Source organism: Halichoerus grypus, chromosome 11 (genome assembly GCF_964656455.1).
Source record: "Halichoerus grypus chromosome 11, mHalGry1.hap1.1, whole genome shotgun sequence".
NCBI lineage: Eukaryota > Metazoa > Chordata > Mammalia > Carnivora > Phocidae > Halichoerus > Halichoerus grypus.
Window position 1 is genome coordinate 49,258,343 of NC_135722.1, and position 204,834 is coordinate 49,463,176.

General features: G+C 38.7%; 11 protein-coding genes, 1 long non-coding RNA gene and 1 pseudogene across 12 annotated transcripts; 7 read left to right on the top strand and 6 right to left on the bottom strand.

The window, feature by feature from the left end:
- Positions 1-1,319: 1,319 nt before the first annotated feature.
- Positions 1,320-163,242, top strand: LOC118525311 (uncharacterized). Its single transcript, XR_013442686.1, has 3 exons — positions 1,320-1,583; positions 6,736-6,777; positions 163,203-163,242. It is a non-coding gene; the product is annotated as an uncharacterized LOC118525311 (long non-coding RNA).
- OR52B2 (olfactory receptor family 52 subfamily B member 2) lies at positions 18,316-19,284 on the top strand. The gene has a single exon (XM_036095925.2). It carries the CDS (start codon positions 18,316-18,318, stop codon positions 19,282-19,284), a length of 969 nt encoding a protein of 322 aa, XP_035951818.2.
- Positions 26,010-26,951, top strand: LOC118538103 (olfactory receptor 52B2-like). Its single transcript, XM_036095927.2, has one exon. It carries the CDS (start codon positions 26,010-26,012, stop codon positions 26,949-26,951), a length of 942 nt encoding a protein of 313 aa, XP_035951820.1.
- On the bottom strand, positions 46,663-47,637 carry LOC118538095 (olfactory receptor 56B34-like). The gene has a single exon (XM_036095918.2). The coding sequence runs from the start codon at positions 47,635-47,637 to the stop codon at positions 46,663-46,665; it is 975 nt and encodes a 324-aa protein (XP_035951811.2).
- On the bottom strand, positions 60,459-80,726 carry LOC118538122 (olfactory receptor 56B4-like). The gene is given in 3 exon segments (XM_078059107.1): positions 60,459-60,804; positions 60,806-61,436; positions 80,609-80,726. Coding segments are annotated over 3 exon segments (1,095 nt in total).
- OR52L1 (olfactory receptor family 52 subfamily L member 1) lies at positions 94,378-95,290 on the top strand. Its single transcript, XM_036095956.2, is given in 2 exon segments — positions 94,378-94,475; positions 94,477-95,290. Coding segments are annotated over 2 exon segments (912 nt in total).
- On the top strand, positions 111,393-112,336 carry LOC118525309 (olfactory receptor 56A1-like). Its single transcript, XM_078059173.1, is given in 2 exon segments — positions 111,393-112,161; positions 112,164-112,336. Coding segments are annotated over 2 exon segments (942 nt in total).
- On the top strand, positions 124,349-125,436 carry LOC118525316 (olfactory receptor 56A1-like). The gene is given in 2 exon segments (XM_036076013.2): positions 124,349-125,261; positions 125,264-125,436. Coding segments are annotated over 2 exon segments (942 nt in total). The 5' UTR covers positions 124,349-124,492.
- Positions 147,294-148,247, top strand: LOC118525306 (olfactory receptor 56A4). Its single transcript, XM_036075986.2, has one exon. It carries the CDS (start codon positions 147,306-147,308, stop codon positions 148,245-148,247), a length of 942 nt encoding a protein of 313 aa, XP_035931879.2. The 5' UTR covers positions 147,294-147,305.
- LOC118525308 (olfactory receptor 56A3) lies at positions 161,970-162,923 on the bottom strand. The gene has a single exon (XM_036075987.2). The coding sequence runs from the start codon at positions 162,915-162,917 to the stop codon at positions 161,970-161,972; it is 948 nt and encodes a 315-aa protein (XP_035931880.1). The 5' UTR covers positions 162,918-162,923.
- An 8,947-nt stretch (positions 163,243-172,189) lies between the features above and the next one.
- LOC118525307 (olfactory receptor 56B1-like) lies at positions 172,190-173,161 on the bottom strand (annotated as a pseudogene).
- An 8,161-nt stretch (positions 173,162-181,322) lies between these two features.
- OR52N4 (olfactory receptor family 52 subfamily N member 4) lies at positions 181,323-182,508 on the bottom strand. The gene is made up of 2 exons (XM_078057492.1): positions 182,476-182,508; positions 181,323-182,264 (listed from the first exon to the last, which is right to left on the bottom strand). The coding sequence occupies exons 1-2, from the start codon at positions 182,506-182,508 to the stop codon at positions 181,323-181,325; spliced, it is 975 nt and encodes a 324-aa protein (XP_077913618.1).
- Positions 182,509-193,192: 10,684 nt separating this feature from the next.
- On the bottom strand, positions 193,193-194,142 carry LOC118525318 (olfactory receptor 52H1-like). Its single transcript, XM_036076015.2, is given in 2 exon segments — positions 193,193-193,524; positions 193,527-194,142. Coding segments are annotated over 2 exon segments (948 nt in total).
- Positions 194,143-204,834: the final 10,692 nt, after the last annotated feature.

A 204,834-nucleotide genomic window follows, 5' to 3' on the forward strand; every position in this document is an offset into this window, starting at 1 on the left:
GATCCGTTTTGAGTTAAATTTTGTATAAGGTGTGAAATTTAGGTGGAGTTACCTTTTTTTTTGCATATGGATATACAATTACTCCAGCATCATTTGGTAAAAAGGCTATTCCACTGAATTGCTTTTTCACTTTTGTGAAAACTCGGTTGGGCATATTTGTGTGGGTCTGTTTCTGGTTCTCTCTTCTGGTCTATTGATCTATGTGTCTGTTCCTCTGCCAATACCACCCTATTTGATTACTACTGTACTATAGTAGGCCTTAATAATGGCTAGAGTAATTTTTCCTACTTTATTTCTCCTTTTTGGCAAGACTGTTTTAACTATTCTAGATTCTGTATCTTTCCATATATATTTTAGAATAAGTTGTTTATGTCTACAAAGAAATCCTGGATAAGATTTTGATAGGAATTTCATTAAAATTTTAGACCAATTTGGGGAGAGAATTGTCAGCTTTAATGTATTCTATCTTCCAATTCATGAACACAGTATGTCTCTCCATTTATTTATGTCTTCTTTTATTTTTAAACAAGCATTTTGTAATATTCTGCACATAGATCTTACACATGCTTTAAGTTTACCTAAGTATTTCATTTTCTTTGGAGTGATTGTAAATTGTATTTTTTAAACCAGTTTTTTGAGGTATGGTTGACATATAAAAAGTGGTGCATATTTAATGTATACAACTTGATGAGTTTGGGTGTAAGTATATACCAATGAAACCATCACCACCATCAAGGTCATAGACATATCAATTTCCTCCCATAGTGTTCTCTTGTCCCCTTTATTATTATTTGTGTGTGTGGTAAGAACACTTAACATAAGATCTACACTCTTAGTAAATTTTAGGTACATAGGACAGGATTGTTAGCTACAGGCACTGTGCTGAATGATTGATATATAGAAATTATTTGTGCTGGATGGTAGATGTATAGAAATTATTTGTGCTGGATGGTAGATGTATAGAAATTATTTATCTGCATGACTGAAACTTTGTATCCTTTGACCATCACCTCCCCATTTCCCCCACCCCAGCCATTCGTAACCACCATTTTATACTCTGAATCTATGAGTTTGACTACTCTAGATTCCACATATGAGTGAGAGCACACGGTGTTTGTCTTTCTGTATCTGGCTTATTTCACATAGCATAATATCCGTTCATGTTGTTGCAAATGGCAGGATTTCCTTCCTTTTTAAGGCTGAATAATATTCCATTATATGTTTATACTACATTTTCTTTATCAATTCATCCATTGATGAACATTTAGGTTATTTCCACATCTTAGCTATTGTGAATAATGTTGTAACAAATACGGGAGTATAGCTATCTCTTCAAGATCCTGGTTTTATTTTTTTTTTTATTTATTTATTTTTTTTCCAGTTTTCTCTCATGAAATTTTTTTAAAATTATTTATTTATTTATTTATTTCACAGAGACAGAGAGACGGAACACAAGCAGGGGGAGCGGCAGAGGGAGAAGCGGGCTTCCCGCGGAGCAGGGAGCCCGACATGGGGCTCGATCCCAGGACCCTGGGAATTATGACCTGAGCCGAAGGCAGACGCTTAACAGCTGAGCCACCGAGGTGCCCCCAAATTTCTTTTTCATAATAAACACCTGTCTTTTAAAAGTACATACTCTTTAATAAATGGCTAAAATCAAGCATTTTGTAGGGAGAATTAAACTATGAGGTAGTTTGCAATTAGCCTTCTTTCGGTGTATTTCACTTAAGCAATTTTTTAAAAAGATTTTATTTATTTATTACAGAGAGAGAGAGAGAGAGAGAGCATAAGCAGGGGGAGGGGCAGAGAGAGAGGGAGAAGCAGACTCCCCACTGAGCAAGGAGCCCAACTTGGGGCTCGATCCCAGGACCCTGGGATCATGACCTGAGCCGAAGGCAGATGCTTAACCAGCTGAGCCACCCAGGTGCCTCTCACTTCAGCAAATTTAGAGCAGGTAAAACAAAATGAAAAGATAAGGGGTTACAATTACTAACCAAAACCAAAAAAAACCCCCCAAAAACAACAAAAAAAAAACCCCACAAAAAACCCCACCAAAACAGAATAAAACAGCTAAGTGTATATATTTAAGGATATTTCAGGGGCGCCTAGCTGGCTCCGTTAGTAGAGTGTGTGACTCTTGTTCTCATGGTTGAGTTCAAGCCCCATGTTGGGTGAAGAAAAAAATAAGTAAATTTAAAAAAAATATTTAAAATTTCTTATTCAGTAACTACTTAGTATTTGTTCACAGCTTTTGAAAATGATTTCTTGGGATGCCTGGGTGGCTCAGTAGTTAAGCGTCTGCCTTCGGCTCAGGTCATGATCCCAGGGTCCTGGGATCCTGCCCCGGGTTGGGCTCCCTGTACAGGGAGTTTATAGACGGGCCACTAACATCATGGACTTGATTAGGAAAAATTCTAATCCAAGGTGCAATGACGGGTTTCCTCTTGGAAATCCCTGTTGTATTGTCTAATCAAGAGCCTACTTAGAAAAGAAAGAGGGGCGCCTGGGTGGCTCAGTCAGTGAGGCGTCTGCCTTCGGCTTGGGTCGTGCTCGTTCTCTCTCAAGATCCTGGTTTTAATTTCTCTGGTTAAGTATCTAGAAGTGGGATTGCTGGATCACATGGTAGTTCTATTTTTTATTTTATTTGGAGCCTCCCTATAGTTTTCATAATGGCTATACCAGTTTATATTGCGACCAACAGTGTACCATGGTTCTCTTCAAATTGTTGCCAACACTAGTTAGCTATTGTTTTTAAAATGCTATCCATCTTAACAGGTGTGAAGCGATATCTCATTGTGATTTTGATTTGCATTTCTCTGATGATTAGTGATGTTGAAAACCTTTTCACACACCCGTTAGCTGTTTGTGTGTCTTCTTTTGTGTTTTGTATGTGTGTGTCTTCTTTTCTTTTTCAAAGATTTTATTTTTTATTTATTTGAGAGAGAGAGAGAGAGAGAAATCAGCAGTGGGGGAGTGGGGCAGAGGGAGAGGGAAAAGCAGATGCCCTGCTGAGCAGGGAGTCCGATGAGGGGCTCCATCCCAGGACCCGGAGATTATGACCTGGCAGGTGCTCAGCTGACTGAGTCACCCACATACCTCTGTGTATGTCTTCTTTAGAGACATGTCTATTCAAGTCCATTGCCCATTTGTTACTTAAGTTGATTCTTTTCTTGCTATTGACTGTATGAGTTCCTTATATATTTTGAATACTAACCTTTCATCAGCTATATGGTTTGCAAATATTTTCTCCCATTCCATAGATTGCTTTTTCATTGTTTTGATTGTTTGCTGTTCAGAAGCTTTTTAATTTGATGTAATCCAGTTTATTAATTTTTGCATTTGTTGACTGTTTTTGGTGTTATATCCAAAAAGTCATTGCTAAGACCAATATCAAGGAGATTTTCCCCTATGTTTTCTTCTAGGAGCTTGTGGTTTCAAGTCTTACATTTAAATCTTTAATCCACATTGAGTTGACTTTGTTTATTATGTAAGATAAAGGTCCAAGTTCATTCTTTTGCATCTGGATAACTAGTTTTCCCAATACCAGTCACTGAAGTTCTTTTCTCAATTTGGATTTTTGGCATCTTTGTGGAAGATTAGTTGAGTATATATTTATGGGTTTATTTCTAGGGTCTCTATTCTGTTCCATTGGCATATGTGTCTGTTTTTATGTCAGTACCATACTGTTTGATTACTATAGCTTTATAATATAATTTGAAACAGTTGCAACACCTCCAGCATTGTTCTTGCTCAAGATTGCTTTGGCTCTTTATAGTTTTTTATGGTTCCATATGAATTTTAGAATTGTTTTTTCTATTTCTGTGAAAAATGTCATTGGAATTTTGATTGGGATTGCACTGACTCTGTAGATTGCTTTGGATAGTATGGATATTTTAAAATATTAATTCTTCCAATCCATGAAGATGGGATATCTTTCCATTTATTTGTGTCTTCTTTAATTTTTTTTATCAGTGTTTAATGGTTTTTAGTGTATAGATTTTTTACCTCCTTAGTTAAATTTATTATTAAGTAGTTAATTTTTTTTAAAGATTTTATTTATTTATTTGACAGAGAGAGACACAGTGAGAGAGGGAACACAAGCAGGGGGAGTGGGAGAGGGAGAAGCAGGCTTCCTGTGGAGCAGGGAGCCCGATGAGGGGCTCCATCCCAGGACCCTGGGATCATGACCTGAGCCAAAGGCAGACGCTTAACGACTGAGCCACCCAGGAACCCGAAGTAGTTAATTCTTTTTGATGCAATTATAAATAGTATTTTTTTCTTAATTTCTTTTCTGGATAGTTCACTGTTAGCATATAGAAATGCAACCGATTTTTAAAAAGATTTTATTTATTTGAGAGAGAGAGAATGAGAGAGAGAGAGAGCATGTGGGGGGAGGGTCAGAGGGAGAAGCAAACTCCCTGCTGAGTAGGGAGCCTGATGTGGGACTCAGCTCCGGGACTCCAGGATCATGACCTGAGCCGAAGGCCATCGCTTAACCAACTGAGCCACTCAGACGCCCAAAATGCAACTGATTTTTGTATGTTGATTTTATATCCTGAAACTTTACTGAATGCATTTATTATTTTCATCAGGTTTTTTTTTTTTTTTTGGTGGAGTCTTTAGAATTTTCTGTCTATAATATCATGCCATCTGCAAACAGGCCATTTTACTTCTTCCTTTCTGATTTGGATGCCTTTTATTCTTTTTCCTGACTGATTGCTCCAGTGAGGATTTCTAGTACTATGTTGATTAGAAGTGGTTAGAGTGTGCACCTTGTCTTTTTCCTGATCTTAGAGGAAAAACTTTCAGCTTTTCACTGTTGAGCATGATGTTACCTGAGCCTAACATATATGGCCTTTATTATGTTGAGATATATTCCATCTATATGTAATTTATTGAGAGTTTTTAAAAAATCATGAATGGATGTTGAATTTTGTCAAATGCTTTTTCTGCAACTATTGAGATGATCATGATTTTTATCCTTCATTCTGTTCATGTGGTGTATCACATTTATGGATTTGCATATGTTGAAACATCCTTGCATCCCAGGAATAGATCCCACTTCATCATAGTGTATCATTCTTTTAATGTGCTGTTGAATTTGGTTTGCTAGTATTTTGTTAAGGACTTTTGGTATCTATCTTCATCAGGGATATTGGCCTGTACTTCTTTTTTCTTCTAATGTCCTTATGTGGTTTTGGTATCAGGATAATGTTGGGCTGGTAAATGAGTTTGGAAGTGTTCCCTTCTCTTCAATTTTTGTAGAAGAGTTTGAGAAGGATTGGTATTCTTCTATAAATGTTTGGTAGAATTCACCAGTGAAGCTATATGATCCTGGGCTTTTCTTTGCTGGGAAGTTTTTGTTACTGATTCAACCTCCTTACTCATCATTGGTCTGTTCAAATTTTCTATTTCTTCATGATTCAGTCTTGGTAGGTTGAATGTTTCTAGGAATTTATCCATTTCTTGTAGGTTATCCAGTTTGTTGGCATATAATTAATTATTCATCACCCTTTGTATTTCTGTGGCATCAGTTGTAATAGATTCTCTTTTCCCCCTTATTTTGTAGGTTCCTCTTTCATTTCTGATTTTATTATTGAGTCTTCTCTCTTTTTTTCTTAATGTACCTAAGGGTTTGTCAGTTTTGTTCATCTTTTCTAAAAATAAACCCTAAGTTTTGTTGATCTTTTTAAATAGTTTTTCTGGTCTTTATTTCATTAATTTTTGCTCTAATCTTTATTATTTCTGCTAACTTTGAACTTAGTTCTTTTTCTAGTTCTTTGAGGTATAAATTTAGGTTGAGATTTTTTTTTTCTTGATGTAGGGGTTTATTGCTATAAAATTCCCTCCTAGGACTGAGCATCCCATAAATTTTGCTATGTTGTGTTTTCATTTAATTTGTCCTAAGCCTTGAGTTTCTATCTTCATATTTGAAGAAGCAGTCACCTTCTCCAGTCTTTGCTGACTGGCTTCAGGAAGATCTTCACCAGTCGGCCTGGTCAGAGATTCTAAGGGTCTCTAAGACCTTTCTAAGGATGTGTCTGCTCCATTTTTCTTGTTCTCTGTTGAGGAGAAATCCTTAGGATTGTGTGTCTTCTCTTGATCCTGCCAAGCCAGGCTGGGTGCTGAGAGTCTCCCATTTATTTTTCTTAGGGTTGTACCCTGAAGTATTGTGTAACTTCTTCCATGCCAGGAGAATCTAGTTAACTGCTGATATCTGTGTGCCGTCTGTGGAGGCTCATACATACCATCTGCAGAAGAATGCAGGGTGCTGGCTATGGGGGGACTCATGGAATGCTGGGGCACACACTGGCTACTGTGGGGGAGTCCACAGGTGAAGTGTCCTTCAGGGTTCATGGATGGGCTGTTGGTGGAGACTGCAAGCCAGTTAGTAGGAATATTGGCTGAGATTGTTGAATTGGTGGTTAAGAGCCCCTTTCCCTTTCCTGTGCTCATAGCTGTCCCCAGACTATTCATCCAAGCTGATCTCCTTATGTTCTGGATGGGGCAAGGCAGAAGTGGGCCTCTTGGGCAGTGTCCTACAAGGCTGGGGAAACTGGGTGCTGACTTCAACTCTCTCTTTTCTTGTGGGAGAGATTGTGAACTGAGGGGGTCTCTCTTGGCACTGAGCTGTACTGTCTTGGGGAAGGAATGATGTAGTTAAAGTGAAACTATTATTCTTACCCTCTTTAATGCCTTTATTCTTTTTCTTTTTCTTTTTTTTTTCTCCAACAGGGTGCTGGAACCTTTCAGCTGGATTCCTGGGCTCCCACAAAGGTATTTTTGTCTATGGGTGGCTGTTAAAATTGGTGTTTGTATGGGGTTTGAGGGTTGAAATCTATTCTAGCATCTCAATGGTATTGTATCTTCAATTTTGGTTTTCACATGTTTTTTGTTAGCATATAGAAATATGATTGATTTCGGTGTGTTGATATTGTATTTTAAAACTGTTGAATTCACTTATTCATTCTAGGAGTATACATATTTTTGTAGATTCCTTGGAATTTTGTATGTATGCTTTTTCCTGCTTCAGTTAATATGATTATTTGATTTTTCTTTTTTAGCCTTTTGGTTTGATGAACTATACTGAATGATCATTGAATGTTGAACTAACCTTGTATATCTGGAAAAAATGTTACTTGGTTGTGGTGTATGATTTTTTAAAATATATTATTGGATTTGATTTGCTAGTATTTTGTTGAGGAATTTTAAGAGATACTGATCTGCAGTCTTCTTTTCTCCACTGTCTTCATCTGTCTTTGATTCAGGGTAAAACCAGCCTTATAATGAGTTAGGAAGCGTCCTCTCCTTTTTTATTTTCTGGGAAGGATTTTGTAAACATTGGTGTTAATTCTTCTTTAAAGTCGGTAGAAATTTGCAGTGAAACCATCTGGGCCTGAAGATTTCTTTTTCAAAAGATTTTTAATTAAAAAATAAATTTTCTCTATTGTTAAGAGTCTCTTATGGTTTGTTTCTCTATCTTCTTTTTTTTTTTTTCTCCCTCCTGGGCTTGATGGGTGATGGATATTAAGGAAGGCACTTGTCATGTTGAGCACTGGGTGTTGTATGTAACTGATGAATCACTGAATTCTACTCCTGAAACCAATATAGCGCTGCATGTTAGCTAACTAAAATTTAAATAAAGATTAAAAAATTCAATTTTAAAAAGAGTTATAGAGGAATTGGTCAGTTTCTTCTAAATAATCAAATTTATGAGCATAAAGTTGTTCATAATACTTCCTTATTATCTGTAGTAATAATAGAATTTATAGTGACATATTCTCCATTTCATTCCTGATACTGGTGATTTGTATTTTTCAGTTTGTATCTTTGTCGATTTTGCTAGAGATTTATTAATTCTATGGATTGTTTTTGAAGAACCAGCTTTTAATTTCATTGGTTTTTCTCTTTTTCTCATTTTCCATTTAATTAATTTCTGCTCTAAACTTAGTTATTTTCTTCATTCTGTTTGCTTTGGGTTAATTTTTCTTTTCCTCCTCTAGTTTCTTGAGATAGAAACTTAGATTCTTGATTTTGAGATCTTTCCTTTTTTTTTTTTTTAAATGTAGGCATTTGATGCCATAGAAGTCCCTCTCATCCGTTGGTGGATGAATGGATTGAAAATGTGATACACACACACACTGGAATAATATTCAGTGTAAAAAAAGAAGGAAATCCTGCCATTTGTGACAGGATGGATGGATCTTGAGGGCATTATGCTAGGTGAAATAAGTCAGACAGAGAAAGACAAATACCTTATGATCTCAGTGATATGTGGAATTTGAAAACAAAACAAAACAAAAACAAAACAATAAAACTGAACTCATAGATACAGAGAACAGATTGGTGGTTGCCAAAGGTGGAGAGTAGGGGATGGGTGAAATGGGTGAAGGTGGTTAAAAGTGACAAACTTCCAGTTCTAAAATAAATGAGTATTGAAGATGTAATGTACAGCATGGAGACTATAGTTTACACTACTGTATTATATATTTGAATGTTGCTAAGAGAGTAGACATGTCAATTATATCTGAATAAAAATGCAAAAAATAGACCCTCTCAGCCTTGCTTTAGTAATATTCCACAAATTCTGATATTTTATATTTTCATTTCCATTCAGTTCTATGTTTTTTAAAAATTTCTTTGATGACTTCCTCTTTGACCCATGGTTTACTTAGAAGTGTGTTGTTTAATTTCAACTGCTTAGAGATTTTTCTGCTTTCTCTGTTATTGCCTTTCAGTTTGATCCCATTATGGTCAGAGAACATAATCTGTGTGATTTCATTTCTTTTAATTTGATAGAGTTGTGGCCCCAATTTGTCTAATTTAATCTGGCTTTATTTTCTGCCTCTACTGAAGCTTACAATATTCCTTGATCATGATGAATATATCCTTATTCAGGGAGTATGTCATGTTCTATAATGCCTCTCTCGCACATTTTTCTTCCTTTGTCTGATATTTATCTTGAATGTCTTCCAGGTTTACCCTCACACACATGCCAGAAATAATTTTTTTTTAAAGATTTTATTATTTATTTATTTATTTATTTATTTATTTATTTATTTATTTGAGAGAGGGAGAGAGCACACAAGCAGGGAGAGGAGCAGAGGAAGAGGTTCAAGCAGACTTTGCACTGAGCTTGGAGCCCTAGGTGGGACTCGATCTCATGACCCATGAGATCATGACCAAAGCTGAAATCAAGAGATGGCTGCTTAACCAACTGAACCACCCAGGTGCTCTCAGAAATAATGTTTTACAAACTCTCTGGGCATCTCTTAGCCCAGTCACATTGACATATAAAATTGAACATCACACTTTTTTTTTTTTTTAAAGATTTACTTATTTATTTTATAGAGAGAGAGAGGGAGCATGAGCGGGAGGGGCAGAGGGAGAGGAAAGAGAATCCCAAGCAGACTCCCCACCGAGTGTGGAGCCCAACATGGGGCTCTATCTCAGGACCCTGAGCTCATTACCTGAGCCAAAACAAAGAGTCAGGTGCTTAAGTGACTGAGCCACCCCAATGCCCCTAAACATCACACTTTTTAATAATTTTTCCATATTATTTTAGAAATGTATATTTTAAGTTTTTTAGGGAATGCTTAGAAGTATACAAAATTTTAATAAGGTGAAAATAGAGGCACCATAATCTCAACAAAAGAAAATACAATCATTACTAATTTATAGTGTTTTATCTCCCCTCCTTTTTATGTAAACCAATAAATTCCAATGATTTAAGAATGCTTCTTTTTGGTATTTGAATGTGATAATGTTGTTGTTATGTGATAGCTAATTAAAAAAAATATTAATGGCACTGCAGCAAGTTCCATTTTCCTTAAAAAATAAAATTGAGTCCTCCAAAATGTAGTATATTTTATAACTTTTATCCTGAATATTTTTCATGTTTGTGACCCAGGGAACATTTTCTAGTTTCCACAATAAATAACAATATTAAGTGGGTAAAGTACCCATTCCAATAGCATTGTTTTATTTTATTTTTTTTTTAAAGATTTTATTTATTTGAGAGAGAGAAAGAGAGAGAGACTGCATGCCCAAGTGGGGGGAGGGGCAGAGGGAGAAGGAGAAGCAGGCTCCCCGCTGAGATGACCTGAGCAGAAGGCAGATGCTTAACCAACTGAGTGATGGAAGCAACTCAAATAATGTGAACAAGTCAGTTGTCAATATTATTAGGCTATCACACATCCTTTGACTTAACAAATGGCTCACCACACACATTAAAGAGAACTTAAAAAAAAATAGCCTGGATTAACACTAAAGTTCAGTTGAATATGCATATGTTTCTAAAACATAAGCTTCAAAATTTTTATAATACAACTCATGTACTCTTGTAGAAAAATTAGAATGTAGGAATAAACAAAAAAGAAAAATAAACAGCACTCCTAATATCACCTTTTAAAGAACTTACTCATTGTTAATATTTTGGTATGCATATTTCCATGCTTCTACTATATGTCAGATATATATATATATATATATATATATACCAAACTATACACTTTGTTTTTTTTAAGCATTTGTCCTAACTATATATGTATAATTGTATACATATCTGAAATGATAAATATTAGATATCTGACACAATATATTAGAGATCTGACTCAAAAAATTTTGCTGAGGTTTGTTTTATGGCTCAGGATAAGTAAGGTCTATCTTGATAAATGTCCAGGGTTGCTTGAAAAAAAAATATATGTTCTATTGTTGTTGGGTGGAGTGTTCTATATATTTCAATCAGATCCTGTTGGCTGATTGTATTGGTCAGTTTCCTTTCTCCTTGTTGATAGTCTTATCTAGTAGTTCTATCAGTTGTTGAGATAGAACTTTAACACTGAGAGGGCTGTTGAAATTCTAAATTATAATGGTGAGTTGTCTATTTTTCCATTCAGTTCTTTCTGTTTTTGCTTCACGTGTTTTGAGGCTCTGTTGTTTGGTGTGTACATATTTAGGATCATTGTATCTTCCTGGTGAATTGATCCTTTTATCACTATGTAATGTGTCTCTTTGTTACTATTAATTTTCTTTGCTTTGAAGTCCACTTTATCTGATATTAATATAGCTACTCCTACTTTTTTTGATGTTTACATGATATATATATTCTTCAGCATGTAGTTGAGTTGTGTTTTTTTTTTTTAATTTTTTTTTAAAGATTTTATTTATTTATTTGACAGAGAGAGACACAGTGAGAGAGGGAACACAAGCAGGGTCAGTGGGAGAGGGAGAAGCAGGCTTCCTGCGGAGCAGGGAGCCCGATGCGGGGCTTGATCCCAGGACCCTGGGACCATGACCTGAGCCGAAGGCAGATGCCCAATGACTGAGTTACCCAGGCGCCCTTGAGTTGTGTTTTTTTAAAATTCAGTCTCTGTTTTTTAATCGGTATATTGAAACCATTTACAGTTAAGGTAATTGTTAATATGTTAAGGGCTTAAGTCTGCCATCTTATTGTTTTCTGTTTGTTTCTTCTGTGTCTCTTTCTTCTGTTTCTGTTTCCTTTCCTTTCTGCGGGTTATTTGAACATTTTAAGGATTCCTTCTTGATTTATTTATAGGGTTTTGAGTGTATGATTTTGTACAGTTTTCTTTGTGGTTGTTTCGTTAAAATGTATATATGTATATACCTGTCCCTTTGAAACAAATAATACATTATAGGTTAAAAAAAAGAAGAAGAGAGCAGGAAGGGTAAAAGGAAGGGGGGAAATCGGAGGGGGAGCCGAACCATGAGAGACAATGGACTCTGAGAAACAAACTGAGGGTTCTAGAGGGGAGGGGGTGGGGGGATGGGTTAGCCTGGTGATGGGTATTAAAGAGGGCACGTACTGAATGGAGCACTGGGTGTTATATGCAAACAATGAATCATGGAACACTACATCAAAACTAATGATGTAATGTATGGTGATTAACATAATAAAATAAAAAAAATGTATATATGTGACTCATAGTCCGCTGGTATCAACTTTTTACCACTTTTAGTAAAGTGTGAAAAACAGTTCCATTTAGATGTCCCTTTGCTCTTCCCACTTTTAAATATCATTATCTTGAGTATCGGCTGATATTATAATTTTTGTTTTAATGATTGCATGTGAAATGAAAAACTCATGAGAAGAATTTACCCATATTTCTGCTGCTTTCATTGTTCGTTGTTTCTGATGCTTCAAAAAAATCCTTCTTTTTTTTTTTTTTAAGATTTTATTTATTTATTTGACAGAGACACAGCGAGAGAGGGAACACAAGCAGGGGGAGTGGGAGAGGGAGAAGCAGGCTTCCCGCAGAGCAGGGAGCCCAATGCGGGGCTCGATCCCAGGACCCTGGGATCCTGACCTGAGCTGAAGGCAGACGCTTAATGACTGAGCCACCCAGGTGCCCCCCAAAATCCTTCTTTTGATAAATATGGACACACATGAAACTCACACGTCTCCATATGTAGAATATTTTCATCAAAGAAACTCTCTGCTTCCTCCCACCCCAGAGGCAATCATTCTGATTTATGTCACCACAGACTAGTTGTGTGTTGTAGAACCTCCTATAAATGGAATCATACAGTATGTAGCCTTTGTGTCTGGCTTCTTTCACTCAACATAATGATCTTGAGTTTAATTTGTGTTGATGCATGTTTTAGTAGTTTGTTCGTTTTAATTGCTGAACAGGATTCCATTGTATAAATATATCACAATTTGTTTATCCATTCTTCTGTTGATGGACGTTTGGGTTGTTTCTAGTTTTTGGCTACTATGAATAAAGCTGCTATGAACATTTGTGTACAAAGCTTTTGTGAACTTATGATTTATTTCTCTTGGGTAAATACCTGAAAGTGGGATTGCTGGGTTGATGTCATTTTCTTTTTTCCTTATTGGGTTCCTAGCAACTTTTTGCTTCAAAAGTTACAAGATGAGTTGGGAAGAATTACTCTCCTCCCAACTTTAATTAAGGGCTCACACAAAATAAAATTTACTTTTAATGGTATAAACATTTTAATCAATCTTTAATTTATTTTGTGTCTCTTTTCTTGAACTTACCTTGAGTGATTGATCTTGCAGGGTTGCTTCAAAATTATCTCTCTTAGATCTCTTTTTTTTTTTAAGATTTTATTTCTTTATTTGACAGAGAGACTGAGAGAGAGAGAGAGAGAGGGCACAAGCAGGGGGAGTGGGAGAGGGAGAAGCAGGCTTCCCGTGGAGCAGGGAGCCGGATGCGGGGCTCCATCCCAGGACCCTGGGATCATGACCTGAGCCAAAGGCAGATGCTTCACCACTGAACCACCCAGCCACCCCTCTCTTAGATCTCTTAATTAAAGTTTCTAGACTGAGTCTCACCTGGGGCTTTTGTTTTCTCTTCTTATCAGCTACTTGGTCTCTCTAAACCTTTATCTTTTTGTCTGCCAAATGTATATAATAATAGTCCTTATCTTATTGGATTGCTCTGAGAATTAAATGAGATAATTTATGTTTACCCCTAACACAGTGACGGGGATGTAGTAAGGGCTCACCAGATGTTAACTGTTACTATGTTATTATTTTATTGCTGAGATTTCTGTCACTGCTCTTATGCTATGTCTTCAAATACTTTCTGTGCATTTTGTCTGGAGTTACTAATTATCAGAGTTAATGCTCCCTGTTGGCATTAGGAGAAGAATTTTTTCTCCTTTGGTTCATTGACCCCATGCTTCATGATCCCAGGGGTGACTCTGACACCTGCCTCCAGAAGAAGGAAGCATGTGTCTTCTCAGTCTAAATACAAGCAACCTGAACAGAGCGGGAATAGTGACACACCCTCATGCCAACATGATCAGTCTCCAGCTTTCTCTTTTCTTCTCATTCCTCTTCTCTCAGAACAAGCAATGTTTTGAGCTCTGCTCTACCACTTTCTCAGTCCTTCAGCTGATACTGTGATGTAGTAGGTGAGTTTAAGAGCATCAGGGGTGGCAGGGGGAGGGATTGGTAGGAGTGTGAGTGTGAGTGTTTGTGTATTTAGGAGTATCTGTGAAGGACAGAGACTAGAGCTGGGAGAGAGGAAGGAGACATGTGGGAATGAGACAAAGGATGAGAGAGGGATTGCAGCATGGCAGAATACAGGGTGGGGAGGGTGGGCACAGGGCGAAATGTCAGTTGGAGTAGGAGATGGCACTGGTTGGGAATGGGAACGCAGAATAGGGCCAGAAAAAGCACCGGAGAATGTGGGGGAAGAGACTTTTCTTGATAAATTTTTAAGTAGGCTCTACACCCAATATAGGGCTTGAACTCACAACCCTGAAGTCAGGTCACATGTTCTACCCACTGAGCCAGTCAGGTGCCCCTGGTAAATGTTTGAGGGCAGTCAGAATCAGACTGTGCCAAGACAGGGTTTATCAGTGGGGGCTATTCATGAAAATGGCTCGGATTTTGATCAATATGTTGGTGAAACAGGCAAAGCTATGGGTAAAAGATTAATTCACTAATTCCATGGTTCATTTGTTCAAATATTTCCTAAGTACCTATGACATGCCAGACTGTGCTTAGTGCTGTGAACTCCCAGTCCCAAACAGAGGAGGACTGTTGAGGAAACTTCTCTTGGTAATCTGGGTGTCGGGTGTGTATAAGCCAGGAAAGCCCTTATTCAGTCTCCTGTCCTGTACTTTGCAGAACAGGTATAGAGACTGGGACAAGAGATTGTGCCTTGGAGCTGGGTTCTCTATGTTTTTGCAATCACAACGTAAGAATATGGTGGATGATATTTATACATGATACACCACCATATGCTTACTTGGAGTTTTACAAAATCTTCAAAATGCTTATTAAGAGTGAAACAAATGGGTAGGTGGAAATTTTTCTTGAGATGTTTATTTATTAAAAACCTGAGTTGCTATGTCAGTGAATTAAGGGTATATTGGTACCTTCGCAGTATAGAGAACACTGGCTTTAGATTATGAAAACATTTTACATGCTGGTTTTAAGTGCCTGTGAGCAAGAGTGAGGTTATTAGAGATATAAATCTGCATTTGCTCCAATTTATTAAAAAGATAAACATTCACAGCTTTTTGTACCTTATGTACTGAAAATAATTCCTTGTGACACATCTCCTAACTAATCTTTCCAATATATTGTGCTGCAAAGAGAGGCCACCCTTATAACGTGGGGTGAGGGGCAGGCTGTTTTATCCATTAGGGACATGGCTTCAGTGTGGAGATCCTGTACCTTTTAAAGAAACTGAGTGGTAAAAAACACTTGAGATCTGAAACCTATGTACAAAGAAAATGGCAAAATAAAATTACTACTTGTTTAAATAAATAAATATCTACATAATACAACTAGGCCAAAAAGTAATGCACTCAACTCCTCTATAGTTATCTAACAATTGTACCTAATGTGGTTTGCGAGTGTGCATTTTAACGTGTTGTTCTGATGTCAGGAGAGTCTTCCAATGTTAAGACTGCATGAAGACATAAAAGACTTTTATCTAACCCCCTAAAGAGAGAAGGGGCATAACCAAAAAAATAGAGTTGGTTGGGACTTGCAGGAAGAAAAGAAGACACTGGGGGGAAAAGGAGACAGTAAAGTCTACTCAGGGGTGGCAGGAAAGAAAAGGCTCCATTTCTCCTTAGCCTGGGTTGAATCTTACCCCTGATGCTCACTCCTGGCTCTCCTTGGTTCTAGAGCTGAAGCTCTGACTCCCATCACTCCACTCTGCCCCCCGGCATTCTATAAACGATGGAGACAGTCTCTGTTTCTGCTGAGACAGATGGGTGTTTTTCAAAGCACTCAAGGAGAGCCTGCCAGCTAGCTGTGACCCAAGCTAAGTCTGTCAGTGGTGGACCTGCTTGGTGCACCACCCAGCCCTCGGGTCTTGGTTCTGAGACACCAAGTCCTTTGGAGAGATCTGTTCTCAGGCTGTTTTTCTCTCCTTGGGCACTTTTCTCATCCCTTTCACTCTTCTTTTTCCTGGGAAAGGAATTTCCTTTGGTCATATTTGGATGGAGAATAGACTTTAATGTTGCTGAATATTCATTAAGGTGTTTTGTCTATTGAAAAAAACAATGGGATGATAGCCAAAGAGAGTTATAAATAATAATAACAAGTCTAATAACCTAGTCTTTGGAGTACTTTATCTGAACTAACTCATTTAATCCTCCTGATTATCTCATGCAGTTCATTGTTACCTACATGTTACAAATGAAAAGATGGAGGTGTAGCAGGAGTAAAGTAACTTGCCCAAGATCATGCAGCTAGTCAGGAAAGAACTGGGAAATTAACACAGGGAGTCTGGCCCTAGAACTCGGTGTCCTCACCGACTACACCTGTTCCTTCCCACTTAGTATGGCTCCCTGCCCCCTCTCCACCATTCTGAATCTTTTTTTCTTGCTCATCTAGATATTCTCTTAGGGTTCTGGGAGGTACTTTCTGTGAGACTTTGGATGAGCCCCTTTGTGCCTGTGACTTTCCTCTCTTCTCATCCCTCTTCCTAAATGAGCCTAGAACTCTCCTGCTGAGAACCCTCAGTGCGGCTGAGATGGGGCCCTCAGAAGCCATTGAATGAAATGAAAATCCTTCTTCACACACAGTAACCTCCTTTCTGGAACTTCAATTACAATCATCCAGGTCTTGCTGCCCTTCTCCCTGCCCTGCCTTTGCTGTGTCACTGTTGAGGATTTAAAACATCATTAGAATTATAGCAGAGAGTCAGAGGTGTTTTTATGAGGACTTATATCAAGTATCTTTTATTGAGAAGGGATGCATTAATAACCAATGGGGTTGGGAGAAGTGATGAGGAAAATTTTCAGTAAATTTTCTTCTAAGGAAAATGAATTTATTTTTTGGTGGGGTTTTTATTTATATAAATTTGGGCCCTGTACTTTAGAATAGAGGCAGAGCAATGCTACCAGTGGCCTTTCTCTGTGCTTATCCCAGCAAAGCTCAGCCTCTCCCCTAAATAGAAGTTGAATAAATATTTAAAATATACTGCCTTGAAAGATGTTGTATTATTAGCTCACCTGGGATACTTCTCTGAATCTGGCCCTATTCCCTTTTCTGTACCTACCTGTAGTCCCATTGCTCCCTCCACACAGCCCATCATGCTCTGAGCAAGTGCATTTGCATAGGGGCAGGGGGGATAGACTCATAAGTTGTGGCTTTCATTCCTTTGGGTGCCTTCCTCCCTGGCCCCTCTGATTATCAGTAGATCCATCTAGTATTTATTTGGTAACTTTATACTCCTGATTCTTACTCTCTTTATGGTCCCTTTTCTCCATGTTCCCTTCCAGAGTTTTAATCATCCTGTCTCTAGTCCTAATAGCTAACAGGTGGTCCAGAGATTCAGCAGGAAACCAATCTTACCTGAGTATTGGGCAAAGCTAAGGAGAGAGGACTTTATGTTTAACCCTTCTTAGCAGAAGGGAGATCTGAATCTTTTTGAAGGTAAGAAACAAGTGGGGCAGGAGGAGGGCTATATTAATGGAGGCACAGGGAAGTGTATTGATTCCTTGTACTCAGAATGGTTTTCCTGGGGGGACTCTTAAGGATAAGGAGATCTAGACTAGACACACATTTATGGAACCGTTTGGGGAGGAGCGTGAGAAGTCACAAGGAGCAGGCAGTGAATATGGTCCTTCTCAATTTCATTGGTTGCTCCATTCCTTGCTGTCTTTAGGGAAGATCTGAATTTGGGCTGCTTCTGGATATCTGCTTGGTGCTCTATTTTCATGAAGAGGAAGCCACAAGTGCCAAGATATTAGGCTAGTATCATGTGAAATGTTCAAAGTAATAGCCAGATAAATTTAATGTGATTAAATATAATCAAGTTAGAACATAGTTGAGCTAATAGGTCTCCAGGAAGGAGACACATTGTTATGAACATAGGCCACTACAAATTGGTATATTTTAAGGAGGTAATTTAAAGTTAAAATTTGTGTAAGTAGAAGTGGAAGGGAAGGGAAATTTCAGTAAACAGAGAAGGAGCAAAATCTTGGGGGGAGGGATAAATATAAAACAGGTGAGGGTGTAAATGCCACTTGCGTGGAAATGGTAGAATGAGGTCAGGAAAGTATAGTGGGGCCAGACTTTGGGAATAGGGTGACGGGAGGCAGGGGGAGCCTCTGTTAGTTCTTGAAGCATGATTGGCATAGAAGCTGTACATGCTAATGAGGCACCATGGGGTCAGAAGTCATTCTTACACCCAGATGAGCATTCCCTGGGAGAACTTGCCTGGAGAGTCCCACAGTTCAGAACCTGATGCTATCTTTTATGATCTCCGCACACACTCAGGGGTCCTTTCTGTTCCTGTCACTTTCAACAGACTCTTCAGCTTCTGAGTTGTTATAGAGAGGACCCTAAAGTGCATCATGACTCACACCAACCTTACCATCTTCCATCCTGCAGTTTTTGTTCTACTGGGCATCCCTGGGTGGGAGGCTTACCACATTTGGCTATCAATACCCCTCTGCCTCATGTATATCACTGCTGTCCTGGGGAACACCATCCTGATAGTAGTCATCATCACAGAACATAATCTTCATGAGCCCATGTACTTCTTCCTCTCTATGCTGGCCACCACAGACATCCTGCTGGCTACCACTACTGTACCCAAAGCTCTAGCCATCTTTTGGCTCCATGCCCATGACATTGCCTTTGATGCCTGTGTCACCCAAGTTTTCTTTGTCCATGTGATGTTTGTGGGGGAGTCAGCCATCCTATTAGCCATGGCCTTTGACCGCTTTGTGGCCATCTGTGCCCCCTTGCAATATACAACAGTGCTAACATGGCGTGTTGTGGGAAGGATTGTTCTGGCCATCGTCACCCGAAGCTTCTGCATCATCTTCCCAGTGATCTTCTTATTGAAGCGACTGCCCTTCTGCCGGACCAACATCGTCCCCCATTCCTACTGTGATCATATTGGAGTGGCCCGCTTGGCTTGTGCTGACATCACCATTAACATCTGGTATGGCTTCTCAGTGCCCATTGTCGTGGTCATCTTGGACGTGATCCTCATTGCTGTGTCTTACTCACTGATCCTCCGAGCAGTGTTTCGTTTGCCCTCCCAAGATGCCCGGCACAAGGCCATCAGCACTTGCGGCTCCCACCTGTGTGTCATCCTCATGTTTTATGTTCCATCCTTCTTTACAGTACTGACCCACCGCTTTGGACGTAACATTCCTCGACATGTCCATATCCTGCTGGCCAATCTTTATGTGGTGGTGCCACCAATGCTCAACCCCATCGTCTATGGTGTGAAGACTAAGCAGATCCGGGAGGGTGTAGCCCACCGGTTCTTTGACAGCAAGACTTGGTGCTGTGCTTCCCCTCTGGGCTAATGGCTCCCCATGAATTTGCACTCCAAGCTTTATCAAGGAAACTAGGCGTGAAATACAGAGATTTTCTGGACTGAGAGGGCTTTTACTTCTCTTCCTCTTTCTCTTCCTTCTTCGTTGTCGTCATCCCCCTCCAACTTTTCTTTTTTCCTCTTCCGGCTTTTCATCTTTGCCTCCTTCTCCTGTTTCTTTGTTTGCTTTATCTTCTTCTCTTCTCATATCCTTTCTCCAAAACTCAGAGATAATACCTAAGTGTTACATGCCTCTGATGTGAACATTTGGTATCTTCAGTAGACCAGACGTACTCCAGAAACACAGAGAACTGAACACAACATGAAGTGGGTTATAAGCACATGGATGAAAATAATTTTATATTTGACATCTGAAGGGGTTCCAGTTTTTTTTTTTAATCTCTAAATGTGCATTGATTCTTTGTACAGACTCAAGTAGCTCTCTCCTCACTTTTACAATGGCAGGTGTTTTTGAAAAACAGTCATGCATGCCCTTCAGCCATCTGGAAAACTGTTCATTCTTCAAATTTCAGATAAAGAACTACCTTCCCTGAAAACTCTTTCCTGACTTTCCAAGCAATACAAGGCTCCTATATTGGTATATTGATTGCATCTTGTATAAATCTCAAAATGTATGTAGTGAATTGTAATAGGTTGTTTATTTATTTGTACCCCTAATTGACTGTAAACTCCTTGAAATCAGAAGAGTGTGTGTCATTCATATTTGCACTCCAGTGCCTTATAAAATGCCTGGCACATAATAAATGTTCGAAAACTGAATGAGAGCAAAATTACCTCCTGATGTTAGAACATGCATTTCTATTATGCATTCAAATGGTCAGCTAAATAGTCCACAAACCAGTGATGAGTAAACCAGCTCCTCACAAAGTCAGTTTGGCATCAGGGAGGTAAATAAGCTGTAGATTGCAGAGCTTCTTACTTCTTACACCTTTGCTGTAACACAGGGACCAAGGAATAGACTAGAGTAGGAGGAAACAGGGCACTCTTGATTTTCTCTTCTAACCTGGCCTCTGACCCTTCTCAGTGTTAGGAATTATAGCACATTGTTCCTGGCCAGGTTAGCAACTTTGGAGTAGTCTCTTGGAGTTTAAAGTCTTGCCCCTCATTTTTTTCATGCTTTTTCAAAAGAGATCATATACACTCATTTCTTCAACCACCATTGACACAAATGAGTCCAACATCCCTCTCTCCATCCTAGAACTCTATTTTTGAGTTTTAGATGCATAAATATACCTATCAACTGGATTTCTCCTCCAAGATATAGAGCTCCCATTCAGGCTAGCTTTTTTTCCTGTTCCATTCCTTTTCTTATGAACTAGATTATGATGACTCCATCAATTTCACTGAGCTGGAAACCCTGGGGAGTTTCTCAACTTCTTCCTCTCTGTCCTGTTCCTCAAGAAGTTAATGATTGTTACCAATATTGATTGTACCATTAAATAATTATGTGGATAATATTTGCAGTCCTGTCAGGATTAAGGCCCTATCCCTATTACTTTCTAGCTGTGTGAATGTGTGAAACATATTTAATATTTTTATTTATTTATTTTTTTTTAATGTTAAATTGTCATTTTTATTAAAATACTCATTCTTTAACTGGGTAGTGGGTTAAGAGATGCGCATACTCTGGGCAAGTGTAATCAAAGCGATATATTCAGAGGTGAATAAATAATATGTTACTGGGGTGTTTAACAAAAGTACAGGTTCTTGGGTCTGTTCCATCCTAAACAATCAAATTTTCCAAGAAAGGGATGTGGGAAATTGAATTCTAGAAGCACCCAAGGCTAATGTGATGATCACAAAAGCTAGGCAGTAAGAACTTAATGAAGTAGTTTATTAGTAAGAGCTTAAATTTTGTAATGGAATGAATTAAAGAATGTATTCAAAGATACTGTAAGATTTCGAAGGCTTGGGAAATATTTATTGTATTATTTACTTTCTCGCAAATAAGTCAAGAGGTAAGTGACACTGGGATATCCATTTGTGGTGAGAGTCTGATGCTCTTCCATTTCTTTCCATCTCCCAACATATTTAATATTTTTAGTCCTCATTTTTTTTCATCTGTAAAATGGGGATAGCAATAATACCTCATAGGGTTGTTGAGAAGATTACATGAAATAAACCATATATATACTATTTGAGAAGATGAAATGAAATAAACCATATGTATAGTACCTAATACGATCCTTGGCTCATAGTATCTGGGAAATATTTCATTAATGCTAAGTTCTTAGTATTGTTAATTTTCTTTTTAATGTTGCTCTACTAATTACTTATGTCTGTTATCATCTTTCACCTCAGATAATGCATTAGCTTCTTAATTGATTTCATTGCTTTCAGTCATTTACACTGTAACCTAAACTATAAATTGACTCAAAGTTAAACATTCTAAAAGGCAGAGTTTCTGTCACATACTTTCAAGTAATCTTCATTACTTATAGAAGTGTTTTCCATAGAATATTCTGCAGAAATAGTGGATATCATAATAAATGTTTTATAAAAATGTTCCATGGTCAAATAAGTGAAAAATGCTGACACTCTGTGGGTTGTGCACATGGCTATCCAAGGGAAGGCTAGAGTTTGCAGCATATCCCACAGTAATGTGACCATAGATATTTGTATCATTTTTTTGATAGCACATCAATGTACATTTCTAAAATAACCTAGTGTTCCATTAGCCACTGTTCAGAAATCACAGGACTACAGGGTAATTTCTAAGCCAAGCATTAACTTAATAATGTAGTCCTAACTTGCTTTTCCATTTCTATCTCAAAACATACCACCATATAGCAATCTATTAGTATATAATAGTATTAATAATTATAACTTAAAACAATAGCTAATGTTTATTAAGGGATTAATCTATGCTGGGAACCATGTTAAATGCTCTGCTGCATTAACTTATTTAATCCTTACACAGCCTTATGAGATAGTACCTTTGCTATCTGTTTTATACACAGGAGCACCAAGTTTCAGAGAGGATGAATAATGAAGGCCACTCAGCTGGCAAATGGTAGAGTATTGGCGTCAATTCCTTTTTGAAGTCTTCACCAGTCCCCCAAGTCAGAGGTGATTACCTTGTCCTCTGGCTCTCCACAGCAATCACTTTTATGTTTCAACTGAATGTTAATTACTCCATGAAACCATCAGAGCTTGGGTTCTGTGAGAGCAGAGAATATATCTTACTCATCGTTATAGTTCCAACATCTAGCATAGAATTCACTATGTATATTTATGGATTGATTAATTTGAAATGTCGGTGAAGTGGTTGACTCTGGACCCTTCACTGTTAAATATTATCTAATTTTATGACTGAAAATCATTTGGACACACACATACACAGCACTTAGTTCCTTCTGATCTATTTCTTCTACATCTCCACAGGTTTCTATATACATTGAGGTCTAGCAGGTATAGGCAGGGTTTCAGTGTTCTATGTATTGACTAGCAGCAACTCAAATCTGCTCAGTCCATATCTTAGCCAGAGACATGGAGTTTTTAACAGATACGGTATGTTCAGACTTTTGTAGGTAGGGCATAGTTAGATTGCCCACCCTCTCTGGTTCCTGAGTGAGTGATCTCTGGAGATTGGTCCTGCTGGGGTCTGCCTCTTTCTAATTAAAGCAGATGCTCCCTAAAGACCTAGTGGAGTAGAAGCTCTCTCCTTGCCCAAGGGATTCCTGTGGTTGAGGTTCAAATACTGCCCTATTTCCCTCCTGAGTCTGCATCTGTCAGCTTCTTTTATATGTTGAGGAAGAACTTTCTCTTGAACTGGGGTAAGTTTCTGGGAAGGGGATAAATATTTTGTTCCTAGGAATTTTAGGTTTTCTTGGAATAAACTTAATAAACTATTGATTCAGATGAGATCCTCTGGATAGTGTAGAATAAGTACATACTATCCAGTGTACATCTTGACATCTTGAGCTGCTGCAGACATTTTTTACTCTGCAGGGCTGGGAGTATGACTAATATTTTTCCAGAATTAAAGTGGTTTAAAAAATATTGAACACAGGGGGCGCCCGGATGGTGCAGTCGGTTAAGCGTCTGACTCTAGGTTTTGGCCCAGGTCTTAAGATCAAGCCCCATGTTGGGCTCCGCACTCAGCAGAGTTTGCTTGAAGATTCTCTTCCTCTGCCCTTCCCTGCACTCATGAGCGCGCACACACACTCTCTCTCTCAAATAAATAAATAAATCTTTTTAAAAAAGTAAAAAAAAAAAAAAAGAACACTAGAAAGTAAGTATATTAAAACCCACAACATTAAGTTTACATATACTGTTTATATAAAATTAGAATTTATTATGATTCTACTGGCTTTAATGGGAGAAACTCATAAATAATGCTTTCAAAATAAAATTAGGGAAAAAATTAGCCATTGAAAGCACGTAAAAACATATATATATAGGTGCTCCCATTTTCCCTTTTGCCTTGGGCTCCGATATGGCTCAGTACAGCATGGGCAATCCTATCTTTATTTAAAATTTTGATATCTTGTTCATCATGGATATTTTGACATTTTGTACTGAGGTAAGTTCTTACTCATTTCACCTTAGTCCTGGCCTTAGGAGACTCAGCACCTGGAGGGCAGACCAGAGTCACAAAGAAATGCAGTCCCTGCTTGAATCTTTCCATAATCCTGATAGTTGAAACATACCTTTCAGTTTCAGGAGCAAAGACATTTCCCTATGTGTTCAAGCCAAAGTGAGGTGGGATTTTCTGTTACTTATAATGTAAAGTGTTGTAACTGATACAAAAGAGAAGAAAAGAATTATTTTATTTTTTAATTTGCTTTTACACTTAACTATATGCCATGAGTGATACTTTTTTTCTTAAAAATGGAAACAAAACATTCTATTGTACTGTATATGCCATAATTTATTTTTTTGCCCTATTGATGGATATGGAAGTTGCCATAATTTCTTTCATTATAGCAATAGTATAGCAATGAATATCCTTATAGAAATATCTATGTTTTCATGCTGTGTCACCAGCATTGGAGGCTAATTTTTTCTTATGTTTTCCAATTTGATAGGAAAACTATGATATTTCAATATGACAGATTTTCCTTTCTTTAAGTTTTGAGCACCTATGCATGTGTATATTGGCTATTTATTTTTCTTGTGGTATGAATTGCCTATTTTGATTCTTTGCATATTTTTTGTTTTTTCCTCATTCATTTCTACTAACTTTTTAAAATTTTATTATGTTATGTTAATCACCATACATTACATCATTAGTTTTTGATGTAGTGTTCCATGATTCATTGTTTGCGTCTAACACCCAGTGCTCCATTCAATACGTGCCCTCTTTTCTACTAACTTTTAATAATTAAGGATATTAGCCTTTTGTCTGTTATGTTTTATAATTTTTTCTCCTAGAATTTTTATTTATTTTCCTAGAATTTATTCTTGTCTACATTTTTGCATAATTACATCATTCAATTATTACTGTCCATGAAATACCATTTTCTTAACTTACTCAGAAAGATCTTTCCAAACTTAAAAATATTTTCCGGTTTTCTCCTAAGATCTTCACTTTAATTTTTAATATTTTTAATTTTATTTTTAAAATATACATCTTTAATTTATCTACAATTTCTATTTGTTTAGTGAGTGAGGTGGGAACTAATTTTATTCTTTTACAAAAATATCATTGTCCAATATCCCAATGCCATTAATTGACTAGGCCTTCCTTTCCGTACTAACTTGAAATGATATTTTATTACATTTAAAGTTTCAAATATATTAGTTTTTGGGCTCTCTATGTAGTTGTATTGATCTGCGAGTAATAATAACTGGCATTTGTTTAGTATTTTTATGCTAGGCATTATATTAGGCAGTTTAAAGAAAGCATTCGATTTAATCCTTGCAAGATAAATATGAATAGCTCATTTTCACATTAGGCTAAATTTCTGAAATGTGAAAAACTTGCCTTTTGGAAATAATCAGAAAGTTGGAAGCCCAGAATTTGAACCTGGAGAACACTTCTCAGATAATAAATATTTAAGCTGTGACTTGGAAGCTCAGTAGGCTTAACAAACATCAAAGGTAGAAAAGTATGTTCCAGATTAAGAGAAAAGCTTGAAAAAAGTCATGAAGGTTGGAAAACTCAGGTTTTGTGTGGAGAAAAGATCATGGTCTATTAATGTCCATGTAATTTAATGTCAGAGTGCCTAAAGGGGACTAAAGCTAGAGAAGAGAGTAACAGTGGGATTGTGGAAAGCTTTGCATGCTTGAGAAGTTTGAGCTTTATCTTATAATGAAAAAATCATTATATAAAGGTTGTAAGTGAAAATCCAATAAGACTTTTGTTTGTTTTGTGCATACCAGCCAGGCTACAAATAGCTGATGGATATGGAGGGGTTGAGGATGGGAAGCTGGGAGATGGGGAGCCCAGTTAGTTAAGATGCCATTGCACCAAAACAAGTGAAGGACACTTAAAGCCAGAGTAGGAACATGTGAGAACGGGGAGGTATATATGGCTTCTAGACTTTGCTGAGGTGTAACTAGGAACCTTTATTTATATTTGTGTTTGTAATGATAACGTAGGAAATAAAAGCATAATATTATATACTCTAAGTCAAAGCATTAGTGATTGACTTAATTATCTAATGTTCAACTTTTAGTGAAACTTATTGTTGGTTCTGCCCGCTGACTCTCTCTTTCCATAGTCTTCATAGAGAGACTCCCAAATCAGGCATGTTCGGTGCTAACTTCTCTACCTTCCACCCCACTGTGTTCATCCTACTTGGCATCCCGGGACTGGAGAACTATCACACCTGGCTTTCTCTCCCCTTCTGCCTCATGTACATCACTGTAGTGTTGGAAAATGGAACCCTCATCCTTGTCTTCAGTGCATGCACCCTCCATGCACGCATGTATGTCTTCCTATCCGTGTTGGCTGACGCTGACATCCTGCTGTCCACCACCACCATTCCCCAGGCCCTGGCTATCTTGTGGTTTCATGCTGGGGAGATTGCCTTTGATGCCTGCATCACTCAGATGTTTTTCATCCATGTTGCCTTTGTGGCTGAGTCAGGTATCCTGTTGGCCATGGCATTTGACCGCGTTGTGGCCATTTGTACTCCCTTGAGATACACAGCCATCTTAACTCTGATGGCAATTGGAAAAATGACTCTGGCAATCTGGGGACGAAGCACTGGGACTATTTTCCCTATCATATTCCTGATGAAGAGGCTGCCATACTGTCGAACTAATATCATCCCCCACTCATATTGTGAGCACATTGCGGTGGCCAGATTGGTCTGTGCTGACATCACTGTCAATATCTGGTATGGCTTCTCAGTGCTAATGGCATCAGTTTTGGTAGATGTTGCACTCATTGGTATTTCCTACACTTTGATTCTCCAAGCTGTGTTTAGACTTCCTTCCCAGGATGTCCGGCACAAGGCTCTCAATACGTGTGGTTCCCACATTGGATTCATTCTCTTTTTCATCCCATCCTTTTTCACTTTCTTGACCCACCGATTTGGCAAGAATATCCCCCATCATGTCCACATCCTTCTGGCAAATCTCTATGTGTTAATTCCTTGCATGCTTAATCCCATCATCTGTGGAGCAAAACCCAAGCAAATCAGGGATAGTATGGCTCACGTGTTATCTGTTGTGGGGAAGTCTTGAGAAAGTTTATGTTTCTTTCACAGTTTTCTCTTATCAGCAGGAGAAAAAAGAACTTAGCAACCGAGTTCTCAAGTTTAGGCACTTTAGTGTACTGAAGCAGAAAGTACATAGGCTTTGGAATAAAATGTATCTAGATTCAAATCCTAGTTCATTTACTTCCTGATTTTTGACCATGATTAGGTTCCTACCTTTTGTAAATTTAGTCCTAACATATAAAATAGAACCAGTTGTACCTATGCTGTAAGAGTTTTGTAAGGATTAAAATTTATAAACTACTTGTACATTGCTCAGCACTTAGTGGGCTCTCAATATTAGCTATAATTCTAACTTGAAGTTTGTTACCCAAGGAAGACAGTTTAGATTTGATGTATGTGAGATTTCCAATATTTCCAGAGGCTGCTCTGCCTTCTGCTTACCCTCCAAGACTGTATGATAGCCATCATCATCTCCAAATTATTGCCATCATAACTACAAGTTTGCTGTATGAATCAATTTAGGTAATAGATATAAAAGAATGCTTTAAAAAATTAAACTGTTGAAAAAGACTAAGGTTGGTATTGATTACATTTTATATGTAAAGAACTATCACCATTATTATATTAAAGAAATTTCTTAACTCATGCAGGAAATGGGTTGAGTGACACAGACACAGGCATTGCCCTTAGAGCGTTAGTTGTCTGAGTTGGACACATGAATGAAGAGCAAGTTATGGGGGTCCACATTGATAATAGAAGAATATGATACAGCACACAAATATTCAGATGTTAAAAAGAGGAAGTAAGCTAATACTCTATGATTCTATGTCTTCTTCTATATCCATACATTCCCCCTGAATTAGAGACAGTTATATGGCTTTAAATTCTATTCCATTCCATTTGGAGTGATTTCCAAATTGATATCTCCAGGCTTGACTTTTTCTTTGAAATCCACATTCATATATTCAACTGTTTCTTGACATCTCCAGTTATATGTCTTGTAGGCATCTCAAAATAAACATGTCTGTATTAGGATAGCTTAAGGTATGCTTTATTTCAGTTAATTAACAAAACAAAGTTCATTCCGCTCTTATTTAATGTATAGTGTGTATCAACAGAATCTATTCTCCATCAGGTAGCCAGGAATCCTGGATCCCTCTGTCTTGTGAAGTGTTGTCATATCACCATGCATTTCTCTAAGTTGCAAAAGCAGGGAAAGAGAGGGAAAGGTGAGACACTCCAGTTATTAATTGCCTTCGTCTTGAAGTGATTTGCCATTTTTGCTCACATTTTCCTTGGTGCGTATGTTGTTTTAACAAGGCCACAACTCAACTGCAAGGGAAGGTGAGAAATGTAGGGGAGCTCATGGATTTGCAGTGAATGCTCATTGTCTGTACACTTGATCCATCCGTGCCTTTGATGAATATGAGGCACACAATGGTCAGTAATTCATAGCAATTTTGAAGTCGCCATTGGGCAGACACTTGGAAGGCTCTATGCCCTGGGTTTGGGAGAAGTTTCTCTTTTTTGGGGGGGATTGGTGGGTGGGAGAAGTTTTTTTGATAGACTCTCTAACAGAAACTCTTGTGTCCATTCCTCACTGTGATCCATGGAAGCATCTCTCTGAAAGCTTCTTTCTTTTCTATTATCTTCTTAGGTCATATCTAAAATGGAAATTGGGGAATATATCCTTCTTGGGGACAACAGAGTTTTCTAAGTCCATTTTCTGGTGCTGAAAAGTTGGGTCCCAAGAGTTAGGTTAACTCCTAAATAGTTAAGGGATTTCTCAGCTGAGCTCTTGGTTTTTTGGCAATATATGTTGATTAAAAACAGTATGTTTCTTATCTATTTGGTTTCACTTATGTGTCACTAAACACATCCCAAATCTTATAAACACATAATTCTCCAATTTTCTCTATTTTTCCTTTTATCACTTCCATGTATGTCTCTGAACAAAATGGAGGCTAATTTGGGATTCTGATGACTTTGTTGGAGGGTGCCACCTTTAATTTGACCTTTGCTCAGCCGCTTTATTCATCTGAGATGTTTATTGGAGAGCACACTCATAACATGATCTTTATCTTTAGGCAATTTAATTTACTGAGAAATTTTGCTTGAAGCTTTAAAAAGCCATTTCTTACTGTTTAGAAGCAGTTATATTAGGATATGTGGCAAAGAGGGATTAAGGTTGCTAATCAGCAGATATTTTCTGAATTATGTGTGTGGGGCAATGTCATCACAAGGGCCCTCATAAATGAAAAAGGCAGGCAGAAGGGTAAAGCATCACTGAAACAAGTCAGACAGAGAAAGACAAATACTGTATGACATCATTTATATGTGGAATCTAAAAAAGCCAAACTCATAGAAACAGTACAATAGTGGTTACCAGGCATGGGGGGTGGTTAATGGGAAGATGTTGGTCAAAGGGTACAAACTTCTAGTTATAAGGAAGTAAGTTCTGGGGATCTAATGCACAACATGGCAATTACAGTTCATAATACTGTATTATATCCTTGAAAGTTGCTAATAGAGTAGGTCTTAAATGTTCTCACCACTAAAAAGAAACGATAATTATGTGATGTGATGGAGGTGTTAGCTGACACTATGGTTGGCAATCATTCTGTAATATATAAGTATATCAAATCAACACATTGTACACCTCAAACTTCCACAGGGTTATATGTCAATTATATCTGAATAAAGCTGGGGAAAATAATGCCTGGAGGAGAGCCATTAGTAGTCTTTTTCAATCTGCAATATCATCATTTTTTTCATTTCTGTATAAATAGCAAATAATGTTTTATTGTGTTAAATATGTGAAAATTTGAAGTGTTATTAATACAGTCACTGAATTAGTCTGATTCTTGGAATTTTTGAATGTCAAGAAGCATATCTAACTAACAATTTTATGAAGATTAAATGAGATTGTGTTTGTGGCAATTTTTAAGCTGCCAAATACTCTGTATCGGGCATCGCTATTATTCTTATGCTCCTGCCAGGTGGAGAAATGAAAGATTGGGTTAATCGCAAGGCTTTTTCCATGACTGCCTCTCTCCTCTTCCTACACTCTGGAGTCTGAAACTGCTGATCTTCTGTTGAAGCATCACCCTGACCTGCTGAAAAAGGATGCAGCTTCTCTTCTTACAGCTGCTTCTCATGTTTACCCATCCCAGTTTAAGGGCTGATTACTTGTGGCTCTGCTGTGGGTTTTCAGCCTCCATGTCCTGCCCTGCATTGAACCACTCTGGCTGATCACCTCATGGTTCCCACCACTGCTCCATATCCATCCAGAATCTGTCCTCTAAGGAGCTGATGCCCAAGTGTGAATTCATCCATAAGCTTCCTGAAGGCTCCCCTCAGTGAATGGTCCAGAACATTTTTTTTGTTTTTTGATGCACTGGAAAAGATTACATTTACTACTGTCCTATGACACACAGATTTTGTTAGGCAGCTGTGGAGTGCAGAATCCTGTGCTAGATACACTGTTTTGTTTACAGTTTCATTAGAGAGGTAAAAACAGAAAACAATTATCTAATCTCTACCCAAAGAGTATGTGGAATCATTTGTCCAGGTTTTGCGTTTTATTGCAAAATAACTTTAAATACCTCTATGTGGATTGTACATTCAAGGCACATTGTCTGCTATTATCTTTTAATTTTATCAATATCCTAGTTACATAGGGAAACAGGGACCATTCCCAATGTACAAATGAGAAAAAAATAGGGAAGTTACATAAGTCACAAAGGACACTGTTCTTTTGGGTTGCAGTTGACCAAAATAGAACACAGGTTGTAAGCAAAATTGGAACCTATGAGCTTGAAGGAAAGATTTAAAAACTAGACTGTAGGAAGGTCAAAGATGTTAAACCATAGGAAGGACTGGAACTAGCCCTGTTCAACTATCATCTCTATTTTCTCAGTGTAGTAGTTATGTATCATACTATAGGTTGGTTTTCTCTATAGCCTGGAAATACAGTTTCTGTGTGTTACATTTAAAAATTTTGTCTACTGGAGAGTCACTGCCTAAAAATTTTGGAGAAGGATCTCCTTGGCACAGTTGAAGTCAGATGCCTACTCCTAGACTAAAATGTTGTGAGGAAGGAGTGGTGCCTCCTTGTCAACCATATGAGTAGGGAGGACATTTTTCAGAAAAGCAGTTACTGAAAGCTAACTGTCAACTACAGTTATGTGGCAGGTCAGAGGCAGAAAGGCAAAGGATCTGTATCTTTTGATTTTTAGAGACTTTGGTATATAAGTGTATTTATGTGTTTACTGTCTATAGTCCCTTTCAGACTGTAAACAGTATGGGGGTGAGGTCATGTCTTCCTTGTTTATTACTTCATCTCCAGTATCTCACACTCAATCAAAAAGGCTCTGTCATTCTTCTTCTTCTTTTTTTTAAGTGAACACTGTACCCAACATGGGGCTCAAACTCACAACCTCAAGATCAAGAGTCACATGCTCTACCAACAGAGCCAGCCAGGCACCCCAAAAGCTCTATCATTCTTTCACCAAAGCATATAAAATAGTAAATAGGGGAGAAAGAGAGAAGAGAGGAGAGAGAGATACTTACTGAAGGTAGTTTATAGTTTTCTTTTGAAATTAATATTATTTCATGAGAATTTCCCCTTGTAGTTATAAAGTCTTTTTTTAAAAGATGTGTTTATTTATTCGAGAGAGAGAGAGAGAGTGCATATGAGTGGGGGGCGGGAAGGGCAGAGGGAGAGAATATCCAAGCAGACTCTGCTGAGCCCGGAGCCTGACCTGGGGTTTAATCCCAGGACCCATGTATGCTTTTTGTTTTCTATGTGTCTCAGGTTCCTCTGGTTTTTGTTCCTCTTTTACTCTTCTACTACCATTTTACTTATTTTGAATGAAATAAATATTTTTAATATACCATTTTAATCCTTTGATTCTTAAACTATGTTTCAGTTATTTTCTTAGATACTGTTTTATGAATACACCTCTTTTTTATCACAATTTTTATGAATAAAAACTTGATTCTGATAAAACATAAGAATTTTGTTCTAATATATCTACATTATCTTCTCCTTTGTTCTCACTGTTGTATAAATATTATATCTATATGTGTTGCAAACCCACCAAAACAGTGTTATTATTATTGCTCTATATAGTCTTATGTCTTTTAAAGAACTTTTGAGAGGAAAAAAATATATTTATACAGTCATTATATTTACCTACATATTTAACATTTTCATTTTCTTCATTTCTTCCTATGGATTCAACATATGTCTGGTGTTACTTCCTTTCCTCAGTGATTTTCTTTAGTGTTTCCTATAAGGCAAGTCTGCTGTCAGTGAATTTTCTCAGCCTTTTTTTTTTCTTCTATCTCTGAGAGTTTTTATTTTGCCTTTATTTTTGAGGGATAATTTTACTGGATATAGAATTCTTGGTTGACACCAAGAACTTTCAGAACTTGGGATATGTCATTTTATTCTCTTCTGGCCTCTAGGAGTCATTATTAATTGTACATGTGTTTGTTTGTGATGAGTTACTTTTCTCTTGCTGCTTTCAAGATTTTTCTCTTTGTCTTTAGTAGGTTGACTCTTACGTGTGTAGATGTAGATCACTTTTTTATCATAGTTGGGACTCTGATGTTGATATGTAGATTATTGTGTTCTCATAAATTTTTTTTTAAGATTTTATTTATTTATCTGAGAGAGAGAGAGAGAGAGCGCATAAGCAGGGGGAGAGGCAGAGGGAGAGAGAGAAGCAGGCTTCCCGCTGAGCAGGGAGCCGGACTCAGGGCTCGATCCCAGAACCTTGGGATCATGACCTGAGCCAAAGGCAGACGCTTAACCAACTGAGCCACCCAGGCGCCGCACTATAGAACATTTTCAAGTTATTTTAACAGCAAGGGAAAATAGGCAGTATACCTTGAGTGAATTAGAAAATCATCTTCAATTCAGAATTTTGATTATTATTCTCATTATGTTTTTTTCCCCCTGGTTTTTAATGGTTCATTACAAAAAATGTAACTCATTTATCTTCAATAGATTTTGATCTACAGTGGGAAGAATATATTTGTATTGTTTTATTTTTCTTCAAATAGTAAAACAATAGTTTTAGTTTCTTTTCCCATTGACTACTGATGCCTCCTTTTGTGTGCAGTAAGTTTTTATATGCACTAGATCTATTTATTCTGTTCCATTTTTCTATCTGTGCATTGTGGTATTACCCTAGTGAGCAAAACTTCTCTAGATTTCTAAGAGATTTTGATGTGGAAATGCTGGGGTTTGGAGTGAACCATCAAGAAAGAATTTTTGAGATGTCTTCGGTGCAAAAGTGTTGTTTTATTAAAGCATGGGGACAGGACCCATGGGCAGCTGCATTGGAGTTGTGAAGGGTAGCAGATTATATACTTTCAAGTTGGGAGGGGTTTAGGGATAATGTAAGTCTCTGAATTTTAGAAACAAGGTTTCTAGGACCTTGAGGGGCTAGCTACTGTTAGGAAAAGGTCATTTTTTACTGTCTAATAAAACCTTAGTTATGAGGAGCGCCTGGGTGGCTCATTCATTAAGTGTCTGCCTTCGGCTCAGGTCATGATCCCAGGTCCTGGGATTGAGCCCCGCATCGGGCTCCCTGATTGGCGGGGGGCCTGCTTCTCCCTCTCTCACTCCCCCTGCTTGTGTTCCCTCTTTCGCTGTGTCTCTCTCTGTCAAATAAATAAATAAAATCTTAAAAAAAAAAATAAAACCTTAGTTATGAGACTCTTCAGATGTATATCAGTGGGCCATATGCTTGGAGGATGATTGCTAATATATCTTGGGGGGTAGAAATAAAGGAGGTTTCTAAAGGAATTTTTTTTTCTGGTTGTCAAATCGTTCTTTATTGAAATATTTTCCTTTGTAGTTCTTAACTAGTGGGGCATTGCACCACTATTAATGCCGTCTATGATATCATGAGGGTGATGGCCATCAACATTGCAGCCCACAGACTGGGCAGTTCTCAGGATCTCTTTAATGGTTCCAGAGAGTTCTCTGGCTAAAAATCAGTGCTGCATCTGTCAAGCAATATTGACAATCTCATCAAAAGTGCTATTTTCACTGTGCTTAATGTTTTTCTGCTTCATTCTGTCTCTTGGTGGTTCTTGAGGGCTTTGATAATTAGGACCAAGCAGAAGGTACCGCTTCAACCTGGACCTGTCTGTTCTGAATGGTCAGTTTCACTGTCATCCTCAGACCCTTCCAATCCCCAGTTGCCTTGGTGATGTCATCACCAACCTTGTTTGGAGACAGACCCAGTGGGCCAGGGCAGACGTGGCACCAACTTTGCCACTGGTGCACCTCAGGAATATGACTTTGATCTCATTGGAGTCGAACTTGGGTGGCATGGTAGAGGCGGCTGGTGTCTGATGAACCTGGATTCAGGACGACTGAAGACAGTTGCACTTTTGCCTCCTCTGAGCCAAAAGACCAAAGCCCAAAGGAATTTTTATATGTAATAGTAGACTTACAGGATCCTGGAGGTCGGGATAATGTTAAGCTAAGATTGTCTTTTGCCCTTGGCAAAGTATTAACATCAAGGCAGTTGAGTTCCTAGACAAAGGTCACTCTGCCCATCCGAAGGACTTGTCAGTGGGCTGTAAGTTGTAAGGAAACTTAAATTTTTTCTTTTGCCTTTGTTCCCCACATCAATTTGACATATAATAGATCTTTTTTCCACTTAATATTTTACGTTTAAAATTTTAAAACTCTTATGTTTAGATTGCCAGCAACACCTTAAATTCCTTTGTTGATTTCAAAAATATCCAAATTTAATTTGGATCCTATGAAATATGAAAATTAATTTATAAAAACTAACACATTCCATATCTTGGCTATTGTAAATAATGTTGAAATGAACATGGGGTTATATATGTATTTTTGAATTGGTGTTTTTATTTTCTGGGATAAATACCCAAAGTGGAATTGATAGATCATATGGTAGTTCTATTTTTTTTAAAAATTTTATTTATTTGACAGAGAGAGACACAGCGAGAGAGGGAACAAGCAGGGGGAGTGGGAGAGGGAGAAGCAGGCCTCCCGCAGAGCAGGGAGCCCGAGGTGGGGCTCGATCCCAGGACCCCAGGATCATGACCTGAGCTGAAGGCAGACGCTTAACGACTGAGCCACCCAGGCGCCCCTGGTAGTTCTATTTTTAGTTAAAGTTTTTTCCCTTTTTATTCAGCAATTTGATTTGTCTCTTACTTTACTTAAATTTTCATTTACATCTGTCACTAAGAGCTATCATTTATATGTCTCAACATTTCAAACTTATTTATTTATTTATTTATTTATTTTAAAGATTTTATTCTTTGTCAGAGAGAGCACAAGCAGAGGGAGAAGCAGGCTTCCTGCCAAGCAAGGAGCCTGATGTGGGACTTTATCCCAGGACCCTGGGATCAGGACCTGAGCCGAAGGCAGACACTTAACTGACTGAGCCACCCAGGCATCCCAACATTTCAAACTTTAAAAAAAATACCCTATATTTGAAGTTTTATTAGTGGAATTTTTTTCCCTAGAGTTTCTTTTATTTATTTATTTATTTGAGAGAGATTGAGAGAGAGTGAGCGAGTTGGGGGAGAGATAAGGGGAGAGGGAGCATCTCAAGCAGACTCCCTACTGTGCAGGGAGCCTGATGCAGGGCTCCATCCAATGACCTATGAGATCATGACCTGAGCTGAAATCAAGAGTTGGACATGCAACTGACTGAGCCACCTAGGTGCACCCTAGAGTTTATTTTCTAATTAATTGTTGCTAATACATATGAAACTTGCTGATTTCTGTTATTTTGCTTTGGATTAACTTCACTATTTTATTGTTCACTGTAAATACTTTTTTTTTTTTTTTTTTTTTAAAGATTTTTATTTATTTATTTAACAGAGATAGAGAGCACAAGTAGGCAGAGCAACAGACAAAGAGGGAGAAGCAGGCTCTCCGCCGAGCAAGGAGCCCGATGCGGGGCTCGACCCCAGGACCCTGGGATCATGACCCGAGCTGAAGGCAGCCGCTTAACCGACTGAGCCACTCAGGCGCCCCTGTTCACTGTAAATACTTTTTAGTTCATTTTTTTCTCTTTGATTTTCTAGTAAGGCCTCATTAGTGTTATAAAAATGTTAATTTGGAGCTCTCTTTTCCAAATACAGCTCTCATTTATGTTTTTCTGCTTTGTTTTAATCAGAACAGCATAAAACAACAGTGCTAGCAGCCAATCTCATTTCCCCCCACTGGTTGATTTAATAAAATATTTTACATTGAGAATGATGTTGGCTTTTGTGTTTTACAAATAAAACCAATTAAGAATGTATTTTATGGGGCGCCTGGGTGGCTCAGTCGTTAAGCGTCTGCCTTCAGCTCAGGTCATGATCCCAGGGTCCTGGGATCGAGCCCCACATCGGGCTCCCTGCTCTGCAGGAAGCCTGCTTCTCCCTCTCCCACTCCCCCTGCTTGTGTTCCCTCTCTCGCTCTCTGTCAAATAAATAAACAAAATCATTAAAAAAAAAAAAAAAGAATGTATTTTATGTACTGCAAAAGTTCCAAATCATTGAAGAATTGAGACTCATGATTCATTATATCCTTATATTTTGAGAATCTTTGCCTTAAAATTTATTATTCAAGAATTACTTAGCTTGGTCATTTACTCACCAAAGTTTTACTGAGAGCCTCCTGCATGCCTGACACTGTGGCAACCAAGGGGTTTTCTTTGCACATTCACCTGGCTGGAGAGCCCCGCTGTCTGCAGTATGGCCATATCAGAGCTCAGCCACAACTCTTTGCCTTTGTTCCCAGATTAAAGCTCTTAACCCCTGCCCAGGTGAAGAGATTGGTGGAAGGTAAAGCAAGGCAAGTTGAGAAATCCAAGGACAGTGAGCCAGATTCATAGGCAGGGACAGAATCCTTGGAGGGGGACTGCCTCCATTGATTCCCCTCCCAGTATCCATGAAAGTGGCTGATTTACTTACTACTGCAGGAGGGGCCATGAAGATGCCCCCAGCCTGGTTCTTCCTTCTGGACTGCTTCCCCTCTCCTGGCTGTTTCTGTCTATGGTGGGCCTTTTGTTGCTCAGAGCTGATGTGTCCCTTTCCTACCACTCCTGGGGTTTTGGATGTGAATCACAGCTCTGAAATCACCTGGTCTTGGTCTGACCCATCGCCCACGTCCCTGGGCTCATGGCATGGCACTCCTCAGTACCACCCAACTGCCCCAGGGGCAGGTTGTCTCACCGCAGCAGAAGGGCCCCCAGTGACTTTGGAGGCCTGTCTTGGCCGCTCTGGGAGCAAACCTAGTCCCAGGGCATGGGCCCAGCAGGTGGACAGCTCTGCCAGGTTGAACTGTCAGAAGAAAGCGTGTTTGCCTTTCTTTTTTTTTTTTTTTTTTTCAAAGATTTTATTTATTTATTTGAGACAGAGAGAATGAGAGGGAGAGAGCACATGAGAGGGGAGAGGGTCAGAGGGAGAAGCAGGCTCCCTGCTCATGACGCGGGACTCGATCCAGGGACTCCAGGATCATGACCTGAGCCGAAGGCAGTCGCTTAACCAACTGAGCCACCCAGGCGCCCCAAGCCTTTCTTGTCTAAGCTTGGTTTCCTCCCCACTCACTCTGGCAAGTAGTCAGTTCTATTGTAACGGGACGCAGGAGTTCTTCAGAATCACTGTGATATGCACAACTCTACATGAGAAACCACAAGATTTATGGAAAAATGGAGTTAGGAGCATAGTACTCAAAAATGTTATCAGTGACACATAGAAAAGAGAAAACTAGGATAGACCTAGCAGAGTTTGACACATTTTAGATGGTTTAGGAAATACAAATACTGCAATGAAGACAGTACTTTACTTTGAGAAGGACATGAAGTTTGCTTGTGGAAGTGGATGGAAGGGCTGCAGCTTGTGAGCTATGCTGAAGTGACAAAAAGAGCTTTGAGCTCAGACAGAAAGTTGTGATTGAGGGAAGGTAGCTGGTTGGCGTTAGGAGTGTGTGTGTGTGTGTGTGTGTGTGTGTTTGTGTGTGTGGTATATCCTAGGATGCTCACTCTCAGCTTGATGCAGTTTTCTGTGTTTGGATTGCACTAAGGCAAAGGTGAAATCCGTTATCCTCCAACTGTTTTGTAATGTATCACTGGTGTTGGAGCATGTTTGTACATTCAAACCAAGTGATAGAGCAGAAGGGACTGTATCCTCCTTATCCTGTGTCCACAGTCTTCCACTCTCCTGAATCTTCCACCTCAATATTTGAAGATTCCAAGGACTGAGAACTCCACAAAATATCTCGACTGCACACACTTGAGCCTGGGTCTTTCCATGTACTTCCCAGTTGCACCCTGTATCCCCAGGATCTGTCTTTCACTGACTCAGCCTCTTGTAAGAGTCATCTTTGTGTATTGCTCTCACTTCCTCACCTTTATACCTATGACTGTAAAAATCTGTCCTATTGCTATATGGAAACTGCTTTTGCTAATGACTTGCATATTGCCTAATTGAATGAGCATTGCAATAGATAGAGTACTAATAGGGAACAGATGGCCCACTCAAATTAGAATAATTTAAAAAACTTTTTAATTGAAGTATAATTGACATATAACATTATATTAGTTTCAGGTGTATAGCATAATGATTCAACATTTGTATGTATTGGGAAATGATCACCAAAATAAATCCAGTTACCACCCATCACTATACATAGTTAAAATTTTTTTTTTCTTGTGATGACTTTCCTTTTTTTTTTTAAAGACTTTATTTATTTATTTGGGAGAGAGAGAGAGCCAGAGAGAGCACAAGCACAGGGAGCAGCAGAGGGAGAGGGAGAAACAGGCCCCACGCTGAGCAGGGAGCCATATGTGGGGCTCAATCCCAGGACCCTGGGACCATGACCCCAGCCGAAGGCAGAAGTTTAACCAAGTGAGCCACCTAGGCACTCCAAACTAAACACTATTTTACTTATTTTAGGGTATTATAAAAACAATGCCATATTTTACATAGTCTTCTAAAACTCAGTTCTTAACTTAAACTACTTCTAGTTTCACCCATATAGATGAACTTTTATTTTGACTCCCTTCCTGCACATTTTGCCACCCCATTCCTGCCTCTGGCAAGTACTGCCTCTGCCAGTTCTCTGTATCAGTGAGCTTGTTTTTTTTTTTTAAATCCTACATATAAGTGAGATTATATAGTATTTGTCTTTCTCTGTCTGACCTAATTTCACTTAGCATAATGCCCTCAAAATCCATCATGTGGTAAATTGCAAGATTTCAGTTTTTATGGCTGAATAGTATTTCACTGTGTGCGTGTGTGTATGTGTTTGTATGTGTGTGTGTTGCATCTTCTTTATCCATTCATCCAGTGATGGACATTTAAGTTGTTTCCATATCTTTGCTATTGCAAATAATGCTGAAATGAATATGGCGGTGCATATACGTTTTTGAATTAGTGTTTTCATTTTCTTTGGGTAAATACAAAGAAATGGAATTAATGAATTATATAGTAGTTCTATTTTTAATTTTTTGAGGAATCTCCATACTGTTTTTGATAGTGGCTGTACCAATTTACACTCTCACTAACAGTGCCCAAGTCACATTCCCACCAACAGTGCACAAGTGTTCCCTTTTCTCCACATTCTTGCCAGCACTAATTATTTCTCAAATTAGAACAGTTTGAATAGAATAATTCAAATTAATTGAATTAGAATAATTTGAGAAGGCTTTACTTACAAAGGGACTAGTATAAGGACGTCACTAGTAAGATCCTAAGTGATAGTGTAGTTACCTAGGGCTAGTAACAGCACTTGTCACCACCTCTGGATGTGAAAGCATGGGTCCCTGGAATCCTGAAGCAGAGATCTGGCACAGAGAAATTTACCTTGAGAGGAGCTTTTCTGATTGATGATGTTGAATTTATCCTATCTCTTTAGGTGTGAGTTTTGTTTATTGACTTTAATGCCACTCTTTTGTGTTGATTTTGCTCAAGAGTCTGGTTGTATTTAGTGTTAAATAAAATTGCACTGGACATAATGAGCAAGTGAAAGTTGATATTATTCTTATATGATTGCCAGCAGTGGGGAAGAGAGTACAGATCGTCTGGATATGCAGTTCCATTAACACAAAGGCAGGGTTGAGCTGGGGTAAGGTGTCAGGTGGAAAGAGTTTAAGCCCTGGGGTAAGCAAGTGAAAATGTACTGGAGTACTTCAGGGAGGTTGATCAATGGGATGTGTCAAGTACATTGAATTATTCCTGAGATTGCCAATGTTTTTGTCTGTGATTAGGCCATCTGTGTTTGCCAAATGGCACCCTTAGAAGTTAGGCTGGTACCCTCTACAGGGACTGGGAAATGGGGTGCTATCTTTTTCAATGTTTACACCTCAGGAGATAGTTCCCAGGTTCTTGAGAAAGACATTTCCTAGGTTGCAAAACTGGCAAGAGTTTAGAAGACTTATATACATGACAAAGGGGCAAAGAAAGAATTTACAAGTTTTCTGAAGCAAATGCCCAAAGAAAAGGGAGACCATGGGCTTATAGCCAGGAAGAAACCTGTGTAAAATTTAGACCAAGCCATTTTTGTCTCTGGTTCGTTTTCTTTCTGGTAGGCAATCTTGGGATATTGCTGCTGTATTTGTTTCATGAAACCTGTTTTAAGAGAGATGTGAGGTATGCTAATATCTTGATTTATGCTTGAGCTCATTTCCCATGCTTCATGGGGCATGGTCATTTGTGGTCATGTGGGTCACTGTTATGTTTTATGACCCAATCTCCAATGTTCTGGAACACCCACCACTGTTTCTTGACTTTTGGCCTATTTCTTGGTTCAGGAGTATATGTGCAGGAGGAGAGACCTGCCTGGCTACTTCTACTGTGCTACTCATTCATCACTGAGTTGGTTTTCTCATGGTCCCCTGCTTCTCTTAGTCAGGCATTTCTCAGTCTGAATCTATCATGCACAATTTGGACTTTCATTTTTCCACAATTCCATCACAATTGCCTTTCATCTTTGGAGTTTCCCCATTTTTGTGTGTATGTGTGTGTGTTTCCTCAGTGGCTCTCCATTTGTTTTGTGTTATTAGTTGATGGTATTAATTGATATATTATTGCATATATTCTTAGTGATTGCTAGGTTTTGGAGTGGGAGTAGGAAGCTGTAGTAAGTGCTGAGTTTGTCATATTATTCAGAGATCTTTGGAACTTATTCACTCTTTGGAATTTTTGAGACTTTCTTCATGGCCCAATACTTTATCAGTTTTTGAAAATATTGCATAAAAAGAATGTGATGTGTATTATGTTTTTACTGGGAGTTAGTTTATTCAGAACCCATTCAAACCCACCTTTGCATAACTTTCCACTATCATAGAGCCTGGGAATCTAAAAGACTTGACTTTTGAGTCTTTCTTGCAACTAGAGATGAACATCAGACTCATTTCTGACCAGTCAGATGTGAGTAAAAGTCTACTGAGACTTCCTTTTAAATCTCTTTCTTCTTCTCTGGAATATGGAGTTGAATTTGGAGTATAGTAGCATAATTTAGAATGGCAGAGCAGAAAGTAGAAAGAGCCTGGTTACTTGATGGCACAGTAGAGCTCTCTTAATATCTCTGAACTGCGTGATTCCTTGTGTGTGTGTGTGCATGCATGTGCACATGTATGTCATGAGATAAATAAACTCCCAATTTGGCTAACCGCTATACTCTATTGTCCTTTATATACAGCTAAACACAATCCTAATTGACAGCTTTTTTACTAACAGTAAGGAAGCATGTTTTCCCTTTTTAATGTTTTGTGCCATTTTGCTGGCCAGTCCATGGTCATGACTTCTGGTTTCTGTTTACTTTTTACTCACTCTCCAGGGTATGGAGTGTCTTAATCTGAGCAGGTAATGTGAAAAAGAACAACAACAAAAAAGGTCTAGTGAGAAACTGTTAGCATTTAGTTAATTGACAGAGCATACTGAGGAAGAGGGTATAAAAATCTATAACCTGGGCATCCAAAATACATGTCTTGGTGGTGAAACTTTTTTTTTTTTTCCTTTTCCTACTTAGAGCCAATGCAGGCTTTTGGAAAGAAGTCACTCTGAGCTTAAGAAGTGAGGAATTATGCTCCACCTACTTGGGGGTGGTGTAGTTACATAAACTATTTGGAAATTTTCTGCATGAGAGGTTTGTTTATTCTCCCCTATGTACTTATTTATTAGATCACTTATTTGTATGAGTATGTACTCATGGGTACTTATTCTGTACTTCAGTTGTAATCTAATATGAGAACTTCTGACATGTAAAGAGCTTTGAATCATCACTCTTGTCCTTAAAATAAAAAAGGCTGAAAAAAAAAGGAAATTCAATGACTTTTCATAGACCCATCAAAGAAGTGACATTACAGGGCAACTGCCACCCCCTAATTTGGAGACACAGGTGAATACAGAGAATCTGGCTAGCTGGAGCAGAAGGTGCTGAAGGCATAGATTGGTAGGTACTTCAAAGGTAATTTTGACAAATCCTGAGTATGAGTGTGGTCTAGCATGAGAATGAGAAATATTTGGGGGTTCAGTCTTAGGCAGGTCCCACACTTTAAATCCAGCAATCCCAGCAGATTCTCACAGTAAAGATCCAAAAGAGGTCCCCTGGCTCTGGCAAGGGGAGGAGAAAAGTTAACATTGTGAAATAATCCCAGAGCATTCTCCATTATAAAGTTCTCATCTCCAGGAGAAGAGATGTTATTAGAGTCATATCCCACCTAGACGAAGGGCATTCCTCTAACTCCAGGAAGTCAGTTAGCCTTGTGACCTCAGTTCTCTGATGGGTCCAGGTAAAGTGGTTGTTTTCCCAGCCATTTCTTGATGTAAGGATGGGAGTGACACTTTTAAACTTTCTTTATAAGTTGGAGCTGAAAGGAAGCCTCACATAATTTTTACTAATTTGTTAGTTTTCCAATCTCTCTCTATCCATTTAAAGATGTTTTGTCTATCATTTCTACTTGTTCTCACCAGGAGTCTTTGTCTGAATTATCCTATTAGCCATTAGTGGAAGTGGAAATCCAGTCTCTTGGATGGCCAGAATAGGAGATTAGTATCTTTCTCTTGGGACTTATTTTTTTCTCCCTGAAATGTCAAAGGATCCAAACCACTGTGTGGAAAGAATAACAGGCAATTTGACCCATCAAATAGTGCACTACTGTTTATCAGCAGTCAATGCTTCTGTTCTTCATATATTGGACTGTTGTGGGGTAGTCGAATGCAAGGGTCAGGAAAGAATCCTTGAGACTTTGGTGCAAATTCTGAGTTTCAGTAGCACAGGGACAAGACCTGTGGGCAGAAAGAGCTGCACTTTTTGCTGTATGAAGCTGGTGGTTATATCCTTAGTGCTCAAGAGGGAGGGGACATGCAAGGTGTATTAGATCACAAATGTTTCTTAGAATTTCTAGTTGTAAAACTACTTCCACGAGATTTCTCTGGTGCTTATCATTCAGTTTGCTATTAACTATTGATGAATATATATGCAATCATGAGACCCTTTAAGAATGTAGCAACTAGTGCATATTTAGTCCCTATCAGGACTATGCAGGCTCTCAGTCAGCCTTCTAGTCTAAAGGTGACCATTTTTCTGCTTCTATCCCTCATCAAGACTGTGGTCTAAATGGGGTGTCTGTGCCTATTGGATCAGGGTCCCCAAATGTTGGGTGATGATTGGGAGGAAGCCAGTGGCAAGGTGGTTAAAGATTTCAGCTGAGGCAGAACAAAGGAGATAGAAGTTTATTGAACACACTGCAAGGGAGCAGGGGATAGGACAGCTGCGGAGAGGCTGTCTGCAATGAGGCAGTGGATGGGGGCTGTTTTTAAAGGGGTTAGATGAGGAGGTATGGTGATGTATGGAATTCTCCCCTTTTTGGTAATTGTGCTTGATTGTAAATAGCCCATTGGTCAGTTAGGGTCTATGGATATTTTGAGGTGGGTGGCCTGATAGATCTGTCTGTATTCAGCCAGGTGGTCGCTGTGGGCCCTTTCTACATTCCATTACTCAAGACTGTTTGCCTAAAAGAAGCCTCTACAAAGATCACTGTTAAAAACAGGTAAAAGCACATGGTCCAGTTCTGCCTTGTCTATAGATATAACAGAGGCCTGCTATCTTACTCACTCTGGTTTTTTTTTTTTTTGAAGATTTTATTTATTTGACAGAGAGACACAGTGAGAGAGGGAACACAAGCAGGGGGAGTGGGACACAGACAGGGGGAGTGGGAGAGGGAGAAGCAGGCCTCCCGCGGAGCAGGGAGCCCGATGTGGGGCTCAATCCCAGGACCCTGGGATCATGACCTGAGCCGAAGGCAAACGCCTAACTACTGAGCCACCCAGGCGCCCCTCTAACTCACTCTGTTAAAAGAAAGATAATTCCTTGAATTTTAATGGCCTAAATTTCTCAGTCTTGGCCTCTGTGATTTTGTGATTTGTAAGGAATATATATTTTGGTCACTCAGGTGACCAAAATATATTTTTCTTATGTATTTGGTCTTCATCCATGGTTCCCAGCTCACAGCTCCTAAAACCCTTGGGATTTCCTGTGATAAGGGAGATAAAGGTCTCTTTTGTTATGTTAATGAGGTAACTTTTGGAAAGCCCTTATGTAATCTAAGGATTGGGGGCTGTTTGCCTGGAGAACCAACCCTATGATGTGAGGGTTAGAACTTTCAGACCCCCCCCACCCCCACCTCTGGGGAGGGGAGAGGGACTGGAGGCTGAGTCAACAAATAGCCAATGACTTAGTCAGTCATGACTATGTAATGAAATCCCCATAAAAAAGGACTGGGTTCAAATCTCTTCCCAGTTGGTGATCACATGTTGTTGTGGGGAGAGTGTTGTACCTGGAGAGGGCATGGAAGCTCTGTGCCCTAATGATGTGAAAAGTTGGGGTTCAGGAGTGAATGGTCAAGAAAATATTCTTGAGATGTTTTTGGTGCAAAAAAGGTGGTTTTATTAACGCATGGGGACAGGACCTGTGGACAGAAAGAGCTGCACTGGGGTTGTATGGAGTGGCTGATTATATAGTTTCAAGTTGGGAGGGGATTGAGGAATAGCATAAGTCTCTAGGGAATTTGGAAGTAAGGTTTCCAGGACTTTGAGGAGCTAGCTGTTGTTAGGAAAAGTCATTTACTACTGTCTCGTAAAACTTTAGTAATGAGACCCTTCAGATGTGTATCATTGGGCCATATGCTTGGAAGAAGATTGCTAACATACATCCTGGGGGATAGAGAGAAAGGAGGTTTCCAAAGGCATTTTATATGTTAAAGAAGACTTACAGGATCCTGGAGATCTGGGCTAATGTTAAGCTAAAGTTGCCTTTGCCTCTAGCAAAGTATTAACATCAAGGCAGCTAAGTTCCTGGAGGAAGGTCACTCTGCCTGTCCCAAGTACTTGTCAATGGGCTGTAAGTTATAAGGAAGTTTAATTTTTTTTCTTTTGCCTTTGTTGTCCACATCACTGACCACATACATTGCCACTTTCCCCACTGCATCTTGTCAGAAGTACAGGTAACAACGTGGACTTGTGACTGGTATATGAAACCCAAGGAAGGGTCATTGGAACCTCCAGTCTGTATCTGGTTGGTCAGGAGCACAGGTTGGACAGTCTAGGCCTTGCAATAGGCATCTGAAGCAGGGGGTAAAGGCAGTCTTGTAGGACTGAACCCTTAATCTGTGGAATCTGATGCTGTTTCCCTGTAGATAGTGTTAGAATTGGGTTGAATTCTCAGACATGCTGCTGGGTGTGTGTGTGTGGGGAACCCTCTCTCCTCCATCTCTGTGTTGGAATTGGGTCTGGGAACCCTAGAAGAGGCTTCTAAGTTTATTGGCTCATGTTAGGCTTTTCTTTCCAAAGTCAGCAATAATGCCATGTGACTAGGTCAGGGGAATTTCCCAAACTCATTCGCATGTCACTTGGGAGCTAAAATTCCACCCTTGCTGGTTTATATTCTGGCATTAAAATAAATAAAAAATAATTTTACCAACTTTCTCTTCTCTCTGTTCACAAACTTGTATCATTTCTCTTATGGGGAAAGATCTACTCTAGAGAAATTGCTGACCTTTATACTACCAATGAACTGCAGCACCTTCCTGGGATTTTCTTAATTCACTTGAGAAGTTCAAGTAATGTTGAATGTTAACAAAAAGCGATTGGGATATTCTTCTTAGTGTTTAATGCAAATTAACTCAAGAGTTGTTAAAGAGTTTGTAAAGTGACAAAATAATTCCTATCAAACTCTTGACTTATAGACAGGAAAATTGCTGCCAACTTTTAAATGGAATTTTCTTTTATTAATGGAGAAGTGATATATCATTTCATTTAGTTAGGTATCATCCCCCCGCCCCTTTTTTTTTGTCATCTTAATTTCTGTTTTTAAAAGTTAGTAACAAGGTTGAATAGAGAGAAAAGTGTTAAGAGCAGGGACTTTGGAGCCTGACTGCTTGTGTTCTAACCTCACTCTGCAATTTCCTTCCCATTTGACCTTGGGCAAGTTTCTCAACTCTCTTGCCTCATCTGCAAAAATATAAATAACAATTGTACTTGTTTCATAAGGTTGTTATGCAATTATATGAGTTAATATTTGTGGAATGTTTACAACGCCTGACATATCGTATATGCTGTACAAAACAGGTGAATTAATTTGAATTGTTGTTCCTAGCAATTGGGAGACGTGGAATTTTAACCCAGGGCTGTTGCACTCCAAAGCCTGTGCTCTTTCTGTAATACCAGTTATAAAACCCTGCCCTTTAAAGTTGGCTCTTCCTGGACACATTGTCACCCAAACCAAGCACCTTCTGGAAGCCCACTCTCAGCTCCTGGGTCCGGAGGGCATACACCATGGGGTTAAAGGCTGGGGGCATGACACTGTGTAGCACATTGAAGAGAGCAGGGATGACGGGGACTTTTCTTCCTGGCAGCTGGGTGAGAGACACAACAATAACAGCTGTGTAGAAAAAGAGAATGAGGATGAGATGGGAGCTGCAGGTGCTCAGGGCCTTCCATGTTGCTTCAGCAGAGTTCAGCCTCAGCACTGAGCAAATAATCAAAGCATAGGAAGCAAACACCAGACCCATGTCACTCCCAACCATAACCCATGCCAAGGCCAACTGGTAAAATCTGTTCACAGTGATGTCATCACAGGCCAGACTGGTGACCCCCAAGTTAGAGCACAGGCAGTGGTCAATTTCATTCCTGGAGCAGTAGTGTCGCTGGGCAGCCAGTACGGGCACTGGGATGGTCAGCAGGCCATTCCTGAGCACCATGGACAGTGTGGCTTTGATCACAAAAGCCTCGGTGACTATGGAGGGATACCGAAGGGGGTGACAGATGGCCACATATCTATCGACAGCCATGCAGAGGAAGATGCCTGACTCCATGCCCATAAAAGAGTGGATGGCATAGATCTGAGCAAAGCACTCAGGGAGGCTGATGGCCTTGGCATCAAACCAGAGAATGGCCAGGATCTTGGGCATGATGGTGGTAGCCAGGCCAATGTCCACTATAGCCAAGATACCAAGGAGCCGATACATGGGCTGGTGCAGGGAAGGCTCATGTTGGATGGTGATTAAGATGAGGATGTTGGCACCGAGAGCTAAGAGGTAGAGCAGAGCCAGGGGCAGGGAGAGCCAGTGCTGCCAGGAGTGAATGCCTGGGAGCCCCATGAGGATGAACTCAGACACCTGGAACCTGGAGCTATTGCTTATAGTCAGGGTGGTATCCATATCATGGGATGTCTTCTTCTCAGCATCCATCTGTGAATTAAGGGGAAATAAGAATAGGCTGTAGTAAGCTCAGCTGAGGCTCAAAATTTGTGTATCCTCAGCCCACTTGGACCCTTGAAAGAAGTTTGGATAAGAACAACAGAAGAGCCAAAATAGATTCTAAGATAAAGATTTTAGCAGAATAAAAGTGAAGATTTACTGGCTTTGTTTTTTGGAAATTCTGGGTAGATTTGTGTGTGTGTGTGTGTGTGTGTGTGTATGTGTGTGTGTGTGTGTGTGTGTGTGTGTGAGGAATGCAGACACACAGCAGAAGACTTGTACATTATAAAGAACCCAAAGTTAGAGGGCAGAAGTGTTTTCTCCACTGTTGGGGATCTTTAGGAGGAGACCATGCAGCCACAGGGAGAAACCTGATCGAGTTTTTCTTTTAAACAGTGCCTGTGGTTGACAAATGATTTCTGACAAAAATCATGTCATTTAATCTTCACCCAACAGGGGTTGTTATTTACATATAAGGATACAGAGGTTGAATGATTTGTCTAGATAAGAATCATATGTTGAAAACACTAATAAGTGAGAAAGCTTTAGCAAAATTTTAATCTCTGCCATACTCTAGGAATATCACTTGTTTTCTCTTCTGATTATGAAAGTAATGTTAAAGACTTGCATAAAGCTGTATTTTAAAATCATCAATTTTAGTAATAGATTTAAGGAGAGAAAATTACCACCAGACTTCCACCACTTTCAGAGTTTTGTGTGGTTGAGAGCTGTAGGCATTTGTCACACACATTTAGACTGTTTCATTTAAGTAATTTCACAGCTCATTTTTGGTCCTTTAAATACTTGGTCCTCCTCATTATCACATTCTCAGTTTTGTTCACTTTTGAACTGTTGCAGACTATTTTCAAGAGTTTGTATCAAAAAGCATACAGGCTTTATGGTTTTGGAAACCTTCAATACCTGAGAATTCTTTTTTATTTTTAATCTTTATTTGTGAATAATACCTTCCCTTCGGAAATATTTAGGTATCAATATTGCCTTTCCAAATCCCTACCTTTGCTCCATTTGATGACGTTAAGTGTAAGATCAAGGCCAATGAATGACCATGCCATTTATAATTATAATAAACATATAGTACTCATGAAATTGAAAAAGAAAAATAAGAAAAAATAAAACAATAGCACTTTTAGAAAACAAAAAACAGAAGTTAAGAAAAATAACCATAAATCAAAATCCCAACAAGCAAAGGTAATGGTTTTAACATTTTAGAATATTTCGTTTTCAGCGTTTTTATTTTCTGAAAGAAAATTTTTTATGAAGTTTCATGTAAGTGGAATTCTTTATCCCGTGCTTTTTCTTAGCATAGTACATATAAATTTCCTGATGCATTGGGAAACTTTATAAACATTTTTTTCAACGGCCACTAAATGATGTCATATGGCTTTTATAACATTTTCCCCAATTTTTGTTTGGTTTTACATACTGCTTACAAATTTTAAAATACATATTATGTATATATTTGGATATATGTATATTGTATCTTACACAATTTTTAAATGTTTTCTTTCTAGGACTTATAAACTTAAATAGAACTCTTTAATGAAGAATTTATGGGTAGTCTCCATGGGAATCTGTGAATTTCTTAAATTTATATGGAAAAATTTGTCTATCTTTACATTATTCTGGGGAGAGGAACTGTTTAGCTTTCATGTAATTCTCAAAATATTCCATTATTCAATCAAAAAACAGTAACAGAAGACCATTTTTCACATAAAATTTTGATCAAGTTTCACTTCCCTTTGACTTTTAATTTTTAATGGTTGACCTTCTGGTTTTGTGATGCAACTTATTTACATGGACTTAGTTTTTCTGCTAAAGAGAGATATGTAAATAAAGTGATTTTGCATGATTAAACAATGGTTTCTACATGTCTTACCAAGCAATTATTATGCCTCTTTGGTGACATAATAAATTTTTATATTTATAAGTTCTATGGAGGGCACTCAGTTGTTTCTATTTTTTTTTCTGGTTAATTTTGTGCCAATATCAAACTGAGTTAAAAATTTTAGTTTTATAATAAATTTAATTCACAAGAGGACTATATTCCCTTATTACTTATTCTCTTTAATTTTAAAGTCCTTTTCATGTGTTTATTTTCCAGATTAAACTTGGATTTCCTATATTGAGTTCTAAAATAACAATTTTGTTTGGGATTGTGCTAAATTTGTAGCTTAATTTTGGAAAAAAAAGTTGACATCCTTATACTATCAAGTCTTCTCATTCATCAAATGTGGATTCTCTCTGCCTTTGTTTAAATCTTTAAAAAATTTTTACTAAAATTTTGTACTTCTGCACTGTTCTTATTATGATTATTAGTATTTTGAGATATTTTGAATGCATATGAGTTTTTTCATTATGTATTCGAATGTGTATTTATGACCTATGGAAATCCAGTGAATTTACCTTTTTTAGTGTTATTATATTGGTTTTTGTTATTTCCTTTTGCCTTCATTCATTTTGCTAAACTTGTGCTACTTTTAAACATTTGGTGAGTTTTTTCTGTATCATCTCAACCAATTAATGGTTGCTGGTAAACCAAATATTTTGGGTTTATTATTTTATAAATTGCAGTTTTATTGTTGTGTTATTTCTGTCTTGTGCATCATCCATTTTGCTAAACTGTTGTCAATTTTTAAATTTTTTCCATTAATGCTCTTTTTCTGATTTTCTGGGTATAGCAAAAAGTTGCTTGCTGGGCGTCTGGCTGGCTTAGTCCATAGAGCAGGCAACTCTTTTTTTTTTTTTTTTTTTAAAGATTTTATTTATTTGACAGAGAGAGAGATAGCAAGAGCAGGAACACAAGCAAGGGGAGTGGGAGAGGGAGAAACAGGCTTCCCATGGAGCAGGGAGCCTGATGCGGGGCTCGATCTCAGGACCCTGGGATCATGATCTGAGCCGAAAGGCAGACACTTAACAACTGAGCCACCCAGGCGCCCCAAGCAGGAAACTCTTGATCTCAAGGTTGCAAGTTAGAGTCCCATGTTAGGTGTAGAGATTACTTAAAAATAAAATCTTAAAAAAAAAAAAGCACAACAAATACCTTTTTAAAAAAGTTGCTTGCAAACAATGCTATTTTCCCTCTTTACAAATATTAATATATCTTAATCTTTGTTTCTTATCTCACTGAAACAGTTGGAAATTCATGATCAATGTAAAATAAGTATGATGACAAACATTTTCAATTTTTTTGGTTGATTTAATGGGAACTCAGCTTCAGTTTATATTAAATATGAGGTCTTTTAAAAACAATCATATGTCTTTTTATTGAGTGTAATAAAGCAGTGTTTTGTTTAAAGTTGCTTTTGTTCTAGGAATCTCGGGTATAGAATTTATTATTCTAGGCCCGTCGATTTATCATTGATTTACTGACAATCCTGGAACTCAGTCTCACTTCTTTCCTGTTTCCTAGTCACAGAACTTAGTCTCTACAAAAGTCAAGGGCCTGAGAGAAGGAGGTACAAATCAAATAAGGAAAGCCATAGAAGGCAAGGATAAGGCATATACTAATCAAATTCGGAGATGAGGAACAGTTTCTTACAGGATGGTGGGAAACGTCCATCCCCTCACCTCTCAGGGTGCAGGTCATTGACTGGTTTACTTACGACTTCAAGAAGGTTTTGGAAGAGACCTGCAATGCCTTCTGTAGCCGCGTCTGGTCTCCTGGCTTCAGCTGCCTGTGTTCAGCTTTTTGTTGCTCAGAACAGATTCCTGTCCTTGCTTGCCATCCCTGGAGTCTGGGGTTTTTGTATAAATTAGATCTGTGAGATGCCTGATCCTGGTGTGGTGCTCTCTAGGCCCTCCCTACTTTATAACAAGCATCCTGCAGGGGCTTTTTTGGCATTGCAATGGGAATACAACCCAAATGCTCTTAGGGGTTAGTTCACAAGATGTTTGGGTCCATTCAACTCTAGTCCCAGGGTGGCCCACCAGATGGACGGCTTTTCACTCCAGGTTCCTCAAGGATTAATTCACTCTTGTCTGATGAATAGTGCTCCTCATTCTAGGAAGGTTTTGAAATCTCCCTATCTCAAAATATATCTTTATTCTATATCGTTTCCAGAGATTGCCCCTATCTATTTCCTGCATCACAAACATTATGAGTAACCTCTTTATGTTGCTTCCTCATCCTCACCTCCTATAGATTTCTTGTCTCACTTCAATTTAACTTTTGTTTTAGCATCACATAGAAATTGCTCTTGCTAATGACCTCAAGTGCCAAAAATATTGGATATTTTTTAGAATGTAATCCTACCTGACCCCTCTCTACTATTTGTCTGTGTTGATCAGTTCCTTTTTTAGGACCACTTGCCTCTCTTGTCTTTCATGATGTTGTAATTTTAGTGTTAATTAAACTGGAATAAAAGAGTGATATAGAATTTGTATTCAGATCAAATGTTGCTTAATCAGAGATGCATTCTCTGGTCATTTTATCTAAAATAGGAGTCCTGACTCTATAACTCTCTGCTCTATTTATCTCTATGGCACATATCACAACATGTCATATTATCAAGTCATTTATTTGTATCTCTTTTCTTTTTCACATTAAAATGTAAGCTCCCCAAAAGCATGCTCTTTGTAATTTTTGTTCACTGCTCTGTCCCTGGTACCTAGACCAGTTCCTGGCATATAGTAGATATTTTATGAATATTTGTCAAATAGATGAATGAATATTGAGAAGAGTGAATAGAGAAGCAGTCTAGAGGAATTTCCAAGTGTGATGCTTATGTTTATATACAGTGACATTTACCCTTTTCCATTTAATAATACATGTATTCTAACTACATATACTATTATTAAATAAAACTTTAATTTTTATTTTAATATTTTCAAATTAGCTTAAGAAACTTCCATTTACTTCTTTGTTGCTTAAAGACTGCTGTCAGAGATTCTAACAGTTAAAAATTACTTGAAACATAGTAACATTGTGATGGAATGGAATCAATATATATTTAAGTTTTTATTTTAATTCCAGTTAGTTAACATACAGTGTTATATTAATTTCAGGTGTACAATATAGTAAGCCAACACTTCCATATATTGCTTTGTGCTCATCACGATAAATGTACCTCTTAATCCCTACTGCCTACTCAACCCATCCCCCTACCCACCTCCCCTCTGGTAACCATCAGTTTATTCTCTATAACTAAGAGTCTATTTCTTGATTTCTCTCTCTCTTATTTTTCCCCCCTTTTGCTTGTTTCTTTTGTTTCTTAAATTCCACATATGAGTGAAATTATATGGTATTTGTTTTTCTCTGACGGACTTACTTTGCTTAGCATAATACACTGTAGCTCCATCCATGTCATTGCAAATGGCAAGATTTCATTCTCTTTTATGGCTGAGTAATATTCCATTGTGTGTGTATGTATATATATATATACACTGCATCTTCTTTATCCGTTCATCAATTGGTGGACACTTGGGTTGCTTCCATATCTTGGCTATTGTAAATAATGCTGCTATAAACATAGGGCTTCATGTATCCCTTTGAATTATTGTTCTTGTATTCTTTGGGTAAATACACAGTAGTGTGATTGCTGGATCATAAGGTAGTTCTATTTTTAACTTTTTGAGGAACGTCCATACTGTTTTCCATAGTGGCTGTATCAGTTTGCATTCCCACCAAAAGGACACTAGTGTTCCTTTTTCTCCACATCCTCACCAGCATTTGTTGTTTCTTGTGTTGTTGATTTTAGCCTTCTGACAGGTGAGAGGTGATATCTCATTGTAGTTTTGATTTGTATTTCCCTGATGATGAGTGATGTTGAGCATGTTTTCATGTGTCTGTTGGCCATTTTATGTCTTCTTTGGAAAAATGTCTGTTCATTCTTCTGCCTATTTTTAATTGTATTGTGTTTTGGATATTGAGTTTTATAAGTTCTTTATGTATTTTGGGTACTAACCCTTTATTGGATATGTCATTTGCAAATATCTTCTTCCATTCTGTAGGTTGCCTTTTAGTTTTGTTGATTGTTTCCTTTGCTGTGCAAAAGTTTTTTCTTTTTATGTAGTCCCTATAGTTTATTTTTGCTTTTGTTTCCTTTGTTTCAGGAGATATATCTAGAGAGACGTTGCTAAGGCCTATGTCAAACAAGTTACTGTCTGTGCTGTCTTCTAGGATTTTTATGGTTTCAGGTCTCACATTTAGGTCTTTAATCCACTTTGAATTTATTTTTGTGTATGATATAAGAAAGTGGTCCAGATTCATTCTTTTGCATGTTGCCACCCAGTTTTGGAATGGATCAATATTTTGATCCATGTGTGAAATTCATTTTTTTGCTATAATCAAAGATATGTAATGTTTAGCAATTTTGTTTAATAGAATATTACATTGTTTGGGTTTTGTAATACATTGCAGAGTGAGGTGTAGCTTGCTAAAATTAAGGTATTCCAAGTCATAAATTATTATTGTCAAGCTATAGCCAAAGAAAGTCACAGATTTGTCAGAACATTAGGGAAATTTGTTTCTGGACTGTAAAAAAGCATGGGTCAGGGGAGTAAGCAATTCTGGTGGAACAGCAATTATTTATATTCCTAATTTTAGTAACAATAAATTTGTATACTGATTAAAAAATATGAAGTTGCACCCAAGAAGGACTTGGGAATAACTATGTGTTGTTCAGGATACTGTGGAAAATGCTATGGAGAGAAATGGTATAGATTTCCAAAGGAAGAACATTGATAAGCATTTCTTAGGTTTATTCTCTACCCTGAAATCACAAGGTATTTCAGAAAATCTACAAATATCTAAAATTACCTTCTCTAATAGAATGTCAGTTGCTCTGGGAATGACTGCTGTCTGATAGTTTTCACTAATGAACTTGCCCAAAGGAAAGGTAAATATGCTCAGTGGGTTTCTTCACAGTATCAGAGGGATTAAGTGATAATAACAATAGAATAGGATGGAATTATGCATATTTTCAATCACAGACAATGAATTGGCAATGTGGTCTGAACTGGACCTTTGATAACAGAACAGTAAGACGAATCTCAGTATGGTGTGCAAGATTATGGAACACTATGAACTTGGAAAAAGAGAATGTAAAGATGGGCATACAATGCTCATTAGCAAAACCCTTTTGTGAACTCAGAAGTGGCCTAGCATCAACAAGTAGATGTTTTAATCCACTTCCTGGAGGAGTCTTCTTGGGTTACCTGAGATGAGTGGTCATGAGATTATTCTAGTGATGCTATGATGGGCAGTAAATAAATAAATCAGGCTAATCCACTGACTCCTTCTGAAGCTCAAAATTGTTCTGTTTGTTAACAGGGACAACCAGAAACTCAAGACCACTATGGGTCACTACCAGACCGACATGTAGCTAGCAAGTGGAGGGTATTGATGGTTCCTGACTGCGATAGGGACATATTCTGGATTTCAATTTGCATATCTGGTCATGGAAACAAATGCTTCAAATATCATCAGAGGATTAGAACAGGACATATTTTAATTTGGATCCTCTGTTTATATATCCTTATATCAAGGAACCACCTTCCAACAGATTAGTGAAAAGATGCTCAACATCACTCATCATCAGGGAAATACAAATCAAAACTATAATGAGATATCATCATGCATCGGTCAGAAATGGCTAAAATTAACAACATAGGAAGCAACTGGTGTTGGTGAGGATATTGAGAAAGGGGAACACTCTTTCACTGTTAGTGGGAATGAAAACTGGTGCAGCCACTGTGGAAAACAGAATGGAGGTTCCACAAAAAGGTAAAAATAGAACTACCCTATGATCCAGCAATTGCATTATTAGGTATTTAACCAAAGGATACAAAAATACTGATTTGAAGGGATACATGCACCCTGATTTTTATAGTAGCATTATCAATAACAGCCAAACTATGGAAAGAGCCCAAATGTCCATTGACTGATGAATGGATAAAGAAGATGTGGTAAAAAAAAAAACAAAAAAACAATGGAATATTACTCAGCCAATAAAAGAGAATTTAACCTTGCCGTTTGCGAGGATGTGGATGGAGCTAGAGAGTATGTGCTAGGCGAAATAAGTTAGAGAAAGACAAATATCATGTGATTTTACTCATATGTGGAATTTAAGAAACAAAACAAATGATCATAGGGGAAAAAAAGAGAGAGGCAAATCAAGAAACAGACTCTAAACTATAGAGAACAAACTGATGGTTATTATAGGGGGGATGGGTTAAATAGGTGATGGGGATTAAGGAGTGCAGTTGTTGTGATGAGCACAGGCATTGTACGAAAGTGTTCATTCACTATATTGTACACCTGCAGCTAAAAACTAATATTACTCAGTATGTTAACTAACTGGAATTTAAATAAAAACTAAAAAAAAAAAAAAAATAAGGTACCTATCTTACTGCCTTACACCATAGAACCAGAGGAGAAAAAGAGATTAATCTATTATCTGGAGTGATTAAACCCAATAACTAAGGGGAAATTAGGTTGCCTGTATGCAACGGGGACAGGTAGACTGTGCTGGGAAACCAGGATATCCCCCAAGGTGCCTCTTAGTACTTTACACAAGTTATTGCAAGTTAACTTTACAGTTTAGTCTTTATTAGGTAATAGAATATTTGATTGGACTCTGACTGAATTTGAGGAATAGGGTAATTTTTCCAGCAATGTATACAATGACTCTCGGGATTGTGCATCTTGTTATTTTGGGGAAAAGATGAGAACTTCTTTGTATGAAGAATAGCTGTATTTTTTATGTTTATTATTTATTATTTTTAGCTGTCTCTTTTAAAATAGAAATATTGATTGCTGAGATTAAGAATTTCTCATATCATTGAGATCATATGATACATGTCTTTCTCTGATTGACTTATTTCGCTTAGCATAATACCTTCTAGTTCCATCCACGTCGTTGCAAATGGCAAGATTTCATTTTGACTGATAAATCACAGACCCGTACCTCTGAAACAAATAATACATTATATGTTAAAAGGAAAAAAAAGAAGATAGTAGGAAGGGAAAAATGAAGGGGGGGAAATCGGAGGGGGAGATGAACCATGAGAGACTATGGACTCTGAGAAACAAACTGAGGGTTCTAGAGGGGAGAGGGGTGGGGGGATGGGCTAGCCTGGTGATGGGTATTAAAGAGGGCATGTATTGAATGGGTGTTATACGCAAACAATGAATCATGGAACACTACATCAAAAACTAATGATGTAATGTATGGTGATTAACATAACATAATAAAATAAAATTAAAAAAATAGAAATATTGAGTTGTTTTATTGTTGTATGGGAATTCAAATGTGCGTGAAATGTGAGTAGTCAGAGGTGTGAACTAGGCTGTTAATTGACTTATTGTGCCTCAGTTACACATCCTGTTTTTTGGCCTGCTCTGTGAAAATGGATTTGGGTCCTTTATGTAATATGCCTTTATCCACTGGAATCAACTTTGGCAGTAGAGGGCACTGGAGAGACATCATAAGAAGAGAGGGTTTTTTTGTTTGTCTTTAAGTGGGGTAAAATTCAAATAACATAAAATTCAGCATTTTAACCATTTAAAAATGTTTAATTCAGTGGCTTCTATTACATTCACAGTGTTGTACAACTATCACTTCTAATTACAGAAATTTTCACCATCCTCCAAAGAAACCCTTTTGTACACAGTTTCCCATTTTCCCTTTCCTTTAGCCCATGGTAATTATTTAGCTGGTTTCTGTCCTTATGGATTTGCCTATTTTAGATATTTCATATAAATGGTATCATACAATATGTGCCTTTTTCTGTTTGGCTTTCTTTCATTTAGCCTAATGTTTTCAAGGTTCATCCATGTTGTAGCATGTATCAGTACCCCTTTCCTTTTTCTGGCTGGATAATTTTCCATTGTATGGGTACACCACATTTGTTTAACTCACTCATCAGTTGATGCACATTTGAGTTGTTTTCATTTTTTGGCTATTAGGAATAATGCTGCTATAAATATTCATGTACACATTTTTATGTGGACATACATGTTTTCAGTTCTCTTGGGTGGTACCTAAGAGTGGAATTGCTGGGCCTTGTTAAGTGACTCTTGTTTAATCACTCAAAGAACTGCCAGACTGTTTTCTGAAACCGCTGCACCAGTTTATATCCCCACCAGCACAGTGTGGGTGTTTTATTTTCTTCATAACTTCACCAACACTTACCATCTGTATTTTTAATTATAACCATCCTAGTGGGTGTGAAGTGATATCTTATTGTGGTTTTGTTCTGTACAGTAATGAAGACACAGCTAATGCTGTTTTGAAAAGACATGTTCAAATTAAATTGTCCACTGGATATGAAAATAAATGTGCTAGAAAAGACAAATAGGCAAATAAATAATAAAATATTGCGACAGTATTAAAATCACATAAGACAAAACAAATGGGTAAATATAAAGCACATGACAAAGAGGAATAGTTTATAAAGATAAAACAGAGGGCACATCCCTTTTTATACTCATGGCAGATAGAGTGGAGAGAATAATTAACTGCTCTTATCTTTCTGTTGTGTCAGAATTTTTGCTGAGACTCCAGGTTGGATGTTAGATGTTTACATATTTTCAAAAGAACTGAGAGACACATCCCCAGAGAGTTGTTGAAAGTGGTCTGCACTTGGGGTCCTACACATAGACTCGTGCTGTGTGTTTTTGAATGAATGAATACATAAATGAAAAAAAATGTGTGAATGAGAGTTCAGAGGCAGCTTTGAGGATGGCTCAACATTGCTATTTACCAGCTGATGAGTTTGTATAATCATTCAACCTGAGCACCTATTTCTTTGTGAAAAAGGGTTAATAGTAATGGTCCCTAACTAAGAAGGCTGCTATGAAGACTACATGAAATTAGTTGATCATTGTGGGAAAGTGTTCTGCAAACTGTAAAGAACTCTTCAAGGTTAGATGTTGTTATTACCCTACTCCTTTGGGGTAGAAACAGTGGAGGTTGGCTTAAGTTCAGGCCCTTTTCTGTGACTGTCTCTTGCATACCTTTTCTTACTGGAGGATTGCTTTAGTCTGAATCAGTGGCCATTGTCGGTCAAAGGTGAAGTAATAGCTCCTTTTGGAGAAAGTTTATAGTCTCTGTTCTTGGGTAAGTGTCCAAGCATTACTCTTAGGATGGCTGGTCCTACATATGGACTGACTTCCGGCAGGTCTGCTGTGCTGCCCAGGGCTCACTTCCCTGGTAGGATGAGCTCATGGTGTTGCTTAAGCCCCGAGCAGTCTTCTAAGAGGTTGTTCTCCAAGGTGGACTCATGCAAACTTTCTGAGGCCATTCTTCATATCATGGTCCAGGATATTGATACATAGGTCCACAGACTATCTCATACTGCTGACCAGCCACACCATGAATCAAGTATTAAGCATCTGTCATGTGCAGAGTTCCTGTACTAGGCTCAGAGAAAGTACAGAATGAACATGGATCAGTGTTCTTGCACTCAAAAGTGTACATTTTTGTTAGATGTGCAAAAGATAAAATTTAATTTAGACTTAATTGGTTATTTGGAGCTACTTTTCTAGGGCATTTTCTAGGACAATTTTCTTCCTTTCCTAGGAAAACTTTGTTGCATAATTAGATCAGTTTTTCCATGTGTATATCATATCTCAAAGACTGTTTTCTTTATTATCTCTTTTGCTTGTCATGGCATGCTGTGACTTTTTGAATCAACAAAATGCTATGATTACTACTACTTTTGAAGGATTGAAGCAGAGTGAACTTTCACAAGTTCTTCAAGATCATGTAGAAATTCTGGAACAGAGCAAGAGGAACAGGGAGAATAGTGCAAAGGTTATGAAATCAGACTTCCAAGGAGTAGAATCACATCTTCCCCACTTGAAAACTATGCTGGCGGGGCAAGTTCTGTAACCCCTAGTACCCTTAGCTGTACGTTGGGAATAATATTGTATGCGCCTCATAGGGTTATTGAGTATTAAATCAGATTTGTGTGTGTGTGTGTGTGTGTGTGTGTATCAGTTATCTGGCCTATGAGAAGTACTTAGCACTTGTTAATCATTAATTAATTAATTGATTATTATTATTGAGATTATCTGGTACGAAAATACAATTTTTTTCTGTCTTTTTAAAATAGACATTTATTTGTTTTCTTTTCCTTATTATGAAAATGACATGAAAAACACATAAATATGTACAAGTTAGAGTCAATTCATGCAAATAGTTTTAAAGTCTTCATTTTCTATTACTATTAGTGAATTTTTTGGAATAAATTTTTGCTTACATTTAGACTATTTCTTTTGGATTTTTTTCTAAATACAGGATTACTGGATAAAAGAATATGAACATTTACAAACATTTCAGTAAATTTTATCAAATTGCTTTTTGGTGCACTTGGGCCACTTGACGTTCCTACCAGCTCTGGGTAAGAGTATCAGTCTCAGAATCGCATCTGTGGTCAGCAACATTTCACTTTTCTTTTCTTTTCCTTTTTTTTTTTTTTTTTTTGCCCATAGGATCCAACAGTACATTAAAAGGATTATTCACCATGACCAAGTGGGATTTATCCCTGGGCTACAAGGTTGGTTCAACATCCACAAATCAATCAATGTGATACAATACATTAATAAAAGAAAGAACATTTCACTTTTCTATTCTTACTTTGGTAACAGGAAATTTCATTGTAATTTTCATATGCATATTTTGATCAGTGAGACTGACAGTTTTCATGATTTTATTGGCCATTTTTTTTTCCTAGTGAGAGATAAAGGCAGATTACAACCCAGGTCTAGTGAGATCTAAAACCTCTGTCCTTTCCACACATGCCTTCTAAAGCTGGAGTTACTTAGTGGACGTATCTTCACTCAGCCCAAGCAGTCTCTGGAAGCCCAATCTGAGCTCCTGCATCCTGAGTGCATTGACCATGGGCTTGAGTGCAGGGGGGATAACATTGTGCAGCACATTAAAGAGTACAGGGATTAGGGGGATCTTTTTCTCTGCAAGGTGTGTGACAGACAGCACAATGATACCTGTGTAGAAGAAGAGAATGAGGGTGAGGTGGGAGCTGCAGGTACCCAAAGCCTTCGACAATGCTTCTGGTGAGTTCAACCTCAGCACAGAGTGAAGGATTAACATGTAAGAAGAAAACACCAGAGCCATATCACTGCCAATCAGGATCCAAGCTAAGTTGGTAAAATCTGTTCACAGTGATGTCATCACAGGCCAGACTGGTGACCCCCAAGTTAGAGCACAGGCAGTGGTCAGTTTCATTCCTGGAGCAGTAGTGTCGCTGGGCAGCCAGGACAGGCACTGGGATGGTCAGCAGGCCATTCCTGAGCACCATGGACAGTGTGGCTTTGATCACAAAAGCCTCAGTGACTATGGAGGGGTACGGAAGGGGGTGACAGATGGCTACATATCTATCAACAGCCATGTAGAGGAAGATACCAAATTCCATGCACAAGAAGCAATGGATGGCATAGATCTGAGCAAAACACTCAGGGAGGCTGATGGCCTTGACATCAAACCAGAAGATGGCCAGGATCTTCGGCATGATGGTGGTGGCCAGGCCCATGTCCACAACGGCCAATATGCCCAGAAAATGGTACATAGGCACGTGCGGCGTGACCTCACATTGGATGGTGATCATGATGAGGATGTTGGCACCAAGAGCTAAGAGGTAGAGCAGAGCCAGGGCCAGGGAGAGCCAGTGCTGCCAGGTGTGAATGCCTGGGACCCCCATGAGGATGAACTGGGAAATCTGGAGCCTGGAACTGTTGGTAACACTAGTGGAGGTATTCGTGGTGCGGGTGCCCCGTTCTCAGTGTCTGTCCATAGAACTGAAATAGGAAGAAGATTGCGTTTGAAAGTTCAGCTTGGGGTCCTCATAATGCAGACTCCCACCAATGATCCAGTTTCTTTTGTGTGTGAATAACCCTCAACATTATTTTTTTTTTTTTGCTCCTGGAAATATTCCACAGGGGAGTAATAAAACAAGCCAAAATTTGTTCTAAACATAAAGGTTGGAATAACCATTTATCATTACCACCTGTGTATCTAGTAAGCATGTTCAAATGTATATATCAAGAATACTTCTTACCAACAGATAACAAATATTAATATTTGGTTTCCTTCCGTTTTTCTATTTTATATTTAAGCAGTTTACATCATTATATGAGGATAATGTTGTATCTTGCCTTTGTATGTTAGCATTGTGTTCTAGGACATAAAATAGGCACTCAGTAAAAATTTATGACGTGGATGAATAAATAAACCACAACTTTCCAGTATCATTAAAAGCAATGTAGAATCTTAATTTTGATGACTGCTTTATATTTCTAAATTTGGCTGTACCATAATTTACTCACCACCAGCTTATTTTCAGATTATTTCCTTTAAGTAGAGTTTTTAAAATGATACAAAAGTGATACATACAAAGAACATAGCCATCTTGGAATTTTATTTTCAGTAATATTTTGATTTTAAGTGTTATAAATGTACATGGTTAAAAGTCAAATACAATAAAAAATATAAACAACAGACAGTAAGACTGCTGTGCTTGGGTCTCCTAAATCCCTTCCTTTTCCCCAGATGCAGCCAGTAACCCAGTCTCTTAGGAATCCTTCCAGAGATAGTTTTTGTATGAACAAGAATCTACCTATATTTTTCTTATAAAAGACAAAAGCAAATGTTAGCATACTCATCATACCCTTTATCCTTTGTTTCCTTTCCTTTTCTTTCTTGATTATCTTGAGACTGCTCCATATCACAAACTAGATATGCCTCACTGTTAAGTACATGATTTTCTACCACATGGATATCTGATAATTTAATGAGAACTTCTAACATTCAATTTGTTTCAAGTATTTTGTTACTGTAAAAAATGATGTACTAAATGTACTGTTCATATATCTTTATGCATATGTGTAAGTTTATAGGAAAATTTCTAAGAGTGAATTGGGGGGTGAATGGAAAAAGAAAGATTTTGATTGATATTGCCAAATTGTTTTTCAAGAAGTTATTCTGCGGGTGCCTGGGTGGCTCAGTCGGTTAAGCGACTGCCTTTGGCTCAGGTCATGATCCCGGAGTCCTGGGATTGAGTCCCGCATTGGGCTCCCTGCTCAGCGGGGAGTCTGCTTCTCCCTCTGACCCTCCTCCCTCTCATGCTCTCTGTCTCTCATTCTCTCTCTCGCAAATAAATAAATAAAATCTTTAAAAAAAAAAAAAGTTATTCTGCCCCTGTATGAGAATATGGGTATTTTAAATGCTCTTGATGTATACTGAAATGTTGCTTCATAGATACACTGTAGAACTTTACATACCCAGAGTTTGCTCAGGATTGTGTTTATGTTACTACATCCATCCATTTCATCACATCCCGAATTAGGAATTTTAATTTAAAAATCTTTATTAATAGAGTAAGTAAAAATTGATATTTCAATTTTGGTTCAGTTTTCACTTCACTGTTGAGTGACCTTTGACATTTTCTTTTTTTTGAACTTCGACATTTTCAAAGATTTATTTTCCACTTATGTGCTTCTTCACTAATTTTCTCTTTTGTCTTTATGTGCAACTTATCTCATAGTATTAAATGAAATAATGTTTTTCAAATGCTCAGTGTGGAGTCTTAACAGTACAACCTTATTAATTTGTATGGATTTCACTCTATCTTTTTTTTTTTTAAATTTCATTATATCTTAAGGATATTACCTCTGTTGAATTTTCTGGAAATACTTGCTTCAATTCATTTTCCATTAAATTCTATCTATCTTTTCTAAAAAATGATTTATACACGTGCATACACAAACTTTTATATAGTCATAACAATTGTAGTTTTTATATTATTTTGTGACTTTTAAACTTTTAATACTGCAAAATCAGTATTTTAATAAATATTTAATAGCATATTCTTTATGAAAATTTATTTTAATTTAATTTTTTTAAAAAGATTTTTTTTATTTATTTGACAGAGAAAGACACAGTGAGAGAGGGAACACAAGCAGGGGGAGTGGGAGAGGGAGAAGCAGGCTTCCCGCCGAGCAGGGAGCCCAATGTGGGGCTCGATCCCAGGACCCTGAGATCATGATCTGAGCTGAAGGCAGACGCTTAATGACTGAGCCACCCAGGTGCCCCTATTTTAACTTAATTTTTAAAAAAAAATTTGAAATTTCAGGGGCGATTGGATGGCATAGTCGGTTGAGTGTATGACTCTTGGTTTTGGCTCAGGTCTGATCTCAGGGTTGTGAGATTGAGAGAGTTTCTCTCTCCTTCTCTTTCTGCCTCTCCCTCCCCATCCCATTCTCTCTCTCTCTAAAATAAATAAATTAAAAAAAAAAAAAAGAATTTGAAATTTCACATGGAGTGAAAAAGTATCTAATTTCTCCCCACTAATAGTTAAACAATTGTTTCAGCACCATTCAATAAATGAGACTTCTTTTTTCCCATTATTCTGAATGTCCTTTTTTGGTCACATATTAAATTACAACCTATATTCAAAGATCACTGCCTCCCAGGACAATCTTTTCTGTTGTTAGTGTCATTACCAATTGAATCATGTATTTACCACACAATAGGGGAGATTCTTAGTAATAACTTCAAAAAATGTTTTAAATTAATGTTAATTTAAATGCTATTCTTTGGAATATTATATATTAAAATACAAATTAATTATGGAAGAATTGATGTCTTTATCCATTGATTCTTTCCATTCAGAAATCTATATGTTTTTCCTTTTTTGTCATAGATATTTTTGAATTTTTTCTACTATTATTACTCTTGTCTCTCTTTGTATTTCCTTTTTTTAAAAAAATATTTTATTTATTTATTTGACAGAGAGAGAGAGCACAAGCAGGGGAAGTGGCAGGCAGAGGGAGAAGCAGGCTTCCCGCCGAGCGGGATGCCTGATGCGGGGCTTGATCCCAGGACCCTGGGATCATGACCTGAGCCGAAGGCAGCCGCTTAACTGACTGAGCCACCCAGGCACCCCTCTTTGTATTTCCTAATTGGCTACTGTTACCTAAGAAAACTCCTGATGACTATTGTTTTTTAAGACACTTTCCAAAATATAGCTCTTTTACACTATTGCTTTCCAAAGCTAACGGTGTTTTAGTAAATTTTCTGTTTCACATTGTTTTTGGTAGAAGAATATATTTCCTACAGTTAGATAAGTTTGACTATTGTAAGTTTTTATTTTGCATCATATTAAAATGTTTATACATTTCTAAACGATATAAGGGAACAGTGATAGTCAATATCTGTGTCTAGGTCTGGACTTGAAGTAGACTATCTCCAGAACTTTCCTTTCAGTGTGCCACTGGCTAATGATTTTCTGATGAATGGTCTCTATTAGTTTTGATGATTTGATGTCTATTTCTAGTTCTTGGTGTTAAAAAAAATCAGAAATGGGTAAATTCAATCACTATCTCTTTTCAGGATCTTGGATCCGTAACTTAAATGGGAGGATCTCCTGTTGGCACCATTCTTTCAGCTTTGACAGCATGCCTCCCCAGTGTCAGGCTCCGAGAGGCAGCCTTTGGTTGCTCTTTTGTTAGGCAGGGGTTTCTACTCTCCAGAGAATTGCTCAGTCTCATTTTTCTCACTTGTTTTCCAGACCTCAGGCTTTTGTCTCTTTAGGGAAGGTCTTGAGGAATAAGAGGGCCAAAGTCAGAAGGATCAAAAGAAGGAAGCAAAGTGAGAAAGCCAAAGATGCAGAGAAAGAGAGGCAGGGCAACCAGAACCCAGGGCTAGAAACATAGAACCAGAAAACGGTGCCCTCCCCTCCCCATCCTTCCCCTTGACCCCTGGTTACTCCCTGCTAGGAGGTCCTGTAGAGATCCTTTCCAAATGGAACTGCCTTCTATAGCTGCTTCTATTCGCTTGGCTACACCTGTCTTTTATGCCTTTGTTGCTGGCAGTACACCTTCTCCTCTCCCCTGGGGCCTGAGCAGTTGCACAGATTGGAGCACAGAGTTGCCCTAGACCTTCTTGGCTACTCCCTAGGTCCTCCATGAGGCTCTCTGTAATCTTTTTTCTTGTGTGAACCAAGGCATGGTGTCTTTTTGCCATAGCCCCAAATGGCCCCCAGTGATCTTAGACATATGTCAAGCTTGGTTCAGGGAATAGAAATAGTCAGCCCCCAGTCCCATGGAAAGCACTATTATGTGGTCCCTCTGTCTTTTTAAAATTTTTAGGTTAGCCATTTACTTTTTCTTTTTTTAAATTTTATTTTAATTCCAGGTAGTTAACATACAGTGTTATATTAATTTCAGGTGTACAATATAGTAATTCAACACTTCCATATATCACTTGACGCTCATCATGACAACTACACTCCTTAATCCCCATCACCTATTTAACCCATCCGTCCACCCACATCCCTTCTGGTTATCATCCATTTGTTCTCTATAATTAAGAGTCTGTTTCTTGATTTCTCTCTCTCTCTCTCTCATTTTTTCCCTTTTGTTTCTTAAATTCACATATGAGTGAAATTATATGGTATTTGTCTTTCTCTGACTGACTTATTTTGCTTAGCATAATACTCTAGCTCCAACCATTTTGTTGCAAATGGAAAGATTTCATTCTTTTTTATGGCTGAGTAATATTCCATTATATATTACTCAACCATAAAAAAGAATATATATATCACATCCTCTTTATCCATTCATCAATTGAAGGATGCTTGGGTTGCTTCTGTATCTTGACTATTGTAAATAATGCTGCTATAAACATAGCGTTGCATGTATCCCCTTGAATTAGTTCTTGTATTCTTTGGGTAAATAGCCAGTAGTGTGATTGATGGATCATAAGGTAGCTCTATTTTTAACTTTTTGAGGAAACTCCATACTGTTTTCCAGAGTGGCTGCACCAGTTTGCATTCCCACCAAAAGTGCACTAGTTCCTTTTTCTCCATGTCCTCACCAACACTTGCTGTTTCTTGTATTGTTGACATTAGCCATTCTGACAGATGAGAGGTGATATCTCATTGTAGTTTTAATTTGTATTTCCCTGATGATGAGTGATGTTGAGCATTTTTCATGTGTCTGTTGGTTGTCTCTATGTCTTCTTAGGAAAAATGTCTGTTCATGTCTTCTGCCCATTTTTAAAATTGGATTAATTGTTTTTTGGATGTTGAGTTTTGTAAGTTCTTCATGTAAGTTGGATACTAACCCTTTATTTTATTTATTTTATTTTATTTATTTATTTTTTTTAAAGATTTTTATTTATTTGAGAGAGAGAGAGAAGGAGAGAGAGAGAACACATGAGAGGGGATAGGGTCAGAGGGCGAAGCAGACTCCCTGCTGAGCAGGGAGCCCGATGCGGGACTCGATCCCGGGACTCCAGGATCATGACCTGAGCCGAAGGCAGTCGCTTAACCAACTGAGCCACCCAGGCGCCCTTTATTTATTTTATTTTATTTATTTATTTATTTATTTTTTAAAAGATTTTATTTATTTATTTGACAGAGAGAGACAGCGAGAACAGGAACACAAGCAGGGGGAGTGGGAGAGGGAGAAGCAGGCTTCCCGCTGAGCAGGGAGCCCGATGTGGGACTCGATCCCAGGACCCTGGGATCATGACCTGAGCCGAAGGCAGACGCTTAACGACTGAGCCACCCAGGCGCCCTATTTATTTTATTTTTAAATTTAATTTAATTTTATTATGTTATGTTAGTCACCATACAATACATCATTAGTTTTTGATGTAGTGTTCCATGATTCATTGTTTGCATATAATGTCCCATGCTCCATGTACTTTATGCCCTCCTTAATACCCATCACCAGGCTAACCCATCCCCCCACCCCCCACCCCTCTAAAACCCTCAGTTTATTTCTCAAAGTCCATAGTCTCTCATGGTTTGTCTCTCCCTCCAATTCACACCCCCTTCATTTTTCCCTTCCTTCTCCTAATGTCCTCCATGCTATTCCTTGTGTTCCACAAATAAGTGAAACCATATGATAACTGACTTTCTCTGCTTGACTTATTTCACTTAGCATAATCTCCTCCAGTCCCATCCATGTTGATGTAAAAGTTGGGTATTCATCCTTTCTGATGGCTGAGTAATATTCCATTTGTATATATGAACCACATCTTCTTTATCCATTCATCTGTTGAAGGGCATCTCGGCTCTTTCCACAGTTTGGCTATTGCGGACATTGCTGCTATGAACATTGGGGTGCATATGGCCCTTCTTTTCACTACCTCTGTGTCTTTGGGGTAAATACCCAGGAGTGCAATTGCTGGGTCATAAGGTAGCTCTATTTTTAATTTTTTGAGGCACCTCCACACTGTTTTCCAGAGTGGCTGTACCAACTTGCATTCCCACCAACAGTGTAAGAGGGTTCCCCTTTCTCCACAACCTCTCCAACATTTGTTGTTTCATTATTTTTTTACTTTATTTTATTTTATTTTATTTTAAAGATTTTATTTATTTATTTGAGAGAGAGAGAATGAGAGACAGAGAGCATGAGAGGGAGGAGGGTCAGAGGGAGAAGCAGACTCCCTGCCAAGCAGGGAGCCCGATGCGGGACTCGATCCTGGGACTCCAGGATCATGACCTGAGCCGAAGGCAGTCACTTTAACCAACTGAGCCACCCAGGCGCCCCATTATTTTATTTTTTTAAAGATTTTATTTATTTATTTGACAGAGAGAGACAGAGCGAGAGGGAACACAAGCAGTGGGAGTGGGAGTGGGAGAGGGAGAAGCAGGCTCTCTGTGGAGCAGGGAGCCTGATGCAGGGCTTGATCCCAGGACCCCGAGATCATGACCTGAGCTGAAGGCAGACGCTTAATGACTGAGCCACCTGGCGCTCCTGATACTAACCCTTTATTGAAGATGTCATTTTCAAATCCATTTTGAATTTATTTTTGTGTTTGGTATTAGAAAGTCATCCAGTTTCATTCTTGTGCATCTTGCTGTCCAGTTTTCCCAACACCATTTGGTGAAGAGACTGTCTTTTTCCCATTGGATATTCTTTCTGCTTTGTTGAAGATTAATTGACCATATAGTTTTGAGTTTGTTTATGGATTTTCCATTCTGCTCTATTGATCTATGTGTCTATTTTTGTGTTAGTACCATACTGTCTTGATCACTATGGCTTTGTAATAGAACTTGGAAGTCTAGAATTGTGATGCCTCCAGCTTTGTTTTTCTTTTTCAGGGTTGCTTTGGGTGTTTGGGGTCTTGTGGTTTCATACAAATTTTGGGATTGTTTATTCTTGTTCTGTAAAAAATGCTGTTGGTATTTTGGTAGAGATTACATTAAATGTATAGACTACTTTGGGTAATACAGACATTTCAACAATATTTGTTCTTCCAATCCATGAGCATAGAATGTCTTTCCATTTCTTTGTGTCCTCTTCAATTTCTTTCATCAGTGTTTTATAGTTTTCAAAGTATAGGTCTTTCACCTCTTTGGTTAGATTTATTCCTAGGTGTTTTATTATTTTGGGTGCAATTGTAGATGGTATTGTTTTCTTAATTTCTTTTTCTGCTGCTTCATTATTGGTGTATAGAAATGCAACAGATTTCTGTACATTGATTTTGTATCCTGCGAGTTTACTGAATTCATTTATCAGCTCTAGCAGTTTTTTGGTGGTGTCTTTCGTTTTTTGTTGTTGTTGTTGCTGTTCTTTCAGGTTTTCTGTATATGGTATCATGTTATCTGCAAATAGTGAAAGTTTTACAACTTCCTTACCAATTTGGATGCTTTTTATTTCTTTACATTGTCTGATTGCTGTGGCTAGGACTTTCTAGTACCATGTTGGATAAAAGTGGTGAGAGTGGACATCCTTGTTTTGTTCCTGACTTTAGGGGAAAAGCTCTCAATTTTTTCCCATTAAGGATGATGTTAGCTATGGGTTTCTCATAGATGGCCTTTATTATGTTTAGGTATGTTCCCTCTAAACCTCCTTTGTTGAGGGCTTTTATTATGAATGGATGTTGGACTTTGTCAAATGCTTTTTCTGCATCTAGTGAAATGATCATATAGTTCTTATCCTTTATCTTATTGATGTGATGTATTACATTGATTGATTTGCGAGAATTGAACCACACTTGCAACTTAGGAATAAATCACTTGATTGTGGTCAATGATTTTTTTTAATGCATTGTTGAATTTGGTTTGCTAGTATTTTCTTGAGGATTTTTTGCATCTATGTTCATCAGGGATTTTGACCTATATAGTTCTCTTTTTCAGTGGAGTCTTTATCTGGTTTTGGTATCAGGGTAATGCTGGCCTCATAGAATGAATTTGGAAGTTTTCCTTCCTTTTCTATTTTTTTGGAATAGTTTGAGAAGAATAGATATTAACTCTTCTTTAAATGTTTTGTAGAATTCACCTGTGAAGCCATCTGGACCTGGACTTTTGTTTGTGGGGAGTTTTTTGATTACTGATGCAGTTTCTTTGCTGGTTATCAGTCTGTTCAAATTTTCTGTTTCTTCCTGTTTCAGTTTTGGTAGTCTATATGTTTCTAGAAATTTCTCCATTTCTTCTAGGTTGTCCAATTTGCTGGCAAATAGAAAATTTGCTGAGTTTTCATGATATTCTTTTATAATTGTTTGTATTTCTGTGGTGTTGGTTATTTCTCCTTTCTCATTGTGATTTTATATATTTTAGTCCTTTCCCTTTTTTTTTTTCTTGGTAAGTCTGGCTAGAGGTTTATTAATTGTGTTGATTTTTTTCAAAGAATTATCTCCTGGTTTCATTGATCTGTTATATTATTTATTTATTTTAGTTTCTATATCATTTCTTTTTTTAAAAAAAGATTTATTTACTTCAGGGAGAGCGAGGGAGAGACAGAGCAAGCAGGGGGAGGGGCAGAGTGACAACGAGAGGTGGGGAGAGAGAGAGAGAGAATCCTGAAGCCGACTCCCCGCGGAGCACAGAGCCCAATGCAGGGTTGATCCCAGGAGCCTGAGATCATGACCTGAGCTGAAACCAGGAGCCGGCTGCTCAACTTACTGAGCCACCCAGGCACCCCTCTGTATAATTTATTTCTCTTCTATCCTTTATTATTTCCTTCCTTTAGCTGGTTTTAGGTTTTGTTTGTTATTTTTCTAGTTCTTTTTGGTGAAAGGTTAGGTTGTTTGAGATTTTTCTCGTTTCTTGAAGTAGGCATGTATTGCTATAAACTTCCCTCTTAGAACTACTTTTGCTGCATCCCAGAGGTTTTGGATCATTGTGTTTTCATTTTCATTTGTTTCCATGTACCTTTTAATTTCTTCTTTAATTTCCTGGTTGACCCATTCATTGTTTAGTAGCATGTTATTTAACCTCCATGTATTTGTGGACTTTCTAGATTTTTTCTTGTGGTTGACTTCTAGTTTCATAGCATTATGGTCAGAAAATATGCATGGTATGATTTCATTCTTCTTGAATTTGTAGAGGTTTGTTTTGTGTAACATGCGATCTATTTTGGAAAACGTTCCATGAACACTTGAGAAGAATGTGTATTCTGCAGTTTTAGGATGGAATGTTCTGAATGTATCTGTTAAATCAAACTGCAATGCATGCATGACAAAGCTTCAGCTAACTATCACGCGGGAGGGAACAGTGCCCACCACAGTTTAATCCACAGAAGACCAAAGTGTCCCAGCTGTCATATCCCCATCTCACAGTGTCACTGCATGGGGGCTTTTTAGGGGTGGGTGTGACCTTGGGCTTTCTATAGCCAAGGGAGTCCCTGAGAGTAACAGCCGGAGGATGTCTGCTCTCCTACTAGCTGACAGAAAGTCCTTCCTTAAAGAGGGATCTGTGCAGTCCACCTGTGTACCTACCTCACTTCACACTATTCAATCAAATGAGAAATTTTTAGTATTTCTCTTTCTTGAACCTGGTTTCTCAAATACATTTCTTAAACTCTCACCTTTAGCATTCAGAGATGTTTTTCTTTCTTTATGAATATTTTTTTATGTTCATGTGGGTAATTTCTACTAGTCTTTGGCTTCTCACCTAAGTATCACTTCTTCTAAGAAGCCTTCCCTGATTTTCCAAGACTTTTTAAGATCCCATTCCTGTGTACTACCATAATGCCCAAAACTTCCCCTTTTATCAATCTTTGGACAGCATTATAGTTGCCATTGTGTGTCTCTTCTCTCCATTACTTTACACTCTGTGAGAGCAGGGGCTGTGCCTATTTTATCCATTATTTTATTCCTCATATCTCTCAGGGTAGCTGGCTGATAATAGATGTTCAACAAATGTTATATTGAATCTTTTTTCTCTCTGCTGCTATACTTTCTGTATAGAAACACCATACTTTCTGTACTCCATTATGTATATTAATATATAGTAAAAGTATCAGTATCAAATCCAGCTACGTTAATCAACTCTTATTAATTCAACTTCAGTGCCGCATATTTTCAGTGTCCTGAATTTTCTTTTTGTGTCCTATGTTTAATGCTTGTACTTCCCCGTGTTCTTTCCTCAAGCGATCTCTTCATAGTCTACATTATTTTCTTGGGTGATATCCACTACTGAGGTTTTGCCAGTGGACATCAACCCAAAACTATCATTTACAACTTTGTTAGAGGTGTATTTATATATTAATTTTTTTCACTTTCTTTCTCTTATCGAAGGTTGGCCTTATGCATTTGTTCCTTGAAGGGCCAAAATTGTTCATGAGGCTGGAAATCAGATACTAAAACTTGTACATATGTAAGTGTTAAGGTTATTTAGAAAAACAAATTCAGGCTGGATGGTGAAGATTAAGAAGAACATGACACAAGTTCTAAAAGAGGAAGGATCAGGCCATTAGAAAAGCTAAGAGCACGTAGCAGAGAAGGTGAGTTTAATAATGTCTTGAAGAAATTTTAAAGATAAGGTACTATGGCTGATAGTGACTTTTTGTAAAAGATCTTATTCTTCTACTTTTTATATGAGTACTATGGAAATATATTCTGTTCCAAGGTTTATGATATTGAGTGATGGGGCTCACATTCTTCAGGTCAGATTATAAAGAAAACTTCTAATCCCTACAGATTAAAAGGTAGCTCCTTATCCATATCACTCAGACTCAGTAGGTATAATGAAAATTTGAAAATAAACTGGCTAAGATTTGATGGCTATGTGTCTTGATCCATGCCTTCATTGGCACAAGAGCTATAGGCAATAGAAAACAGGGACTCTTTCTTATGAAATAGTAATGGGCAGATTTATGAGACCCCAGTGTCTGCCCATCAGCAAAATATTCATGAATCTGATACTATCTAATGAGATTGTTGCAAGGCATTTTATTCACAGGTTCCAAAAGCCCTACTGATATCTGAAGCTACAATTTGCAGCTTGGTGACTGGATTCACAACAAAGTTTATCAAAGAAAAACATCACCTGAACTTTACTAGGAGTAACCATTCCAAATCTACTTACTACAGTCCTTCAGTCAAATGTTCAGACTTCAGATTAGTGCCATTTTTATTACTGTTGGAAGACATGAGCCTCACCTACTTAGCAAACTCCTATACATGATTTATGTCCCTTTCTCAGATACAGGCATTGATGACGTACTTTTTTATTTATTTTTTATTTTTTTAATTTCCCTTTTTTTTTTTTTTAAGATTTTGTTTATTTGACAGAGAGAGACACAGCAAGAGAGGGAACACAGGCACGGAGAGTGGGACAGGGAGAGGGAGAAGCAGGCTTCCCGTGGAGCAGGGAGCCCGATGCGGGGCTCGATCCCAGGACCCTGGGATTATGACCTGAGCCAAAGGCAGACGCTTAACGACTGAGCCACCCAGGCGCCCCCTTTTTTATTTTTTTAAAGATTTTATTTATTTGTCAGAGAGAGAGAGAGAGAGAACACAAGCAGGGGGAGCAGCAGGCAGAGGGAGAAGCAGGCTCCCCAATGAGGAAGGAGCCCAGTGCAGGACTCAATCCCAGGATCCTGGGATCATGACCTGAGCCAAAGGCAGACCCTTAACCAACTGAGCCACCCAGGCATCCCCGCTGACATATTTTTTACTTGTCAGACTGTTGGTCCAGTCTAGAGGCAATTTTTGAAGACCTAAGTCTACATGGATCAAATTGACAATTCTGAACCTTATCTAAAATCTGTTGTTGTTTGGCTACTTGAAGGAAATGATCAATAAAATAGATGATTTTTCAATGAAAAACTTTCATTTCTTTTGGGTAAATATTTAGGCATAGAGTTGCTGGGTTCCGTGGTAAGTATACATTTAATTTTATTAAAACACATTTGCCAAATTGTTTTTCAAAGTGGTTGTAGCATTCTCCATTCTCAACTGCAATATGTGAGAGTCCCAGTTGTTCTGCATGCTCTTCAGCACTTACTTTTAATTTTAGCCATTCTATTATGTCTATCATTGTAGGTCATTATGGTTTTAATTAGCATTTCTTTGATGACTAATGACATTGAACATCTTTTTACATGCTTTTGGTTTGTTGGCCATTTATAAATCTTCCTTTGAGAAGTGTCTGTTCAAATATTTTTACTGTTTTTAATTGGGGTGTTTGCCTTACTGCTTTGTAAAAGTTCTTTGTATAATCTGGATTCAAGTCCTTTCTCAGATATATGCAATGCAAATACTTTCAGCCTGTGGCTTACCTTTTCATTTCTTTCTTTCTTTTTTTAATATTTGTTTACTTAAGAGAGGGAGAGAGAGAGCATGTACAAGTGGGAGGGGCTGGGAGAGGGAGAGAGAATCTGAAGCAGACTCTGAGCTGCTCGATCTCATGACCCTGAGCCAAAACCAAGAGTCAGTCACCCAACTGACTGCACCTCCCAGGTGCCCTGCCTTTTCATTTCTTAATAGTGTCTTCCAAGTAGCAGATTTTTAAATTCTGGCAAACTCAAATTTATCAATTTTAATTTTATAGCTTTTTGTGTCCTATTGAAACAATCTTTGCCTAACATAAAGTTGCAAAGATTTTACCCTATTTATTTTTTCTGGAAAATTTATAGTTTTAGCTTTTACATTAGGTCTAAGATTGCTGGAGGTCATTGAGAGGACATGACTTCTGGTTGACCTGGAAGCTTGACCCAGGTAATCAGAGGCTCCTCACCCCACCCCATTTTTGGAATATATGTTCTGCCCACCCTTCCCAGAGCCAGAGCGGTTATCAAGGATGCAAATACATGAATATAACATTTCTTTCCATTAAGTTAAATCTTCTCTCGTTTCTCTCAGTAGTGTTTCAGGAACTCAGAAATATTTTATCAAATTTATACCTGAGTATTTGATATATTTTGATACCTTCATGCATTATAACTTTATGAATTTGATTTTATAGTTTTTTCATAGCTAGTTAGTAGAAATGCAGAAAATCAATTTTGTATTGACTTTGTATCTTGTGACCCTGCTAAATTCACTTATTAGTACAGATCTTAGACTTTCCTACATAGTCATGTTGTCTGCAAGTGATAACCATTTTATGCCTTTCCAACCCATAAGATTTTAGTTTTTGGTCTTATTTCAAGGGTTAGGGCCTCTAGTACAAGGGTGAATAGAAGTGGTAAGAGTGGGTATCCTTGATAATCCTGATTTTAGGGAGAAAGCCCTCAATTTTTTACTATATGTTTGATGTTAAAGGTTTACACTGATACTTTTTATCATGTTTGGGAAATTTCCTATTATTTCCAGTATGATGAGCATTTTTTCTATTATTATCATAAAAGAATGTTGGTTTTTGTCTAATGATTTTACTTTTGTCTCCAATAAGAGGGATATGTATGCTTTTCATTATTTTGTTAATGTGACGAGAATTTATTTTGAATTATAATTTATCTTGCATTTTTGGGAAAGCCCAATCTATTCATGATATAATATTCTTTTTATATGTTGTTGGATCGTATTTGCTAATCATTTGTTAAGGATTTTTATATCTGTGTTCATGAGGGATTTTGGGTTGGATTTTCCTATCTTGTACTGTCTATATGATTTTGTCATAAAATGGGTTGGGAAGTGTTCCTTCTTCCCTTGTTTTCTAAAACATGTTTGCATTGTTATTTCTATTGTAAGGATTGTCATTGTTTCTTTCTTAAAAGTTTGATAGAATTTGCCAGTAAAGACTTGATCCAATTTCCTCCATTTTACCCCATTGCCACTGCTTTCTTCCAGATTTTCATCAATTCTTACCCACTCTAATATCATATCATCTTCTTATGCCTAGAACACTGTGAAAGAAATCTATTTAAGCATGAATCAATCTGTGCCACTCCCCTCTTATTAACATGTAGGGCTGTGGGGCAGAGCACTCAAGACTTGCCATAGTCTGGGTCCAACCTTCCTCTCAAACCTCATCCCTCTGCACTGTTCCCTCAATATTGATCTCTTAGCTGTTTATCCAAAATTCCATACTTTATGAGTTTGGAGTCCCTTTTAGGGCTAGTGAGTCATTCTGGAATATTCTATTCCACCCTTCAACTTTCCTCTTTAATGTTACCTTATTTGTGAAGCCTTCCCTGATCCCCACAGGTATAATTAGATGCTCTCTCTCCAGGTGTTCCCATCTCTCCATGGTGTGGCCACAAATCCTTGTGTATGCCTCTGCTTTGACTTTGGCGGTGCTTCGCCTTGGTTTGATGTGTATCTTCCACTTGACCGTGTTTAAAATCTCTGAATTTCTTTCCACAACCTTAAGGGGAACTGAGGAAATATATTTTTTTGATACAAATTATTGATCCCAGTCCTCTTGACTATTTTTGGAGCTTTAACCAATTCCATTCTCTTGATATTTTACACGGTTTCTGACTTTAGGCGAAGGTTCAGAGTTTCAGTCAAGCAGTCCATAGTCACACTAATCTAGAGTTCTAATTCTGAGACTTTTCTTTATTTTCTGGGCCTGAGTTACTGTGTCTGTTACCAGTGCCTCTTAGACTGGACTTTGTGTTGCTCTTGCTACTTGTTCTGCCTACTCCTTCCTCCTCCGCTGGGGCTCTGGGCTGGTATTTTCTGCTTCATAATACCTCTCTGCAGTTTCAGAGACATCATAGCATCTTCTGCTCTAAGCTCACTGTTATCCAACTTGACTTCTGTGTTAGGAAACTGAGTGTTTCATATTAGGATTCCTAATCTTGGCTCTACCTGAAATGACACCTGCTATGTCTTCTTCTTCCCTCTGGAACTGGTTTGGTACCCTTAGAGCATGGCTCTCAGAAATGGATGACCTGATTTGGGTACTGACCCTTACCAATAAACCTTGTGCTGTTCCCTTCCCATATAGCCTATGTTGCCCTTTGTCTTTCTGATAAGGGAGCATCATTCTAAAGACACAGGTCTTACTGAGTCCTGAACGATAAATATGCATGGGTTTGTTCTTGTTTTTTTTTCCTTTGGCTTTACAAAACAAATAATTTTTCTTCCTGGACTTGAAGAATCCATGAAAAATCTTGCATGTCACCACAAGTGTTCTCTTGTGTAAGCTGTACACACTCAATTTTTTGAATCCTTCTTAATCCATCAAATCCCTCTCAATCAGATCCTTCATAATCTTGAATATCCTCCCATAGATTAACCTGGCACCATTTCCAAGAGTGATTTTGGTGGCTGAGATGAGAATCAAATGTAGAGAGATTGGTTAAGAAGGGACAGAGTTGTAGGTAATTTCACTTAAGGTGAGATAATATATGGATGGTAGTACCTACAAGACTTGGCCTACCCTTGTACCTACCATTTTGAGTTCAGGTATTTGACATTACCTTCACTCTTATTCCCTGGGCAGGTTATCCTTTCTCATAAAGTCTTCTACTTATTAATCCATTCTTCCTCTCATGGTTCCACCTATATCATGGGGGGGGGGGTCATTTAGGTAATGTTGTATGTTGGTCCTGGTGTTGGCCCTCCCCATCCCTGCCTTCTTTCTCACTCACTCTAGATCAGATCATGCTTGCCATCAAGTCAGGTAGTCCCCACTCCCTATGGCAGGAAGCTTTACCTTGTTTCTGGATGCAAGGCCTCTCTTGACATGGCACCCTGGAATATGCTATTCAAAATATTCTCTGCTGGGGCTGTTCCCTGGGGTCCTAGTAAGAAGGAGAGACCTTGTTGAACCTTTGTCTGAAGAAGAGGCAGAAGTGCTAATTGGTGTCTGGGTGGTGGGAGCTTCATTTTGGATCCCTATAGGTAATGCCTGAAAAGGTGCCCATTAAATACCCTGTTCTTGGAACTTGACTGGTAGCTTAACTTCTTCTCATCCTTCTGTAGGTTAAACAGTGCAGCTCTTTGGTGAGTAGTGGCTAAGGGTAGGCCCAAGGAAGAGAGATACATACAGGCTTCATCCACAAATTAACTTTTCACCAACCTTCCCAGATCTGGATAATCTGATAGACTGTCTGGGGTGGAAATGCATGGTCTTGATATCACTGGGAAAAATTGGAAATACCACCAATACTGATGATGTGTAGATCATCAAAAGTCTATTTGGACCTTTTGTGTTATACGGACACAGGCAAGGGAAGTATCAGGTGTGTGAGAATTACTTACTCCCAAGCAGGCAAACATCTTTCTAGTCCTGGCTCAATGGTAAGCTATTTGTAAGTCTGTTCCTCTTTGAAACCCACAGAGTGAGTCATAGGGACACATTTATGGAGACACCTCAATCTGTGTCCTAGATTCTTCTGGTTCCAGGACCCCCTCCCTCCCTTAACCTTCCCTTATGGAAGTAAAGGAGCTGAGCTTACTGGGTCATACTTTTCCTTGAGGTACAAGGTTATAATGAGGGACATTTGCTGGGTCCTGAGGGGCATTAGAGGTAATTATTTCTTAAACTGTTCTGAAGATACTGTCATGTTCCACAAGGCTGGCTGAGGCTTAAGGATGGGCAGCTTTGAGGATCATGTGAAGCAGATGCTCAGGTGGTCAGAGCCACATTTCTTGACACCATTCAACCCCTCCTCCCCCACCACCAATGCACACAGCAGTGTTCCCTGGGGTTGCTGAGGGGTTAGGAAGGAAGAGGGAAGCAATATTGGAGATGATATGGTATTTTTGACTATGTGCCTTTGGGTTAGTAACCTAGTCCTGGTTATATAATAGCCACCCATTGAATGAATATATCATCCCTTGTCAAATCAAATGCATTGCTTCTGAATCTCTGAAGTTTCTGTTGCTCATAAGCAGATTCCTCCAAATGTGTTATTTATTTTTTATAATTCAGTGAAAATAATATACTATTTTCAGCTCTTGACAAAGGATTTTCACATATTATATCTCATTGGATTCTCACAATGATCCTGTGAGATGGGTTTTAGTATATTCATTACACATGTGAGGAAACCAAGGCTTGGAAATGGTTAGATGATTTCCTTCAAGTCACAGAGCTGACATATGGCAGAAATAGTACCTCAAATCAGGACCTTGACTCCTGGTCCAGAGTTTATTCCAGGACACGAGGACTATTGGTCTACTCTAATCTCCATCTTCCCAGCTCTCATGCCTTCTGCTGAGGTTACACAGTCTCCTTAGTGGTTGTGGTGACTGTATGGGCAATAATCACATAGTTTCTCTTGGAGAGAAAAGCAAAACATTCTTGGCCACTTTAAGCTGTGCTGTTTCTTCTTTCTTGGATTATGCTCCTGGCTGACTTCTCTTCTTTCCCTCATGCTTAGAGACCACTTATTTCTGTCATTGGAATTGTGAGATCAACCCAGCTGCATCTTTTCTGCCTGGAATGTGAATCACTTATCTTATGATCCTAAGCCCTCTTAGACCCTAGACCTAGATCTCTCTGTTTCCTTGTGTTTTTCTTTCACATGAGAGAATTGTGGCACTGGAGGTATTGAGGGGTGTTGGGAAGACCTGTACTCCCTAAATTGTTCCTTATCTGCCCTGCTATTTGATCCCTTTACTGCACACCCTTGGCCACCCAGCCCTGGATGTTCTTCCTTGGCCCGGCAGCAGTCACTGCTAACACACAGAGAGGGTGATGACTTCCTAGCTAGGGAATCAGGGATCGGTTTGATGTGAGCTCTTGTCTGATTCTGTCACTAAATTGATCTGTGACCCTCGGCCATTTTATTTCATTTTAGACCTCAATTTTCTAACCTACAAAACAATGGTATTGGGCACAGGATATATTGTGGATCTGAATAATTTTGTATACTTTTTGTGATTACATGAGAAATGGAACTGGAGGGAATGTCTGCCCATTTTTTCTTCTGTTCTCATTAATTTGGCATGATTTAGAATTCTTTGGCTTTCACATGACAGTTATTACCAAGAGCTTCTGTTTTTTACAGATCACCACAAATCTGAACTTTGTGTCTACCTCTGTACACCACTACCTTGAAGGAGAGGGAGATACAGGATTGAGATTCTGGGGAGAGAAACAAGATACACATTTGTGAAATGATTGGAGAATAATTGCAGGAAGAACCTAATCAATTTTGGCATCATCAGGGACCATTTAGTCTGTAACATGGCAGTCAAGTGAAGTTTGGAGGAGTGTGACATCTCCAAACTAAGGGAGTTTGGAAACTCCCTTAGTTTGGAGTTTCCAGATGTTAGGATTTTTGACAGTTTCAGATAAAGGTTAGTGATATGAGACTAAAGGACCATGTGAGGTCAGTGCTGATTGAATCCAGTCCAGAATTCAGAACTTGGGAATGTGAGCATGATGGGAAGGATTTTTATTTAACATTAGTTTCTGGGCATCTACTTAAATCTGGTTATGTCAAATTGCTCCAGGTCATAGATTTATTAGCATATTCAATTCTGGAACCTGGTTTCTGAACTTCTTGCCCAATGCATTTCCCACGGGACCAAGCTGACTTGCCTCTTCTGTGTTTGAAGATCTTGCAGAAATATTAATTAAACTGAAAATTATTTTTGACTGTTTATTGAGACCTATGGGGGAAGAGTGATGGTAACAGTGTTGTTAGTGGGACCATATATCTGGAGCTCCCGATCTCCACATGCACTGAATTTAACCTGCCTCTTTTCTTTGCAGTAGCCCTTCACTCTTCTAAGTGAGATGATCACCATGATTCTTTCCAATAATTCTCATAACTTCCCACATACTTTCTTCTTGGCTGGCATACCAGGACTGACTGCTGCCCACATTTGGATCTCACTCTTCCGTTTTGCTTCATGTTGTTCCTGGCAGTGACTGGGAATTGTGTTCTGCTTTTTCTTATCTGGACCAAGCGCAGCCTTCATTGGCCCATGTTTTTCTTTCTTGCCATGCTCTCCTTTGTTGACCTGGTTCTCTCCCTCTCCACTCTGCCTAAGATGCTGGCCATCTTCTGGTTTGGTGCTACAACTATCAGCTCCCACTCCTGTCTTTCCCAGATGTTCTTCATCCATACATTCTCTGCTATGGAGTCAGGAGTGCTGGTGGCCATGGCCATGGACCATTTTGTGGCCATCTGTAACCCACTACATTATGCAACCATTCTTAGCCCGGTTGTTGCCAAGATTGGAGGCCAAGTGGTGCTGCGAGGTGTGGGGTTGACCATCTCCTTTCCAAGCTTGGCCCATCGGCTGCCCTACTGTGGCTCTCACACAATTGCCTATACTTACTGTGAGCATATGGCAGTAGTAAAGTTGGCCTGTGGGGCCACCACTGTGGATAACCTCTATGCCTTTGCTGTAGCAATCTTTCTTGGTGTGGGTGATGTAGCCTTTATTGTTTATTCCTATGGACAGATTGTGAGGACTGTGATTCATTTTTCTTCACCTGAGGCACATGCTAAAGCAGGCAGCACATGTACGGCTCATGTCTGTGTCATCCTCTTCTTCTATGGACCAGGCTTTCTTTCTGTGGTCATGCAGCACTTTGGCCCACCCACAGCCTCTGCTGCTAAGGTCATCCTTGTCAATCTCTACTTGCTCTTTCCCCCTGCACTAGACCCCATTGTCTATGGAGTCAAGACCAAGCAGATCCAGGAGCAGCTGTTTAAAATGTTAAGGCCCAAGCAGATTGATCCCACCTGAGTATAGTTCTCATCAGCTGGATCTCAGGGCAACGGTGGTCCTCCCCTATGGGGTGGGAGCCCCACAGCCCAGGTCATTTACCTGGTAGGGATAGTCAAGAGAAAGCAAATTAAGTTTTCTTGTGTGTTTGGAAGTTGGGAAATCTCTTCTGAGGTCTATATAGTGTTTAGGTATTGGGATGGAAAACAGAAGTGCTGGGGTATCTCAAGCAAGTAATTTTTTGAATACATCTTTCTTCTAAGAGTTTATGATTTACTTGTGTTGATGAGATAAATGCATCAGGGAATTAAGAAACAATGAGGACATCTGTGGACCTGGAACAAGTGACTTAGAAGATCAGGGAAAGATGAACTGGGTGCCTATTTGTACATATGAGAACATGGGCCACTTCCCACCATCATGACACTGACACATAGGCAGTTTGTGGGAGCTGATAGGCCTTCTCTATCAGTAAAACTTTGGCATCATAGAAATAAGGGTGGCAAACTATGGAAGTTCTTTAGAGTTTCAGGTTCATGAGAGAAACTCTTTAAAATACTCATGTTCCATCTGATTCTAGAAGTGCTTTAGTCCACATGCTTTCATCCTGTTTTTGAGATGGATGACCTTCTCTGACTCTATTATGTATTTTTAACCTCTGAGAGTAATGATAATTTTTCTTTCATTTCTTCATTTTTAGTCTCAAGTGCAGAGCCTTGAGTTAAAGTTTATTGCGCACAATAATTATTGTTCTAAATATTGTTTATTTTGTCTTCATTTGTAATGCTTTTGGCCATTCTCTTCCAGTTCCTACTATTGGCACTCCCTTTTTAATGTGTTTCTTATATGTTCTTAAGTATTTACATATCCTTGCAATGTATGTAGTGTTGACTGAGTGCTTTGTATTCCTAATATACATAAGTATCCTTCTCTAGTTCCTCAAGTCCATGCTTCCTCCACACATGGGTAGTCTGGGATCTTCCTAATGGGAATGCACCTCCCTGTCTTTATCCTTGCTATTCCTACTCATGCTCTCTCTCTAAAATAAATAAATAAATCTTTAAAAATTGTATATATATATATATTTATATATATATATAAAATTATATATATATATAAAATGATTGGTTGAATGATCTCTGTCCCCCATCTCTACTAAATGATAAATTGCATTGTATCCTTAGCATAGTACCTGGCACATGATAGGCACTCAATAAATGTTTAGTTAAATGATGTAATGTATGGTGATTAAAATAACAATAAAAAATTAAAAAAATAAATGTTTAGTTAATAAATTTTTTTATTTTAATGGACTGTATCATTGCTAGCATATTTCCTCATCAGTCACATTGATTTATGCATAGTTTGGATTAAATGAATACATAAATCTCAAATTGTGACATAGGCACTCGATAACTTTTTATTGAAGAAATGAAATAAGTTGTCACAGAACTAGCATTGCAGTCATAATCACTATCAACACTACTATCTTTACTGCTATGATTGTGATGAACACTATCTCAACTTTCAAATGGAATGCATTTTTTAAAATTATTATGTTAATCACCATACATTACATCATTAGTTTTTGATGTAGTGTTCCATGATTCATTGTTTGCGCATAACACCCAGTGCTCCATGCAAAACATGCCCTCTTTAATACCCATCACCAGGCTAACCCATTCCCCCACCCCCTCCCCTCTAGAACCCTCAGTTTGTTTCTCAGAATCCATAGTCTCTCATGGTTTGTCTCCCCCTCCAATTTCTCCCCCTTCATTCTTCCCCTCCTGCTATCTTCTTCTTCTTTTTTTTTTTTAACATATAATGTATTATTTGTTTCAGAGGTACAGGTCTGTGATTCAACAGTCTTAGACAATTCACAGCACTCACCATAGCACATACCCTCCCCAATGTCTATCACCCAGCCACCCCATCCCTCCCACCCTCCACCACTCCAGCAACCCTCAGTTTGTTTCCTGAGATTAAGAATTCCTCATATCACTGAGGTCATATGATACATGTCTTTCTCTGATTGACTTATTTACCTCAGCATAATACCCTCCAGTTCCATCCACGTCGTTGCAAATGGCAAGATTTCATTCCCTTTGATGGCTGCATAATATTCATTATATATATGTACCACATCTTCTTTATCCATTCATCTGTCGATGGACATCTTGGCTCTTTCCATAGTTTGGCTATTGTGGACATTGCTGCTATAAACATCGGGGTGCATGTACCCCTTCGGATTACTACATTTGTATCTTTGGGGTAAATACCCACTAGTGCAATTGAGGGATCATATGGTAGCTCTATTTTCAACTTTTTGAGGAACCTCCATACTGTTTTCCAGAGTGGTTGCACCAGCTTGCATTCCCACCAACAGTGTAGGAGGGTTCCCCTTTCTCCGCATCCCCGCCAACATCTGTCATTTCCTGACTTGTTAATTTTAGCCATTCTGACTAGTGTGAGGTGATATCTCATTGAGGTTTTGATTTGGATTTCCCTGATGCCAAGCGGTGTTGAGCACTTTTTCATGTGTCTGTTGGCCATTTGGATGTCTTCTTTGGAAAAATATCTGTTCATGTCTTCTACCCATTTCTTCATTGGATCATGTGTTCTTTGGGTGTTGAGTTTAAGAAGTTCTTTATAGATTTTGGATACTAGCCCTTTATCTAATACGTCATTTGCAAATATCTTCTCCCATTCTGTCGGTTGTCTTTTGGTTTTGTTGACTGTTTCTTTTGCTGTGCAAAAGCTTTTTATCTTGATGAAGTCCCAATAGTTCATTTTTACCCTTGCTTCCCTTGCCTTTGGCGATGTTTCTACAAAGAAGTTGCTGTGGCTGAGGTCGAAGAGGTTGCTGCCTGTATTCTCCTTTAGGATTTTGATGGACTCCTGTCTCACATTGAAGTCTTTCAACCATTTTGAGTCTATTTTTGTGTGTGGTGTAAGGAAATGAGCCAGTTTCATTCTTCTGCATGTGGCTGTCCAATTTTCCCAACACCATTTGTTGAAAAGACTGTCTTTTTTCCATTGGACATTCTTTCCTGCTTTGTCAAAGACTAGTTGACCATAGAGTTGAGGGTCCATTTCTGGGCTCTCTATTCTGTTCCATTGATCTATGTGTCTGTTTTTGTGCCAGTACCATACTGTCTTGATGATGACAGCTTTGTAGTAGAGCTGGAATTCCGGAATTGTGATGCTGCCAGTTTTGCTTTTCTTTTTCAACATTCCTCTGGCTATGCGGGGTCTTTTCTGGTTCCATACAAATTTTAGGATTATTTGTTCCATTTCTTTGAAAAAAGTGGATGGTATTTTGATGGGGATTGCATTGAATGTGTAGATTGCTCTAGGTAGCATTGACATCTTCACAATATTTGTTCTTCCAATCCACGAGCTTGGAACATTTTTCCATTTCTTTGTGTCTTCCTCAATTTCTTTCATGAGTATTTTATAGTTTTCTGGGTACAGACTCTTTGCCTCTTTGGTTAGATTTATTCCTAGTTATCTTATGGTTTGGGGCACAATTATAAATGGGATCGACTCCTTAATTTCTCTTTCTTCTGTCTTGTTGTTGGTGTATAGGAATGCCACTGATTTCTGTGCACTGATTTTATATCCTGCCACTTTACTGAATTTCTGTATGAGTTCTAGCAGTTTTGGGGTGGAGTCTTTTGGGTTTTCCACATAAAGTATCATATTATCTGCAAATAGTGAGAGTTTGACTTCTTCTTTGCCAATTCAGATGCCTTTTATTTCTTTTTGTTGTCTGATTTCTGTGGCCAGGACTTCTAATACTATGTTGAATAGCAGTGGTGATAGTGGACATCCCTGCCACGTTCCTGACCTTAGGGGAAAGCTCTCAGTTTTTCCTTATTGAGAATGCTATTCGCCGTGGGTTTTTCATAGATAGCTTTTATGATATTGAGGTATGTACCCTCTATCCCTATACTCTGAAGAGTTTTAATCAAGAAAGAATGCTGTACTTTGTCAAATGCTTTTTCTGCATTGATTGAGAGGATCATATGGTTCTTGTTCTTTCTTTTATTAATGGATTGTATCACATTGATTGATTTGCGGATGTTGAACCAACCTTGCAGCCCAGGGATGAATCCCACTTGGTCGTGGTGAATAATCCTTAAAATGGACTGTTGGATCCTATTGGCTAGTATTTTGGTGAGAATTTTTGCATCCATGTTCATCAGGGATATTGGTCTGTAATGCTCCTTTTTGATGGGGTCTTTGTCTGGTTTTGGGATCAAGGTAATGGTGGCCTCATAAAATGAGTTTGGAAGTTTTCCTTCCATTTCTATTTTTTGGAACAGTTTCAGAAGAATAGATATTAATTCTTCTTGAAATGTTTGGTAGAATTCCCTTGGGAAGCCATCTGGCCCTGGGCTCTTGTTTCTTGGGAGATTTTTGATGACTGCTTCAATTTCCTTAGTGGTTATAGGTCTGTTCAGGTTTCCTATTTCTTCCTGGTTCAGTTTTGGTAGTTGATACATCTCTAGGAATGCATCCATTTCTTCCAGGTTATCTAATTTGCTGGCATATAGTCGCTCATAATATGTTCTTATAATTGTTTATATTTCTTTGGTGTTGGTTGTGATCTCTCCTCTTTCATTCATGATTTTGTTGATTTGGGTCATTTCTCTTTTCTTTTTGATAAGTCTGGCCAGGGGTTTATCAATCTTGTTAATTCTTTCAAAGAACCAGCTCCTAGTTTCGTTGATCTGTTCTACTGTTCTTTTGGTTTCTATTTCATTGATTTCTGCTCTGATCTTTATTATTTCTCTTCTCCTGCTGGGTTTAGGCTTTATTTGCTGTTCTTTCTCCAGCTCCTTTAGGTGTAGGGTTAGGTTGTGTATTTGAGACCTTTCTTGTTTCTTGAGAAAGACTTGTATTGCTATATATTTTCCTCTTAGGACTGCCTTTGCTGCATCCCAAAGATTTTGAACAGTAGTGTTTTCATTTTCATTCGTTTCCATGAATTTTTTTAATTCTTCTTTAATTTCCTGGTTGACCCATTCCTTCTTTAGTAGGATGCTCTTTAGCCTCCTTGTATTTGAGTTCTTCCTGACTTTCCTCTTGTGATTGAGTTCTAGTTTCAAAGCATTGTGGTCTGAAAATATGCAGGGAATGATCCTAATCTTTTGGTACCAGTTGAGACCTGATTTGTGACCTAGGATGTGATCTATTCTGGAGAATGTTCCATTAGCATTAGAGAAGAATGTTTATTCTGTTGCTTTGGGATGGAATGTTCTGAATATATCTGTGAAGTCCATTTGGTCCAGTGTGTCATTTAAAGTCTTTATTTCCTTGTTGGTTTTGCTTAGATGATCTGTCCATTTCAGTGAGGGGGTGTTAAAGTCCCCTACTATTATTGTATTGTTGTCGATGTGTTTATTTGCTTTTGTTATTAATTGGCTTATATAATTGGCTGCTCTCATGTTAGGGGCATAGCTATTTACAGTTGTTAGATCTTCTTGTTGGATAGACCCTTTAAGTATCATATGGTGTCCTTCCCCATCTCTTATAGTTTGGTTTAAAATCTAATTTGTGTGATATAAGGATTGCCACCCCAGCTTTCTTTTGGTGTCCATTAGCATGGTAAGTGGTTTTCCATCCCCTCACTTTCAATCTGGGGTTGTCTTTGGGTCTAAAATGAGTCTCTTGCCGACAGCATATCGATGGGTCTTGTTCTGTTATCCAATCTGATAGCCTGTGTCTTTTGATTGGGGCATTTAGCCCATTTACATTCAGGGTAACTATTGAAAGGTATGAATTTAGTGCCATTGTATTGCGTGTAAGGTGACTGGTACTGTATATTGTCTGTGTTCCTTTCTGGTCTATGTTGCTTTTAGGCTCTCTCTTTGCTTAGAGGACCCCTTTCAATATTTCTTGTAGGGCCGGTTTTGTGTTTGCAAATTCCTTTAGTTTTTGTTTGTCCTGGAAGCTTTTTATCGCTCCTTCTATTTTCAGTGACAGCCTAGCTGGATATAGTATTCTTGGCTGCATATTTTTCTCATTTAGTGCTCTGGATATATCATGCCAGTCCTTTCTGGCCTGCCAGGTCTCTGTGGATAGGTCTGTTGCCAATCTAATGTTTCTACCATTGTAGGTTACAGATCTCTTGTCCCGAGCTGCTTTCAGGATTTTCTCTTTGTCTCTGAGACTCGTTTTAGTATTAGATATTGGGGTGTTGACCTATTTTTATTGATTTTGAGAGGGGTTCTCTGTGCCTCCTGGATTTTGATGCCTGTTTCCTTCCCCAAATGAGGGAAGTTCTCTGCTATAATTTGCTCCAATATACCTTCTGTCCTTCTCTCTCTTTCTTCTTCTGGGATCCTAATTATTCTAATGTTGTTTCATCTTATGGTATCACTTATCTCTCGAATTCTGCCCTTGTGATCCAGTAGTTGTTTATGTCTCTTTTTCTCAGCTTCTTTATTTTCCATCATTTGGTCTTTGATATTACTAATTCTCTCTTCTGCCTCATTTATCCTAGCAGTTAGAGCCTCCATTTTTTATTGCACCTCATTAATAGCCTTTTTTATTTCGACTTGTTTAGATTTTAGTTGTTTTATTTCTCCAGAAAGTGTTTCTCTCATAACTTCCATGTTTTTTTCAAGCCCAGCTAGTATCTTAAAATCATCATTCTGAACTCTAGTTCCAACATCTTACTAATGTCTGTATTGATTAGGTCCCTGGCAGTCGGTACTGCCTCTTGTTCTTTTTGTTGAGGTGATTTTTTCCGTCTTGTCATTTTGTCTTCCAGAAAGTTGCCGCTTTTCTGTTCAGAGAATTGTTGCTATTCTTTTCTTCGATCTCCTGTTGAGTTCATAGGTGTTCAGAATGGTTTGATCCCTATCCAGCTGAATTCCTGGGACCAGACGAAATCCAGGTCTCCTACTCCTCTGCCATCTTGCTCCTCCCCCCCAGTTCTGTCCTGTAATTTCATTTTTTAAAAAGGTTTCAACTGGTGATATTTTGGACATTGTGCAGATGCACTGGAGAATGTGAGTATCTTATAAGGCAATCTCACTGCTGTGTATAAACATAGAAGAAGCAGAAAAATGGGATTTATCTTCCTCTTTATCTTCATTTGCTCTTCTTTTCTTCATTATTTTCTTCCTCATCCTGAGTATTTTCCAGGCTCTCCGTGTGATGATGAAATGAACTTGAAAATATAGAAACTATGATAGAATGTGATAGTGCTGTGGTGGATGTTGGTTCCAAGTCACTGAGACTAATTCTCCATGGGAGGTAAGGGGCAGGAAAGGGACATGGGTTGGATTAGGTTAAAGAGATGCTATGAATGACCAGGGTTTAGAAGAGTATGAGCGTACATTGTCAAGAGGGTGGATGGAGGGTTAGGGCTAAACTGATGGTCCCTAAGGGGAATCTGCTTCAGTCTTTCTCTTAAGTGGCTTCTGCTCTATGCCATGCTCAATGATCCCATGTTTCCTCTGTTAAATATTAATCTTCAATATTATTAGTAAGAAGATAGCACAGCAGCATTATTCACAGTAGCTAAAAGGTGAAGACAACCCATGTGTCCATCAGCTAATGAATGGATTAACAAAAATGTAGTATACACATATTAGTATTCAGCCTTAAAAGAAATGAAATTCTGACACATGCTATGGCATGGATGAACCTTAAACATTATGCTAAGTGAAATAAGCTGGACACAAAATGACAAATATTCTATGATTCTTCTTATATGAAGTACCTAGAATAGGCAAATTCATAAGAGACATAAGTAGCACAGAGATTGCCGGGGCTTAGAGGAGAGAGGGATGGGAATTATTGTTTAATAGGCACAGAGCTTGTATTTGGGATGATGGGAAAATTCTGGAAATAGATATTGGTGATGGCTGCACAACATTGTGAATGTACCTAATGCCACTGAATTATACCTTAAAAATGGTTAAAATGATAAATACTGTGTTAAATATATTTTGCCACAATAAAAAATGACAACAACAACAAAAACACCCCCAAGAAGATAGCTCTTCAAAGAAAAGGCAAAAAGTGGAGACCTCCCTCTTCTCCTATCTCTGCTCCATAGCTCGGAGTGGAAGAAAGGGCTACTGGAGATGCACAGTAGCTATAAGATTGCAGAGGAGGATTCCTTAGTGGGAGGATGAGTGACATTTAGTACCAATGGGTGTAGACTTCCTTATGTGCTTTAGTTAAACTTGTTTTAAACAATCTTAGTCTGAATATGCTGTATTAATGTAAAAAATGTTTTATTTATTTACTTATTTGAGAGAGAGAGAGAGAGAGCACAAGCAGGGGGAGAAGCAGATTCCAGGGTTTGATCCTAGGACCCTGGGATCATGACTTGAACCAAAGGCAGATGCTTAACCGACTGAGCCACCCAGGTGCCCCTAGTGTAAAATCTTGATGATATGCGTATCTCCTGTTGCTCAGCTCTTACTCCATGGTACCTTGAGCCCTTAAGAAAAAAAAAAACTTTGCACATAGGCTCTCTCGTTTAATGTCTACAAAATGTATATGAAGCTGGTACTCTCGTTATATCCATTTTTTTTTTTCCTGACAAAAATGTTATACTTCTACTAAGTGGGGACCATTCATTTTCTTACACTTTTCATACCTCTGATTTGGTGGTGAGTTCATTGTTGCTGTTCCCCAAAGCAATTTTCAGGGTTTTTTTTCCCCTGGAAAAACAGACTAGCAAACAAGTAAGCATGGACTGGTGCTTTGCTGTTCATGTCATTCATGCAAATCATTCTCTACTACTCCCAGTTACTGGTATCTCTCCTTGTTGCTATTCTTCATTAAATGATGACTAAGTGGACGTGTTCTCTATTTTTTGCCCCCCCCCCCATTATCCTGGTGCAAGACTTCAGGATTTATGCGAATAACCCATTGAACACTCTGTGTTTTCATATTTTTGATTTCTTTCTCCCAAGATCCCTACCTCATTTACCCATTCCCATGACATATCCTTGAACTTCTCTGGAGATCGCTGTGTTTGTCTCCAACACATCTCCCAGCATCTGTGCTTCACCTCTTATGCATACTCCTAGCATATTTGATAATTAGATTCTGCTCATGTCTCAGTCTTCTGCTTAAAATCTTCATGATTTCCACTTCCCACTGTCCTTTAACATGACCTAAAACATCTCCTATGGTTCCTGCTTATACACCAGGCTTAGTTCCTGAGTACTACATCCCCAAATTTCATGATTCTTTCAAGTCATTGGCAATACCAAGCTCCCTTCCCTCTTGCCTCAGGGTTTTTGTATCCTTAGCCTACCCCCACAGCTCCTTTCACTCTTAATCCATTCTTCTGGTCACTAACTTGAATTAGGGGGGCTTTCCTGCATTCTCCGGAATGAGAAGTTTCTCTTATTACATGCTTGACATCCTGTAGTTTTAATTTATAGTACTTATAACCATTATTAGGTTTCTGTGATCACATGATCACCATCCCATGAGCCATGATGACAAGGATTGTTTATCATATTGCTTGTTTTGTTTAACATCTAGTAGAGTATATGGATTTGGTTGATATTTAATACCTACTGAATGAATGAATGAATGAATGAATGAATGAATAAATGAGGCTTCTCACCAACTATGAATGAAATACATTGTTGCCTGGATAAATGAAAAGACTGTGCAATTGAAACATCATTCCAAAGGAGAATGTGGCCACTGGGGTGGACTGTGGCTGCTTTAGCAGAGATGTGGCCTAGGAAGGGTCTGTTTGGTAATGGGGAGATATGATAGAGGAGGTCTGAGCCATCTCAATGGGAACTTGCTTGGATGGACTGTCTGAGAATCAGTATCTATCCCATACTTGTTATGGTATTGGAGTTGATATCCATGGACCTATTGCAATTTCTCAGAAGAGAAGCAGAGTGCTTAATTCACTTGAGAGAGGTGGTGTTTGTCTTAGATTGGATCCTCTAGAAACAGATACTGAGGCAAAGATTTGCATGCAGGAAGCTTATTGTGAAATATACTTGGGAATGACACCTGTCAGGGAGTGAGGGAAGCAGGTGGAAAAGAGGAAGAAGTTAAACTATGATCTAGTTACCCCAAATGCCTGCACTGCTTCCATGGGGGTGCTCTTGAGCTGAGATGGTCCTTCAGTGTTGTTTCAAAAGAGAAAGGTTCAGGTCTTTGTATTTATACTTAATGAGTCATTGGGTGAGAGCTTCACTCAGAAAGGAAAACTAATCATGGGTGAGTCAACTCTCTTTGTCCAAGGGAGATGACTCAATAATGAGCTTTTAGCAGCCAATACTCTCAGCAGATGGAGGAATGAACAAGTTTCACCACAGAGTCCACTGAAGAATTTATTGCTCTGAGTTTGACCTGTGAGAATGAGAAATCTGAGCTTACAGAGAAATATGAGCTTTCCTAGCTCACTGAGCATGCAGCTTCCCATATGACAGCCATCAAGGTAGACAGGCTTAGAGGTGATGACCAACACTGGACAGACATGAACCACCTGGTCAGGTGCAGGTGCCACTTTCTGTTCTGCCTCTCTGCCTAACTAGCTATCCCTGGGGCAGTGGACTTAGCTCTGTGGGCCTCCAGCCAATCTGGATGCTAACTTTAGCCCTGTCCAAAGGTGTCTGTGTGTCCTCTGGGACCTGTCAATTGGTAATAACATCTTGCCTGCTCAGTGTCTTATTCACAGTCACTGGACCTACCTTCGGGAAGTATCAAGAATGGACTTATCTTTCATGGTAGGATTACAAAACTAGGTATAAATTTGTGCATTATTTATAGAATAACCTATATATCAGGACTTTATACATATCATTTAATTAATATTTATAATAAATCAGTAAGATTTATATTATTTGCTCTACTCTCAGGTGAGGCAATCTACACTCAGAGAGTTTAAGTATCCCACCATGGTTTCATTTGTTGAATATGAAGGGGACAGAATTTAAGCATAATTGTCTGCCTACAAAGCTTATGTTTATCCCCTGTACTGTGAAGCCTCTACCAGCTAGTTTATAATTATGAAGTTTAATGAGAAATTATGAACTTTACTTGAGACAAACCATTAAGGCACTGAAAAGATTTCTATAATTAGATAAAACAGAAATTGTGGATGAACAAAAAAAGATCACAAAATAAAGTGCTCTTAACATGATTAGTGTGGTTCAACAGCTAATGAGTCCTTCTAAGAGACAGTAACCAGTGGACTCTGAATTTTGAAGGATGAGAAAGACCAAGTCCAGATAAAAGAGAAGGAAGAAAGAATATGCAAAAGGCACATGTAAAATAAGTTGCTGCACTCATATAATTACGAGAACATTGGAATAGTTCAAGCAAGACATGTATGTGGAAATTTGTTAAGTATAAGTCAAAGTAATACAAAAGATAGCCTTTGAAAGCCTTGTTTGCTAGTCTTGAATGTGTAATTTTATTCCATGGATTAAATGGACTAACAGATTTTAATCTTAGAAGTGACATGACGACATGTGAATTTTAGATGTATTTTATAATCCTCTGCCTAGAATGCACAGTGGATAGGAAGGGGTTAATGGAAAAGCCAGAAAGATCTAAGGAAATAATCCAGGTGATAGAAGTTAGGAGTGTGCACTAGGCAGTGACACTTGGGGGTGAAAAGGATGAGTGGGTCAAAAGGGGCTAAACTGCAGTCAATAAGAACTGGTGACAAGTAAAAGGGAGGAGAGATAAGAATGAGTAAGGATCATTTCAAATTTCTACATTTGGTTGGATAGGTACAAATTGTGATTTAACTCAAAAAAAATATGAGCATGAAGGAGGTAGAGTGGATTTGGGAAGAATAGGCAAGTTAATTCAGTCTTGAATCATCGAGCATTGGTATAGATATTTAGGTATAGATAAATGCAAAATGGATCTGGGTTTCAGAAAGGTATTTAACTCAGAAACCTAGATTGGAAGAAATTAAAGTATATAATTGGTTAAAATATTAATAAATGGATGAAATCAATCAGAGATAATGTACAGAACAGGGAAGGGAGGAGAGAATGGGACCCTGGAATCAAAAACATATAAGGGAGAGGTAGACGGAGAAAGTGGTGGGATGGGAGACATAGGAGGAACAACTGTAGGCTGCTGTGCTTGGAAACTGAGGGAGAATACTTTAAAAGAGATCAGATTGATTTACAGTGAGGGGATACAGAGGATCCTTTCAGGTGGACATTCCAAGTGAGAAGTAATTGAATGGTAGAGTTTAACATCTCTCTAAAAGCAGCATGTTTACTCTTATCTGTAAATGAAACTAGACCTCTTGCAATTCAGACATGTGGATGTCTCACCTTGAAGACATTATCTCAAGAAAAGGGGCTTCTCCGCTGTGAATTGTGCAGGACTGTTGAATCTCAGATCTGTACCTCTGAAACAAATAATGCAATATATGTTAAGAAAGAAAAAAAGAAGAAGAAGAATGTAGCAGGAGGGGAAGAATGAAGGGGGGGAAATCGGAGGGGGAGAAGAACCATGAGAGATGATGGACTCTGAAAAACAAACTGGGGGTTCTAGAGGGGAGGGGGTTGGGAGGATGGGTTAGCCTGGTGATGGGTATTGAGGAGGGCACGTTCTGCATGGAGCACTGGGTGTTATGCACAAACAATGAATCATGGAACACTATATCTAAAACTAATGATGTAATGTATGGGGATTAACATAACAATAAAAAAAAAATTAAAAAAAAAAATAAAAAAAAAAATAAAAAAGAAAAGGGGCTTCTCTTCTTTGTATCTCACTTTATTTGCTTGTGTTTCACATTCAGCTTCTTTCTTCTCATGAAGATGGTAGCCAGATCTAGACACTGGGATAACCCACCAGGAATGGAGAGATCATGATTTTGGTTTCTTTTCTCTATTCTGTGTGCAAGCCATTGACAATGGCCCTTAGTAATTCTAGCTGGAGGCCACTCCATCCTTCTTTTTTCCTGATGGGCATCCCGGGTTTGGAGGAAAGCCAGCACTGGATAGCACCGCCAGTGTGTCCTTTATCTCCTTGCTGTAATGGGCAATGTCAGCATCATCTTCATCATCTGGACTGACCCATCCTTGCACCAGCCTATGTACCTCTTTCTGGCCATGCTATCTGGCATTGACCTGGTGCTGGCCTCCTCCACTGCACCTAAAACCCTTGCAGTGCTCCTGGTTCATGCCCATGAGATTGGGTACACTGTCTGCCTGATCCAGATGTTCTTCATCCATGCTTTCTCTTCCATGGAGTCAGGTGTACTTGTGGCCATGGCTCTGGATCACTATGGAGCCATTTGTCACCCTATGCACCATTCTACCATCTTGCATCCGGGGATCATAGGGCGCATTGGGCTGGCATTGCTGGTATGGGGGTTGGTCCTTCTCCTCCCCTTCCCTATCCTGTTGCAGAGACTCATCTTCTGCCAGGCCACCATCATAGGCCATGCCTATTGTGAACATATGGCTGTGGTAAAACTTGCCTGCTCAGAAACCACAGTGAACCAAGCTTATGGGTTGGCAGTGGCCCTGCTTGTGGTTGGGCTAGATGTTGTGGCCATTGGTATTTCCTATGCCCTCATCCTCCAGACTGTGTTGAAGGTACCAGGGGGTGAGGCCCGACTTAAGGCCTTTAGCACATGTGGGTCTCATATTTGTGTCATCCTGATCTTCTATGTTCCTGGAATATTCTCCTTCCTCACTCATCGCTTTGGCCACCATGTACCCCATCATGTTCATGTTCTTCTGGCCACCCTCTACCTCCTTGTGCCACCTGTACTCAGTCCTCTTGTCTATGGGATGAAGACCCGGCAGATCTGCCAGTGAGTACTTAGGGTTGTCTCCCTAAAAGGATAGATCTGAACACATCCCAGTTATTTTCTTCTGAGGCTCCTGCCAAATGTACTGCCAGGAGGCCCAGGCTAGTCTAGGCTATGTGGATAGAGACCATTCCACAGTGAGGAGTTCTTCCAGTCCTGCTAGTCTCATGGCAAAAAATATACCTGGGATATTGGCTTCATCAGTAAATGGGTTACTTAGATAGCAGGATTTGTGATTATTTTTACCATCCTTTTTTTGCTCTTGATCCCAGTATTTCTCTACTCCTTGTGATATGGGACTTGGAGATAAGATCAATAGATGATACCTCTGGATGTGCCATTTTTTTCCTGCCTTCACCCAATGACTGTGGATCATCATCTAGTAAAGGAGTGGGAAGTCCCAACCTTTGCATGGTTTTAGTTTTAGAGTGTCTTCAAACCTTTAAAATTCCGTGAGCTCTAGGTCTCTGGGTTCCCTTGTAGTAAGAGAGTGTCTCTCAAAGTATTTGAGATGTCCACTATGTGAGAAAACGCCTTTTATTACAATATGGGTGTTACTCATTTATTTAAAATAGACCTAAGTGGGGCAGGTAATGTAATAGGCTCTAGGAATAATATGTTATGATTCTTATTTTCAAAATATAAATTTATATGTATATAGTGGATTTCTTTTTTAAAAAGGTCTATTTGGATTTTGGATTTATTATATTTTAATTTATTTATGTGTTTTGCTTAGGATAAAGAGGGAATAAGACCCAGTATTGAATATATGTATGTTTTTAAGTATTAACTTAACAAAACAAAAGTAATCATGTAATTGTTATGATCTAATAAGCATAATATTTGCTAGTCTGGTGTTGGTAAATTTTTATTGAATTTATAAATTATTATTATATTTATTAATAAATATAGAACTAGTTATGCCACTTGAAAAAAGAATTTCTCTTTCTGAAATGTGGATATGGGGAGTGATGTCAATTAGATCCTCCCCATTTCTAGTAACATGAACTGGGTAAAGCTTATAAGAGACTTGTCACAATTGGTATATTGCATCCTGTTTGTTGGATGTTGCCCTAAAATCCTAAAAAGTAGTACATTTTGTTCAGCCCTAGAAGAAGAAAGTCACTGTTGCCTTGTGGTAGGGTGCTCTGGTGTTGAGAGGGTCCTAACTACTCGATAGTGGTTAAAAGGGGAGAATGGATGGGTTAGTGTTCCAGTTTCTTCTTTCTTGGTAAATTTTTCTCCTAATAAATAATTTTCAGGTACAGAGTCAGTACGAAGTCTTCAGTTTGGTTGGCACACATGGGTGAATTAGGGAGGAGTCATATGAGCTCTTATTGCAGGAGCAATTACACATTCTCATCACCTTGGTTGTAGGCTTAGGACTTGAACTCTGGTGAGTTGTCTTGGGGAAGCCCAGGATGTGGTGTATGTTGTATCACATCCATGGGAAAACTGTCTTGGCCCTAGAGCTACTTAGTTTAGGTAGGTTATTCAAAGTACGTTTTGTTCTCTCCTCCCATTTATACCACTTGCTGATGCTTGGGATGTGGGTATGATGGTGGGATCTGAAGAGCTTCCTTGGATCACAAGATGGAAACGTGTGCTGAAGCTGGCAGAGCAACACTGTAGAAGAACCTGTGTCCCTGAAGCCGTCTGGGCCACCAACCCTGACTTAAACCTGGGACAGAAGCTTGTATCTGGGTTAAGCCACTATGTTTTGGGGGAATCTTTTTGCAGCTGACTAACCTATAGCCTAAGGAGTAGATGTTTTTCATCTCAGATCATCTAGGTGGGATATGTCTTCTGCCTGAAGGTTGTCTTTTAGAATTTCCTTTTGAAAAGGTTTTCAGTTCTTGCTTGTCTAAAAATCTGTTTATTTTACTCTCATTCAAATTTACTATCAGAAAATGTTTATGTCATTTTCTTACTGTTTTATTTTCTACTGTGACTATAGTTATCCCATATATCCTGTTTCATTCCTAGCAGTGTTTATTTGTGCCATCCCTGATTTCCTTGCTTATCCATGTTAAACATTTATCAATAGTATGAAAATATTTAAATGTTTAAACTTATATCCATTTAACTTAATGTTAGCACTGGCTTTTTAGCTTTAACTTTTCTTGTCACATTTTGCACAGACAGGACTGTATGACCCAGCTGCTCTGGCAATACAAGAACAATTCCCTCATCAATTCACTAAAGGATTCTTTTCAATTTCTGTTATCAGTTCTTATGATTCTAAACTTGGATTATTTCCTGAATCTCTTAATAAGAACATTTCTCACATCTGCATCAACCTTTAACTTTCCCCAGTCCTTTCCCTAACTTATAGTTCTACCCTCCACACATACATACCTACATCAGTTTATAGATTTCCTCATTCTGGTTTTTCTATAAAGCCAATGCAGTCAATTTATAAATTCCAGAAGTATTTGAAAGTATACGACCCAATCCTAGAACATTTCCCCATATTCTAGAAATTTTATTGAATTATTATTTTTATACCTCTTTAGTCATTAGATTTCAAACTATATTACAAAGCTAATAGTTTTGTAATAGTGATAGTAATAGTTATGATAGTAATCAAAACAATATGGTATTAGCATAAAAACTGACACACAGATCAGTGGACCCGAATAGAGTCCCCAGAAATACACTCATGCATATATGGACAATTTAATTAGGACAAAGCAACTACAAATATGCAGTGGGAGAAGGATTATCTCCTCAATATTTAGTGTTGGGAAAACTGGATATCCATATGCAGAAGAATGAAATTGGACCTAATCTTACACCATACACAATAATCAACTCAAAATGGATTAAAGACATGAATGTAAGACCTGAAACCATAAACCTCTTCAAAGGAGACATAGGAGGTAAACTTTTTGACATTGGTCTTCTTAATGATTTTTTTGGATTTGATATCGTAAGAAAACACATCAAAGACCAAAATAAACAAGTGGTAGAACATCAAACTATGAAGCTTCTGCATAGCAAGGAAACCATCAACAAAGTGAAAGAGCAACTATGGAACTGGAGAAAATATTTGCATACCATATATCTGATAAGGGATTAATATCCAAATTATATGAAGATCTTATACAAGTTAATAGCATAGAACCAAACAGTCCAATTAAAAATGGGCAGAGGAACTGAACATTTTTCCATAAAAGATGTACAAATGGCCAACAGGTGCATGAAAAGGTGTTCAACATCACTGATCATCAGGGAAATGCAAATCAAAACCACAATGAGGTATCACTTATCTGTTAGAATGGCTATCATCAAGAAGACAAGAGATAACAAGTGTTGGTGAGAATGTGGAGAAAAGGAAACTTTAAAAAAAAAAGATTTTATTTATTTATTTGTCAGAGAGAGAGAGAGCACAAGCAGGGGGAGCAGCAGAAGGAGAGGGAGAAACAGGCTTCCTGCTGAGCAAGGAGCCTGATGCAGGACTTGATCCCAGGACCCTCGGATCATGACCTGAGCTGAAGACAGATGCTTAACCAACTGAGCCACCCAGGTGGCCCAGAAAAGGAAACTCTTGTGGACTCTTAATGGGAATTGGTAAATTGGTTAATGGCTATTGTAAATTGGTGCAGCGACTATGGAAAGCACCATAGAGGTTCCTCAAACCTGTAAAAGTAGAACTACCATATGATTCAGCAATCCCACCTCTAGGAATATATCCAAAGGAAATGAAATCCATATCTCAAAGAGATATCTGCATCCCTAGGTTCATTGCAGCATAATTTACAATAGCAAGACATGGAAATAGCCTAAGTGTTCCTCAACAGATGAATGAATAACAGATGAATGAATAAAAAACTGTGGTATATATATATATATATGTATATATATATATAGTGTGTGTGTGTGTGTGTATATATGTAGTATATATGTTATATATATATATATATATGGAATATATACATATATTCCACAATACCACACACACACACACACACACACACACACACACACACTAGAATATTATTCATCCGTAAAAAAGGAAATCCAGTCATTTGCAACAACATGGATGGAACTTGACAGCATTATGCTAAGTGAAGTAAGTCAGAGAAAGATAAGTAGTATATGTAAAATCTTAAAACAAAAACAAACTCATGGAAACAGAGAACAAATTGGTGGTTTCCATAGGCAGGGTATGGGAGTGGGATGGGAGAAATGGGTGAAGGTGGTGAAAGGTACAAACTTCCAGTTATAAGATAAATAACTTTTGAAGATGTAAAAAAAAAAAAAAAGGTAACTTTGAAAGAGAGAAGTAAATCATGTTGTCAGTCCAGCATCTTGAATCAAAACTATTATAACTGTAGCTAAATTTTGTGATTTTACTTTGTTGTATATATCCCATGCTAGACTAGAATCCAAGAAGGCAGGAGTCTTATATATTTCATTTACTTCTCAATGCCAAGCGTCTGACTTACTCCTCAGCACAACAAACATCCTCAATAATTATTTGTGATACTAGATTCAGTTAATACACAAACGTGATATAGTGAGTGCTCTCTTTTTCCTTTTATTAAATTTTAATGTGATTTTCTGTTTAGGACTAGTGGAACAGATTCTCCATCCAAGATTAGCTGCTCCTCACCTGAGAGAGACAGGGTGCCTCCCTGAGAGTAGGAAGCTCAGGAGTGCTGTTGGAGTTTGAAAGTGCAGATTTCTCACTGTTTATCCCCTCTGCATTCATAGCAGTAGAGAATGCCCACAAGGAATTAAAGAGGGAGTAGAGTGAAAATAGAACCTAGTAAATTGCATATGCATGGCTCTCTGGTAAGTCGTGATTGGAAAATGAAGGTGAGATCTGAAGACAAAGAGGAGGCCATCAATTTAATTCCCTTAATTTTAGGTCTTAAAACCCCAACCCACTCCCTTTCTGTGCCCAGATATGGCGAGATTTTGTTTGAAAATTTGGTTACAATACAAATACTCAGTAATTTGTAAGGAGAATTTGGAGCTATAGCAGAATGTAAAACAGTATGGAAGTTCCTCAAAAAGTTTAAAATAGAACTACCCTATGACCCAGCAATTGCACTACTAGGTATTTACACACAGGATACAAAAATACTGATTTGAAGGGGCATATGCACCCTGATGTTTATAGCAGCATTATCAAAAGTAGCCAAATTATGGAAGGAGCCCAAATGTCCATTGACTGATTAATGGATAAAGAAGATGTGGTATATATATAATCAAATATTACTCAGCCATCAAAAAAATGAAATCTTGGCATTTGCAATGACATGGATGTATGCTAAGTGAAATAAGTCAGAGAATGACAAATACCATATGATTTCACTCATATGTGGAATTTAAGAAAAACACAGGTGAATATGGAGGAGGGGGAAAAAGGGAGTGAGGCAAACCATAAGAGACTCTTAACTAGAGAGAAAAAACAGGGTTGATGGAGGGGAGGTGGGTGGGGGATGGGCTAGGTGGGTGATGGGTATTAAGGAGGGCACTTATTTTTTTTTTAATTTTTTTTTATTGTTATGTTAATCCCCATACATTACATCATTAGTTTTAGATATAGTGTTCCATGATTCATTGTTTGTGCATAACACCCAGTGCTCCATGCAGAACATGCCCTCCTCAATACCCATCACCAGGCTAACCCATCCTCCCACCCCCCTCCCCTCTAGAACCCTCAGTTTGTTTTTCAGAGTCCATCGTCTCTCATGGTTCTTCTCCCCCTCCGATTTCCCCCCCTTCATTCTTCCCCTCCTGCTACATTCTTCTTCTTCTTTTTTTCTTTCTTAACATATATTGCATTATTTGTTTCAGAGATACAGATCTGAGATTCAACAGTCTTGCACAATTCACAGCGCTTACCAGAGCACATACCCTCCCCAGTGTCCATCACCCAGTCACCCCATCCCTCCCACCCCACCCCCCACTCCAGCAACCCTCAGTTTGTTTCCTGAGATTAAGAATAAGGAGGGCACTTATTGTCATGAGCACTAGGTGTTATATATAAGTGATGAATCACTAAATTCTACTTCTGAAACCAATATTACACTATATGTTAACTAACTAGAATTTCGATAAAAATTTGAAAAAAAAATGCAAAAAGAATGGTTGTTTTTCAGATTTATTTCTGTGAAATTGATCATAGGCTCTTATCCAGGTGAGTTTATGATACTTAGATACAAAGCAAAATAGAGTCCACTACTATACTTACAGATCCTCCAGACAGGCAGTGAAACAGAGAGAACATATTTCCTACGTTTGAGATGCATTAACCCCACCAGTGCTCCCAACCATCTCTGCTCAATTGTATTAGTGATCCTTCTTCCTGTATGGAAAAACAAACAAGGGAGAGGAGAGGGGGAAAGATAGAGCAGAAGTTTCACTCCTATTATTTCCCTCTTGTGGTGAGAGGAGCAAAAGCCTTCCTCTATGGAAGTGGAGTAGAAGAAGTAAAGTTCTTCCCTAATAGGCTGCAGATGGCTCCTTTCACATTCTTTGGGTAAGACTGATAATGTTACATGGGGGTTGGAAAATGTGGGGAGGTGGAGGACACTCTTTTTGTGTTGGGTCATAAATTATGTCTTAATAAATTTTGAGAGAATAAAAACTTACAGAGTATATTCTCTAACCAACATAATTATATTGGAAACCAATAACAATAGGATGTCATGAAAAGCTCCAAACACTTGGAAATTAAATAACACACATCTAAATAATTCATGGCTTAAATAAGAAATTACAGAGAATGTAAGAAAATATTTCAAACTAATTGATAATGACATATAGTAAAAGTGGTGGAATGCAAGTAAAGAGAAATTAGAGGAAAAATTATACTTTTAAATGCTTATATTAGAAATATTTAGTATAAATTTTCTAAGTTGACAAGAATTCAGAAAAAGAAAAATAAATTAAGCCTAAGGTAAAAAAAAAGTAAGGAATTAATTAAGATAAAAGTAGGATCAATAAAATAGAGAATAAAGAAAATCAAGAAATCTTAAAGTCGATTATTTGGAAAGATCAATAAAATCAACAAAGACCTAATAACACTTACCAAGGACAAACAGAAAATGGGATGATATCATCAAGATGGTAACAGAAGTTGCCCGACGTTAGTCCCCTTCACAAGAAGACCAACTAGCAGCTATCCATAGATAAGACATTACTGTGAAAATCCCATAACCACGGTGGGAGGCTGTAGCATCCTCCTGGACCACAGAGACCCAGAAAAACTGCATTAGAAGAGTAAGAGGAGAGGTTTCACTTTGCCTGCTTTGCCCCTCTCCCAGGACAGCACAGCACTGCACTGAAAGGTCCTATCCAGTTTCTCCAGTGAGAAAGGAGAGCCTCGTATGGACATCCAGCCCCACCAACATTGCAGGGTGCTTTCTGGGAGGCCTACTCAGGTCTTGCCTCATAGGGATCATGAGTTAATCTGCATGGCTTGAGCACTGGGAATGATATAGGGATGGAAAACAGGGCTAGGGCTTTATTACCACAACCAGTGCTCAAATGCTGGAGAACAGCCTTCCTGCTGTAGTAGAACCTGAGTTCTCAGCCTGTGGTTCACCCCGTCTGTGGAACTGAGCTCATGGATCTATCTGGCCAGTGAGCTCAGTTGGCAGTTCTGCCTGATTTGAGTCCCCAGCCAATAGACATTACCAGCCTTGGAGTCTATTCTATGATGCCATCCAGGCAGGGAAACAAATTCACAGCCCCACTCACTGTTGAGCATAGTCTCTGGTTGTGCTTGACCAGGAAGCCTTGTCCTGGTCAAACGATAAAAAATGATTTTCAAAGAATGATAAAATAATAAAGTGAGAAAAAAATGATAAGAAACACTCCACCCGGGCGCCTGGGTGGCTCAGTTGGTTAAGCGACTGCCTTTGGCTCAGGTCATGATCCTGGAGTCCCTGGATCGAGTCCCGCATCGGGCTCCCTGCTCAGCAGGGAGTCTGCTTCTCCCTCTGACCCTCCCCCCTCTCATGTGCTTGCTCTCTCTCATTCTGTCTCTCTCAAATAAATAAATAAAAAATCTTTAAAAAAAAAAAAAAAAAAAAGAAACACTCCACCCTAAACAAACTGAAAACCAGCAACCCTGTGCAACTGTTGAGCATAGCCTCTAGCCTGCATAACCTAACAGTGACCCTGGATCTTGTCTAACCTTGGAGCCTAGCCTACATCTCAGTCAGCCTAAGTTCTGGCCTGATTGTTGAACACAGCCCATGGCCTTGCCTATGCAGAGAGCCCAGCCAGTAACCCTGCCTAATCAAAGAACACATAGCCTGTGGACCTACTCAACCAGGAAGCCTGGACAGTGGCTCCACCTGACCACAATAGCAAGCCTTTTGCCACTGTTGCTACCAGCTGTCCTGTTCAATACCCCAAGCTGAGCTGAATAACAAACCTGTAGAGTATGGAAAGGAGACTGCTTACTCCAATGCACAGATAGCAATGCAAGGATACGAGGGTGCCAAAGATTCAGGTAAACACAACACCACCAAAGGAATCTAATAAAACTACAATAAGAAAATGGTGATGTAGGAATTGTCTTACAAGGAATTCAGAATAATCCTTTTAAAGAAGTTCAGTGAACTACAAGAACACATAGACATACAACCAAATAAAACTAGGTTAACAATGCATGAACAAAATGAGAATATTAGCAAAGAAATATTAGCAAAGAAATGATTAAAAAAAACTAAACAGAGTCTTTTCTTCACTTTTCTTCCTTTTTCTTCTTGTTTGGTAAAGGAGAAAAAAAACCACAAAATGAATCTGACTGGTTTTACCTTAATTTCTCATCACAAACCCCCAAGAGATATTTGACAATGTCTGTGACTGAATAATCACTCACTCAGAAAAGTTGTTCTTCCTTTCTTTTTTTTTTTGCCTTTCACTTTTTTTATTATTATGTTCAATTAGCCAACATATAGTACATCATTAGTTTTTGATGTAGTGTTCAATGATTCATTAGTTGCATGGAACACCCAGTGCTCATCACAACACATGCCCTCCTTAATACCTATCACCCGGTCACCCCGTCCCCCCACCCCCCTCCCTTTTGTAACCCTCAGTTTGTTTCCTGGAGTCCAGAGTCGCTCATGGTTTGTCTCCCTTTCTGATTTCTTCCCATTCAGTGTTCCCTCCCTTCCCCTATGGTCCTCTGCACTATTCCTTATATTCCACATATGAGTACAACCATATGATAATTGTCTTTCTCTGTCTTACTTATTTCACTTAGCATAATACCCTCCAGTTACATCCATGTTGATGCAAATGGTAAGTACTCATCCTTTCTGATGGATGAGTAATATTTCATTGTATATATGAACCACATCTTTATCCATTCATCTGTTGAAGGGCATCTCAGCTCTTTCCACAGTTTGGCTATTGTGGACATTGCTGCTATGAACATTGGGGTGCATGTGCCCCTTCTTTTCCCTACATCTGTATCTTTGGGTTGAATACTTAGTAGTGCAATTGCTGGGTCATAGGGTAGCACTTTTTTTTTTTTAAGATTTTATTTATTTATTTGACAGAGAGATAACGAGAGCAGGAACACAAGCAGGGGGAGTGGGAGAGGGAGAAGCAGGCTTCCTGCCCAGCAGGGAGCCTGATGTGGGGCTCGATTCCAGGATCCTGGGATCATGACCTGAGCTGAAGGCAGATGCTTAACAACTGAGCCACCCAGGCACCCTGGGTAGCTCTGTTTTTAATGTCTTGAGGAACCTCCATACTGTTTTCCAGAGTGGCTGTACCAGCTTGCATTCCTCCCAACAGTGTAAGAGGTTTCCCCTTTCTCCACATCCTCACCAAAATTTGTTGTTCCCTGTCTTGTTAATTTTTGCCTTTCTAACTGGTGTAAGGTGGTACCTCATTGTGGTTTTGATTTGTATTTCCTTGATGGCTAGTGATGTTGAACATTTTTTCATGTGTCTGTTAGCCATTTGCATGTCTTCTTTGGAGAAATGTCTGTTCACGTGTTCTGCCCATTCTTTGACTGGATTATTTGTTCTTTGGGTGTTGAGTTTGAGAAGTTCTTTATAGATTTTGGATATCAGACCTTTATCTGTAACGTCATTTGCAAATATCTTCTCCCATTCTGTGGGTTGCCTCTTAGTTTTGTTGACTATTTCCTTTGCTGAGCAGAAGCTTTTTATCTTGATGAAGTCCCAAAAGTTCATTTTTGTTTTTGCTTCCCTTGCCTTTAGAGACGTGTCTTGAAATAGAAACTAGAGGAACAGTAGAACAGATCAATGAAACTAGAAGCTGGTTCTTTGAAAGAATTAATAAGATCGATAAACCACTGTTCAGACTTATCAAAAAAAAAAAAAAGAGGGGTGCCTGGGTGGCTCATTCAGTTAAGCATCTGCCTTCAGCTCAGGTCATGATCCCGGGATCCTGGGATCTAGCCCCGCATCAGGATCTCTGCTTGGTGGGGAGCCTGCTTCTCCCTCTGCTCCTCCCCTCTGCTCTCTTTATTTAAATAAATAAATATTAAAAAAAAAAGAAAAGAGAAAGGACCCAAATTAATAAAATCATGAGTGAAAGGGGAGAAATCATGACTAATACTAAGGAAATAGAGACAATTACTAGAAATTATTACCAGCAGCTATCTGCCAACAAACTAGGCAACCTGGAAGAAATGGATGCATTCCTGGATACTTATAAACTACCAAGACTGAAACAGGAAGAAATAGACAATCTGAACAGACCAATAACCAGAAGGAAATTGAAACAGTAATCAAAAATGTCCCCAAAAACAAGAGTCCAGGGCCAGATGGCTTCCCAGGGGAATTCTACCAAACATTTAAAGAAGGAATCATACCTATTCTACCGAAGCTCTTCCAAAAAAATAGAAATGGAAGGAAAACTTCCAAACTTGTTCTATGAGGCCAGCATTACCCTGATCCCCAAACCAAAGACCCCATCAAAAAGGAGAATTATAGACCAATATCCCTGATGAACATGGACGCAAAAATACTCAATAAGATCCTAGTCAACAGGATCCAACAGTACATTAAAAGGATTATTCACCATGACCAGGTGGGATTTATTCCTGGGATGCAAGGATGGCTCAACATTTGCAAATCAATCAATGTGATAGATCACATTAACAAAAGAAGAGACAAGAACCATATGATCCTCTCAATTGATGCAGAAAAGGCATTTGACAAAATACAGCATCCTTTCCTGATTAAAATTCTTCACAGTGTGGGGATAGAGGGAACATACCTCAATATCATAAAAGCCATCTATGAAAAGCAATTGCAAATATTATTCTCAATGGGGAAAATCTGAGAGCTTTTCCCTTAAGGTCAGGAACATGACAGGGATCCCCACTCTTATCATTTTTGCTCAACATAATACTGGATGTCCTAGCCTCAGCAATCAAACAACATAAAGAAATAAAAGGCATTCAGATTGGCAAAGAAGAAGTGAAACTCTCTCTCTTTGCAGGTGACATGATACTTTATGTGGAAAACCCAAAAGACTCACTCCAAAATTGCTAGAACTCATACAGCAATTCAGCAGCATGGCAGGATACAAAATCAGTTGCATTTCTATACACTAGCAATGTAACCGACAAAGGAGAAATTAAGGAATTGATTCCATTCACAATAGCCCCAAACCCATAAGATACCTAGGAATCAACTTAACCAAAGAGGTAAAGGATCTATACCCTAGAAAGTACAGAACAATAATGAAATAAATGAGGAAGACACGAAGAGATGGAAATACCTTCCATGCTCATGGATTGGAAGAACAAAAATTGTTAAAATGTCTATGCTGCCCAGAGCAATCTACACATTCAGTGCTATCCCTATCAAAATACCATTGACATTTTTCACAGAGCTGGAACAAACAATCCTAAAATTTGTATGGAACCAGAAAAGACCCTGAATCACCAGGGGAATGTTGAAAAAGAATGCCTGACTTCAAGCTATATTACAAAACTGTGATCATCAAGAAAGCATGGTACTGGCACAAAAACAGACACATTGACCAATGGAACAGAATAGAGATCCCTGAAATGGACCCTCAACTCTATGGTCAACTAATCTTTGACAAAGCAAGAAAGAATATCCTGTGGAAAAAGACAGTCTCTTCAACAAATGGTGTTGGGAAAACTGGACAGCCCCATGCAGAAGAATGAAACTGGACCATTCTCTTACACCATACACAAAGATAAACTCAAAATGGATGAAAGACCTTAATGTGAGACAGGAATTCATCAAAATCCTAGAGAACATAAGCAGTAGCCTCTTTGTCATTGGCCACAGTGACTTCTTTCAAGAGAAGTTGTTCTAAATACACTGGAGAGGTAGGAAGGGGTCAGATTATGTATGACCTGGATTTCATTAATTAGGTAAAAATGTGTTGATCCTACTATATTCTAAACACTGTGTGAGACACCACATTAATGGGGAACAAAACTGACAGGGATCTGTCCACCCAGTTCATGTGTAATGTTGAGTAGTTCTGATTAAGAAAGCTAGTTTTATTTAATGAACAACGGGAAGCTACTGATACTATAATGTAATGTGAAAACTGTAAAGGAATCTCGATAAGGGCAATGACCTTAACTACTTTATTCACTGTTTTATGCCTATGACTATTCTAGTGCTGGCTATATGGTTGATAATAATAAGTAAATATTTATTGAATGACTGAGATTTACATAGGGTAAATTAGTTGTCCACATCCATGCAGATATCAAATAGCAGAGTTGAATTCAGGATAATATAAAAAAACGGGTAATAGGATAGTGTTATTAAGAAATTCTGGAAAGGTTCAATATAACATTTCAGGATGTTGAAAGTGGTATAATGTTTAGAAGGATGGTCTGTGGAGTCAAGCTGATAGATATGGATTTGAATTTCAAGTCAGTTTCAAATCCTGTCCTTCACATCGCAACTACTGGCACCCAGTAACACCATAACATAAGGTGAGATGAAGGTTCCCAAGAGATCAGCTCATCAGCCCCAGAGTTTTAGTAACCCAAACTAGGACTGTTCCCAGATGGTGTGGAGAAGGGGGTGGGACAGTGTGAGGAATTGACTGTAGATCATAAAACCCTCTAGATTTTTTCATCAGAGTCAAGGAAGCAGCTCTTGTTCTGGTTACTGGATGCAGGCAGCTGACTCCTTAAGCAGGACTCAATATGTTGCATCACTGGTGAGTTTCAGGGCTAAGGGAAGAAAACCATGCTGTGCTGGGCCCACAACAGCTGAGTTGCCAGAATATTCAGAACATGAGGCCTTCTCTGCATTCTTATATTGGCTCTCATGATACTAGAAGTTGGCCATGGTGGTGGTACCAGATGCATGAACATTCAGAAGAGAAAGATCTAGAGTCTCAGCAATTCCATATCATTGAATACAACAGATCCCATATTTTATATGGCTGGAAATTGCATGCAAGTACATGAGTGAAATACTTCCGGCCTGCCCAGAAAAGCAGTGTAGGGGTTCCAGAGAGTGGAAGTATGGTTCTGGGACAGGGACAGTGTTTTGAGTTCTAGTATGACACTGAGCACCCAGGTCCATTAGGGTCAGGGAAAAAACTGGTGAAGAAATTTGGTTATTGCCTTCCCCCAGCATGTTTGAGCAGAGTAGTATTAACAAGAGAGCAAGTCTCCTCTGGTTATTATATAGGATCCATATTCAACAGAAATGGATCTCTCTGTGATTTTCTCCCAGTGGTCCTAGTTTTTATCTCTTCTTTTTGAAAGTCAGTCATATATTTGGGAGGCATTGCTTAGGTAAAATATCTTCACTTTCCTAAATTGTTCCTCATCACGAGTTCTTAAGGATCTTTTTTATCCTGGACATCTTCTTCTAGGTGGTAAAATTTCAAAAAATATTCCTGAAATCAAGGTGCACTGAACTGGACACTATTCTAAGCATGGTTGAACCAAAGCAAAGAAGAATAGAAGAATAATTACCTTCCCTCTGATCACTGTTACTTCCTTTAGTAGAGAGTCAGTTTCTAATAATTTTTATTAACTGAATATGTCAAAACTTTGACTCATATTTATGTCCAAACTTCTATCTGGCAATATATCCAGGCATCTGACCCTTTTTCTCTGTACCTATTCCTCTGTATCTTCTCCTTTTTTATCCTTTATATTAAGTACACTCTTAGTGAAATCCAGGTAGCAGAAGGATGAACTTAATTTAGATCCATTCTTTACAGTATGAGGAAAGAATGAGGACAGGGAGCTGGATGGATAAGAGACTAGGGTTTGTGAAGCATGTTCATGCATAGGGGCTACACATAAGGGGCAGGAAAAAGAATAAAGAGCCAAGGAAGGGGTCTTTCAGAGGTGGCAGAATAGGCAGGAAAAGATAATAAGTACAGGGTGAGAAATAAAAGTAACAGTGGTTTGAACTATATTCTGTATTCTCTTCCTTTAAGCTTTCAAATGAATTCAAATTCTTTTCTGTAGAAATCAGACTCGTGTACATTTTGATAGCTTACAGACTCTATAAATTCAACATCTCAAAATTGGATCCATCATCTCTACCTCTACAACATACATCAAATATTTTCACAGCCTGTCTTGTGAAATTCAGTCATTTAATCCAGAAGAGATGGGAGAACTTAAGAATTCCTAACCTCTCTTCTTCTATAGAACTACTCAGTCTAATCTTTGCTTATGCCATTATATTTATACCTCTAAAAGATGCTCCTTTTCTACATCTTTAGAGCCATTCTAGAGGCATTTATTTACACAGTGATTACTTCTCAACTGAACTACTGAAGCCAACAGTTGCCTCTTTTTAGAAGTCCTTTGTCTCTTCTGGTTCCTTAAGTTTGGGTGTAAAAGAAAGAGGAATAAGAGAGATTTGGTATCTTTGTTCAAAACTGAAATCACGGTCTTTACAACAAATGGGGATGTGGGATAGATATAGAAATTTATTAAGACACAAGAGACTTCAGCATTTTGAATATCCATAGGAAGGATCCATGGAGAGGTTGACTACACAGGAAATGGAATGGATAATTAAAAAGTCAAAGTTTCTAAGAAGATCAGAGATGGATAGACACTATATCAGAGGTGGGGGGATTGTAACTAGGAGGATGGATAGATCTTTGAGTTGGCTAGATGCAAAGAAAAGAGCAAGGTATAGGTATTGATGAGTTTATGAGTCTATCATAGATACTGAGGAACTTGCATCTGATAGCCTCTCCTGTCTTTGTGATGCTGTTGGGGAGGTGATCTTCTAAGAGAGGAGAAGATGAATTTACCATTTAGAAAATATTTAGAAAATGTAAAAAATTGCTTGCAATGAGTGAAGGAGCAAATTAACCAGAGGTTATTATAATGGACTTGCTCATTAAGCGCTCATTTGAGGTTCATGGTCATAAATGTTGATGAAAACAGCCTGCCTTTGAGCATAACTTTCTATAGGAACATTGAACTGTATTTGTGCAGGCTTGAATTAAGCATGTCCAGGATGAGTTGTGCTTGTAGTACAGTAAGTCAGAATGATAGAGGATTTTATGGGACTTTCTTTATATTTAATCAAGGTTTATTTTTTCTGCTTTATTATAGGGTTGGAAGTATATCATAAATTTTTTTCATCTCAAATTGACTTTGATGTGTGATAAAAACTGAGGAAAAACTAATTTACCACTAACAAATCATGTCAGCAATACATATTGAAAAAACCCACAGTTAAATATGACTTTATGACATCTTTACTATTCTAGATTACTCTGTATCTAGTGAACATTTCTGACCTGTGGGATCTATAATTAATAAATTTGCTCTATCAGTATCACATGTCAGTCTCCCTTGAAAAATTTGTGTTGCTTTACATATGTTTTAATGAGGTAATTCTTTTCATTTTCCTTCCAAACCTTGTGGGTAGTCTGTCTTATTTGTTTTTCCGAATTAACTTTAGAAATAATTTGCTAAGTTCCCTCCCTATTCACATATATCTTCACTGAACTTTGCGTTCATTTGGGATTGTTCTTCTCTATTCAACAGTTTTCTGTATTAGAAAGTGTTAGCATTTTGACAGCTTTGTTTTCTATTAACCTAATTCCTGTGTCTTACTGTACATAAACCCAGGTGAAATATCCTGTTTAGGATTTATCTCATGACATCGCCCAGCAACTACTCCACTGCTCTAGTCTCTGAATTCCTCCTCATCTGCTTCCCTAACTAGCAGAGTTGGCAGCACTGGCTGTCCCTCCCCCTCAGCCTCCTCTTCCTCCTGGCCATGGGGGCCAATGCCACCCTCTTGATCACCATCTGGCTGGAGGTCTCTCTGCATGAGCCCATGTACCACCTGCTCAGCCTACTCTCCCTGTTGGACATTGTGCTCTGCCTGGCTGTCATCCCCAAGGTCCTGGCCATCTCCTGGTTTGATGTCAGGTCCATCAGCTTCTCAGCCTGCTTCCTCCAGATGTTCATCATGAACAGTTTCCTCCCCATGGAGTCCTGTACATTCATGGTCATGGCCTATGACCGCTATGTGGCCATCTGCCACCCACTACAATATCCAACCATCATCACTAACCGATTCGTGGTCAAAGCTAGTGCTTTCATTGTGGCTCAGAATGCTTTGCTGCTTTCACCTGTCCCCATTCTCCCTGCCCGGCTCCATTATTGTGGGAAAAATGTCATTGAGAACTGCATCTGTGCCAACTTGTCCGTGTCCAGGCTCTCCTGTGACAATTTCACCCTTAACAGAATCTACCAATTTGTGGCTGGTTGGACTTTACTGGGGTCAGATTTCATCCTCATCTTCCTGTCTTACACCTTCATCCTAAGAGCTGTGCTTAGGTTCAAGACTGAGGGGGCTGCTGTAAAAGCCCTGAGCACATGTGGCTCTCACTTCATCCTCATCCTATTCTTCAGCACCATCCTCTGGTTGTTGTGTTGAGAAATGTGGCCAGAAAGAGGGTCCCCATGGACATCTTCATCTTGCTCAATGTCCTTCATCACCTCATACCTCCTGCCTTGAATCCTATTGTATATGGATTTCGAACCAAATTGTTAAGGCAGGGGTGTCAGAAGTTATTGTGGAAGGAGCTTTGAATACATAGAAGGGCACCTCTATAGAAATGTCTATTACTATTTCCTTTGTTTCTATTCTGGGATTTGTTATTCCAGACAGTAAAAAATAATGCTTGGATAGAAAATATTTCCTACCCACTTTCTGTCCCTCTAGTATCAGAAATTACTATGGATCTCTTAGTACCTGACCAAAGTTCATTTGCCTATTCAGGTACCTAAACTTAGGTACCTAATTTTGTATGTAGACATTTATATTTTTAAATCATCTCATCTTCATAATAGTTCTACAGGACAGAGGTTACTGTCTCATGTTATACATTAGAAAATAAAAATTTATGGAGAAATATTGACAAAGGTCACACTTGGTGAGTGGTGGGGCATCAATTCAAGTACAGGTTATCCGACTCCAGAAACTTTTCATGACACAGCACTCCTTTCTCAGGTACAATTGAAGCTCTAGCTCTGCTGTTCAGGCCATGATCTCTGTGTCATTTTTGTTTTTTCTTTTTCTTTTTTTTGTAGAGAGGGACAGGGTGGGGAGGGGCAGAGGGAGAGGGAGGGAGAGAATCTTAAGCAGGTTCCATGCCCAGCATGGAGCCTGATGTGAGGCTTGATCTCACAACCCTGAGATCATGACCTGAGCTGAAATCAAGAGTTGGACGCTTAACTGACAGGAGCACCCAGGTGCTCCTCTGTGTCATTTTTCTGAACCTGCTGTTGCCAATAGACCGTTCCCCTCAGATTCAGGAAGAACTAAGCAGAGGCACATAGTTCAGAAAAGTTACCATGTTTTTTTGATCATGACTGTTCAAGATTCTATTATAAAAGCATAATTTTCATAATAATACCAGTTTATGTCCAGCAGAATCCTCACACACCTTCAAACTCTTTGTGGAAAGGCCAGGACACTGAGGACCCAAGTGGAGGTAGAAGTGGGAATGAGAAGGCCAGAATGCAAGAAATGGTAAAACTGACGTGGTAGTATAGGGGACATCCTGCTTACTGAAGACTATGTCCCATGTGGTCTGGAGCTGCACCCAAAAACCTTAAACGAGAGGAATATAAGTATAGCATATTGTTAAAATTCTGGAAGTCACAATCTGGTAACAATGGGTGAGGAAACATATATATTATTGTAGCTGGTAGGGAGTGATGTCATTATTTATGTGGGTATAGAGAATTTAGGGTTCAGGCTCATCAAATAACATTACTCAATGGTCAGATATAATTTTTATTTGCAAAATTCTATAGGATGAAAGCAAGAGCCACTCTTTTTTTTTTTTTATATGTTAATATTTCTTTTTTTTTTAAATTTTTTTATTGTTATGTTAATCCCCATACATTAAGAACCACTCTCTTAAGAGATCCTTAAACACTGATTCTGGTGAGTAGATGCCAAATTTTTAAAAATTATTTGAGGGTGCCTGGGTGGTTCAGATGGTTAAGCGTCTGCCTTCGGCTCAGGTCATGATCCTGGGGTCCTGGGATCGAGTCCCACATGGGGCTCCCTGCTCCTTGGGGAGCCTGCTTCTCCCTCTGCCTCTCTCTCTCTGTGTCTCTCATGAATAAAAAAAAGAAAAATCTTAAAAAAAAATAAAAGGCATTTGAAATGTGGAGAGTACTAATTTCTTGTTTTCAACAAATATGATCTTCTTTGTTTTTGTAATATCTCTTGACTGGTAAATTGCAAATATTGGATATAAAGGTATATACTATATGGCATTAGAGTATTTAAAAAAAAAAAAAACTTGATGAAAGGTGGAGAGTTGGAGAGCTGCTTGATTCCTTTAAGTGTAAAGGGTATGAAAGAGTGGTTAAAAGTATCTTAGAGGAATGTCTTTAAACAATGAGAAGAACTTGATTATCAGTTTGATGTGGTTTTGGAATATAGGTGAGGTTTGGTGGGGTGAGGTCCAGAGCCTACAACCAAGAAAGAATTCTTGAGACGTCTTTGGTGCAAAATGCTGGTTTTATTAAATCACAGGGACAGGACCCGTGGGCAGAAAGAGTTGCAGCACCAGGATTTTGAGGAGTGGCTGATTATATACACAGGTGTTGGGGGAAGTAAGGAAAAGGGAGGTTTCAAAAGAGCTTTCATATGCTAAAGAGGACCTATAAGATAATGCTAAAGAGGACCTACAAGATATCAGAGGCCTTGCCATTGTCAAGTTAAGGTTGTTTTCCCCTCTAGCAAGGTTTTAACATTAAGATAGTTGGGAGATTCCTGGAAGAATGTCACACATCCCACCCAGGATTGGCCGTAGAGGGGGAGGTTGCAGGGTGTCAGCTTATGCTTCGTCTTCAGCTAGCCTTCTGCTCCCTCATCAAGTTGGTTGTGTGGGAGGGAGAGAAAGATGACTGTATTTTCATGCTGATACTTGTGTGGATTTTGTCTTTGGTGATTCAAGGAATATTGGCATAAGGTTCTCTTCTTAAGAGTAAAGACAGCGACTGTGTTCCCTAGAGTAAAACATAATTAACTTGGTGGCCTGGTCATGCAGCTGTCCTTGCTTAAAGGGTGAAAAAAAGATTCCTAGTTATGTGGTCTTTCCTGAGATGCTCATATTAATTCTGAGTACACATCCTATTGTCTCCACACACAAGGAAGAACATTTTGATAGACTCTTCCCTTAAAAATAAATCTAAGTGCCATGTTTAATCTTTAAGGTCCTGAATTAGTCACATCTCGTGTGACTTTCCATTTCTGTACACCACTGTCCTTCCTGCAGTCCTAAAATCCATTTTCTGCAAATTCGTTAGGCAAATTTTGAAGTCCCCAAATCACTCTGACCTCAGGTTCCCCTAGAGGTGCATTTCCTTTTAGTCCTCCTAAGATACTAAGGCTTCAGCTGTAAAACAGATCTCTCCTGATTTGTGGGGAGGGTAGGGGGCTTATATAGTAACATATCTTACCCTGAGCCCAGGGAAGGGTCAGACTTTAGATGGTGCTTTCCTCTGCTTGTCCAGCATAATTTTACCCACTGGAGAGGAGCTTTAGCTTGTCAAGATGAGCAACAAGGACTAGATTTAGCCTCTCAATAAAACAACAACAAAACATTGGACAAAATATACAAAATAATGGTTCTGAGGACACTGGGCCTGAGATAATGGAGGACAATGATCCCTAAGAGATAGGAAACAAAAGCGGTGAGTCCTGTTTACTGGAGAAAGATTGTTACAACTTATTGGAGAGAGATTCCAAGCCATGTTGAAAGAAGGGTGAACTTAGGTGTAGCCTGGCAGTCTTCCTGTGTTGAGAAGGACATGGGAATCAGGGAAGGCCAAGGTAGCCAGAGTTCACAGGGTAGAGTATGAGAGGAGAGAGAACTGCATAGAAAGAGAATTCCAAAGATCTACAGAGGGCCCCCTAAAGTATTCAGCAGATGGGTACATGCATGTGTAGAAACAATCCAAAAATATTTGAGGAAACAAAAAACAAAAACAAGACTCAATTACGTAGGGATCTCTGGATGGCTTTTTAGAATTGTCTAAGTTGAGAGATGTGTGTGCCATACAGACCCTTTTTTCCTCTTATCAGCTAGTCTTTGGATAGGATTGACCCAGGGAGAGAGCAAAACCTTGGAGGAGATACCTCCCTTTTGCCAAAGGCAATGCCCCTAGAAGAACATAGCTGAATGTCCTGCCCTCATCATTGTTACTGTTCAGTGCGAAAAAGGAAGTCCTGGCCAACACAGTAAGTCAAGGAAGAAAGAAGAGTTTTAAGGATCAGAGTAGAAATGGTTAAACTATCATTATTTTTATGTGATATAATCAGTAAACATAATAAACAGGGTTTATTATTAGCCTTCTGCTCCCTCATCAAGTTGGTTGTGTGGGAGGGAGAGAAAGATGACTGTATTTTCATGCTGATATTTGTGTGGATTTTGTCTTTGGTGATTCAAGGAATATTGGCATAAGGTTCTCTTCTTAGGAGTAAATACAGCGACTGGGTTCCCTAGAGCCAAACATAATTAACTTGCTGTTAATGTTCAGTTAGATGCTCAGATATAATAAACTTTAAAAAATCAATAGTTTTCTTTATACCAACAGAAATCATCTAAAAATAATAAAGTTAACATACCATTTACAGTAATAGAAAACTTATTAATATGTAGAAATTGACATCATAATAAATACACAAGACCTTTAAGGATTCTATTTTAAAATTATGCTTAAAAGTATTTAAATGAAGACCTGATTAAATGTAGAGATAAACCATGTACATGGAAAGGACACATGAGCATTTTAAAGATGTCTGTTCTCCTCAAATTAATTCGTAAAGTCAATGCAATTTCAAGAAACATTCCAGCAAAGATTTTCAGAGGACGTTTGGTGCAGTTATTCTAAAATGTAAAGTGTATATGTAAGGTAAAAGTTTCACCAAATGGAAGAGAGTTTTTAAAAAGATTTGTCACACCTTACCAGATAATAAAACATACTACAAACTCATTGTATATCTAATGGTTGTGCCTAGTGCAACAGCATGGGATATAATAAAGAGTTTATAACAGGCTCATGTATTTAAGTTAAATTGATATGATATAAGATCATTTACATGTATATAACTTTAATATACACATAGAAAAACATAGGTGAAAAATACACAACAGATTGCTTATATAGTTATTTCTGGTGGGTGACATTTTGCTGGACTTTAAATGATACACAATGTTATATAATTTGAATGTTAGAATGTTAGTGTATTATCAGAGGAGATTAAAAACTGCCATTGGTGGGCTGTATTCTTCAGAGTGAGAATTCAAAGGATGAGTATCAGATTGGGGAGAAAAACTACCAGTTTACATAAGTAGAAAACAAAAGTAAGAAGTCAGTGAACTAAGGGGGATGCATTTAAAGGTCTCTAGTTAGGAACTTGTGGAGAAACAGTAAAAAATAAGTGTGGGAGAAGTGGGAACTACAAAGCAGCTCTTTCACTTTTTATTGGCTTGATTGTAGCATCCCTTTTGAATTTCAGTTTTGGCCATCAGTCTGTTCTGGTGCTATCTTTGCACGGCCCTGTTGTGTTCCAGGTGTGTACTTCCCAGCGCAAGTGAATAGAGCTGTGTTAGTGGATTCCCAGCAGAAACAGCTCATGCCCTGCTTGCCAGCTGAGTGGTTATCTGTTCTCCTCATTGTATCTATTTCAGATGGGCTCAATCCTCCTGTGCAATATAAAGCAGCAGGAAGCTCCAGACTGCTACAATTACACCGATCCCAAACAAATTTATAAAGGGCAGCAGGAGATAAGTTTCTGCCCATTTTCTAATGTAAGGTAGCTGCCAGGTGAATTATGTTTACAGGTGGCTCAGATGAGACAACAAGAAAATTAAATAAATGATTTATTACCTAACTTGTCTAAAATCAGTGGGAGATACTATGGGCTAAAAATTCACATCTCCAATTATTTCTCTCTTGAACATATTCTTTGCTTGAAGTCTAAGCCTTTCCTAAACTCCTCTCAGATGTATCTTTAAGTAACTATACTGTATGTATCTTCTCCTATAATTGTTAATTACTTTATGTATATGCATTTATTTTTCAGTGGAGTCTTATTGCTGGGAAAATGAAATATTTGAGTACTTAGATCAGCCTGTACTCAAAACTTAAACTTTTTTGTTTACACGTCCAATTTTGACTTATTTCATTTTTGTGGTTGATCTACCTCTAACATATAGACTTGAAGCATCTGCTTTCTATCACCTTTGACCATCAGGCTCAAATTTTCAACTATCCTTAGTATAGTCACAATTGTTGAATATCTAGTGTCACAGGCCATTGGTGGAATCCTCTTTATACTGTCATTCATTCCTTTCTTGTCTGATTTTATTTTTTGTGTAGCCTTAGATTCTATAGCCCATAATTTAATTATATTTTTGGAAATAATCTAACCTCTTTTGTTCTCTCCCTCCATTTCGTTGCTTGAAAAAACCCAAACTCTGTTTAAATCTAAATATCTGTCTCCTCTGTGAAAGATTGAAATTTGCTAGGAAAAAATCCCATAAATAAACATACTGATTTCACATTAAATTAATTAATTAAATATTTTATTTATTTATTTGAGAGAGAGAGAGACAAAGAGAGAGAGAGCATGAGCAGGGGGGAGGGGCAGAGGGAGAGGGAGAAGCAGACTCCCCACTGAGCAGGGAACCTTACACAGGGCTCCACCTCAGGACTCTGGGATCATGACCTGAGCTGAAGGCAAACTCTTAACTGACTGAGCCATCCAGGAACCCACATTAAATTTATTATTACAAACTTCAGATGTACACTCAACAATACCCAGAAATCTTAATGTGTGATGTCATTACAGTAAATGAGCCCATATCCACCAAGTTGTCTAAGAAAGAATCCTGATTCATATTTGATTTCTACATTGAATACCTCATTTCTCATTTGTAATTCATCATTATATTGACTTGACTATTCTTCCAAAATTTGTTTATTCAGAATCATTTCCTCTGCCACTAATCTGGTCCATGCCACCATCATCGCTTGCCTGGACCAGATAATAGTCTTCTCCTGCCTTTTCTGCTTCTACCCTTGTTTTCCTTCCTATTCATACCTCTCTTTGTTAAGACCTTTTTGATCTGCCTTACCTAACCTAATGCTCCCATAGTAATGCTCCATGATGGTACACGAGAGGATTTTGTATATTTTCTTTTGTATAATTACCAAAACTTTTAACACTTATTTGTTTTATATTTTTATCTGTATTACCAAAAGAATACCTTTTAAAAATATTTAATTAAAAAGTACTGATGAATCACTGAACATTATATCAAAAACCAATGATGTACTATACCTTGGCTAATTGAATTTAAATTTTAAAAAAAGTAACTTATGTACATGGTTCAAAATTTTGAAAATTAAAAAAGGTATTCAGTAAAAGTAATTCATTCTTTGTTTCAGTTAGTATATATCTGATTGCATATAATAGAAACTCCAAATATGGTAACCAACAAATTAGAGAATTCTTTTCCTTTCATATAGAAGGGTTTCAGAGGTGGACATCGAGGGCTGAAACCAGAGCTTCACCAGTTTCTATATTCTTTATCATACTTAAAAACTGACTTCTGTCCTCAAAGTTGCTGATGCTTTTAGCTAGAAATTCAGGTGTCAATCCTGTGTCCGTTCCATGAGAAAGGAGTGAGGGCTAATGACCTTCATTTCTCAACTGAGTTAGTTCACGTTAGAGTCTTCTTGGAAACCCCACCAAATGACATTCAGAATCTGAGAGTAATAGTATTTTGGCAGTATAGATGGGTACCCAAATAAAATTATGGTTTTTGTTAATAAGGAAGAATGGGGCATTGGGTACACAACCAGCAATCTCTAAGATACCATTCTATTCTATCTGCCAAGCACAGAATTTTCCTTCCCACAAGCAACTACTCTTATAAGTTTCTTGTATATCCTTCCAGAGGTAATTTGATTATATATAAGAATATAGATGATAATGTATGTATTTATATATACACTTATTTATATGTATTCTTTTTATAGCATTAAAATAATGTTGTGTAGCATTCTATGCACTGTTTTTGCCTCTTGCTTCTTTGCTAAATAATATATCTTAGAAATTATTCAAATAAGTACATTTAGAGATGCCTATTTTCTTTCAACAACCACATAATTAGAGTGAGCTCTTGGTGAGATAGGAACCATGTTTGCCTTATTCACCATTGTATACAGTGCCTAATACAGTTTGTGGGGCATACGGTGGTAGTTAGTATTTGTTTAATGGATGGGTCACACAAATAGCAAATGCCAGGGCTAGTATTCAAATCCGTTTGTGATTTGAATGGTTTTATTCCCATGACCTTATCCACAACTTTGATGTGTTAGGTGACAGATTTCCTTATATTGAACTCTCTTTGCATTCTTCAAAAGATAAATATATTAAAAAATGTTAACAGTTTGCTAAACTCGACTTGCTAGGATTTTGTTTAGGATATCAATAACTATGGTCACATTTATCAGTAAAGAGAAGGGTCATTTAGAACACAGACATTGGAATCAGATTGATAGGGCTATGAATGTAGGCTAATTGCGGTGAATTTGGGGCAAGGCTTTATCTTTCTATTTATCCCCTATAGAGTGGGGATAATAGTTCCTACTTAAAAGAGTTGCCCGTTCATATCTAAGGGAGATGATTCAATGAGAAAAAATGTAAAAGAACTTAAGTAGTTTAGGTCTCTCAGAAAGGTCCCTCAAAACTTTAGGATTACTATTATAATAAAGGAGGTTGCTCTATAGTCTCTTTTCCTACACATTTGACCATGTTTGCATGTCAGGTTTGTGCACCAGATCATTGACTTCTGGCTTCTGGGCAATTTCTTACCTTAGCTTCAAACCACTCCATTCTTTAATCCCAACTCCCTACCTGCAGGAGCACCATAAGACAGTTCCCAAAGGACTCAGCTCTTCATCCCCTAAGTCTGTTTCCCAAGCCACCTTTTCCCATCTGGGTCCATAAATGGGAGGGTAGGAGAGGAATAGGAGCTCATAAAACTCTTCATATTTATTCATCTAAGTCCCAGCATGGTTACCAATACAGCTGATACATCATAAAGGACTCATCCTTTGACATCTTCTGTAAGTTCCAGGGTCAAGGGAGGGTAGGTAGCACAGACTGAATTGGCTCTAGATGGGAAGAGTGACAAGGCAGGCAGGGATCTTTTCTAATAGGTAACCTCCAATTAGCAGGAAGAAAAGACAATGAGGTGGTGGGAGATGTGGTGGCTCTGGATGCATTAGCATCCAGAAATCCTAAGCATCTCTGTAAGGAGCATGCTAGGTTTTCTTTCTTCCTTCTGCCTTTCTAAAAGAGGATCCCATTTCCTTGCTTGGTTAGGAGACCTAGTGCATGTAGAGAGTTGGACTTCGTCTTGCCTGACCAGGAAAAAAAGGAGATCTATAAATTCTACAATGGGATAGGGGGTGAAGGTATGCTGACTTTAGTATGTCACCAGGTACCTGGCATGGAGATTCAGGAAAAAATGTTGATGAAGAAGCTTCCCCCCAACTTTTTCTCAGTAGAGCAATTTAAACTGCAGAGAGCTAACTTTCTTTAGATTGATAGAAAGCTCTCTTTCAGATTCAACCAGGCTCCATTTCTCTGATTTCTCTCTGATGGTCCTAGTTTTGCCCTCTCCCTCAAGATAGCCATTCCTATATTTTGAAGTTATCACTAATGTTCTTATTTTTGGCAGTCCACACATCTATAATTTGTAGATTTTTATCATCCTGTAACTTTTATCATCTTGTAACTCATATGACTTAATACAATGTACTGAATTGGGTAGGATACTCCAGGTGAAGTAACCAGAATAGGGCTGAGAAAGATTCTCAACTACTTTGCTCTTGAGATTGTATGTCTATGAAATAAATTTATATATGTGTATACACACACACACACACACACACACTCACATATAACACTTAGAAGAATGCCTGGTACATACTAGACACTTGGTATTTTTCAGCTAATACTGTCTATCCAGTTTTAGAGTCCTAAATCAATGTTTACTCTATGTACCACATCACTGACTTATGTTCCTATGTGTACTTCTACCATTCAGGACATCTAGGAATCTGTTCTTTTTTCCTTCTCTCCTATTCCAGATTTCTCCCTCCCTCCCCCTGTCCCATTCTCCAATGTTAAGCAGTGAAGAAATGGAGTTGAATAGACTCTGGGCTGAAGTGGTAACACTGGGTGGCTGGAGGCAAGTGTCCTGGGCTTGATGAGTTTTGGGCAATAGAAGTTTGGCTTTTCCACAAGTTAATGACCAACATGTGAAGAACAGAAGCAGAGACATAGGAGAATTGATCAGTGAGTGGCCTTTGAGAAGAAGCATAAACAGGTATGAAGATTATATCAAACAATGCTAGAAGAGGACAAAGTGCTAAGAAGGTCATTCAATAGGGATGAGAAAATAGGATATAGAGAGGATAAGGGTCAAGGAGGAGAGGAAAGACAGGTACAGGGAGATAGATTTTTGTATGGATAAGTTGGTAATGACCAGACTGGAGGAAATTCAAGAAAATTCTAACCAACATGTTAGGAGAAATAGGGTTGTTTTGTGTTTGTATTAATTAGGACAAGGGCAAGAGATTTCTTAAGTTAGAGACCTAGCCCAGGGTTTTACCACTAACAGGAGCAGGCTCTTGAGGAGCACCTGTAAACAGTGGCATGAAGAAGCCCCCAAGTTCCAACATGCATTTTGTGTCCTGCCCTGCCCCCTCGGTGACCACCATCTGTAGTATGGATCAGGACTTCTCTCCCTTCCTCAGTGTCCCCTTCAGCACATTGAAACTCTGGCTAACTCTCCTCTCTCACTTTCCCTCCTTGGAATTTTCCATCAATGTAGAACATCAAGGCCCAATAATTCAAAAATCTTTTCAACAGATTTTTATGAAGAATCTGTGGGGTGTTAGATAATGTTGATGTGTATAAATGGAAAAGTGTACTTTGTCTGTCTTCAAATATTTCACAGGAGGGTAGAGGGAGACAAAGAAGTACAAAATCTGTGTTAAGTGTTACAGAGAAAATAATAATAATAATAATAATAACTTTCTCAATGAACTAACTACTTCAGTTATCATCTTACTTTCCTTCTGAATTTTAACCTTTCCATAAACAAATAAGCATGCTGCAGTATATTTCATTCCTGTCTTGCTTTTCTCTTCACTTATGAACTTGAAATGAGGCTCTTTAGCTATGTAGTCAACACTCTCTGTTTACATGTCCTCCCTTACTAACTTCATCACCCTCGTTCTGGTTTCTGTTGGCACCAGTCCAGTGAATTACTCTTGTCCAGGTCACTGTAAAATTTAATGGCTATTCATATTCTCATGTTATTGAACTTCTGCTTAACTGACAAGTTGGCCATATACTCCTTGAAGTTTTCCCCCCAATTTTTCCTAGGTCACCATAGTCTTCTGATTTTTTTCATACTCTTACAGACCCTCCATTTATGTCTCTTTTTTTCTTTTTTCATCCTTTCGGTGTTGCTATTTTCCAAGGTTTCAATGTTTGAAAGACAAGGCAGATCCAGTGAAGAAGGAAATATGACTCCAAGTTAGGGAACTAGAACAAATAATTGATAGTGGAACTACAAGGCTAGGAGGGCTACGATTCAGTGTAGGAGATGGAAGGTTTGACATTTTGAGGATGGGCAGATTCTGTTTCAGTGGTTGGAAACAAGGAAAGGATGGGAGAATGTACAAGTAGGTTGGTAAATTTTATCTTGGGAAGTTGAAGAAAATATCACTGGACACTTCTTTCCTCTGCAAGGTAGTGTTTGATGCCATCTTCCAAGAGGAGAAGTGGAGTTCAAGGTTTGAAAAGAATGAAGAAGACTTGAAAAAGGCTTTGGAAGAAGGGAAAGTTGATCAGGCAAGCTTTGTAGGATGGACAGGCAGCATTGAGGACTCATTTAAAGTTGGTAACTATAAACTTATAGTAAAAGCAGCCATTTCTGTAGTTTTAGACTTATTCTAAGAAGACTTGGTATGACCAGGTGCAGGCCCTGGAAAATGAATGGTTGTATTCAAATAGGACTGGAGTTTTAGCAAATGACTGATTTAATCAATTTTGTATTCCATTTTCTTCTAGTATACCATGAGTTTGGGGAAGGGATATAACAAAATCATTCATCTAAAATTATATTGGATATGATAGTAGGTGAGTACCTAATTAAAAGTTTTCCAACCCACATCAATGTCAATAATTATCTCAAAAACACCTATTAAAGATTCTTCTTCTCATGCCTCCTTCATATTAGTACTGGATGATTATAAAAACTAGGTGTGTTTCTGGCCTATCTTTTTATACTATTAACATTTTATTTTCCTTACTAGTACCATGCTGACATAATTTGTTGCACATTTTTAATGTTGGGAGGTTATTCCCTAGCATTATACACCTTTAAAATCTTAGTTTTTTCACTGATTCATTTTTCCTTTATAGACCATAGCATTATTTGTCAAATCTCACCAGTCTGTCTTTATGATATTGACTGGGATTTGCCTTTTGGGACGAGTCTCCTATATGTCATTAGCTTCCTAAAGAGTGAGAAGCACACTTTTGAAGTGAAGTAAAAAAAAAAAAAAAAAAAAAATTGCCTCTTGTATCTGCCCATACAAATAGTCAAGAGAAGCCTCAAGATTCATTCCATGGCCTTACCCAGCAACTACTTCACTGCTCCAGTCTCTGAATTCCTCCTCATCTGCTTCCCTAACTACCAGAGTTGGCAGCACTGGCTGTCCCTGCCCCTCAGCCTCCTCTTCCTCCTGGCCATGGGGGTCAATGCCACCCTCTTGATCACCATCTGGCTGGAGGTCTCTCTGCACGAGCCCATGTACTACCTGCTCAGCCTACTCTCCCTGTTGGACATTGTGCTCTGCCTGACTGTCATCCCCAAGGTCCTGGCCATCTTCTGGTTTGATCTCAGGTCCATCAGCTTCTCAGCCTGCTTCCTCCAGATGTTCATCATGAACAGTTTCCTCCCTATGGAGTCCTGCACATTCCTGGTCATGGCCTATGACCGCTATGTGGCCATCTGCCACCCACTATGATACCCATCCATCATCACTGACCAATTTGTGGCCAAGGCTAACGTCTTCATTGTCACTCAAAATGCCATTCTCACTGCACCTATTCCTATTCTCCCTGCCCGGCTCCATTATTGTGGGAAAAATGTCATTGAGAACTGCATCTGTGCCAACTTGTCCGTGTCCAGGCTCTCCTGTGACAATTTCACCCTTAACAGAATCTACCAATTTGTGGCTGGTTGGACTTTACTGGGGTCAGATTTCATCCTCATCTTCCTGTCTTACACCTTCATCCTAAGAGCTGTGCTTAGGTTCAAGGCTGAGGGGGCTGCTGTAAAAGCCCTGAGCACATGTGGCTCTCACTTCATCCTCATCTTGTTCTTCAGCACCATCCTCTGGTTGTTGTGTTGACAAATGTGGCCAGAAAGAGGGTCCCCATGGACATCCTCATCTTGCTCAATGTCCTTCATCACCTCATACCTCCTGCCTTGAACCCTATTGTATATGGGGTTCAGACCAAAGAGATAAAACAAGGAATTAAGAAATTACTGTGGAGAGGGATGTGAATATGTAAAATAGATTTCTAATTCCTTTTCTTCCTTCTCCTCAGTGATTTTGTCTAGGCAGTGAATTGGACAAAATCTCGGTGAGTATTATACTCTGAAGCTCACTTCATAATTGACCCAGATTTCTTCCTTTATTCTCCTCGCCTGGTTTGGGTGAAGGTAGAGGAAGAAACTCATATTTCTTGAGTAACTGCTTTGAGTATAGGCAACTTTATTTAAGTAAATTTAATCTTTTGCAACATTTCTGTAGGTGTTATTACTTCCATTTTACATAGTAGAAAAAAAGATGCTTTTCAAGAGTGGAAAATGCCAAAGACCACATTCTCTTGAAAGTGGTGGAGAAGGAAATTCAGACTCCAGAGCCTGGGCTCCTTCCACAGAAATGCCCCTTCAAGTGCAATTGAAGCTGGATACCAGGCCTCTATCTACTTTGCTTGTGTTTTGTCCTTCTGGATATCTATTTCCCGCCTATACCTACTTCCTTGAGAACCAGCAGGTTCTCAGATAAGGTAGACTCCTGCCTGACAAAGCATCTGCAGGCCTACAGGAGAAGCGTGTCCAGGAGAAGAGTCTTAGAAATGAGGATAGGTTGAGAGAGAGGTGGGGAGAAGAGAGGCCATTTCTCAGAAAATGGGGAAACTGGGGCAGTGGTTTGGCCACTTCTCCTAAATGTTTAAGCTACACATCCAGTGAACTGAAAATCAGGTCTTACTTGATCTGTTGACTTTGCTTAAGAGCTCTAGTTGGAGGTAAGAAGACATAGCAAAGGGTCAGGTTTCTGGATAATAGTGAGTCTAGTCAGGAGAAGAGAAAAGAAATTGTACCGGTTATTTTCAGAGATTTAATGTAAAACAAATGGTTTAATGGATGATGGAAACTTGAAACTAAAACAGGGGATGCTGAAGTAATTGCAGAGGTCGCACCTGTGGGAAGAATCACACTTGGGAAGAATTTGGTCATTGGACCGCAGAAGGTTGGAGATGGGGCTATGGGAGCGGGACTGGGTGCTGCCTTCAACTGGTACTGCTGTCCCTGGAGCTCAGAGGAGGTGCCTTCAGAGCTGGGACTAAGATCTCTGAGGGTGGGCCTCTATCCTGCTGCTGCTGGTACCTCAGAGGAAGTTCAGTGAGGCTGATTGGATCCTGGGAGTTCCACACCCAAACCCAAATCAAACTCAAACCCAACACCCAACCAATCAACCAACAAATCCCGGAGACTAGAATCAACTCCACTGCCAGGTGAAGAGTCATTGCTCAGGGATACTGACAAGACAGGGATAGGAAGAAGCAAGTATCCCCTGCCCTGCTTTAGCCTTCTAGTCTTTTCCAGCTGTTCTCTGTGGGTGGAAATTAAAGGGAGCCAGCTGACAAAGAAGAGTTCCAGAGTCCAAGTCCCAGCATCCCAAGCAGATCTGGATGGTAGGTCTGGGGCTGAGAGACAAGAGTTAATGACTGTGCAGCTCCTGTCAGTTTTGAGTCTGAGGGCTTGTGACCACATGAGGGACAACTGAGGCAGCACCCTGCAGTGCACACTGGCTCCCGGGGACTGGACACAGACTCAAGTCCTCCCGTGCGGGTATGCAAAGAGACATGGCATCATAACATAATGTCACAGGGCCAGCTTTCATAGCTATGGGAGAGTCTGGAGTTAGCTCTGAGCTGGAATACAGAATGACCACATCACACTGCAGGGATTCCCCACAGTAAGTGCAGCTCAGGACTGTGTGGGCTCCAGGGCAGACTCTTCCAAAGCCACACTCAGTAACAGCAGGAAAGGAAAATGACATCCATTTGCCTACAAGAAGGGGCTCTTACTACCCTCAGGCTTGGCTCTCATTTCCTCAAGCCAGAGCCACAGGTGCGACTCAGCATTTGTCATTTTCCACAGGAGAATTCTCTCACAGGGCTCCCCTCCATCTCATGGCTGCTGGAAGAGTTTATCCACCACCACCTTCCTCCTGTCCGTCAGAGGACAGAAGGGCCAACTTCAACACTGATGACCAAAAATGATACCAATAATCTCAACGTCCTTCCATACTGATAACAGTGATGGTAATGACAATGAAAGCAAAAGCTCAAATGTTTTGAGCACTTGCAATATACCAGTATCTGTGCACGATAACATTAATTTTCATAAGACCTTTGTGTGGATGATTACAAAAATTAGTTTTAAAAACATCTAACAGAAAGGATGCAATCCATAGGAATAGGATACATATTGTCAGGTGATATTGCCCAGCACTTAGTCCACTCTGTTGGTCTCTCTAGGAGTGTTTTCTCCACCTCTGCTATGCTTCTCCCAGGTGCAAATCCAGAAGGGACTCCAAGAGGAATCCCTGTTAGTTGGTCATATTCAGATCTTAATTCCTGCATTAGGCTTCTCTAGATCAGTGCAAACAGCCACCATAATTATGAGAAGTTTGACCAAATTTGCTCAGGGATGCTGAGTACATGGTTGTAGAAACTACAGCTTGTGTTAGGGATTTGTAAGGGATGTAGAGGCCAGCATGCCTGTTGTCATCCCTCAGAGTGACAAGCACAGCTTCTGGCACATCAGGGGGCTCAGCAAACATCCCCTTGCTTATGATATTGAAGTGACTAAGAGTTAACCAGTAATGTCTACAATGCATCTTTCGTTCCAAGTAGTAGAGCCCTAAGTATAAGAACAGGCATGACATGTACTTGAGGTTGGCTCTCCACTTTGGTCCTTGGGAGACAAGTTAAGATGATGACAGTTTCTCACAGAATTGTCAAGCCCAGTGCAGGTGGCTCAAGGAACTGGACACAGTGGTTCTAAGACAGATTTGGGGTGAGTCCTCATACAGATAAAGGGGATGGAGGGACAGGATTACCCAAAGAGCCAGATCTTGAAGGGTAAGCACACCTTTGCCGTGAAGCTCCCATTGCAAAAAAATGTCCTCTTAGTACAGTCTTTGAACATGTCTTGAATGGATAGAATGAAGTAGCAGAAACTAAAGGCATTTTAAATTGACATTTTAAAAGTACAAACCTCCAGTTTTAAGAGATAAGTACTGGGGATGTAATGTACAACACGATGACTGTAGTTGATACTGCTGTATGGTATATTTGAAAGTTGCTAAGAGACTAGATCCTAAAAGTTCTTATCATATGGAAAAAATTTTTTTCTTCTTTTTTTGTGTATATATGAGGTACTAGATATTAACTAAACTTGTTGTGGTAATCATTTTACAATATGTATATAAGTCAAGCCATTATGCTGTACACCTTCGACTTCTATCCTCCTGTATGTCAATTATATCTCAATAAGCTGGAAAAAAAATAAAATATTTTGTCAGTTTAAGTGAAAATCTGTGGAGTCACTTTGCTAACACAGCATGACTGTGGTCCAATTGTACTGGAAGGGAGTGTATTAAAAATATGAGAAGGGGGAGGGGAGAGGCCAGCCAAGAGCCACTCACCTCACTCCCTAGTTTGCACGTTACTCACATTTGCAAGAGGAACACAGAGCCTTTTGGAAAAGAGTATCTTTGAAGAATATCATTGAACACTGCTATTCAGGACCAGCACAGATTTAAATGAAGAGCCAGTAGCAAGAAAGAGCACCAAATCTCCTGGAATTAAATTATCTGGAGGAAAAAGGGAGTTTATGGTGGTGACCAATGCTCGAAGCAAAGACCTAAATATTGTTGAAGGAGCAAAACTATATTTTCCACATATAATAAAGTGAAGTTTGGGAGCCTTGTAGTACATAGTCATCCAGATATGCTCTTGTTCTTCAGATATATTCTAAGCCAATGGGTGTTAGCATGAGAGCTGTGACCTCAGAGGCCCCGTGTGGGACATCAAACTGTGCAGCCAGGGAGTCTATAAAGCCTGGAGTTATTGCCAAGAGTAAATAAATGCTTCATAGCCGGCAAGTCAACACTGCTCTCTTGTGGCTACTAACAGGAATAGCAATATTGGGGTGAAGTCAGTTCTCAACCTCTGCTTGATGTTTGAAAGGTGACTGTTATGAAATAACAGAGTTGCCTGGGTGGCTCAGACAGTTAAGGCTTTGGCTCAGGTCATGATCCCCGGGTCTTGGGATTGAGTCCCACATTGGGCTCCTTGCTCAGCTTCTCACAGTTTCTTACAGAAACTCTCTTATGAAAAGTCTGTTATGAAACTCCTGGGATCTCCAACACTTAGGCAAGAAGTAGTGAGTGGCTTCAAGAAGATACTGTACTTCCTGCTCATAAGGCACATGGGAATTTAATGATTAATTAAAAAAAGAAAAGGATATAACAATTATAATCTGATTTCCTTTTCTTCAGTGACATCCAAAATCAATATCAAATCAATGACATGAGTCTGGAATTCATAAGGGTAGAATGTATCTAGGTATTTAGTAAGATGTTACATTAGCAGTATTGACTAAGGACTATATATAGTAATAACGTTTATTCATTTATTCATCTCCTCAACCAAAAGTTAGTTCAGTGCTTTATGTGTGGTTACCACATTAATGATTAGTATAGATAGTTACCAAGAGATAAACTACTTTTAGAGAAATTATGCTCAAAATAGCCCATGAAATATCATTATTCCCAATTTTGCAGATTAGGCAATTGAAAAAAAAGGTAAAATACTAATAGTCATTCAGCTAACAGACCAGAATCAATAGAGAAATCAGACATGTTTGCTAACTAAATCCATTTTTCCTATCATGTTGTCTAGGGATTGAGTACATTTTTAGACTTCACCTGGACAGCTTTGTAGTTTTCTGAAGTTTTTGTGCTCCAGATTATAGATAGCAGAGGCAATGCACATCAAAACCCATCATATATTGAATTAGTCAATTCAAGAGTAAAGTTAGTTACTACAACAAAGATATTGCGGTAACTACACAATGCTAGTTTACTTCTCATCCAAACCCATTCCAGTGTATGGGGGCTTTACTTCATGTCAACTCTTAGGGAACCAAGCTTCTTCCATATGTGGATCCTCCATGTATTAAGCCCTTAGGGATCCGACAGATATTTCTGAATCTGGCTGATGTACAAGCATATTTTTTTTTCATTTAAAGATTTTATTTATTTATTTGTCAGAGAGAGAGAGAGGGAGAAAGCACAAGCAAGGGGAGCGGCAGGCAGAGGGAGAAGCAGGCTCACCGCTGAGCAAGGAGCCCGATGTGGGACTCAATCCGAAGACTCGGGATCATGACCTGAGCCAAAGCCTTAACTGTCTGAGCCACCCAGGCACCCATTGTTCCGGATCTTATAGGAGACTTTAGTGGCTCAATCTGAGAGAGATTTACATCACTTTTTCTATCATTCCATTTGCCACAGTGCTCACATAAATCCAGCTGCCTACAGGTGAGGCTGGGTCACTGAATATTTATTTCTTAAGAGAAATGATACAAGAGAGACTCTTGCATGTAAAATATACTTACCCTCTTCCCAAGGGAGACCACCCAGGCTCTCGCAAAGTCCAAGATCTCGAGCAGTGAGTGTCTTCTCCGTCAGGTCCTGATGTGATTCCTTGTGGACCATTTTCCTCCTCTCACCACATAGGTAACGGTGGAGCAGATACTGGTATCCGTCATTCAGAGTCCCATTTGGAGGTGAGGCATGGAATTTGTTCAGCAGGAGCTTTTCCGTGGTAATGCTGGAATACTCTGGGGGACAGGCACTGCCACATTTTTACCCACTGAAGTGGTGGAAGTTCCCTGAACTGACACTGGTTATGTTCTCTGGGAGGGACTTGCCATTGTTTCTATGACCCCTTGTTCTGCCTTTGGGGGTGTATGTCTTCTTCATTGTCCCCCACGACATTATGTCATGCAGACACTGGAACATGTGACTTCTTTTGCATTACTGCATTTGGAGCCTGTTCCAGCTCATAAAATAATAAGATCAATAATTGCTTTAATCCTTAATCAAAAACTTCCTTTAAAAGCCAAGCTCAGGTGTCTTTGTCAATAAACACCCTCAAAAACCAAACAGGTTTGGGTGCCTGGGTGGCTCAGTCAGTTAAGCGACTGCCTTCGGCTCAGGTCATGATCCCAGGGTCCTGGGATCGAGCCCCGCATCGGGCTCCCTGCTCTGCGGGGAGCCTGCTTCTCCCTCTCCCACTCCCCCTGCTTGTGTTCCCTCTCTCGCTGTGTCTCTCTCTGTCAAATAAATAAATAAAATCTTAAAAAAAAACAAAAACCAAACAGGTTTCTGATCTATTTCTATCAGGGCAGTTCCATGCACTAGTAATCACATGCACATATGTTCTTAAGCATAATTTTAGAATTTTTCTTTCATTTCTTTATTGTCTTTTCCAGTTCACCATGCCACTCCTTTTTAAGTAATGGTGTCTAAGGCCACTGGACTTGAGTAAGACAACTATACACATAATCTACTCTTCTCAGGGCTGGTTTCTGTGAGTCTGTGTTTTTCAAAGACAATCTAAAACTTTCTCTTAACCTTTGACCTCCCAAGCAGTAGGACAGTTTTTCAAGACCCCACATTTATGGACTTTCTCTATTATCATTAATTTCTGCTTGAAGACCAGCCAACTTTCTGCTAAGCTCATCTACTTATCATAATAACTTGTCAATGGAATCAACAATCACAAACACACACAATTATTTTCAACTGTAACCAACCATTTCCCCTAGACTTATTATTTAGTAGACATGTCAGGTTTCCTTGTTGTGTGATCTTTCTGAGATTTGTTGTTAATTTTCTCAGTGTCTGCAGCATTAGTCAGGATAACTTGCTGGCTGTTGAAACAAACAATTCCAATATGTTAGGGGTTTAACACATACAACTTTATGTTTTGAGGATATCCATCCAATGCATGTAGAAGAGGAGGTTCTCCTCCATGCTGTCTTTTAAAAAACCTGACTTCTTCCATTGTGTATTTCCATCATTTCTAGGGCTTCGTGTCTTCAGTGGATTAAGCGCAACTGGCCAGAGTGGTGGGTAGAGAGAGTAGAGGACATCAAGTAGGCTGTGGAGATTTGCCTAGAAGAGTTATGTGCCATCTCCTTGGCCAGACTCAGTCTTACAGCCCCATCTGACTATAGGTGAGCCTGGAAAATGTAAATTTATCTGTGTGTCTAGGAGGAGGAAGAACTCAGTTTAGTAAACTTAGCCTTATCTCTGTCATTTATACACATTGATTGTCAGCTGAACTCCAAGCTTTGCAGTGGGAAGGGTGAGAAGTTGTAGGAGACCTCTGGAGATTTTGTGGCTCCCCTGGTCTCTTTGAGACAGTGAGCCCTCCAACCTGACCTGCTGCTTGTTTGCCTCTTTCAGAAGCCTTATTAAGTAGATCATCAGGTTTTATTTTAGACTCATAAGAGAGAAGCAAAGGAGACTTTCTGAGTCCCTTCCATGTTTTCCAGTCATCCCCCCATCAGTGGTAAAGATGAAGAGAGGGACATTGGTATGCTGCATCTTAGTGGACGGGTACAGGGATCAGAATGCCCTCCCCTCCAGACCCAGTCTGTAGCCCAGGACTGTCCAAATACATTCCTGAAGGCTGCCTTAAGATTTGCTAGGATGACATCAGGAGTCTGACATGGGATTTAAATGAGCAGTGCATTCTCTGCTCAGTCCTTGCGTTTGTGCAGAGCTCTTGTGGTCAAGAGACGTTGCTGTTAGGACACAGTGGGTGGGGGACCTGATGAGTTAATATTCCAGGGAAGGACAGACCTTGTTGGATTTCCTCCACAAAGTCACTGAATTTATTGCCTTCACTTCGATGTTTATAATAGAATTAAGAACTGTGTCCTGTTTGAGAAAGAGGCTGTGAGTTTCCTTCGACCTATGCTTGCTCCTGAAAAAGTAAATATTGACTTGTCTATAAATGGAGCCAAAAGAGGTCTGTTTATGGGTCCATGTGCTGTGCTTCCTCAGAGCTGGGTGAGAGCAGTTTCCTCGACTTCCCAGGTATGCTGCTGCCTTTGGAGGAGTAATCTGGAGGAAATCTGTGCCATATGTTTATCCAGCCAACTACTATCCGCTAAAACATATTTTGGAGACTGTAAGATCACACTTCTCTACATGTCTTTTTCCTGTTGTGGGGCAAATACTGCTTTGGTTAGTATCACCACCTTCACTTTCCTTTTGCACCATCATCTTTTTTCTCAGCCAAATGTATTACATAGTTCATCTATCCCCCTCCTCATCCTGCAACCACTAGTTTTTTCTCCATATTTGAGTCTGTTTCTCTTTTGTTGTTGTTGCTTATTTGTTCATTCGTTTTGTTTTTTTAGATTCCACATATGAATGAAATCATATGGTATTTATCTTTCCCTGTCTGACTCATTTCACTTAGCATAATACTCTCTAAGTCCATCTGTGTTGTCACAAATGGCAAGATTTCATTCTTTCTTATGGCCAAGTAATATTCCATTGTGTAGATATATACCACATCTTCTTTAACCATTTGTCTATCAGAGGACATTTAGGTTGCTTCCTATCTTGTCCGTTGTAAGTAATGCTGCAATAAACATAGGGGTGCATCTATCTTTTTGAATTAGTGTTTTTGTTTTCCTTGAGTAAATACGCAGAAGTGGAATTATTAGATTATATGGTATTTCTTTTTTGAGTTTTTTGAGGACCTTCCATATACTCTTTTGTACAGTGGCTGTGCCAATTTACATTCCCACCAACAGTGCATGAGGGTTCCTTTTTCTCCATTTTCTTTCTGACACTTGTTACTTCTTGTCTTTTTTGATACTAGCATTGTGGCTGGTGTGAAGTGATACCTCATTGTGGTTCTGATTTGTATTTTCTTGATAATTAGTAATGTCGAGCATCTCTTATGTGTCTGTTGGTTATCTATATGTCTTCTTTGGAAAAGTGTCTGCAGAGCCTCTGCCCATTTTTATTTATTTATTTATTTTTTAAATTTTATTATGTTATGTTAGTCACCATACAATACATCATTAATTTTTGATGTGGTGATCCATGATCCATTGTTTTCGTATAACACCCAGTGCTCCATGCAGTACGTGCCCTCCTTAATACCCATCACCGGGCTAACCCATCCCCCCTCCCCGCTCCCCTCTAAAACCCTGTTTGTTTCTCAGAGTCCATAGTCTCTCACGGTTCATCTCTCCCTCCAATTCCCCCCTCCTCATTTTTCCCTTCCTTCTCCTTATGTCCTCCATGCTATTCCTTACGTTCCACAAATAAGTGAAACCATATGATAATTGACTTTCTCTGCTTGACTTATTTCACTTAGCATAATGTCCTCCAGTCCCATCCGTGTTAATGTAAAAGTTGGGTATTCATCCTTTCTGATGGCTGAGTAATATTCCATTGTATATATGGACGACATCTTCTTTATCCATTCATCTGTTGAAGGGCATCTCGGCTCTTTCCACAGTTTGGCTATTGAGGACATTGCTGCTATGAACATTGGGGTGCATATGGCCCTTCTTTTCATTACATCTGTGTCTTTGGGGTAAATACCGAGGAGTGCAATTGCTGGGTCATAGGGTAGCTCTATTTTTAAATTTTTGAGGAACCTCCACACTGTTTTCCAAAGTGGCTGTACCAACTTGCATTCCCACCAACAGTGTGAGAGGGTTCCCCTTTCTCCACAACCTCTCCAACATTTGTTGTTTCTTTCCCTGTCCATTTTTGCCATTCTAACTGGTGTAAGGTGGTATCTCAGTGTGGTTTTGATTTGGATTTCCCTGATGGCTAATGATGATGAACATTTTTTCATGTGTCTGTTAGCCATTTGTATGTCTTCTTTAGAGAAGTGTATGTTCATGTCTTCTGCCCACTTTTTGACTTGATTATTTGTTTTTTGGGTATTGAGTTTGAGAAGTTCTTTATGGATCTTGGATACCAGCCCTTTATCTGTAGTGTCATTTGCAAATATCATCTCCCATTCTGTGGGTTGCCTCTTTGTTTTGTTGACTGTTTCCTTTGCTGTGCAGAAGCTTTTTATCTTGATGAAGTCCCAAAAGTTCATTTTTGCTTTTGTTTCACTAGCTTTTGGAGATGTATCTTGAAAGAAGTTGCTGTGGCCGATGTCAAAGAGGTTACTGCCTATGTTCTCCTCTAGGATTTTGATGGATTCCTGTCTCACATTGAGGTCTTTCATCCATTTAGAGTTTATCTTTGTGTATGGTATAAGAGAATGGCCGATTTTCATTCTTCTGTATATAGCTGTCCAATTTTCCCAGCACCATTTATTGAAGAGACTGTCTTTTTTCCATTGCATGTTTTTTCCTGCTTTGTCAAAGATTATTTGACCATAGAGTTGAGGGTCCATATCTGGGTTCTCTATTCTGTTCCATTGGTCTGTGTGTCTGTTTTTGTGCCAGTACCATGCTGTCTTGGTGATCACAGCTTTGTAATATAGCTTGAAATTGGGCAACGTGATGCCCCCAGCTTTGTTTTTCTTTTTCAACATTTCCTTGGCGATTCGGGGTCTTTTCTGATTCCATACAAATTTTAGGATTGTTTGTTCCAGCACTTTGAAAAATGTCATTGGAATTTTGATTGGTATGGCATTGAAGGTATAGATTGCTCTGGGTAGCATAGACATTTTAACAATGTTTATTCTTCCGATCCATGAGCATGGAATATTTTTCCATCTTTTTGTGTCTTCTTCAATTTCTTTCATGAGTGTTCTGTAGTTCCTAGAGTATAGATCCTTTACCTCTTTGGTTAGGTTTATTCCGAGATATCTTTTGGTTTTTGGTGCTATTGTAAATGGAATCGTTTCTCTAATTTCTCTTTCCACAGTTGGGTTGTTAGCGTATAAGAAAGCAACTGATTTCTGTGCATTGATTTTGTATCCTGCCACATTACTGAATTGCTGGATGAGTTCTAGTAATTTGGGGGTGGAGTCTTTTGGGTTTTCCACATAAAGTATCCTGTCATCTGCGAAAAGAGAGAGTTTGACTTCTTCTTTGCCAATTTGAATACCTTTTATTTCTTTTTGTTGTCTGATTGCTGTTGCTAGGACTTCTAGTACTATGTTGAACAACAGTGGTGAGAGTGGGCATCCTTGATGTGTTCCTGATCTTAAGGGAAAGGCTCTCAGCTTTTCCCCATTGAGGATGATATTCGCTGTGGGTTTTTCATAGATGGATTTTATGAGCTTGAGGAATGTTCCCTCTATCCCTATACTCTGGAGAGTTTTAATCAGGAAAGGATGTTGTATTTTGTCAAATGCTTTTCCTGCATCCATTGAGAGGACCATATGGTTCTTCTCTTTCCTCTTATTAATGTCTTCTATCACATTGATTGATTTGCGAATGTTGAACCACCCTTGCATCCTGGGGATAAATCCCACTTGGTTGTGGTAGATGATCCTTTTAATGTATTGTTGGATCCTATTAGCTAGGATTTTGTTGAGGATTTTGGAATCCATATTCATCAGGGATATCGGTCTGAAATTCTCCTTTTTGATGGGGTCTTTACCTGGTTTGGGGATTAAGGTAATGCTGGCCTCATAGAATGAGTTTGGAAGGTTTCCTTCTGTTTCTATTTTTTGAAAGAGCTTCAGGAGAATAGGTGTTATTTCTTCTTTGAATGTTTGGTAGAATTCCCCAGGGAATCCATCAGGCCTGGACTCTTGTTTTTTGGGAGGTTTTTGATCACTGCTTCAATCTCGTTACTGGTTATTGGCCTATTCAGGTTGTCAATTTCTTCCTATTTCAGTCTTGGCAGCTTATAGGTTTCCAGGAAGGCCTCCATTTCATCCAGATTGCTCAGTTTATTGGCATATAGTTGTTGATAATAATTTCTAATAATTGTTTCTATTTCCTTGGTGTTGGTCATGATCTCTCCCCTTTCATTCATAATTGTATTAATTTGGGTCCTTTCTCTTTTCTTTTGGATAAGTCTGGCCAGTGGTTTATCGATCTTATTAATTCTTTCAAAGAACCAACTTCTAGTTTCTTTGATCTGATCTAGTGTGTTTCTGGTTTCTAATTCATTGATCTCTGCTTTAATTTTAATTATTTCTCTTCTAATGTGTGGCTTAGGCATCGTTTGTTGCTTTTTCTCTAGTTCTTTAAGGTGTAGAGTTAGATGGTGAATTTGGGATTTTTCTATTTTTTTGAGTGAGGCTTGGATGGCTATGTGTTTACCCCTTAGGACCTCCTTTGCAGTATCCCATAGGTTTTGGACCAATGTGTTTTTGTTCTCATTGATTTCCATGAATTGTTTAAGATCTTTGATTTCCTGGTTGACCCAAACATTCTTGAGCAGAGTGGTCTTTAGCTTCCAAGTGTTTGAATTTCTGCCAAGTTTTTTCTTGTGATTGAGTTCCAGTTTTAAAGTATTGTGGTCTGAGAATATGCAGGGAATAATCTCAATCTTTTGGGATCAGTTGAGACCTGATTTGTGACCCAGTATGTGGTATATTCTGGAGAAAGTTCCATGTGCGCTCAAGAAGAATGAGTGTTCTGTTGTTTTAGGGTGGAATGTTCTGTAAATATCTATGAGGTCCATCTGGTCCAATGTATCATTCAGAGCTCTTGTTTCCTTGTTGATTTTCTGCTTCGACGATCTGTCCATTGCTGAGAGTGGAGTATTGAGGTCTCCTACAATTAACGTATTGTTATCAATATGACTCTATTTTGGTTAACAGTTGGCTTATGTAGATGGCTGCTCCCATGTTGGGGGCATAGATATTTACAATTCTTAGATCTTCTTGTTGGATAGAGCCTTTAAGAATGATATAGTGTCCTTCTGTGTCTCTAATTACAGACTTTAGTTTAAAATCTAATTTGTCTGATATAAGAATTGCTACCCCAGCTTTCTTTTGAGGTCCGCTGGCATGGAAGATGGATCTCCATCCCTTCATTTTCAGTCTGGATGTATCTTTAGGTTCAAAATGAGTCTCTTGTAGGCAGCATATGGATAGGTCCTCCCTTTTTATCCAATCTGCAACCCTGTGCCGTTTTATGGGAGCATTTAGGCCATTCACATTGAGAGTGATTATTGAAAGATATGAATTAATTGTCATCACGTTGCCTGTGAAGACATTGTTTTTATAGATTGTCCCTTTAAATTTCTGTTGTATATCACTCTTGGGGTCTTTCTCCTTTTATAGAACCCCCCTTAATATTTCTTGCAGGGCCGGCTTAGTGGTCACATATTCTTTCAGTTTCTGCTGGTCGTGGAAGTTCTACATCTCTTCATCCATTCTAAATGAAAGCCTTGCCAGATAAAGTATTCTTGGCTGCATGTTCTTCTCATTTAGTACCCTGAATATGTCTTGCCAGGCCTTTCTGGCTTGCCAGGTCTCTGCGGATAGGTCTGACGTTATTCTGTTGTTCCTCCCTCTGTACGTAAGGAATCTCTTCCCCCAAACTGCCCTTAAGATGGTTTCCTTGGTCCTAAGATTTGCAAGTTTTACTATTACATGCCGGGGTGTTGGCCTGTTTTCCTTGATCTTGGGAGGGGTCCTCTCTGCCTCTAGGACGGGAATGTTTGTTTCATTCTCCAGATTAGGGAAGTTCTCAGCTACAATTTGCTCAAATACATCTTCTAGTCCTCTCTCTCTCTCCACTCCCTCCGGGATTCCAATTATTCTGACATTGGAACGCTTCATGGTGTCACTTATTTCTCAGATTCTATTTTCATGGATTCTGAGTTGTTTTTCCCTGGCCTCCTCTTTTCCCTTTTTATCTATTATATTGTCTTCCAGGTCGCTTATTTGTTCTTCTGCCTCAGTTACCCTAGCTGTTAGATTATCTAGATTGGATTGGATCTCACTGATAGCATTTTTAAGTTCTGCCAATTCAGCTTTCATTTCTGCCCTTAGAGACTCTATGTTGCCATTAATTGATTTCTCCATTCTAGCCATTGTCTTCACAATTGCTAGCCTGAATTCCATCTCCGACATCTTGGTTATATCTGCATCCATTTGTAAATCTGCAGCATAAGTCATAATCTCTGAGTCTTTTCTATTTTGGGGGCTCCTCCTCCTAGTCATTCTGTTGATGGGTGTTTGAGTGAATGTATAGAGTCCAAATTATTGACCAGAACCCAAGCAAGATGCACCTGTTTTCTTGGGACCTTAGGGTTGCTGGCCTCTTGTTTTCCTGGCCTGTCTTCTGGGGGAGGGGCCTGCCGTGCTGTTACTCAGGCAACCCTGTTCGGGCGGAGTTGCCCTGCCCCCTGTGGCGGGGGATGGGCTCAGCGGGAATCAGTTTTGGGGGCTTTTGTTCTCTGGCGGCTCTCCCTGGCGGCTTTCTGCGTCTCTTCCACGAGTCAGAGCAGAAGGGACCGTTTCCAACCCTCTGCCTCAGAGCAGAGAGACTGCAGTCTGTTCTTCAGTGAGCTCTCCAGGCCACACTGTCTCCGTTTCTGTCCGTGCTGCTATAAACTGCAGTGGCCTGGGTTGTGCGCCCCTCCGCAGTGCTCCCAGTCCTGCCTCCAGGTCGGGGCATGTCTCTGCCTTTTGTGCTTCTGAAACCACCAGCCGCCCCCAGTTTGCAGGTGCGACCCCGCCGCTCTGGGTTTCCGCCCTGGGGGCTGCCCTAAAGTCCTTTCCCCGCCGCTACTGGTCTGCGAGTCTGTGCCCCGTCCCCAGTGCACGAGGCTGTCGCTCACTGGCGGTGTAGGATCCCCACGGCCAGGCACCCTCCCACTGCCCTTTATCCTCTGATACCTGCCAGCGGAATCACAGCTCCCCGCTTCATACCTCAAAACCAACCGCCTGCGATATTCTGTTTGTAGAGATCCAGATCTTCTTACATCTCAGGCTGGTTTCATGGGTGCTAAGAGTGGTCTGGTAGATATCCAACTCAATTCTGGGGACCAGTTGAAATAGGGTCCCCTACTCCTCCGCCATCTTTCCTTCTTCTGCCTCTGCCCATTTTTAAATCAGATTGTTTTATTGATGTTGAGTTGTGTGAGTTATTTATATATTTTGGGTATTAATCCCTTATCTGATATATCATTTACAAATATCTTCTCCCATTCAGTAGGTTGCCTTTTTGTTTTGTTGATGGTTTCCTTCACTGTGCAAAAGAGTTTAGTTTGATGTAGTCCCAATTGTTCATTTTTGCATTTGTTTCCCTGGTGTGGGGAGACATATCCAGAAAAATATTGCTAAGGTTATGTATAAGAGATTACTGCCTATGTTCCCTTGTAGTAGTATTATGCTTTTAGGTCTTACATTTAGGTCTTTAATCTCTTTTGATTATATTTTTGTGTGTGATGTAAGAAAGTGGTCCACTTTCATTTTTTGCTAGTTGTCCTAACACCATTTATTGAAGAGACTGTCTTTTCCCGTTGCATATTTTTGCTTCTTTTATTGTAGATTAATTGACCATATAAACATGGGTTTATTTCTGGGCTCTCAGATCTATTTTTTTTTTTTTTAAATCTACACATATGCTAACATTCCAGAACCCTAGAGATGAGGTGTTCTGAATAGAGCAAGAGAGATGATTTATTACTTATAAAAGAATAGCAATTGACTGGTAGTATACTTATCAATAGCAACAGCAGATATCAGAAGGCTGTGGAAATGTGTATATATATATATACACATTTTTATATAAAGTGTATATATATAGCATACATAGTGTGACATATAACATATAGAACATATAACATGTTATACATATATGTTATATAAGTATATAACATAAATGTATAACATATTACTCAGTTTGTGTGTGTATATATATGTACACACACGTATATATATACAAAACACTTGTTAAGATTCAAATTTTTACCCAGCTCAATTGTCAATAAAAAAAAAAACCCTGCTTGAATTAATAAAATAGAAACAAACATATTTTTGAAAGTACTGAAAAGTTAAGGAGAGGTCAAAATCTAGAAGATAAAAACTGAGAGATAAAGGCAGGATTTAAAGCTACTTCTGCTCTGAGGACTTCTGCCAATCCTGAAGAAATCAGTGTGGAATGGAGCAAAATTTGGCAATTTTCTGGTTTGAGGAGATAAGACTCAAAGCCTGGGACTCACTAAGAACAGGGTCTGAGGGGCACCTGAGGGGCTCAGTTGGTTAAGCGGCTGCCTTTGGCCCAGGTCATGATCCTGGGGTCCTGGGGTGGAGCCCTGCATGAGCTCCCTGCTTAGCGGGGAGTCTGCTTCTTTCTCTCTTCCTCTGCCCCTCCCCCTGCTCATGTTCTCACTCTCTCTCAAATAAATAAATAAATAAATAAAATCTTTTTTTTTAAAAAAAAAGAACAGGGTCTGATCACTATCCTCCCCCCCCCCCCCCCGCCCACATTCGAACCTGGATCTTGGGATGTATTCTCAGGGGATGGTTGAACTGAAGTTCGTCATTCTTTGTGTTAAATGGTAGGTCTTACTTTGATTATATCTGCAAAGACCCTATTTCTACAAGAGTTCACACTCACAGGTACATGGGGATTAGGACTTCAATATATCATTTTAGGGGACACACTTAAATCCAAAACACGTATTTTTGGATTTCCCATCAGGAATTCATAATTATAGTTGTTGCCTTTAATAATGTGTATCTCGTTAGGTTGTTATGAGGATTAAAAGAAATATCAGGTAATATTCAGAATAATATGACACATATATATAGTCTCTGAAGATTTATTATTATTGGGGTGCCTGGGTGGCTCAGTTGTTAAGTGTCTGCCTTCGGCTCAGGTCATGATCCCAGAGTCCTGGAATCTAGCCCCGCATTGGGCTCCCTGCTCCGCGGAGAGCCTGCTTCTCCCTCTCCCGCTCCCCCTGCTTGTGTTTCCTCTCTCGCTGTGTCTCTCTCTGTCAAATAAATAAATAAATAAAATCTTAAAAAAAAAGATTTATTGTTATTATTACTTGTGTTATCCTTGGTGTGACTTTATATAAAGTTTTGGTCTCTGTAAGGTGGCAGAAACCATTTTTTAATGTGCATATCTCAAATATGTAGTGCTTTGTCAAAGTAGGGTAAAAATATTTGTTCAATGAAAAAGTAAAAGTAATTTTATCCTTGCAACAAATCTGTGTTGGAAAGTTTGTTATGCTTATATTTCAGATGAGAGAATTGTGGTTCTGAGAGCTGATGAACTTTCTTCAAGGAAAAACAATGAAAGAGTACTAGAACAAGGGTTCAAACATAAACCTCCAGTTATCTCTTCCCAATATTCCTATGACCTGACAGTGAAGAGGGATTATTCATTTATAAGAAACACAGGGATCAGGGTGTTTTGCCCAGAGTAAACTGTGTGCACTAGCAACATTCTTTCACTGAATGATGATTCACTTATGAAATAGTTTTCTTCATTTAGCATATCTATCAACTCTATTTGATGCTGAGAAAGTCCTTGGCGCTTCAGCCAGGACCTCCAGGTAGCAAGGCAGAGGTGGGGGCAGGAGAGTAGTTAGTATTTGCAGGGAACAAGATTATATTCTATCTACATTCCTGCCCTGATGTCTCCTCCAGCAATTGTGTGTAAGAAAGTGTAAGACCTAGAACCAGACTCACACTTGCTCTCCTCTCTCCAAAATTCCTGTGCCCAAAGTCCAAAAGATCCTACATTTAGCTTGAGAATCCCTATCATAAGACACATCTGGGAAGGTCCACAGGAGAGGTGATTATCTAAGTCCTTCTGTGCATCAATACAGAGTGGTGGCTGCACTAGTGGCAGTCCTGCTTGTTCCCAAGGAAACAATGCCAGGTGTTGCTGTGTGGAAGGTGAAGATTGTTAGCAGTTGAACTTTCTGCAACCACACTTAGGTGACAGTTTAGACCAAGAACAGCCATGAAGGTAAAATCTCAGACATGAGACCACATGTGTGTAAACAGGGCCCTTCCCAGGGATTTGCTTGGGTCCAGACCACTGATGCTCCCACTGCAGGAGAGGGGCTCACAGGGAAAGTGCTCCCTGGCCCCCAGTTGCCCATGGTCCATGCTCCCTTGAGATTTATGCTCCCCTGAGATCTATGCTCCTTTGATGGCTGAGGTCTATGCTCCTATGTTCCTCTGTCACCTCCTCCACAGAGTTATAGGGCTCTCAACAAAGTCAGTTCTTCCCCACAGGTGCATCTGCATAAATTTTCCCAGAGAAGATTCTCATCACACAATTTCATTATCCTTCTTTTCCAAGGGTTTCTTTATTTAGACTTCCCAAGAGCCTTTGACCTCTCCTGCCCTTATTTTATTGATAGTCAAGCCTTTTATAGTATATTCTCTTGGAAATAGACCACTGGGCCTCAGGGACCTAGTGCTTAAGAAGGGCACCAACTCCTGTGAGCAATGGGGAGAGGGGCCATAGTGGAGGCAGAGTTCATAAAAGCAGCCTCCAAAGCCCTTGCAGGGGCCAGTTTAGTGTTTTCTCCAGCAGCCAGAAACAGCAGCAGTGCAGCCTTCTGAAGCTGGTGAGTCTCAAGCTGGACCAAGCAGGGTGATTGTGAGGAAGGAGATAATGAGGAGAGGAGGGGAGTCCAGGAGCTTAGTATGTAAAGCAAAAGGAACTCTTTCAATAGGGCCTGGTGTACATGCTGACCCTGCCAAAATGCTTAGATCTGGGATAAGGCTGAGTGGCAAGAACTGACCTAATGCTGTTATTTCATCAGAGATGAGGCTGAGTCATTTTGTGTCCAGCCAGGGTTTCCAAACTTCCATTGACTCAAAGACCCCACCCATATCAACGCTGGGAGACTGAGACCCTGTGCCTGGCTGGGTCAGAATCTTCCTTTCTGCACTAGTCTAAATTCATCTATGAGCCAAGGTGATTCGTCCGTTTTCTCATCTGGGCTTGGGTCTTCTGTTGTAATTTTGTTTATTCAAGGCTTGTCTGATCTTTCCAGACTGTCAATATATCATTGCCAGAGACCATGTTTGTTCAATAGCACTTAGAACAAGGGTCACCCCTTTGTATATGTCAGTCTGCCAGTACAAATGAATGGAACTGGATATTGAATATCGGAGCAATGCCCCAAATGGCCAACGAGTCCTCATTTCTCAGATTAGGAGGCCTCAGTTTCACTGCAGAGAATACAGAAAGAGAGGAAGAATGCTCCCAGCTCTTAAGGAACTTACTAAAACAGAGATGAATGTATATTACCACCTAGGAGAAAATATCAGTGTTATAGGAGGTCTGTATCAGTTAAAAGGTCCTTGATGACATTTTGGACTCCAGTCTCTCTGCCTGCTCATCCTCTCTTACACTAAATCCTGTAGGTCTTCCCAGACCTCTGATACATCCTTCTCTCTGCCTGCATGGCCTTCCTTCAGATCTTCATCACTTTTCCTCTGGACTCCTCAGGACTCTCCAGAAGACTCCTTCCCTTCTGTGTGATTCCCTGTGTCCCATCTACAGCACATCAATTCCCTGTCTCAATCCTCTGTGCTTCCTTACAGTGTACATGATCATGCCTACTCTCAGGTGGACCTCACACGGCCATGCCTTCACACCTTATCCATGTCTCCTGACACTGCTCTCCTGCCTGCTTCCCCCAAAGAACTTAGGATCTACCAGCCCCTAACACCTTTTTACCAATCGTGCTGAACATCCACATAGATGTTTATTCTCTTGCCATTGCCTACAAAGAGAGTCCTCCTCCCCCAGGTGAATGTGGCCTCATTTTTGTACCCTTCTCTGATGCTCTCAGCTCATAGTGTCTCTTGGCCTAACAGGACCTCAGGAAATCATAGCCCTTTTTTCTCCCCACAACAACATCTGAAGTTAAATATCATTTATTGATTTCACAAATGAGGAACGTATGTATCATAGAGTTTAAATGGCTCTCAGGGTCCTTTATTGGGTACAAGAGTCAGGCTTCATTTCTGTCTGAAGCCAACTTTTCAACCATATCACATTGCTTCATTCATCTGTGTATTTGTCTCTTTCCCACTGTTTGTAAGATCATCTTTATCACAACTATACTGTCTTATAAGTGTTTGTAAGTCAATTTTCCTCTCTTATGAGGATACCGGTTTTTGCGTAATGCATGCTATATGTTTGTATGACTAACATTTAGACCAGGTATAAGGAAGGCACTGACTATTTTCTTGCTTATTCAAGTAGAGCAGGTCATGCTGAGGATACAGAACTTGAGGTTTATGGAAAGGACAAGACTTTTCTGAAAAGGTGGTTATGTTTTCTATCCTTTTTATTTCTCTGATTCACATTGAGGGTCATTTCCTAATCACATATGAAAATACAAGACAGAGCTGATATGTAATTGTCCCTATTTTATTTTAGCCCTTGAATCTTTGGTTTATTTTAAAGCCCTATAATGAGTAGAAATCTATAAATTGGGAATCTATAAATTGGGAAGTCTGGGATATTCAAATATTCAAAATGAAAATCTTATCCAGGGGCGCCTGAGTGGCTCAGTCGTTGGGCGTCTGCCTTCGGCTCAGGTCATGATCCCAGGGTCCTGGGATCGAGCCCCGCATCGGGCTCCCTGCTCGGTGGGAAGCCTGCTTCTCCCTCTCCCACTCCCCCTGCTTGTGTTCCTGCTCTCGCTGTGTCTCTCTCTGTCAAATAAATAAATAAAGTCTTTAAAAAAAAAAAAAGAAAGAAAATCTTATCCAATCTATTGGATCTTATCTTCCCTGACAGATAGTCTGATACCTTCTTTTACACAATTTATTCTTTTTGAAGAGATTTGTCAGATAGGACAGGTGAGCAAAATCAGTAATCCCACCTATACTGATTAGTTGTTGCTGGGGCTCCCTCTCTGTCTGCCCTGACTCCTTGGCTCTTTTCTGGTTCTTTGCTGGGACAGCCCTTACTGTCATTCTTCTTTGTACTTGGCCACTCTGTTCTTTGTTTAGTAGTGAGGGAAATAAGATGGTATGCAACAAAATAAATAACTAAATAAAGCAGATGAGTTTATAGAGCATAGTTTCCACATGGATAGAATAATTGGATTTTGGCCACAAGGAATCACAGATAATGTTGCTTACCAGATAAATGGATCCTGTATAGGTTTATACACCTGAAACATTAGCTAGCTCCTCATTTAACTTTGGTGAACCTACTGGTGTACCCTTCAGTACTGACTATCTCTGTCACCAGAATATGAAATTTATAGGCTTTTCTAAAGAAGCCAAAACAAAGAAATACTCTAGAACCTCACAAAGAGAAAACACAGCAAATAACCCAGTAGGAGTGATAAACCCTATGCTTTTAAGAGTGAAATCCTGTTTGGGATTAGAAGATATTACTGCTCTTGAGTGGGGTCAAGGGATGCTCTGCCTTTAATCCAATATTCTTAAAGAATGAAAATTAGAAACCCTAATTCAGGCCCTGTCTGAGTCAATGGAGTAGGGGGGTGGGCTTTTCTGGGACCTTCATGTATTCTGCTAAACAGAACTCTCCATAAGCTATTCCTTCTAAATTCCAAAGGAAGGTAGGGCTTAGTTAAGCAATTGTGCTTGTTGAGGCTGAATAATATATAGTGGTTGAAAGCAGAGACTTTAGTCAGACTTTTGTCATAGTCCTGGCTTCACTACTTACTGGCTGTCTAATTTTGATAAACTACTTTGCTCCTCTTTGCCTGTTCCTTTTAATTATCTGGAAAATTAGGATAATATTATTTACTCTTAAGTGTTTTTTGAAAGGAAATGTGATGATGAATATAAACATTCAGCATAATGTGTAGCACACGATAACTGCTCAGTTAAAGGTCAACAATGATTGAGATGGGATGATGATGATGATTTGAAAACTTGAGACAGGTTAAAAGCCCTAATGAAAACCTGAGTTTTACTACATATAGAACACATATGTGATGAGCACTGGGTGTTATATGCAACTAATGACTCGTTGAACACTACATCAAAAACTAATGAGGTACTATATGTTGGCTAAATGAACATAATGAAAAAAAAGAGAAAAAAAAAGAACACATACTTTCTATGTTGATGTATTTTGTCCTGCTTTTTAAGGGACTCTGGATTTTTAGCTTGTTCAAGATACTTTATATGGCTTCACCCAGCAACTACTCCACTGCTCCTGTCTCTGAATTCCTCCTCTTCTGCTTCCCTAACTACCAGAGTTGGCAGCACTGGCTGTCCCTGTCCCTCAGCCTCCTCTTCCTCCTGGCCATGGGGGTCAATGCCACCCTCTTGATCACCATCTGGCTGGAGGTCTCTCTGCACGAGCCCATGTACTACCTGCTCAGCCTTCTCTCTCTGTTGGACATCCTGCTCTGCCTGACCGTCATCCCCAAGGTCCTGGCTATCTTCTGGTTTGATCTCAGGTCCATCAGCTTCTCAGCCTACTTCCTCCAGATGTTCATCATGAATTGCTTCCTTGCCATGGAGTCCTGCACATTCATGGTCATGGCCTATGACCGCTATGTGGCCATCTGCCACCCACTGAGATACCCATCCATGATCACTGACCAATTTGTGGTTAAAGCTACCATATTTGTTGTGGCCCAGAATGGCTTCTTTTTTCTTCCTGTTCCAGTACTTTCTTCCTGGCTCAGATACTGTGCAGAGAACATCATCAAGAACTGTATCTGCACTAATCTGTCTGTGTCCAAACTCTCCTGTGATGACATCACCTTCAATCAACTCTACCAGTTTGTGGCAGGCTGGACTCTACTGGGCTCTGACCTCATCCTAATTGTTCTCTCCTACTCCTTCATCCTGAAAGCTGTGCTAAGGATCAAGGCTGAGGGTGCTATAGCCAAAGCTCTAGGCACTTGTGGTTCCCACTTCATGCTCATCCTCTTCTTTAGCACAGTCCTGCTGGTTCTGGTCATCACTAACCTGGCCAGGAAGAAGCTTCCCCCAGATGTCCCCATACTGCTCAACATCCTGCACCACCTCATCCCCCCAGCTCTGAACCCCATTGTTTATGGTGTGAGAACCAAGGAGATCAAGCAGGGAATCCAGAAGCTGCTGAGAAGGTTGTAAGAGGTAAAATGGATCAGATCCACCTTTGGAGTTGTTAGTAAAAGTCAGGAATTATTTTTATGTTGGAAAGGAGATTTTACTTTTTAATTCCAGGATGGCTTCTGATTCTTTTTATCTCAGACAACACTCTTCTATGAATCCTTGTTTCCTGCTGCTTCAAAGGAGATCTCCCTTTCCTGGATTCTGTGATCACTTGGGAATTTGCCCTGACTGACTCCTTATCTGAGGGTCTTGCCAAGCCTTAGCCAAGTGGAGCTGGATTGGAGTGGGAGTGTTTGGCCCTAAAGAAACAAACTTTATACTTAAAGAAATCTGCTTGTCCCCTGATTTGCAAAGAACATAGATAACTCTCCTGCCTCCCATTTCAGACATGGCTTTTGTATTGTGAGGGGTTGATTGGGCTGAAGTAAGGACATTCACCCAGAATTTTGGTTTTGGGGGTCGAGTGCTTTACTGTGAACATCCCTGACTCTCTCTTTTTTTGCACCTGTGGCAGATGTGTCATCTCCTGGCTCCTCAGATCCTGCCAGACCCTAAGATTTTCCATTTGTGCAACTTCTCTGGGAGCATCTTTCCCTACCCTCCTTCCCTCCCTCCCTCCCTTCCTCTCTCCCTTTCTTTCCCTTTTTTCTTTCCCTTTTTCCTCCTTCCTTCCTTCCTTCCCTCCTTCTTTTCTTCCTCCCTCCCTCCTTCCTTCCCTCCTTCCCTCTCTCCCTTCTTTCATTCCCCTTCCTTCCTTCCTCCCTCCCTCCTTCTTTCCCTCCCTCCCTTCTTTCCTTCCTCTTTCTTCCTTCCTTCCTCCCTCCCTCCTTCCTTCCCTCTCTCCCTTCTTTTCTCTTTCTTTCTTTCTTTCTTTCTTTCTTTCTTTCTTTCTTTCTTTCTTTCTTTCTTCCTTCCTTCTTTCCTTCCTCCCTCCCTTCCTTCCTTCCTTCCTTCCTTCCTTCCTTTCTTCCTTCCTTCCTTCCTTCCTCCCTTCCTTCCTTCCAAGATTCTTTGTTCAGATTTTTATTTGTAAAGGAGATAGAAGATCTTTTAGGGCTTTTTTGGGGGGGTAGACTTGTATTGTTTGAACTGTTATATGTTCTTTACCTCATTATCTTCATGACTCTGTAATCCTCACTTCATCCCATATACCTCCTATAAGGAACTTAGAATGTTACATCACATTTCAGGCACCATCCCTCCCCAACTCTAACCTGTGCATCCTAGGCACAACTCAGCTGTCCAATTCTTTCCTTCTATTGCCATGTTTGCTTCATCCTTCAGCCTGGGCTGGTGTAGCTGTTGACAGTTTTTCCAGGATGACATAGAAGTTCTAGGGTTTGATTTTCTCACATAAGTGTGTTCCAGTATTTTACAATCTCCTCCTTAATGATCCCCTACAAATTAAGAGTTTGTAGTCCATTATTTTTCCAAGTATCATTTGAAGAACATTTCCATTGGACTATCCTACTTTCATTTGTATCAAAACTTTTCTTGGGGCACCTGGGTGTCTCAGTCGGTTAAGTCTGCCTTCGGCTCAGGTCATGATCCCAGGGTCCTGGGATAGAGCCCTGCATTGGGCTCCCTGCTCAGAGGGGAGCCTTCTTCTCCCTTTCCCTCTGCCTGCCACTCCCCCTGCTTGTGTTCTCTTTCTCTCTCTGTCAAATAAATAAATAAAATCTTAAAAAACAAAACAAAAACAAAACAAAACCTTTTCTTCGATGAATGACTTATATTTAAATTTAATAGTTCTGTACTATTTTAAAAAGTTATATATTTTGCAGCAGTGATCCTCTTTTCTTCTCTTAGAGACCTTAGTGTTTTGGCTCTAACAGACTTTCAGACTTATCTCAAACTTTCTTTGTTTCCCCTACTGTAGCTAAAGCAAACTGCTTCTTTTTCCCTGAACATTCTCTCTTTGTGTTTGCTGTCTGTCTTTAATCATTTGACCCTTTCTACACCAACCTTCATTTACTAGTATCATTATTGCTGAACCCATAGCATGGCCAGTGAGGTGAGCCTGAAGTCAAACAGCACTTTGCACAGGGGGAGTTCTTTTCATGACTCTCACCTGGAATTGCTACTCTAGCATCTTGAGTATCTGTATGTCTTTCTCTGATGGTGTCATGAGTTTCTTTTAGATTGAGAGAGTATTCATCTTTTTATTCTGAATGGTTACTTTTACACTTCTTTATGTAGAGGAATTTAGAATAAAGACATGTTGAATAAGGTGGAACATTTTATCAGTGCGTATCTTGTCTTTCCCGTCCTTTGAAAACTACTAGGGAACAATGATCAAATCTTATAGTAATATGTGTTTTTATAGTTCCTAATACAGAGACTATTTTTAGCCAACACTAAACGAAATTTATATGGTGAATCCCCCTAAGGTTGGAATAATCAAAGTAATTGGGATTTGATCCTCAGATAGACCAATTTGGCCAAATTTGCTAACTCAGGTTTTATGAACTTTGGCTAAACTTGTTTCCTTACCTTGAAAGTGATGACATTGATCCTTATCTCTTACCATTGTTTTGAATAGTAAATAAACTAAGTATGAAAATTTTTGTTCAGTACCTTGAATGTGCACACCTTAATTACATAGACATTAAATGAATTATTATTATTATTTTCCTATGCACACTGCTTTCCCTGCTGCCCTCTGAATATGAGGCAGATTATTGTCTCAAACCTCATTTACCTTGAAGTAGAAGGTATTCATGTCATTTTGTCCTCCTTTAGCCCTACAGTCATTTTATTACTAATACATTTCCTTGAGAAATCTTTTACCTATGTGAGGGTTACTTTTGAAACTCCGAACTATTTGGTGCTCCATAAATCTGTCAGTCAGGCATATTCTATTCATATCTATTTCAATCTGGATATGCTATGAGGATACCCATAAGCATACCTTCTGGAACTGCAAAGGACAGCCATGGGTGATATGTGGCTATGATACCATCCAGTGCTCACCTTTGAGGCTCTCTGGCTTCCAATGTCACCTGTCCCCCAAAGTTGCCTCCACATTTCCATCTGGGACAGTGAAGGGAGAAAGACAGGCTCTGACACACCAGTCATGAAACAGCAGTCTGCTTTCACCACACCCAGACAGCTGCTGTAGTATATTATCTTACTGACTTGTGGCCACATGGTATGCAGATGATCGATTGCTTTGCAGCCCCTGCTCAGGGCAGTAGAAAGGAATATCACTTTCAGTTTACCTATAAAATAACCAAAGAAATAAACAGAGTCTACAATGCTGTACCACCTATTTTCTACAGATCCCATGGAGTCCTTACTTTAGTCCAATTTCCCTTTTTTAGGGTAAAAGGCTCCTACAATTTCTCTCAGAACCAACTATGACTTGGCACTTCACCTGAGAAAAGCTGCAAAGCTATGAATCTCTGCTTCGGAATTGTTCTCAGTAGAAAAGAGCGATGGTATCATTCTTTGGTGTCATCACCTTTGTCTGCCTTTCTCTTTTCTATCACTATTTCATCTATATGTATTATATTTCCTAATTTAGACTCTTCCTGAATGAGGGCTTCTGGTTCTGGCACGTGGACACTACATAAACCAGATGGTAGCAGGAGCCTCCCTGGGATCTTCCCTTCTGTTCAGGAAGAGGGGGCAGGGTTAGAAGAGTAAAGTAGAGCAGGATTATCTCAATCTTAGGCAATACTCAGGGGCAATGCTAGCATGGCCAGTGAGGTGAGGGTGATATCTAACCCAAGATTCCCTTTGGTAGACATAGAGACAAGTTCAAAGCAAAAGAGGTAGAGTCTTGCCCAGCTATGTCCCATCATCTGAAGCATAATGGCAACCCCAGTCCTGGCACTCAGACCTTGTGAGGTGAGAAAGAGAGAACTGTGTTCAGCCTCTTCTCCAGCTCCCTTACTCCTACTTCTGATACCTAGAAGCTTCCCACAGCATTTCCCCTTTACTGCTGCATATACTCAGATGAAGCCTATACTCACCAAGTGAGTTAGTTAGATTTTCATGTTCTTATTATGCCCTGTCATTAATAATAAATGTTTGAAGTGTCCATTCCTATTTCCAATTAAGCCGTTGCACTGTGGATAGTAGAGGAAATGGTATGTCCATAACATGCTAGCTGCGTGGCCCATTTTTGTACAATGGCCATAATGAGATGACCCTAGTTTAAGGATAATATTAAACTCTCATTTAATCATAATTTTTCTAAGAGTACACTTAAGACCTGAAATAAATTTCTCTCTGTTCTAAGTCTAGAAACATTTGTTCTTCAAATGTATATGCTCTTTATTTAGAAGCACCCTTTCCCCAAAAGTTTTCCTCAACTCTCTCCTTGTTCACTGCTACTCCTGTATTAGATTTTGTCTTCTCTGTTTTCTTCTCCACCTTCCCTCCTGAAAATATGTGCCTTAGCCTCTAGGTTCAGATGGCTAAAATAGTCTTAGCCTCTGTGTGTGGGGAGGGAAGAGACAGGATGGACCTTAGGGCCTTAAAAATAGCCTCTGGAGCCTCTGAAGGGCTTGGATAGGTGGTGCAGTAAATAGCCATAAATAGCAACAGTAGAGTGCAGCCTCCTCAAGCTGGTAGGTCAGGTTTGGAGGCAGGAAAATCATGAAGATGGGAATGATGAAGTGTGTCGGCCTCCAGGTATTTAATATTCAATATAAGCAGGGAGAAGGAATTCTCCTGGTAGAACTGTAGCAGGCCTGGTGCTGCAGATTCCGATTCTACCAATTTCTCCAAATCTGGTGCATCACTGCTTTGAACCATGGGGCTTGAACTCATGACCCTGAGATCAAGACCTGAGCTGAGATCAAGAGTTGGATGCTTAACCGACTGAGCCACCCAGGTGCCCCTGTATCACTGCTTTTATGTAGGAGCAAAGTTTTTCTACTATAAGTTCTACCCTTCCCATTTAGAAAAGCTGAGATCAGGGTGAGTGTTCTTGAATTAAATCTATATCTTCATTATTGCTTATGGCAGCTAGAGACCTGGAGTTGATTTCCTTAACTACAATTCTGGCCTCCTACAGAAGATTGCTGTAGAAGCACCAGATGGCATAGGATCAGTAATCCCCAATGCCTTGATTACTCCCTCTTGGCCATACCCTCTCACCCTGCCTTGTCTCCCAGTGCTCTTTCCTGCTTCTCTCACTGGGACAGAATAGTTTTTCTATTATTCATGTTACCATGCTCCCCAGAAGACTGGATGTGGAGTCAATTCCTTATTTTTGGTTCATTGATCCAGGAAAAAGAACATAATGACCAATTGGAAATGAAGCAGATGAGTTTATAGGAATAGATGTATTTCTTTAGGGTAACTGGAATCTGGCTGCAGGTAAGTTTGTATGGTCTGACTAACAGGATAAATCAGTTTTGTCTGGATTTATGTTCGAATCTATAGCTGTTACTTAATTCTGAGTCTACCCTCTGGACTTTCACTCTTTTGTCACCCTTTGTTAACAAAACCTAGTTCCAGGCCCCAAATGTATCTTATGTGGAAGAATGGTATTCTTATAGACCACATTTGGAGATATCTGGATATTCTGATATTCTTTGCTGACTAGTGACATTGACTCCAAAAAAATTAAATCACCTCACTGGTTTAAGTTAGGGGTCAGAGCAAGAGTGATAATCTAACCTGAGTCAGGGAGGTAGGGGTTGCTGGAAAGTCCTAGTCTCTGATAGAAGCATCTATGTTACCTAAGCTGGGAACTCTGGATGTGTTCATTATCTCTGTCCTTAATCATTCCATCCTGAAGTTTGAAAGATCAATTTACTAAAGAATCTCTAAAGGAAATTCGATGGGGAGTATTGAAAAGAAAATAAAAACTGTAAATTTGAGCTGACCCAGAGCCAAATGAATGGAATTTCCATAAATAAACAAAGTTATAGATGCCATTTGCCAGTACAAAAAGTGAACTCATGTTAAGCAAAATAGAGCAATGTTTAGTTTTCCAGAACTCTAGACCTGTGTTGTGCAATATAGTATACATCCAGTCCATGTGTGGCTATTGAGTGCTTGAAATGTGGCTAGTCAGAATTAGAACGTGCTGCATGTGTAAAATGTACTTGATTTTGAAGACTTAATGCAAAAACAAAAACAAAGAATGTAAAATAGCTCTTTAATGGTTTTTCATATTGATACATGTTCAAATGATAACACTTTGGATATATTGAGGAAAATAACATATTATTAAAATTAATTTCATGTGTTTCCTTTGAGTTTTTTTAAGGTAGCTACTAGAAATGTGAAATTATGTATGTGGCTCACAATGTATGTCTATTGGAATTGCTGCTATAGATTACATAGCAAATATGGAAACTGATAATGTATTAGGCAAAATAGAGGAACAAATTTATTTCTTCCAATTTCAAAATCTGCCTTCAAATATTTACAATTACCTTACCTTCTTACCTCTCAGGAAAGACAGGGAAGCTGGCTCTAGGAGGGCCAAACACTCATTAGGACCACTGCCATTTTGTTGATAAAAATTGGCTTATTTTGGGCATCCTCAGAGCATGGAAAACAAAGTGTCACTGAACATGTCACTCAATGTTCTGAGATAAGCCTTAGCATGACAGCCATATAAAAATTTATCTCAGAAGTGTCTTAAATTCTCATAACTGGTTAGGGTGTACCAGGCCAGGAGTCCATGTGAACCTGCAGTCTGGGTTTGTGACTGATGGAGAATCCACATGGAATCAGATGAAGACAGCAGTTGCTACTATCCCTCACCCTTTGTAGTAGTGTTGGACCAAAATTGCTGACTCCTGCAATTTCTTGTTCTTATCCCAACCGCCTGCCTGACATTAGGAGACTTTTTCATACCTTCTTGTCTCAAAGTGTATTCTTTTTTAGACTTCTCTAAGATGCTATTTCCTATATAAATGGTAGTCATGACTCTATTGAAGTCTTTAGGTATTTCACGGTGATGCATGTAGTCCTGATTTCTCCTTTGCTAGTGATGTCATCTCTTGAAAGAGGGACAGGGGCATGCATTTGTGTAGGGCCTATGGCTGATCTGCTCTAGCAGCAGAGCCTGCATATGTGTCTTGGTATAGTGGGTAGTAGTAGTATTGTAGATAGCTGTAGATTCAGACTTCATAATTTCAAGGCATGGCTTCACCACTGTGATTTTAATAAAGACTTTACTTACCTTTGCCTTTGTTTCCTCATCTGTAAAATTGGACTAACAATGGTGTTTTATTATAAGGAGGATGATCATGTAATTTATCAGCCTCTTTGGGAAACTACTAAGAGTGTGTAAGGGCTTAAATGGGAATTATTCAAGGCAAACAGGAAATATGGTCATTCTACTATCATCCTACTTACAGGATTTTTAACAGGATGGATGGGTTTATATTTATAAAGTACTTAGGAGGGGATTATGCTAAATGAAATAAATCAAGCAGAGAAAGACTATTATCATATCAAATGACTTCTTAAAAAAAGGAGGGAGAAACTGCTGGGAATTAGACTGGGATTGCTTTGAATCTAGAGATTAATTTTGGGGGAGGGTTGACATCCTTACAGTGTTAAATTTTACAATCAATCACTACATTTCTGTATTTTATTTAGTTAAAAAAGATTTATTTATTTTAAAGAGAGAGAGTGTGTGTGTGGGGAAGGAACTCTTTTCTTTTTGATAAGTCTGGCCAGGGGTTTATCAATCTTGTTAATTCTTTCAAAGAACCAGCTCCTAGTTTCATTGATCTGTTCTACTGTTCTTTTGGTTTCTATTTCATTGATTTCTGCTCTGATCTTTATTATTTCTCTTCTCCTGCTGGGTTTAGGCTTTATTTGCTGTTCTTTCTCCAGCTCCTTTAGGTGTAGGGTTCGGTTGTGTACTTGAGACCTTTCTTGTTTCTTGAGAAAGGCTTGTATTGCTATATACTTTCCTCTTAGGACTGCCTTTGCTGCATCCCAAAGATTTTGAACAGTTGTGTTTTCATTTTCATTAGTTTACATGAATTTTTTAAATTCTTCTTTAATTTCCTGGTTGACCCATTCATTCTCTAGTAGGATGGTCTTTAGCCTCCATGTATTTGAGTTCTTTCCGACTTTCCTCTTGTGATTGAGTTCTAGTTTCAAAGCACTGTGGTCTGAAAATAGGCAGGGAATGATCCCAATCTTTTGGTACCAGTTGAGACTGATTTATGACCTAGGATGTGATCTATTCTGGAGAATGTTCCATGGGCACTAGAGAAGAATGTGTATTCTGTTGCTTTGGGATGGAATGTTCTGAATATGTCTGTGAAGTCCATTTGGTCCAGTGTGTCATTTAAAGTCTTTATTTCCTTGTTGATCTTCTGCTTAGATGATCTGTCCATTTCAGTGAGGGGGGTGTTAAAGTCCCCCACTATTATTGATTTGTTGTCGATGTGTTTCTTTGCTTTTGTTATTAGTTGCCTTATGTAATTGGCTGCTCCCATGTTAGGGGCATAGATATTTACAATTGTTAGATCTTCTTGTTGGATAGACCCTTTAAGTAGGATATAGTGCCCTTCCTCATCTCTTATTACAGTCTTTGGTTTAAAATCTAATTTGTCTGATATAAGGATTGCCACCCCAGCTTTCTTTAGGTGTCCATTAGCATGGTAAATGGTTTTCCACCCTTTCACTTTCAATCTGGGGGTGTCTTTGGGTCTAAAATGAGTCTCTTGCAGACAGCATATCAATGGGTCTTGTTTTTTTATACAACCTGATAGCCTGTGTCTTTTGATTGGGGCATTTAGCCCATTTACATTCAGGGTAACTATTGAAAGATGTGAATTTAGTGCCATTGTATTGCCTGTAAGGTGACTATTACTGTCTATTGTCTGTGTTCCTTTCTGGTCTATGTTGCTTTTAGGCTCTCTCTTTGCTTAGAGGACCCCTTTCAATATTTCTTGTAGGGCTGGTTTTGTGTTTGCAAATTCCTTTAGTTTTTGTTTGTCCTGGAAGCTTTTTATCTCTCTTTCTATTTTCAATGACAGCCTAGCTGGATATAGTATTCTTGGCTGCATATTTTTCTCATTTAGTGTCTGAATATATCCTACCAGTCCTTTCTGGCCTGCCAGGTCTCTGTGGATAGGTCTCTTGCCAATCTAATGTTTCTACCATTGTAGGTTACATATTTCTTCTCCTGAGCTGCTTTCAGGATTTTCTCTTTGTCTCTGAGACTCGTAAGTTTTACTATTAGATGTCAGGGTGTTGACCTATTTTTATTGATTTTGAGAGGGGTTCTCTGTGCCTCCTGGATTTTGATGCCTGTTTCCTTCCCCAAATTAGAGAAGTTCTCTACTATAATTTGCTCCAATATACCTTCTGCCCCTCTCTCTCTTTCTTCTTCTTCTGGGATCCCAATTATTCTAATGTTGTTTCATCTTATGGTATCACTTATCTCTCGAATTCTGCCCTCGTGATCCAGTAGTTGTTTCTCTCTCTTTTTCTCAGCTTCTTTATTTTCCATCATTTGGTCTTCTATATCACTGATTCTCTCTTCTACCTCATTTATCCTAGCAGTTAGCGCCCCTATATTTGATTGCACCTCATTAATAGCCTTTTTGATTTCGACTTGGTTAGATTTTAGTTGTTTTATTTCTCCAGAAAGGGTTTCTCTAATAACTTCCATGCTTTTTTCAAGCCCAGCTAGTATCTTTAAAGTGATGACTCTGAACTTTAGATCCGACATTGTACTAATGTCCGTATTGAGTAGGTCCCTGGCAGTCGGTAGGCAGTACCTCTTTTTTAAGAATTAAAACATTCACTAAAATCATAGAGCATTGCCAGTAAGCTCACCTTCATATATACAAAATAAAGCACAGAACATTCAAGCAAGACTTACAATTACATAGAAAAAAAATGTAAAAAGATGTAAAATGTAAAAGAAAATGTAAACAAATATTTCATTAATAACCAGAAAGTTTGAAAACTCTCTCTGACAAAGGACAGTGTGTCCTGAGTCCTGGAATTAGATTGCTACTCTTTTCCTAGGAACCTAGATGCAGCAAGATCTGAACTTCTGTGAATTGTTTCAGCTTTTCCCCAGGTGACACCTAATCTAGGCATGCTGGAATAATAAAGTAATTATTTGATTAATATTTTGGAATGCAGAAGTCTTAGTATTGAGTTATCATTTCTATTAGACTACACTGTGATACATTTTCTCTGGATTGTGCCTGTTTTTAATGAAGGACCTTCTGTTTTTCAGACCCAATATCTTCAGTTAATACAATTGTGTTACTTCTTTGGCTCAAACTGAAGTTCTTATTACAATATTCTGTCTAGACCTTCAAATCCTATTCTAGATTTGGGTCCTGACTTTCTGCCGAGTGGCCACCTTCTCAGAACTCTACCTGAGGTTCTCTTTGGCTATGTCCTTCTTGGATCTCTGTCTCACCCAGGCACAGACCCTTTGCTGTTATAAACATGGACCTTGCCTATCTTGCTCACTACTGCAACCGTAGCACCATAACAAGGATTTGTCTATATTAGGTGTGAATGCATATTTTGCAGATAATATGTTGTTAACTGTAAGCCTGAAGTGTCATGACCATTCTCTGTATGTGCTCTGCATTGTTCTCTTGGCCCAGTATCCAGTGTCAGTTGGGTCTGCCCTCAGATATCTGTCTCACTTTACCAGGTCATTGAAGGAAGGGTCCAATTATGGGTAATGTGTGAGTAAACAGAAAAGTCTTCCCAAGAAAGTCTGAGCTTTAACATTTCCTAGATATGACTATTTGGTTTGAAGAGACTGATTTCCTACTCATATGTTTTACTGAATAATTATAACACCTTCACTATTAAACATTCCATCTAAAATATATTTTATTAAAATAATAGAGCACAAAATAAATATTCATATGTACATGTAAATAGTGTTAAGAATAGTTTAAAGAATTACAAAGTATAATTATTATCATCTACCTTTTGAGAAACCTTTGACACTAACCCCTAGCACTAATATTTCTGCCTTATCATGAGTAAAGTCTCTATTTACATTTTTCCTTAGGTTCTGTGACTTCCAAGGTTTATACATGGCTCTATTTCAAATCTGTCACTGCAGGATTTGAGGGCTCTGTGTTGTAAGAAGCCAAAAAATGAAACTTCTCTTATTTTACTCTTCTCACATTGGTGTCTAGGACATAAGCACTCATGTAATGTAGCATGTTAGGACAAAGACATTATTATTCATCCTCTAAAACACTGTCTTCCTTTTCTCGCATGTGGAAGAACATAAGAAAGAGAAAAATCACAGCCATGAAGAAAGAATTTGGCTTTAGCTCTTTTCCAAGAAGGATACATTTTTCCTCAATTCAATTGCTCTCCTACCCATTTTTCATTTACCTTTGAAGCCATATATCTAGTGCCGATCTGATCCATACAGCACCTATTAGCTACATGTGGCTATTAGGCACCTGAAATGTGATCATCCTGAGTGAAATATATTGTAAATGTAAAACATACACTGGATTTTGAAGACCTAGTACACAGAAAGAATGTAAAATATGTTATTAGTACATTTTCTTATATTTATTATGTGTTGAAATTATAATGTTTTAGATATATTGGATTTAGTAAAATATATCATTAGGATCAATTTAACTTTTTATATTTTAAGGTGGCTATTAAAACATTTAAAATTAAGTGTGTGGCTCACATTGGACAGCACTGTTCTAGAGGAGATCCTTATTAGTATCAGTTATTGGGATAAAGCCGTCATTAATCTGTTCACCTTGTTTAGGAAATGAACCTGTCAATACCGCTTTTTTGTGTTAATACTGTTTTGATGGGAGCCATAAATGTGTAAAAGTTGCATATAAACACAACACTGCAAAGCTTTCAAAAAATATATGTTTTAAATATAAAGATCTTACCAGTCTATTTTGGAAGACAAGGCTTATGTCAAATTTTCTGAGTCTTGGGTGGTACATGCTTTAAATCCCCTGATGTAGCCTTTTGTGCATTCTGTGTTCAAGTTTCCTAACAGCTAACTGGGGAGATCTGGGTTTGTTGTACAGTGTGACCATGGTAGAGATTAGTCCTGAAGGTTTTTGGTCCCTTTTGATGAGTAGATGTTAATATATGATAGTGTTAAAACTGGTAGACTTTTAATATTCCCTAAGAGATTGTAGCTTAAATTTACCTTAGCATATTATATCTTCATATTTATAAGACCTTCCTGTTGGTATTATGCACACTTTAAACCAAGTCATTTTTTCTTATGTTGAAATGTGTGAGAGAATGAGATTTTGGGGAATTCTTTCTGAGGTGCCAAAGAAAAAGGGCATCTATGGTATGAACCTAATTGGATCTGGACATTCTGTTTTTACTTTTGAGAAATATAGTATTCCCAGTTCAAATGCTGATTATGTGCTTTTAGCTATTGCTTCTTAATTATATGAGTATATGTTTATTACTCAAATGTAGCTCACAGTGATATCCAGGAGCAGAGGAATGAAATAGCAAGTTATTGTTCTTCACTGTGAGACAGAGGTTTGCTGAATGAAAACTTAATTAGTTCAAGGATGAATCAGTGAAGGGTGTAAGACCTAGATTTTGGTGAGACTATTAGTATTGGACTGTTGAGAGATTTTCCTTCCATGGTCAAACAAGGAAACACACTTATAAGTTGTTATTGAAGCACAAAACCTTATATTTAGAAAGAATCTTCTAAAACAAGTTATTCACTGTTCTGAGGTGTAGTAGATGAGTAATATGACACACAATGAGAACACCTCATTTGTTCCCTAGAACCCACCTTTTTTGTGGTAGTTGTGCAAGGCTTACAGTTCAGACCTTTAACTCTGTATCTAGTGGTTTCTTATATTGCCAGGTACCCTACTCCCTATAAGTACCTTATTCCATTTCTCACTCTCATATTTGTATTCCCCCCAATCAAACTTTGGGTTCCTAACAGCAACAATATTCTATTTTTTTTTTGTCTTAATAGCTAACAGAATTCCTAGGGCACAAAGTGTGCTTAAAAATGGTCCAATTAATATGAAAACAATGTTCAGGGATTATGTTTTCCATATTTTAATTATTATTACTGAATCATATATTACAATCCATAAACAATCTTTAACTCATTAGCAGAGCTATGTGTGCATACCATAAACTATGGAAGCCTGGATCCAAAGATAAATGTGCAAAGCACAAACCCATTGGTGAGAACTTAGGAGTCTCTTGAATCTAGTCAAACTCATTGCTAATTGTTGCACAAATGAGAAATCTATGCAAAAATCCTCTCCTCTTCTCATGCCCATTTCCTAATGTCCACCCAATTGCAGACCCAGTTACAGACCAGTAGCAACATTCCATCATTCAGGACTGAAATTTCACTCCTATTCTTTGTCTCCAATGTGTTCCCTTCCATGGAAATAAGAATAAGAATGCATTACATATTACACAACTTTATGCCAAAGTATCCACACTTGTATATTCACTAATATAAATTCATGACATATTAGCAGCTATATATTTAGGAACATAAATTTCTCACTTTAGAACCTGCCTGAAGGAACCCCAGTATTTTGTCAAAACAGGAGAATATGTACGGGAAAAGCAAAAGAGGTAAAGATATTGTTAAAGGAGAAATGAAAGGGAAATTATTATGACACTTAAGTTTATTTAGGAAGAAACAATATCCAATTTACCCATTTTGAGATTGTAACTCATAGATATGAATTTCTGCCCACTCACCCATTGTTGATTCAAAACTCATCCTATATTAGGAAGGCAGAGATCCAGTTGTCCTCACTACCACCCCCTATTCAGTAATCTCTGGATTCCTTGCTTGATCTCCTGGGTTCGCACTCCATAAACAATGGGGTTGAGGGCTGCAGGGATGACATGGTGGAGAACATTGAGCAAGACTGGCACATCAGGGGAAACCTTCTTCTTCACCACATGAGTGAGCACAAAGACCAGAAGGATAGTGCTGAAGAAGAGGATAAGGATGAAGTGGGAGCCACATGTGCTCAAGGCCTTGGCCACAGCACCCTCTGCCTTAAGTCTCAGCACAGCTCGAAGGATGAGGCTGTAGGAGAGGAAGATGAGGATGAGATCAGATCCTAGTAGTGTCCAGCCTCCAGCAAACTGGTAGAGGCGATTGATGGTGACATCATCACAGGAGAGCCTGGAGACATACATATTGGCACAGATGCAGTTCTCAATGACATTTCTCCCACAGTAATTGAGTCGGGATGATAGAATGGGGATAGGCACTGTAGAAATAATATTCCTGGCCAAAATAAAAATGGCAGCCTTGGCTACAAATTGGTCAGTGATGATGGATGGGTACCTCAGTGGGTGGCAGATGGCCACATAGCGGTCATAGGCCATGACCATGAATGTGCAGGACTCCATGGCAAGGAAGCAATTCATGATGTACATCTGAAGGAAGCAGGCATAGAAGCTGATGGACTTGAGGTCAAACCAAAAGATGGCTAGGACCTTGGGAATGACAGTGAGGCAGAGCACGATGTCCAGTAGGGAGAGGATGCTGAGCAGGTAGTACATGGGCTCATGCAGAGAGGCCTCCATCCGGATGGTGATCAGAAGAATACCATTTGCCCCCATGGCCAGAAGGAAGAGGAGGCTGAGGGGCAGGGAGAAAGAAAGCTGCCAGCTGGAGGACCTGACAAAACAATTCAAGAGGAAGTCTGAAACCTCAATGGAGATGTTGCCATTTGGGTGTGCTGTCATCTTTTGTCATATATTTGTATAGTTTTAGTGATCTGTAAAAGTAAGGTAAAAATTAGCTACTGACTCAAGACACATGAATTTTGAAGAATTTGCTTCACTTGGATGAAACCCATGAGTCCTAGCAGGTCATCTAGAGCCATGTGAATTCTTTTGTTCACGCTTTGTGCCATCCTGCTCAGATATTACTATCACTAAGCAGTATAGAGGAGTGAGGTAATATGGTTCATTTATACATTTTTGATTTGTTCAAGTTCTATTTTTAAGAGAACTGTTATGTCTTTGCAGCAACTAAAGAGAAGGAGAAAATTACTTGGAAAACTACTTTGTGACAGGTGAGTCTCTAAATTTGTACTTCAAAATTTGTACTTCTAAATTTGTTTCTTCAATTTTGTATTTTGTTCTTTAATGACCACCTAGACTCACACATGACAATTTAACTATAATAACATGCAGAAATAAGTAGCAGAGTCTGGCACAAAGTAGGAACTCAGGTACATGTTCCTAGTTCTCCATGACATCAGTGTTCTGAGTTTTCAGCTATAGCTGGCTTTAATCACAGATTAAAAATATTATACCCTGGCTTTAACATTAGTTAATTTTCATTTTGTCTAAAAATTCATTTTAATTTGGTGGGTAGGGATCCTGCCAAATAATTGCTAATACATCTTCATATATGTAGGATTCTTAACTCAGGGAAGTAACAACGTATAAGTAGAATGTGCAAATGCACATAGGTATGTGGGAGCCATACATGTCATTGACAAGTTGAATGTTGATTATATTCATTGCAATAGTGTGAGAATGATGAAGTCTACCTTTAAAGTCCTTTCATCCCCTTTCTCTTTCCCTTTCTGTTTTCAATATAATGATCCAGGTCCTCTTGTCTAGTGATTATGCTTTGCTTTTGTGGAGTGGCTCACAAAGACTGGGAGATGCTGCACATGCTGGAAGTCATGAAGATAAAAACCCACAGAAAAATAATATCCAGTCTTGAGTTGTTGACCAAGGGACCTTCTCTTGTCTTGCACACTATGTTCATTAAACTCTTCCTTTCTTTCAATTTCTCTTGTTGGATACATTCACTTGTATATTTGAGATATAACTAATATCATCTGCTTAGCCCAGACCTTGCCACAATGACCCTCAGCATGTACAACCTCATGCCCCTAAATTTGAAATACTCCCTCTAATCAGCACTTTGATCACTTACATTTTGTCTTTTGATCTTTCTCATTGCATCCTCTGATCCTACTCTCTGCAAAATTCTGACATTTGATTCTGACAAGTCAGAGCCCCAAATCTCACCATGTCCAAGAATCTTCTCTTCTTCAGGCATTTCAGAGTATTCTTGGGAGGAATTAGGAATTCATTGCATGGAAGGAGGGAAAATCTTGAAATGAACTTTGGAGGGTACAGCCAAATGGAAGAAATGGCAATTCAGACATGAGTGTTGTTGCTCTTCAGTCCCTGATTTATCCAACAAACATTGAACAACCTACTCAGCCCTAGAAGTAGAGCATCTGAGACCGTACATGTCCTTCTTCCCCTCCCGTTTCAATCTTGGATTGCAATCAGAGCTAGTCAATGCATCTCTGGCACCATCCAGCAAAATATCCTAAAAGGCAAAATGATGGCAAAAGGGAAGGCTTCAGAGCACAGGTTCTCACATGTGCCTCCTGACCTGAAACAGGATGCAGTCTCTACTACCCCATTTTCAGACTACTTCAGCCATACTGACTCAGGAATGGAACAGAGCACATACCTGGACTGAAGAGGAACATCTACCCCATGTTCTGGCTAATCTTGGTATAGCTGCCTCTCAGGCACCCTCTAACCAGACTCACCTACAGAGGATGTGAGCAGGGGGCTGGTCCCACTGATATTGGAGTTCTGGTTAGTTCCTGAAGTATCTGATGTAATTATAACTCCAGAGCCTCAGGGACTTTGCCCTCTGGGAACTTCTCCATCCCTACTCCTTGGGCCTAAGATGCCCTCCTGGGACAGACAGGCAGGCAGGTGTGAGAAGGAAATGATTTTCTTTCTCTCTAAAAGTAAGGAGATCTGTTAATCCTGTCCCACATTGACTGTGTGTTTTGTAGGCAGTTAGTCTCCTGGGTGTAGGCGTGTTATATCCATCTATCCATTTTCACACTCATGTGCACATGCAACTCAGTGCCTTCCAAGGGTCCAATAAGCTCACTCAGGAGTTCTCATGGGCTTCCTGCACATAATTTTTAGATAAGCCCCCCTGAACCATGCTCTCGAATGGATTGACGTTAACTTATCATGGCTCTTACCATTGCATTATAATGATAATAATGCAAGAGAACCTTAAAAAAGCATCCCTATGAAAATGCAATGTGTTTTCAGAGAACCCCCCTCAAAATCAATAAAAATAGGTCAACACCCCGACATCTAATAGTAAAACTTACGAGTCTCAGAGACAAAGAGAAAATCCTGAAAGCAGCTCGGGACAAGAGATCTGTAACCTACAATGGTAGAAACTTTAGATTGGCAACAGACCTATCCACAGAGACCTGGCAGGCCAGAAAGGACTGGCAGGATACATTCAGAGCACTAAATGAGAAAAATATGCAGCCAAGAATATTATATCCAGCTAGGCTGTCATTGAAAATAGGAGGAGAGATAAAAAGCTTCCAGGACAAACAAAAGCTAAAGGAATTTGCAAACACAAAACCAGCCCTACAAGAAATATTGAAAGGGGTCCTCTAAGCAAAGAGAGAGCCTAAAAGTAACGTAGACCAGAAAGGAACAGAGACAATATACAGTAACAGTCCCCTTACAGGCAATACAATGGCACTAAATTCACATCTTTCAATAGTTACCCTGAATGTAAATGGGCTAAATGCCCCAATCAAAAGATACAGACTATCAGATTGGATAAAAAAAAATACCCATTGATATGCTGTCTGCAAGAGACTCATTTTAGACCCAAAGACACCCCCAGATTGAAAGTGAATGGGTGGAAAACCATTTACCATGCTAATGGACACCAAAAGAAAGCTGGGGTGGCAATCCTTATATCAGACAAATTAGATTTTAAACCAAAGACTGTAATAAGAGATGAGGAAGGGCACTATATCCTACTTAAAGGGTCTATCCAACAAGAAGATCTAACAATTGTAAATATCTATGCCCCTAACATGGGAGCAGCCAATCACATAAGGCAACTAATAACAAAAGCAAAGAAACACATCGACAACAAATCAATAATAGTGGGGGACTTTAACACCCCCCTCACTGAAATGGACAGATCACCTAAGCAAAAGATTAACAAGGAAATAAAGACTTTAAATGACACTCTGGACCAAATGGACTTCACAGATATATTCAGAACATTCCATCCCAAAGCAACAGAATACACATTCTTCTCTAGTGCCCATGGAACATTCTCCAGAATAGATCACATCCTAGGTCACAAATCAGGTCTCAACCAGTACCAAAAGATTGGGATCATTCCCTGCCTATTTTCAGACCACAATGCTTTGAAACTAGAACTCAATCACAAGAGGAAAGTCGGAAAGAACTCAAATACATGGAGGCTAAAGAGCATCCTACTAAAGAATGAATGGGTCAACCAGGAAATTAAAGAAGAATTAAAAAAATTCATGTAAACCAATGAAAATGAAAACACAACTGTTCAAAATCTTTGGGATGCAGCAAAGGCAGTCCTAAGAAGAAAGTATATAGCAATACAAGCCTTTCTCAAGAAACAAGAAAGGTCTCAAATACACAACCTACCCCTACACTTAAAGGAGCTGGAGAAAGAACAGCAAATAAAGCCTAAACGCAGCAAGAGAAGAGAAATAATAAAGATCAGAGCAGAAATCAATGAAATAGAAACCAAAAGAACAGTAGGACAGATCAATGAAACTAGGAGCTGGTTCTTTGAAAGAATTAACAAGATTGATAAACCCCTGGCCAGACTTATCAAAAAGAAAAGAGAAATGACCCAAATCAACAAAATCATGAATGAAAGAGGAGAGATCACAACCAACACCAAAGAAATATAAACAATTATAAGAACATATTATGAGCAACTCTATGCCAGCAAATTAGATAATCTGGAAGAAATGGATGCATTCCTAGAGATGTATCAACTACCAAAACTGAACCAGGAAGAAATAGAAAACCTGAACAGACCTATAACCACTAAGCAAATTGAAGCAATCATCAAAAATCTCCCAACAAATAAGAACCCAGGGCCAGATGGCTTCCCAGGGGAATTCTACCAAACATTTCAAGAAAATTAATACCTATTCCTCTGAAACTGTTCCAAAAAATAGAAATGGAGGGAAAACTTCCAAACTCGTTTTATGAGGCCACCATTACCTTGATCCCCAAACCAGACAAAGACCCCATCAAAAAGGAGATTTACAGACCAATATCCTTGATGAACATGGATGCAAAAATTCTCACCAAAATACTAGCCAATAGGATCCAACAGTCCATTTTAAGGATTATTCACCATGACCAAGTGGGATTCATCCCTGGGCTGCAAGGTTGGTTCAATATCCACAAATCAATCAATGTGATACAATACATTAATAAAAGAAAGAACAAGAACCATATGATCCTCTCAATAGATGCAGAAAAAGCATTTGACAAAGTACAGCATCCTTTCTTGATCAAAACTCTTCAGAGTATAGGGATAGAGGGTACATACCTCAATATCATAAAAGCCATCTATGAAAAACCCACAGCGAATAGCATTCTCAATGGGGAAAAACTGAGAGCTTTCCCCCTAAGGTCAGGAACGCGGCAGGGATGTCCACTATCACCACTGCTATTCAACATAGTATTAGAAGTCCTAGCCACAGCAATCAGACAACAAAAAGAAAGAAAAGGCATCCAAATCGGCAAAGAAGAAGTCAAACTCTCGCTCTTTGCAGATGATATGATACTTTATGTGGAAAACCCAAAAGACTCCACCCCAAAACTGCTAGAACTCATACAGGAATTCAGTAAAGTGGCAGGATATAAAATCAATGCACAGAAATCAGTGGCATTCCTATACACCAACAACAAGATAGAAGAAAGAGAAATTAAGGAGTCGATCCCATTTACAATTGCACCCAAAACCATAAGATACCTAGGAATAAATCTAACCAAAGAGGCAAAGGATCTGTACTCAGAAAACTATAAAATACTCATGAAAGAAATTGAGGAAGACACAAAGAAATGGAAAAACGTTCCATGCTCATGGATTGAAATAACAAATATTGTGAAGATGTCAATGCTACCTAGAGCAATCTATACATTCAATGCAATCCCCATCAAAATACCATCCACTTTTTTCAAAGAAATGGAACAAATAATCCTAAAATTTGTATGGAACCAGAAAAGACCCCAAATAGCCAGAGGAATGTTGAAAAAGAAAAGCAAAGCTGGCAGCATCGCAATTCCAGACTTCAAGCTCTATTACAAAGCTGTCATCATCAAGACAGTATGGTACTGGCACAAAAACAGACACATAGATCAGTGGAACAGAATAGAGAGCCCAGAAATGGACCCTCAACTCTATGGTCAATTCATCTTCGACAAAGCAGGAAAGAATGTCCAATGGAAAAAAGGCAGTCTCTTCAACAAATGGTGTTGGGAAAATTGGACAGCCACATGCAGAAGAATGAAACTGGACCGTTTCCTTACACCACACACAAAAATAGACTCAAAATGGTTGAAAGACCTACATGTGAGACAGGAGTCCATCAACATCCTAAAGGAGAACACAGGCAGCAACCTCTTCGACCTTAGCCTCAGCAACTTCTTCCTAGAAACATCACCAAGGGAAAGGGAAGCAAGGGCAAAAATGAACTACTGGGACTTCACCAAGATAAAAAGCTTTTGCACAGCAAAAGAAACAGTCAACAAAACCAAAAGACAACTGACAGAATGGGAGAAGATATTTGCAAATGACGTATCAGATAAAGGGCTAGTATCCAAAATCTATAAAGAACTTCTTAAACTCAACACCCAAAGAACAAATAATCCAATCAAGAAATGGGCAGAAGACATGAACATTTTTCCAAAGAAGACATCGAAATGGCCAACAGACACATGAAAAAGTACTCAACATCACTTGGCATCAGGGAAATCCAAATCAAAACCTCAATGAGATATCACCTCACACCAGTCAGAATGGCTAAAATTAACAAGTCAGGAAATGACAGATGTTGGATGTGGAGAAAGGGGAACCCTCTTACGCTGTTGGTGGGAATGCAAGCTGGTGCAGCCACTCTGGAAAACAGTATGGAGGTTCCTCAAAAAGTTGAAAATAGAGCTACCCTATGATCCAGCAATTGTACTACTGGGTATTTACCCCAAAGATACAAATGTAGGGATCTGAAGGGGTACGTGCACCCCAATGTTTATAGCAGCAATGTCCACAATAGCCAAACTGTGGAAGGAGCCAAGATGTCCATCGACAGATGAATGGACAAAGAAGATGTGGCATATATATACAATGGAATATTATGCAGCCATCAAAAGGAACGAAATATTGCCATTTGCAACGACATGGATGGAACTGGAGGGTGTTATGCTGAGCAAAATAAGTCAATCAGAGAAAGACATGTATCATATGACCTCAGTGATATGAGGAATTCTTAATCTCAGGAAACAAACTGAGGGTTGCTGGAGTGGTGGGGGGTGAGAGGGATGGGGTGACTGGGTGATAACATTGGGGAGGGTATGTGCTATGGTGAGCGCTGTGAATTGTGCAAGACTGTTGAATCACAGGCCTGTACCTCTGAAACAAATAATACAATACATGTTAAAAAAAAAAAAAGAAGAAGAAGAAGATAGCAGGAGGGGAAAAATGAAGGGGGGGAAATCGGAGGGGGAGACGAATTATGAGAGACAATGGACTCTGAAAAACAAACTGAGGGTTCTAGAGGGGAGGGGGGTGGGAGGATGGGTTAGCCTGGTGTTGGGTGTTCAAGAGGGCACGTTCTGCATGGAGCACTGGGTGTTATACACAAACAATGAATCATGGAACACTACATCAAAAACTAATGATGAATGTATGGTGATTAACATAACAATTAAAAAATCTGAGTGGGAGACATGTCATCCGTTTAAAGAACATCTATGATACAGGCTTGAAATGCTACTAGAAATGGATAACTTCTCTGAAGGTAAGCTGGCTAAACACCACTTTCAGAGCTGCTCAAGATGGGATGTCACTTGGGACCTGATCTGGCCCAAGAGTTGTGACCAATGCACCCAGACAACTTCTGTCCTCAGAATCTTGGCATCTGTTTTGGTTTTCTTTTCCATGACAGAGCAGAATGGCTTATTTTGAAAATCTGTGGTCTACCACAGAAACTTGAATTTATTTATTTTCATTTAAAGGCTGACAAGAAAAAAATACCAAATGTCCTATGGACTCATAAAATTACTTTCTTTAATCATGATACATTTCAGGACAATATAATACAAAAATATATTCTGCCTTTTGTGTGGGAAGCCAAACTAATAAGGAAGATCCTTCACATTATTTTTATTAAAGCTTAGAACCGATATAATTTACCTTGTATATCTAACTGGAAGATGAGTGACAGTATACAATGTGTAATAGAGCTGTTAGCATGTGGTAGGTCTATACCTCAAATTAATCCTCATTTTTCCCGAGATAATCCATAGGATATGCCAACTACTTAATGAAGTACTCTAATCATGGGTTCAGTGGAAACCAGCCCAGATCATAATGAAATTCATGACACTATTAAGGTAAGCCTTATTTCTGCTATTCATTGGTTTTAGCATCATGGAAAAGACAAGAATATAATCAGGGAAAGATTTTTCACTGGGATAAATATCCTGCATCTGCCTGCTGCTCTACAGACTTCTTTATGTCTGTCCATTATGAATCTGCATCCCACCCACTCACACTGCCCACATCCTCTTTAGGCGCAGCAGAGGAGTAGTTGCAGGAGAGGTGGTGGAGGTGCAGGTAAAGCTCGAGAACCTCCAGAGTCCTGGCAAGAAACGAAAGGCACACACAAATATGAATCTGAGGAGAATTTCATGAAGTTGCCATTAACCGAGTTGTAGGTGAGGTTAAGGAAACAAAAATCATGAAAAAAAATAGTGATGCTTGGTACCTAGAGACCAATATAATGACTTGATCACTTCCTTGTCCTGAAGGAATGTTCTTGGGGGGTGCCTGGGTGGCTCAGGTTGTTAGGCTTCTGACTCTTGATTTCGGCTTGATTCATGATCCCAGCCAGGGTCATCATGAGATTGAGCTGTGCTAAGCTGTGGACCTGCTTAAGATTCTGTCTCTCCCTCTCCCTTTGCCCCTCCCCCCTTCTCATGTGCTTTCTTTCTCTTTCTAAAATTAAAAAAAAAAACACCTTTAAAAATGTTCTTGAGTAAACCATACATGCTGTAGCTATTGCAGATAGGTTGCCTGGCAAGTGCTTCATGGGTGGGAAAAGAGTAAATAACCCAAACTCCTCTTGCACTCCGTCTCCTGCCAGTAACTCCCATTGAACAACCTAACAGGATACTAGAAACAGAGTAGCCCAAGGTACACAGTGTATGAGCTTCAGACCTCCAGGACACAGAACAGTGCTGGAAGGGCAGAGAGCAGATCAGGAGAGGAAAATGGAGCAAAAGATAAATCCTTCTGTGCATCCATATTTCTGTCTCTCTCAGTCTTTCTCTCTCATTCTCTCTTTTCTATCTCTTTGCCTTCTCTCCCCCTCTTATCTACATACCTATCTATCTGTATCTTTTGTTTCTGTTTATCCAAGTTTAGTCATCTTGCCTTATTCTATCCAGAGACCCACCATAAACTGATTTGGCTTTGTTCATCTGAAGTGTTTTCCTTTCCTGCCTCTTCATGCATGTTATTGGAATGAACTTGTTCAGGCAGATAGACTTTGGTCCTAAGTTACAGCTGTCAATGAATAATCATGATATGTAACTCATGTCCCACTCATTTATTCTTTGATTGTATGTGTATTATTATATTCATTTTTATTTTAGGGGAGAGACATAATTCATAAACTCTAGTTTTTATTCCATTTCATTGGTCTGGCAGAAAGTACTTCCTTTACCCACATATATTCATCTCTTATGAATATTTTGGAGCTACTCTGAATTTGTACTTCTTGTTGTTATTGTTTTTAGATGCTTTTACAATGTGAAAAAGATAACTCAAAGGCATTCATTTGCCCTGTAATATTTGAAGTTCTACCATCGATTCTAAAAGAAGCTGAAGATCATGTACATCATGGAGAAGATCAGTGGTGCCTTGTGTTCTTTTCTAAGCTCAAACAAAACACCTTTTGGAAGCCTGCCCTAAGTTCTTTAGTCCTAAGTGCATAAACCATAGGGTTGAGGGAAGGGGGGGATGATGTTGTGCAGCACATTGAGTAGAACTGGAATCAAAGGAGCTTTGGGTTCTGCCAGGTGAGTTACTGAAACCACTACAACAACTGTGTAGAAGAAGAGAATAAGGATCAGATGGGAGCTACAGTGCTCAGAGCTTTAGATGCAGCTTCAGCCGAGTTCAGTCTAAGTACAGAGCGCAGACTCAAAGTATATGACAATATTATAAGACCTAGGTCACTCCCCATTCCAATCCATGCCAGAAACAATTGGTAGATGCCGTTTGGCCTCCTGTCATCACAAGCCAGGCTGGTGACCCCTAGGTCAGAGCAGAGGCAATGCTCAATCTCATTCCTGGAGCAATAATTACGCTGGGCTGCAAGCACAGGCACGGGAATGACAAACAAGCCATTTCTAAGTACCATGAACATGGTAGCTTTTAAGATTAAGGCACTGGTGACAATTGATGGATAGCGAAGAGGGTGAAAAATCGCTACATATCTATCAAAAGCCATGCAGAGGAAGATACCAGACTCCATGCCAACAAAGCAGTGAATGGCATAAATCTGAGCAAAACACTCAGGGAGGCTAATGACCTTAGCATCAAACCAGAAGATGGCCAGGATCTTGGGCATGATGGTGGTGGCTAAGCCATGTCCACCACAGAGAGAATGCCTAGGAAATAGTACATTGGCTGCTGAAGGGCAGGGTCCTGGCAGATGGTCATGAGGACGAGGATGTTAGCACCAATTGCTGAGAGGTAGAGTATTGCCAATGGTAAGGAGAGCCAGTGTTGCCAGCTGTGAATGCCTGGGAATCCCATCAGGATGAACTCAAGAGACCTGGAATTTGGAGCTATTAGAGCCTTTCAGAGATGCAGACATCTTTTCCTAAGAGAAAAAGAAAATGGTTTTCAAAGTTGCTTTCTCTGTGCAGAATTATCATCAAACATTATTTTTAAACTGTCTCCATAGAGTATAGTTTTGTGCTGTAACAAAATGAATTCTGCAGTCCATTCCTTACGGGAAATTTAAGATAAATGACAGTGATGTTTTGGGGCTTTGACAGAGGAAGTTAAAATTCCAAGGAGCAATTATCACTGTTGACTATTCAGGAAGGATTCAGCATGCATCTCAAATCTCTATTTGTATTGTCCTTAGCCAGCTCAATTTGGGACCATCACATACATATGATTTTTGTTGCTGCTTTTTAAACTTTCTTCATCTCTTCAGAAATATTGTGGAATCAAGTGGATGTGTTTTTTTTTCTTCATATTTGTCTCAATCTTGCTTCAGATATTAACTAACAAGGAGATTTTTTTAAATGCAGAATTATGGAAGATTAAATTTTTTAGCTGCACCATCCCCAGTTGCTATAGATGTCCACCAATATTTTATATAGCCTCCAAAAATGTTATATCATAGACTTTAATGATATACAAACATGCATATGGTGCATATTGGAAGAGGAATAACTTTTTTTATATCCTACTTTTTATGGACTTTTGAGAAGGTCTCAAAAGAATAGCTTGAAAGGAGAAGTGATATGACTGAATTTGTTGATTTGAGGAGTCACATAATAGAGAAAATCATAGAAATTTTTTTTTTGGTTTAGTCTTAGAGAATCTATAAAGGCATATAAATATAGGATTTAGGCACAGGTAATAAGATGATTTTTATTTTACTTAATAAACAAGAATTACTTGTCTACAATATTGAGGATACTGCCACTGTATGTTCAGATTCATGTTCAAAGCTAGACTCATCTTTTGTCAGCCTGTTTTTCATGTACTTTTTATTCTGTTCAGAAGACAACCAGCCAAGCCTGAAACTAACAAGCAAGCCTTTCCTGATGGCAAACAACTTCTCCCTTGTCCTGTTGCTTCCTCTCCTTTACTTCACTCAGGCAGCTCTTCCCTTGAGCACTGCTTCTGCAGCCTTACCTTTCACATTTATTTGCCTTTCTCTGTGCTTCTTTCCTTTTGGCAACAATTTGATTGTCCTAAAACTGGTATTCTGTTCCTTAAGATAATCCATGCCCTCACACTTTCTTTCAAATAAAGTTTAAATTCCTTTAAGCACATAAGGCAGTTATGGATTTATTCCTTCTTTTAAAGATTTTATTTAAATTCTAGTTAGTTAATATATACTGTAATTTTGGCTTCAGGAGTAGAATTTAGTGATTCATCACTTATATATAACACCCTGGACTTATTCTTGATATAATTATTTTTAAATATAGAAAAATATATCTGAAAGAAATTAAAATTCTCTCGTGTTATCCCCAACACAAGATGATTCCTGTTCACAATTGGATGAATTTTTTTTCAGAAATTTCTTGCTGCTTCTATGTTTGGATAAACATGTACTGCCTAATCATGGGGCAAATCATCCCTCTTTAATGGTAATGTAAAATGATGAACACTAAAGTCATCTAAATGCATTCACAGAAAATTGTGACAAAACAAACACAAACAGGCTTGGAGATGAAGCTAGTTTGATTTTGAACTTTTAGGTCAGAATTCTGAGGATTTCAGCTTCCTGGCTCCATCTTGAGAGCTTGGAAGTGTGTGACCCACTTGAGTGTATGAGGCCTGGTACCTTTGCTAAATACTCATGTATTATTCTACATCCTCCTACCAAAGACACAGCCTTGGATCTTTGATGTTTCCCCTGATTGATATTAGTGCAAACCAGTTAAGAGAAGGAACAGATTTGAGTTCACAGAAAGGAAATAGTGTTTTAAATATTTTTTAGCAGTTAGAGATGAGCAGGACATGGCATATGGTCCTACTATGGAAAACAGTTAATATATTCTCCCTGAAGATAATCTGGTAGCTATTTTATAGATGAAGTCACTTCTAGAACAACAGACAATGCTCCCTTCTCTAATTCTAGCTCTAGCCCCCTTAAAAAGCTTCTCCAAGTCTCTGTTTCCTGCTAGGGCAGAGCAAAGTGTCCATCTCTTCTACAAGATGTTGCCAAAACTACATAAGAAAAGGTTAAGGATGAGCCATTGGATACCCTGGGATTTAGCCAAGGTTTCAGTGCTTAACTGTGGTTATGAGCAGAGACTTGCAGTCTGAGGTCCCAGCAATGGCAGGGTTTTCCTACCTGGAAAAAAGACACAACACTTTGAGAAAGGAGCTTTACACACGAAGTGAGGATATGTTCTCAGCTGACACATGGCACAGAAATTATGAGCTTCTTGAATTTATGGGGAGTAGTAAACAGCTCAGTGATCTAAAGATAATAGACTACCCTTGGAGACATGAAGAGAGAATAGCCCATAGAGAAAGGAGAAGTCCTAGGATATTAAATCCCAAATGGTTGGAGAGGAGATTAATTCAGAGATATGTTTCCTATCAATAATACCTGAGATCTTACATAAACAGAAAAATATATTCATTTATGAAAACAAAATGGCCCTATAAAAAGTGGGAAACTATTAGTGTTTAAATTGTTCTTGACTACATTTCAGAGGATTCTAACTTCTGTGGTTATAATATCATGCTTAAAAAAAATACTCTTAGAGGAGAAAGTATTTATTCACCCTATGTGTATATATATATGTACATATATATATACATATATATAGTGTTCCTACTGTGTTTACAAAATATGGTAGGCATAGAATGATCAATAAACTGTCATGGTCCCTGTTCACACGGAAACTGTGACCTAGTTGGGACAGGGGGATAAAACACTAAATAAAGAATCTTACATATATATACCTGTAGACTGGGAGAAGTTCTTTAAAGCAAAAACATCAAGAGATATGATAGCATATAATGGGGAGAATTAATTTAGTCTTGGTGTCAGAGAAGGTTTTCCAGAAGAAAAACCAGTTTGTGTTGAGGATACACTTGGAGTAGGTCTTAACAATGGTGTTTGTTTGATAATGGGGACGACAGAAAGGAAAAGGATTCCAAGAACTTTAAGATTCTGAAACAAGAGGATCATGTTAAATTCAAGGTAATAGAAGAGGATAAATGTGGCTGGAGCCCTAAGGAGTGGTGGAAAATGAAATACAATGTGATATGGAGCTGTTGAGCTAACAACAGAGGCCAGAGACTTATAAGCAAATTTATGCTAAAATAATAAGGGACCACTGAAGTTTTTAAGGAGAATTAGGACATAGCAGCAATGAAAAGAGCAGATTCCATGTGGCAAAAATAAATATGAGTAAATCAGGTGAACAGCAGTAATCCAAAGGAGCAATGACTGGGTGTTGAACTAGGATCAGGGCAGTAAAGATGAAGAAAAGTGAATAGATTTAGAAGCTATGGTGGAGGTAAAATTGATCATTTATGTGACTGAAGAATAATTCTTTTATTTTTTTTTTCAATTTCTCTTAAAAATTCTTTTCTCCCTCTTTTTTTTGAGTAGCGTTGACAGAAAATGTTACACTAGTTTCAGGTATACAACATGGTAATTCAACAAGTCTATACATTATGCTATGCTCACAAGTGTAGCTGTGTGTGTCACCATACAATGCTATTACAGTATCATTGACTCTATTCCTTATGCCGTACCTCCTATCCCCATCAATTACTCATTCCGTAACTGGAGGCCTGTATCTCCTACTCCCCTTCACCTTTTTCACCCAGCCCCTCGCTCCCCTCCCCTCTGGCAACTATCAGTTTGTTCTCTGTATTTATAGGTCTGATTCTGCTTTTTATTTGTTTATTCATTTGTTTTGTTTTTTTCGATTCTACATATAAATGAAATTATGTGGTATATGTTTTTGTTTTCCTGATTTGTTTTTCTTTGTCTGATTGATGATTGATTGATTGATTTCATAATACCCTCTAGGTCCATCCACGTTGTCACAAATGGCAAATCTCATTCTTCTTTATGGCTGAGTAGTATTCCATTATATATATATGTATATATATATATATGAATAAAGAAGTAAAGAAGATGTGAGATATATATATATATATCTTCTTTACTTCTTTATTCACTGTCTATTGATGCATACTTAGGTTGCTTCCCTATCTTAGCTATTGTAAATAATGCTGCAATAAACATAGTGGTGCATAATAAACATACTGGTGCATATATATTTTAGAATTTGTGTTTTCACTTTCTTTGCATGAATATCCAATAGCAGAATTATTGGATCATATGGTATTGTATGACTACTATAACATATTCCTTCTTAGATTGCTTGTAGTGTTTTTAATATGTGTCTATCTCATCTACATTTTCAGATGTATGAGATAAATTTGTTCTTGACATCCTCTTATTGTTCATTTTGGTAAATGTTTCATATTAGTTTGAGAAATAAACCTATACTTAAAGCTGGTGGATGTTGTTTACTGTGCAGACAAGTCGGTTGCTTATGTTCAGATATTCTATACTATTTAGATTTTTCTAAATCTCTGCTCTTCAGTTGCTGAGAGATTGTTAAAATATCCAACTATGATTTCACTGTGGATTTATCAATTTCCCCTTCTAGTTCTTTCCACCTCTTTTGTGAGTATGTTTATGTGTGTATGTTTCTATAATGATATTAACCATATACAAAGTTAGGTATATTTTGCTATTGGATTGCTACTGTAATCATTACAAAACTTTGCATTTTATCACTCCTAATATTTATTGTGTTAAAATCTACTTTGCTGGTTATAGCCACACAAGCTTTTTCTTATATAACATTCTTATATTATATATATACACTGTCTTCTAAATAACAGTTTCTTAGGATATTTTATTTTTCATTTCATTTTCTTTTACTGAATTGCTTAGTCAACATATTAATGTAATTACTGACATAATTTTTTGTCAAGTTTACCATGTTCCTATTGTGTTTTTTACCATGTCCCATCTATTCTTTTTTCCTCTTGTCATTTTTGGACCAATAAAATAGATGTTATTATTGTCATTGTATATTTTTTCAATGTTAGTTTTGTTATGCATTCCTATATTTCGTTCTGAGCTTCCATCAGGTAATCATTATTCTATATTCTGAATAACATATTTACTTTAGTATTCCCTCTCAACATTTGTTTATGTGAATAGGTATTTATTTTATCGTCTTTTTTTTTTTTATTATGTTGTGTTAGTCATCATTAGTTTTTGATGTAGTGTTCCATGATTCATTATTTGCGTATAACATCGATGGCCAGTGTGCCTGTGTGGCTCAGTCGTTAAGTGTCTGCCTTCGGCTCAGGTCATGATCCCAGGGTCCTGGAATTGAGCCCTGCATCAGGCTCCCTGCTCAGCGGGAAGCCTGCTTCTCCCTCTCCCACTCCCCCTGCTTGTGTCCCCCCTCTTGCTGTCTCTCTCTGTGTCAAATAAATAAATAAAATCTTTAAAAAAAAAACTTAAAAAAAAACCCCCCACACACAGTGCTCATTGCAACATGTGCCCTCCTTAATACCCATCACTGGGCTAACCCATTCCCCTTCCCCCCTCCCCTCTAAAACCCTCAGATTGTTCCCCGGAGTCCAGTCTCTCATGGTTCATCTCCCTGTCTGATTCCACCCCCCCTTCAGTTTTCCCTTCCTTCATGAGATCAGGATTCTAAGTTGCAAGTGTTTTTTAGGCACTTCAAAAATATCATTTCATTGTCTTTTGGTTTCCATTGTTTGTATTGAAAAGTTGACCAGCAGTCTAAGGCTGCTTCAGTAAAGGTAGTGTGCAGAGATTATGACTCTGCAACCTCACTCCACAGTATATATTCTGAATAAAATATCCCCAGTTCCATAAGGGCCTGCATGTGTGTATATGTGCATGTGAGCAAAGATGTTTAGCATAGTAATATCTGTGGTGACAGAGAGTGAAAAAACTTAGATATTTATAATCAGGGAATGATTAAGAAAATAGTGTTGATTGCATGCTAGGAAAGTCTATAAAATAATCAGAAGCAAGAAGTGAAGTATACGTAAAATAATAATTTAAATAATTTATTTACTTAATTTATTTATAAATATTTATAAATAATTAAAAAAATACATTTTTAAAAATAATTGAGTTAAAAGTAAGGAATGTACTATTTTAGTACAATAAAATGGATGTTTCTAAAATAAACATTTGTAAATGACTTCATAGTCACATGTTTAAGAATATATGTCCAACACATGAAGAATGTCAATGGACTGAAGATTAGAACTGAAATAAGATGAAAGTAAAAACAAAAGGCAAGGGGGTGCGGAGCAAGATGGCAAAGGAGTAGGAGACCTGGATTTCATCTGGTCTCAGGAAAAACAAAAGGCAAAACAAGAAAAGGACCTAGAAATGACAGAATGCCATTAAGAAAAAGGTATCACGAAATTTTCTTTACCTTGAACTTGCACCTGAGCTTCCATGAGTTCATTACTGAGTTAATCAGTCTGGCAGTTATTAGCATACAATGGCATTTATGGCTATGTGTACTGGAGTGCCTAGGGAATGAGTGCAAAAAGAAAAGAGAGTTGAACCCAGGGATATGCTAGTATAAAGAAATCCAGAGGAAACGGGAAAGCAAATGGCACTATAAGGACCATTCAGTGAAAATGAAGAATGACTTAGAATGTGTGATGTGTTCCAGAATTCAAGAAAAGAGAGGGTTTCTAGACAAAGGGACTAATCAGTTATGTTCAGTATTGTTGAGAGGTAGGGCAAGATGGGCATAGAGAAGGACCATTGGCTTTAGTAATATGAAAGTCATTTGTGAAATTGACAAAAGCAATTTTAGTGAAACAATGAAAGATATTCTGAAGAAAACAAGAAATGGGTAAGAATTATTTCAAGATGTATAAGTAGGGATAATGAATACTGGTAACCTTTAAAGAAATTTTGCTATCAGGATACAGAGAAATATGAAAAGAGGGTGATTTTGTGATGAACATTTATTTGTTTTTTTTTATGTTAAGTGATCTTTTTTATTTTTAAATTTTATTTTATTATGTCATGTTAGTCACCATACAATACATCATTAGCTTTTGATGGAGTGATCCACGATTCATTGTTTTCATATAACACCTAGTGCTCCATGCAGTACGTTTTATGCCTTTATAAAGTGAAAAACACTAGAGGTTACATTTTAACGAAACAGAAATTAATGAGCATAAATTACCAACATCAGAGAAAAGTAGTTCTTAGAAGTTGGGAAGGAAAAATCAACTTTGCAATCTTCTTTATGCTATCTGTGACAATGCTGTAAAACTATCATTATTTGTAGTTTCTTACTTCATGTTAATTTAGAAAGAATATTGAATATTGTACAGAAAATATTCAAGCAATTCTTAGTTCAATTCTCAGCTCAAAAAAAGAAAAGTAACTATTGCTCCCCATAGCGCTGTACTTGTAGAAAGACATTTATTGTTATTTTGTAGTGGTCATTAATAACTGTCATTAATATATTTCATAAGTTTCATAACTGTTATTCATAGCTCCTTCAAAACTGTGCATTCTTTGAAAGCCACCTTGAAGACAAAAGACAACCCACCAGTTGGGAAGGAAGCAATTGCCTGAATGTCTCATGCTAGGACTGACCTGGTCAGGTACAAAGTCATCAAGGTTCTCATAAGACCCCAGAGTCTTACACCTCACACACAGAAGACTTTCTAATTTCATCTTTAAAAATTGCTAAGAAAACAGGATTTTGGTGATAATGAGAATATGTAATATGTTTTTTCCAGGGTTAAATTATAGTTATCCATCTAGAAATTCCATTTACAATTAAAAACAAAAACAAAAACAAAAAAAACCCCAGAACGATTTGGGTCATCTAACCCCAGATCATTAGTTTCACTTGATTCAATTTTCTAGTTAATTGTCCCAGCTTCTCATTAGTATTTTTCTTTCTTGGAACCTAATATTACTGAATCCTGGAGCTAAAGTTACACAGAAAACCTGGAGGTAAAAAACTCATATGGAGATCACGGTGATGTGGCATGAAAAATTATTTGGTATTCTGCAGAAAATTTAATGGGAATGAACTATTCATCATGCTTACCTGGAAAAATTATATACTTATTCTTGGAAATTCTCCTGCCTAAACAGACAGAGAGAAGCATTCTTTCCCTTCACATCCCAACCCAGGCAAATATCCCTTTCATTTGCTCTGGAATTTGATGTCCTTAGAACCTGAAGGGATCCTTATGACACAGTCTCGTATCTGCTTGGTTTTCACCCCATAGACAATGGGGTTCATAGTGGGAGACAAGAGCAGATAAATATTGGCCACAATGATGTGACAAGATGGAGGGATTGTGTGGCCCCCAAAGTGGTGGGAAAAGAAGGAGAAGAAGGCTGCACTATAAGAGAAAACAATGGCACATATGTGGGCAGTGCAGGTACTAAAGGCCTTGTGCAGAGCATCTGCTGAAGAGAGGCTGACCACTGCCCGGAGGATCATGGTGTAGGAGATTGTGATGCACAGGATGTCAAAGCCCCCAATCAGGAGGGCAACCATCAGACCATAGATGACATTGACCTTGATATTCCCGCAGGATAATTTGGCTACAGACATGTGGTCACAGTAGGTGTGGGGAATTATATTCCCTCTGCAGTAGGGCAGGCGCTTGGTGAGGATAGTGAAGGGAATTATGAGGAACACTCCTCTGAGAAAGGTGGAGAGCCCAGCCTTTGCAATAACAGAATTGGTGAGGATAGTAGAGTAGCACAGCGGGTAGCAGATGGCTATGTAGCGGTCCAGGGCCATAAGCATGAGCACCCCAGACTCCAACCCTGTGAAGGTATGGATGAAGAACATCTGGACCAGACATCCATCAAAGCTGATTTCCTTGAAATGGAACCAGAAGATGCAGAGAGCTTTAGGAATTGTACTAGAGCATATGAAAAGATCAGTTAGGGAAAGCATAGCTAGAAAATAGTACATGGGCCTGTGCAGGGAGTCCTTATAGTGGATGAGGTAGAGGAGCCCACAATTCCCTACCACAGCCACAGCATACATGGAGCAGAATGGGAAAGAAATCCACATGTGCATGTCCTCCAGTCCTGGGATCCCATTAAGAATGAATGAGACTGGGGGCGCCTGGGTGGCTCAGTCGTTAAGCGTCTGCCTTCGGCTCAGGTCATGGTCCCAGGCTCCTGGGATTGAGCCCCGCATCGGGCTCCCCGCTCCGCGGGAAGCCTGCTTCTCCCTCTCACACTCTCCTTGCTTGTGTTCCCTCTCTCACTGCCTCTCTCTCTGTCAAATAAATAAATAAAATCTTTAAAAAAAAAAAAAAAAGAATGAATGAGACTGGGATCAGGTCTGTTTGGTTTAGCATTAGCATCATCAAGCTAGGATGATCATTTATCATCTTACAGCATTTGTGGGTCCTCCGAGATAGAGATAAAAGAAGAGAATGTCTTGGTCTTAGTCACTGTCTTAATTTCTTTTGCCTTTTTTCCTCAAGGTACATTTCAATGGCAAAACAACCAATTTTTCTGACTTCCAGGGACTATGAGTATAAATATTATTTAAACCAAATAGATTATCTTATATGTGTATTATTTTTTTATTCATTCATTTATCAATGTAGACAACAAATACTTTTTAGTGCTTAATATTTGCCTAGTTCTTTAATAGACAAATGGTGTCCATTTATAAAAGACAAAGTTTGGTTATTATTTTTCTGAAGCTATTTTTATTAAATGATATTATTTAAATATTAATAACTATACACATATTCCAGAAAAATAAACATGAAAAAATCATGGAACTTTAAATAAATCATGTCTTGAGAAAAAAAATATAGTAATGTCTTTTGCATGTGGGCTTTAGGAAGTTGGACATAGGGCTAGAAATAGGAGCCAATCATAACACACTTTATCAATCTCTGAATAGCAGGATTCTTCTAAGGAAATAGCCTGAGGGTTATCTTGTTTCTCAGATATCACACTGAAAAGTACAGCTGTCAGAATATTTTAAAAATATTAAAGTATAGTTTACTATTATTTAGAAAACACAAAAAAAACCTCTAAATAAAAACAGAATGTAAATGCATAAATCACTATAAAATATTAACTAAACAAAACATTCTCATCACAAAACAGAGAAAGCAAAGGATTCTTAAATAAATCAATAAAATGTTAATGTGACAAAAGGCAGATAAAATGCATTGATTGGGCTATTAGGATAAATAATTTAAATTGCCCTATATAAGTGGAGATAAATCTGTTAATTTTATAAAAATGTATATAGGCAGTATAGAGGGCCATATGATAAAATCAAAGAACAAAGTAAAATAATGTATACTCCTCAGAGAAAATACACATAAAATTTGGAGCAGACATATTAATTTCAGATGAAGTAGAAATTAAAGCAAAAAAGAATTGGGTCAGAATTTTTTTTTTTTTTTTTGAGAAATTCTAGGTAAAAGTTATAGGATGACTTTAAAGTGGATTAAATTAAAGTTGATTGTTTTAGCAATGATAGTTCTATGCCATCTGTGTTAAAATATCTGTAACCTAAATTATGAGAAACACAGAAATCCTCTTATGTAACTTGTTAGTATACAGTAGGTATTAACATGAAGACTTTCCAAATTAACACTTAAATCTGATGAAAACTCCAGTTTTCAAATTAATGCCAATGATTTGATCTTAAACTAACATTTCTGCTTTGTTATTAATCTCCAATTTAAACAAATAGTCAAAATATGGTAGTCTTGATTATGTGGAGACAAGGACATCAAGGTCCCCTAGGACCAAAACTGCAACCCTGAGTTCATCAGGGTTTTAAATACACTTAAAAAATTGTTTACAAATGAGTTTACAACATTATACACTTCAAAGAACTGTCATATATCATTTACAAAAATATAAATTTAAATATATATAGCACAGATAAATATATTACAATATTAGGATTATAAACCTTAGAGGTCACGTTTTAAAAGAACTTCTAGCACTGTTGCACTATTATTCTCTCTTTAAAAAATACATTTAGTCTGTAAACTTATAAATTCTTCCCTATTATGATCACCTCTCTGCCTCAGTCTGTAGCTCCCTGATAGATAGATAGATATATAGATAGATGATAGATAGATGATAGATTCACTCTTGCCAAGCTGATATGAGTGAGAACAAAATACAGCTATTATCAAGAAATTCTGAATTCATCATTGCTTTAAGAAAGACTGTTCCCAGAGATTTATCTGACTGGCTTGTTTTGAGCCCAAAAGGAAAATAGCAGGAGACTAAAATCTCTAACTGCAACATAAAAGACTGAAGTGCAAAGAAAATAAGGAGTTACTGATGATACATTTTGATATGCAATCAGACTATGCAAACACTTGAGGAACTCAGGAAACTGTACTTCTCATAATGGAGTCAGGGGACAATCTGATATGACCTCCAGAGTGGCCAAGGACATCAATATCTTTGTATGATTGTCATCCCACTGTATCTTCCCCTACCACTCCTCCTGGCTTTACAGAACTGTCCTCAACCTTATTTTCTGTCCATTTCATCCATTTAACACTTACCCCAGCCTTGGTGGTTAGCCGTACTGGAGAAATCTTGATCCAGCACAAGTAACATAGCTCCTGGATGTATGATTTGGTCTCATTTATCTCCACCTTCTGAAGGCTTTTTTGACTCAGGGAGACTGTGGTGTGACTCAGAGTACCAAAGGTCCCAACTGCTAAAAGGAGAGGTGAATTTGCAAATAAGATCCCTGGGGAGACACACCAGTCATATCAGAGTCTTCTCATAAAGGCTGGACATTTTTTAAGGCAGGGGAAGTGTCATCACTATCCTACAGTAAGTTAATATCTGCCCAACTTTCAAACAAGCAAACAAAAAACACAAAAAAACCCCACAAAAAAACAAACAAAACAAAAACAAAAACAAACCACGTAGCCAAATTGTGTCAAATGGTTGGGGAGGGAAATTCAGGGAGAAAGGAGGTGACATGGGATGAGGATAGACTGGGAAGAGATATACCTTGAGATAGATTTTGCATGACTTCCTTTGGTTTCTAATTCAATACCACATATTATCTGCTCTCAAGAAAATAATCACTCTGCTTAATCTGAATTTCTCCACATTGACCTTGAGCCTGAGTCTTTATTTCCCTTTAACAATTTGTGTCTTCATTAGGGTAATTCTTTGTCTTTTCCCCTTCGTCTAATTAGATGAGAGGATAAGCTACTGATTCAAAGATACTGCTAGTTACAGTCCAGTGTAAAATGCATTCTTCTCCTATAACACACTGAGGTAATGACATGGTGGCCCTTTGAAATGTTTCTCTTTATTCCCCATCAAAGTCTCACTCAGGCCAAGTATCTAAATAACCTGGAAGGAAGATGCAAAATATATGTTGAATTGATTGGGTCAGGAGAGACTCTTCTAACTTACAATAGCATTTCCTCCCAGGACTGGATTGTCATCTGGAACTATCCAAGACTAGGGTATATCTGAGCCATGGGTGATAGCTTTCTAGGAAGAATGGACAAAGTGGACTCAGATTCATTTCAACTGTACTTAGCAGGCAGATCTCATAGAACTGTAAACATCTTAGTTATCTCTCTTCTCCCTCACTCCAGCCCTAAGCATCTGACTCATTGGTATTGAACTATAAGTACATATTCAGAGCACAGTAATATTGATAATTTGTCTGTGACTTCTTTCATGCAAGTTGGTGTGTAAATTGGTTCACAATTTTTAAAAAGTAATTTGGAAGTAAAAGGTTATTCCCCTTAATCTAGTGCTGCTACACAAAGGAATCTATTTTATAGAAAATAAAGCAAATTAAAGTGAGAGAGATATAAATTTGAATCCCAGGTCTGACATTTACTAGATGAGAAATTTTCAATAGATTGTTTAATTTTTCAGGCCCTCAGTTTCTTCATCTGCAAAATAGAGCTATTAATTACACCATAAGTCTGTGGTTCCAAAACTATTGTACACTGGGACTTCCTGGGGGCTTTTAAAAAAATGCTGATGTCTTAATCCTACCCACAACCATGCTGATTTAATTGATATGGCATGAAACCTAGGCATGACAGCAAGTAGAGATTATCAAGGTTCTGAGGGGGAATGTACTTGGTGTAGTTGAGAAGATTCAAGAAGACAAGTATGGCAAAAGCAAGTAAGTCAGGGTAACGTAGAAGTAGATGTGATCCGCAATGCACAGAAGTCAAGGTTGTGTTGGATTCTGTAAGAGAGATTTCTCATTCTCAAATCTATCTGGTTTCTCTCTCCTTTCTCTATATAAGAGCAGTCCTGATATTGTTAGAGGGGGCCATGTGACTTTTTACGGCCAATGAAGTTAGAATAGAAATGGCAAATGTCATGTCAGGCTAAAATATTTAAGAACAAGTGTGTACGTTCTGTTTTCTCTTCATCTGCTGCAGTGACAAGGAGGCCATGCTGCCATCACAGAACTGCAAATTACAAGCAGCCTCGGTCCCTGAGTCACTGCACGGAGAAAAACTACCCTTGAGAGTTGTCAACTGCTGTAAGACTTTGTGGACATAAGAAAACAACCTAAGCATCCATCAATAGATGAATGGACAAAAAAATTGTGGTGTGTGTGTGTGTGTGTGTATAATGGAATATTATCCAGCAATAAAAATGAAATCACACCATTTGCAACAACATGGATGGAACTAGAGAGCATTATGCTAAATGAAATAACTCAGAGAAAGATAAATACCATATGATCTTTCTCTCTTTTACATGTAGAATACAAGAAAAAACAAAAAACAAAAAACAAAACCAGCTAGCTCATGGACACAGAGAACAGATGACTGGTGGTGGTTGGTGGGGGATGAGAAATGGATGAAGGGTGCCAAAAGGTGACAGAGCTAGCATTTTTTGAGACTTTTTCTGAGAGGGTACTAGACACCCTCCCTACAGTATTTTCTTCATCCCCATTTACAGATAATGCTAAGATTCAGAGGTCCCCTGCCCCAGGTGACTTCAATGGTTTAAGTGTCCGGAGAACCCAGGAGGTCTCTCCCCCCAGCACCCACATCCTAAACCAATCCTCACGGGGCACTTGGTGGCAGGTAGGGTGGGAGGCAATGGGCAGAGGAGCTTGCAGGAGGCCATGGGCAGAGGCATGGATACTGAGGCAGCAAGGGCGTTTCATGAATTAGTAGTGTGACAGTCATGGCTCTGGGTTGGTGAGGATCTCTAGGTGCGGGTGGCCGCAGCCTGAGGCCCTTCAGGGAGGACTGGAAGTTATCCAGTCAAGCAGGCCTTTGTAACTGGGAGGTGGACAGTCCCAATGGCCAAGGAAAGCTAGTGGGATACACACCCCCCCACAAACACACATCCCAGTGGCCAGGAAATATTTTTTCCAAGAAACTAAATTTAGTAAAGTTAAGATAGTGCATAGAATTTAAAACTTAATCTACTCCCCTCCCTGTGTCTTCCCCAAGACTTAAGGTTTAGTGGTTGAGAATGTGGACTTTGAGACTAGATTGTGTGGGTTAAAATCCCAGCTCCTCCATTTTCTAGCTGTGTGAATTTGGGCAAAGTGATACCCTCTCTGGGCCTCAGTTTTTTCATCTATAAAATGGGGATAATAATAGCACTTCATTCATAGGCTCCTTAGCAAAATGAAATAGGAGGATTTTACTTGGCACTCGGTCTGGGACCAGGCAGGGCCTGGGAGGCTCTGGGGCATTGAGATGCCATAACTCCAGGTTTTGAAAGTTGGGAGGGCCAAACAGCACATAGAGCCAGAAAACTGCCCAAGGCACTCACATAGCCCAGGGAAGCAGCTACTTGCTGGGGAACCTTAGTGTCTGAGGGGGCAAAAAACCCAACAACCCCAAAACAAAACAAACAAAAAAAAGAGTATGAAAATAAATAGAGAAATGTGATATAATTGCCATGAATTAAAAAACTTAGGTGCTGCACTACTGGGTATTTACCCCAAAGATCCAAATGTAGGGATCCAAAGGGGCACATGCACCCCGATGTTTATAGCAGCAATGTCCACAATAGCCAAACTACGGAAAGAGCCAAGATGTCCATCGACAGATGAACAGATAAAGAAGATGTGGTATATATATACAATGGAATATTATGAAGCCATCAAAAGGAATGAGATCTTGCCATTTGCAACGACGTGGATGGAACTGGAGGGTGTTACGCTGAGCAAAATAAGTTAATCAGAGAAAGACATGTATCATATGACCTCACTGATATGAGGAATTCTTAATCTCAGGAAACAAACTGAGGGTTGCTGGAGTGGGGGGTAGGGTGGGAGGGATGGGGTGGCTGGGTGATAGACATTGGGGAGGGTATGTGCTATGGTGAGCGCTGTGAATTGTGCAAGACTGTTGAATCACAGATCTGTACCTCTGAAACAAATAATGCAATATATGTTAAGAAAAAAAAGAAGAAGATATATAGCAGGAGGGGAAGAATGAAGGGGGGGGAATCGGAGGGGGAGACGAACCATGAGAGACGATGGACTCTGAAAAACAAACTGAGGGTTCTAGAGGGGAGGGGGGTGGGAGGATGGCTTAGCCTGGTGATGGGTATTAAAGAGGGCACGTTCTGCATGGAGCACTGGGTGTTGTGCACAATGAATCATGGAACACTACATCAAAAACTAATGATGTAATGTATGGTGATTAACATAACAATAAAAACCCCCACTTAGCTGCTGTATATTCCAGCTTGCCCAGGAAAGTCCCAATTTGTATCTGTTGTCTACGTGAAATTATGTTTCCCTATCATTATCAAATTATTGTGGTCTTTTTATAACTAAAAACATTCTTTTAAAATAAGGTGAGTCAGCATATTTACAATTTTCCCATAGCTGCAGACATAGAGTGGGCAGTTAGATGTAGAAAAAAGTTACTGGAAAAGCACAGTGAAGTGTGTGTGTGTGTGTATGTGTGTGTGTTACAAAAGGAAGGAGCGTGAAAGGAGAGAAATAATTTGTAATCAACAGTAATTCTAAGAATGAATCATAAAATTAATGCTGGTAAAGAGGAAGGAAAAAGGAGAAAAAGAAGGAAATATAAAAAGGTAAAAGGATCAATTTATTATAAATGCATTGAAGGAAAGAGATTGGGGCGCCTGGGTGGCTCAGTTGCTCACGCGGCTGCCTTCTGCTCAGGTCATTATCCGGAGTCCTGGGATCGAGCCCTGCATTGGGCTTCCTGCTCAGTGGGGAGTCTGCTTCTCCCTCTGCCCCTCATTCTGCTCTTGTGCTCTCTCTCTCAAATAAATAAATAAAATCTTAAAAAAAAAAAGAAGTAGAGAGATTATTGGACTAGGATTTGAGGTAAAGTGAAAATAGAAGGTGATGGATCAGGAACTGAATGCCTAAAATTTAGATTATTAATAATTTGCATATATTTGTGGAAACAAATTATAAGGTGTTTCTAAGGAATTAAGTAATTAAGTAGATGAGGTAGGATGGTCAAGATCTTTAGAGAAAAATTCAGAGTACTGAGAGTCTAATTGTTCCAATTATTTATTATTGCATAACAAACTACCCCCAAAAATAGTGGTTTCAAACAATTTATTATTATCTTATGATTCTGTAGATCTCCTGGGATCATAAGGCAGTTGTCATTTGGAGTCTCTCCTTCTCTCTCTTTCTCTCATGTGACCGCAATCAGATTGTGGATGGAGCTGCAGTTACTTCTAAGTAACTGATGCAATTAATTCAATTAATTCTGGCTGTTAACTAGTAGCTCCGCCAAGCTGTTAAGCACATGAACTCTCCATGCGGTCTGGGATTCTCACAGTATGGTGGCTGTGTTCTAGGGAGAATGTCCCAAAATGCAAATATCTATCCAAAAATACCAGTGAAGAAGAAGTAAGGGTTCTTATAATCCAGCCTTGGATATCCTGAAATGTCATATCTATTACATTCTTTTTTTTCAAGGACATCACTAAGGCCAGCCCAGATAAGAGGGGAGTGGAATTACACCACACCTCTTAGAGAAGTAGCAAGATCATATTGCAGAAAAGTGTATAGGATGCATGATATTGTTTAGGCCATCTTTGGAAAATAAAACCTGCAACAGTGCACCCTAGGCCACAATAACACCAATCTCCTTTTACATACAAAAAACATTCACAAAACAAAACAAAAAACAAAACAAAACAAAAATAAAAACAAAATACATTCACCTCTTCCCTAAGATCCCAAGGTCTCATTCCCATTATGGGACTAGTTCAAAGTCCAGGATCTCAGCCTCTAAATCAGGACCAAGTGTGAATCAGCGTCTAAATCAGGGCTCCTCCGGTTCAGTTCCTTGTATGCAGATTCCTGAATGCAGTTCCTTTCAATCTGAAGACCTGTGAAGTAAAGAAATGAGAAAGAAATCTGCAATCTACACAGCCAACACACTCTGGTGATGCTGAGATGGAGAGCTGCAATTGATACTCATATGTAAAATATTGGGAGAGTCATATTACAGTCACTAGTCCATTAGAGTTTCTAAAATCCAGCCAGAGATTAATTCACCAGTTTCTTAATAAGGACCCAATCCTGCTCCCTGAAAATGATTTTTCATGGCTTTTGTCTAACCTCTGGGCACTTGGCTTTATGTTCTGTGTCATCTTTGCTTCTCATTGAGTAGAGCCCTGTGTTTACATCTGAGTACTTTTCTTCATCTGCTTCCTACCTAATGAAGTTGGAGACCCAAAGTCCCCTTTTCATTTTGTATTAACTCTGTCCCTTTTAGTTGAAGCTGATGGTGCTTACCTCTATACATTTCTCTTAAAAATTGTGGTTCTTTATGAATCCTTTAGGGGTTTATTCCATTAGAAAAAAATCATACCTCTAGTTTGCTCCCTATCTGATTTTGCCTGAGAGTTATGGTTCTCTGGGAAAATTTCCTTAAGATTCCTAGAAACTTCTTTATCTAATTGAAAAGATTAATTAGACATACCCTTAAATATTTCTCTACTCTTAGCAAAGGATTTTATAGTCTCATCCTAGAGATGATATTACACCCTGAGGACATTTTTTTTTTTTCTTTTGAGAGTTTTTTGTCATTTGGAGAGGATGGGGAGGGGAGAGATTTCTTTTTTATTTGATTTCAGCCAGCTATGACTCCTTTGTATTTACTCTAAGTTATGCTTGAACACTGAATAGTTTCACTGTAGCTTACATCTATCTGTACCTTATCATCTGTGGCATAAAAATAATGTTGATATGTTCAGTACTCCGCTTCAAAATCTCCTTGGCCAAATGCACTAGTTAATTAGGTATATTTTCTACTTTCCAAGTTATGGTATTTTCAAACTTCCTACAACTATCTGGTACCTATACCTTTTTCTCCAGCCTCAAATAATAATTTTCTCACTGTCTTTGACCTCCATTTACAGCTTCTTCAAGGTCTTTTCAGCTTTTGCTTGCTGCCTATGCCAAAGCTAATGCTACCTGTGGTAGGTTTTTGCTACACCAGCACCTCACTTTCTGTTACCAATTTCTGCATCATTTATCTATTGCTGCATAACTAACCATCCCCAAGTTTATTAGCTTAAAACAGCAAGTTATTACTTCTTGTGGTTCTATGACTTAGCTTCAATTGGTGGTGTAGTTCTCTCTTTGAGTCTCTCATACATTACAGAGAGATGCCAGTTGAGCCTACAGATACCTGAAGTCTCAAGGTACCTTACCAACATGACTGGTAGTTGTTGTGGACGGCTGGCTGGGATCTCAACTTAGGTCGTCCACCAAAATATTTAGACATGGCTTCTCCATTTGCTTGGGATACTTGTAGCTCAGTATTTGGGTTCCAAGAGGGAGCATACCAAGATAAATCATTTCAAGAGACCCAAGTGGATGCTGCAAAGATTTTTGTGGTCTAACCTCAACAGGCTCAGAATGTCACTTTCACTGAATTCTGTTTATCATGGAACCCCTCTGTTTAATAACAGATTCAAGATAAGTAGAATTAGACTCCAACTGTAATGTGGGAATGGCAAGTTCACACTGCAGAAAAGCATGGAAGATGGAATATAGTACTGTGGCTATCTTTAAAGAATACCACACAGAGTTATTAATGTGTCATCTCTGTGTTTATTAAAATAACCAACAATCATAACAAGAATTTTTTGTGCCAGAAGTGAAATCCTTCAAAGACTACAATAAGTAGAGGTAATTGATAATATATTTTGATGATATGAGACTTACAGTTATGGAATTTTAAGATGGATCACTAAGACTATACTTTCAGGGATTATTTCTATAGTTCTTTAAGATGGATCACTAATACTAAGCAAGAGGCAGTTATGGGGAGCATAAAAGGGAGCTATGTTACTTCCAAGCCCAGGAAATTACTAGAAGAACCAAGTCTATGGGTATTTCAAAGGACCAGGACTTTTCTGATTTGGAAGGATCCAAGATTTCTTAGGTATCAGAATCATCTAGAGAACAGTCAAAGAACACAGAGACCCATTGAAGTAGGATAGAACCCGCGACTTTGCATTTCTATCAAATTCCCCAGGTGATTTTGATACTAATCAATGTTTGAAAACCATGCTTTTAGATGATTAATCTTCCTGGATGATTCCTAAGGAGGGTAATCATTTGCTGTTAATGTTACCAACTTTCATCTGGAAAGTATCCAACAAAGATATCTCAAATTGTTAGACCTTTAGTCATCTCTTTTAACCTGTTAATTAAGAATAATATTCTATTTTTTTTCATCCACATTATATACGATCAATATTCTATCCTGTAAGTCTTGGAAATCTATCCCAAAATGAAATAGAAATTTCCCTCTGGTCTATCTTTTCAATCAGACATATCTTCTTCAACTTTTTTTGTTGCCCTTCTTTACATCTACTTCCTTACCTTGTCTTACTGATTCCTCCAACACATGGAAATCTTTTAGGATTTCATCACCTAAATTTAAATTTATTTAAATACCTAAATGGTATTTAAATCACCATTGTAGATATTTTAGCTGTAGAAAAAATGAAATGCATACCAAAGTCAATATAGTTACCTGTTTCCTTTCCCAAGCTCTCAGTCTCATGTCACTGGTTCCCTTTAGGGAAAAAGGGTAGGATGATTTTTTCCTGAATCTGCTTGGTCTTCACCCCATAGATGATTGGATTGAGTGCAGGAGGGATGGCTACATAGAGGTTGGCAGCCAGTATGTGGAAGGAGCGAGGAATATTGTGACCAAAACGGTGGGTGAGGACAGAGAACAGGGCTGGGGTATAGAATATAAGAATGACGCAAACATGGGAACCACATGTGTTGAGGGCTTTCTGGTGGGCATCTCGAGACGGAAGGTTAAAGATGGCATGGAAGGATGAGAATGTAGGAGATGCCAATAAGGATATGTTTGATGTAACAGTCATTTAGGTATAGCAAAAACATACCAGATGTTGATGGAGATGTCAGCACAGGCAAGCTGGGCAACACCTATGTGCTCACAGTATGTATGCAGTATGATGAGTTTTCGGCAAAAAGGCAGTCGCTTTAATAAGAATACACAGGGGAAGATGATACAAAAGCTCCTGCTGACAATAGCCATTACAATCTTAGTAATAATCTGACGGGTAAGAATAGTGGTATATCTTAGGGGGAAGCAAATAACAACATAGCGATCAAATGTCATAGCCAGGAGAATGGCAGAATCCATAGCAACGCTGTAGTGGAGAAAGAACATCTGAGTAAGGCATGCAGGAAAGGTGATTTCCTGAGGACCTAGCCAGAAGGTGCTGAATGTTTTGGGTACACATGTGTTAGACAGGATGATATCTGTAGCAGCCAGCATGGAGAGGAAAAAGAACATGGGCTCATGAAGGCTGCGCTCCACGGAAATAAGATAGAGAAGGACACTGTTGCCTGCAAGGGCCACAAGATAGATAATAAAGAAGAGAATCCCGATCCAGACATGGAACTCCTCCAGCCCTGGGATTCCCAGTAGGATGAATGGGCCTGGACTGAAGCTGCTCAAGTTCAATGTGGCCGTCATGGTCTTGGATTGGATATGTCTCATAGCCTGAAAATAAAAATTTCATGGCTGATTGTTATAGTGATCTACAGACATCCACCTCTGAGCCTTCTTCAATATTATCCCCTCACTTTCAGCTCTGTAAAGTGATAAACTATCGCTTGTCTCTTCTCCTTACTAATAAATACCTGCCAAACTTTTCGTTACAATTTTGTCATAATAGAAGTGGTATCAAAATAATTTTTTCCCCAGAGACACAAATCACGTAACTCCAGTCATATAATTTTGGACCTGCCTAGTTATCAGCAAACCAGGAAGTTTTCTAGGAAAATAGGTGCCCAAAATACTATTAGGTGGAGAGACAATGACTAGTTAGGGATTTGGAACAAAGTTCAATGTAAAGTCCCAGCCATAGTGAATTGGAACAACAACTATGGGGTCTCAGGGGGTTGAACAAAGGCAGGCTCAATGTCTAACACCAAAGTAGACCACACAGTCTCTTTTCTTTTTTGCTCTTTCTCCGCAATGGAACATCTGCCCTGGTTCTCATCGATATTGTAGCAAAGTTCACCAACATAAAGAGGAGACAAATATTCTTCCCTAAAGGCTAAGGTTTAGGTGGTTTACTCTGCCTTTAGATATTCCCAGGTTTGAAAATTTCCAAGAAAAGACATTCTCTAATAACTTACTATGTCAGATTGGTCTCAAGGAAAGAATAGAACCCTCCTATCCTCACAGAGGACATCTCAGCAGGAGGAGCCCAGTCCCTGGGTAAAGTTATACCACAGCATTCTTGACCCTGTCTAGTCTATATAATGACTCATTCTTGTGAGACTTCATCAAAAACAGTTGGGCCCTTCTTCCAAAATTCTTCTATTTGTGACATGATACACAAATCTTTTTCTTCAACTTCAGTAGTCTCTCATTTTTCTTTCGACCTATTCTTGAATGTTGGTATTCTGTAGTGCTCTATCTATGTCTGCTGCTTTCTAGGTCAACAAACTCCACCTGGGTGATATGCCCAAATGCCATGACTTTGTGACTCCTATGTTGAAGATTCTGAAGTTTGTAATTTTGAAGATATTCCTCTCTCCTCAGGTTGGAACTAGTTACCCAATGCCTGCCCTCTTAGAAATCCTTTTGGTGCATCCAATTCAGCATGTTCCAAACTACCCTATTTCTCTTTCCATTGCTCCAAATCTGTTTCTTCTATAATGTTTTCCAACTCAGCAAATGATAGTATAACACAGTTTCTCAATCTAGAAACCTTGAAATTATCTCAATCCTATTCTTTCACACACAATCATCTTACTCATCTTCCAAACATTCAGGTGCTCATTCCCTAAGTATCTCTGTCTTACATCCACTTATTGCTATCCCTGCATTAACTGCTCTATCCCACATGCTATCATCTCTCACCAAGACCTCTGCATTCTAACTCAAACGCACCAGTTTTCCTTGAGCAATTAAAAGCAGATGTGATATAAAGTCTATCCCAACTAGAAAGAAAAGAAAAGTGGAAAGACTATAATTCCAGATAGGAAGAAATGACAAGGCTGGCAGTCAGCAGCAGTAAATATCCTCAGGGCTCAAATCTAGGTGGAGTCCATTTCATTAAAAATAGATATAGTTACAGCAGAGGCCAATGTATAGAGAAGCCTCAGCTAGGTTTCAGGATCCAAGATTTTGGTTCCCTATTCACTGCCACAAAATTATGTATAAGCCACGTTGTTCACATCCCATATCCCCTACCACATATACACCCAGATGACTTCTAAAAGAAGGAAGAAAGGACAAAATAGAAATTGGAAGGACAAACTGTTACAGAGAAATAATAATAAAACAGGAAGCAATAAATTCCACGACAAAAGCACCACGATTAAAGATTAATCCAAATGAAAAATATATAATAATTCCATTAACATTTATTTAAAGTATTCTTACAGATCACTAAAGCAAAGTGGAAAAAGTGACAACGGATATGAATAATGAAGTCATATAAGAAGAAACTCTAATGTGTAATAAATATGTAGGATATTCTCAGTCTCATAAATAATTAAACTCAATATAAACATGAATGACAAGGTATATTATTTATTAATTAAAAAAGACTTAAAAATATCAATGGTATCATTGATAATATCCATCCTGTGAAGGGTCTGAAGAAACAAATTGTTGTAACTATTTTAGAAGGGTTTGCTATATAACATTCCTAGATACTAATTTGCCAACGTATATCAAAATATAAAATTCACATATCCATTGCCCCAGAAGTTCCAAATATAAGAATGCTTCCACAGATACAGTTATACTAAAAAAAAGGCATAAAGATATTCACAGCAGGGGCACCTGGGTGGCTCATTCAGTTAGGTGTCTGCCTTCAGCTCAGGTCATGATCCCAGAGTCCTGGGATCAAGCCCTGCATCAGGCTCCCTGCTCAGTGGGGAGTCTGCTTCTCCCTCTGCCCCTCACCCCACTTGTGTTCTCTCTCTCTCTCACTCTCTCTCTCTCTCAAATAAATAAATAAAATCTCTTAAAAAAAGATATTCACAGCAGCAACACTTACAATATGAAGTTTGAGTGAAATTATAACATGAAAAATTAAAACTGAAATGCTGGCACCACTTTAATTTTTAACATGGAAGTGATTTTAACATTTACAGTATGGTCATACAAGTGGAAGAGTATACAGCTTTCAAAAAGAATGAGGTAAAGCTATGTGTATATGAATCAAAAGATGCCAAAATAGTGCTGGCTTCTGCAGCACACATACTGAAATTGGAATGATTCAGAGAAGGTTAGCTGGTAATATAATTAAAGGGTAACATAATTTCAGAATATTTTTTAAAAGTAAAAAATATGTAAAGAAAATGTTTTAAATGATAATAAAAAGAAGGATTATGCTATTTGAGTTAAAAATAAAATGGCATGATTAACTTGAATACATGTGTAAAATGTGTAAACACATAAAACAAATTAAACACATGAATAAATTACATAGTATATTGCTGGCTCAGGAATAAATATGCCCAAAGAGCAGAAATTATAGCCCCAAAATTGGCTGTAATTTTTATAATAGTATATGCAATTGGAGGACTCAAGATCAGCAAGAAGATACTGGATAATTCCACAAATAGCTTGGAAATTATTTGTTATTTATTAGAGAAGAAAATGTAGGGGCACCTGGGGGTGGCTCAGTCATTAAGCGTCTGCCTTTGGCTTAGGTCATGATCCCAGGGTCCTGGGATCGAGCCCTGCATTGGGCTCCCTGCTCTGCAGGAGGCCTGCTTCTCCCTCTCCCACTCCCCCTGCTTGTGTTCCCTCTCTCTCTGTGTCTCTCTCTGTCAAATAAATCAATAAAATCTTTAAAAAAAAAAAAAAGAAAATGTAGATGGATCCATAATTCACACTAAGTAAAATAAAATTCCTCATGAATCAAAAAGATATATGTAAATCATATCACAATAAAACCTCTAGCTTATATTAAAAGTGTATGCACCTGAAATGCATATGAGAATGAGGTCTTTAAGGAACATATTTAGGTGAGGGGCACCTGGGTGGCTCAGTCCTAAGCATCTGCCTTCAGCTCACGTCATGATCCCAGAGCCCATCGGGTTCCCTGTTTAGCAGGAAGTCTGCTTCTCCTCTCCCATTCCCCCTGCTTTTGTTCCCTCCTCTCTTGCTGTTTCTCTCTCTGTCAAATAAATAAAATCTTAAAAAAAAAAAAAAGAAACATATTTAGGTGAATAAATAACCAGCAAATATCAAATAAGGCAGAAAGACAAAAAGGTAGATACAGACTAGAAAATGGCACCAAGGACTCACTAAGTGGCAAAACTTCAAAAAGTAGTAGAAGCTGCTTTAAGATGCAAAATATTAGTCTTGAACACATTATCAATTGAATAAGAAATAATTAATATAAGTATATTAAATATCCACAAGTGGAAATCAATTACTTTAAAAAGAAAAAAAGTAAAAAATGTAATCAGTAGAATTAAGTCTCTAAAGTCACAAGTGAACTACATAAACATAATGATTAAAATTCAGATAAGAAGACAAAAACAATATCTAATGACAAAGAAGATACACTTTTTAACAATAATGGTATTTTGAAATCAATTCTCATTCTCTGACAATTAAAGTAAAATTAATGACACTCAGGAAAATATACATTAACAAACATGATGAATAGTCATAAAACCTAAATAAACCAATTTATATAAAATAAAAAGGTTGTCAGAGACCTATCTCCCTCCAAATGGTGCCCAAACTAGACAATTTAATCAAATATGTCTTCTTGTATTTAAAGAGCAGGTAATTTATGTAGGTTACAATCGATTTCTGAGCATATAGGAAGCTTAAAAATGTTCTAAGTTTATTTTAAAAGCTAGTAAAACTATTTTGTGAAACCTAAATATATTCATTTATTCAAACACTATTTGTAAGTCCTAATATGTGCCCAGATGGAATAGGAACTCATTCAGTAAATAAGGAACCTAACCGAGTACGATAATCACTATGGTGAGGTAGAGAATGACAGTCTGAATTAATGTAACAGAAGAGGTTAATTGACTTCAGAAAGATGAGAAGACAGAATTGCTCCCACTGAGCAGGGAGCCCGATGCAGGGCTGGATCCCAGGACCCAGATATCGTGACCTGAGCTGAAGGCAGATGCTTTAACCCACTGAGCCACCTAGGCACCCCGTCTCCTGACATTAGAGAATAATTTTAAAGATTATTCAAAATATGGCCATTTGTTTACTGGCTACTAAGGTAAGAAAATGGGCATTAACTTGAAGACACATTACCTGGTTGTGTGAGTAGTATCCACATCTGTAGATCTCTTGCTGCATACTCTCATAAAAGAATTTGCAAAGAACTCGTGGTTCTCTACCTAACACCATGGTGTTACTGATACCCATGTAGTACCCCAGTGTCACTTTAAAGACTTTCAATAGTTTTCCTTGTCCAATCATAAACAAGTATTATGTTAACTAACACCAGACCCCAGATGAGAATATTAAAGTGGAAGAGGCCACAAAGCCTTCTCCCATGTCAAAAGTGAGATAACTTTAGTCTACTTAATGTGTCACTCCCGATTTAAACTTCAGCTTTGGGGAATACTCTTGTCTGATTTCTCTTCCACCTACATTTGGTCTTGGAAGTTTCATCAGCTTGGTCCATTTTCTTTCTTTCTCTAGCTAACTTTCTCTCATCTACAGTACAGAGCAAGCTTTCCTGAACAATATCCAAATTAGGTAATATTCCCAGGTACACTCCTGGCACTCCACATTATCCAATCAGAGCACTTACCACACTATTTTCATTTTATTTTACTTAGCTTTCTCACTTAAGAAATGGTAAACTTTAAGAGGATAGATATCGTGTCTGCTTATTTCACTGTTCTATCCCTGGAACAGTATCTGCCGCAGTCTTCAGTAAGTTCTTGTTGAGTAAATGAGTGGCAGAGGGCCCAGTGGACTTCACACTAATGAACTTCCAAATAGTGTTGTGAAAACCCTATCATTCACCCACCTCTACCTCAGTCTTATATCCTCACAGCCTACCGTAATAACACAAGATAGGCTCCTCCACCTAAACATTGGACAATTAAACATCTGGAAAAGCATGAAAACTTGCTTCCCATATTTAAATACTTCCAAACTGGATGAACACTCCCATCAAACAAACCTAAGGAATCCACTGACCTTGCATGCTACCAAAAGATGGTCTGGAAGGAAGGACACAGCTAGATGTGGGAAATTAGTAGCACTTTCCTCACCTACCTTCAAAGTCCTATATACAATAAAAGGTCTGTGGCTTTACATTTCCTTTCTTGAAACTTCTCAGGTATCACTAACTATGCATTCTCTTTAATCTACTAGTATTGGTACTCTTTGATCACAGTCCCTTTGATTACAGATTCCTGAATAGGATTTTGCATTTAGCAAGCATTCCACTCCCACCTTATTTACTGGTCTCTGATTGTTGAGCATTTTTCTCCTCCCTCCTGAGGCTAGGAATATTGAAATGACACATCCTATATCTCTACATGCTCCATCTCTTCCAACACTAAACACAGGACAGGTCCCTCAGTAATATCTTGATCATGAAGTATTATAATTCATACCTTGACTTTATTTCTCTTTTTTATGCTAAGTGCGTCTATGTGAATATCTTTCTTCGGCCCCATTTTATGGAAAGGAATATCCATGGTTGGTCCATGGATCACAGAAGGACCATTTTAAGACCCATTCCAGAAAACAACTGTTCAACTGCATTTTGTATTTGTGTCTCTCTATTGTGTGTAGGGTGGGTGGATATCTTAGTGTTTGCCCCTATCATCCGAAAAGAACAACAGGACACTCACTCATAAGTGCATTCACAAATACAAACCACTGCTCACACATATAAGATAACCTAAATATCTCTGAGATGGCATATGAAATTTTAATCTCCAGGTGCCTGGCCCTAGTCTGAAGTGGTTAGTTCTAAATCTATCATGACCACTCATGCTCGCTTATTTATTTGTTTGTTTGTTTGTTTGTTTGTTTATTTTTACATCCATAGCATTATAAATTTTGATCTTTAGAAAAGCCTAGAAACGTTTTAGGGAAATAAGTGGGAGGGGCTCAGAATTAAGCTCCTAATAAACACCTCTCTTCCACACCATTCTCTTAGCATGAGTGTCAGCTCTATAATCTATATGTAGAATTCTAATCTTGTCCTTTCCTCTTTCCTGGAGCCTCCTCTTTCCCCACCTGCCTCTTTCCTCTTCACCAGCTCCTTTTCTCATCGACTCTACTCCATTACTCCCTAATAGTTCTGCATTGCTCACTATGGGCTTATACCTTGCAGATCCTTGTCCCAGAACTGCTTTGCAAAGACAAGGTGATGATCAGAGAGTGCAGAAACACAGCAGGTGAAAAACAGACCAAAGAACAAAAGAAGCACTTCCAGGGTTAGTAAGGACAAGCACAGGGACATAAGGGACAGACATGAGATCATGCTTACAGTAAGGAAGAACTAACACAGAACCTGGAAGAGTGGAGTACAAATGTACTCCCTTGTCATCTCTGGGGATTAGAGACAGGTTAGAACAGAGGGCCCTGAACCCGGGGGATCTATGGGCCTCAGGTCCCAAGGCTCCAAGTCAGTCTGGGACATGAACAAGGATTCAACCAAATCAACACTTTCCCAGCTTAGAAACTTATACCTCTGCTCATATTAGCGGTAGCTTGGAAATTTTGGAATCCATGATGATAGCATACCTGAGCCTCAGCAGGGTCTTGATCTAGTTTGATCAGTAATTTGATAAAGAAAGTCTGGCAAGAATCATTCTACTATGTGTCAGCCTAGTTATAGAACTCCTAAAACTTCTTGTGCAGAGACTATTTCATTTTCCTCTGAATCCCTAGCTGGGAGTACTTCATAGTGGAAAATCAGTACATGTCTATTGGGTTGAAATGCATCTGTTTCTAGCCTTATATAACAAAACCCTGGAGATATTTCTCACTGGGGCTGCATCTCTCCAGGTGTGAAGAGGCCTCTCCTCTTACTTACTTCAATGTTCAGTCTTGCTTGGTAGTTCTATCTTCCATCAGTGGAGAATCATCACTAACTCCGTGTTCTGTCAATTTTTTAGACTACACGCTAGTACTCTGTTTGTTTAGGGCAAATGTCTAACACAAAGCACACGTAAATCTGAAAATCACAGCTAGCCAGCCAGGGTAGCCAGCCAGGGTAGTCTCACCCTTCCAACAGAACTCTACATACAAATTCCCATCAGACCAACAAGAAAATCTACTTTCTTTTTTTTTTTTTTATTTTTTATTTTTTTAAAGATTTTATTTATTTATTTGACAGAGAGAGACACAGCGAGAGAGGGAACACAAGCAGGGGGAGTGGGAGAGGGAGAAGCAGTCTTCCCGCGGAGCAGGGAGCCCGATGTGGGGCTCGATCCCAGGACCCTGGGATCATGACCTGAGCCGAAGGCAGACGCTTAACGACTGAGCCACCCAGGCGTCCCAAGAAAATCTACTTTCAATGTCTAGTGGCTAAACATCTGGAATTTATCTCTGTTCTACTCATCCCTCCTTTTGTGCTATAACAAAATACTTTAACTCTTCTGGAAATCAGTTTCTGCATCTATAAAAAGGGAATAATAACTTAGAAATGCTTAATTTAAAGAAGGACTCTGAAGAATAAGTGGGGAAACAACTATCACCTTACTGTGGAGAAAATAAGTCTTTTTCCATGACTCTCCATAATTTTCTCTCTGATTATTCAGAGTTACAAATCCAGGTAGATGCTCACCAAACAAAAGGGATTTCATTCATTCATTAAAACTCATTCATTTCAACTCTTTTATTCAGCAAACATTTATTGCATACCTATTACAAACTAGGAGCTTGTAAATGATAGGAATGCAACGGTAAACAAGGAGGCATGAACCTGGTCTTTGATGATATATAATGGAGGAATAGACATTAAACAACTGAGTATACAAGCAATCATCTTATTAAAGTTGTGGTAAGTCCTAAAATGAAAGGTACATTGTGCAATGAGAATGTATATGAAAGATACTAATCTAATATACAGGACTAAAAAAGGAATATCTGAGGGGATTTTTAGTTGAGGCCTAAACAGGAATTGCCAGGCAAAGAATAAAGAGAAAGCACAAGTAGAAGAGACAAGGAGAAATGTGATGCATTTGAGAAGCTGAAACTAGGCAAGTATAGTGGTTTACTGTCTTAATTTATTAACAGTAGTATCAGTCTATCCTGTGCCATCATTTTCTCCAACTTTCCCAAAATACAGGGCTAATTTCATTAAGATTCATTAAGATTCCTTTTTTTCCAACTGAGTATGTAAGAGAGACAGTTGAGTTTAGAACAAGATGAGTTTAGGATAAACACGACAATGGCTGCAATGATATACTATGGAATCTAAACTGGATAGAGAAGGAAAAAAGAAAAGTTAGGGATAATGGCACCAAGAAGGAGTTTCTGATAAAGTTTGAATATGTATGAAACCTTTGTTGAGAACACATGATGTGTCAGATATTTTCATATAAAAGGGCATAAGAAGATGCCTAAGACTAAGTTTCTGCCTTCAAGGAGCTCATAATGTAGGTGTGGATAGATAAATAAACAAGCAAATAATTATGATGGTTTGTAATTGTGGCTTGGATAAAGCAGCACTGCCTGTGTATCTTCCGAACTGCCTAAGGGCATCACAGACAGCAAAGAAAATGTCAACACACACACAGACCCACACACACAGAGGATCTCACCTCGTTATAGCAATTTTACTCTTTACTTCTTACTCCCAAGTAATTTAATATGTTCATCTTGATTAAATTTATGGCTTCTTTTTCAGTGGAGATTGTAGGAAATGGACATTTTTATAGGATAGTTTCTTAAGAGGAACATAGATGACTCCTACCCAGCTCTACTCAATACACAGTCTACTCACACCAAGTTGTTGTTGTTGTCATTTTAAATAACCAGACACTGAGTATGACACACACAAAAGAACATCACTTCTGGAATTACTTGCTCAAAGACTCAGGGATGTGTAAATTAAGTGTGAGAAACATAAATGAAGTGTAAATAAATGTAAATTAAATGTAAGACTCCTACTTTCATGGAAGATTGATCTTTTCATTAAATTCCTCCATTCCTTGCATTGATCCTAAGGACAATGGAATTATTGAAGAGATGCAAGGTGCAAAGTGACACAATCATATGAATTCTAAAACGATCATTCTAGCTTTTATTGAGAGAGTGGATTGAATGGAGAAGAGTTGGAACTCCTTTAAAAAGATGACTCTGAAATATTCTCAGAGAGACAGATAATAGAAAAGGGCCAGGCAAGCTCTATGGTCATGATAAAGGTGAGACTGTCATGTATATATCTACTGGTATGACTTATAAGTACCTTGAAATCAAATATTTAACCCAAATATTGACTTAATTTTGTTGGAGTGTGACGTAGGATTAATCAAGGACAAGCCATAGGTTTCTGGCTTGGAAATTCATGTGGGTGGTAGTACCACTCACTGTAAAAGAAGATTGAAAAGGAAGGGCACTTTTTATGGAGGAAGTTAGTGAGTTTCCAGGTCAGTTTTGGAGAAATTAAGTTGGGCATTTGTAAGCCATTCCAGTAGATATCCAGGAAGCAATTGGATAAAGAATTCTGGATCAGACAGACCTAGGTTTGGATCCTAAATCTACTAATTGTTTTTCTGTAATCTTTGTAAGTCTCTATTTCCTCATCTGTGAAATGAATTAACTAATATTACCCTAACATAATTATTTTTTAATTCAATTAATTAATACTTGTAAAATATGGACCAAGGGCGGTGAAAATTTTCTTGGAGCATGCAATTGAAGAAAACAGATACAAAAGATAATCAGCTCTATGTAATTTAAGATGGGTAAAGAAAAAAATAAAGCAAGTACAGGACACAGGATACAGGACTGAAGCTGAAAGCAATAAGTTTGGTAGTTATACTTGAGAGCATTGAGAGCTACTGAAAGAAGGAACACAAGGCCTTTGTCTTTAACTCAGGAACTGAGAAATACAGGGGTGAGTTGTATGTTAGGAAATATCTAGCCTTCAAATATCTCAAAATTAGCAACAGGAAAAATGTAAACCAGAGTATTAGTGCTCTTGTGTACCCATCATCACCTTCTTCATACAAGTGG

Bases quoted from the DNA above. Each gene is read 5' to 3' on its own strand.
- OR52B2 (XM_036095925.2), top strand. From the start codon at position 18,316: ATGACTCACACCAACCTTACCATCTTCCATCCTGCAGTTTTTGTTCTA.
- LOC118538103 (XM_036095927.2), top strand. From the start codon at position 26,010: ATGTTCGGTGCTAACTTCTCTACCTTCCACCCCACTGTGTTCATCCTA.
- LOC118538095 (XM_036095918.2), bottom strand. From the start codon at position 47,637: ATGGATACCACCCTGACTATAAGCAATAGCTCCAGGTTCCAGGTGTCT.
- LOC118525306 (XM_036075986.2), top strand. From the start codon at position 147,306: ATGGCTTCACCCAGCAACTACTCCACTGCTCCTGTCTCTGAATTCCTC.
- LOC118525308 (XM_036075987.2), bottom strand. From the start codon at position 162,917: ATGACAGCACACCCAAATGGCAACATCTCCATTGAGGTTTCAGACTTC.
- OR52N4 (XM_078057492.1), bottom strand. From the start codon at position 182,508: ATGCTAATGCTAAACCAAACAGACCTGATCCCA. The intron at 182,265-182,475 runs GTCTCATTCATT...TGAGCCACCCAG, and splicing joins ACCAAACAGACCTGATCCCA to GCGCCCCCAGTCTCATTCAT.